This window comes from Heloderma suspectum, chromosome 3 (assembly GCF_057233095.1).
Source record: "Heloderma suspectum isolate Gila_16-S chromosome 3, 16-S_ref, whole genome shotgun sequence".
Taxonomy (NCBI): domain Eukaryota; kingdom Metazoa; phylum Chordata; class Lepidosauria; order Squamata; family Helodermatidae; genus Heloderma; species Heloderma suspectum.
This window is the reverse complement of record NC_139460.1, coordinates 280,845,518-281,132,267: the sequence shown is the minus strand read 5'-3', so window position 1 is coordinate 281,132,267 and position 286,750 is coordinate 280,845,518. Positions and strand designations below refer to the sequence as shown.

Genomic DNA, 286,750 nt, shown 5'->3' with positions numbered 1-286,750 from the left:
GAAGAGGTGGCAAGAATACACAGAAGAACTATACAGGAAAGATCTGAATGTCCCTGATAGCCATGATAGTGCGGTCACTGAACTTGAGCCGGACATCCTAGAGAGTGAAGTCAAGTGGGCCTTAGGAAGCATTAGTAACAACAAAGCTAGCGGAGATGACAGTATTCCAGCCGAGCTATTTAAAATCCTAAAAGATGATGCTGTTAAAGTGCTGCATTCAATATGCCAACAAATCTGGAACACTCAACAGTGGCCACAAGACTGGAAAAGTTCAGTTTACATTCCAATTCCAAAGAAGGGCAACGCCAAAGAGTGTTCAAACTACTGCACAATTGCGCTCATTTCACATGCCAGCAAGGTGATGCTCAAAATCCTACAAGCTAGGCTTCAGCAGTATGCGAACCGAGAACTACCGGAAGTACAAGCTGGGTTTAGAAGAGGCAGAGGAACTAGAGATCAAATCGCCAACATTCGCTGCATCATGGAGAAAGCAAGAGAATTCCAGAAAAACGTCTATTTCTGCTTCATTGACTACGCTAAAGCCTTTGATTGTGTGGATCACAACAAACTGTGGCAAATTCTTAAAGTGATGGGAGTACCAGACCACCTTACCTGTCTCCTGAGAAACCTGTACGAGGGTCAAGAAGCAACAGTAAGAACCAGACATGGAACAACCGATTGGTTCAAAATTGGGAAAGGAGTACGACAAGGCTGCATATTGTCACCCTGCTTATTTAACTTATATGCAGAGTACATCATGAGAAATGCCGGGTTGGATGAATCAGAGGTCGGAATTAAGATTGCTGGGAGAATTATCAACAACCTCCGATATGCAGACGATACCACCCTAATGGCAGAAAACGAAGAGGATCTAAAGAGCCTCTTGTTGAGGGTGAAAGAGCAGAGTGCAAAAGCTGGTTTGAAACTCAACATTAAAAAAACGAAGATCATGGCATCTGGCCCCATCATTTCCTGGCATATAGAAGGGGAAGAAATGGAAGCAGTGACAGATTTTACTTTCTTGGGCTCCAAGATCACCGCAGACGGTGACTGTAGCCATGAAATTAAAAGACGCTTGCTCCTTGGGAGGAAAGCTATGGCCAACCTAGACAGCATAGTAAGAAGCAGAGACATCACCTTGCCGACAAAGGTCTGTCTAATCAAAGCTATGGTTTTCCCAGTAGTAATGTATAGCTGTGAGAGCTGGACTATAAGGAAGGCTGAGCGCCGAAGAATTGATGCTTTCGAACTGTGGTGCTGGAGAAGTCTCTTACGAGTCCCCTGGACTGCAAGGAGGTCAAATCAGTCCATCCTAAAGGAAATCAACCCTGAGTGCTCATTGGAAGGTCAGATAGTGAAGCTGAAGCTCCAATATTTTGGCCACCTAATGCGAAGAGAAAACTCCCTGGAAAAGGCCCTGATGCTGGCAAAGACTGAAGGCCAAAGGAGAAGGGGACGGCAGAGGATGAGATGGCTAGATAGCATCACGGATGCAATGAATATGAACTTGAGCACGCTCCGGGAGAGAGCGCAGGACAGGAAGGCCTGGCGTGCTATGGTCCATGGGGTCACGAAGAGTCGGACACGACTGAACGACTGAACAACAAAAGATCAGCTCTGGCACCTGGCAATATACCAGCCTTCAGCCAGGTCTCCACCCATCCCCAGTCACATGGATACGATGAAGAATTGCATTCCTGTTCAGGCTGCTCTTTCACCCTTTTCTTCTGTGCAAGGTAAAGATGACAGATTCTTGTTTGAAGCGGGCTACCTTATGCCTAGCTACAGGTATGTAAAATGAGTCATAGCTCAAGGCTGAATGTCACCAGAGGAACCACATTCTTGTCTTACTTGATCAAGTGAGATTTTTAAAGCCAGTTATTTCAGGAATGAAAGACAATGGATGCTTCCGGGTGATGCCGCCACCACCAACAGCAACAACCAAATATAAATGCTATTAATACTAGGCCCATTGCAATAGTTGCATACTATTGCATCCACACAAAGGACAGTCATTGTTGGCTTTGCATAAGCGAAAAATAGTTCTGTTCACACAGTCGGGTACCTGATTTTTGATCCCCCTACTCATTGCAACCCCTACTAAGCTAGACCTGAGGGTTGGAGGGCTGCAGTTGGGGGGAGAGAGAGAGAGTGTGTGTGTGTGTGTGTGTGTGTGTGGACAAAGATCAGGTGCCCTGACTAGCATGAGCAGAAGTGCTTTTTGCTAGTGCAAAGTCATCATTAGATACAACCCATCACATTTGTCACTGCTGCAGGTGCAAACACAGTCTGTTACTGTAATTGCTGTTGCTCCTCTGATAGTTCTGTGTGTGTGAGAGAAATTCAAGAGATCGTGCGTGGACCATGGCTAGAACAAGGGAGCACAAAACTAGTGTGAAGTCTTCGAGTGCCAGTTAGAATGGCCAGTTACAATTCAGGGGTGAGTCCGCTGTGCTGTTTCTAGCCCTGTTTTCCTTGGGCATGGCTTGAGCAATCCTTTTTACCCCTGCAATCAGCATTTCTTCCCTGGCCTGCTTCCTCTGTGTCTCGAGCAGTTCCACAGTGTTGGAAAGTCTGGTGTGACTTACAGCAGAGTTGCTTTATACAGAGAAAGCTTGGTAACACAGTATTTGGTATTGGAGCCAATAAATGCAGGCTACAGCCAGTTTAAAAGAAGTTCAAATCAACTTATTTATTAGTACTTTTATACACATTGTCAGAGAAGGCAATCTAACACTGTTTAACTTACAAGCACCCCTTAAAGCTGGGTGTGTGAGTGAAAGTGAGCAAAAGCATAAGATACGGCTACTTGCTTGCTTCAGGGAGAGGCAGCACGGCAGAGGCAGAGGAAGAAGAAAGAGGAAGGGGAGGGAGCAGGAAATAGGAACTGATCAAGCTATAGGACATTCTCTATCGCCCCCTAGTGTCTGGAAGCATGTGGAGTTGTTCCTATTATCCAACACGCAGAGCGTGCTGAATGCCTGGGAAAGCTCTGGCATAGAAAGGGCCAAAGGCTCTACTGCTATCAGGCCCCCAGTGATGGCCCTGGGGAGGAGGCAGCTGAGGTCTAGGCAATGAAGGAAGTGGCTCCAGATGGATGATCACCAGCTGGTAGGTCTGAGCACCTGTCCTCTGGTGCTTGGAGGTTGACCTGGCCTGGCTTTACAGCTAGCTGCACCTCCACCACTTTTTTTACATACCACCCCCAAGCTAATCCACCTCTCTAAGACAGCACCTGCAGAAGTGGAAAAGCCAAAAGAGAGAGAGTGTGTGTATATGTATAATATCTCTAGAAAGAGAGACAGAGAGAAAGAGAGGGCTTATTCACACAGAGCTTTTATCCTGCTATTGAGATTGGTTACTCATGGAAGTTTGCGGGCTCTTTAGATGACGTCGTCAAACTCCAGGGTGTCTCCGGCACTAAATGACCTTTATTCCATTTTTTGAAAGATCGGAGATAATGAGCTATCAAATTACCGTGCTTGAGTTCCCTCTGTGAAAAAGGAAAAGCCTCTCCAAGGTCCAGAAATCAGAGCTGTAGCAGCACCTACAGGTTGTGAGCATCATAGCAAACCATGACAGCTACACTATGGATGCCTAAAGGGATGTAGGCATAGATCAGTTGGCTGTAGTGGAATCTCATTGCTAGGTCAATTCAAAGCCCTTTTTTAAATCAGTTGCTCTAATCGGGTAGTCTAACCACTGCAGTCCCAATATCCTTACCTCATGTACAAAAGCATTTTTGAAGCATTTCTTAACTCCATGAAAATAAATAGCTTTTCCCTCATATTTTAAGTCATGGTCCCAGGACATAGTCTGAAGGCACATGAGGCAGCCACCTTGCTGAAGCTAAGTAGGTTTGGATCTGGTCAGTGCTTGAAGGGGAGACCACCTGGGAACCACATGTAGCCACCTTGAGTTCCATGACAGAATAAAGGTGGGATATCAATGTAATAAATAAATAAATAAAGTCCATCTATGTGTAGTTGACATCCTGTGTCTTTTTCTTCTCATTCATACCAAGAAGTGGTATTTACCTCCCTGCCCTCTGCACTTGGTCTACACCCTTTCCCCTGCCCTACTCTTTACACTCCAAAAGACCTAATGTTTACATTCCGAAGTTTCATAATGATAATTTATGAGATACTTTTATGACCACACAACCTCCATGGGAAACACTTCTCCAACCTGGTGCCCTCCAGATATGTTGGACTTCAGTTCCCATATTCCCAGCCAGCATAGCCATAGAGAGAGCCTTACCACTTCTAATGTGAATACACACAGTGTGAACACACATTTGGCTTATTGTATGAACAGTCCTCATGTGTTCAATAAGAAGGCTTTGAGGGCTGCAATATCACAGTACCCTGACCTCTGTATGCTCATTAGGATGCCTGTAGAGAGCCCACATGCATGGAGCTGTATATGTGGAGCATTCTCTATGGACATTCTACTGAATGTACATAGGATGAGGCCTGCTGCCATGGAGGGTACGGCAGGAAACTGGGTTTTGGCGAAGTACACACTCTGAATACATGTACATGTTCCATGAAGGCTGTAACCATAAGCTGAATTTCCAGTCCACCAGTCCTACTGAAGACCCACCCCCCTCATTAAGGCTCCTCCTCCCTTGACTGTCACCTCCAGCAGCCACTCCAGCAGGCTGAGCTGAGGGAGATGAGAGGGAGAGCAGGGCCATCCCACTTGCCTTGCTGAAAGAATAGTTTCTCCTCTTCCCTCACCATTCATTTTCCTTGTGTGTCATACCTTTTTTAGATTGTAAGCCTGCGGACAGGGACTGTCTTGTTTAATTGATTATATGTAAGCCAGTCAGGGGGCCTTGTTGGCTGAGCAGTGGCATAAAAATACTTCCAAATAATAATAATAAAAAATAATGGTTGTGTGTATCAGCCTGCTGTTACTCACTCTGTATGTAGTAGAATCTTTAGTAGAGATTAAAAGGTAGAACAAATACCACCAAATTATGCATATTAACTATAAATACAAAATAAATATAAAAATGCACAGATGTATGTGTATTAATAATAATTGTAATAAACAATGCGTGCTGCTGCTTCGTGCCTAGGAAAATTTAAATCTGGGCCCTAAATATTTTAAACTCCGTTTTTAATTATCTAATAATTACTGGGATCTTTTTCTTTTTTTAAAAAAATGATGCTGATTGGCATGCTCATTTTGCATTTGGCACCAAATTCTATTTTGAGGTACCATAAAAACAAGTGAATTTTTGCACGAGGTTAGCACATCCTGCGAATTACTACGAGAGTGTGCACTAAACCAGCTGCCTGCTGCACATTGATATTCATCAGATAGAAGTAATTAACTTTCCTGTTTATGTGTTGAGTAACCAGATAATACTATGTAGTAATGTATGATTTGAATTATGAGAAATGGTAATGCTAATTTCCATAGAACCTAGAATGCATGCCATTTAAAATAATCTGCTCCAAATTCTTTTAATGTTACATGGAAGTATGGATGGCTGAGTCTGACACCGTTCTGAAAGAGCCTTTCCAAAGCAACTTTCTCCAAATGGACTCAGAAATGGTTGCAGAAAAAAAGCAGTCGGGTGAAGTTTATTGAAAGAAATGAAAATAGTAATCAAAAACTGCCTTTAAAAAATTCTCCTTTTGCTATCCTGAAAAATTGTACTATGGGATTTACGATCATTATGTATCCAACCCTATTTCCCAAATGGATTATTCCATTTTTATCCAAGGACTGCTTCATATGTTATGTAGTGGCCAGTATATGTTTGCAGCTGCATGTATGTGTGGCAGGAAGCCACACAGCTAATCCCACTTGAGTTTCCAACTGTGCATCCTCCTGCAAACAGCCACTTAGAAAAACGAATTTCTGATCCCATGTGACCATGATGACAGGCGGCCCATCTACACACAACTTTACTCCGGGTGCAAGTCAAGGTTCCTCGTGATAGATGACTCAGTTGCCACTTCACAGCCATCCGTGGTTTTTGCCCAGAAAATGCGGAGTTCCAAGGAGTCGTTTTGCTGTGATGTTTTTCATTTGCTACGGGTTTCCCCACGCTTGTTAGCCATCTGTCCCTTCCCCAAACTGACTTTGCATTTTGCAGAGGGCATGTTGTAGGCATGCATAGTGCCTGCATCACTCTGTGATGCCACTTTACTTCCCCCATCCCTTCACAGCTGCGCAGTTGCAGAGGCATAGAGGGGCGTTTTCATCTATTTAATCACACTTTCGCACATTTTTGCAGCTTCGTATCTTCACAATAGTTGCTTTAGGACTCAATACCCAAGGGCCGGGGGGTGGGGTCTTGGAGGAGGACCAACATCGCTCTGGCCACCATTTCGGAGCAATGTCTAGGCACGTAGCGCTCATGCTTGTGAGCGCCAACCATCGCGAGAGTCTCTGAAAAACAGATGGTGCGGAAATGAAGGAGCACAAAACACCCACTTTTTACCTAACAAGGGATGGAAACACACAGCAGAGCCTCTCAAATACAAAACAGCCACTGAAGTGTCGCACCCCCACACTCACAGGACTGCACACCTGTGCATTTCAGTATAATGGCCCCCCCAAAAGAGGGCACGGTGAGTCTGTTAGGGAAGTGCGCAGTATATTGTGAGTGTATCGCAGGGCATGCTGGTTTGAAGCTGCATTGCTGCAGAGTTGCAACAGGGTGGGGGGCTCAAAGCGGTGCCATATAGATGGGGCCAGGTGCTGCTTCCCAGCTATAATTCATTTTTGACTGTGGCACACAGATTATAGAAAAACTTCCCTAGAGAGGTGCAGTTAGTCCCCCCCCCCCGCCCTTTCCTACTTTTTAAGCTGGCACTTAAGACAGTTTTGTTTTAAGTGGAAGTTGTTTTGTTTTCAGTTATGGCTTTTCAGGATAGATTGTTTATTGCTTCTGTTCTCCTTGAACAGCTCCAGGATTTGAATTACACTCTTTGCAAAATGTATCCAAGACAGAATCAGCAGGACTGCACTGAGTTCTGAACTAAAGATGGTGGGGTTCCGCTAGAATCTCTTCCACTCTCTTTGAAAGCTGTCCTGATACAGACATGCTGGGTAGGAATGGCCAGGAAGGGTCTTTCCTCCTCTATAGGGTGGCCATTTATGGAATGCATCAACAGCAAAAAGGGAAACACATCACCAAAAAAGAGGACAATGATTTCTATAAAATTTCCATATGCTCATTAATATGTAGAGATGCAAATTTAGAAATAGTTATTATAATTTAAATAGAAATACAGTACATCTCACCTTACTGTGGAAGACTGGGACCAGGTGACCTGTGTGCCTGCCTGTTGAGTCTGGTGTCCAGGTGCTAACTATGAATAGGCAACAGTTCTTATGGTTCTTTATCTTTAAACAGAACTTGGACAAAGATCACACCCTCAGTGGTCTATAAATCTATGGAGGGAGCAATCCTATGGCTACTAGACAGTGGCTAGATGGCCATAGGATATGCTGTTTTCCAGGAACTGACCTCAGATCCCGCGTTTTGAGGCCAGTTCCCGGAAAACTGACCTTCCCCCATGTCTGCACTGCCCTGGAGGCAGTGGGGAGCATCCCCATCCTCCGTGCTCAGAAGAGGAGTGTGGAGCGGCTGAAAAGGGGTGGGCCTGGGGGCATTCCGGGGCGGGGAGGGCTGAAATGCCTGTATGACACATCCTATGTACAGCAGCCTCCTCTCCCGCTCCCCCCTCCCCGCGGCTAGACACCCAAAAACAGCTGCCTAGCAGAAAAAGCAGAGTGGGAGAGGTATGGAGAGAATGATTCCCCCCCCCCCCCCCGTGCTTCTCCTGCCTTGCTTTGGATAGGCAGTCACCTCCGAGTTTGGAGGAGGCCACCTATCCAGATAGGATTGTGCCCTAAATAAACAACATAAATAATAAAAGGTGCTTTCCACACATAATAAAAGATGCTCCCCCCCCCCCAAGGAATGGGCATTTGCATACACATCCAAGTGCATATTCCATTGAAATACAGTTGCAGATAGACCATTTCTACACAAACTTTCTCGTAGGGCTGCATTATATTTTGTTTTAACCATGAATTCACTGAGATCAAAACAGGCATAGCCAACAGCTTCAGCTCATCACTTTTGCAACCAATATGTCAGTGCTAAAAATGCTCCATAGAACCATAGAATTGTAGGGTTGGAAGGGGCCTACAAGGCCATCGAGTCCAACCCCCTGCTCAAGGCAGGAATCCAAGTCAGAGCATCAGGAATATTGTTATTCATGGGAGTGTTTGTTCATCATTTGGTTGCAACAAACGATGTTTTGCTTCACCCCTGCCAGTGCATCGTTCTCTTTTGAGGATGTTTTGGTTACTCATGCAAACAGTTCTCCTACAAAGCTTGCTTTACTTTTCATTTTTGCACCAAAGCAAGCCGATTTTCTCTTACGCACATGACAGGTGTCATCTTAATCCTGCAAATAACCAGTTCTGTTATCTGAAGCACTGGGACTTATAAAAGAAATGATAACATGAGCTCCTCCTCCATAACACAGATTCTGTAAAAAGAATATTTTGTCAAAGATTTTTGAAACACTGACTACTACATGGTAAACACCTCAACAAAAATGCTTCCATTCATGAACATATGAAACTACCTTATATTGACTCAATCTAATTGGTCCATCTGGTCCAGGCTGCTATTAATGTTATTAATAATAATAATAATAATAATAATATTGTTGTTGTTGTGGGGACCTACAACAAAATGTTGTTGTATATCCACCAGCTTAGCCTTCCCCAACCTGGTGTCCTCCAGATGTTTTGGACTACAACTCCCAACTGCTCCAGCCAGCATGGCCAGTGGTCAGGGTGATGGGAGCTTTAGTCCAAAACATCTGAGGCACTAGCTTTGGGAAGGCTGAACTATTTGGCATGCTCTTGCTCAGGGCTCCCACAAGCCTGGAACAGGCTTGCTGAAGACACATTTTCTTTCTTTTCTACTCTCCTGAAACTATCCTCCACTGTGCTAAAGGGCTCAGAACTGGAGCTGGCTGCCCACCCTCACCCTGAATGTTTTATGGCTACATAGCTGGGCTGGGGTAGGGAATGATAGTATGGGGTGGTGGGACGGGGAAGATATTTTAACCTCATTACACTCATTCTCCCTGGCCCTGCTATCCACCTCCAGGCTACTATAAGCTGGTAAGGGCTCAAGCAGCCCAATTCCCCCTCTCTTCATCCATTTCCCTTCCCCTTCTCACAACAGATATCACTAACATTCTATGGGTTCAATTGCCCTCAGTTCTGAACTTAATTGCTGCTCTCATGCAATTAGGGCTGGCGTCAAGGGTAGGCATGGTTGGGCACTTGCCAAGGGCCCTCACCCCAGCAGGGGCCCACTGACGAGATCTCCTGGACTTGGTCCTCCTCTTCCCTGTTGCAACCTGCTTCTTACTCTCTCCCCGACAACGGTGATGGTGAGAAGGAGGAGGAGTAGATGCCACTGCCTCTCTGCTCCCTGGCTCTCTGCCTGTCAAGCAAGCGTGTAGTAGTGATGATAAGGAAGAGGAGGAGGAACAAGGGCCACTGGTGAATATGGTAGACTCACTCAGAGAGGAGGGCCCGTTGAGGATACCCTGCCCAAGGGTGCTAAAAAATCTGCAGCTGGCAGTCTGCCAGCTGCCTGGTTCCTTTAGATTTTTTCTCTTTCCCAGGAAATCAGTGTGGGGCACAACCAGTGCAGGGCCCAAACTGGGAGCAATTTCCAGATTGGGGCCCCCATGGCAGCTTTTTCTTCAAAATTAAAGGGGCCAGATTAAAACCCTTTTTAAAAATAAAGCATGAATACCACAACCCGCAGTTTGCCCACAGTCAGTCTGTGGCAATCATACAGAAAATATATTGTACAAATGATTTCAGGTGTGGATTATCAGTCCAAATCAAACCTAGCAGACATGTGGATCTCCGGGTAGTATGGGGGACGTTCTCATATGCATGGTTCTCTTCTGTTTATGTGTCTTCCTTTGTGTCTGGGAGGAATGGTGGTGGGTCTTCAGGTGCTGACATCCGTTTCTGCCCTTGGAGTAGGACAGAAGATCTTCAGCATGTCTTGTAGGAGCTTAGTCATTACAATATGCACCCCTTTATGAATCAGGAAGGGAAGAGTTTCCATTACTGGCAACCCCGCTTTTTGTATTAGTGTTCTCCCAAAAAGAATTGCGATAGGTTGCCATTAGAAGATGATCTGATAGTCTAGGTCCTAGAGGTTCCTCAAAAAGTGATCCACCAGCCTCCAAAGAACAGATCAAAGGTAGGATGGGCTGTGGTTTCGAAAGGGAGTATGTCAACTAGGGAAAGCTTTGTGGGCCAGACTACAGAGCTCAGTGAGCCAAATTAGGCCTGCAGGCCAGATGTTCTGCTCTAGGCTGTCCAACTCCTTGGAGAATTTCTAAGCCCTACTGTCAAGGACCCTCCCTTCAGCCAGATCTAGAAACTGTAAGGATTTACTTTTTCAAAGCCTAGAGGACACAGAATTTAACAAAATCTTGTGAAACATCCTAAGAACAAAAGAGGTAGCTAAGCATCCATGCAGTCTTAGCACATGAGGCAGATTTTTAAAGTGAAGCAGCCAAATGTCAATGTATAAAAAGAAGTTTTTTCAGGGAAAGGGGAGAAAGAAAGGAAAAGGAAGGCATCCAGTCACACACATGGGCTTGAAAACAAAATCAATAAAGTCAATCTAATGTAGCCAATTATATTTTACCTCCTTGAGCAGAGTCTTGGGTTTCAGAACATGTGCAAAGTTCCTTGCAGAGAAGATGGCCTGACAGAGAGAGCATCTTTGGTCACATGACTGGATGTTTCCAAGACACAACATATTGAGGCGATGCTTTACCTATTATGGGAATCTGAAACATGTAAAAGCTGAGCTCTTAATTGAGATGAGCTGTTCTTTTGTCCAATAGTGAAAGCAACTACATCTGATGTAAATGGCCACTTGGTCATTCAGAAATTTATGCAGAGGTTGCTTCCATGTCTTTAATGGTTCTGGACTTATTTGATAAAAGAGTTGGTTTCAACTAGTAGAGGTATTGTAAAAAAGAAAAGATTAACCTCAAGATGTGAATTTTGAAATAAAATCAAGTATGTTTACCTCTTGAGGGGCTCATTAGGGGATGAAAACAAAGACTCAAGGGGCATTGCTGGTCTTTTCAGAATAAAAAGTGTGAAGGATTGCTAGAACCAGTTCCAACCTTCCTGCAAGGTAGGACTGCTCTGGAACTAATTCCAACTCTCCTACAAAATAGGACTGGCTAAACCTGGCCTTCCAGTCCCCCAAAATACCCAGTAGCCACCCTCCTAGGCCAAGAGGCACTGAAATTAGCACTGAGGTCATGCAGAGAAATCACACCAACTAAGGTTGGATAAAGGTTTTTTAAGGTAAAAATAAAGGTGTAGAGGGAAAGGGGAGAATGGAAGGAACAAGTTGCACAAGAGGGTACAAAGCCAAATTACTGAAACATACACAGAGCGCATTATAAACACCCCCCCAAGCAAAATAATAAAGCTACCTGGCCTATCCTCAACATATCTAAGTATGGGTCTCCCAGGATAGCAACCAGCTGTCAGCAGGTCCAGAATCACCAGGATGAATGGAGACACCATGCCTCTATCTCAGCCCTCTTTTAAAGCCCAGCCCCGGCAACCCAGGGCAGATTTTCCTTTAGCCAGTTACCGGCTCAGCTCCTGGGTGGGCCTCCTTTGCCTCCAAGAGGCTGGAACCCCACCAAACCCAGCTGTTGTGACTCCCCAATCAACAGGCACTGTGTCTGGCCTTGAGTGAAGGGTCAAGGAGCCTCTAGATAACATACAATTCCAGGTGGTTACATCAGATATGCCCAACCTAATCTCATGGTGGGAAACAGGCCATCATTCTTGACATAGGCTTCATCAAACACACACACACACACACACACACACACACACAGCCACCATACAGTGAATGGTGGGAGTATGACCAGGGATACATGTCTGTTTTGTCCCATTGATAGATATCTTGTGAATACAATCAATGTTAGTCCTGCTCCAGAACTTTGTGATATGATCGGTCACTTCTGTGCCTGTTGTGCGACCAGCAAATCCAACCTGTCTCATAATGATTTTGTGCAGAGCCAGTCTTGGGGCAACAAGAAAGATTCAAAGAATGTCACAGTGGTTGCATTTACATCTCTTGGAACTAGGACATACTCCCCAGTGAAATTAAATTACATCTTTCCTTATCTGTCCTAGCGGTTGTGCCAGTATCTGCAGTATCAGTTAGGCATAAGGCTGTTCAATCTGGGTTAATAACTGTAGAGACAAGGGCCAAATTTGAGGGTGTGAGGCACTTTGACTGCAATTCACATTCTGCTGATGTCACTGGACGTTCTAGCACTGTTTTAACGCACTGGTCTGAACCTGTAGCCATGTATCCTTGTTCTACTGGAATCCTTCAGTGTCATCAATAGCTCATCTTGCCCTGTTCAAGGAGATCTAATGGCATTATACACTAGCTAGAATAATGATAAAATAGGTTGTTTTCTTCTGTTGAGAAAGTGAACTGAAGGTTCAGAAACAAATGCCCACAGACAGGACAGGCCTGTTTTTCCACTGTGTTTTCTGTCATATATGAGCCTCTCTGCCAACTTTCTCACTGTGCTCCTGAAATGGTCAAGACTGAACAACGGTATTAATGGGTAACTTCTTCACAGATGCTGATGTGATTTTAAAGGAATTCCAGAAAATCTCTACAGAGCTCAAATTGCAGGTCATCCAAAGGCTGCTGATATACATCAATGGAAAAAGTGCCATTGACAAGATCATCTGTGAAAATAACCAGGTAATTGTGTTGTGTTTATGAATGTTTTTCAGATGGAAGGGGCATTTAAGTCTTAGGAAACTTATTATTATTAAAGATAATATACTGCAAGTCAGTATCATGATCTATATTTTACAATCCTCTTTACCCCCCTCTTATTCGGTGACTTCTTCACCCTTTCAATTTTAGCCTCTGGCCCTCTCTGCCTGTCACATTTGAGAAGAGCCATAGCTCTGTCCTAGAACCCATGCTTTGTATGCAGATGGTCCCGGGCTCGATCCCTGGTATTTTCGGGTTCAAGGAACAGGTAGCAGATAATGGAAAAGACTGCCTGAGTCCCTAAAGGAGCCTTTCCCAACCTAGTCTCTCCCAATGTTTTGGATGACAATTCCCAGCATTCCTAACCATTGGCCATCCTGGCTAGGGCATGCTGGGAGTCATAGTCCAACAATCTGGAGGACACCAGGTTGGGAAAGGCTGCCCAAAAGAACTGCTGCCACCAGTCAGAGTAAACAATATTGGGCTAGCTGGACCCAGTGGAGGCTGGTGGTTCCGATTTCAGTGGGGCTATGAATCCATTCTGGGTTTCAGTCAGAACCAGCCAGAACTCTAAAGTAGTATCCAAGGTGATGAACCCTATCCTCCAAATAGGCTTTAGAGTTCTGACTAGTTCTGACTGAAATCCAGAATGGATGCATAGTCCCACCGAAAATGGAGCCACCAGCCTCCACTGGCTGGACCTATATTCTGACTCAAGTATGAGGAGGTTTGTATGTTCATATCTTACTTGATGCTATTGGGTGATTTATTGTACATTGGGGCTTTAGCAGGCAGAAGCATTATAGCCCCTGTGGCTTCCATTGTTTAGTTGCTCTGATTCCAAGGGGATCTGGATGAGCATCCTTTGACTGAGTAGCTGGGAGACATGGGGCACCTTAGAGTAGGAATGTCCATGTCCATGTGGAACCTAGGTGCCATGCGCCTTTGAAGGAACTTGTTTCAAACTGGTTGAGTGCTTCTGAATATGTGCTGAAAGCAAACCGATACTTGCTGTTTATGGTATAGGAGAGCTCTTACATTTGTATTATTTTTGATCTAGAAAGCTGTAATTAGAAAGCAGTTCCTGTTGCCAGTTTGAAGAGCCAGTCCAAGACATTCTGCTGCCTGTGGTGAAGGATAAAATGGATACCCCACCCACCTGGCCCCCACCCCTTTCGTAGTCAACCACAGCAAGCTGAATCTGACTTCAGTACTGCCAATGGGACAGTGTTTTTCAGTGCAGCTGAGGACAGCAAGTGCCATCCCAACGCTTCCTATGCATCATCTGGCTTCCGCACCCCCACCCCCGCTCTGACTTCCTGCGGCTAGACAGCCAAAATCGGCTATCTAGCTATGAATGGAGGGCGGCTGAAGTGTGGAGGGGAATATCCGGCATTGGATAGGTGGTCGCCTCCAAGTTCGGAGCGGCTGCCTATCCCGATAGGATTGCGCCCAAATCTCCTACGTTGTGCCATTCACACGAGCGAGCATGACAAAGGACATGAGATATGCATGCCAACAACTATCTTCTGCTCCAATATTGCGTCTGAAATCCTTATTAGTATTAGAAATATTGCAGTGAGATATCAGAACAGATCTGCCAACGACATCAGAAGACTGGAGTGGGGAGCAGGGCTGGCGCAGCCATAGAAGCAAACGAGGCAACCCCTGGGCGCCCAAACTTGGGAGGTACTTGCTTCAGCTGTGTAAATGTCTTGCAGAGGGAGCCAGTGCCTGAGCTTTTGGAAGAGGCATACAGAGGCAGCTTACGGTGCAACCCTTTGCATGTCTATCATACATTGTCTACCATTGACTTACTCCCAGCAGAAGTGGGGAATGTGTGGCCGTCTAGATGTTCATAGACTCCAACTCTCATCAGCCCCAGCCAGTGTGGCCAGTGGTCATGGATGATGGGAGTTGTAGTCCATCGATGTCTCAGGCGCCACAGGTTCCCCACCGCTGTTGTATAGGATTGCAGCCTTAGAACCCCATAAATTGGGCTGTATCACCTGCATTCTAGGGAGCACGAACCCCATTGGCTGCCTGGGGTGCAGATGCAGGCTTAAAGGGGAGGACAAAAAAGAAATGACAGACATTAAAAAGGAATGTAGGGAAATGGTCCCTCTAATATCCCCTACAGTGAGGTGGTGGTGGGGATGGCATAATTTCAGTTCACCCAGCGAAGAAAAATAATTGGGGTTGTCCTAGTGGCAAAGGAAGAGATTGCAAGGATCCAGTGGTCGGCAGACAAAAGGGGGAGAGAGCAAGACAGCACTTAAATAAAAATCATGAAATTTGATTCTATTTTGAAACAAGTTTAGCAAAATAAAGGCAACAAAAAGAACTGGCACAGACAGACCCATCTGGTGGCCCTTTCATGTATTACACTGCTTGCTGTGGAAACATACAGTTGGGCTGGGACTGAGGTGACCTGCAGATTCTAGTCCCCATTCAGCGATGGGCCAGTCACTGACTCTCATTCTTACCTAACTCACAGGGTTGTTGTGAGGATAAAATGGAGAGCAGGAGAATAATGTATGCCACTTTGGGCTCCTTGGAGGATATGTGGGATATGAATGCAACAAATGAAAGAAGTAAGTAACTTTTAAAGTGGCCCTGAAGGTGAAAACAGAGGCAGCATTTTTAGAAAGATGTGACTGCTTTGGAAGTGCCCTCACTGCATTCAGTCTAAATGTACCTTATCTGTCCAAGGTTCAAGTTGGAGGGGGTGGTGGTGGTTCTGCAGCTTGCAAGACAAGCTGCTTGTGCATAGCACTGACTGGCTGATGCCCATGCTTTCAGCTTTCCTCCTCCCTCCTCAGAGCAGTTTTACACATATGAAAAACTCATTTCCTTTTAAAGCGAATACAGCTATCAGTGAACAGTTTACACCTATAACTGTATATGACATATATAAATTATATACACACACATACATATATATATAATATTAAAGAATCAGTTTAATAACCAGAGCCTTAGTCCACTTCTGCTGTCCATCTGTTAATTTCTAATTTAATTTGAAATCAGATGCTTGCTGGAAGACACATGATTCTTAACCAGCATTGGGGGCACCAATCCTATGCCCCCTAGACAGTCTCTGGGGTGACATAGGATATTGGAGACAGGGCTCTGAGCTCAGAGTTAGGACACTGCACTCCCCTCCCCCTCCTCCTTGCAGCCCACATGGAAAGAATGGCACTGGCTGCTGTTATGAGCTCGTATGGGGTGAAAGGGGGCATTCCTGGGGGCGGAGAGGGAAGGAGACCAGCGACGAGGTACCCCCAGCCATCCCCAGTTTCCTTCCCTCCTGCTCCCTGAAGCCTCTTCTAGATGGGTGAAATCGCCCATCTAGCTAAAATGCAGAGCGGGAGGTGCGACGTGCCTCCCGCTCTGAATTGGATACTCATAAGCCTCCAAGTTTGGAGGCTTATCAATACCAAGTGTACATCCCATAGAATTGCACTGTAAATATATATAACAAAGACACCAGGTGGATCTCCCTGGGAAGGGTATTCCACCGATGGAGGCCACTTGAGAGAAGTCTCTTTCTCTAGTAGCCACCCACCACACCATTGTGGGTGGGGATATCCAGAGAAGAGCCTCTGACTATTCTCTAGCAATAGGGCAGGAACACGTGGAAGTTGTCATCCAACACATCTAGAAACTGCCAGGTTGGGGAATGCTGCTCTAAACCTATACATTCACATATTTCTGAAACATGCAGTGCCAACTCTTTTTCGAATGAAAATGACAAGTTATGTGAGCTAAGAGCCCAAATGGCAAATGTTTCCTTTGCATGTTTCTCCAGTAAAAACTGCATTGATATGCCCAGCCTAGTGCAAATAGATACTTGTCTGAATGGATGAGAACATTTCACAGGGAAGCCCAGGCCATCATTTACTGAAAAGATGATCCTATCACAAAGGGTGTTATTTTTAGCACTATGAATCTGGGTATATTTTTTCACCTATACAGGCATTTAAAAATAGGTCAGTACTGGCCGTGAGGAGACAGAATGGAAAGTCAGGCTGTGTCATTCCCTTTACGCAGTGGAATGCATGAGAGAGCAACTGAATTATACATCTGGTTATGGAGAGCACATGGGAATAATAATAAATTTAATAATAATAAATTATGGGAATAATAATAAATTTAAGCCTTCTTTATCCCCCCCTCAGAATTATATTCCTGTATTTTAAATGTATTGATGAGTACATGCACCAGTGTTCTGAAGAGAATGATGCACAAAAGCACATTAAATATAAATTATTCAGAAATATATAATCATATTAGAGGATACAATTATCCAGGGGGGACTGACTGAGTGGGTAAGAGTAGTGTTGAATGAATCTTTAGGCAAGATGGCCATAAAGGAGGCAGTGGTAACAACTCTGCTTTAAAAAGCCCTCCCTGAACCCCACCGTATCGGATAATTTCTGACCAGTCTCCAATATTCCATTTTGGGCAAGGTGCTGGATGTTGGATAAAAGGAACAATTCTGCATGCTTCCAGACACTATGGGATGATAGAGAATGTCCTGTAGCTTGATCAGTTCCCTTTTTCCTGCTCCCTCCCCTTCCTCTTCCTTCTTCCTCCTTTTCCCCCTTGCCTCTGCAAAAAGCACCATGTGCTCTTGGATGAAGCGTATAAAAGCACTAATAAAGTAAACTGATGTGAACTTCTTTTAAACTGGTTCTAGCCTGTGTTTATTGCCTCCAGGACTAAATGCTGTGTAGCCACACATTCTCTCTATAAAGCAACTCTGCTGTAAGTCACACCAGACTTTCCAACACTAGAGAGCGTGGTGGCTTCTCAACTCCAGGGATTTCTGGCTGAGACAGATTATCTAGATCCATTTCAATTTGGCTTCAGGCCTGGTTATGGGGCAAAGACGGTTTTGGTTTCCTTGGTGGACAATCTATGCCAGGACCTGGACAGGGTAGTGTGTCCCTGTTAGTTCTTTAGGTAGTTTTTGATACCATCAACCATAGAATCATTCTGAGGCATCTGTCTGAGGTGGGACTGGAAAGTACTGTTATATGATGGCCCTGGTCTTTCTTGGAGGGGTGGTCTCAGAAGGTGGTGCTGGTGGATTCCTGTTTGACACCATGGCCATTGGCCTGGAGTGACCACCGGGGTTCCATCTTATCCCCCATGCTGTTTAACATATACAGTCAGGGCCAGAAATATTGGAACAAGGATAACGGTTTTGGCAGTTGGCCTCTGTACACCACCACATTGAAGTTGAAAAGAAACACACCCAGATGGGAGTGAAGTCAGGACTGTCAGCTGTAATTCAAGGGGTTTGTCAAAAGTGGGGCACTAACCATTCAGGAAGTACAGCCAGTGGCATACACACACACCCGTCGTTGGTGGCTCATAAGTAATGGAACAAACCAACATCATTTCAGACTTAAGGATCACCTTTAATACCTGGATGAAAATCCTTTGCAATCAATGACTGCCTGAAATCTGGAACCCATGGACATGACCACATGCTGAGTTCCCTCCCTCAAGATGCTTTGCCAGGCCTTTACTGCAGCTGCCTTCAGCTGCTGCTGGTTTGTGGGTCTTTCTGCCTTCAGTCTTGTCTTCAGTAAGTGAAAAACATGCTCTATTGGGTTGAGATCAGGTGACTGACTTGGCCAGTGAAGAACATCCCACTTCTTTGCCTTGAGAAACTCTTGGGTAGCTTTTGCTGTATGTTTTGGGTCATTATCCATCTGCAATATGAAGTGGCATCCTATCAGTTTGGCAGCATTCGGCTGAATCTGAGCAGAAAGTATAGCCCTATACACTTCAGAATCCATCCTGCTGCTTTTATCAGCAGTCAGGTAATCAATAAATACCAGTGACCCGGTTCCATTGGCAGCCATACATGCCCATGCCATAACACTGCCTCCACTTGACAGATGACGTAGTATGCTTTGGATCATGACCTGTTCCTTTCCTTCTCCATACTTTTCTCTTCCCATCATTCTGGTACAAGTTAATCTTGGTCTCATCAGTCCAACGAATCTGATTCCAGAACTGGGCAGGCTTTTTAAAGTGTTTGCTGGCAAAGGCTAATCTGGCCTTTCGGTTCTTGAGCGTTACCAGTGGTTTGCACTTTGTTGGGAAGCCTCTGTATTTACATTCATAAAGCCGTCTCTTGACTGTAGATGTTGACAATGACATGCCTACCTCCACAAGAGAGTTCTTGGCCTGGCTAGATGTTGTGAAAGGGTTCCTCTTCACCATGAGCAGAATTCTGCAGTCATCCACTTTAGTTGTCTTCCGTGGTCTGCCAGGCTTTTTGCTGTTGCTGAGCTTGCCAGTTTATTCCTTCTTTTTCAGGATGTTCCAAACTGTTGTATTGGCCACTCCCACTGTTTTTGCTATCTCTCTGATTGGTTTATGTTGTTTCCTCAGCCTAATGATGGCCTCCTTCACTTGCATGGACACCTCTTTGGACCTCATGTTGGGAGTTCCAGTGAACAGCTACCAAATGCAAATGTAACACTCAGAACCACCTCCAGGCCTTTTATCTGCTTGGTCAGTCATGGGGTACCCAGGAAACAGGCCACACCTGGCCATGCAGCTGCTTGTCAGCCATTCGTTCCATTACTTATGAGCCACCAATGATGGGTGTGTGTGTGTGCCACTGGCTGTCCTTCCTGAATGGTTAGTGCCCCACTTTTGTCAAACCCCTTGAATTACAGCTGAAAGTCCTGACTTCGCTCCCATCTGGGTGTGTTTCCATTCAACTTCAATGTGGAGGTGTACAGAGGCCAACTGCCAAAACAGTTATCCTTGTTCCAATATTTCTAGCCCTGACTGTACATGAAACCTCTGGGAGAGATTGTCCAGAGGTTTGGGGTTCGGTGTCACCAGCATGCTGATAACACCCAACTCTATTTTCCATCTAAATAAAAGGAAGCTGTTCTGGTTCTAAATTGGTGCCTGGTAATGGACTGGATGAGGGCAAACAAATTGAAGCTTAATCCAGACAAGACAGAGGTGCTTTTGGTCAGTCGAAAGGCAGGTCAGGGAACAGGGATTCAACCTGTGCTGGATGGTGTTACACTCCCTCCAAAGGCTCAGGCAAGCTAAATTTTGCCATTTGGGTGCTTTGTAGCTGCTAGGCAGAGGAACTAGAGGTCAAATCGCCAACATTCACTGGATCATGGAGAAAACAAAAGAATTCCAGAAAAATGCCCATTTCTGCTTCATTGACTATGCTAAAGCCTTTGATTGTGTGGATCACAACAAACTGTGGCAAATTCTTAAAGAGATGGGAGTACCAGACCACCTTACCTGTCTCCTGAGAAACCTGTACGAGGGTCAAGAAGCAACAGTAAGAACCAGACATGGAACAACCAACTGGTTCAAAATTGGGAAAGGAGTATGACAAGGCTGCATATTGTCGCCCTGCTTATTTAATTTATATGCAGAGTACATCATGAGAAACGCCGGGTTGGATGAATCAGAGGTCGGAATTAAGATTGCTGGGAGAATTATCAACAACCTCAGATATGCAGATGATACCACCCTAATGGCAGAAAGCGAAGAGGATCTAAAGAGCCTCTTGTGGAGGGTGAAAGTGGAGAGTGCAAAAGCTGGTTTGAAACTCAACATTAAAAAAACGAAGATCATGGCATCTGGCCCCATCACTTCCTGGCATATAGAAGGGGAAGAAATGGAAGCAGTGACAGATTTTACTTTCATGGGCTCCAAGATCACCGCAGACAGTGACTGTAGCCATGAAATTAAAAGACGCTTGCTCCTTGGGAGGAAAGCTATGGCACACCTAGACAGCATAGTAAGAAGCAGAGACATCACCTTGCCGACAAAGGTTCATATAATCAAAGCTATGGTTTTCCCAGTAGTAACGTATGTCTGTGAGAGCTGGACTATAAGAAAGGCTGAGCGCCGAAGAATTGATGCTTTCAAACTGTGGTGCTGGAGAAGACTCTTACGAGTCCCTTGGACTGCAAGGAGGTCAAATCAGTCAATCCTAAAGGAAATCAACCCTGCCTGCTCATTGGAAGGACAGATGCTGAAGCTGAAGCTCAAATATTTTGGCCACCTAATGCGAAGAGAAAACTTCCTGGAAAAGACCCTGATGCTGGGAAAGATTGAAGGCAAAAGGAGAAGGGGACGGCAGAGGATGAGATGGCTAGATAGCATCACCGATGCAATGAATATGAACTTGAGCACACTCTGGGAGAGAGCGGAGGACAGGAAAGCCAGGCGTGCTATGGTCCATGGGGTCACGAAGAGTCGGACACAACTTAATGACTGAACAACAACAAAAAAGAATTGGTCCATCTGGTCTGGGCTGCTATTAATGTTATAAATAATAATAATAATAATAATAATAATAATAATAATTATCGTTGTGGGGACCTACAACAAAATGTTGTTGTATATCCACCAGCTTAGCCTTCCCCCACCTGGTGTTCTCCAGATGTTTTGGACTACAACTCCCAACCGCTCCAGCCAGCCTGGCCAGTGGTCATGGTGATGGGAGCTTTAGTCCAAAACATCTGAGGCATCAGCTTTGGGAAGGCTGCACCAGCCCCTATTTGGCATGCTTTTGCTCAGGGCTCCCGCAATGAATGAATGGGGCTTGAACCACATTTCTAGGCCAGGGGTAGGGAAGTCAGAGAAATCCACAATGGAACCAAATCAGTTTGTGTTTTCATGAATCTGACCAGTGGATTCTGCAGCGGACCAGCTTTCCCCCTGTTAGGGGATTCCACAGACCTGCAGGATGTTTTTCTAACTTCCATGAATTTTGCACAAATTTAATTGTAGAAAAATACGCAAAATAAACAAAATCCTGGCCAAAATGTGCATTTCCCTCATAGGCTAAGGCATGAAAATGTGCATTTGGGGGAATTTGTGCATTTTCACATGTGCACATTTGCACAAATTCTGAAATAACAAAAAAAAATCTGATTCTGGCAGACAACAGAATGAAAAGTGCCTGACAATCCATGAAGCACAGACGGAACAGATTTTACACAATCCCTATATCCCTAGCCAGGGGTGGAGAGCTTCAGACCCAGGGGTGAAATCTGGTCATCCTAGGGTCCAATCCAGCCCTCTCAGGTTCCCCAGGTGGCCCAATCCCCTTCCCCTAACCATCAATTGTTTGGTAGTTTCCCAGCTTTTGTGCAGGTTTTTCCCCTATTGAAATGCCCATTGAAGATCAAAGTGCCTCTTCTAAGGCTTAGTTACTGGAGATGTGCACAAATGGCCTCTCAATATTCTTCACCCTATTTGTGGGCAGAGAAATGGTGGCTGGTGTGGGGGGGATTTCACCAAATTTCTCTAGGGGGAGGACAAATTCTCCACAGTATCGCACAGGCAGGGCTCTCCATTTGGCAAGGGTTGTAACACAGCCCTTCTTTTTTCCCTTAGGGTTTTGGGGTTTGTTTGTTGTGCTGTCACAGCAAGCAGCCACAGTATCAACTGTGTTGGCAGGCTGGCCCCCATTCTGCATCCACTACAAAGGTGCGTGTGTGTGGGCGGAGGGCAGTGTTGGGTCCAGCTCCAGGGAACAGGTGGAGCTAGTGCTGAGGCAAACTCTGTACTCGTTTCCTAAAAGTTTTCTTCCCCCATGAAAGAGGCTTCCGTGTGTGTCTTCTTTGTATTACACATCTCTCCATTGCTCTGCAGCCTCCCAAGCTGTGTGGGCTTCCTGAGCTGAAAAAGCCCTATGGCAGGAATTACCTCATGCTATCTTGGGCTTTGACTGAAGTGCAGGAAGCCAAGGAAGCTAGAGGCTGCGGGAGAGATGATTGCAGAATGAAAGACAAGACACTCATGCACACTCCTTGGCCACCTCCTAAGTAAGATAAGCTGGGGATGACGAGCACTTCCAGATGATGCTTTTATCCTGCAGTTGCTCTGTCTCAAACATGGAATTTTGCAGGGTTCTAGATGACATCATCTTAGAAGGTGCTGTGCATTAATTCTGTATTTGTGTGTGTGTGTCCTTAATGGATTTTCTGTGGTAAGGAAAGAGACAGGAGAAACAGTGAGAAAACACAGGAGAGCTATGAGTGGAAGACAGCAATGTCTGGATCCCTCTAAAATTCCATGAATCAGGCAGGCGGTAGCATGATAATCCCCTTCATGGATCACTGCCTTGTTGTGGCGAAGGGGCTTGCGTAACTCAGTGAAGCCATAAGCTATGCTGTGCAGGGCCACCCAAGACGGACAGGTCATGGCAGAGAGTTCTGACAAAATGTGGTCCACTGGAGAAGGAAATGGCAACCCACTCCAGTATTCTTGCCAAGAAAACCCCATGGAACGTATCACAAGGCTAAAAGAGATGACGCTGGAAGATGAGCCCCTCAGGTCGGAAGGTGTCCAATATGCTACTGGGGAAGAGCAGAGGGTATTTGCAAGTAGCGCCAGAAAGAGTGAAGCGGCTGGGCCAAAGCCGAAAGGACACTCAGCTGTGGATGTGTCTGGCGGTGAAAAGAAAATCCGATGCTGTAAAGAACAATATTGTTTAGGAACCTGGAATGTCAGATCAATGAATCAAGGTAAGCTGGAGGTGGTCAAACATGAGATGGCAAGATTGAACATCGACATCTTGGGAATCAGCGAACTAAAATGGACAGGCATGGGCGAATTTAATTCAGGTGACCATCATATCTACTATTGTGGGCAAGAATCCCTTAGAAGAAATGGAGTAGCACTCATAGTCAACAAAAGGGTGGGAAAAGCAGTACTGGGGTACAATCTTAAAAATGATAGAATGATCTCAGTACGAATCCAAGGCAAACCATTCAACATCACAGTAATTCAAGTCTATGCCCCAACCACTGAGGCCGAAGAAGCTGAGGTTGATCGGTTCTATGAAGACCTACAACACCTTCTAGAACTAACACCAACAAAAGATGTCCTCTTCATCATAGGGGATTGGAATGCTAAAGTAGGAAGTCAAGAAATCACCAGGATAACAGGCAGGCATGGCCTTGGTGTACAAAATGAAGCAGGACAAAAGCTAATAGAGTTTTGCCAAGAGAACATGCTGATCATAGCAAACACTCTTTTCCAACAGCACAAGAGGCGACTCTACACATGGACGTCACCAGATGGTCAATATCGAAATCAGATTGATTATGTCCTTTGCAGCCAAAGATGGAGAAGCTCCATACAGTCAGTAAAAACAAGACCTGGAGCTGACTGTGGCTCAGATCATGAGCTGCTTCTTGCAAAATTTCGGCTTAAATTGAAGAACGTAGGGAAAACCACTAAACCGTTCAGGTATGACCTAAATCATATCCCTGATGAATATACAGTGGAGGTGAGGAATAGATTTCAGGGATTAGACCTGATAGACAGAGTGCCTGAGGAACTATGGACAGAGGTCCGTAACATTGTTCAGGAGGCAGCAACGAAATCCGTCCCAAAGAAAAAGAAATGCAAGAAAGCCAAGTGGCTGTCTGATGAGGCTTTACAAGTAGCTCACGAAAGAAGGGAAGCGAAAAGCAAGGGAGAAAGGGGAAGATATACCCAACTGAATGCAGAGTTCCAGAGAATAGCAAGGAGAGACAAGAAGGCCTTCTTAAATGAACAATGCAAAGAAATCGAGGAAAACAACAGAATGGGAAAGACTAGAGATCTCTTCAAGAAAATTGGAGATCTCAAGGGAACGTTTTGTGCAAAGACGGGCATGATAAAGGACAAAGAAGGCAGGGACCTAACAGAAGCAGATGAGATTAAGAAGAGGTGGCAAGACTACACAGAAGAACTATACAGGAAAGATCTGAATGTCCCTGATAGCCATGATAGTGCGGTCACTGAACTTGAGCCGGACATCCTCGAGAGTGAAGTCAAGTGGGCCTTAGGAAGCATTAGTAACAACAAAGCTAGCGGAGATGACAGTATTCCAGCCGAGCTATTTAAAATCCTAAAAGATGATGCTGTTAAAGTGCTGCATTCAATATGCCAACAAATCTGGAACACTCAACAGTGGCCACAAGACTGGAAAAGGTCAGTTTACATTCCAATTCCAAAGAAGGGCAACGCCAAAGAGTGTTCAAACTACCGCACAATTGCGCTCATTTCACATGCCAGCAAGGTGATGCTCAAAATCCTACAAGCTAGGCTTCAGCAGTATGCGAACCGAGAACTACCGGAAGTACAAGCTGGGTTTCGAAGAGGCAGAGGAACTAGAGATCAAATCGCCAACATTTGCTGCATCATGGAGAAAGCAAGAGAATTCCAGAAAAACGTCTATTTCTGCTTCATTGACAATGCTAAAGCCTTTGATTGTGTGGATCACAACAAACTGTGGCAAATTCTTAAAGTGATGGGAGTACCAGACCACCTTACCTGTCTCCTGAGAAACCTGTACGAGGGTCAAGAAGCAACAGTAAGAACCAGAGATGGAACAACCGATTGGTTCAAAATTGGGAAAGGAGTACGACAAGGCTGCATATTGTCACCCTGCTTATTTAACTTATATGCAGAGTACATCATGAGAAATGCCGGGTTGGATGAATCAGAGGTCGGAATTAAGATTCCCGGGAGAATTATCAACAACCTCCGATATGCAGACGATACCACCCTAATGGCAGAAAGCGAAGAGGATCTCAAGAGCCTCTTGTTGAGGGTGAAAGAGGAGAGTGCAAAAGCTGGTTTGAAACTCAACATTAAAAAAACGAAGATCATGGCATCTGGCCCCATCACTTCCTGGCATATAGAAGGGGAAGAAATGGAAGCAGTGACAGATTTTACTTTCTTGGGCTCCAAGATCACCACAGACGGTGACTGTAGCCATGAAATTAAAAGACGCTTGCTCCTTGGGAGGAAAGCTATGGCAAACCTAGACAGCATAGTAAGAAGCAGAGACATCACCTTGCCGACAAAGGTCCGTCTAATCAAAGCTATGGTTTTCCCAGTAGTAATGTATGGCTGTGAGAGCTGGACTATAAGGAAGGCTGAGCGCCGAAGAATTGATGCTTTCGAACTGTGGTGCTGGAGAAGACTCTTACGGGTCCCCTGGACTGCAAGGAGGTCAAATCAGTCCACCCTAAAGGAAATCAACCCTGACTGCTCATTGGAAGGACAGATAATGAAGCTGAAGCTCCAATATTTTGGCCACCTAATGCGAAGAGAAAACTCCCTGGAAAAGACCCTGATGCTGGGAAAGACTGAAGGCAAAAGGAGAAGGGGACGGCAGAGGATGAGATGGCTAGATAGCATCACGGATGCAATGAATATGAACTTGAGCACGCTCCGGGAGAGAGCGCAGGACAGGAAGGCCTGGCGTGCTATGGTCCATGGGGTCACGAAGAGTCGGACACGACTGAACGACTGAACAACAACAACAACAAGCATGATAAAAGCCATAACATTACTCCTGCAAGGCTTCACCTAATACAACCAAATTATAGCCAATATTGTTGGGAAGTGTGCGGTCACATTGGTTCATCCTTTCATCTTCGGTGGGATTGTTCTACAGTGTAGGGGTTTTAGAACATGATTGCTGATTACAGTCAGGAATTCCTTCCTGGTAGACCAGTGGTAACTCCTAAAACTATGTTTCTTCATCTTTTTGAACCTAATGATCCTGGATTAGGATCCAGGATCATTCTGGAAATCTGGGATCTAGGATCATTCTGGATCATTCATAGAATCCAGGATCATTCTATACAGCTACAAAGTCATGTACAGCATGTAATTTGAAGTCTCCAAAGCAACCAGCTAAAAAGCAGTGGGTTGATAAAATTTGGGAAACTATAACTATGACTATGTATAAACTTACTCAGCAAGTGCAGTATGTAAAGAATCATAACGTGAAGATATTATGGCACCATGGTTTACATTTATTTCCTATGCTGAAGCTCTTCAAACATTTGATCGAATTCCAACGACATGCAGTTGCCTATATTTTTTCTGACAAATACATACATACACACAAAATAACGTACACTCACATATGCTCCTTTTATATGCTGTATAAATTGTATTTTTAGTCTTTCATTAGGTATTGAACTCTACTTAAGTCATTTTACCACAGATGTTCCATAAGCATATTGGTAATAGACTAAGAATTATAATTAGTGTCTTCCTTTGTTTCTTTAGTGATCTTGATTTATTATGACGTATGTTCTTTTTGTTGCCTTTATTTTGAAATAAAATTTAATGGGGAAAAACCTCACTTGGAAGCACCCCCAACATGCTTGGCTCTCCCTGGAAAGGGCATTCCACAGATGGGGGCCACCACAGAGAAGGCTCTTTCCCTGGTAGCCACCCATCACACCACTGTGGGTGGCAGCATCCAAAGAAGATCCTCTGAAGATGATCTCAGCAATCAGGCAGGAACATATGGCACTTGTAATCCAACACATCTGGAGGGTGCCAGGTTGGGGAAGGTTGTTTTAAGCCTATACATTCATAGTTCTATAACATATGATTCCCAGAAGACCAAATAGCTGTACAGTGCCTTTGGATTGGTGGCACTAGGAGTCCTATAAGCCTTTCTACACAAGGCTTTTATTGTGAGCTCATGCTCCCCCATTCATAATAGTTTATGGGTCCTTTACAAGACATCGCCATCCTCCAGAGTGTTTTGAACCATTATTGTGTGTTTTTTCCTAAAGGAACCCACAAACTACCATTAGCAGTCACGAGTGCACAATAAAAAGCCTCATGTAGAAAGGCTCAGAAAGTCTAGTATTTTTTCTCAGTGGTGTTATAGAGCCCTCCTGTAATTGCGCAATTCCTCTACACCGCAGGGCCACCTAGTGGTTGTGTAACAAAATGTATAGAAAGCCAGGGAAAGAAAACCCCCAGAAAAAAGCATGTGTAAAGGATCTGATTTTAATCCCACAAAGAATCCAGAAGCAGAAGTCTCGATAAAGGTGCAAGTTAAAAGCCTCATGTAGAAAAGCCCTCTGGCTGGAAGCTGCGGGCTTCTGATGGGGAAGGCATAGTAAGCTGTTACACCCCACTTTTCCCTGTAGGGAAAGAACAAAGTGAAATTTGTTGTGCTGGTAGGGCTTCCCATCAAAAGGCATTCCGCAGCTATTCCATCTTGCTGGTTGGGGAATGCTGGGAGTAGTAGGACGTTTTCCTGTCTGAACATGCATAGGACTGAGCCCTTGTGGGATTTTCTGTGGTAAGAAAAAAAGATGGCAGAGGCAGGGGGAAACATGGGAGGGTGACAAATGGAAGATGATGACGTCTGAACTCCCCCAAGATCCCATGAGCGAAGCAAGGCGATTGCGCAATGAAAGCCTAGTATGGAAGCTCCCACCCACGAAGGCCTTGCTTGCCATATACAGGTTTTGTCTGTGTATCTAGAAAGTCAAGGGAATCGCAGGTAGGGACGATCGCTTGGCAGGAGATAGCGGCGGTGGAATCGCTGCTTGACAGACAGGTCTGTGCTCAAGGCAGAAACCGCGCACACGCGATCATCGACCAGCGCATCATGTGGCTCTTCTTGGGAGGGACCGCGATGGCAACCAAGAGACCTGGAGGAGAGGAGGGTGGGTACAGCCAGCAGCAACGGAGGGAGGCGGGGGGCAAACGCGACTGCGGCCAGCAGCTTCTCCGGTGAAAGCCCCGCGGCAGAAACGCACTAAGAGCACCGCCCGTCATCGGGGCTTCACGTCCGACCCCCCCCCCCTTCCCGTCCCGTTCTCCAGCGCCTCCCACTCCTACGGCGCCGTTCGCCTCTCGTGCAGAGCAAGACCGGCAGCAAGGAGGATTGCGGGAGGGGTCGTGAGTGCCGCCGCCCCCCCGCGCCTCCTCCCGCGGCCCCTTCGGACGCAATGGCGGAGCAGAAAGCGGAGAAGCGCGGCAACGACGAGAGCAGCGGCTGCAGCCTGAAGGGAAGCGCCCGGCAGGGAGAGGCGATGGGGCGAGCCGAGGAGGAGCCGGCGAGGGGGGCCAATGGGCCCGCCGCCTCTTCTGCCCCGCCGCCCGGGCCCGAGGCGCCCCTCGGCGGCAGCTCCGCGGAGAAGGAATGCCGCATCTGCTACAGCCCCTTCGACTCGGAGAGCCGCGCCCCTAGACGGCTCGGCTGCCGCCACAGCTTCTGCCTCGGCTGCTTGAGCCAGATGCACCAAGCCCAGCGCGGCGGCGGCGGCGGCAGCAACGCCGCGCTCTTGTGCCCGCTCTGCAGGCACCGCACGGCCCTGCCGGACGGCCGCGTGGACAGCCTGCCCGTTGCCAGCGGCAGCAGCGCCAGCGCCCGACCCGCCACCCCGCGGCTGCCGCCTCGAAACCACCCGCAGCCTCTCCCGCTGCCTTCGCGAGAAGCCGCAGAGCCGGCTCGGCAGCGCCCCCTCTCGGAGCAGGGCGGAGCAGCGCCGCCGCCACCGGCGGCTGAGGCACCCGCGGCCGACGCCGCCGCCGCCAGCGCAGAAGCGGGCGCGATTTCGGACGGTGGGGGTTGCTGCCGGAGCCTCAAGCAGTTGCTGCCCTGGGAGTGGCTCGCCTTCTGCTTCCTGTTGGCGCTGCTTCTCTCGGTGGCCTTCCTCGGGCCCACTTTGTGGGACCTGAGTCCCTGGGTCCTATTCCTGGCGCTCTTCCTCTGCTGCAGCCTGGCCTGCTGCCTCATCGTCGGCTACAGAGAGATCAAGAGACGTCGGAGGCAACCGACGGGCTGCCCCCCCTTTTTAGACGTGCCATTTCCTGGCTCGTGCATCTGAGCGCAACAGCCGGCACTCTGAAGCCCTCCAGTTGTTTTGAACTACAACTCCTGTAAGCCCCAGCCATTATGGCCAATGGGCAGGGGTTATGGGAGTTGTCGTCCAAAACATTTGGAAGGCACCAGGTTACCTACCCCTGTCTGGTTCTGGAAATCCTTGTATCCCGTAATAAATGTGGCGCAGGGCAATCCCATGCATGTCTAACTTAGAAGTAGGCCCCACTGAGTTCAGTGGGTTTGACTCCCAGGTAAGTGTGAGGCTTGGCTTTTAAAATGCCACACAAGGCTCTACGTTCCCATTTTCTGTTCCATTCAGAGAAGCCATGTTTAAATCCCCAGGCCCACCCCCACCTCGTGGGAGCTCTCCATAGAAATCAGTGGGGAAACTGAAGTGTTAACATAGCTGTGTTTGGGGTGTCTATCCCCAAACAAACAGTAGAAGAGAACAGAGGAGTTCCTGCATTTTCTAACTCAGGTCTAATTTTATCTGAAATACTTTTCCTCCCCTCAGTGTTTAAAAAATAGCCAGTGCAATTAAACATTCAAATACATATGCAATCAGTTACACCCCTTTTGGAGGATGGAGGCGTGGCGGTGATGGCTGGGGGCACTGTGGGCTGCAGTGAGATTTGCCCAGAATATTGCATGTTGGGGCTGAATAAGTGGTGTACAACAACCCTGCAATGTTGTCTAGTTGTATTATACATCGTATTGCAGGTTGGGGGCTGGGCTGAGATAGAGTACAACTGTATGATGTAGTTCAACCTTATTATACCCCTGATGCATGTTGGGGAGCTTGCGACAGCCCAGCAATGTAGTCCATGGCTAATATTGCAGGTCAGAGGTATGGCTGAGGCTGGTTTACATTCCCAGCCAAATATCCCTCATAGAAAACATCCCTTGGTTGCAGCAAAGGTCAGTCTGCTCAAATTTCTTTCCCATCATCCCCTCCCACGCCAGTTTCAGTGCTCAACTGCATGCCAAAGCCTCAAGGTCCATTGACCGGCATGCAGATGAGTCATATTTTAAAATATTAAACAACTAAAGAAAAACAGTAAACATTTCACACAAAATAATTTCAGAAAAAGCAGGAACTCCTCTTTTTGCTGGCATCTTTTGTTTCTGGGTGGGCACAATGATATCCGGTCACAGATACAGTAAAATATTTTATTTCTATGGGCAGCTCTCACTGTTCCTGAGATCAACAGTACATGTTGATCTATGTTTCACTCTCCCTAATATCCCCACCATTGTGCCAATTTCACAGGCAAGTTCCTAAAAGTAGAGTATCTAATCCAGCCTTTGCCAACCTGGCCCCCTCCAGGTGTGTTGGATTACAACTTCCAGAATCCCCAGCCAGCAATCACATCTGGAGGACAACAGGTTGGCGAAGGCTGATCTAGTCTTTTGCATAGTAATCCAGTTTCCAGTCTCCAGTTGGAGCTAGCTAGCTATGCTCCTTGAAATTCTGTGCAGTAGATGCAGGAGTGGGCAACGTGTGGCCCTCCAGATGTTTTGGCCTACAACTCCCATCAGTCCTAGCCAGCATAGCCAATGGTGAGGAATCATGGGTGTTGTAGGCCAAAACATCTAAAGGAACACAAGTTGCTCACCCCTGCAGTAGAGGATAGAGAGACACAGATTGGACACAGATTGTTTCTTAGAATTGATCTGATGCTGAACCTTCCTATTATACTAGCTAGGGCACGTTTTCGAGCTGATAAATCTTATGTGTTAAGAAAAGCTTCATTTCCTGAAGGGTGGCTGTGTCAGTCTGATGCACCTTAAATATTGCAGCATTAGCTTTCGTGGATGTTAATTAGATGTTTACTTCAGGGAAAGGCAGATTCCAGGCTTGTTCACAAGAACCCCGAAGTCCACCAACTGGAGCCAGATGCAAAATGGTGGCCGAGGGGGCGGAGCCAATTACCTTCTTCACCTAATGAGGCATACACTGGGATGACCAGCATACGCAAACACAGATCTCACATCTGAGTTACTACAAAGTAAGGATTCTAGCAGTTTCATTTAGACCTACAGATTGCTACTGTTAAGCAATTAAGAGTTGGAGACCTTGGCTGATCCACTGCAAATCACCAGTAAATCCCCACCTACCTTCTGCTTACTCCTGGTTTACTTGGCTGCTGTGTTCTATGTGTGTTCTGATGGAGAAACCTTATTCTTTGTTAAAGTAATCTTATATATTTTGATCTGAGTAGATGATGGACCAATATATCTCAACCCACATTGTTGACTTCGGCTTCTCAGCCAAGCTAACGTGTGTGTTAAACCTTGGGGGCACTGGGTGGGCAGAGATCAGGAGCTGGCAGAGTGGTGACTTGCATATCCCAGCCAGATCTCTCCCCCAAGATACCAGAGTCCTACTGCTCTGTTCATTCAGTAGGTGGTGGCAGCTACTAATTTGTTGGGTTGCGCCAGTGGAGGCTTTCCCCCAAAGCAAATACCAGCTTCAGAAAATAAACATTCCTCAGGACTGCAGCAGGGGAAGAAAGGGTTAATTTCCCCTCCAGGACTGTTCTGATCCGGTTAATTATCACGCCTACCCAGCTGATGTAATATGCATTTTTAAAAACTGGATGCATTTAATGGCACTTCTAGTTGGTCCCATGTATCCACTCAAAATAAAAACAACTGTGGAACTCTTGCATCTACATGTGACAAAGAGCATTGTGTTGCTCTAAAGCTTGCATCCTGCCAAGATGCAGAGATCAAATTAACTGAACTGAATGTGGATATAAATGGACTATTGTGTTTTCACACACTATCTTGGGATCCAGGTGAACATGCAATAGCGTCAAGAGAATGCCAGTTTTGATAGAACTGCGAACAATGATTCTGTGTATCATAAAAGTGACACAGCTTTGCAAATTGTACTGTGCCTGCCTGAAATAAATGTAAATCCCATTGTTGTTTCTAAATCAGCAGCTACACTGAATGAAGGTTGGGACTCAGAATGCCTTGTGAAAAAAATTCCAGTGGTAATTCCCCAAACTGATTTACAAGAGGGAAAAATGCCTTCGAACAGCTTTCTGCAACCTAGTGCCCTCCAGATGTTTTGGATGACAACGCCCAGAGGTCCTGACCCACTGGCTGGGGCTGATGGGAGTTGAAGTCCAAAACATCCAGAGGATGTCAGGTTGGGAGGCTGCAGAATTACTCACCTAATTTCTTAATAAGAACCATGAAGAAAGCACGTGTGACAATTGCCTAATTGCTTGCTGCTACCAACAATGCAAATGGAAGAGTATGTGTTGAATTATGTTCTGTTTTCTAGAGCTTCAAACTTGATACTGTTGTACTTACTGATTCTCTTGAGTCTGAACATTTCTTTTGATTCAGGCTAACAGTTATTCAAAGGAATTCTGCAGACTGAACATGTGCCCAAATCTGCTGTATCTCTATTTTGTGTTGTAGCTGGTCCAAACATATATCTCTAGGGTTTCTATGTAGCAGCTTTTCAAAGAACATTTCATAGGCTTCTTAATCTTGCTTGCTATACTATGAGATGCAAAAGTAACAAGTGTACTAAAAATATTCCTGTTTTGACCTGAGATTTCATCTGCCTGATCTGCGAATGACTGTAGCATGAAGTGAGAACTTGCATATGTGAGTGAGCTATTACAGATCTAACAACACAGGTACAATTTTCGTATTGTCTCAGACACAACATTGTTCACTGGAGTCCATTGCCAGTTACTGACTAATGAATGTGATCATATGAAGTTATCTTATATTGAGCCAGCCTAATGTCCATATAGTGCAATATCTCTACTGTGACTGGCAGCAGTACTCCCAAGGGGGAGTTGTAGTCCAACACAGCTGGAGGGTGTCTGGCTGGGAAAGGCTGGAGCAGAATTAGTGCAGGTGGTACATTCAGACATGATACTGACTATCCCAAGTAGACATGGTATAGTCCATAACACTATTGTCAGGAGATCTGTTGGTGATTACCATTCTTCGTGTGTGTGATGCTAGACACGAAGGGTGCAATCCTATGGGGATAGTGGGCTGCCTCTGAACTTGGAGGTGACCGACTATCCTATGCAGGAAAGATGGAGCGTGGAGGGGATCCTCTCCTCCTTGCTCCGAATGCCCTGAATTTATGGATAGACAGCCGATTTTGGCTGTCTAACCTGGGCGCCCCAGAGCAGGTGGGGGCGGGGGGGGGCATAGGAAGTGTCATAGTGGCGCTTCTGTGGTTGTCCACTCTGCGCTGCTCTTCTGAGCACGGGGCTGGGGACAAACTGCACCTCCTGCGAGGGGGGAGGGGAGTTGGATTTCTGGGAACTGAGCTCAGAGCACTGGCTCTGAGCTCAGTTCCCAAAAACCTAAAAATCCTATGGCAGTCTAGATGGTGTCTAGGGGCCATAGGATTGTGCTCTAAGGGCATAATTCTAGGCATGTTTAGACAGAAAGAAGTCCTGCAATTCCCAACATGCCCCAGCCAGCCATGCTTGGTGGGACACACTAGAAGTTGTAGGAATCTTTTCTGTCTAAACATGCATCTACTCATAGAGAAAAAGAGAGACCCAGTCATGTGGGAAAAGAAACATATGAGTATCTGGTAGTCTTGTACTTCATATTACTTCTCCTTCAAATGCAACAGCGTATACTGAGCAAGCCCATCAACTACCTTCTCACATTCTTCATGACAAGCCTTATTCAAATGCTGCTGACAAAAATACCAGTGAAATGCCCCTTTAAAAATTACTCATTTGATGGAAAGACCCTTCCCTTGAATGGGTGAGGATCATGGGGCAATCCTGATGTTGTTAGACTGCATCAGCCTTAGTCAGCATAGCTTGAGAGGTAAGGGATGATGGGAGCTGCGGTCCAACATCTGGAGGCCCACGCATTCCCCATCCCTGTTTTAAAAGCGCCATACTTGACCCAACATACTCAAAATGCATACAAATATTATGTGTGTGCATGCGTTGTCACATACACACAACTATTATTGTTAAAGTGTGGTGTTTTCACTTGATGTTTGGCACGTATATTGACAACACAGGCTTTTACAAATTGCAATGGAAAGTCTATGTCATGCATCTGTACCCATGGCATTGTTTGCACCATGTACAGCAGCACGCTAGTGATTGCAACTGTTTATTCAAAATAGCTGCGCGCTTAGCGGCAGCACCAGCGGCTTGGTGAGGTTAGCCATTATCCCAACTGTTGCCCTCGTTTTGTTCGTGGGAATCCTCAACACCCCGGCCGCCTCAACCAGACGGCAGCTTCCTCCCGGCTTTCCCCTCTGAAGACATGAACTCATCGGGGAGATAATTTCCAGGGCGCGCGTCTCTCTGCTCCCACCTGGGCACCCGCGTGACGTCATCGGGCAGTTGCTCGCTGGAAAACAGCATGGATGTGGCGCCACCGCCGCCTCGAAGGAAAAGGAGTCGTGATAGGATCAAAGAGATCCAGAGGGTGGGTGCGTGTGCGTGGTGCAAGCAGCAGCACCAGCAGCAGCGAGAGCAAGGAAGCACGCACGACTGCGGCCGGCCGTTCACGCCAAGAGCCAGCGGAGCCGCCGCAATGCCATGAGGGAAAAGGACGGGGGAGAGAACTCTCCCTCCCCGGGTGCGGCGGAGCCGGCGCCAGAGCGTCCCCTTCGCCGCCCGCCCCGGTAAGAACCAGCGGCGCGGAGGGCAGGGCGCCTTGGGCTATCATGGCCAAGCCGGAGGAGCGACGCGGCCACGAGAACGGCTCCGCCAAGGGCGAGGCTGGCGCTGAGGAGGCGGAAGGGACGGCCTTTCCTGCCCCGCCCGCGCCGGCGCCGCTGCCGCTCGGCTCCGAGGAGTACGAGTGCCGCATCTGCTACAACCTCTTCGACCTGGAGCGCCACGCGCCCAAGCTGCTCGAGTGCCTGCACACCTTCTGCCTGGAGTGCCTGAGCGAGCTGCAGCTGCGCGACGCCCACTCGCCGCGCGGCCGGGCCGGCGAGGCCGGCGAGGGCGCCGCCTGCGTCACGTGCCCGGTGTGCCGGCACCCCACGGCCCTGCCCGACGGCCGCGCGCGCAGCCTGCCCGTCAACACCAAGCTGGTCGAGGCCGTCCTGCTGCAGCTGCGGGGCTGGGCGCCGCTGCTCCGGGACCTCCGCTCGCAGCGCCTGCCCTTGCCGCCGCCGCCCCGGCCCGCGCGCTCGCGCTCCCCGTCGGGCCACAGCAGCAGCGGGGCGGCGACGCCTTCGGCCGCAGCCGCCTCCCGAAGCGTGGAAGGCGGGCCTGGCTCCGCGGACCCGGGCGGCGGCGGCGGCGGCGACAACTGCTTCGCCACCTGCCGGAGGAAAGCGGGCTGCTTGTGCTTCGTGTTCCTCGTGCTCGCCATGGCGTTGCTGGGCTTCGCGTGGATGGAGTGGCTCACCGGCTCCATCTTCCTGGGAGTCGCCCTGCTGCTGCTCTTCGCCTCCACCATGCCTTTCATGTACAGCTTCCGATTCAGGCGCGGACCGAGGTCAATCTTTCGCCCCAGAGCCGAAGCCAGATGCTCCAGAGCGGTGGCTTCCTGCGGCAACACCCCCGGCGGCCGCTCTGCAGCGGACGGGAGGAGCCGTTCGTAGGCCGGCAACGCAAGAAAGGGTTCGGGCGTGGCCCCGATCCTCCCCCTCCCCCCGTTTTTCCTGTGCATGGCAAGCTGCATGTTTGGCAGGTGGACCTTTTCCCATCCACCCTTCCGTGTTATGCGGGGCGGGAGGGGGATTCCCCTTCTGAATTTCTGTATGTCCAGGCTGCTTTACAGACCAGGGAACCTTGCCAGAAAAAAAAGACGTGGCAATCCAAACCCCTGCTAAGGGGTGGGGTGAGTAAGCTGCATGAAGGTCAGCTGAGGCTCTCTTGAGCATACTTCCCCAATGAGGTGCTCTCCAGATTATCTGGACTACAACTCCTGTTAGTCTGAGCCAGCATAACCAATGGTCAGGCATGTTGGGAATTGTAGTCCAGGGTGCTGGGTTGGGGAAGACCTGAAGAAGAAAAAAAGGGACCTGAAGAGGAAAGAAGAGTTTCCAGCCTTTGGGTAGGGTTGCCACATTTTTCTTCCACTGGCAAGGCTCCCTAAGATTGGGTGGCAGGAAGGGGATGTCAGTCACAGCTGTTTTAGAGCACATGCTTTGCATGTTGGCCACTGGTTCAGTTCCTGTAGTCTTTAGTAAAAAGGATCTTGGGTACCAGGGCTGGGAAATACTCTGTAGAAGGCCTTCTAGTAAAATAGATAGTACTTGTTGAAGGGCAGCCTGGTATGTTCATATAGGGAGGCTGTGGGCAAGCTGGCTTTCAGCTTGTCGGAGGGTGGTTGGAGACATTAGGAGGGAGGGCTGCAGGGGTTGGGGGTATACAAGCCTGCAACCTTGGCCCTTGCCGAAGGAAGGTTGGGTTGGAAAGGTGTTAGGTCGGTGCCCTCTCTTGCAGAGTACATTTTGGATCTGGATGTAGCCCTGACATCTATTTGTGGTGCCAAAGTTCAACCCTGGGAATGCATAAAGCAGACGTGCCTCTTGAATTTATGTAGAGTGCCTTTTCTCACTGCCTTTTCTCACTGCTTCTGTGGATGATCCTCACACACATCCTGGGTTAGCAGGTGCAGCTTCTAAGTTAGACAACCCCTGGCACCTCTCAGAAATCATGCACTACTTTCTCAATCTACGTAAGGTTGTCCGGTCAAGTTAAAAGACCTCCTGGAGAGATGTGGTATTCTTTCTGTGGTACCCCACATGGTTGGTCATGAGGTGGATTGTTAGAAGTTTATGGATAAATGGGGACAAAGCTAGAGTATGCAGTAGCCCATTCAAATAAGCAGCTCTTTAATATCCTCTTCTGACATTACATCCCCATATTCTTGCACTTTGAGAATCAAAGAAGTGGTTAGGGGAAGTGGCTGAAGCTGCATGTCTGCGTAGTTATGCAAAGAGTTGACCACTGAGGACTTTTTGCAAAGTTCCCTGGAATTTTTTCACAGTTCACATTTCTATCCAGAGATATGGAAAATGTTGTGCACCTCTGGGACCAGAAGCTTCTGAGCACACATTTCAAAATAGCAAGTAAAGAAATGTAACACCAGAAATTGCACTTTTATACAACTTACTGATTGCATTTTTAATCTTTCACACACAATTTTCACATGAGACTATTCCAAAGTAAGTGATGTGTGGATTGTAGGAGAAAAACATAGGAAAAACACCAAGGAAGTGGCTTGGTATGACAAGTTGTCCTGGTTCAGAGGGACATACCCCTTCCCTGATTCTGTTGGATGAGCAAATGAAGAGGGCAGATTTCCTCTGACTGCATGGCGAAATAGATAAAGCAGAGCCTGGAGTTGGAATTTTAAATTCTTTACTGATTGCATCTTTGGGTGTTTTGAGCAAGTTATGTGGTATTTTATCTCAATTTCCTTGATTTAAAAATAATTAAATGGTGATTTATTTTTAGTTTCTTGCAACTAAGGTCTCTTTGTCATAAAGAGCAAATACAGGGGTAAACAATTTCTGGGTGTTACCACTTCCCACTGCAGGTGGGGGTCTCACAAAGTTCCATGTTCCTCCACAGAAAACTAGATGCCAGGGAGAAGAATTCAGTGTACACTTCTCCCTTATATCTTTTATGTTTTTATATGCAGGGATTTCTTTAAAAAGATGTTTATATCCAGCATTCAGACATAAGAGTCCCTATGTTTGGTCTGTAATGGTACAGCCCAGAAACAGGTTTACTTCCATATCTACTATTTGTGAGAATTGGGACTAAGAGATGTTGTATTGGGTGCTATCTAGCAACTTTAAAATCAGTGTGATACTTTTGTCAATAACCTCACTGGAATGTGGAATGCACCTGTTGTGTAGAGAAAACACTTCAGAAATAGCAAGTGCTAGAGAAATGTAAAGTGTTGCAGTGTTCTTTTTAATACACCAAGGATGAAATATTTAAAATGTGCTAGTGAATGTGCATCAAATACACTTTATGGCTTGGTTCAGACATTCAAGTGCAAGCCTCTCATTTCAAGCCTTAACCTTTGGATATTTTCAGATGAATGTGTGATCTTTCTCCACTGAATACGATTGTGTTTGTGTTGATATTGAGTGATAGCTAATTCATGTGTGCAAGTCAGTTCTGGATTCTACATTTTAAGGGCTTATTCATCCTGTTTCTTGCCACCACAAAGCCACCTAGTCCTTGTTCATACTTGCGTACTGATGACTGCAACATTGTGGTGAATTCCAGAAGTGAATGGGGTACTACTGATGTCATGGGTACAATTTTCATAATGTATGTCATCTCAAATATAGTACTGGAGTCAGTTCACACATTTAACTTGCAGTAATCAGTTGATGTTTATATGTTATCCTATCCAGCAACTAATGAACATGCATGTGTGAACCCATCCTGGGAGCATGTGACTTAGAGCTAGTCGACATGGCTGTCAAGCATATCACATGATAACTGTTCCTGGACTGTTCTACTTCAGACTGCTGATGTGCAACTGAATGATGGAATACTTCCCTATATCCTTCCTATCTATCTCTTTAGCTACAAATATTCCTTCACATAGAAAATTATGTCAGCAAAGTTAGGCTACGAGTTCAAATTATTTTGCTCACCTCCCATGTGGAATCTGAAGCAGTACTGTCCACGAACTGTGTTACCACATGATCTGTTTTTTTTTTTTTAATGTAGAACAGCCCTAGAGTCTCTGTGATAATAGACTATGGTTAAGCTTTATCTGCTTTTTAAAACTGTCAGCTGGAGGATGACATATGGATACTTGGCTATTATTATTTTGGAAGATCAAGTATTGGATACACCATTTTTATACATTGGTAGAAATGTAGTAGCAAGGAAAAAACCCTTGTTTTTTTCTTGCTACAGTACAAAAAAAAAATAAAATCAAATTTCACTTTTACTCAAAGAGTGGAAACATAATGCAGCTGCCCCCCTGGTAGCTTTTTTCCTGGTAGTAGTGAATGGCTTCTAAGCCTAGATAACTAATTACCATGGGAAAACACTCTTTTCTGTATCAGAGTATTTACTGATATTAAGTTAAATTCTAAAACTGGAAGGACAAAAGAATGACATGTCAAAGGCTTATAACCTGTGGATTATTGATGGAAAGTCTTTTATACTCCAAACGGAATTGTGCGTCACTTGCTACAGGGGCTTAACTCCAAGTCCCAACTGAATGCATATGTGAGGGAGGTTACAGGCTGTCTGCACTGTATTGCTTTGAATGGGATGCATATTCAAATATGTATTGACATCTTGTTTGTGTGCTGGCAGAGCCAGATCAGGGCCTTCAACTTTCAGCTCTGTAATAAGTGAATTCAGAATAATTACTTGTACATTTATTGTGTGCTTAGGGTGGTTTCTCCTTTGCTTCAATGCTGTATTACAAATTTATACTTTACTTTTTTATTCTTCAGACTTTTTACTTAACTGCTGTCTTTCATATGTGAAGATTATAAATTTTAAAAATACCACAACCGATAGCGCAACTGGCTAAATCACATCTCATGTTGTATGGGGCAGAATATTTCTTTTGGTGTCTGAAATATTTTTTAAAAACTTCACGAGCTGTTAATTTATTTATCAAGAATCAATGACTATTTAATGGCAACAATATATGAACTTTTTGTGTGTGGTTATACCTCTGGACTCCATGTGATTACTTGATTCTGTTCTGTACAATGTGTAAATGAGGCCGTTGAATGAGATTATATGGAAACATCATGCCCAGTACTGTCAGTACGATGGCAACAGCCATCAGTATCTCTCCTTTTCACTTGACCCTGATTTGGGTCCTTTCCCAGTGTCTGCCAATGGTCAGGGCTTAGACGTATGTAAACAAACTGAAATTAAATCCATACAGACTGGAGGTACTGATGATCAGCAGTCTTGTGGAGGGTATTGGGAGCCACATAATTTATGATCCCAATCCCCTCTGGACACAAAGGCTTGGAATCTTGGGACACTCTTTGATTTATTATCAGTCCTGTGTACCCAGACTAGGACAGTGGCCAGGGCTACATTCTACCTGTCACCAGTCTCCAGACAAATGGGAGGGGATATCCATCCATAATAGGAAATCTATAGAAGCCCACTGTCTACCACCAATCCTATGCCGAGCATCTAGCAATCCACCAGCCACTACCTTTAATAGGAGGCTTCATTTATTTACAAGATTAATATCCTACCTTCTAAACCCCAATGGTCCCAAAGGTGGGTAATAGTAAGACCTTATAAATTAATAATAGGAATTAATAATTCTATTATAAAGTATGAATAATAATTAATAGTAAGACATTCATAAATTAAGGCGCAACAGAAGAAGGCAGTACTTAGAACACAACAGCAGAGACCCTGGGGGTTGGACTCGATGGTCTTATAGGCCCCTTCCAACCCTACTATACTATTTTATAATTCTAGACAGCCTGTTCCTAGTTATCAGTCAAATAATCTCTGAAACATCAATGGCTTTAATCCCACAATATGTTAAGGAAGTTCATGGAAAGTTCCCCATGTTGTCCTATCCCCTGCAGTCACTTACGCCCCCAGCCTCTCTGGAAGATTGGCAACGTAGGATTGGGGAGGGCCTCTGGGGGAGGGAGAAATTGCCCATCCTACATGGATCAGAAAGGCTGCCTGACCATCTGGAGAGGCTCTTCGGGAGTTGCAGGTTGCTGCAGGGAGTAGGAGGGGACAGGAAACTTTCCATGAACTTCCTTAAGCTGACGTCTCTTAGGATCCAAGCTACTTGGAACCTAAGTCTAAGTAATTAAGGGTGCAATCCTATGCATATTTAGACAGAAAAAAGTCTTACAATTCCTAGCTTTCCCCTGTAGGACGCTTTTCTGTCCCTAAGGGACTAAGTGAGCCTCCCTGAGGGTGGGGGTTGTTCTGTTCGAGATGGTCTCATGTTCCAGCCCAAATGGGATGTTCTAGCCAAAATGTGCAAGTTCTGGCAAGGCAAAGGTCAAGCTCCAGCTAGCCCCCGGGCTAGTTCTATGTGGAGCTCAGGCCCTTGTTCAGCAAGAGACTGCCATGTAAATAGGGTTTCAGCTCAGTCTGCATGGCTAGTTCTGTCCTGGTTAGGAGCAGCGTGCCTTGCTTGCTTCAGGAGCCGTTGCCTCCAGTGGCATGGAGGAGGCTGGGGCTCTGTTGGGGCTAGGTGGCGGGGGTCATGGCTCTGGGCTGGAGAAAATACTTTGCATGCAGATCACAGGCCCAGTTTTTGGCTTCTCTCGTTAAAATGATCTTGGGGAGCAGGGCTGGGAAAGACTGCAGAAGATCTTTGAGTGCCTTTCCAGTGAAGAAGCCCATAGTGGGTGTGACAGATCGGTGGTGTGACTCAGTTAAGGCAAATTCATGTATTTATAGATAGAGAAGCTGGGGTTAAGATTTATTTTCCTGCTTCTCATGCAGGCATTAAAGCAGGTGTGGGGAAACTCAGGTCTGTAGTCCCAATCCTTCAGGAGTTCCACTCTCCCTTCCCCTGACCACCAGTGGTCTGCTGATTCGTGGTTTCCTGGTTTCTTTCCCCATTCTAAAAGGTTGAAATACCTCTTCTAAGGCTTAGATACTGGCAGTAAGAGCTTTGAGCTAAAACATGGTGGTATTTTGGGGTGTGTTTAAGCCTGCCCCCTTTGCTTTTGGCTCCGCCCACCACTGGAATGCAGTCCTGGAGAGCTGCTCTGAAATTGAATTTGGCCCTCAGGCAGAAAGAGGTTCCCCACCCCTGCATTAGAGTAATTTGAAGGGCTGCAGTGTGCTCATTGGAATATCTCTTGCAGAGTATGTTTTTAATCGGAGCATAGCCCCAGCATTTTCTTGCTGTGCTATTCTTGAGTTCTGGAATGGGTAAAAGAGTGCTTCTGCGCATAGGGTTTTTCTTCACCACTGTATAAAACTCAATTCCTGCACACATCAGAGAACAGGGTTAGAGATGGGCAACCAATAATAATAGTTATGCTTTTTTCCTCCTCCCTCCCAATCCCTTTTCCTTGTGTCTTGTATCCTTTTAGATTGTAAGCCTGAGAGCAGAGGCTGTCTAATGATTGATTCTTGCAAGCTGCACTGGGAGCTGTTTGACTGAAGAGCAGGATAAAAATGCTTCAAACAACCCTCTGGCCTATGAGCTCGATGCAACCTGCCATGCCTCCCCATATTGGCTGCCTTTACATTAAAGAAAAAACCTGCAGTCCTCCCGTTGTGGAGTCTTTCCACGTTTACAGCAGCTCCCAGAGGGCGACCACGTGACTGCTGAGAGGGGAAGCTTTTAATTTTCAAGGGTCCATAGAACTCAGCGAAACAGCGCCATCTAGTGGCTGTTTTAATCACGTAACATTCCGACTTAAAAAGTTCATTAGTTCTGGATCTTTTTGAGATGGAATAACCAGGAAATACCTCTGGATGTGTCCTGGAGGTTGATGATGTCATGAAAAGGACCCGCAAACTTCCGTGAGTGAGCAATCTCAGTAGCAGGATAAAAGCTCCATGTGAAGGAGCCCATTGCCTGTTGAGTCTCAGCCAAAGCCCATCCCACTCCTGAAGCACAACCCCTTGGGAAGGGCTTCCTGCCTCACCACTCGGCCCAGAATTGGTGCAGTCTGGATATGGAGAAAGAGATCATTCTTGGGTTTGCTTGATTTCTGTGCTGCATAGTGAAGCCCCCCCCCCTCGCACCCACCTTCCCGACACAGTATAGATGCCAAAGGTGCATGAGAGTGAATGTGGTATGTAAGAATGTACTAGGACTATGTGTGTGTGTGAAATATAATTTTTGTGTGTGTTTGTTTTGCTCCACAAATATTTGCTTTGGCCCATCCACCACTACGACAACAAAATATTTATTGCTTATAGCCACAGACCATGCAAGCAATACAAAAGTAAAAATATCTAAAACAAAGACATAAAACATGATTAATTGGGCTTTCCCATTCTCATTTCACATAAAAACTCTTAACTAAAATATATGCTTCATAAAAACTTCAGGTAATTAATCTCCTCTAATTAGAGAATCACCTTGACAGTCCACTGATACTTTCTTTAGAATGCTTGCTTGAAGTTTCTTAGCTGCTGTTGCAAATAATGCAACGTGATACATTCATACACATCTGAAAGTAACTACATCATTTGTTTACCACCCAGTACACTGAGATGCATAATTAGATAGCAACTTTGTTCTGGGAGAGCCACATAATGGACAGAACAATCAATAATGGGCTAAGTTCTCTATGCAGATACATAATCTATCCCTCCACACATACATAATCTATCCCTTAAAGCAATGCCATGATGGTACATGCCTTCCAGTTAAGCAGTTGACATCTGCTGGAAGGTAAGTTCTGTGAAGTCTTTTGTCAACTGTGGAAAGCTGGTTCTCTGTAAACACTTTGCAATTTGGTGATTTTTTATGTATACTGGCAAACCGTAGAGAATTATTATTAATCACTTCTCTATCCATAAGTGTGTGAAAGTATATAATCTGTTCACCAAGGCCAGATAGGAGGCCATGTATGTAGAGTAGGCTACATACCCTACAGGTATCAAATATCGCCACATTCTACCCTGACAAATCTGTGTTTAACCCCCCCCCCGTTCTCATTTTCTCATACTAGAATGCAGTCCTTGCACCACGTGTGGCACCTCTCAGAAATTATGCTCTGTTCCTTAGCTTGCATAGAGTTGTCTGATCAATTAAGAGAGATACTGGAGAGCCACAGTGCTTATTCTACAACCGCAGAGTAGGAGATGAGATGTGTGTTCATACATTAAATGTTCGGTAGAGTTGAGGGACTGATTAGGTATTATCGGTTGTACTGGTTCAGGCTAGGGACGTCTCCTTCCACTGGATACTGTAGTTATAATGATCAGCACACATTTTGTCTCTCACTTCCTCCAAGTCCATAGCCTCATCCTCTGAACCTGGGGAGTCTGATTGTGAAGGCATCTCAAGATTTCAGTAAGATCGATGCCAGTACCGGGAATCCCCCTTTCATCTAGACAATGTCAGGATTCCTTTAGCCCTCACTTTACTTATAAGCCCAAACATACAAGGAGAGGCTTCATTCTACAGCTTTTAATCCATTACTTCACAGGGTCATACAGATGCAAATTCTCAGTGACTCTCAGTCTACAAGGGAATGCCTTCAGGGGAATCAAAAGGAAGTTAGGAGAGAGTTGCCTGCCATTTGAAGAGGCGGGGGAGCGAGGAGGTCCCTGTCTTCTCTTGAGGCCTATAAGCACAGCTTTTCATGCAAGGCCAGTCAGGTAGACAGACCGTCTCGCCCGGCCTTCTCTCTCTTTGCTCTGTGCCTGGCGTCGATCAGGTCATACTCCCCAGACCCTGCCTCCTCGTTGCCTCTCATGGTGTGTGTGTGTGTGTGTGTGTGTGTGTGTATGGGTATGTGAAGAGGGGACCCTCAGCCAGCTGGATGTTTGTAACCTGGGAAGCCGGCCTACTCATATCTGGACTAGCGTGGGAAAACACCTTCCCCATGACTGGCTGTTCTCCTTCAGAATCCAAACTGCTATCCCACTCCCTGCACTGAGAAACACCCCTGACAGACAATCTGTCACACATCTGATGGTGTGGGAATACCGAGCAAGGCCTCTAATTGTTACCAGAGTGTAGGGGTATGTCCATAAGATACCCTGCTTGTACGCTGTTTATAGCTTTTAAAATGGCACTTTGAATTAGGCTTAGAAATCAACTGGAAGTCAATGGAGTTGATACAAAATCAGAGTTATGTGGTCCACTCTGGCAGCTAAGTTCAGAATGGTGGCAATGGGATAGAAGGGATAACTGGATTCACTGATGAGAACTAGACAACCTCATTATTCAAATGATCACAGGAAGATTGTTCATTTCTGTGAAGGGCCAAAATGGCATCTGTAACACTTGGAGAAATGAGCAACGTGGTCAAATCATAGAATAGTAGGGTTGGAAGGGGCCTACAAGGCCATCGAGTCCAACCCTCTGCTCAATGCAGGAATCATAGAATCATAGAATAGTAGGGTTGGAAGGGGCCTACAAGGCCATCGAGTCCAACCCCCTGCTCAATGCAGGAATCCAAGTCAGAGTATCCCTGACAAATGGCTGTCCAGCCTCGTCTTGAAGGCCTCCAGTGTGGGAGAGCCCACCACCTCCCCAGGTAATTGGTTCCATTGCCGTATTGCTCTGACACTCAGGAAGTTTTTCCTGATGTTCAGTCGGAATCTGGCTTCCTGTAACTTGAGCCCATTATTCCGTGTCCTGCACTCTGGGATGATCAAGAAGAGATCCTGGCCTTCTTCTCTGTGACAACCTTTCAAGTACTTGAAGAGTGCTATCATATCTCCCCTCAGTCTTCTCTTCTCAAGGCTAAACATGCCCAGTTCTTTCAGTCTCTCTTCATAGGGCTTTGTTTCCAGTCCCCTGATCATCTTTGTTGCCCTCCTTTGAACCCTCTCCAGCTTGTCTGCATCCTTCTTAAAGTGTGGTGCCCAGAACTGGACACAGTACTCCAGATGAGGCCTAACCAGTGCTGAGTAGAGGGGAACTAGTACTTCCCGGGATTTGGAAGCGATGCTTCTATGAATGCAGCCCAAAACAGCATTTGCCTTTTTTGCAGCCACATCACATTGTTGGCTCATATTCAGCTTGTGATCGACAACAATTCCAAGATCCTTCTCGCTCGTAGTGTGGTTGAGCCACGTATCCCCCATCTTGTAACTGTGCATTTGGTTTCTTTTTCCTAGGTGCAGAACTTGGCATTTGTCCCTATTAAATGTCATTCTGTTGTTTTCTGCCCAGCACTCCAGTCTATCCAGATCACTTTGAATTTTGTTTCTGTCTTCCAAAGTATTAGCTATCCCTCCCAATTTTGTGTCATCTGCAAATTTGATCAGCATTCCCTGCACCTCCTCCTCCAAGTCATTAATAAAAATGTTGAAGAGCACTGGGCCCAGGACTGAGCCCTGCGGTACCCCACTCGTTACCTCTCCCCAGCTTGAGAAGGTCCCATTGATAAGCACTCTTTGAGTCCGATTCTGTAGCCAACTGTGGATCCACCGGATCGTTGTTTCATCTAGCCCACTTCGAGCAAGTTTGCTCATCAGGATATCATGGGGCACTTTGTCGAAAGCTTTGCTGAAGTCGAGGTATATGATGTCTACAGCATTCCCACGGTCTACAAGGGAGGTGACTTGATCAAAAAATGAGATCAGATTTGTCTGGCAGGACTTGTTTTTGACAAATCCATGTTGGCTTCGAGTAATCACGGCATTGTTGTCAAGGTGCTTCCAGATGGATTGCTTTATGATCTGCTCCAGAATTTTCCCAGGGATTGATGTCAGACTGACTGGTCTGTAGTTCCCAGGTTCCTCCTTTTTACCCTTTTTGAAGATAGGGACAACGTTAGCCCTCCTCCAGTCATCTGGCACTTCCCCGGTCCTCCATGATTTCTCAAAGAGAATAGACAGCGGTTCTGAGAGTTCTTCTGCCAGTTCCTTTATGACTCTAGGATGCAGTTCATCTGGCCCTGGAGATTTGAACTCATTCAAAGTAATGAGGTGTTCCTTGACCATATGCCTGTCGATCTCAAGCTGCAATCCTGCCCCTTCAGCCTGTACTTCGCCTTTGCCAGGGGGGTCATAGACCCTCTTTTGGGAGAAGACTGAGCCAAAGTAGGAATTGAGCACCTCTGCCTTTTCTTTGTCCTCTGTTATCATTTTGCCATCCTTATTTAATAGCTGAACAACCATTTCTTTCCTCTGCCTTTTACTATGCACGTAGCTGAAGAAAGCCTTTTTGTTGTTTTTAGCATCCCTCGCTAACCTCACCTCGTTCTCCGCTTTAGCCTTCCTGACGCCATCCCTGCAATTCTGTGCTACCTGCCTGTACTCTTCCTTTGTTACTTGGCCTTCTTTCCACTTCCTATATGTGTCCTTTTTTGTTTTCAGGTCATCCCTAAGCTTTTTGTGAAGCCACATTGGCTTCTTCTGTTGTCTTCCACCTTTTCTTCTTGTTGGAATTGTTTGTGATTGTGCCTTGAGAATTTCCTTTTTTAAAAGTTCCCACCCATCTTGGACTCCTTTTCTCGCTAGCATTGCTTGCCATGGGACCTTACTGATCATTGTTCTGAGTTTATGAAAATCAGCTTTCCTAAAATCCAGGGTACGCGTTTGAGTACACTCGGCTTTTGCTTCCCTTAGAACCAAGAACTCAAGTACAACATGGTCGCTTTCCCCCAGAGTTCCTGTAACTGCTACTTTCTCCACTAAGTCATCTCTGTTGGTTAGGATCAAGTCAAGGATAGCCGATCCTCTAGTTCCTTCCTCTACTTTCTGTAGGAGGAAGTTATCCGCCACACAAGTCAGGAATTTCCTGGAGGGGCCATGTTTTGCAGAATTTGTCTCCCAACAAATATCGGGGAAATTGAAGTCCCCCATTACTACTACATCATGCTTCCTTAAAACATTGGCTATTTGCTTTTCAAAAGTTTCATCCTCATCTTCTCCTTGATTGGGTGGCCGGTAGTAGACTCCGACCACCAGGTTCCTTTTATTCTTTGCTCCATTTATTTCAACCCAGATGCTCTCGATGGGGCTACCAAGCTCCTCCTCCTGTATTTCTGTGCAGAGATATGTATTTTTCACATACAGTGCAACCCCGCCTCCCTTTCTGTTCCTCCTGTTCTTTTTGAACAAGTTATATCCTTCAATTGCTGTATTCCAGTCATGAGAGTCATCCCACCAAGTCTCAGTTATACCTATCAAGTCATAATTTCCCTCCTGTATTAAGAGTTCAAGTTCGTTCTGTTTGTTTCCCATACTCTGGGCATTAGTATATAGACATCGAAGACCATGTGCTTCATAGTCTGGCTTTCTTCCTACCTGTGTCTGAAGACTATTATTGGACGCTATCAGAGCGGTTCTCTCCATTGCAGTGCATGCGCCTACGTCCATTGTTACCCCCAACATTACATCTCCCTTCCCCGTAGGATTCAGTTTAAAGCCCTCCTGATGAAGTTCTTCATGCTGTGGCCAAACACATTCTTCCCAGCCTTTGTGAGGTGCAACCCATCCCTAGCCAACAGCCCATCTTCCAGGAAGTATAGCCCGTGGTCCCAGAATCCAAATCTCTCTCGTCGGCACCACCTTCGTAGCCAGTCATTCACCTGGAGTATTTTTCGTTCCCTTTCTATCCCTCTTCTAACTACTGGAAGGATGGATGAGAAAACTATCTGGGCCCCAAAGTTCTTGAGTTTCCTTCCCAAAGCTTCAAAGTCTGACGTGATCTCTTCGTAGCTCCGCTTGGCGGTATCATTTGTTCCCACATGGATGAGAAGAAAGGGATACCTGTCAGTGGGCTTTATGAGTGCAGGCAACCTTTCAGTCACGTCTCTAATCTGTCCTCCCGGGAGACAACATACCTGGCGAGTCCACGGGTCTTCGCGACATACTTGGGTCTCGATCCCACGCAGCAAGGAGTCTCCCACTACTACCACTCTTCTCTTCTTCTTCTTGTAGGCCTGGGTTTCATCGCCTCTGTTTGACTGACCTTTAGCCTCTTGCTCACTCTCATGCAGGTTCCCCTGTGATTCTTCCTCTGCAGGCTGTCCTCCAGTCTCATCTGCAAGTACCTGGAATCGGTTCCACAGCTCCACCGCTTCCACTGGTGCAGAGTGTCGTCTAGTTCTTCTTCTCCTAACTGTCACCCTTTTCCAAGGAGTATCCTCTACTCCATTTTTCTTCACCTCAGCATTTCCCACTGCCTCATCTTGCTGTTGCTCTTCAAGCTTCTGGTCTGCCCTTTGCTGCTGTAGTTCCCCCATTCTGTCCAAGAACTCTTCGTGTTCTCTTATTCCCCGGAGGGTTGACAGTCGCCGCTCCAGTCCACTTACTTTTTCCTCCAGCAGCGTGATCAACTTGCACTTGTTGCAGGTGTAGGCCATGTTGTTCTCAGGCAAGAAAACAAACATTGCACACACCTTGCAGGTCACCACCACTGGAGAGTCTTGTCCTTCCATAGCCTCTTTTCCCTTTTTGTGTCTAGCTTTGTGATTGTTCTAGACTAGCCTGTGCCTGCTCCTCTACTCAGTAGAGGTTAAAAGCAGAGTCCCACTGGTGTGGAAGTGTGTGTTACAAGACAAATAAATGAAAAAAAGTTAGTAAAAATAAAATAAAATAAAATATGTTAGGGGCCTCCCCCTTGACCTCCCCTGCCGAACTCCCCTGGCCAACTCCTGTTTGCTCCCCCTTTCCGCTCGCTCTGTCTGCTCGCTCTCTGGGAGCTTGCCTGCTTCTGTAGTCCCTGGACCAGCTGGAGCAGCTTGCTCTGCTCTGCTCTGCTCTGCTCAGCTGGGAGGCGGGAAACAGACTGAAGCTTCCCGCCCAGTCAGCTGCTGGGAGTACTCAGGCCACACCCCTCCAATTCAGTTGGAGCTCTCAGAAGCTCCTGGTGAGCTCACAGCCAGTCAGAAGGATAAAGGGCAGCGCCCTGGGCTTCCTGCAACCCACTTACCTCTTAGCCTCTGTCTCCTTTGTCTCCTTTGTCTCTTCAACCACTGCAACTCCCCTGGCCAACTCCTGTTTGCTCCCCCTGTTCGCTCGCTCTGTTCGCTCGCTCTCTGGGAGCTTGCCTGCTTCTGTAGTCCCTGGACCAGCTGGAGCAGCTTGCTCTGCTCTGCTCTGCTCAGCTGGGAGGCGGGAAACAGACTGAAGCTTCCCGCCCAGTCAGCTGCTGGGAGTACTCAGGCCACACCCCTCCAATTCAGTTGGAGCTCTCAGAAGCTCCTGGTGAGCTCACAGCCAGTCAGAAGGATAAAGGGCAGCGCCCTGGGCTTCCTGCAACCCACTTACCTCTTAGCCTCTGTCTCCTTTGTCTCCTTTGTCTCTTCAACCACTGCAACTCCCCTGGCCAACTCCTGTTTGCTCCCCCTGTTCGCTCGCTCTGTTCGCTCGCTCTCTGGGAGCTTGCCTGCTTCTGTAGTCCCTGGACCAGCTGGAGCAGCTTGCTCTGCTCTGCTCAGCTGGGAGGCGGGAAACAGACTGAAGCTTCCCGCCCAGTCAGCTGCTGGGAGTACTCAGGCCACACCCCTCCAATTCAGTTGGAGCTCTCAGAAGCTCCTGGTGAGCTCACAGCCAGTCAGAAGGATAAAGGGCAGCGCCCTGGGCTTCCTGCAACCCACTTACCTCTTAGCCTCTGTCTCCTTTGTCTCCTTTGTCTCTTCAACCACTGCAACTCCCCTGGCCAACTCCTGTTTGCTCCCCCTGTTCGCTCGCTCTGTTCGCTCGCTCTCTGGGAGCATGCCTGCTTCTGTAGTCCCTGGACCAGCTGGAGCAGCTTGCTCTGCTCTGCTCTGCTCAGCTGGGAGGCGGGAAACAATCCAAGTCAGGAATCTAATTTTTGTGTGTGGTCTTCCACTAAACAAGGAGTGGGAACATGTGGCCTTCCAGATGTAGGACTGCAACTCCCATCAGCCCTTGCCAGCATAGCCAATGGTGATAGGAGTTGCAGTTCAACAACATCTGGAGGGCTCATGTTTCCCATCCCTGTACTAAGCAGATATTGTACACAGGCAATGACAGAAGACGGCTGCAGAAACTTAACTAATGAGAGCCTCTAGCATCAAAATACAACAGTACAATCTGCTGCAAGATTTTCACATACATCAATTCCAATCAAAGCTGTACAAAGAAGGCTTGTGACTGTTGCAAAATGAAATGCCTATTTCATTTGACATTGTTGCCAATTCCGTGAAAACTCTATTGTGACCACGGTATTATTTGTTCCCAGCTGCTTTGCACTTTAAAATGGCAGGTGAGTAATTTCAGGTTTTGGAGTTCGCTTGTTTGAAATTTATGAAGCAGTCCATACTGAGTAACATCCAGAGGTTCAGGAACTTTAAGCATATCCACCTGCTATTTTAAAGGGCAAGGGAAACTGGGGAGCAAAACATTTTGCCATGCAAACCTCAGGCACCTCGTTCCTAAACACATTTCCTGAGAAGATTCACTGAACTCATGGATGATTTCCGGGGTGGGGTGGGGGGAGGAGCCATGTTAGTCTGCACACACCTGAATCTGATAAAGCAGACTACAGTCCATGGAAGCGTAGGCCATAATAAATTTCTAAGTCTATATGGTGTCATAAGACACTGTTGCTTTCATGGACTTCTTGCAACCCTGAAGTTGCCTATGTAAAGAGGATAATCAATGAACTTCTCATTAAAACTTATATGGCTCACAAGGCATAGCTGAAATGCAGAAAAAGGCTTTGCTTTAAGATGCAAGTTTTTTTTTTACAAAATATTTGATTTATTTTTAGTATTTCTTTACTGTCTTTTTATCCTGCTTTTCAGATAATCATTTCTCCCAAAGTGGCTCACATGGATCAAAAAGACATTGGATTGATGATGCAGAAAAGGCGAAGAGGCTTGAAGAATGGAGAAGGGGCAGCTGCTCTGGGCGTAAGGGAGGTGGGGAACCTCAGGTCCGTATCCAGCCTCCTGGGGTTCCCTAGATGGCAACGCCCCTTCTCAGGCCACACCCCTTTCCCACAGCCACCAATCATCTGGTGGTTCCACAGCTTTTTGCTGGCTCCCCACCCCGCAAAGGTTTTAATGCCTCTCCTAAGGCTTAAGATACTGGCAGTAAAAGCTTTAAGCTAGAACATGCTGGTATTTTTGGCCTGCCCACTTCTGCCTTCTACCAGAGAGCTTCTCCAAAACTGAATTCAGCCCTTGAGCTGAAAGAGGTTCCTTGCTATAGAGAAAGAGGGCCATAGTGCTCTCCCTGCTGTGGCTATCATGCTGTGGACTATGCAATAGCAGATGTTTAAGGATATGGACTAGCATGAAAGTTTTGATGAAGGGCCATCTAACCTCAACCTTGTGTGCAGGTGGAAGTATTGTGAGCTCTGTTGAGGTCCTGTATTCTAAACAAATTCCTGGGCTTAGAATTCTTTAATTCTAAGGGCACCTTTTCCCCACCAGGCTTTGGGATGGTGGATCTCTGGATCCTAATTAAAAAACAAAGTAGATTGCTAGCCTGAAGTCTGCCTACCCCTGGTGCGGGAGGAAATCCCTAGGAAATTCATGAGGGGTTTTAAGACGACAGTAAATACAGATTTACAGGCACAGCCATCCATGATCTTGTCTGAATGAGAGAACTTGCCCCCCTGAGATGGCTCCAGTTCTGCAATAGCGGGCTACCGGTGGAGGCTGATGGCTCCGATTTTGGTGGGGCAGATACCTGTCCCCAAACTCTATCCCCAAAACGGGTTCGGCACCTTGGACAGCTCCTTCAGAATTCTGGCTGGTTCTGACTGAAACCCAGAATGGAATCGCAGCTCCACCGAAATCGGAGCCACCAGCTTCCACTGCCCCCCCCCCCCCCCCCCGGAAAGCTAAAGATGAAATGCGGGCCTCCGAGATCCGCCTTGCGTATTCTGTTTCAGCTTCCCTCTGAGAAAGAGGGTCACAAGATGATCATATTCGGGAAGCGGCTGGGTCTCCGCTCAATCCGGGTGGACCCCATCAGCCAGCACATTGGCGGTGGAAAGGAGGGGCGAGGAGCCGTGATAGGAATCCTCAAAGAGATCTATCTAGGGGTGCGGAGCCTGGAGCCGCCGCCGCAGAAGCAGCACGCACCGTTGCAAGCAGCTGCTCATGCCCAGATCCACCCCAACGGCGCAGCATCAGAAATGCACTGAAGAGGGAGGGGGAAGGAGGAGGAGGGCAGAAATCACCCGCCTCGGCTCCGACCCTCGCGCAGGAGCACCACCTTTCCCCGCGCAGAGGCGTGGAGGGGGAAGGGAGTCTTTCCGATGAGGCGCCGTGATCATGGCAGAACAGACGGAGCAACTCGAGAAGAGCCGCAGCCTAACGGGAGGAGGAGGAGGAGGGGCCCAGGGCCGGCAGGCTGAGGCGGCGGAAGGGATCGGGGGAGAAGCCGCGACGCGGGCCGCCGCCGCCGCCGCTCTTCCCGCCCCGGCCGGGGCGGCGCTCAGCTCGGAGGAGCGCGAATGCCGCGTCTGCTACAACCCCTTTGACCCGGAGGCCCGCGAGCCCAAGCTCCTCGAGTGCCTGCACACCTTTTGCCTGGACTGCCTGAGCCAGATGCACCGCCACCAAGCCCAGGGCGCGGGCGGCGGCGGCGGCGGCTCGGCGCGGGGCGCGACGGCAGAGCGCGGCGCCGCGCCGCCCGCCATCACGTGCCCGCTGTGCAGGCACCGCACGGCCCTGCCGGAGGGCCGCGCGCGCAACCTGCCGCTCAACACCAAGCTGGTCCCGCGCCCGCCCCCGGAGCGCCTGCAGCTGCTGCCGCTGACGCGGGCGCCCGGGCCTGCCCCCGAGCGCCCCCTGCCGGAGCAGGACGGCCCCAGGGCGCCGCCTTCCGCCGCCGGCGGCCGCTGCCGCGAGGCCCGCCGCCAGAGCGGCCGGCAGGAGACGCGGACCGTCCGCTGCGTGTGCATCGTCTTCACCTTCTTCTCCATGATGGTGATCTCCATCACCGGGCCCCTGTTCCTCAACTACAGCGGATGGGTGGAGCTCTTTATGGTGTCCCTCTTCCTCGTGGTCGCCATCGTGCTCGCCCTCTTCTCCATCATGCCCTATCTCCGGCTCCTCCACAGTCACGAGTACAGGGCCGTGGCGGCCGCGCTGCTGGCGGGAGAAGGCGCCGGCGGCCCCAGAGGGGCGGCGCGCGGCCCCGTCACGATGCCCGGCCGCTCGTTGGCGCGGGCAGGACAGGGTTAGGGCTGCCCGGGTGCTCTCCCGCCCCGCGCATGACGAGCAGCATGGCGTTCCGCCGGTGGGCCTTCTCCCTGCCCTGCCCCCCCCCCCCATCGGCCCGCTTCCATGCCGGGAAAAGGTTTCCCCTTCTGAATTTGTCCGTATGACAGGCTGGAGTTAAAAGGCGGAGGAGCCCGACCAGAAAACAGTTGGCAACCAACAGTGCTACTTGGCTGCTGGACAGTGGAGGCTGGTGGCTCCGACATGAGTGGAGCTGTGAATCTGCTCTGGGTTCCCGTCAGAATGTTAAAGGAGCTATCCAAGATGCCGAACCCATTGTGGGGAGGGGGTTCAGCACCTTGGACAGCTCCTTGAGAGGTCTGACTGCAACCCAGGGCGGATTTATAGCCCCACTGACATCGGAGCCACCAGCCTCCACTGGTTCTTGAGCCGTTGAAACGATACTGCGCTCATGGGAAAGTCTTGCTCAGAAATTAAGGGGTTCCTGCCCTCTATAGAGGTAGGATCGCCAGGTACCTTTTTCTTTTATTTTCCTGGCAGGACTCCTGGGCCTTTCAGATCTGCATGGAGGAGGTCATAGGTCTGTCCTAGAGTATGTGCTTTGCATGCAGGTTGCAGGCTCCGTTCTTGGCACCTCTAATTAAAGCGATCTTGAGGAGCAAAGCTATGAAAGGCTCTGCAGAAGATCTTGGCGATCCTTTCCAACAAAGTAGCCATAATGGATGCAACAGAGTTGGGTGCAACTTCGTGCACAATCCTAGGCATGTTTAGACAGAAAAAAGTCCTACAGCTCCCAGCATTCCCCAGGCAGCCATGTAGGATCTTTTTCAGTCTATACACGCCTAGGACTGCATCCTTCGTGTGTTTGGACTCTAAACTTTAACAGACGAAAGTGTGGTATAGAATGTTATTTTCTGCTTCTAGTGCAATGGTTAAAATAATTAGGAGGGCTGCAAGGTGGAGGTGGGAATAAAAGGCTCCAACCTTAGCCCTTGTTGAAGGAAGAATGGGTTGGAGAGGTGCCCTACTAATGATCTCTCCTATAGCGTAGACATCTAACCTGACTTTTTGCTGCGCTGTTCTGCTGTTCTGTCTTGGGATGTGTAAAGAAGAGTGCTTCTGAGCATGTGCTGAAGTCCTCAGCACTGCATAAGGACAAAATCCCTGCACACATCAGAGATTGGGTAGAGAGTGAGCCCTGGCACCTTTCAGAAAGTATGCTCTATTCCCCAGCTTACTTGTCTGATCAATTAAAAGAGATACTGGAAAGGCATAGTGTTTATTCTGTGGTACCCTGTGCAGTTTGTAGTGAGTGAACTCCAGAGTAAATGATGTGTGTTTGTCAATTAAATATAGGGGACTGATTAAGTATTACTGGCTATACTAGGGACATATGCTCCCACTGGATGTTGTATGGCCTGGAGATGGAGGTTTTTTAATTTAATTTGAACCATACAAAATATTATAATATCACAGTATGTAGCTGCATAATTATTATTCATTATTGTCTTAAAGCATATTATCAAATATTATCTTGTTATTTGTTACTGAAATACGTCAGAAATAAAGCTCATTTTATAATACATTGTTTGCCTTGTCTTACCTCTCTATGATTAAATTAACAAATATACGATATCCTCAATGTCCAACAAGTCCCTTATAGATTTCAAATTCCCCTACCCTCCATCACCATTTGAGGCAATTGCTATTCCAACAGTGGTTAAAACACAACCCTGTAAATGTCTACTCAGAAGTAAGTTCAATGGGACTTACTGCCATGTAAGTGTGTATAGGATTGCAGCCTTAATAAACATATTATTCCCAGATATTTAGAAGCATCTGCATTGGTAGAGTATTCAAGTAAGAACAAAGAGAGAGTCAAATGGTAGATTAAGTCCAATCATTTATTGAACCTGCACTAACTTCCAATATTTTATGATCTTTGGGCACTTCGAATATGCCACTCACAATTTTATAAACATTTTATCCGAAACTTGCATAGCATAGATTTGAGTATGTGTTTCCAATAGCACAATCCAATACATGTTTTACTCAGATTATCTTCCATTCAGTTCAGTGGGGCTTGCGTCAAAGTAAATGTGCACACGATTACGCCCCAAATCTCATCTGACATTCCAAAAGCCCGATCTTTCTCTAGGGGATCCCCTAGAGAGCTAGGGGATCTCTAAGTCATCCTTGCATTTAACAACTTGCCTGGTCATTACAGAATCAGAGTTGGAAGGGGCTATTTAGGCCATTGAAGTTCCCTGCTCAGTGCAGGAATCCAGTTTAGAGCATCCGTGACAGATGGCTGTCCAGTCTCTGCTTGAATATCTGCAGCGACGGAGAGCCTTCCATTTCCCCAGGCAGTTAGTTCCGTTGCCCAAAAGCCCGATCTTTCTCCTGTTTATTCTGATATATTGAAGGCAGGCATTAATTTCATAATTATTTGGCATAGATTGCACAATGATTCTTTAGGGTTATTATAGAAATGAGAGTTTTAATAGCTGACCTGTCCTTTAGTTAAACACATTTTAAAAAGACTACTTGCAATGCATAGTTTGTTAAAATTATATATTGTCCAACTGGCAAATGCCCTTGGGGCAGATAACAATCATAATCCCCCCCCCCCAAACCAATAAAAGAAAAGAAAAAAACCCTCTAAAATACTAAAATAATATGTTAAACATTAAAACATTAAAGAGGCAGCAGTAAAATTAATAATTAGAGTAACAGAATAAAGATGGAATGCCTGCTGTAAGAGGAAGGACTTAACCAGGTGTCAAAATGTATACGGTGAAGTTGCCAGGTGGATCTCCCTGGGAGGGGCATTCCATAGATGGGGCCACTACAGAAAGGGCTCTTTCCCTGGTAGCCACCCATCACATCCTGAGAAGGGCCTCTGAAGATAATCTTTGCAACTGGTCAGGAACATATGGGAGCAGGTGCTCCTTCAGGTAGACTGGTCCTAAGCCATTTAGGGCTTTAAAGTTCAGCAGCAACACTGAATTGGGCATGGAAACTGACAGGCAACTAGTGCAGTTGATGCAGTACTGTAATAATGTTTGAAATGGCCAGTACCAGTAAGCTGCCTCATTGCTCTGTTCTGCACTAACTGAAGTTTCCACACCATCTTCAGAGCTCCATGTATAACACATGGAAATAATATAGTCAGGGGGTTGCCAGTGCATGGATAACTGTAGCCAAACTATCTCTGTCTAGGTAGCTGGCATATCAGCTGAAGCTGATAAAAGACCCTTTAGGCCACTTGGATTTAAAACTGGAGTAAGCAACCTTTCGGGGCCTTGGGCACATCTGGCAAGAGAAACTGTCCTGGGCATCACCACAGAGTGGCTGCCTTGGGAGGTGTGGTAAAGGACAGTAACCTATGTAAAAGACTGAGTGCAAGGCAGAGATGGGGTCTGAACCCCAACACAACTAAATTTCTTTGAACCCACAGCTTACAGCACAAACAGAAACCCTTTTCACCATGATCCCAGCTGCCAGTAAGAAAATGTGTGTGTGTGTTTTTTAAAAGTGGGAAGGTGATTGCCAAGAAAGGTGGGTGACAAGAAGGGTATCTGGGGGTGCATTGGTGCCCAGGGGCAGCACATTGCCTACCATGGCTTAAAAGTACAGTAAATAAATACATAAAATGACAGAGCTGGATCTCTGGACTACAAACAGATGATGAATGCGTAAGTACTGAAACAATTGTAAATCTTGTTCTCCCATAATTTCCTTCTGTTTCCTATATGTTTTGATAGCAACATGTTGAATTAATTTACTTGTCCCCCACTAAACCTTTTCACTTCATTATAAAATATTGCTATTAGTGGAATAAACCAGGGCTCAATTTAGATTTGACATTTGTCCATATCTGATATATACTCTAGACTAGTACATGAGTTACTCTTAATTATGTATACTGTTGCTTTTAGCATTGCTTTTCTCTGTTGTTGTTGTTGTTGTTGTTGTTATTAAGAGCATAAGAAGACCTGTGCTGGATCAGATCAAAAGCTACCTAGTCGGGAAGGCCAGGCCTCTTCCGGAAGCCACAAGCAGGACACAAGTGTGATAGCACCCTCTTGCTCATATTCCCCAGCAACAGAGGTAAATATGGTCATCATGACTAGTAGCTATTGATAGCTTTAACGTTCATGATTTTTAAAAATCCCCTTTTAATGCTATCCAAGTTGGTGGCCATCACTATATCTTGTGGTAGTGAGTTCCATAGTTTAACTATGCACTGTGTGAAGAAATACTTCCTTTTCTTTGTCCCACCATGCAGCTTCCTTGGACAAACACAAGTTCCCTCCACTTTCTCCACACCATGCATTATTTTGTTCATCTCTATTATGTCTCACCCCCCAACACACACACTTACCCTTCTTCTAAGCTAGAAGGCTCCAAATGTTGTAACCTTTCCTCATAGGGGAGTTGATTAGTCCTCTGATCATTTTGGTTGCCGTTTTCAGTGCCATTTCCAGCTGCACACTATCCTTTTTGAGATGTGATCAGAAATGTGCACAGGAGTCCAATTATAGATTTTAATAGAGATGTTATAATACTGGCAGTTTCATTTTAAATTCCCTCTCCAGTGATCCCCAACATGGAATTTTCTTTCTTTTTTTCACAGCAGCTGCACAATGGGTGGATGTTTTCATTGAGCTATGCACCACCCTAAGTTCTCTTACCAGGTTAGTCACCAACATCTCAGACTCCATGTTTTTATTTGTTATTATAAACTTCCCTTATTATAAACATTTTGAATTAAAGGATGCTGTAGAAACATTTTAAACCAACGAACAAACATGTTAGGTTGTAATTCTATTACCTGGGAGTAAATCGCACTGAACTTAATGGGACTCACTTCTGAATAGGCATGCATAGGATTGTACTGTTATGTAACATCTGTTGCGAAGGAATAAATATACATGTTTGTTCTAGATTGTTGAATCCAGTATTTTATGTGGTTCATCATAGCTGTATGATAATGTCTTTAGATTTCAGGGAGTGCAAGACCTCATTTTTTTATTGGGCAATGGGGGTTATCGGGTGCTACAAGGTTGTTTCCTAATGTTGGTTTTGACTATAAATTCAAGATCTGATTTGAGATCAATAATGATATGTTCAGGGTAAGGCATTCTTTTTATATATAGTGGCTATTCTTCCTATGCCTGAGGTTCTGAAATCAGTCCATCTGGATAGATCTAATTTAAGTGTACACATAATTTGGATGATTGTTCTTTTCATTCTTTCATCATATAATTTCCAAATATCTAAGCTATTTAATCTCTCTAAGGGATACAACATATTTGTGAGGTTTCATGTTTTATATTATATTCATATTAATACCAAATCATTGAGATTTATTAAGATTAAACTTTTATCCAGTAATCTGACTGAATTATTTAGGCAGCTCCATGACAGACAGGTGTGTGTGTGTGTGTATACATTCATACATACATACATATAAATGCAATGTTGTCAACAAAGGAATTTAACTTAAATACTTTTCTTCCTACTTTACGCAGCAACCCTCATAATACCACTTACCTCATAATAAGCCCCACTGAGTTCAGTGGGACTTACTGCTGAGTAGACATGTATAGGATTGTACTATTAATCTTCTCCATATCTACATTAGCTCAAATGGCAATAGCTAATGGCTCAAGTAAAGACTGAAGGAGAAAACAGACATTCTTGTCTCATCATTCTCCTGTACAGTTGAAAGTTTTCTGACAAGGGGCCATTTACAAAGACAGCTCCTTGATCATGATAACTCATTCTCATACACTCAGCTGATTCACATCTTACTCCAAAAGCTTTAAATACTTGAAACAAAACCACTCAATTCAGTTGAATGCTTTTTCAGTATCTAAAAGTATAACCCATTGGCTGCAATCTTATACACACACTTGGAAATAAGCCCCATTGAATTCAATGGGCCTTTCTTTTCAGTAGAGATGCATAGGATAGAACTGATTATTCCTTAGAATGTTGAACTATTAATTAGGCTGACCATATTTCTCTGGTTTTAAAATCTGTTTTTTTTTTTTAAGTCTCTTTTAAAAATTAAAAAAATCCTGTGCAGCCAGCTTTAATATAATTACCTATCATCCTGTTCATACTTTTGACAGAATATTGGGTCATATATTGAAATCATGATGCAAAGGTAATATTGACCTGTCCAATTTCAGTTTAGAGGGATCCATATTTTGTTTCCCATTCATTGCGATGTGAGCCTCTTTCCACATTGCAGGGAATTTATATTTATGTATAGGAAATAAAGCCAGACTGCTCACTTGAGGGAATGATATTAAAGGCAAAACTGAAGTACTTTGGCCACATAATGAGAAGACAGGATACCCTGGAGAAGATGCTGATGCTAGGGAAAGTGGAAGGCAAAAGGAAGAGAGGCCGACCAAGGGCAAGATGGATGGATGATATTCTGGAGGTGACAGACTTGAACTTGGGGGAGCTGGGAGTGGCGACAGCCGACAGGAAGCTCTGGCATGGGCTGGTCCATGAAGTCACGAAGAGTCGGAAGCGACTGACCGAATAAACAACAACAAAAATAATTACATTGGGCAGTAACCAATTGGACACAAGAACTAACGCAAGTTACATTGTGCTAGTGTAAGGGATCTTCAGAGAAATGATGGTAGAAGGTAGCAGACTTTGGCCTTTTAAGCAGTTATTAAAGGTAGACAAGATATTTCAGGCTCCAGACCTGGCAATATTGTATTCCCTTTCCTTACGGCTTTCCTTCTGCCTTCCGTCTCTCCCACATTCCCTTCCCACAGACTTATGCATCACTTCAGTGCTTATTCTGCCCTTTTCATCCAGGAACTTTGCCTCTGGGCTTCCTTCATCTTATATTGTCTACCATTTGAGACTTTCCATTCCTTAGCTTTACCCGTGTTAGGTTTAAAACCCAGCAAAACTGACAAATCTTCCTTCTCGCAGCCTCAGACAGAGGCTGTGGTTTGGTTTGGATCCAAGACAAAGCTTCACTTCAGTTCATTTTCTGAAGCTTCAGATCTCTCTCCACTAACTTTAATGCTCAAATCAATAAATGGCCATCATGTGTGTGTGTGTGTCAGAACTGGGTGACTTTTGCAAGTGTACAGCCTCTTCTAACAGATGAAACCTGCCAAATTTCAGACAGATATGTGCAGGTGTGTGTGCATAATGGGAGCCTTTAAAGTGTCAGGTGTTTTCAAAAGGGATTCACTACACCCCTGTGGTTTTGTGGGTAATTTTTGTGAAATTTGTTGTGTGTTCCTATGACTCTTAGGGGAGTGGGTGTCAGCAACCCACTAACCACGTGGCAGTGGGACACATCAGATAGCGGTGGTCATTTATTTATTTATTTATTTATTTATTTATTTATTTCTATACTGTCCAATAGCCGAAGCTCTTTAAGCCATTCTTGAAAGCCCTGAGCGCTGCTGCCACAAACAGTGAGAAAAAGCAATGAAAACAATAGCTTCCGATAAGTTCTTTCAACATTCCCGCCCCCTGCCCCCCAAAAGCTCAGTGATTGGAAGTAAAAAGGAGAAACTTGGTAAAGTTATTCCCTAACTGCAAGCTACAGCTGTCAGTCAAAGAACAATACCACCCCCCTCTCCCTGCCTAATGTTTTCCTTTTACGGAGAGCTTGCCTGTGAGAGGTGAAAAAAGGTATCAAATTGGGCTTACAAAAAACTACCTTCGAAAGCAGGTCTGAAGCTTTAGGACCAGCACAGTTCACTTTGGACCACTTTAGGTTTCGAGGCAGTACAAATACAACTGAAGCAGAGTGTTACAGCTCAGAATTTGGGCTTTATTTCAAGCAGATACACACCCTATTAATCATAGAATCATAGAATAGTAGGGTTGGAAGGGGCCTATAAGACCATCGAGTCCCGCTCAATGCAGGAATCCAAGTCAGAGCATCCCTGACAGATGGCTGTCCAGCCTCATCTTGAACGCCTCCAGTGTGGGAGAGCCCACCACCTCCCTCGGTAATTGGTTCCATTGTCGTATTGCTCTAACAGTCAGCAAGTTTTTCCTGATGTTCAGCCGGAATCCGACTTCCTGTAACTTGAGCCCATTATTCCGTGTCCTGCATTCTGGGATGATTGAGAAGAGATCCTGGCCTTCAGCTTGTCTGCATCCTTCTTAAAGTGTGATGCCCAGAACTGGACACAGTACTCCAAATGAGGCCTCACCAGTGCTGAGTAGAGGGGAACTAGTACTTCCCGGGATTTGGAAGCTATGCTTCTATTAATGCAGCCCCAAATAGCATTTGCCTTCTTGCAGCCACATCACATTGTTGGCTCATATTCAGCTTGTGATCTACAACAATTCCAAGATCTTTCTTGCTTGTAGTGTTGTTGAGCCAAGTATCCCCCATCTTATAACTGTGCATTTGGTTTCTTTTTCCTAGGTGCAGAATTTGGCATTTATCCCTATTAAATGTCATTCTGTTGTTTTCTGCCCAGTGCTCCAGTCTATCAAGATCACTTTTAATTTTGTTTCTGTCTTCCAAGGTATTAGCTATCCCACCAATTTTGTGTCATCTGCAAATTTGATCAGCATTCCCTGCACCTCTTCCTCCAAGTCATTAATAAAAAATGTTGAAGAGCACTGGGCCCAGGATTGAGCCCTGTGGTACCCCGCTCGTTACCTCTCCCCAGTTTGACAAAATCCCACTGATAAGCACTCTTTGAGTCCAATTCTGTAGCCAACTGTGGATCTACCTGATAGTTGTTTCATCTAGTCCACTTTTAGCTAGTTTGCTAATCAGGATATCACGGGGCACTTTGTCGAAAGCTTTGCTGAAGTTGAGGTATATTATGTCCACAGCATTCCCACAGCCCACAAGGGAGGTTACTTGATCAAAAAATGAGATCAGATTTGTCTGGCAGGACTTGTTCTTGACAAATCCATGTTGGCTTCGAGTAATCACTGCATTGTTTTCAAGGTGCTTACAGACTGATTGCTTTATCTTCTGCTCCAGAATTTTCCCAGGGACTGGTGTCAGACTGACTGGTCTGTAGTTCCCACGTTCCTTCTTTTTACCCATTTTGAAGATAGGGACAACATTAGCCCTCCTCCAGTCATCTGCCACTTCACCCATCCTCCATGATTGCTCAAAGATAATAGACAGTGGTTCTGAGAGCTCTTCTGCCAGTTCCTTTATTACTCTAGGATGCACTTCATCTGGCCCTGGAGATTTGAACTCATTCAAAGTAATTAGGTGTTCCTTGACCATATGCCTATCAATCTCAAGCTGCAATTCTGCCCCTTCAGCTTGTACTTCGCTTTTGCCCGGGGGGGTCTTCTCCTCTTTTGGGAGAAGACTGAGCCAAAGTAGGAATTGAGCACTTCTGCCTTTTCTTTGTCATCTGTTATCATTTTGCCATCCTTATTTAATAGCTGAACCACCATTTCTTTCCTCTGTCTTTTACTATGCACGTAGCTGAAGAAAGCCTTTTTGTTGCTTTTAGCATCCCTCGCTAACCTCAGCTCGTTCTCAGCTTTAGCCTTCCTGACACCATCCCTGCAATTCTGTGCTACCTGCCTGTACATTTCCTTTGTTGCTTGTCCTTCCTTCCACTTCCTATATGTGTAGGGATGGTGGAGAAATCCGCCATAGACTCTAGTGAGGCCGGATTCTTTAGAATCCAGCCCCCCGGAGTCCGTGGCAGAACGGACTGCTCCCCCCTGCCACCCCGCGAAGTCTGGTTGGGACGGACCCTACCTGGCACTGGCCAGTCCGGGTCCGTCATCTTCGGCCCGCAGCCATCTGCTGCCGGGCTGCGGATGCAAATGGCGTCTGGCGTAGCGGATGCCATTTGCATCCCTGTCCTTCGCCATGATAGGCTACGTAAATATTTACATAGCATATCACGGCCAAGGGCAGGGACGCAAATGGCATCTGCTATGCCAGACGCCATTTGCATGGCAGCGGACAGAAGTTGGGCTGCGGATGGGCCCGGCTGGCGGCTCCATGGACTTGCTGTGGAGTGGAGCCAGCCGGGCAGGATTCCGGGGGGAGGAACGGATCGCCTCCCCCCCCCCTGTGGACCCCTTCAACGGACTGGTAAGTGGGTTTCGTACACCCCTATATATGTGTGCTTTTTTGTTTTCAGGTCATCTCTAAGCTTTTTGTGAAGCCACATTGGCTTCTTCTGTTGTCTTCCACCTTTTCTCCTTGTTGGAATTGTTTGCAACTGTGCCTTTAGAATTTCCTTTTTAAAAAACTCCCACCCATCTTGGACTCCTTTTCTCATTAGAGTTGCTTGCCATTGGACCTTACTGATCATTGTTCTGAGTTTATTAAAATCGGCTTTCCTAAAATTCAGGGTACGCATTTGGCTACGCTTGGCTTTTGCTTCCTTTAGAACCAAGAACTCAAGTATAACATGGTCGCTTTCCCTCAGAGTTCCTGTAACTGCTACTTTATCCACTGAGTCATCTCTGTTGGTTAGGATCAAGTCAAGAATAGTCGATCCTCTAGTTCCTTCCTCTACATTCTGTAAGAGGAAGTTATCCGCAGCACAAGTCAGGAATTTCTTGGAGGGGCCATGTTTTGCAGAATTTGCCTCCCAACAAATATTGGAGAAATTGAAGTCCCCCATTACTACTTCATCATGCTTCCTTGAAACATTGGCTATTTGCTTTTCAAAAGTTTCATCCTCATCTTCTCCTTGATTGGGTGGCTGGTAGTAGACTCTGACCACCATGTTCCTTTTATTCGTTGCTCCATTTATTTTAAATCAGATGCTTTCGATCGGGCTACCAAGCTCATCCTACTGTATTTCTGTGCAGAGATATGTTTGTTTGTTTGTTTGTTTGTTTATTTATTGTATCGCATTTTATATCCTGCCTTTTTTCCTCTTGCAAGGAACCCAAGGTGGCTTACATTATCCTCTTCCTCCTCTCCATTTTATCCTCACAACAACAACCCTGTGAGGTAGGTTGGGCTGAGAGTCTTGACTGGCCCAAAGTCACCCAATGAGCTTTCATGGCTGAGTGGGGACTAGAACCTGGATCTCCCAGTTCCCAGTCCAACACTATCACCACTACACCCTACTGGCTCCCAGTATTTTTAATCCCACCTCCCTTTCTGTTCCTCCTGTTCTTTTTGAACAAGTTATATCCTTCAATTGCTGTATTCCAGTCATGAGAGTCATCCCACCAAGTTTCAGTTACACCTATCAAGTCATAATTTCCCTCCTGTAATAAGCGTTCAAGTTAATTCTGTTTGTTTCCCATACTCTGGGCATTCGTATATAGACATCGAAGACCATCTGCTTCATAGTCTGGTTTTCTTCCTACATGTTTGTGAAGGCTATTATTGGGTGCTATTAGAGCTGTTCTCCCCATTGTGGTGCTTGAGCGGTCCATTGTTACCCCCAACTTTACATCTCCCTTCCCCATAGGATTCAGTTTAAAGCCCTCCTGATGAAGTTCTTCATGCTGTGGCCAAACACATTCTTCCCAGCCTTTGTGAGGTGCAACCCATCCCTTGCCAACAGTCCATCTTCCAGGAAGTATAGCCTGTGGTCCCAAAATCCAAATCTCTCTCGTCGGCACCACCTTCGTAGCCAGTCATTCACCCGGAGTATTTTTCGTTCCCTTTCTATCCCTCTTCTAACTACTGGAAGGATGGATGAGAAAACTATCTGGGCCCCAAAGTTCTTGGGTTTCCTTCCCAAAGCTTCGAAGTCTGATGTGATTTCTTTGTAGCTCCGCTTGGTGGTATCATTTGTTCCCACATGGATGAGAAGAAAGGGATACCTGTCAGTGGTCTTTATGAGTGCAGGCAACCCTTCAGTCACATCTCTAATTCGTCCTCCTGAGAGACAGCATACCTGGTGAGTCCACAGGTCTTTGTGACATACTTGAGTTTTGATCCCACGCAGCAAGGAGTCTCCCACTACTACTACTCTTCTCTTCTTGTTGTTGTAGGCCTTGGTTTCATTGCCTCTGCTTGACTGACCTTCAGCCTCTTGCTCACTCTCATGCAGGTTCCTCTGTAATTCTTCCTCTGCAGGTTCCTCTGAGAGAACCGCTCATGCAGGTTCCTCTGTAATTCTTCCTCTGCAGGCTGCCCTCCAGTCTCATCCTCAAGTACCTGGAAACAGTTCCATAGCTCCACTGCTTCCACTGGTGCAGAGTGACTTCTAGTTCTTCTGCTCCTGTCACCCTTTTCCAAGGAGTATCCTCTACTGCACTTTTCATGCAGCATTTTCCTCTTCTGCTTCAGCTTTCAGCTGTTGCTCTTCAAGCTTCTGTTCTTCACTTTGCTGCTGTAGTTCCACCGTTCTGTCCAAGAACTCTTCATGTTCTCTTATTCCCTGGAGGGTCAACAGTTGCTGCTCCAGTCCTCTTACTTTTTCTTCCAGCAGTGTGATCAACTTGCACTTGTTGCAGGTGTAGGCCATGTTGTTCTCAGACAAGAAAATAAACATGGCACACACCTTGCAGGTCACCACGACTGGAGGGTCTTGTCCTTCCATAGTCTCTTTTCCCTTTTTGCGTCTAGCTTTCTGATTGTACTAGAGTAGCCTGTGCTTGGTCCTGTACTCACTGGAGGTTAAAAATAGAGTCCCACTGGTATGGAAGTGTATGTTACAAGAAAAATAAAGTTAAAAAATGTTTAATAATAATAATAAATGCCCCCCTTGACCTCCCCTGCCGAACTCCCCTGGCCAACTCCTGTTTGCTCTCCCTGTCCACTCGCTCTGATCGCTCGCTCTCTGGGAGCTTGCTTGCTTCTATAGTCCCTAGACCAGCTGGAGCAGCTTCCTCTGCTCTGCTCTGCTCAGCTAGGAGGTGGGAAACAGACTGAAACTTCCTGCCCACGCAGCTGCTGGGAGTACTCAGGCCACACCCCCTCAATTCAATTGGCACTCTCAGGAGCACCTGCTGAGCTCACAGCCACTTAGAAGGGAAAGGACAGCCCCCTGGGCTTACTCGAGCCCACTTACCTCTTTGCCTTTGTCTCCTTTGTCTCCTCTTCCACTGCAACTCCCCTGGCCAACTCCTGTTTGCTTTCCCTGTTCACTCACTCTGATCGCTCGCTCTCTGGGAGCTTGCTTGCTTCTACAGTCCCCAAACCAGCTGGAGCAGCTTCCTCTGCTCTACTCTGCTCAGCTAGGAGGCAGGAAACAGCAACACTTGATATTAATATTGTACACTGCATGTTGCAGGATATTTCATTTGGTGCCTGAAAGAGTTTTTTCCTCCCTAAACTTAATTAGCTGTTAATATATTATCAGAAATGCAGCTCATATTCCATATTTCTACAGTGTACTGCAGCCTCCCCCAACCTCCAGATACTACAACTCCCATCAGCCCCAGACAGCATGGCCAATGGTCATGAGTATTGGGAGTTTTTGTCCAACACCTGGAGGGCACCAGTGTGGGGAAGGTTGTTGTATTGTTTTTGGACTAAAAGGCTATCATTTTCTTGCTTGATACTTGAAGACACTTTTATATTTCATAGCAGCGAAACATTAACTTTGAGTCAGTGCGTGCATGTTTCCTTGAACTCTAAGTGATCAGGAGAGATTACTTGATACTGTCCCCTCCTTTTTCTCAGACACTGGATGAAATAATTATTATTGAAACATGCTGCTTAATGCCATCAGTACTCAGAAAACACCTAGTATTGTCTGTGGGGTGGGTCATTGGGAACATAAGATGCCAATACTCCTATGTCTGCATTAGCTCCCCATTTCTTTCCAGGCACAATTCAAAGTGCTAGTGATGATCTATGAAGCACAAATGGTCAGCATACTCATGAGAGTGTCTTCACCCTTAGTTTGTTTACTGCCCCTAAGCATCAGTCACTACTGCAACCTCTTAAGCTTGCCACCAATGTGCTAAATCAAGACTGCAATCAAATCAAGCACACACATTTAGCAACTCAGATGTGCAGTGCATTCCTACAGAGCTTATACCCTACTAGATGAGTTTAGGAGTTCAGCTTTCAGATGGAATTTGGACAATCATATCTTAGATGAATAAACTGAGATACGAACAAGCCAATTGTTTACACATGCAGACCCTTTGTGTGAGCCAGCAAACAAACCAGGAAGTCATGCATTACCCATAGTTTCCCATTTTGTCTGAACAAGGACTCTATGGTCAACAGCTTTGGAAGAAGTCAGGATATTAAACTACAGTGTGAAGTTGGTTTAATATCCTGTGTTGTTCCACAGCTGTTGACCATTGTTCAGATAGGGATGTCAGAGAATTCCGCCACGGACTCCAGTCTAAAGAATCCGGCCCCCCGGAATCCATGGCGAAACTGCCTCCCGCCCCACCCCCACCCCGTGGAATCCCCCTGGGACAGAGCTTACCTGGGGCGGATGCAGTGATGGCTCTGGCTCTGGTACCTCCAGCAGCGGCTCTGTCAGTGGCGGCGGCTGGTCTCCCGGCCGGCCACTGCCGGGCTGCTGCGGCCGCCATTTGCATGCTTGCAGGCAGCTGTGATAGGCTATGTAAGTATTTATGTAGCCTATCACAGCAAAGAGCAGGGATGCAAATGGCGGCAGCTATGCCATTTGTGCCCCTGCTCTTTGCTGTGATAGGCTATGTAAATACCTACGTAGCCTATCAAGACTGCCTGCAAGCATGCAAATGGTGGCCACTATGACTGCCACCATTTGCGGCCGCAGCAGCCTGGTCATGGCCGGAACTCCGGTTGTGGCTGGCCCTGGGCGGCGGCTCTGCGGAGCCACTGTGGAGTGGAGCCGGCTGGGGATGATTCCGGGGGGAGGGACAGAGCGCCTCCCCCACAGCACGGATGCCCCAGCACAGAATAAGGTAAGTGTTTCGTACATCCCTATGTTCAGATGAAATGGGGAACTGGAAGATTTCCAGCGTGCTTGAAAGGAGGAGGGAAGGGCCTGTGTGTGTGGGCAAAAGGTTCATTCATATCTTGGCCTATTAAGCTGAGGTGTGGTCATCTGAACTCTCCCAGTATTAAGTTGCAAACCCACTTTGTGAACTCCCTCCTGACTGGCCACAAACCTTCAGTGTACAGTAATTGTGGTAAAATCAATTTGGTACTTGTTTGTTTCCTAAAATATGCACAAATTGTGCAAATGGGTGTTTACCATGTAGTTTTGGACATTTAGGGTTCAGCACCTCCCCCTGGATCTTCCAAATGTTAAATTTCTGAGGGGTGATTGTGGATACATCTTTAATGCTAGTGCAGAGAGATGATTGTACAGTGAAAGACAGGACACTTGCACACACTGCTAAGACACCTGCTAAGTAGAATAAGCACAAGAACCCTGAACTCAACACATGAGCATTCCTCCAAAAATTCTTCGCCTTTGGATTTCTTTCCAAAAGCAATCTCTTTTCTATCAGATTGAATGAGAATGGTTGCAAATATTGTGGAAGAAATTTTAGGCATGGCATTAGTTTATTTTGAACAATAAGTGTTCAAGGCCAGCCAGAAGTACCAGACTTCAGCCCTGTATGATGTGAGGTACCATAAGAGTAGTGGTGCCTGTGTCTGTGACCAAGCCCCACTCCCTTGGCTGAGCATACCCAACTTCTATGCCCTCTCCTCCAACCTGGAATTCAGATTCAGGGCTTCCAGCTCAAGGAGTGAGCTTTCTGTTTAGAAATTAACCACCACTAGAAGGTCAAAATGGCCCTGCTGCTGGTTGCTGCAGGCTGCCCTCTGTTGGCCAGTGCACAAAGAAGAATTATTGTATAGGACAGTATCATCTACATCCAACTCACCCATGTCTATTTCTCCATGCATGGCACATCATATTGTTTCTATGCTGGCCCCCAAATGTAGCATTTGGGTCAGTCCAGCATATTTGAGGTCAGCCAGGAGAATATTTTCATCTCAGAGCATTAAGGTCACCATCTTTAATCAATCTGTTGGTTAGATGAATCAACTGACAGTGCAATTCTATATAGGTTTATTCAGAAGTAAGTTCCATTGAGTTCAGTGGCACCTGGAATTGCAGCCTAAAAAACCCTGTTATAGTGCAATCCGAATTCAAGTCTGCTCAGAGATATGTTCATAATCACCTAAAAAGATGCCCTTGATTAAGTGAGCAACAGATTTTTAAAAATTATGCTGAATGCAAGTATTTATAAAACTGCAGATGGCAAACACCACTTAAAAGAGGCATATCTTCTTTACTGTTACATAGGAGAGAAAGGGCCAGTTCGCACAACACGGCTGGTTCCCTGTAGGTTATTTAACACACAATGAGGTACAGTATATGCCAAGTGACCTTCTGAATATGCAACCCCAAGCAGGGCTTGTTGTGTTATGCAGACAAGGCCACTGAGGGTTATTAGAAGGTTAAATAACCCTTACATAATGCTGCAACAAACTGGGGTTATGCAAGAGTGGTTTAACCCTCAAATACCCCTTGGTAGACAGGTTTACGTGACACAACAACCCCCAAGTGGGGGTTGCATATTCAAAATGTTGTCTACATGTGCCTGGCATGTGCTGTCTATGCCTGGCATGTGCTGCATGTGTTAAGCAACCCCCGATGAGCCCACCATGTTGTGCGAACGAGGTCAATGCCTCTTCAAAGATGATGCCTGCTATCACACAAACAGGCACCTTGCTTTAAAACTATTGTGTTTATCCATATGAAAAATATGCACATTTTATAGATTGTTGTTGTGGTTTATTCGGTCAGTCGCTTCTGACTCTTTGTGACTTCATGGACCAGCCCAAGCCATAGCTTCCTGTCGGCTGTCACCACCCCCAGCTCCCCCAAGGTCGAGTCCGTCACCTCCAGAATATCATCCATCCATCTTGCCCTTGGTCTGCCCCTCTTCCTTTTGCCTTCCACTTTCCCTAACATCAGTATCTTCTCCAGGCTATCCTGTCTTCTCATTATATGGCCAAAGTAATTCAGTTGTACCTTTTCTACCATGCAGAATGTACTCCGCTGTTTCAGGGCCACTACCCCTACTCGTACGCACTCCTAAGACACCTGCTAAGTAGAATAAGCACAAGAACCCCAAACTCAACACATGAGCATTCCTCCGAAAATACAATACTGTATTTTATAGATACAGTAGATTAATCAACTAAAACCCATTTAATCATTTAACGTATTTTTAAAGGGTGGCAGCTGAACTGGAAACCAATCTGCAAACAAGGAAGTCCATCTCCGCTGGGGAGATGGACTTCCTGGGGACTACCTGGGGAGGTGGTGGGCTCCTCCACACTGGAGGCCTTCAAGACGAGGTTGGACAGCCATCTGTCAGGGATGCTCTGACTTGGATTCCTGTATTGAGCAGGGGGTTGGACTCGATGGCCTTGTAGGCCCCTTCCAACCCTACTATTCTATGATTCTATGATCTGTTGTCTGTACCACATCTATCATATCATTGCAGTGTCAGCTAATGTTGTTGACCACTGACCAACCCTCTGCAAGTGAGATCATTGGTGACATGTTGGTTGATAAGAGAGTATAGTTTCAATCTAGTTTAAAAGATATGGGAAATAGCATGTGGTCCGATGGCTGAGAGATATTATGACTGTCTTCTAAGTGAGGGACTAGGATTCTTGAAACCCAAATACTCACTTTCATCAAACAGGATAGTCTCTTGGGTTTGGGTCTCTTTTTCTGCAGTAAACTGAGAGGCAATTGTCTTCTACTGGGATTTAAAAATCACAAATGGGAGCCAAGCTGATGGAATCAGCTCAAGGAGCAGAAAGTCCAGCAGCCGTGTAGATTACACAGTTAATCCTCTAAAAATATGTCCTATCCTTTAAAAGACAGAAGGGATGAGAGGGTGAAATCATGACCCCTCTTGAGGTCAAAGGGAATGTTGCGATGAGGCTAAGATTTCACGCTCATTCTACAGCAGAAAATTCATATAATTCTCCTAACAAAGTATTGTTACTACTGCCCTACTAGTAGTAGTTTTGTTACTAGTAGGAAACCCTAGAATCTATTTTCTTATGCTAAGGCTGTAGGCTTAAATGAACTTTATTTAACTGTAAGTATCATAGAAATCTATGGAGCTTCCTTCTGAGTAAATGTGATGAGGATTGGAATGTGAAGCTGTGGGTTTCCCTTTGATAGGAACCATTTCAACGTGTGCAGAATTCCTTTGCTGCTCTGAAGCCATTCTGCCACCCCAAAACAAACATACAGGAGGGACTCTGCTTAAAAGTTAATGTGCAGTTCTCTGCTACTCAAACTATTATTTGGCACTGAGCATTGGAGACTGGTGACTCTGATGTCAGTGGGGTGGTAAATCCACTTTAGGTTCTAGTCAGAACTCTAAAGGAGCTATCCAAAGCACCTTGGAGAGTTCCTTTAGAGTTCTGACTGGTTCTGACTGAAACCTGGAGCAAATTCACTGCCCCACTGACATTGGAGCCTCCAGCCTCCACTGGTATTGAGTGATCATGTGATGGCCAAGATCAATTAAACAGCAAAATAACTCAAGGAGGAGGTTGGGGGACCCAAATAATTCACAGTGGTAATTTCCTTTTTCAGCTTTCTTGCATTTCTGGTTTCTAGAGGTGAACATCAAGCTTGATTTAAAACAGACACATGAGCATTTTTCCTACTATAACGTTAGCCAGGCTACTCTTGACTTCCTTTGTATCAGAAGCTTGTTGATGTCTAAAGAAATAAGGGTGAGATCTTATGTGATTTCTTATTTTATTTCTTCCTTCCTTCCTTCCTTCCTTCCTTCCTGTGCACAGTCACTTGGGAAAATGGGTGGGGAGCCTGTGACCTGCCAGTTGTTTGGATTCCAACTCCCATCTGCCTCCACCAGCATGGCCAGTGATCAGGGATGATGGGATTTATAGTCCAACATCAGGAGGGCCGCAGGTTCCCCATCCCTGGTTGTATCATTGGGACTTACTTACCAGTGAACATGCATAGGATCAGGCAGCCAGTACAAATCTCAATGCTTTCTTTGGAAACAAAGTAGGACTTCTCTATCTCCCTTCATATATTCTGCTGCTGGCAGAATGGGTGAAAGACATTTAGGCTGCAATCCTGTACAGTGTACACACTTACTCAATGGGACTTACTTCTGCATAGGCATGTATAGGATTGCACTGTTAAGAGCAGTTTTGGTTACACTGATTTGGTGGCAGAGCATCCTCAGAAAGGGGGGGAGGGGTGCTTTTTGAAGGCTTTCTTAAAATGTATCCATTTGTGCAGTGACCGGTACCTCCTGTTTTCTTCTGGTCTGCCTATTGTGGTTATCTTTTGTGATTTATGTATAGTATTATTATGGTTGCCCACTTGCCGTCTTTCTGTGAGACTAAAATAAACAATTTGAACTGGTTTGTGATTTCAGGTCGTGACCCCACTCCAAGGTGCCAACCCCCTTTGCGTTTTGATACAGCTCAGTGGTATTCACCCGGCAAAGTAAACACCAATTCAGAAATAGATCAGGTTTTCAGCTGACGTACAGGCCATTAGGCTGCACTGAACATCAGATGCAGTGGGTAAAGCAGCAGCCACTGCAGCAGCTACAGTTACTGGGCTCACTTCTCCCACAGATCTCCCTGCAAGGCGGCTACTCCCAGGACAGGAGGAGGAGTCGTGTTGGTCTGTTGTAGTGGCAATGAAAAGATCACAGTCTTAGCAGCCCACAGACCAAAATGGCAGAGCAAGCTGAGTACGTACACACAGACACACACGCATGCACGCACGCATTACTGAATGTGGATGTAAGCCTTGGTGTTGCACAGAACTCTTCTTCAGGAAGAGGTGTTCAAAGCAGTATTCTTCTACCATGCAGAATGGGATGTGCTCCGCTGTTTCAGGGCCACCACCCTTACTTGTGCCAAGCAACCAGCTACTGGTAATTAGAGGTGGATTGAGGCCATAGAGTAGTAGATAGGCAACTTTTTTCTCAGGCCCCCTTTCTCAGCAGCTTTCCTTGACAGTAAATGCAGTCAAACTTATTTCCAAGTCAGCCACTTAGTAGGACCACAGTCCAAGAGGGGAAAGTTGTCTGGCACTAATTAAAAGCAAACAAAACATTAGAACTCTAGTAAATCTACTTCTTTTTAACTGCCCAAACCTCCATGTTGAAGCTGATTCGCCCTTGGTGTGTGTGGAACACTTGGTATCTCCTCACTTGATGACTTGACTCAGATCCCCTTGTTCGCACCTGCATTGTGTGCATTAATGGATGACTGCAACACTGAGGGGTGACTTGGACGTGGATGAGATCCATCAATGATCCGGAATCCCACTGATAGAGGTTTCATAAAACCTCCGACATTACCTAGTTTACCCTGGACAGTTCAGTCATTCAGCTGTGAATCATCAAGTGTTCCCGTCATGTACATCTCTCCACAATTGATGAACACTGTTTGCGTTTTCCTCCACTGGAAAACGTATGTGTGTTTTAGGGGGTAGTCCGGTGGTGAAGTAGAAGAAGAATTTGAATTTGTGTGGCGCTTGATTTTTGATGGCTGTTTCCATGAAACTATCAGCTGATGTTGCAGTTATCCAGTGAGGAACCTCGGTAGTACAGGAATGGTTTAGATAACTGAGATTAGCTCTATAAGAAGACTTGAAACAACCGAGGTCCTTCCTCATCTCCACTTTTCCTCTCATTTGCACCTCTAAACTGTTTTTAATTGAGGCCCTCAGCAGAGTTGACCCACAAAAATGCTTTGCCTTCATGTTGATGAGAATGAGAAACGTGGTTGTGTGTGTGTGTGTGTGTGCGTGTGTGTACATTTCTACATTTCAACCACATAGACAGATGACAGAGGGGAATGGTTGTTCTACCATAGCCTCATCTAAGTGCAGGGATGATTAATCTATGTTATTTAGGTATGGACAAGCTTTCAACAGTGTGAAGCCCTAGCCCTTTGCTTGGGTTATAGTGAATAAGATGGTGGGGCTTAAGGAAATCCACAGTCCAATGAAATCTGAAATCCACTAACTGTAGCCAAGCCATGTCTTCCCCCTTCCCCTTTCCAGCCTTTTAAAACAATACTAGGTAAAGAGATCAAGAAAGTAGAGGAGCTGGGGAGGGCATCCTCAGCATCCCCCCACCGTAATTGGAGCACAGCCTCTGTGCCTGTAGTATGCAGTGCAACCACGGAGAAACAGGTGTCCCTCCAAAAGGAGCACTTGGACCTGCTTCCAAGCCCGCCGACATGCATAGGATCGCAACCTGGTAGCGCAGGTGCAGCCCCAGTCGAAAGGAATTTGATGGCTGGGCCTTCACTCTGTTCATTCTCTACGTAACAGTGCAATCCTCTCCATGTCTTGTTGTTCAGTCGTTAAGTCGTTAAGACCCCATGGACCAGAGCACGCCAGGCCTGCATGTCTTGGGCTCTCTCCTGGAGCGTGCTCAAGTTCATATTCATTGCATCAGTGATGCTATCTAGCCATCTCATCCTCCGCCGTCCCCTTCTCCTTTTGCCTTCAGTCTTTCCCAGCATCAGGGTCTTTTCTAGAGAGTTTTCTCTTCGCATTAGGTGGCCAAAATATCTGAGCTTCCGCTTCAGTATCTGTCCTTCCAATGAGCAGTCAGGGTTGATTTCCTTTAGGATTGACTGATTTGGCCTCCTTGCAGTCCCGGGGACTCGTAAGAGTCTTCTCCAGCACCACAGTTCGAAAGCATCAATTCTCCGGCGCTCAGCCTTCCTCAAAGTCCAGCTCTCACAGCCATACGTTGCTACTGGGAAAACCATAGCTTTGATGATAGGAACCTTTGTCGGCAAGGTGATGTCTCTGCTTCTTACTACGCTGTCTAGGTGTGCCATAGCTTTCCTCCCAAGGAGCGTCTTTTAATTTCATGGCTACAGTCATCTTGGAGCCCGAAGTAAACCCCATTGAGTTCAATGGGACTTACTCTCAGAGAAGTGTGCATAGGATTGCAGCCTCGGAGGATTTAAGTTTGTTCCACAAATGTATTTCTTGGAATGTAAATCTAATCGAAGACAATAGGGATTCCTTTCAAACAAAAATGCATCTGCTTGTGCCATGCAAACAGCTCCGTTTGTATGACTGAGGTGGATCATCGGTTTTAGGACAGATGATCCAACCCCGTCATAGAAACGGAACTGTTTGCACGTGAGCAGATCATGCTGCAGCCTAAAATATGTAATTAAAACCGCGCGTAGGCAGCGCAAGCTTACAGTGCAATCCTATACATGTCTACTCAGAAAGTAAGTCTCATTGAGTTGAATTGCGCTTACGCCTGGGAAACTGCCTACACGGTTGTAGCCTAAGGCATGTCTACTTAGAAGTAAGCCCGATTTAGTCCAATGAGACTCACTTACAGAGATCACAATGGATCACAGTGGTACTTGGTTAAATGGGATTCCCCTCGCACAGGAGGGTTGTTTTGCAGGCGGAATCGACAGCCCTTACCTCCCAGTCATCTGCGTATGGGATCGGGATGCCATAAAGAATTTAGGATCCCGGTGTCAGCTCAGCAGTAGGCTCACTGGGACAAGTTTAAACGACAGTGTCCAGGCTGCATTCACACATTCTCGGGAATACGTGTCAGTGAAATCAATGGGATCTGCTTCAGAATAAACATAGATGGGACCAGGCTGCAGTGAAAGGGTCCTAACGACGCCTAATCAAAATCAGTTGTGAATTCACACTCTGCAATCTGTCCAACTCCTCGCCCCAGACCACCTTCCTTTCCATCTGTCCTGATTCAAGGACTCGTGGGACTCAGTAGTCCACGCTAGTTTTGCGTGTAGATGACCTTTTCGAAAAGCTATATTTTCCTTTTTAAAAAAGGCAAGTCTTTCCTAGAAATCAACCCGAACTGTAACAGCCTGTTCTAGCGGTGATCTTTTTCAAACGTTACGGATTGTTAAACTGATATATTTGTTAAATTCTCTGTCTGTCTGTCTGTCTGTCTGTCTGCCTCCTTTTCCTGTTCCCCTTGGAGCGGAGAGGAGAAGTGAGAGAGTAGGAAAAGGGCACGTGAGAAAGAAGATATCCGGAGGCCCTTGCCAAATATCTGGTCCCCGAGTTTGATGTTTAAAGTAGTGGCAGCCTAGAAATGGAGTTTCGCCCAGCACCTTTTCTTTCCGTCGGGTGCACCTGCCTGCCATTCTGAGAGCCAGCCAGGAGTCCTCCGTCGAGAGGGACGGGCCGCTGACGAATGCCCCGCTAACCTGCTCTTTTATGATCCATCTAGAGTTGCCGGATCCTTTCAAAGCGCAGCGGCCAGCCGAGGCAGGACGCGCGGGCCTAACAGGCAGCGCGGCGAAGTGTGGAGCGGCGGCGGGGCCATAAAAGCGGCGGGGCGAGCTTCAAAGGGCTCCCTGATGACTTTTCAACCTTTATTTATGTGACTATTAATGCAATCTCCCTCGCGCAGATATACATCTTTATCCTTTAAACTGATATGCTGGGAATCAATTAGATATGCAGATTACATTTCATAAGATTCCAAATGTTAATCTTTTTCGAGACCCCGACTGTTAATTTTTTCTTTCTTTCGCCATCTCGTATTATGTTTCGGGGTGGAGGTGGGGAATGACTCCCCCCCGCCCCCACAAAACGATTAATCTTCGGGCTACTTGATTCGAAGGTCTCTCTCTCTCTCTCTCTCTCTCTCTCTCGGAGACTAAAGGCAGGAAGGGAGGCGGAAGGTTGTTCCCCCATCTCTTGGAGGTCACATTTTCAGGGGATGGGATGAGGGAGGGGACAGCCTCTTAAGCAACGGTCGCACGCTTAACGCTTTTCGCTCGAATAGAGTTTGGAACCGTAGCCATGGTGGGTTTTGTTTACATCCACTCAGGATCCCATATCCGAGTTCTTGGGGTTCATTAAGATTTAGCCCTTAGTTGCATTAGGACCAAAACAGACATTTATTTTAAATGTGTGTGTAGCAGAGATGTAGTCTGTTCATGTTTAAGCTAGAGGAGACGCAGGGCCCCCGATCCGGAACTTAGAAGCCATCCCTACCCAAGGGGCCAAATCCGGATCAGGGCCCTGCGCCTACTGTAGAGAAAAAAAAGTGTGTGTGTGGGGTTGTGAGAAGAAGAGAACGTAACTGCTAAACACACATTTAAAGTAATGGATGTTTTGGCCCTTACTTAAATTGCAATCTTCGAAATAATTTTCATTTCCCCCCAAATGGGATTTCACAGCCATGAAAAAAAAGTTTTCTTTTCAAACACTGAGACCCGAAGCAGGCTTACTCGGAAGTAAGTTCCACTGGAACCAACATGAAAGATTTCCATTTAATGCTGCTATCTTATATACAACTATAAACCCAGGAGTAAGTCCTCTTGAACTCAGTGGCGCTTACTTCCGAAGAATTGTACACCAAATGACGGGGTGACTGAATTAGGATCAATTTGCCATATGCTGATTTAGCGATTGGGCTGCTGTTCTATCCACATTTACTTGGGAGTACGTCCCATTCAACTCAGTAGGACTGATTTCTGTATAGGCATAAAAAGGATTGTGCTATTATTGTGAACTCACTCCCCCAAATCAATGGGACATAAAGATGCTAATACCTACAAAGACCTATAAAAATGAGTTTCTTTAGATGGTGCCCAAAGTAACAACAAATTATTGAAAAATTTCCAACAATCTGGGTTTACTTCTAAGTTTGTCGGGTGAATTTCTGTTCCAAATCTCTGTTAGGCACACTAGTGCTGGCAAACCGATTCTATGCATGCTTACTCGGAACTAAGTCCCACTGATTTCAGGTGGGCTTACTACTAGTTCAGAGAGATGCCAAGATTGCAACTGTAGAGCCCAACCCAATGCATGACTGCTCAAAGGGCAGGCTGATTCAATGAAATGTATTCTTCTGTAAGTGTACATAGGACTGCAGTGCAGTCTTACCGAACAATCCTACCCATGTTTCAGGAAAGTGTACATGGTTTTATTCAGCTTTGTTGAATAACTCAAGCTATGCACTCCACCACTTCCAGTATATACTCTCCCATCGTTTTGGAGCTAAGGACCTGGGGGTGGGGTGGGGGCGCAGTACAATCAAATTGCACCCCTCTTTCCAATCAGTACATAAAATTCACATTGATCAATAACTTGTTCAGGAGGACATCTAGTCAGGTATTGTTTATTGTATAGAAATATAATGTAACGTTTATAGTAAGAATAGGGCCTTTTCTGCTTTGGCACCCCAGCTGAGGAATGAGCTTCCCAGAGAGGCTCGCCTAGCCCCTACACTGTGCTGTTTTCAGCACCAGGTGAAGACCTTATTTTCCAAGTAAGTTTAGTTTTTCAATTTCTGTTTTAAATCTGGTATTGTATTTTAAATCTACCTGTTAGCTTATATGTGGTTATTCTTTTTATTTTTATACTGTATTCTTAACACTTGTAAACTTTTATACTGAATTTTGTGTCTTGTATTTTATGGTTTTAATTGCTGTGAACTGCCCAGACAGCTTTGTCTATTGGGCAGTATAGAAATGCGATAGATAGATAGATAGATAGATAGATAGATAGACAGATAGAATGTCTGTTTGTTTCCTTGGACTACAAGTGCAATTAACAGCCAGACCCTGAGGCTATAGTCTTTTGCACACTTATTTAGGAGTATTAAACTCATTATGAGACATTTTTGAGTAGATCTGAATAGGATCGAGCTGTTGGGCTACAAGCCTTTCCACACTTACTTAGGAGTAAACCCAACTGAACTCAAACAGCTGCATAAAGCATATTTACACTCAGCACGAAACTTGCTTTTCCATTTTATTTATTTATTACATTTATATCCCGCCCTTTTCCCTCTTGCAGAACACCCCAGGTGGCTTACATGACCCTCCTTCATTTTATCCATTTGAGTGGGGCTTACATTTTCGTAAGAGAGCTTAGGGGTTTGTAGCCTAACACACCGATCCTTGGGCCATAAGCCCCATTGGTTTCATGTTGTCAAGGAAGAAAATGTTTAGGATACGGGTGTAAAACTCCAAACGAAAATACATTTCCTTGGAAGTAAATTCCAATGACATCTCTTGAATGTGCTATCAAGTACTAAGTTTGTCTTCAACTGGACCCAGTCCACTGAAACATAACATACATGGTTCTTGCTCTATCTGTTGTATTTAATCAGTACTGTAAGCCACTTGGAATCTAGTGGAAAAGTGGGTGACTTTGGGCCAGTCACTGATTTGCAACCTAACCTGCCTCACAGGGTTGTTGTGAGGATAAAATGCAGAGGGGGGGGCACCATGTACGCCACCGTGGGTTCCTTGCAAGAGGTGGGTGGGGAAGGGGGGGATATAGCCTGACGCTCAGCCAACGGTGTCTCTTGGTGTCCCTCGATCGCCTGGAATAATCCAAGGATTTCTCCTCAAAAGCGTGGTGGGGGATTAGGCTGTCTTTCTTGCAGGGCTTTTTTTCCAGGCGAGTTTGGGGCTTCTTCCCCCCCCCCCTTGGAGGAGAGATGGTGCCATTTGACCATAGTCATAAAAAATAAATAAAAATGCAGCTAACCTGGTGAGCGTCGATTGGCTGAGGAAATGGACTTCGCCTGGAAACAGAGGAGTAGCTTAAGACCGTCGAGTTCATTTTATAGCCCTCTCTAATCATTACCTTCGTTATTGCCATTTCTCTACCCTCCCCGCCCCCCCCCCCGGAAAAGGATCTGTTATTTGCAAGCCAAGGCCCAGCTTCTAATATGTATGCCACACACAGGGGAGTAAAGTACTACTTCACTCAGCAATACTAAAAAGAATGACGCGATAGAACTTTCAGTTAACTTTTTTTCATTGAATTTTGGCGTCTTAGAAGTGTCGGTATAGCGCTATCCTGAGGACGTTTACATATTTCAGTAGGCTTTTCTTCAAATCTTCAGGGAATGTTTGTGATCGGGCTGTTAACTTAGGCTACAATCCCATACATATTTACCGGACAGTAAATTCCATTGAACTCCATCGCGTTTACTTAGGAGTAAATACTTTTAGGATTGACGCTGGGGAAATGCACTCCCATCAGCCACAAACGTAGGAAAATGGAAAATGTCTCATTGATTTCAGCAGATCTTTCTGTCAAGAATTTGAGTTTAGGATCAAGACTGAAACACTGATCCGGATAGGTGAAGCCTCGGTATGTTTTCTTGGAAGGAAGTCCCCCTAAAAACAAAGATAATAGTATTGGCCATAATCCTTAAAAACAACAACAACCCCCAAACCACACACACACTTAAATCCAAGCATGGGCACCCTAAAAGTTGAGGGGGGAATAGAGGGGGCAGTTTATCTGGTTTGTAGGCTCTTTTAAAGACAAAATGGTTAACTGTGTTTTAATTATTTCTTTGTAAAAATAAATTAGGGGGAGCAGAGAAAATTTAGGGGGTCAGGTCCCCCAGCCACCCTCCCTCCCGCTGCAGGCCTGCTTCCAAGGCAGTGTGCATACTCCCTAGCAAGTATATTTAAGATCTGCTGTCTTACGCTGGTTATTTCCTTACTGAAACTATATAAATGGGGGGGGGGGGAGCTTATTTAGAACTGAGGACATGCAGACCAATCCTGTGCAAACGTATTTGTGTATAAGCCCCATTGAAAACAGGGTTGCTTCCCCTAAGAACTCAGTAAGACTTACTTCGTGTGTGTGTGTGTTTGAGATTGGTCTGTAACCAGGCTTTCTTGTGGAAGGAAATCAGCGACTCCTACATCCTCTCTAAGGCTGCATGCAATCCTGTGCACACTTTCCAAGGAGTAAGTCCTATTGATTAGAGTGGAACTTGTTTTCCCGAATAAACACACGTAGGATTGCTCCGTTAGTTACGAATCTACCTGGGAGCTGGCTAAGCATCGTAAATTCTTGCGTGGCATCGTGCTCCAAGAGCTTGACTTCCTCCAAGTGAGGTTTTTAAAATTGAAGTGGACCTCGCATTGAGGGTTGGATTTTAAATGGCTTCAATCCAAACCCCACTTTCCCGGGAGTAAGCCCCATTGCACACAGTGGGACTTACTTCTGGATAGACATCCATAGGATTGCACTGTTAGTTGTTTGCCTGTTAATAGCTTCAATCTCATTGCTTGCAAATAACTGCGCATTTTGACCTGAACTGATCCTCTCTCAACTGGCAAATCTGTGTGCTCTGGTATGGTCTCTACCCCCAAATACTTCTTGAAAATTAAATGCCCGTTTGCTTCCAAGTTAGCGTGTGGAAGATTAGGACTTCCTGCAATTTGTTGGGAGACAAAAGTTAACTTGGGTCTCGATTCCCATTATCTTAAACAAAAAATAGCTATCCAGTGGATTGGACTCTCCGACCCTAACCATAGTTACATGGAAATCAGACCCACTGAACACTATGGGACTCCCTTTCTCCTTGAGGATCACGCTGCCTGCCTGAGAACCATTCAGCCTATGCATGATTACTCAGAAGCAAGTCCAACTTATTTCCAATCGGACTCAGTCCCTGGTAAGGGTGCACAGAATTCCAGCCTTATACATGTACTCTGATAGATGTGAACAGGACCAAGAAGGCTTGAATCTATGTATCCCACCTTCAGGTGGCTGATACAGCTAGTTGTGGTTTGATACATCATTATTCATTGTTGTTGTTGTTATTAATTTAAATACCTTGCTCATTAGGCTTTAATCCTAAACACATTTAAAAGGGAATACGTCCTGTTCAACGTAGTGGGACTTGCGCTGTTAAATGTATTCCTGCCCCCAAACTACTGGGAGCTCTTTAAAGTTCCTATTCAGTGGCTTTTCCTAAACTGACACAAGGAGCCAATAATTTGATCCAGAGGGGTCTATATTTGCTTAGCTAACGCTTTTGTTTTGCAGGAGGACGGAGACACCCGATTTTTATCGCATAAGTCGTACCATTATTTTCCTCTACTGGTCATTAAGTCACACTTTCCTTTGGGAAGAAGTGACGTTTTCTAAGTAATAAACTGAAGCCCACCGAAGCGAACCCAAGCTGTGGAGAAATAACTTCACACAGCATGAAGGAAAGGCACGGCATCCATATGTAACAGAACTGTGGGTTTAAATTCCTGCAACTCTTCATCTCATATGCCCAAATTTGCTTCTGATTTTATTTGCGGGGAATCCATATCTTGGGATTAAAAAAAGTGGGGGGGGGATGAGTTAAGATAAGGCACACGCAGACACAGGCACACGCAGACACACACACACGCAAGAAACAAAACCGATCCTTTATAAGCAAGCGCAAGAGAATCAGCAACCATTGAAAGTGAAGCCATTGAAATTGTGTACTTCTTATAAAGGGCAAGATCCAGTCAAAGTTAACCTTTGTCAAGCGTTGTTTAAACGAGAAAAATCTAGGTACATATCCAACCGTCTGTTGAAATAAACGTAACTTCAAGCGTTTAGCTTTAACTGGATCGTATTCTAAGTGGATTGTATAACAAAGAGAGGAAATTTCAGAATTCTGTTCCTCGCTTATACAACTGCCTGGTCCATTAGTGAATCTTTCTGCAGTGCCATCCACACCACGCGTGATCTTGTTCTTCTTTGTTTAAATTTTCCCCTTTGCCGTTTGTTAGTCAGCCAAATCCTAAATGCAGCCACAAGTCCCCCTACAGTTCAGGGGATCTTCCAAGTAAGCAGCTGACATTGTTCTTTACAAAAAACCAAACCAACACCCCCCCCCCACCCGCTCTGAGGAGTCGGGGGAGAGGGAAAAAAAAATCTAGCAGGTTATTCTTGTCCCAAACAGCTTAGAAGTGCCTTCACAGTAGACCTTTAAAAAAAAATATCATGAGAAACAGCAATAGGAAAGCTTCCGACATTATTTGGGGTGGGTGGGTGGGTGGGTGGGGGAGCCTGCTAAATAGCATAATTGATATTTTTCCCACTAAGAGGGGAGAAACATACTAATGTTACCGTCCATAAATAATTGCCTGGGTGTTGTTAATAGCTCTAATTTTCCCTGCCCATTTGATGTGCTGCAGGTTTAATATAGAGCACTTACTAATCCAATTAAAAGTGCACCTGGCCTGGAAGAGCTCTATAATTAGCAGGAGCATTTTTAGCTATTTCCACTGGAAAGGCGTGAAATCCTCTCCGCTGGGCTAATATGGGGGTCCAGGCATTCGTGGCTAATCGTTTGCCTGGAATGTGAACAGTTCCCGGGCAGGAGGAAGTCGAGGGACTTTTTGTCTCCTCTTGGGGGAATGAAAAGACACAGGCCCAAGGTTGCCCTTCCTTCAGCCAAACATCCAGAACAGAATCGGGACCGCAGTATCTGCTGGTGGCTTGAAAAAATGATTTTTTATGCGCAGCAGGGGAAAGCCATTCATGTCGCAGAGAAGAAAGTGGTCTGAGAATTCCAATGGAGGCGTGCTGGCCTATGGAACGCCGGGAAAGGGCCAATTCAACCAATGGGAGCGTTTCGAACTTTCCGCATTTTTCTCCTGTCCAGAGAAAGTGTGTGATCATTTTATTCATTCACACGGTGTGGTGCAGCCGTTTAGGCAAGAGAATCCTCAGAGAAATGAAGTCTCCTTATTGGAGACCATTTATTTCTCAACGGCCTGTTATTTTGATTCACAGTATTATTACCAAATAGTCACTATGTGGGCAAGGATAAGAAGAATAGTTGCATCCCTCTCTCAAGCAAATACTGTATCTATATATTTTGTTTATCTTTTCCAACTTTCACTCTCCCTTTTCTCCACTCCACCCTACCCCCTTCCTGGTTTCGCAACTTTCTGGCTGGTGGGGCAGTTTTGAATCCCCATGAAACTCGTTTCATTGTGTACCGTGAAAGGAACGTCTGGTTGTGTAAGAAATGTATAGTCGACGATTTGCTATGCACGGTATTGGAAGGAAGGGCCTACTTTGTCCTATGGAATTAACGAAGAGCGATCTATGTCTCCATCTAGCAGCGAGCTCATAGTTGGTCTCGTTTGGAACTATTGTGAGGTCTGCCATTCATAGGGCCAAGAAACCACAACTCTATACCCTTCCTTCTCGTTCTAGAAAGAGGCATCTGCATCTCTCAATGTATCTCGAAAGCATTCCTCATATCATTCAAGACAAGGACAGAACTCCCGTTGATTCTAATGACTCTCGATTTCACCCAGTCTCTAGATAAATCTTATAAGATTGCGCAAATTAGTTCAGATCTTATTTGGGGCTCCTCAAAAGGAAATTATTTGATGGCTCCAGCAGTAGGTATTGTTTAAGTCTAAATACAAGTTTATTAGGGTGCAGTTATCTGAATCTTTCCAAATGTTCTACCTATAAAATCTACTTATCCTGAACTTGCTTGCTCCGGGATAACACTACATAAATCAACGACTTTTCTCTGGAGAGGACGATCTTTGCCGTTTTTGGAACGGATACTATAGATAGGAATATAGCCAAAGGTAGGTACTTGTGCAGTACAATCCTACGCTTACTTACTCTGAAGCACCTTCCACTGAGTTCTAGCACATGTGGTTAGGTTTGCAGCCTTAAGCCCCACTGATTTTAGAGGAAGAGGGTTTAGCGCCTGCGTAACTCTCACGTTGAAATTGATGGGGCTTTAAAAGTGAGTAAATTTGGCTGCACTGCGCTCAAGCCCTATAATAAATGAGTCCTAGATATGTTTTTTTTAAAACAGCAACAAATCTGAAAATAAATTATTATTATTATTATTATTATTATTGGTAATAATTCACTGTTTCCAGAACGCTGTTTCCAGAACAGGTGATGTCCTACAGCTCACTGGGCTTTATCCTGGTCCTGTTTTAAAATCTAGCTACCCCGTATCTAAGCCTGGGCCTTTTTATACCCAACGAATAAAATTCTGGATCTCTTGAAGCAGACTTCAGGCCTTGTATATCTTGCAGAACCCTGCTGGCATTCCTGCATGCTGAGCTATAACTCTACATGCAGTGTCGTGCTGGAGGTCTCCCCCCCCCCTTTTGTGTGCGTGCGTGCGTGCTCGGAGGGGCCTAAAGGGTAATAATGTTCCAATTAGAAACTGCAACTCCAGCCAAGCTCTGCTGTATGGAACTATTCAGCAACCTCGCGTTGCGCCTGGCACTGCCGGTGAGGTTGAGCGGGAAGATATCTTAATGTCAGTGGTGCCGAGGGAGGCCCAACTCAAGCGAGCGAGGGTCAGGAGCAGCCCCACAAGAGTCCCGGACGTGGAAAACGCCCTGTTATCCCCCACCCTACGCAACGGTTGGAACACGACAAGCGTGTCTTTTGGAACTGGACTGGACCCAAGGGTAAAAGCCAACATAAGCCCTTCTTAGAGCAGACCCATTGAAATGAATGAGACGTAAGTTGTTCGTGACTAGCTTAAGCCCTATTCATTTCAAGCGGTCTACTCTAAGTAGGACTTACATTGGATTTTACCCCAAGGCACCGAGAGAAGGGAGGCGACGAAATTAGGGAAATATCGCTTTTCTTACAGAGCCCACGCTGCCAGTCAGTCCAGTCCACAGTCTGTTAAACAAGCCTATCGGGACTGCCGTGCGCAACTCACTACCACTTGGAAATGAATTCCCCCTGGGGACTGACTTCCAAATACATATGTTTAGGATCCACATACCAATTTCTGGGACGGGCACTCCGATCCTAACGCATTGACTTGGAAATAAATCCTACGGATTACGAAGTTTACTTTCGACTCAAGAATAATAAAGATCGCATCCTGAACAGCGATATGCAGTCCGATCCTAAGCATGTTGATTAGGAAAGAAGCCCCACTGAGTTCAGCGGGTCCTACTCCCTACTAAGTAGTCGTAGGAGCGCAGCCTTACAATGCAAACCTGACTATGTTTAGTCAAAAGGAAGTCCCGCTTCAATGGGTCTTACTTTCCGGTCAGTATGTGTAGGATTTCAGCCGCACGATCCTAGACAGGTTGACTCATAAGTAAGTCCATTGAGTTAGAAGAGGTTTGGTCCCCAGTAAGTGCGTTTAGAATTGCAGCCCTAATTGGGTTGTGCTTCCATATTTTAGCTATATCCTGCTACCGACAACAACTTCTGTCTACTTTCTTTCCAGGGCTGCAGACTTACTTAGCCAGCAACCCTGGGATATTTACACATTTAGGTGGCTGGGAGTAAACCCCGCTGAAGTCAGCGCGGCTTGCTTCTGAGTAGACATTTGCAGAATCGCGCTGTTAGTAGTAAATTCTATGGAGGTCAATGGGGCTTACTTCCAATTAAGGGTGCAAGCCTATCCACGTTTAGACAGAAAAAGGTCCTACAGCTCACAGCTGGGAGTTGTATGCTCAAATGTTTTGGCCACCTAATGAGAAGAGAAAAGTCACTGGAAAAGGCCCTGATGCTGGGAAAGACTGAAGGCAAAAGGAGAAGGGGACGGCAGGGGATGAGATGGCTAGATAGCATCACCGATGCAATGAATATGGACTTGAGCACGCTCCGGGAGAGAGCGCAGGACAGGAAGGCCTGGCTGCTCTGGTCCATGGGGTCAGGAAGAGTCCAACACGACTGAACAACAACAACAAACATGGATAGGATTGCTCCTTAAATGGTTTACAATGGGATTCTAGAATTTCTAGATACCGCCTACTCTGTGCTCTATTGCTATCCTGATAGAGCTCCCATGGGCATCAGGTTGTCCAGTGTGAGAACAGAATACTGGTCTAAATAGGCCTTTGGTCTGATCCAGCACTGCTCTTCTTATGTCTTAGAGTCGAAAGTCTCACTCTCTAAACATTCTAATAATCTAAACATTCTAATACACCTGGGAGTCTCACTGAACTCATTGGGGCTTATTTCTGAGTATACATGGATAGGATCACGCTGTTAATTTGGCCTGAACTGAAGGCTTCAGTGAACTGGACGGGGCACACTCCTTACACGTTGAGGATCCTGGCATACCTTTTGAAGACACGTTGGCAGGAACAGCTTAAGAACTGGGATTTAAGAAGCGTTTGAGTTAAACACATGCTTCTTTCCTGAGCTTTGGGCCGGTATGGGGCTCAAGCGGTCACAATCCATCGCCAGAGTGAATGGAAGCTGCTCGAAGAGGACTAGCGTAGTTCACATTCATGTCAAGCACGCGCGGTGGCAGAGGGGGACAGATGGGGACGACGGGAAGGGTTGAGTAGGAGGACTTTTCTGTGGATCGTGCCCAAACGAGAACAACCTCAGGTTTGTTGCTCCGCACAGTAAAGTTCAACTCAGAGTTGATTTTACTCAGATACTCAAGTTTTGAGATGACTTGAGATTGTGCCTGAGTCCCAAAGTGTTTTGAACACTCTCTCTCTCTCTCTCTCTCTCTCTCACACACACACACAGAGAGAGAGAGAGAGAGAGAGAGCGAGCGAGCGCGAGCGAGCGAGCGAGCGCAGGAGAAGATTATAGACCTGAGTGTTGGGAGTCGTGAACGAGGCAATGAAATGTCATTGGAGTGGAACTAATAGGAAATTATAGCCATTTTCGTTCTAAAACGGTGAGAGACAGAGAAATGATATATCACATTTACAGCTTCTCAACCTCTCCTATCCAGCTAAACTCCGAGGAAATCAAGGAGGGTTTATTTTTCAAGCGCCCTGTTGAAGATCAAGATGGAGAGTTGACGGATCTACACTGTGCTCTATAAGATGATGGAGCATACCTTTGGTCCGAAGTTATGTTACCTTTAATTAATCTAGGACTTAGAGTAACCAAGTGAGCACACTGGCAAAAGCGTAAATAAAGGCTGCCATCATATGGGCAGTTACTTGGGAGTAGACCTTATTTAATTCAGCAGAACTTTATTTCTAAGTAAACATGCAGAGCATTGGGCTGTATATGGATCTTCAAGGACCTCGATCCACAAGCGATCCTTTATTTTGGAATAATAGTTTTGTGGTCTCCAATAGGACCACTTTGGATCAAATCGGTTAATAACTGGTGCCATATAGAATACTTGAGTGCATTCTATAATTGCACCATAAACTTTAATGGGTTTAATAATTACCTGTGAGTCTGTGTGGTAAAAATAAAGCAGTATTACACACAGAGGAAGGTAGATAATGCTCCTATAGTCACTGTGTAGTAGCTAATAATTAACACTAAAATGATGTATTGAGAAATGTCCCTGTTCAATGACAAGTAATTAGGGGGCAATCCTATACAATGTATAGTAAACACACTTACCTGGTTATGTCCCACTGAACTTCATGGGACTTCTGAGTAGACAGCATAGGATTGTGCTGACAATTCAGCATCTCTGTTTAATCAAATTGTGTCTTTCACCCTGATCTGAAATCCATTTGGCTCAGTGGAACTTGCTTCTAAGGAAAAAATGGGTTTTGAATCAATTTATCAGCTCAAACATCCACAAGCTTCAAGATCTGTTCCAAACACTTGGAACCTTCCAATGATAAGTTTCTCACAATTTCAATCATTCACTCCCAAACGCAACGGTTAATTGTAAATAGGATGGTCCAAATAAAACTTGAGGAGAGTTTTCAGAAGAAATGAGAGACCATCGTAGGCTGGAACTGTATAATTGGGCATCCTTTAAACACTGAAAAGTGCTTACTTATTTGCAGTTATTTGCATAGGTAGCCTGTGTATTTTTTTGAGAAGTAACTATTCTTTTATTCCGATGTGTTTTCCAAATCCAGTTTGTTCTCTGAAAACATTTATGGTAGAACAAACCAGTGGCACTTCCTATCCTAGATGCACTACTTGAGAGTAAGGGCCATGATTTCATTGGACTTATTGTTTGATGAAAACAAAATAGCCACAAGTTTTATTTCTTCTCCTTCAACATTTGTAAAGTAACTATTTCCTTTAGGGCCACATTTTCACCACCCCCAAACTTCCAGAGGCCTCCTCATTGTTCTTCAGGACTTTCTTAACACTTTGTAAGATAAATAAAATATTTATAGGATTTTATCCAAAGACACATATTTGAAAAGGGTTATAACGATCTGCTGTTTCATTTATTCATTTGTTTGTTTTTCCTGTGATGACCTGGATCCAAAGGTTGGGAGGCTTTTAGTAATCAAAACAAAATAGTTATTTCAAAAAAAGGCCAAATCATTTCTATGTATGTAACTAATTTTTTAAAGAATAATAATTACTGTCATATTGCACAGATTTGAATGCTTTTCAAAAAATTTCACACTAAACTCATTTTGCACATGGAATTCTTTTCAATTATCACTATAATGGTGGTGGTGGTGGTGGTGGTGTGCGTGTGTTTGCTGTGGTAGAGAGCCGCCTTTCTAAACTTTGCTTTTACTCTATTCCATATTTGTGGGTGAGTTTTCATTCCAAGAGAGAAAGAAAGTGATCAGGAAATAGTTTTAAGAAAATAATAATTCCAAAATGTATCATAAGTTGTGGAGGGGGAGGGGAAAGAGACCTTAAGCCTAAATTTCATTGTTTCCTTTATTTCAAAGGAGGAAGAAAAAAAAAACCTGAATGATTCTCATCCCTTTGATTGATTAAGGTCTTGAATAACTTGAGGCTTGAGAGTGACAGTTACTGAATAGACTATTGCAAATAAAAAAAGAGCACTGTGGAAAGCCGGGCTGGCACTTCAGAGTGTAAAGGAGGCGAGTTTGCTGGCACTTACCAAGTTATAAATAAAAGGACATGCACAATAGTACCTTCTTTAAAGACAGACAGTCTTTACAACACTCCTGGCGTCATATCCTGCTGTGGTCACTTCAACTCCTAGTCAGTCTTTTCTTTTTTTTCTTTAAAAAACAAAACAAAAAAACCTTTTATCCCCCCCCCCCGCCCCCCAGCAGTTTCGTTTCAATGCTACAATAAATTCCTGGGAAGAACTGCTTCTTAGCAAAGTTCACTAACAAACATATAAGAGATTTTGTATCTCTCTCTCCCTTACATACACACATACACACACACGGTCACATAAACACATGCTTAGAGGATCGTACCTATCTTGTCAGCTTTTAAAGTAAGAATCCCCTTTTGGGATCCACGGAGATGCCTGTTTTTCTTGTTTTGTTGTCTTATTTTTCTTTAAAACCAATCTGACCTCACCAAAAGGTTTATTCTCCCCCCCGCCGTACAAGTGCAACTTCGAAAAGTTGAAATATAAAAGTTCGAGGGGGGAGGGAGAGTTTTGCTGGAAACCAGACACACGCCCAGGGGACTCGAGTCTGGAATTTGAAAGACAAAGAATCGTCTCAAGAGAAATGCCCGAAGTTTCTCTTTAATTTCTCCCAGGCGAACACATACAGCTGCACGTTTACAGCCTCCCAGGCCAGCAAAAGAAAGAAACGGTGGCCAGAAAGAGAGAGAGACGGAGAAAGACACTGAGTTCAAGCCATGCAAGAGGCAGGATACTTCCTTATTGTAATCTCCTCCACAGTGGCATTGTGCCAAGAGAAGTTGTAAAAAAAAAAGTGTGTGTGTGTGTGTGGAGGAATGGACCGTTCCCCGTGCCCCCAACCGCTTTTCTCTCCCCTACTCCTCCTGCATTTTCTCCTGACCAGCTATTCTCTGAAAGAAAAGACACTTTATCAGGGAAAGAGAGGCAAATCCTAGGTCACACTCCTAAGCTGGAGCCCTTCGATTGTAATGATGAGAAGAGAAAGTTGGCGCTTTCGTCCAATCAGCTCCTGTCTTCTCCAGACGGGACAGTCTCCGGGCTGGCCAATCGCGGCGCAGAGATCCTAAGGAAGCTTGGGGTGAAAGAACTAATAAATACTCCAGAGCGGAGTTTCCTTTCACTCCGTATCAACAACAGGAAGAAATCATTCCTGCCACTCAAGTCCAGTCTCTATCAAAGTGAGCTCATCCCAGGGCAGGGCTCGGCTGTTGCGAGTCCCGCTTCTTTGGGCAAAACTTTCCTCTTTCCTCTTCCGCTCCTCTCTCGCTTTCCGCCACTTCTTTGCTTTGTGATACCACGTTTTATTGACAGAGAGGGGGAAACGGTCTTCCCTTCCCCCTTCCTATAGTTTTATTCCCTCCCTTTCCTTGTTCTTTTTAAAATACTGTATATCTATATACACTTTTTAAATAATCAGAATTCCCTGCCTTATTCTGTGCGGATCTCTTGGCAGAACTGATCTGCTTTTTTCCTTCTTCTCTTCCGCAATACCTGGATATAAAACGTTTAAGAAAGGCAAGCTGTGTCCAAAATGACAACTCTGGGTGGAGCTGTCCCAAGGATGATGCGACCAGCTCCCGGACAGAATTATCCTCGCAGCGGGTTCCCATTAGAAGGTAAGACCGTGGAGTGGGAGAACAGGGGGAAAAGAAACCTTGAAAAACTATAGCCTGTGCTTGTGTGAGTGAGGCCGAGTGAGTGTGTATGGTTGTGGAACTGAACTCGTGCGTTAGTAGAGTTGAAGGAAAATTTTATATATATAATAAGCACACGGATAAAACGATCAGATAGTGAACAAGTAAGAAGATTAAAGATAAGATTGCAAGCACACTTACTTGGAGGAAGTGGGTGCCACTGAAATTAACCGGGCTTACTTCCAAGTAAGCGTATTTAGGATTGGCTAGCCTCGACAGCAAAGAAAAGTGCAGAAAAGAATATCCTCTCCCCCAATAGACACATCCACGAATTATATACATTCGTTTTCTTAATCTTTTATTGAAGGGTGGGGATGGAGAAAAGAAAGAAACCAGGTATATCACTGGAGAAGTCAGAGACAATTCACACTCTTTACCAGTCAATTTCCGTCTTTACTTGTCACGTCAGTTTCCCCTGACTGCAGTTCACCTAGGTTGGAAATGATACCTTTCCAGGTGAACGAGTCAAAAAATCCGATTATAATTTTGGAGTGGGGATCCAACATTTCTAACTCATCCAGAACACCTAAGGAAGGGTTCGCAGGGCTAGGCCCTCCATCTGGATCTATCTTGCATCGTTTGTAAGAAGCACTTGTTAGTGCTAAATACTACCATCACAAAACTAGCAGTCCTAAGTACTACAGCTACTGCATAGTAACAGAAATAGGTTCATATTGAACAACTGCTTTAAAATACTACTTATTTCAACTCAAACTCTTATCCCAACCCCCTCTTTTCCTCAATCCCTTTGATCCCCTGTTCCATTAAATATATTTCATGAAAGGCATCCAGGCAAAGCTCAAACACAGACACCAGGATTCGTGTTGACATTCGGGATTTGTAAAGAACATGTTTAGCAATCCCTTTCCATTTCTTTGATGCTTAGAAGAGTCTACCAGGACATTTGTATGGTTCTCCCCCCCCCCTTTATGATTACCTGATCCAAATGGGGAAACTTTCCTCTTCCCACTCGCTCAAGAAAGAGCACAGAACCTTTTTCTAGCTTATAGATTTTAAGTTATTAACTCACATGGGAGGCAAGAAAGTGGCAACTCCTTGGCCAGCTGGTGGAAACTTTAAAAGTAGCAAAGAAAAAGGTGAGCAATATTGTGCAAATTGCTTTAGGACAGAACGGGTGTGTATAAACTGATGGATGGGTGCACAGAGAGATAGACAGGAAAATAGACTAAAAGGATCTATCTTTCACAAACATTTCTTCAGCTCAAATTAACCAGATGCCTCTGATATTATTAGCAATATTTCTATTCCCTTCTCAGATCCAGGCTACCATTTTCCTCTTCCTTCCAACACTATCCCCCAAAGTTAAACGCCTTTCAGTATAAACAAATACTAAAGTTGTCTTTAACATCAAACAGTGGTTTTGATGCAGACCTAAGTCATCGCTAACTTGTCCCACTGATTTCAGAGGGTCTACCCTATGCATGATTAAGTCTGGATTCAACCCATAGTTTATTCAAAATGCAGTAGATTGCCACATTCTAGGAAACTTCAAGGTACTAGTTCACAAATCCTTATTTCTTACCTTCTTCCTCGGGATACAGAGGGGTTGGGATGCAGGAAGTTACTGCAGTGTACCATAGTTAAGAGAACCATAACAAACTATTAAAAGTTGCTAGTTCTCATATTTTCCAGCTTTTCCTCTTCTTTTTAACTCAGGATTTCCCGTCTCTCCCCCCCCCCCTGTTTTCAGAGGGGAGAGAGCGAATGCCCCAGTTACATAGAAGCCCTTGCATGTTTTCTTTCTGTGGAGGAGAAAGGGCGATATTTAAAAGTGGCAGCGATCCGTGGTAGCCAAAGCCGAATGTCAACCTCGGCATGTATTTGGAAGTTTGAAACCCTGCCTAGATTGTTCTAGATTTAAAAGGTGGGAAATTACCTGAAATCCTAAGCATTTTTGCTTGGAGGTAAGTTCCACTGAAACCCATGGCCTTTACGCAGCAGACACAAGGTTACAACCTTTGCACTACAGTGTGTAACTACTGTACACAGCTCTTGTACAGCTCTACCAGCTCTTGGTTAGATTACCCACAGATATGAACATGGACTAAAATTCCCACTTCACCCAGAACTCTGTATTAAAGGGGTGCGAGCACCCGCAGTTGTACCACCGTTTAGCTGTTTGTGACCCCATGTAGTGACTCTGTCGTACACACGCAAAGTCACTAATCCGTGTTCACCAGTCGTGAATGTGTGCCTTAAGAAGTTCCAAGTCAAAGTGTTTAGGATGTGCCAGGCTCACAAAATGCCCCACCAATAGTACGGGGAGCCCGAGCGGTGCCTGTCTAATATGCGTGTCAGCGTGGGTCGTGTGTATTGTCCTTGTTCATTGTGTGCATGCGGAAAGGAGACTGGATCCCTGGCCGCCCCAAACAAGCCGCCTGTTCTTTGTCTTCTCTCCGTCCAGTGTCGACTCCCCTGGGCCAAGGGCGAGTCAATCAGCTCGGGGGCGTTTTTATCAACGGCAGGCCTCTGCCCAACCACATCCGCCACAAGATCGTGGAGATGGCCCACCACGGCATCCGGCCGTGCGTCATCTCTCGCCAGCTGCGCGTGTCGCACGGCTGCGTCTCCAAGATCCTCTGCAGGTACCAGGAGACGGGCTCCATCCGGCCCGGGGCCATCGGGGGCAGCAAACCCAAGGTGAGGAAAGGGGCCTCGTCTCTGCATCCAGCCTGGGCTGCTTCCCTCTTGAATGAACTCACGATCCAGTTAATCACAGGGCCTAAACATGTGGTTCGCCTCCCGCGCCCCTCTTTCGGAGCATGATTAGGGGCGCGCTGGAGTTCATAATGTCATGTCATCGTGGCTGGCACAAGAAGGCCATCGATGTTCCGATTAATAATGTGGAGTGAAGAACAAGTGCAGAACAGCTTGATCAGACCCGGAGCTAGCCTAAAAGTTCGGGGGGGGGGGCGGTGCCAAAAAAGTAGGGGGCAGTTCATCTGGCTTGCAGGACTTTGAAAGGCAACATTGTGAAGTGCTTTTTAATCATTTGTTTGTAAAAAATAATAATAATAATTATGGGACCAAAGAAAAATTAAGGGGGACAACTCCCCCCCCCCTCCGCTACAAACCTGAGCCTTATGCGGGAGAGGCAACTTCAAAGTGCGAGATCCACTAGTGAAACACACTGTGTCGCCCCGCTCAGAGGCGGGAGGCCACTCAGGACAACTTTTGCATCTGTTGGACGCTCAGTTGGCCTACTTGCTCCCCGATCCTTGCTGAGATGAGTCTAGGAACTGGGCTGTGTGAACCGTCCATTTCTCCAAAAGGGACTGGGACAATCTAAACGCTCACATCTTTCTTTTTTATTTTCTTCCTCATCGCAGGGTGGAACAACTACCCCTTCGCCCTCCCCATCTATTTTACATCCATTCCCTCCCATCCCTACGGAGAGCCCCGTGCGGTCCCCCTGACCCCAAACCCCTTCTGGGATGTAAGGCGAGTTTTATATATCTTCTGCAGTAATTTGTAGGTCCCCTACCTCCGATTTAATGTTTCTGGGTAGGATAGGGGAAATTAAGCCCAAGGACAAATCCAGTTAATTCTCCTCCCCCTTCCCGCCGCCTGGATTCCTCAGAGCAAATGGCTGGTCGGGGCGACTGATCGCTGCAAACCCGAGCCAGTATACTGCGCTCCTGTTGACTGTCGCGATCCTAAGGGCGCAACGCTATCCATGTTCAGACAAAAAAAATGTCCTACACTTTCCGGCATCCCACCAGCCAGCCATGCTAGCTGGACGGATGCTGCGAATTGTAGGACTTTTTCTGTCTAAACATGTATAGGGTTGCTCCCTAAGCAACTTTATTTAAAGAAGACAGAAACCAATAGGTCTGATAATAACCTTGGGATAACTGCGCCAGCACTGAACTGATTTTAGATCACTGATGAGAGTGAACTGTACCCAAGCGAAACTGCAGTTTTATGTAGCATCTGTCTCTCTATCTCCGACCAGTTTCTGTTAAGGCGCTACATTCCCATTTCGACCCCAGGCAGATTATCTGGAAACGAACTCCCATGGAAGTAAATTGGTCTACTTCCAAGTGAATGTGTTTTGGAGCCAAGTGTTCGCTCTGCCACCACCCCTTCTGCTCCAAACCTACACAGCCCTTTCTGCCGTATAAATAAATACTTTCTGAAACGGAACGCATATTTCTGCAGAAAGATAAGGAACAGCCACATCTCCTGGGTTTAAGGTTAAAAGAAGTTTCCCTCAAAATACACACAACACCATTTCCCAGCTTTTAATCCGTTTTTCCGAGTTTCTTTTCCACCCCACCCCACCCCACCCCACCCCACCCCACCCCACCCCACGGTTCTCCTTAAAGAGCAAAGGAATTCAAAGGTCCGGGATTCAAACAATAGACAGCATTTTATATCACTAATGTAAATATCTAAAAATACTTATATTAAAAGTCGGATTAAAAAAAAAGTTATTCTCAAGGCAGGGGTAAAACAATTCCCCCTTATCATCGTGGTGATCTCCTTAGGTCTAGAAGAGGACCCATCCATGCACCTCCTTGCCGTTTTTTCGGGAATTTCTGTTAGTGCTTTTTGTTTGGCAAAAAGTTTCAGTGAACTTTTGTAAGTCTTTTATAACTTTCTATTCTGTCATTAAGTGAATGGGATCCCCGCCCCCCCTCCCGACGATTCTCCCCTTTTCCCACCCCAACTCCCTTGTTGGCTTATTATTATTATTATTATTATTTTAGACATCGCTTTGAAACGCGCGTCCTATTGATTTTCAGCGGAAAATCTTCATTGTCAATTGATGGCTTTAGAATGGGCCCGGAGAGGTGGCCGTTTACTTCTTCTCTCCAGCCTAGCCTATTTTACGGTTACACACAGGCTATGCATTTCTGCTTTCCAAATTGCGGATCCCGATTGTTCATTCCTCCTTCTCCCCCCGCCCCCCAAACCACGATCAGATGTTTTTATGTACGGTGCTGCTAATTTTGAAAGCTCATGCTCAGTCATTTCATATCCTCGCCTCAGCTGTTTTACGTCAAACAGTCATCCCAGGGTCTACTTGAAAAGCTGACGAGATGAAGTATTGTTAAGAAAGGATACTGGATTTTGTCCTGACTTTCAACAGTATCAGTCCGAAGCCATTTCATTCATAACATACGCCAGATGTACTTGAGCCCTCGATTTTATTTTGCTTTCCATTTTGCTTCGTTTGATTCCTTCCTTCCTTCCTTCGCCCCCCACCCACGAAGTGTACAAACTTTTGTTCTTTCTGGGTTTTTTTAATTAAAGCAGGTGACGACGCCGGATGTCGAGAAGAAAATCGAGGAATACAAGCGGGAGAACGCGGGCATGTTTAGCTGGGAGATCCGAGACAAGTTGCTGAAGGACGGCGTGTGCGACAGAAATACGGTGCCCTCCGGTAAGTCCATAGAGGAGCCACCCTAAAGTCGCATTCGAGTCCGCCAGCCCGACCCTTCACACTTCCGCGGAATTCCTCTTAGCTCTGGGATGTCTGGCATGGACGCTCCATCCTCAACTCTTTTCACTTGGAAGCAAATTCGATCGATTTCGATGGTAGTATGTACTTGCTCCCAGGTGAGTGTGCTTGGGATGGCAGCCTGGTTTGGCAATGAATGGCATTGGACTCAAATGTTCATATTTAAAGAGGACTAGCATATTTACTTCTGAGTAAATATGCTAGTCCTCTTTAAAACTTCCGTGGAATTAACATCCCACCCCCTAGCGCATTTACGCCCCGCTTCAGTCGCATTGACTTGATCGAAGTCAGGCCCGTTGGAATCAGTGGAACATATCTTCCACAGAGGATTTTGTAGTCCGATCCGAAGCAGTTTTACTCAGAAGCAAGCCCTACTGACAACACAAGCCTCTGCACATTTACTCAGAAGCACGTTCGATTGTGTCCAATGGGCCCTACTCCCCGGGAAAGGAGTTTAGGAGCGCAGCCCCGCTGAATAGACTCGCTTCCAGCTCACTGAGCGGAAGAGGGCAGCCTTCGAATTAACAGCGCAAGCCTCTTTCGTGTCTACTCAGAAGTAAGTCCCTTTGAGTCCAACGGGGCTTACTCCCAGGAAAGTGGGGATCGGATTGCGGCCTACGGGTGTTACTCGGCGCGGTTTGATTCCAGTTGATTTCGCTCGAGCTTTCTCCCTTGGAGGAAGCGCATTTAGCGTTGCAGGAGCCCGGATCCTAGCCGGTTACCCTCAAGGCCTTATGAGCTGGCTTGCGGATTGACGCGCGGTGTGCGTGTGTGTCATTTAGAGTCCCGCATCAGAGACATCAAACGAGGCTGATGCAGAGACAGACGACAGGCTTTTTGAGGTCCCTGGTGGGGCCTGTGGATGGGTGTATAAGATCGGTTTTTATCTTATAGTCACCGGATGAAAGGAAAGAGACCGGGTGACATGGGGATGGAAGGGGTGCGTGTTGGACTAGCGTTACATTGTTAAAAGAAGACAACCGATCTTCATGACTTGTCATTTCCCTGAGTTCATAAATCCGGGCGATCCGATTAACCACCATTTAAGCATATGTCTGTAGTATCAGGGGTGAGAAGACTTGTTTTTAATTAACATCCGACGGTATCACTTTCCCCTCCTCTGATCTCTCTCTCTCTCTCTCTCTTTTAATTTCTTTGCTCCGAGAGGGCTTTTTGGGGAAGGGATTGTTTAACAGGCCGGGAACTGGAAAATAAATAAAAATACATAGCTTTTTTTTTTTAATGGCACAATGTATAAGAAACAAGGACCATTGCACAAGGGTGCACATGTACGATAGTTCCGTCTGGTCTTCCACCCTGCGCCTGGTTTCTTTCTCCCCCTGCCCCAATCAACCACTGGATCTTTTTTGGGAGAAATCCCAATCCATAATATCTAGGAGGTTTACTTTGAACTGTCCCCGGCTGTGTATCGTTGCCTTCTCAGATAACGAAGTGGGGCGCCCGTGGAAACATGAAGGACTGCCTGGCGGTAGCCCCCCAAAGAGAATGCCGTCCCTCGGGAAGAATGATTTTTCGTGATTTTTTTCAAGGGCCAAACGTTTCCAAGGCAGTGTGCTGAGGATCTCAGCCTGATCTCAAATGGTCAACGTTCCTACCCCAGATGACGTCCTGCTTAGCAAAGAGGGTGCTGGTTTAACTGCCTGATCTTCAATCACTGTTAGTAAGTGGAAGTTTTGGATTTGAACTGATGTTCACCCCAAACTTTCACAAGCCCGTAAAGAAAGTTCTGTGGAAATCAGTGGGAATGAAATCCCAGGAGGTGGTGATGGGGTGGGGCTTTCGGTCCCATTCCCCACCCCCTCCTTGCCAGACGCATTCAAGGTCCATTAGTTTCAATAAACATCTCTGCTCCCTGTTTTGGAATAAGGGCTCAGCTACATTGCAACCGGAAACGGGTTTACTTTATTTCAATCTTATGCGCACTTATTTGGGAATAAGCCCCACCGGGCACAAGGGAGACACTTGTTTCCGAATAAACCTGCAGAGGAACGGGTTGCAAAACCTCAGTCTTCAGTTGTTCAAGATCTCGATCCTCCGTGTGTATTTATTCGGAAGTAAGTCCAATTGAGTTCTGCAACGGGCTTCTACAGCCTTCCCGAATAAACCTGTTTAACATAGGGTACCAATTCTTAAAAAAAAAAACCCAAAAAACCCGAGAGTACTTGAGCTTAATTAGATGGTAGAGCAGGATTTCCTCCCGCTTCAACTGTTTTATTACACACCACTATTATAGACCACAGGGAGTTTTACTTATTTATTTATTGGGAGAGGGATTGTCTACACCACCCTTCAATTAAAAAATAAATAAAAATAAGGGCAGTTTACAACAGATTCATAAACAACAAACACCTTCAAACTACAATTCAAGGAAGCAGTTAAACAATCCAGCTCATTTCGTGACCGGAAGGGATTCGAACCTGAGTTTTCCCGATGCAACCCCAACGCTCCGTGCAGTACCCCAGGATCGATTGCTGTACTTTCTCCCCACTCGACGCAAACGACAGCCTCAAGTCAGGCCACGGCTGTTGCCTCCTCCTTCTAGCTCCTGCTTCACTCCTCTCTTTCCTCTCTCTCCCCCCCCCCCTTTCCAAAGTGAGCTCCATCAGTCGCATTTTGAGAAGCAAATTTGGGAAAGGAGAAGAAGAAGAAGCCGAGCTGGAGAGGAAGGAAGCGGAGGAGAGCGAGAAGAAGGCCAAGCACAGCATCGACGGCATCCTGAGCGAAAGAGGTAAGGACAGCTGGCCTCTCTCTCTCTCTGCTGGGCACGGCCGGGCGCGGGGAGTTGATTCCCGTTAAATGAGGTGGCAGATGGGATCCGAGCCGTCGGTTGGCTTTCTGGCAAGGAGGAACAGAAGAGAATATCTGTAGAGGACTACCTGGCGAGGGGAGCCCTCGGTCACGCTAACGGTGGAAGGCTGCTGCCTGGTGGTGGGCAGTTCTGGGGGCGCCGACAGGGCGACTGGGCTGCTCGGCTTCTTCTGATTCCTTTCAAAGAAAAGTGGGGGGAGGCGGGGAGGAGAGGAGACTCGACGAGTTTGGTAGGCCTCCTCTCCCTCGTGTCTGGGCGGCTTTTGCGGGAAAAGGCTGGAGATGAGCTCAGCTCCTGTAGATGTTGGAGAACGAAGGCGAGGCTCCGCTGCTGTTGCAAAGATGACTGGGGGTGGGGGTGGGGAGCGTTGGGCAGGGCGAGATGTGGGGGTCCTCTGCTCTTTGTGGATGTGGGAACAAAATCGACTCGGGAAGGGCTTCTTCAGAGTCCGCGGAAACTTCCCTGGTCGAGAAGCTGGCTAAGAGATGGTGGCATTTTTTTTTTAATCTATTTTCTCTAATGCCGTACTCTCCGGATGTGTTGGATTACAACTCCCATCATACTGCGGATGATGGGAGTTGTAGTCTAACGCACCTGGAAGGGCGTCACGTTGAGTACGGGTGAGCGGCATCTATTTCCCCCCTTCCTTCTCTGCCCATCTGTCTAATCTCTCTCTCTCTGATGCGTGGCCAGGGGTGACCACGACGCCCCGCCCCGCCCCGCCCTAAGCAGGCGTCTTGGAAAGCGCGGCAGCGTTCGGTGGCCCCTGCATTTAGGCCTTAGGTTTAGCTGAAGTTAGACAGACTTTAGTCGCCCCCGTATTTAGGCTGCCCTTTCGTCCCTGGGCCATCAAAGTAAGACCCCAGGCGACAAACACACTTACGGAGTGGCGGCGAGGCCGGTGGGGATCGTCGGAACGAAGGCCTCGGTGGTTCTGACAGGACAGGCAACCATCGTTGCGGCCGGCCGGCTTCTTTGCGCTCATCCTGTTCCTGCGCCGGGTGGCTGACACAGGAGCCGGACGAGCACAAGGAAATGAGAGCAGGCTAAGGTTTTTCTGGAATGGATGTGGAGCGGTGAGCAAAGCTCTCCACTGGCTAATTTACTGCGTGTCAGTTGCTCAAGGCACAGGAGCAGGCCAGGGAAGAAAAGTGGCAACCCCCACAGCGGCTGTGGCCTCTGGTTTTAAGACGGGCTGTCACCTCCCATGTGAACACATGCAGTCCATACCAGTTCATAGTTTTATGCGCTCTTCAAGTCCCCTTGCAATCAAAGAGGTTTAAGCGCCCCACACTCAGAGTGGGATCGTGGTCATTATTCCTAGAATAAAGCCCCCCTGGGTTTAGTGCGCCTCCCTTTCACTCTGAGTGGTCGGAATGTCAGGCTGCGATCCCAAGAGCAGTTACCAGGGAGCATGTTCCATTGAACTCAATGGGACTTCTGAGAGGGGGCAGGATCGGGCTACAACGGCGATTTGGCCCAAAGTGCCTTTGATTCCCATGGAACGACTTCCAATCGCGCTGCATTCTGTTTCCTTGGAAGCAAGTCCCACTGATTTCTACCGATCGTCCACTTCTGGAACAGCCTTCTCCAACCTGGTGTCTTCTGTACTACAATTCCCAACCTCCCGACTGCGGGACGCTGGGAGTTGTAGTCAGGCACACCTGATCTTTAACGCGCAGTGACAGTTATTCCCCAAATAATCTGTATCGAATGGAATGGAAAGATGGCAGCCTGAACCCTGTAAGCAGGTTTACTTTACTCTCTGCTCCCCGTCTCCAATTATCACTAGGAAGTAAGTTCTGTGGCGAATTAATATGCTGACTGGGAACTAGGGAACTGTACCCCCTTATAGGATGGGTTAAGGAGTAAGCCACATTGAAATCAGTGGGGGGCTTACTTCTGAGTAGTCGTGTATGGAACGGCGCCGTAACATTTGAAATCATTGGGACTTGCCTCCTTGTGTATTTAAGAATCAGCACGCTCATGTGTTTCGATGCAAAATTGGTGAGTGGTAGGTCTCCCCGTTCTATCTACATTTACACGAAAGTAAATGAAACTGACTGCCATTCTAACTACCTGTTTCTGGGAGTAAGCGTTATTGAACTCAATGGGACTAACTTCTGCGTAAATATCCATGGGATTGCCGTGTAAGGCCCACGGACTCCGGTAGCTCTTTATTTCCAAGTTGGCGCTCTTCAAGTGGAGTCCCATACATGTCTGTTCAGAAGTACACCCCGTATAGGATTGTATCTTAGGCAGAGGCGGTCATTTTTGGTCCAGTGTCTGGGAGCAAGCAACACTGAACTTTGAGAGTAACAAATGCAGAACTGGGCTGTAATCCATAGCACGTTTTTGAGAAGCAGAAATGGAGGGAACCTACCTGAAACATGAAACAAACCCCTAACAGAATAATCGGCATAAGTGGATTGTGGATTGGGCTGTGTGAGAAATGCCTGATCCGATTCCGTCTATTTCTCTTCACCCCAGGTTCAGCCGGAGGAGGAAGGAAAGGCAAATAAAGAAAAAAGGAAAGGAGGAAAAAAGTGTGTGTGTGTGTGTGAAAAACATCTAAACACCCACACAGGAGAAATCTAGTCCCATATTTACCTTTTAAAAATGACTTGCAATCTTGCAGATTTGAACTAGAGACTGGAAGGGTTCTGAACTTGATGTTGTCATTGACAAGTGTGCGTGTATGTGAACGTGTGTGCATGGGGTGCGGGGAGCACACCTAGAATGAGATAGGCGTGCAATTCTGTCTCTCCCCTCCCCAATATCCCCCCCCCACTTTCGAATCTTACAGTATTCCGTCGAAGCTACTGGTGAAGAGTTCCTCAAATCTCGGGAAAAGAGACTTTCGGGGGGGGGGGAAGTAGAGGAGAGGGCGAGGTTTGTTGTCTGAACTCAGTTGTGAAAAGCAAGTTGCTCAATCGTGTGGCCAGCGCTGTTTAGTCCCATCCCCTCTGTGTCCTTAAATCGGAGCGCTATTTTCGGTTAGTCAAGCTGAAGTCATTAAATAAAAAAGGAAGGGGAGGGGGAGAAGGGAGAGGGGAAGGCCTTGAGAGGAGGTCGCGATCCTGCCCTTTTCCCTAAGGGCTTCAAGTCAAATGAGAGATTCTGTCAATAGAGTAACGTCGGCTAGCGGCCTGCTGAGAAGCTGCATTTACTACTGATTTCAGGGGAACTTACTTCTAAGTAAGCATGTTTAGGGTTGACGCGCTGGTAGATCTGAGGTGCAGATATTGCTTCCCTTTACCACAACGTTACTCCTCCAAGTGTATTCTCGCAAGAGCTAGGAGAAACCTAAGAGATTTGTCCAGTCCTAGGCATGTCTACTAGGAAATAAGTGCCATTAAGCTCAATGAGACTTATGCAGAGATAAGCATTTATAGGTCTGCAGCCTTAAAGGAGCTAAAGGAAATGTCAAAAAGTATGTGTATGAAGAAATGGTTGAAAATGCTAAAGTGTGTGAGTGTGTGTGCATGTGCGCCCGTGTGTCCACACCCACGCAGGAAGAAATGGTTGAAAATGCAGTAGCTTGATTAGGAATTAGTTTACGGTTGTGATTCTGAGCACACCTATCCTCTCCTAAGTATGTGTGCTCAGAATAATTCCTGCCTCAATAGGACTTACTCCATATCAAGCATACATAGTTTTACTCAGAAGCAAGTCTCAGTGAAATCAGTGGGACTGACTTCCAAATAAATGCATTTTGGATCATGGAGCAAGGTGGATTTTAATTTGTTCCAATAGGGTTTTCCAAAAACAATTAAGGGTCCACGTTTCAGTTGCCACATAAGTGAGGGAAGAATAGCCAGTTTGCTTCTCTACAGGTTGCTGCCTCTTGTCTGGTACTGTGAGTCGTTTTCCAAGACCTTGCTGCCCGGGTCTGCAGATGGGCTGTTGCCAGTGCTGGGTGACTGGTTGTTCGAGGTTTCCCTCTCACTCCTCCTCCAAAGCTTGCCCTTGCACATCCAGCCATAGGGCTCTGGAGACCAGGAGACAAAAAGTACCAAATGAGCTGGTCAAACATTTGTACAACTTTTCCAGCTTTTACAAAGAAGGCCTTCTCTACACAATCTACACTTGGAGATGAACTTGGAAGACAAAGGAGGGAGAGTCCATTGAAACTCACACTTTAGCTTTGGCCAGACAAAGGTTCAGCTAGCAGCAGCTTGATGTGGACAAAAGAAGGCAACCTTTTTATAATTCAAGGAGAAAAGAAGAGAAAACAGGCCCCACAATAGGCCCAGAAAAGACATTATGGGCTTGCAATGAGGGATGAATTATTCAATGAGCCCCAATAGCCAATGCTCTGAGGAGTTTTATGGACTCTCTACCGTGGAAAAAGTGGCTATTTTCACCTACAAAATGTTTCTAGCCTTTCTAGACGGCTAGAGATGCCGACAGCCATTCAGGATAGACAACTGAATCCATTCTTTGAGATTATAGTATCCCTCTGCATTGTAAAAGGAAAGAAGGGGTGGGGGAGAGAAACACCCTCAAGCCTACTAGGGATTAAAGGAGAGCTGCATCTTCGCAGTGTTTATTTTTTTAAAAAGTGGCACAAAGTGGATTTTTTCTTTAAAGGCAGGTTGGTTGGTCACTGATCAGGAGGTCAGATCCTTTGCTCTAAATGTAGATTTCCACTCAGTAAATCTTAAACCATAGAATAAAATATGCCAAAGAAAGGATGGGTTTCAGAAGAAATGACCCCCTATTAATGGCTAATACATTTTAAAAATGGCTCCATGCTTTGTAGTTTGATCCGGTGGTTGTGATCCCCAAACTAGTAAATCCGGTGATGTTTGTGTTTATGCTGGTTTACTCTCACAGCACTCTAATCTTGAGCACATTTATTTGAGAATTAACTCCATTGACTGAAATGGAACTGACTTTCAGGTAAGCACTTTTGGATTAAGGTGTCTTGGTGTTGGTTTAGTCTCAGTATTGGCAACACTAGAAACACCTTATTTCTTCCTGTGTATTTTTAAAAAATGTGAATCTGAAAATCCTTTTGACATTTCATGATGCACATCCCCCTTCAACTGGAGTTTGTTTCTGAGCTACAAACAATTTTTGTTTTGAGTAAGTTTAATCATAACCATAAGGTATTAAAATGGACAGCTGGAAGTCTTGCTATTTAATATCTGCAAAATATATGGAAATCTTTGTTAGAACAAAATTTAAAGCACTTCCTTTTTGTTTCCTTTTGCTTAAGTATCACTTTTAACCCTTGTGCTGATAACGACAACAGTAACTAGTAACAATGGGGGAAATGGAAGATCCCTAACTCTTTAAGTCCGGACAGAAATGTGTAATTATTATTTCCATATTTATATCATGTTATTTCTGAATATTCAAAGAATCGATATCAGTGGATTTGTGCTGAGAACATCACGTTTCAAACTCGTCTTTAAGACACTTTCAGTGGACTATACATGTTTACTCAGAAGTGCCTCTGACTTGGGGCTTACTTCTAGGTAATTGTGCATAGGATTGCAGTCTGAGCTTTCCTTTGAAGGCCATGGTGTATGATGGGGTTTGTTGTTGATTCTCAGGTATTCTGTGGTAGAAACGCCAATGATATGAACTGTATGTGTGGTGGGATATTATGGAGGGAGTGTCCAATGGCCTCTCACGAAATGTAGGCTATGTAAAATGACAGTAAGTTCTGGCTTTCTCTTTCTCCAAGTATTTGTAAATAGCCCTGCTAAGATGTCGAATGGGGTGCAGGGAGAACTTTATATGTAGCTCAGTCAGCTCAATCATTCATATTAACTTTCTGGTCTCAGACATGTAGTCATCTAGGATGAGATGAGTTAAAATGGAAGCAGATTACATATTTTTCTTGGATATCTAAAATGATATTCTTGCACTCCACAGTGACTGACATGATTGAAATCTTTTACTGGTACATCAGCAAATTTTGCTGGTACTCTGTACTTAATCAGTTACTTCTAAGATTCATATCTGAGTAAGAAGATATTTATTAATGTGTAAGCAGTTGGCAACTTGGGAAAGATGTTGGGAAATATGAGTGGGGAAAGAAGAGTAGATAGGTATTCCTCCCCTACCCTTCCCAGAAAGCCAACATGTTCTAGTGCAGTTTTCTCCAACCTGGTGCCCCTGCTGTGATGGGCTGCAACTCCCAGAATTCCTAGCTGGAATTATGGGACCTGCACTTCAACACATCTGGAGGGCACCATGTTGGGGAAGGCTGTTCTAGTGGCTGAGGTGTTGCGTTTAGTTTAGATATGGGAAATTCCACTTCAATTTCTGACTTGCCATTTTGAGCAAGTCAGTATTATCTGGCCTAACTTACCTTGCAAGGTTATTATTATTCAGATACACTGAAATCCACCATGAACTCCTTGGAGAAAGGACAGAATACAAAAGTGATAAATATATACATTCTTTTGGAATATAGGAACTTGGATAATCTAGTGAAATAGGTCGGTTCACTCCCTGATTATGGGTGAGTCATCCTGTTTGCTTTCTTAGTCATGATGGATCAGAGTAAAGTTGCACCACTGCATTCAGTGTCTTGTTTTACGGTGATCCAATTACCTACTTCCATCAAAGCATGAGGAAATAAGACTGGGACAAAGTGCCAGTCCAGAACTATACAGGGACCAGCTTTTTCCTTGTAATGCAAAGTCCATATTTCCCTCTACCACATTCTGCCTAACACCACCACACCACACTCTGGTCTAACCCATCCATCTTCTCTTCCACCTTGCTAGCCCCAAGTGATTTGAAAGAAGGGCCTTATTCAGATATATAGGAAATAACTCTTTAAGGGTGCACTGTTATGCACACTTACCTGGTAGTAGTAAGTCTCATTGAGTGGAGTAAGATTTATTTCTAAGTAGATGTGTAGAATTGAACCATACATTTATTTTTAGTAATGCTCTTGCATGATTGGGTCTATTAGAGTGGACACCAGTAAAAATGACTCCGAAGGGGAAACCTAGGTACTTTAGCAAGAGTATATAAGTTCAAGACAGTTTAGAAATAACCCTAAACATATGTCTGTGAAAATAGCCACTGACTTCTTACTTGTCAGAGCTAAGAATCAATATGGGATCTATGATCAGGCGACTCAACAGGAGTCAGGCTGCAATTCTATTCTAGGCATATTAACCACTTTCCCAGGGATGTACTCAATGGGACTTCTTTGGAGCAGACATGTCTAGGATTGTGCTGTTAGTCTACCAAAATCACACCATGATGTAATCATTTTAAATATTCCCATACGTTTAAAAGCACTCTATGTACCAATGGATTAGAAATGACATTTAGGGCACAATCCTATGTATGGTTAGACATGCTGGCTGGGGAATGCTGGGAGTTGTAGGACTTTTCGCTGTCTAAACATGCATAGGATTGTGCTCTTATTGCTATTAGTCTTCAGAACATCTCATCCATGGTTCTAGAAGGATGCAATAACAGTATCTCCTATGACTGAACACTCTGTGTTTTGATAACCTGCTGACTGAATGTCCACCCCAGGACTGTTTGGGGTTCTTCCTATATTTGTCTCCTAAAGAAAAATAGTTGTCTGCTATTCTTGGTTGACTTGATTTTTGGAAAGTTCTCCATAACTTATACTTCATACAGTATAAGGATACATTTGTTCCTCAGAAGTTTGCATTGTTTCATGTGGCAGCAAGCTAAAATTAGATTTCAGATTTCAGTTTCTTCAAACTAATGCTATTGGTTGTGAAGGCTATGACTGAGATTATTATTTAAGTTGACCAGTCTATGTTTCTCCTTTTCTTTAGACTATAATTTTCCTGATTGTTATGGCTTTTGGCAAAACAGCAAAGTTTTGTTTGTTTGATTGATTGACTTTATGTTGTGTCGTTTAGGATCTCAGTTTCAGTTTGCTATTATATGCTGGGATTTTTATACTGTGCATGTTGCAGAGTGAATAAGACATGCTGTAAATAATTTTTGGGCTACGTATCGGTAAGCCTATCCCTCTCTAACTTCCATTTAGGGCATCCAACACCCTACTTTTGCCAAGTCTGTCTACTTCATAGGACTCCGCTCCTGCTGGGAATCTGGGGGAAGAGTGGGCTGTTGAAAGCTTTAAGCTGGGCAGTTGGTTGTTCAAAGTACCAACAATATGAGTCATGTAGATGTAAGATTCCTTTCCTGTGTTTCAGCAACAGTGTAGGACAAGGGTGGGCAGAAGGTAGATGGACAGATGTTTGGGACTTCATCTCCCACAAGACCCTGCCAGCATGGCCAGTGGTCAGGAATACTGGGAGTTGAAGTCCCAAAATCTGGAGATCTACTTTCTGCCCACCCTTGATGTAGGAGACCATTATTTATGAGTTCATCACATGCTGCTGCAATAATGTTTAAGGGTCTGGCACTACATGAGTGGTATGGATCCTTTCTGCCCAATCTTTGCCATTGATCTTGGCTGGGTGACCATTGTGTGGGAAAGACCCATGCTATTGGTCCTGCTCATCTAGTGCCAGACATTTAAATGTTATCACAATAGTGTAGGATGAGCCACAAATAAGTGGCCACTATCCCACTTCAGTAATGTAAGAAGGGCACATATATAAGGGGTTGGAAATCCATTTTTTGTTTGAGTTCAGAGTGTGTATTGAAGAAAAACCCTACAAAGCAGCCCATAGACTGAGCTTGGGAATAGTGTTAAAGTGAAGGGGGTAGTGAAGGCGACTGCACACATGTTGCTGTGAATTCGATACTGCCTATGCATTTGTTTTCTCATGCTTCTGTAATGCCTTGTAAACTTGTTCAATAAATAGATGACTACTAAGTTCACCAAATAAATTACCTCAAGTGCTCTGGAAAGACTCCCCCTAATTTTCACTGCTCAAGATAGGGCAGAGCATGAGAGGTCTCATTGCCACCTATGGCAAATAGTTACTGAGAGCTATGCCATGCTAGAATCTACTAGTACTAAAGCGTGGCATATATTGTTGTTGTTCAGTCGATAAGTCGTGTCCGACTCTTCGTGACCCCATGGACCATAGCACGCCAGGCCTTCCTGTCCTCCGCTCTCTCCCGGAGTGTGCTGAAGTTCATATCCATTGCATCGGTGATGCTATCTAGCCATCTCATCCCCTGCTGTCCCCTTCTCCTTTTGCCTTCGATCCTTCCGCATATTCTTGTGTTTTATGTGGATACCTTTCTTGCAATTGCACAGAGGCTATAAAAAAATAAAATGGAAGAGAAGCCTTTGTGTTAATTTGGAGAAACATTAGAGTGGCACATTGTGATGCAACACACACATTATGTTCGGTGACCACTGATTCCACCCTATGTCCTCCTGGCTTTTCTGTGGATCTCCCTGCTGTGTGTTGTAAAGTTTGTGAGATGATGGTTTCAGCCAAGACTGGTGGCTCTGGTCAAATGGAAAAGATTGCAACCTTCAGTAGGCCTTCTCACTACTTGATCTGAAGCATGTGCTTTGGGAGACACTGCTGCTGCATTGGATGACTCCTCCTGCCTTGTGCTTGAATAGCACCCTCTGTTCTCTGGCCCAGTGGAATTGGCCTGCAGGCATGGTCACAATGAATTGTTCCCCAGTCATGTGCACTATTCCAAAGAGCTCTACTCATCCCACCCCTCTACCCTTGGCTTCAGTGAGAGAGCAATTCAGGCTGGAGCTGACTAAATTGCCTCCTTTCTTTCTCTCTCACTTTCATCTTGGCCAAGCTCTCCCTCCCCTCTCTTTATTTCTTCTTTGCCTGAGGCTCACATTAGTGCAATTTCTTCAGCCACCCCTATTTTGAAGGGGGGGGGGTGTTGTAGGAGGGGGGTTGAGAAAAGAAAGAGATGAACACAAAAGCCCTGCTCAGTTATTAAGAAGCTGAGGCTGATGCCGCCTCTCTAACGGGGTGATGCTTTTCCTGTTTGTGAGTTTTGGGAAACATTTTTGCTTTGTACTCTAATGGAATTAGAGGACAGATGCTGACTGTAAATGGGACACGCGACGACCGGCCTCTAGCTTAAATATTTTGAAGCAATGTTACAATTACTGACTTGATACACCAACTTTGAAGTGGTTGCACATGATCTAAGGGGCTGTTGGGGCTTAATAGATGATCAGATATTTAGGTTTTGGTTGCTAGACATGGGTTTTTAGGGATATATTTAGGCTTATTAAAGCAGATAAATATTGTGTAATGAAAATTAAAATCAGAGCTGACGTTCATAAATCAGATCCCAGAATGTCATTGATCCTTTATTATTGAGGAAGAGCTTACTAGCAGTAAAAGAAGAGCATGGTACTGGATGCAGAGTGGATCATTTTCTGTTCCTGTTATGGCTGCTGTAACAGCCAGTTCATGCAATTTGTTGATATGGTAGCAGTTAAATGCCCAGTTTATTGGTCTGTACTTTTTTTTACTGATGGGCTCAAAAGGTTGTGCATTGGGATGGAGAGAAATTTGTTCAGCTTGCATTTTAATGTGAATTTACCTAATTTTGCTCTCTCGAACCACTATGCAAATTGAAACTCATAGTTCTCCAGATTTTGAACTTTTGAAATTTGCAGTTCTCCAACTTTTGTCATGGAGTTCTCCTATCAAAAACAACACATCAAATGCATATATTGGGGAAGTAACATTTGAGAATGCATTATATTAAGAAAATTGGTTGCAAAAATGTGTATATTGGACAAAATGCATATAAAAATAGATACATTAGAAGTGTGCACAAAAAAGCTCATGAATTTCCATGTGAACCGTAAAAAAACCTTAAAGTTTGGGATTAAGCAAATGTAAGACTGGATACATTCTCAGAGTTCCAGATGAGCTGAACTTAAGTCTGTAAAAATGAAAAAAAACAGAGCAACCAAAATGGAAAGTTTTATCCACCTGTACGTGTGCAGCATTCTGCATATATGGTGGCAGGCCCTCCTTAATACCTTGGGGTGGGGAATGCTTGTAGTTAGAGGTAATCTTCTGGATCAGCATTTAAAATGCTGGATCAGTGGGCTGACCATATTTCCTTGAGACAAAAATGGGATATTGGGATGACAAAAATGGGACGGGGTTATGTAATATTCCATATTCATGAAAAGGTCCATGCTAATGTCCCACCGGAGAGTTCCGCTGTAATAAAAAAAATAGCTAACAGCCTGTTGAACCGAAATATGAGTCTGAAAAGTCCGAATCAAACTGAATGTAGGGCAGAAAGAATCTCTATGGGCCGAATGATGGTAGAAATAACAGTAAGACTCACCCTCCTGGCTCCCACACGCTGAATGGGGCTTAGCGACCGCCTCTTGAATTCCCTGCCACTGCAGACAAGCAAGAGGGCAGCGTCTGATCATCGCTAGCTCAAGAAGCCTCAAGCCTGGCCCTGGCTGGATGAAGGAAATGGAACTTCCTCTTTCGTCACACTAGTAGTTTTACTGCACGCATTGATTGGCATAGAGCCTTATGATAAACGCGTTCAGTTTTTTTACAAAAAATTAAAAACGGACAAAATTGACATTTATATTAAAATGACGGGATGGTCGGGAAATATGAAAAAAACAGTACTGTCCCGTTTAAAACGGTACGTATGGTCAGCCTATGGATCAGTGTTTAATCAGCAAATTAAAGCCAGCACTGAGAAAGCCCACATGTATGCACAGAAACACTTTGGAAATGCACATAGGGCTCTCTAGATCCCAGTTTATACATATAGCTTTGAGAACTCAGTGGTTCTTCTCTGATAAACAACAATGGTCCTTCCCCAGTACACAAGTTTAGGCCAGAATTTACTTTCTGATTGCATGGATACACGTAGTTAGAGCAGCATACCAGTTACTTTGGCATAAACCCAACGTACCATTAGCATAAGAAATTGCTGCACTATCAGAGGTCCGCTGGCTTCTCCCATTGCACAAGTGGTTGTGCAAGCACTAGCACATCACTTTCTAAACCTAAGATCTGCAAGTGGCTGCGCAACTGCTTGCACAAACAGAACTTTAGTTGCATTCTTCCCTTGTACACAGTTCAGAACTTGGTTTCCACAACAGCAATGTCATTTATGCTAGTGGAATTACTCCATTGGATACAACCCTTTGTGCCAAATGTGTTTACAAAAATAGTTGGCTAAGAGCAAGCCCATCCTGTTGCATCTGTTCTAAAAACAAAGCAAAATCACACCTAAAAGTTGTGTAGAGTTCTATTAGTGTAGCTAATTCCATGGTGGCCCAAATGCATTTAAGCCATTTATGTGCCCTAATGTGCCTTGTTGTAAATGTATTGACCATATTGCATCCCCTTGCATGCCTGAGACATGCCCAGTCAACCAAGTTTGGTGTTTGAACCAATGCAATGTCCTGGCTCAGCTAGCAATGGCACTGCAATGTAAGGATATAATAGGCTCATTGCACACTTTACATTTTAAGGAATACAACTAAATATGTGACTTATGAATAAGCCTTGATTTATGAAGCACATGTATCATACAGGTACTTTCAACAGAGAGCCAGAACTTGCTGGAGCTCAGATGTATATTCTGTGGCAAACCTGGGTTTGTTGCAATATAATGTGTGGAATGCCCCATGAGGGGCAGATCACTGCTTTCCATTTTAAATTCCCATTTGTCAGTTCAGCAGTACACAGGATAAAGCAGTAACATTTTAGAAATTTAATCAGACATGCATCAAATTCATTGCAAAAATAAAAACAATTTGAGGACATTTCTGAGATGATTTGAAATATTAATGCTTTTTCCTATGCCTAGAATATCAAATGCTTTGCAAGGGCCTGGTTCACCTGAGATAGGTTTAAGTTTAGTGTTTAATGTTGTGCTGCTTTGGGGAGAAGAGAGAAAGCAAGATTGAGCTTGATAGATCACCAGGAGCCCCCTCAGGAGTAGTTTATTAAACAGCAATGGGGAAATGAAGCAGAACTACAAAATACTCTCTGGTTAATTTAAGAAGAAATTGAGTGAAACACAAAGCAATAAATCAGACCAATCTTGTCAACGTAGAGTTGTCATTGTAAAACATCACCTTCTATTGCATGGAACAAACATAACGGAAGAACAGACAAGCGATCCAATTTTCAAGAATTTGAAATTGCTTGCCAAATCCTGGGATCGTTTTGTTAGCCAAAACACTATAAACTAAGGCGGTTTCTTATAAGGCTTTGCTTAATAGCCTGTGGTGCATCGTTTTCCTTTTCTTTGCCCCGAGGTACTCGTTTCACATGCTGTTTTCCTAATTCAGCTTTGAAATCCATGTTACTGGAGGAAATCAATCTGAAATATTAGGAAATCAAAATTAAAAAGCCACTACAGACTAATTACAGTTGAAGAGGGTTATGTGAGATGCACATTTAATTGCCTGTAGGTCAAAATGCTCTATCAAAGGCCACTTAAGTGATTCTAAGGGAATAAAAGTTCTGAGAACAATTCAGACTTTACACCTGTAACTAAGGAGGCAGTAAAAGGCAATTAAGCAGCCAGTTGGATATCTGATCTTGCTGGGTGCTTCTCAGTCGTATTACAAGTAGGAATTAAAAATCTGAAAAGGATGTTTTCAGCATCTCTGGCAAATATTGATTAAGTACTAATTTGGTGATACTATAGTTGCTGCTAACATGGCAATAGCTCACTCTGTCCTTGTTGTTCATCCTCTATTGTAATTCCTGAGATCAAAGTAGGGTCATTTCCATTTATCTCTCTTGGAAAATCCTTCTTTGTGTCCTTAAACCTCTCTGGATTAATGACCAAGTTGCCTATGGGGATCTTTGAGATTAAATCAATTCTGTATACACATCCATCATTTTTACAGTGGGGGTTTTCTTATGTCATCTTATAAGTAAGTCAGTGAAATATATCTATTTGAGGTTATTAAATTTATATCCCATTTATTTAGTATACAAATGCCTAGCAGCCAAATTAACCTTCAGTTAAAATGCATTTTCTTTTCTTGGTTATATTTAAATCAAACAAGTAGCAGTTTAATTGTACAGGTAGCTCAGTTCTTACAATAAAAAACAATGCAAGCAGCTAAATGAAGTTGTGTTTGTTACTCCAGTTCCTAAATCTGTTACCTGGAATTAATTTCAACTGAAACCAGTAAGGCATTCAATGTGATCCTATGAATATTTACTTAGAAATAAGACATACTGAGTTCAATGGGACTTACTCTCCAGTAACATGCTGGAAGCAGTTAACTTGCTTTCTGGGGAGGTTGACTGCCACTGTCAAATGGCTCTTCCTCTGCTGTTCCGGTAATGTTTTGTAATGTTATTGTTCCTGACATTCCAAAACTGTGTGGGAAGTATCATATGATGTGGTTGATCCTGGAAGCCAATGAAGCTACAGATGGGCACAATCACATCATATGTCCTCTCCATGTTGTTTTTACATTCCAAACATCACCAAAACAGTGTGAGATGCAACCACATGGGAGGGCTGACTACACTGTAAGAACTGATCCTTACTTCTATATAGTGCCCCAAACTCCTGTCTTTGATTAAATCTGCACAAAGAAGGGGCATCCTTTGGGTGTCCAACAAAGTGAATCTGAAGTACCATTCTTAGCACATTATGCTGGCAGGGTGGTTTCTACTGGGGCCTTGGGTTTCAAGTTGTTAAGTGCCCATCCAATTCCAGGAATAAGTAGATAGTGCAGTGACCATTAGGCAGATTTCATGTTATAGTAGCCCCTTCATGGATCACTGCCTTGTTGTGGCGAAGGGGCTTGCGTAACTCAGTGAAGCCATAAGCTATGCCGTGCAGGGCCACCCAAGACGGACAGGTCATGGCAGAGAGTTCTGACAAAATGTGGTCCACTGGAGAAGGAAATGGCAACCCACTCCAGTATTCTTGCCAAGAAAACCCCATGGAACGTATCACAAGGCTAAAAGAGATGACGCCGGAAGATGAGCCCCTCAGGTCGGAAGGTGTCCAATATGCTACTGGGGAAGAGCAGAGGGTATTTCCAAGTAGCGCCAGAAAGAGTGAAGCGGCTGGGCCAAACCCGAAAAGACACTCAGCTGTGGATGTGTCTGGCGGTGAAAAGAAAATCCGATGCTGTAAAGAACAATATTGTTTAGGAACCTGGAATGTCAGATCAATGAATCAAGGTAAGCTGGAGGTGGTCAAACATGAGATGGCAAGATTGAACATCGACATCTTGGGAATCAGCGAACTAAAATGGACAGGCATGGGCGAATTTAATTCAGGTGACCATCATATCTACTATTGTGGGCAAGAATCCCTTAGAAGAAATGGAGTAGCACTCATAGTCAACAAAAGGGTGGGAAAAGCAGTACTGGGGTACAATCTTAAAAATGATAGAATGATCTCAGTACGAATCCAAGGCAAACCATTCAACATCACAGTAATTCAAGTTTATGCCCCAACCACTGAGGCCGAAGAAGCTGAGGTTGATCGGTTCTATGAAGACCTACAACACCTTCTAGAACTAACACCAAAAAAAGATGTCCTCTTCATCATAGGGGATTGGAATGCTAAAGTAGGAAGTCAAGAAATCACCGGGATAACAGGCAGGCATGGCCTAGGTGTACAAAATGAAGCAGGACAAAAGCTAATAGAGTTTTGCCAAGAGAACATGCTGATCATAGCAAACACTCTTTTCCAACAGCACAAGAGGCGACTCTACACATGGACGTCACCAGATGGTCAATATCAAAATCAGATTGATTATGTCCTTTGCAGCCAAAGATGGAGAAGCTCCATACAGTCAGTAAAAACAAGACCTGGAGCTGACTGTGGCTCAGATGTTATAGTAGATAACATGTGACTGCCCTAAGCCAAGTGGGTTTATTTTATTTATTTATTTATTAAATTTCTTAATTGCCCATCTGGCCAGTCACCCAGCCACTCTGGCCAGTGTACAATAATACAAACAGTTTTAAAACAATAAAATTACACATTAAAACATCATTTTCTAAAATTTCCCTAACCCACCCCAAATGCCTGCCTGAACAACCAAGTTTTCAACGTGTGGCAGAAGCTCATTAAAGCTTGATTTACTACCGTGGAAGTATGCATGTGGAAAACATGTCTACAGGAGAGGTACTTTTTAAAAATGTTGATCTTCTGCTAGTTTGCATCCATGATGCTTATTTCTGGAGTTCACATGCATTGGGTGGGCCAGCTCATGCTGGTCCCTTGCTTCTCTTGACGGGAGCAAGTGCAGAACTGCATAGGCAGGGTGCAGTCTGCATCTCTAGCTTCTTGCAGCGTGTGTATGTACGATGTGTCTTGGGAGGAAGGCTAGCTGCCTTTTTCCGGGGACTTCCAATGCTTCCAGCTGTGCTCTGCATCATGTAGGTGGCAATATGGACACCTGGACCGTCTCAATGGCATGTTGTCAATCCAACTCTCAGTGCCTCCACTTATGAACTTAGGTGTGTGGTTTACTGAGCATTCATGTACTGCCCCCTTGCAGAACTATGTGGCCGAGGTAACAGGACTAGTCGTGTGAAAAACAAACAGGTTTTAGCATTGGAGAGTAAAGAACTCTAAGTTGTATAACACAAAGTGGCATTTATTTTAGGGAGGATGAAATATGTGCCTTTTGCTATCACAATAGAAAAGTATAGATTTCTATAATAAGTACAGCTTGGGTTATATTTTGCAAATATATGATAGAGGTTAAACTGTGGTACAGAATATGACACGCAGAGTTTCTTCCCACAAATATGGGAAGAAGCCATCATTTACTGGCAGTGCACACACATTGTAGGTATAGGGTGGCATCTTCAGGAAAATGGACCGCAAGATACAAGGCTGGTGAAGACTTTGTCCCAGATCTTGGAGAACCACCATCGGTCACAATGTTTTATTTATTTATTTATTTATTTATTTATTATTAACATGTTTATACTGCCTTATCTGCTAAAAAGCCATTACGGTGGTGTACAACAGCATAAAACAATAAAACCTTAAAACAATAAAACAAAAACATTAAAAACAGTAAAAACATTCGAACAGTAAAAGTTGCACAATTGAAAATGCTAAATGGAAAAGATGCATCTTTATACCCATTATAAAGGCCAAGAGAGTGGGGGCCAATTGTACTTCTTGAGGGAGTGCATTCCATAGTTTGGGAGCAGTACAGGAAAAAGCCCTTTCACGTGTGCCTGACAAACGGGCCTCTGTGGGTAATGGCACCCTCAGAAGGGCCTCTCCTGCAGATCTTAGTACTTGGTCAGGGTCATAGTGAGACAGGCGATCCCTTAGATAGCCAGGCCCTAAGCCATTTAGGGTATTAAAGGTTAAAACCAACACATTGAATCATGCTCAGAAAGCAATTGGCAGCCACTGGAGCTCTCTCAGGGCAAGTGTAATGTGGTCCTGACACCGTGCACCACTTAGCAGCCGCACTGCTGCATTTTACACCAGTTGAAGCTTCTGGACACTCTTCAGGGGTATTCTCATGTAGAGCATGTTGCAATGGTCTAAACATGACGTAACCAAGGCTGATGTACCTGTTATGTGATGTGACCATTGGCAAGTCAGACGGATTCAGGAAGGGGTGCAGCTGTTGTGCAACATGCGTAATTGCGCAAACACACTCCTTCACACCAGGGGTGGCCCTAGACTAGCTGCCAGCAACTGGTGCCCTAGGCGAACCACGCAATCAGCACCCCAAACGCCAAGGGCAGATCTAGGCCAAGGTTTTGGTAAACTGGGAAACGTTTTGCCTCTATTTTCCATGTAATGTTTTTAAAGCATATTTATTTCAACAGTCATGATTATTTGGTTTTTCTGTCAGTACGTTTGTCTAACCAGTGTTTCTGAGATCAGATAAAACAGAGTTACAAAATTTTCATTTTTATTTGTTTTCTTAAATTTGTATTTTTTCCCCTCGAACTTGGAGCCCCACTTAACTTGGTGCCCTAGGCGACTGCCTAGTTCACCTGTATGGATGGGCCGCCCTTGTTTGCCGCTGCCTGAACACCTAGGGGACAGCGTAAGGTCAATGAGCACCCCCAAGCTATGGACCTGATCCTTTGCAGGGTGGTGGTGGTGGTGGTGCACCTCCTTCCAGAACAGGTTGAATCCCAGTCTCTGAGTCAGGCTTTCTTCTGACCAACAATGCCTCCATCTTGTCTGGGTTTAGATGGGACTAGACTAGATGGACAAATAGTCTGAATCGGGCAGGTCCTTACGTTATTATAATTATAGTGTGGGAGTTTAATTATTCAAAAAGTAGTTGTGATAGGGAAAATGTTAAATCTTAGACTGGTAGCCAAGCAAATGAATTAATCATGTCAGCACTTAGTCACACAAGCTTTTAAATGGAAATATTTGTATTTTTTTTCTTCAAATCCTTTGACAAAATAACCCTTCTTACAAACATCTGAGGATAAATTGCAGTCCTGTACACATTTACCTGGCAGCAAGCCCCTTTGAACACCGTGAGACTTACTTCCAAGTAAGTATACGTACAATTGTGCTGTAAAATATTTGGGGCACAATCCAACCCAAGTTAAACTCTTTTCAGTTCATTTTAGGTGGGTTCTGCCATTTTGATTTTATGTTGGTGTGTGGCCTAACCTTACCAATTCCACTAATTTCATTCGAAGTGTGCATAAAATTGCAGCCGTAGGCTGTGGTCCTAACCCTCTTACATGGACATCAATGCAAACAGAAATTATGGGACCTAAATGGTTTCCATCCAGATTGCGGTACAGTTTAAGTACTTCATGGATCGGGATGCTGTTGTTTTGCTTTCCCAAGTGCACCAGTAATCTGTAGTTTTGATTCATCTCCTTGTAATCCTGCATGTAATATTTACATAGGGGTGTGTTATGAATTCATATCTCCATTGCAGTGGCACAGCTAGGAGGGGAACTTGGGGCCAAAGTCCAGGGACCCACAAATCAGCCCCCACCAAAAAAAGGATGCCCCAAGAAGCAAACTCCATTTGATTCCAGTAGTCTTGATGGTGTTCTGGCTTAAGTGAGTTTAAAATGCAAAACTGCACATGCTCAGAGGTTTTAAAAAAACAAATACCAGGTTTGGTAAATAGTTTGCTAGTTGTTCTAACATATCCAGAATGTAGAAGAAGTCTTAAAGCATCCAATAGCGGGGGGAGCGTTGTGGGAGAGGGAGGGAAATGTTAGTTGTGTATTTCACAACTGAAGTAATACAGATGGCCATCTAAAGCACCCCCCCCCCGCCCCATAAGACCGTTCATTCCAAGGTCTAAAATTACCTAGGTGCACCAGGGCTCCATTGTGCATCTAACAATGGCTATGTAGTTATCATCTCTGTCTGGGACTTATGCTAGTTAAATCACAGGGTTGTGATACTATGTGAGGAATAAACAATAGCCAATAGACATTTTGGTGTTCAGACAACTTGTTTACTTGACACAGAACAAACCTGCTAACTGGGACTGTTTTAATACATGCCATTGCAAAACCCCCTTTTAGGTACTTATATGATTTTTGTGCCATGTGTGAATATTATTAATGCAGGACAGAACACAGAAGAAAACCATTTTTATATACATCCTAATTCAATGTAGGTATTATGTTCCATTCCAGGCCACTAATAAACGAGAATTAATTTAAGCTTCCTGTGTTAAAATGCCCTTATGTCAGCTATAGTAAGCAAACTATTTGGACAGCTTGAAGTGGCAATATCTTAATTCCCCTCTAATTAACATCTTGATGATTTGAACATATTTTGTTAAGGAATGAACCAGCCATTCTACTTAATGTATATCACAACATTGGTTGCATTAATGCAGCCTTACCCAATCTGGTGCCCTCCAGATATTTTGGATTTCAACTCCCGTCAGCCCCAGCCAGCATGGCCAATGGTTAGGAATGCTGGGAGTTGTAGTCCAAAAATCAGGTGGAACCCAGGTTGTGGAAGGGTGGCGTAATGAGGTTATCCATAAGGCCTAGTCCTGTTGTGGCTGTTACTGCTTTTGAAGATGGGTGGCACAGTCATTAAGAAAGAATGGAGCTTTTACTTCCGTCCAGCTGTGTGTCTTTATCATATGATGTATGATACACAAAATATCTACCAGCCAAATTCAGTCCTTTTTTTTAAATGTCCAAGCAAGCTCATTTTCTGTAGTGGTTCAATTCTGATCTCGCATTAGATGTTTCAGAAACTGCTAATGCAGAATTTCTATGCAGAAATTGTAGCTTTTGTTGCTTAGTTTGCACCCTCTCTCTCTCTCTGTATCTATCTATCTATCTATCTATCTATCTATCTATCTAAAGTACTTCTTCACACAGTGCATAGTTAAACTATGGAATTTGCTTCCACAGGATGTAGTGATGGCCACCAATTTAAAAGGGGGTTGGACAAATTCCTGGAGGAGAAGGCTATCAATGGCTATTAGTCCTGATGGCTCTGTCCTACCTCCAGTACCAGAGGCAGTGAGCCTATGTACACCAGCTGCTGGGGAACATGGGTGGGAGGGTGCTGTTGTGCTCATGCCCCGCTTGTGGGTTCCTGGTTGACAGGTGGTTGGCCACTATGTGAACAGAATGCTGGACTAGATAGACCCTTGGTCTGATCCAGTAGGGCTCTTCTTATGTTCTTATATCCACCCAATAACAAAAGTTGTCCATACTTAAATCAAATTGGTTGCATTAGTTGTAGATTGCAGAAATGCTTGAATGTAATCATACATCTGAAACAATAGTGTGTGTTTGTGTGTCCCTAGTATATCTATTTCAGAAGTGATAAAATCTATATCAGAATTTCAGGCCTGGGGGCCAAATCTGGCCTGTCTGGGATCCCATGCTGGCCCTCTGGGGTTTTCCAGATGTCCGTGCCTTCTTCCTCTGGCCCCACCTCCATGCCCCCAAGCACTAACAGTTTGGTGGTTTCCCAGCTTTTGTGCAGTCTCCCCTCCCATTTTAAAAGGTTGAAACGCCTCTCCTAAACAGTAAGAGCTTTAAGCCAAAATATGCTGGTATTGTTGGTGTTTTAGCCCTGCCCCCTTTTGTCTTTGGCCCCACCCACCACTGGAATGCAGCCCCCAAGAGCTTTTCCCAAATGGAATGTGGCCCTCAGGCTGAAAGAAGTTCTGTACCCTGGTCTATATGATATCTGTACTTTAGGTCACTCTGTCTCCCTCCTATAGATATGTTAATTTGCAGAGGCCAGATTGTAGAGGCTCTGTGCTTGGTTAAAGGGTGTAGTTTGCTCCCCACCCCAAACCTTTTCCTTGTTTTCTTAATTAATTAATTAATTAAAAACATTCATATCCTGCCCTATATCATTAAGATCTCAGGGTGGCGTACAGATACAATCACTTTAAACAGTAAAAAACAATAAATAATTTAAACAGCTAAAAACATATTAAACCATGGAGGGCGCAATCCTATCAGGATAGGCAGCTGCCTCCGACCTTGGAGGCGACTGCCTATCCAATGCAGGGCAGCAGAAGCATGGAGGGGATCGTCTCCTCCGCGCTTCAGCTGCCTTGCATTTGTGGCTAGACAGCTGATTTTGGCTATCTAGCCGCAGGAAGGCAGAGCGGGGGAAGCGGCTGCTGGACGACACATAGGATGTGTTGTACCAGTATTTCCACCTTCCCCACCCGGAATGCCATGTTTTCACAGCTCCACACTCATCTTCTGAGCATGGAGCGTGGGGCCATTCTGAGCTGCCTGCGAGTCAGTGCGGGACAGGGGGAAGGTCGGTTCGCAGGGAACCAGCCTTGGAGTGTGGGCTCCGAGGTTGGTTCCTGGAAACCGATCTATCCTATGGCTGTCTAGCCACTGCCTAGCGGCCATAGGATTGCTCCCTAAGCCTTGTTACTCTTCTGAGAGGAGTCTAGCATATTTTCCCCATTCTGCTTCTTTCCAGTTCACTGTACACCCACTATGAAGCCAGTAAAATACTATAAAGTAGGGTTTAATCTAAGGCTGATTTAATACTTCACTCTGCAACAGTGGCAGTGGTCTGCTGTGGATCATGTAAAGTAATAATGAAAAGACTGCCTTTGGGCATGCATAAACTGGCTTAATTTATGGTCACTCTGAAGCTTCTGATGATTCCATAACAAATGTTTTTATGCTTAGAAACTGATTTTATTTTGATGTGTTTCTCCTTGGTGTAATGTTTAAGAAACTCAATTTATTAACCATTTAGGAATACCTGGATCAATTCGGTCCAGGTAAAAAGGCTCAATTGATATGTTGGTCATGGAAAAGTAGGTACCTTTCAAGGAAGAATACCTGTGGAAAGGTTCTTAAAATTCTTGTACTTTAAATTGTTTCATCATAGAATGAAATCCAAATGGTTCCACTGCTGTTTAATAATTAAAAAAAAAAAACATGGAAGACTACATTTTGGGGAATTTGCTACACTTGAATGGTGACAAAGCTGATCACTCTGCCTTATAGTAGTAAGACCAGCCCAGAGAGAGGAACAATAGGTCAGTGGCACTGCATTTTCATGCAACTAGGATAGACATAAAAATGCAGCTTTTTCAAAAAGTTAACTGCAAAGAGCTTATCTAAAACAAGCAATCTCAATTATTTTGATGGATATACCCTATTATTTCACAGACAGAAGAGGTAGAAGACAAGATGCGGTGTAAGGCTAGGTTTGAAATAATTACCTCTTTCTGCAGTTGTCGGTAGACTTCCCCCCCCCCCCCAGCTCCCTCTCTAACCATGCAGTAACTGTTGCTAATTGTATATGTACACTTCCACAGTGGTAGCCGTGTTAGTCTGTTGAAGCAAAACAGTGAAATGTATTGTGGAACACACACATGTTACAGTGAATCTATAGATGTATATCTAGATGTAGATATAGATATTCTGGCATTCACAAATTCATCTGGGACTGTCAGCATTATCATGTCAGTGCCAACATTTGCTGTCATAAGCCTTCATTACGACAGGAGTCTCCCCACAATTTCCCTCTGTTCTCCCTTCAGTGAGCAAAAACATTTTCGAATAATAATTTAAAGATGTTTAGGATTTGACAACATCATCCAAAGCATATGGATTTATTTATTTATTTTGTAAATTAAACTCTGAACCTGAAAGCAGCTGTCAGTTTCCTTCCCCAAAAGTTGTGATCAAAACTAAGCGTAAGACAATGGTATTGCTAAAGTAAAGGACACGTGACATTAATTTCATGCAATTTAATTGCAATTAATACATGAATACAATTAACATGCACATTAAAAAATGTGAATAGCAACTCCACCCCCTCCCCCCGGCTGCAGAGTGGGACCATGGGGGCATGGATGGAAAATTTAACCCTTTCTGTCTACTGTGGTCCCAAACAACAGTCACCTCCCCTCCACCCAAAAGCTGTTGTTGGCATCAGGAGGCAAGCATTCATTTGCCTCCAGATCATTAAACAAATATTTGACAAAGTTGGAGCTTGGTCAAAGGCAATGAATATTGTGTCTTTTCTGTTGTTTTCTCTTGCTGCATTTTCCCATTATATCCTTCAGTTGTGAACCCTAGAAACTTGGTTCTTGTAAGCAAACAAATCATCAGAGGCCTTCCTGGTTGTGCTACATCCAGCAGATGTCCGTTGGGTGACCACTAGGAAGAGGGCCTTTTCCATGTTGGCTCCCACTCTCCAGCATACATTCCCTCCAGAAACAAAACATGTGGTAACTGGGGATGTCAGATTTTGTGAAATCCATCCTGTGCATGTTTCATGGATTGTGCGGTGGTGTTCATTCTGGTGTTCGTTCACAGATGGATTTGATTTTTTTTCTGGCACGTGGAAAAATACACAAATAATTCTGTAAGAGAGTTACAATTTCTGTAATTTATGTTAGTGCGTAACATTTAGCATATTGCCCCCCATTCCGTTCAACTTTCTGTATATTTTCCATGTATATTTTCCATAATGGCATATGTCTCAGCAGAAACTTGTTTTTTTCCCCCCTACAAATAGATTTGTGTAAATGTCAGGAAATTAAAAAAAAAAAAAGATCTGAAAGTCCATGGACTCTACATGGCCCAGGGAGGCTGGTCCACAGTGGATTCTGCAGGTCAGATCTTAGAAATCTGATCTCATTTTAGTCCGTCCCAGATTTCTCTAGCATCCTTGTAGTTTAGACACATGTTGAAAACCTTTTAAATTTACCTTGGCATTTACTGACTTCTGATTGGTAGTTTATGGCCTACTGATATCTAGTTGTGCTTTGTTTGAGCTGTAACTGTATATTATATCAATCCAGAATTGTATATTTTATATTGTAAGCCACCTTGGGAAGGCTGGAGTTTTGAAAGGCCGCTAAAAAATGAATTCCATAGCAAAAATATAAATAAAAATTAGCATACATAACTAGACAACTCACCAGGAACACAACTAGGCAATTCACTCACCGGAGAAGGAGGCCTGCCCTGGGGGGCATTAGCTTCTGTCTTTCTCTATAATCAATGTATAAATCAAATTGCTCATCAGTCAGGAGGAGTCACCGATTGCTGGTGCAAAGACCTGTCTACTGTTTACTATATCCTAATAAGCAATGTGTTAAATGTAGCCTAGAAATCTAGGCTTATGGTAGGGACCAGGGCTCAGTTGTAAAACACCTGCTTTGCATGCAGAAGGTCCCAGGTTCAGTTCCCGACATCTCCAGGTAGCGCAAGGGAAGACTCCTGCCTGAAACCCCACAAAGCTGCTGCCAATCAGTGTTGACAATACTGGGCTAAGATGGACCAATGATCCAACTGAGTATTACAGTGGCTGCTTCTTCTTCTTCTTCTTCTTCTTCTTCTTCTTCTTCTTCTTCTTCTTCTTCTTCTTCTATGTATTATTACATTTATATCTCACCTTTCTCCTCCAAGGAACCCAAGGTGGTTTACGTGACCCTCTTCCTCTCCATGTTATCCTTGCCACAACCCTGTGAGGTAGATTAGGCAGAGAGTCAGTGAGCTCCATGGCTGAATAGTGACCGAGTCCCAGCCCAGGGCTGTTACCACTACATTACACCAGCTTATGTTCCTAGGGGAGCATTACCATACTCTTCCTTGAATTTCTATAAGTAACTTAGAAAGAGATGTAACTTAAGTTAACTTTTCCAGAGTGAAGAAGGAACAATACCAGAATTTCTAACTTCTTCAAAATCACACTACTTTTCCAATCTAAAATTAGGGCGTAAGCTAATTTGAATCTAAACATTTTAATTAGCATGTATCCAACAAGAATCATGTTGAAATTTGCTGGCAATCCTGGAACACAATAGGAAATATTTACTCTTTAGATCATTTTTAAAAAATGGTATTAGGTTTTAAACAATGGATAAAAGAGTTTTACATTTGCTTTTTCAATGAACATATGAATTATTATAAAGGATCTTTGAATGAGAAAAACAAGACAGAAATTAACAGAGTTCAATTATTAATGAAAAAACTTTCATTTTTGGCACCAAAGATGGAGAATTCCTGAAATTTAAAAAAGAAAAGAAAAAGAGAGTTACATTTCTGTAATCTGAAACTGAATTTTCTGGTTTCAAGTTGTGGCATCTCAATGAAAGGCATTTTTTTAAAAACAAAACAAACAAAAAACATAGCAAAACCAAAAAATTAAAAATACAACAACATATTCTAAAATCCTCAGTATCAAATATTCCAACATTCTAGGGAGGAAAAGAAAAAGAATAGATTATACATAAACTTCAGTAAAAGCAGATCAGGTATCCAAACATAAGTCCATTTGCAAGTTACGCCTAACTACCACTCTTACAATGAAAGTCAAATTTAAGAGAAACTCTTCTAGTGAAAAATTAAGTAATGACATTTGCTGTCCCACAATGTGCTGATGTGTCAGCAAATGAATCGGGGGCCAAGGCATGTCCCAACTCATTCTCAGTAGGCTGGGATACACAGAACTCCATAGAGCATTTGCCTTTGTTCATAGGATTTAACTCTTATGTGGTTTATGATTGGAAAGAGGAATCAATGTCCAAATTACAGGGAGAAATGAATGCAGTGTGCTGTGACATCCAGGTGTTCACCCCCTGCCCCTCACACACACCAGTGTGGGTTAGAGAGCAAGCTGTTGTAGGCAATGCTCACTTGTTACTGCTACTCAGCTATACTAGTGATGTTTCCAACTTGCATATATTCTAAGACCACATTCAGTTGGATCTAGACGTACTGGCAGAAGAATCCCTGAGTGTTGAAATATGTCAGTACCGATGAGAATTAAGGGGTTGAAGTTACTGACAAACCTCTGCAAAGTAAAGACATTTACCTGCAGTCAGTGGTTCAAATTTTACTTGAGAATGAACATTGTCAAACCGGTGGAATAAGAAAAACCTGCACCCAAGTAGTTTTGGGAATGAATCCAGCTCTGAACTGAAGCTATGATGGGTTTGAGAAGAGGCCACAGACAGACAAACCAGTTTTGAGACACAGATGACATTCATGACTAGCCAAAACAGTTATGTAATGTCCCTTACTCTTTCACCCTCAGTATTAAGGATGGTTTGGCTTGGTTTTACAATAGCTCCCCAACTTCCTGTGGCAATGGCTATGTTCTTATTTTGCAACATGAGTTAGGTGTGTTGCCGGACTGACTGACTGTCTGTGGGTATGCTTCTTCTAAAGTATTTTCCCTTTAGTATTAAGGAAAAGAAGTCATCTCTAGGTTGTCAAGTGAAACCTCTGGTGCTGTTCTGTAGTCCCAAAGCTAAAGCCTGTATGTGATGGTTCTGTGACTTTCTTCTGTTTGATAACAAAAATAATTTACTAACGAAGCTTCCCCTATATTGGCATTTTCATCCTGTGAAAAAAGTTGGGCTGTTAGAATTTCTGGCTGTCAAGCAGCTGCTAAAGATAGAAGGGTCATGTCACAAGAATGCTTTAGTCCCTTTGAAATCAATGGGGCAAGTCAGTCATGACTAACTTTGTCAGGATTTAAACCCTTTTTACTGTATCCATCCAGTATCTGGACACATCCAAACAGAAAGTAGATTTTAAAAAATGGGGCACATCACAACTCTATGTGCTTTTCTAAACAGCAGCTTCTTGATTAGGCTGTTTACAGCCTGATATGTATATTTACTCAGAAGTAAGCCTTGCTGAATTCAATGTCCACTGTGTGAATACATAGGATTGCAGCCTTCTTTTTCAAGCTAGGAGTGCAGAAAGTGTACAGACCCTTTTCTGTGGGGCATTAATATGTTCAAAGCCAGGACTACCATTAGGAACAGTGATGCAACCACCTTAGGTAGCAGATGCTAGGGGGCAGCAGGACCCCGGCCATTCTTCCACAGCCCCCCAGCTATTCCTCTCTGTTGGAGGACAGAGCTGTGTGTACTGTACAGCCTGTCCTACACCCCCATTAGCCCAGTAACCTCAGTTGCAGTAGAGAATGCTACCCCCTCACCATTGTTCAAGTATGCATACTTAGAGGAAAATTACATGTGCAGTTGGATGGGTGTATATTTGTTACCACAGTGGTCTTTACTGCTGAAGAGACAAGGTATCTTTTAAATGGAGCAATGGCTTGCCTTTTTAGCAGTTGAAACTTTTTAAGTGTAGGCATCAAGCAAACCTCAGCTATGTGTAATATCCCTTCCTTGGATATAATTTTTTTCTGCTTTCTGTAACAGGATCTGGCTTCTGTGGATGAAAGGGCTCCACTCATAGAAAATGCCTCCACCCAATTTTCATGATTACCCCCCCCCCCGCCATCTCCTGCACTATAACTCATCCCATTCAGAAGGGTCCCCAACCCTCTCTGTAGCATTTTCAGGGGCTGGACAGGTTGGCATGGGGAGGAGAGGGCAGAAAAGTACACCTAAATCTGGATCCAACCCTAAATAAGCTTGAAAATGCACCAGATAAAATTGTTATGCTGTAGCATACTGTACTGAATGTTCCCAAACCCCAGTACCTTTCACAGGCCCTGAAATATGGAAGTAATGCCATGCCTAACAAATTTATTTTATTTTTATGTAGCTGCTGTACCTTTCTGCTTCAGCCCTTGGGGGCAGGGTATATAGTTAAAACATACCTAGACTATCAGTTTATTAGGATTATTCTTACAAAACCTAAACAGCTTTATTACCAAGATGTGTTTGGCTTCTTTCCAGACACATTGCCAGTAATTATCAGTACGGAATCACATTACAAAACTAATAATAAAGGCCACACTTTCACTTTAGTTACACCATTTTGAATGTGGTGAAACCCATGGTTGGGACATACCAGATTTAGTCATATTATGAGTCAGGTCAGAACTATATCTTGATAGTTGTATTTGATATAGATTGAACAAGAGAAGTAATTCAGGGACCTCTCCCCAGAGAAGGTCATGTATCTAAATTTGAAAACTTCCATTACAGGATTTTGTTTCCTGTAATTATTCCTCTTCTGTGCCTTTGTTAAAAAATGGAATACTGGTAGAGGTTTGAGGATGAGTTAATATTCTATTTACCTCCAGAATACATGAAATCAAGTTGTGTACTGGAAATTCACATATGTTTACCATTAAAATATTTAGAGTTCTTTGTCGTTACAATGCAGATTATACTGTAAAGTGGTAAAGCCTATTTTAATAGTCTAGAAAGTTACATTTACTGATTAGAGGGCTCGGAAAATTCTGGCTACGTACATCACATCCCTACTGGGAAAGTGTCTTGCCTCGTGATTAAAAGAGGTTATTTTGTGTATAAATAGACGGATAGAGATTTCAATAAAATTACACCAGGAATCAATTTGGCTTTGAGTAGCTATTAAGTCAAAAGAAAAGAAATAATGAGAAGTGGAATCCAATTATCATTTACACTGGCACAGCACAATTGGAATCAACCGAACTACTCTATTATTTATTTATTTAAAACATTTATATCCTGCCCTGTATCATTAGGCTCTCTAGTATAATTGCTCTCTTAAGTGTCCCCTGGGCCTGCCAGCAAAGCTTTAAAAATATTGTAGATTTTTGTCATGTTCTAGAGGATTTAATAATGCACAGCCAAGAGACAGCGTGCACACAATTTTGTTTTTGACTTCATTTTCACTGTGTCTGCTCCTAGCCCTACACTGCAAAGTTCTTTCTCCTCCAGGAATAAAAAAAACAGTTGGTTGATTTGGGCTTGGGAATTGCTGCCACTAAAATAGAAAGACCAACGTAGCACAGATCTGGCATGTGTGTGCCCTTGGGGAATTGCACTTTATGATCACATGCCTGGCAAAGTGAAGTGCATATAAGCTGCATTGAAATCAGTGGGATATAAGTACAGAACTGTTGTGCATGGAAATGCCTTTATTTTTATTTAATTAATTTATTAAAACATTTCTATCCCACCCTATATCATTAAGATCTCAGGGCAGCATACAGATAAAATCAATTTAAACAGTATAAAACAATAAATAATTTAAACACCTAAAAACATATTAAACTATTAAACAAGCTAATACTAGTTAAAATCTAAAACAATAAAACAGTTAAAACAATGTGCAAGGGAATGCATTTAGCCCTCAAAGGCTTTGGTAAAAAGCCATGTTTTTATTTGGTGCCAAAACGAGACCAATGTCTGCGCCAATTGCGCTTCCAAGGGGAGGGCATTCCACAACTGGGGTGCCATGGCAGAGAAGGCCTCTCCCATGTCCTACCGTAGTGTATATCTCATACTGGTGGGATGCAGAGGAGGGCCCCTACAACAGATCTCAGTCCTCAGGCAGGCATATATAGGGAGAGTTCAATTTTCAGTTGAACTGAAGTGAACATTTCTCTGCTTTGCACCGATTGAGTGGTTGGTGATCGGTGCACATCATCCACTCTTTTTTTACTTGGCAAGGGTTTGCATTGGTCTGTTGAGCAAGCCCCTTTGAGATGAATGGAGCTTGTGGAGTATGCAGCTGTTGGTGGATTGACTGCATTACTGAGTCTGGATGTTATAACTGTCACAACAGATGCTTTTAGAGTATTTTGCAAAGGCAAAAGAGACATTAAAGGAAAAGTATATATTGTGAAAATGCTTGTCCGTAATTGCCTAAAAGGTATTGGCCATCGATCTAAAGCACTGAGATTCCTGAAAAGTTATTAATACATTTTCAAATTGTAAGCTTTTTGAAATGAAGAGCAACATTTTATAGATCTACTGTTGTTGGGCATTGAAATAATTTTGTCTATTTCTGTTGTGTAGTTGTTGTTCTTCTTTGTCCATGGGTCATCTTCCGTTTTGTCCCACTCCCCTTCCAACTTTCTTTCATACCAGACCAATAGTTTCTTAAGTGGCAGACGAGTGAGGCAACAACTAACTTGAGAAAAGAATTTTTGTAGAAACTGTGAGCTTTTTCAGATTTGCATTGATTTCCATTTTAAATTCTTGCTGCAAAAGGGATAGTTTTCAAATTAAATGCACTCCAGTAGAGCCAACTCACTGGAATGAGAAAAACAAAACAACCCCATTCTATTCATGCTTTTTGTTTAGGTTTTTATTTACTCTGTAGAAAGATACACAAAGACACAATATTTTTCATTTTTGCATACCAAATAATGGATTGAAATGTGAGCGTTAGACCTTTTTGGGGGCGGGGAGGACACAATATGAACAAACTAATGTATGTTAACTCAGAAGCCACACTTCACAACCCATATACACTTGGAAGTTCTCACAAGAATTAATAGGACTAGTTGGGGCTAAATGTGTATTGTGGCCAAAGACAGCACTGTTTGGACTACTTAGCAGTTTCATAGAAACTTAACGGGTCCACTCTGAATGAAAAGTTCTATAGATCCTAGCTCGATATAGAGAGCTAGTGTATGAGATACTTTTTAAACATCGGAGAGTTTAACATTCTCTTAAAGATCAGGATCCTATCAAGAATAAGTAAAATAAGATTAAACAATTAGATATTCCCTAGTAGCATAAACAAAGAAAAATGTTAAGAAGTACCAGTTCTACAATGTTAAAGTGACATCTAATTAAATAACATGGTGAAATGACATGCTTATATGAGGACCCTCAAAACTGGTGCACAAAAGTAACATTTGATTAAAAGTTTTCTGTCTGCTAGAATTCATTTAATTATTTCTCGTCCTCAGAGTTTCTGTAGAGTATCTTTGCAGAAATGAGTTGGATGATCTCTGAAGAGTCAGGAATTTAATTAAATACTGTCTGTATAAAGTATTTCAAACAGCCGCAGAAATAGCTGTTGGCATCTTAGTACCTATTTGCAAAGTGTGGATGTTTTCTAGTGTTAATAGATGAGAGGAATGGTGGGGCTGAATCTTACATATGCATTTACAAGCCTTTTTAGTGATGTATTTCAGTAAAGTTAGGTTTGGAGTCATAGGGGAAAAAGTAAATCTGGGTGAATAAAATGGTTTTGCTTTATTAGCTTGCGCTAATATGCACCATTAGTGTCCTGTAGAGGGGGGGAAAGGAAAGCAAGGTGTAACTTTTAAGCACATACTGATTTGTTCTTATTACAGAACAAAAAGTCTATTTCTTTATCATGTTATCATTCAGTTAATAAAAATTAGCTACACTAACAGCAGCAACTTAAAAAAAAAAAAAAACCCTCACAGTCCCATGGATTTTCTTTCACAATGAACATGAATACTGTTCAGAAATACAAACAGTCAAAGGATAACTTTAGGTCTGAAAGAGAAACCTGGCAAGGGTAATTGAATAAGCCTGGATCCCCTGAATAAGTCATGGTGAGTGCAGTCAACATGTCATAATTAGGTTTATTGAGGGCCACTCCAACAATCTGCTTCCATTCTTCCTGCCTTATTGTCCACAGCTAGGCAAATAGCCAGGGGACAAAAGGAATCAAGTGCTGACAAAACATGAAAGAGGGAAAAGATTTAGCTCCTTTTATCAAAGAAACTGAGAAGGACTTTGTGTAAATAAAGTAAGTAACTGGCCATCCTGCATTTAAGCAATACCGTTTTCATTAGAATTAATTCTTGACATATTGGAAGGGTTCCAAGGGAAGGATTTCTTCTTCTGACAAGTTTAATTTGTAAATTAAAAACAGTCAGTTCAACATGAGCCTCCATCAACAAACCTTAACCAAAGCCATGCATGGCAAAGGCCTGAGCAGGTGAAGAAGAGAATGACTTTGAAAACAACAACAACAACACACAAAAATGTCTTCTTCAGAATTATGCAAATGTGTATTACCACATGCCAAATGTTTTCCATTGAAGCTTCTAGCAGGATGTCTTTTTGGAAAAGTTTGCTTGGTGCCTATTTCTTTTTTCTTTTAAAGCCCATTAAGCTGACCTAACATGAGCAGTTCTGCATTCTGTTTGGTACCAAAGAAAAAAAGCATTAAGTTCAGGCTACAGATCTGTTGAAATACAAATAGAAGGGCTTGTATTGTATACAATAATTCCCCCCTTTAAAAACACACAGTGGCTCTTCCAGTAATACTGGTTTGGATCCAAATTAGTCATACTTAAAGAAGACCCATTGAAATAAATGGGACTTAAGTTACTCATGACTAACTTAAATTCCATTAATTTCAATGGGTCCGTTCTAAGCATGACTAGGTCTGGATCCAAACCAATGCACGCTGTTGTCTCAAGGGCTACTGTTATTCCACCAAATCCCTCTGGTGAGTATTTCCGCCCCTAGGATTTTGGCAGACAATTTGCTCATCGCAGCTCTGTTAGTATGGTTTGTTAATTACATTTAGGGCATTTGTTTAGAAGTGGGATCAATACTTTCCATTAATACTGATAGAGAGGTGAATGAAAGGAAGTGAGACTCTTATTATAGTCTGCCTGCAAGCCAGTCTGCTCACACTGGTAGAGGGGGCCCTATGGGGTGAGTTAATGCCACAAAGTGCATTACATTAGAGCATGCTTTTCCAAGGCTGCACAAATGTTCCCTTAATGATTTAAGCGTGACCACTTTCCAAATGCATCTTCTGATTTTCTATGCCAAAGATCGTGATGTATGATATCGAAGGTAAGTACAGCACGCCAAATAACCATATTCAACATTTTTAAGTTGTGCAGAAATCCTTGTGTTCTAAAGTTGGGAAACTGGTACAAGTTTCAAAATGTATTTCCTACTTGATGAAATCAAGCAAATATCTTAGCTAGTCTGGAGAAGCAGTTAAGAAGAAATACTCCAAGGGGGAAGGTAAGAAGGCTTGCTGTTCTCTCTGGTTTCACTCTTTGGCTGTTGTACGATTGGCTACCTTTTACTGAAATGAGAGCCAAAAACAGACATTCATATCTAGCGACTACATCTTTTTCATTTTCACTCTAGAGTAGGTGCAGCCTCACCAATCTGGATCAGGTCCATAGCAAGGGGGTGGGGATGGTAGAGTCCTGATCTGGACCCTCTCACATGTGGTCACCCACCTGACTGCTCTTACGGGTGGGCAAATGAGAAGGGCCTCTCTTTCTGATCTTAAAGTGTGGGCAGGCTGATATGGGTGAAGGTCTCAAACTGTTTAAGGCTTTAAAGGTCAAAACCAGCAGTTTGAATTGGGCTTGGAAATGCACTGGTAACCAGTGCAGCTGGTGCAGTATAGGTGTTACATGATCAAATCGTCTCGCCCCATCAATACTCGGGCGGCTGTATTCTACACAAGCTGGAGTTTCTGAACAGTCTTCAAAGGCAGCCCCACGTATAGCGCATTACAGTAGTCCAGCTTGGATGTGACTAGTGAGTGGATAACTGAAGCAAGGTCCATCGTCTCCAGATAGGGCCACAGTTGGCGTACCAGCCTAAGCTGGAAAAAGCACTCCTGGACACTGCAGCCACCTGGGCTTCCCCAGTTAGCTCAGAGTCCAGGAAGACTCCCAAACTGCACACTTGGTCTTTCGGGGGGAATGCAACCACATCTAGGACCAGTTGTAAACTTTCATCTGAAGTGGTTGGTTTCCCAGCCCACAGTACCTCCTTCTTGTCTGGATTAAGTTTGAGCCTGTTCACCCTCATCCATCCCAAAACAGCCTCCAGACACTGGTTCAAGAGTTCCACAGCCTTCCTAGGATGTTCAGATGGAAACAAGAGGTAGAGCTGAGTATCATCCACATACCAATGACATTTCAGCTCAAACCTCCTGATGACTTCACCTAGTGGTTTCATGTAGATGTTAAAAAGCATGGAGGACAAGATAGAACCTTGTGGCACCCCACAGGCTAATGGCCATGGGGTTGACCCAAAGTCCCCCAGCACCACCTTCTGAGACCGCTCCTCCAGAAAGGACCAGAACCACTTTAAAATTGTGCCACCCAAGCCCAATCCAGTTAAACGATCCAGAAGGATATCATGGTCGATAGTATTGAAAACCACTGAGAGGTCCAGAGAACCAACAGGGTAGCACTCCCCCCATCCATTCCCTGGCGTAAGTCATCAACCAGCACAACCAAGGCTGTTTTCATCCCACAACCAGGCCTGAAACCAGGCCTGTCATGTGAGTGGGTTTTGCACATATCTTTTGAACTGAAGTTGTTCACCGTACCCCAGGCCACCCAAACTTCCACCTTTAAAGAGGTGCTGCTGCTATTCAACAGCTTGAGGAACAAATAGGGCAGGCTCAGTGTTCTTTAAAATAAATTTAACAGTTGGTGATCTGGTGAAGGAATGCTTAGTACACAGATAGGCACTTTTGAGGCTTCCCTAATCCATGCCATCATTGGCTCCTTACAAAAGTGTATGGAGCCTGTTCTCATATATAAACTATGTCTGCCAGGTACTCATATATAAACTATGTCTACTCCAAGGGAGGCTTGGAAGACAGCAACAAGGGAGAGGCCCTTCTTGGTGGTGCCCCCCCAATTATGGAATGGCCTCCCTGATGAGGCCCGCTGGGCTCCAACATTGTTATATTTTCAGCACCATATCAAGACTTTTCTCTTTTCCCAGACATTTGGCAGCATGTGATGAGCTTTAATTGATCCTGGATTTGTTTTATGGTTTCACTGATTGCTCAAAGTTGTTTTTAGATATATGTTGTCTTTGTGTATGCTGTCTGTTTGTGTGTTTCTTATATTTTTAAATTTTCCATATTGTATTTTTAATGTTTTAACCTCTGTAAACTGCCCAGAGAGCTTTGGCTATGGGGCGTTATAGAAATGTAATAAATAATAATAACATTTAGAAGGAGAGGTGTTGTTGTCCAGGATGGACTGCTCCTGAAACCTCTTTCCAGGAACCCACCCATCTTGTTCTCTAGTGTTTGGGAGGAAGGAGCACCCCTCTGCCGACCCATGACATTTAATGGATCTCCCCATGTTCATTCCACTCCCCTCCTGAATGTCTAGAAAGGCTTTTCAGAAGCAAAGTTCCATTCTACAGAATGAATGAAAAAACACCCCACTTTGCAGGATGCAAATGTAATATGAATCACATTTACATTTTGCTGCCAAGAGAGGGAGAGAGAGTCAAATTGCTCATGACACAACTACATGTTGTGAGTTGCCACAAACTTTCATAACTTAATGGTTATGAAATAACTACGTTTTTTAAAATATAGCTCTACCCTACATATTCTGATATTCTGACCCCCAATACGTAAAGAACAGTCAGTTCCCAGTTTGGATGAAAAATATTGTGTCCAAAATTACAGTTTGTAGATGTTGAGCTAATATAAAACCTCAAGGTCCTTTCAGCAGGAACATAGATATGTTTGGGGGATATTGTACCTGCCTTTCCATAGATTATAAAAACCTAGTTTTGTTTTTAAGTAGAAACTTTTCTTTATCCTCCATGCTGTCAGAAAATCTGTGCTTTTTAATGAAGAATTTCTCACCAAGCATATAAATTCTGGAGCATCCAAAAGATGAATGATCACTATAGGATGGTCATGGATATGAAGAGAATAGCCAGAGCTGCTTATGAGTTATACAAATGAAGCCATGGACACCTAGATTCTGATACCTGACAAATAGAAAATATAAAAAAAAAGGTATGAGTGGTCTGATGCCTCATGTTTTGAGTCTGTGCTTTGCACAATTGTTTAACCTGAATTTTCTAAAGCAAAAATTAACTTAGGGAGCAATCCTCTGCTCCTGGGAAGGTAGCTGAGGGGCCATAGGATGTGGCAGAAGTGTTGCTCCACTGGTGGAAATGGAGGCCTTCTGGTGAGTTGGCACATCCGCCCACTCGAGGTCCCCCTGGTGCAGTGGTGGAAAGGTCTGCTGCCATTGCTGTCCCTGACAGTAGTACTCCACTGGCGGTGGCAGGGGGTAACATGGGCATTCTGGACTGTGTCAGGGGCATGTTGAGGGAGGTCATCCTAAGCCCCCTCATTCCCCTGATATACCCCCCAACTGGGGTGGCCACTCACACATCACCAAAAAAGGAAATGCATCACTAAAAAAGATGCCAAAAGAGGGTACCAATTTGCTTAACAATTACATATGCAAATGTATACGTATAGGTGCACATTTAGAAATTAACATCATTTAGATAGAAATACACGGCATCTCACCATAGGGGAGAAGACTGACTAGTAGGGCTGAATCTATACATAGCAGTTTTACCATTATCTTACTGCAATGATAACTATTGGTGCATGTGACACTGATGAGCACCAAGAGTTACCACTGTAGTATGATAATGGTAAAACTGCTATGTGTAGATTCAGTCTAGGTATCCCGTGTGCCTGCTCACTCTGTTGTCCAGGTGCTAGGTGCTTTGGCCCACCAGCAATAGCTATTAGGCTGGAGGGTACTACAGATAGGGCTTTTTCAGTGGTGGCCCCACTCCTTTGGAACTCCTTCCCCAAGGAGATATGTATGGCTTCAACACTGCTGGCTTAAAAACACACACAACACCCTGCTTAAAAATCATTTGCTGCTGCTGCTCTGTGTGTTTCATTGTAATTTATATGTTCATGTTTTTCTAATATTGTACGCTGCCTTGGGAAGGCAGTGGGTAAAAAAAAAAGTCTTTTAAATAAACATATAAATGATATTCAAAAGGTATATACAAGTTTAGGCTGTGTTTCTCTGTTGTGTCTGCATTTGTTCATACGTGGCGCAAAACCAACCCACAGACTTGCTCTAACGTAAACTAACAGCAGTTCCTCTGAGGAAGCACAGTAAGGGCCAAATTAGGTGTGTGCGTGTTACTAAACATTGCTTTCGAACTGTGGTGCTGGAGAAGACTCTTACGAGTCCCCTGGACTGCAAGGAGGTCAAATCAGTCAATCCTAAAGGAAATTAACCCTGAGTGCTCATTGGAAGGACAGATACTGAAGCTGAAGCTCAAATATTTTGGCCACCTAATGCGAAGAGAAAACTCTCTGGAAAAGACCCTGATGCTGGGAAAGATTGAAGGCAAAAGGAGAAAGGGACGGCAGAGGATGAGATGGCTAGATAGCATCACCGATGCAATGAATATGAACTTGAGCATGCTCCGGGAGAGAGCACAGGACAGGAAGGCCTGGCATGCTATGGTCCATGGGGTCACGAAGAGTCGGACACGACTGAACGACTGAACAACAACAACGTTACTAAACACATACTTGCCTGGTTACCTGTAAAACAAGGCTGGGAGGTGGCCTGTGTTTTATTTCAAAATGAGCATGTCTGGAAGGGGTAGCAAAACTTGCCTCACCTTCCAATGTTTGGCTACTTTAAGCTGTTTTGTCCCAGCCCAACTCTGATACTGAAAGTGAGCCCGGGTGGGGGAAAATGGCCACCAATTTGGATGGCTTTAAAAGGGGGTTGGACAAATTCCTGGAGGAAAAGGCTATCAATGGCTACTAGTCCTGATGGCTATGTGCTACTTCCAGTACCAGAGGCAGTGAGCCTATGCACACCAGTTGCTGGGGAACATGGGTGGGAGGGTGCTGTTGAGCTCATGCCCTGCTTGAGCGTTCCTAGCCTACAGCTGGTTGGCCACTGTGTGAACAGAATACTGGACTAGATGGACCCTTGGTCTGATGATCCAGTATGGCTCTTATGTTCGTAAAATGGTTCAAAGCAGCTGAGTGCAGCAAGGTCAAGTGAGGCAGAAAGGGAGAACCATCAGCTAAATAAGGTCTGCTTTAGATGTAAGAGCCCCCCAAGCGGTGACAAAACTGCATTATTGTGTGTGCTGCTCAACACATGTAAAGCATACATGTCAATGAGGACATACTATATCTCTGGCACTAGCAGTGGTGTGCATACATTGTACACCACTGGACATCACGTGAGGTAAGTTCCTTTTCAGTGTAATTCTGCCCACATTGTTGCTTGTAAACAGGAAAGAAATTGTCTGCAGTTCCCACATGGGGCTTAACATCTAACTTAGCCCTAAGGTGGAGAGTGAGTGTGCAGAGTGTTTTATAATCCTTACCTCTTGTGCTCAGAACTATCTTGCAATATAGATCTTTTTGCTCTTTTACTGATGGGGGAAATTAGGGCGGAGAGAGATACTGACGTGGCCATTTAATGGATGATAAAGTTGTCAGTTCTATGAAACTGATCAAGCCAAATTGATTTGGATTCCACTCTTACTTTGCACCAAATACATGGCTATTTGGCTAGGGGCAAAAAGAAAACAGTTTAACTGATGTTTCTTACATACACCAGTAATGCCTTAAACATTTTATGTTGCTTCATTATATAAGGTGCTGTATATGGTTTTCACAAAAGCAAAAATTAGGGATATACTCTGTACCTGGCAATCTGCCTAAATTGCAACCTTTCTGGCGCTAAGTTAAAACTGTTCTGTTTGCCCAGGTATTTTAAGCTGGGTTGTTTGTCTTACCTCTCTGTTCTTTTGATGATTGTATTTTATTTTATTCTTTTTATTGTATTTTGTGTTTATATGGCTATTTATAGTTATATTTATTGTACACTGCCCAGGTATCCATAAAGTTGAAGAGCGATTTATAAATTAATTTCATAAATGAAATATTTTCTAAATTAGGTGAGTAAAATTTCATTCAAGAGAGTAAGATACACTACCACATCTAATACACACACATAAGAAGAGCCCTGCTGGATTAGACCAAAGGCCCCTCTAGGCCAGCATTCTCTTCAACAGTGGTTAACCAGATGACTGTGGGAAGCCCAGAACAAGTTGAATGCAATTGCACACTCCTACTCATATACTCCACAACCGATATTGAAAGCCACACTGCCTCTGTTACATGGAGGTTCTATTTAGCTAAGGATGTTGGAGGAATCTGTAATGGAATCAAATGAGTTCAGATCTCTACGAATCTGACCCATGGATTCTGCAGTGGACTGACTTTTCCTGAGTTGCACAGATTCTGCAGACTTGCAGGCCGTTGTTTTTTACTTTTTAGAATTTTACACAAATTTAATTGTAGAAAATATGTACAAAAAGAACCACTGTCTGAAAATGCACATTTTCCCCATAGGCTAAAGCATTAAAATGTGTGTGTGTGGGGGGGATTTCCACATTTCCACAATTGCAAATTTGTGCAAATGCGAATTTGCACATTCAGGAAACTGGGAAAAATCCCATGCTGTCAACGAGTGGACAATGGAACGAAAGGCACCTGGCAATTTGTGAAATGCAGACAGAACGGATCTTACAAAATCAATGCATCCCTATGTTTAGCAAGTATTATTAGTAGCCATCAATAGCCCCCCCCCTCTCTCTCTCTCTCACACACACACACACACACACACACACACACCAATTCTGAGTTTCTAGTTTTTGAACTAGCCAGACTTTGGTGCAGCTCTTTTTGCTGTCCTCTAGGACACATACACACATGCTGGAAACTCAGTTTCAGCTTGTGTTACCTTGGGTGTGTGTGGAAGAGAAGCAATACACCCCTCTGCATGCACAGTTGCATGGCTACATTTTTACATTTTGATCCCACACTTCGTTCAAGGAGATCGTGGCAGAACGTACGTGCACCCATTTTATCCTCACAGCAGCCCTATGAAGTAAGTTAGGCAGAGAGATAGTGACTGAACCCAGGGTCACTCAGCGGGGCTTTGAACCATCTTGTGCTGCTTGGTCCTTTTAGCTGTAGATGTTGGGGATGTCCAGTGCAAAGCACATATTCTGCCATTGCAGCTATGGTCTTCTGCCCTTGCCTACTGCTACTACAGGGTTCCTATGCTTATAGAGCAGAAAAACTCTATGATATCAGGATTAACCTTATGATTGGGTACTACGTTTTGTTGTGCTAAAATAAAGGAACTTGGGATACCTGCCACGGTGCCAACAGGAGTGGCATATTCAGAATGTTATGAGGTAAATGCACTGCTGCTGCAGGGCAGAAACTGCTACTGCATATGTTTAGGACTGGGGTGTACCTGCCACCTCCAAATTATTACAATTCACTGCCCTGTATCTTATGTTGCCTTTCGTTATGTTGCTGTATTTATGACCAAGTAGATGGATGGCTCTATTTTCCCTCTATTTCTGATGTTCAGGCTGTGAGTGCTGTTCCTTATGTAGTACACACGGTACCACCCACAAACAAAAGGGAGGTCTCAGGCTTGGGGAAACCCCAAGGTTTGCAGAAATACTAAAACCCCAAATCTTTAGGGAAAAGCCTAAGTGGGAGGACAGGGACGCTGCAAAATAACTGAGAATGGACAGTGGCCATGGAATACTAACTGACTGTTGAGGGGTCTGGGGCAGAAAACTGAGGAGGAAGGGCAGTCGAATGGAGCGTCTGGAATCTCAAATAGGGAGCACTCTACACGGCAACATTTCATTGCCGGTCCCCCTTGAATGTAATATAATAGTAATCAAAGGTGCTTGTTAGTAAGCATGATGATGCATGATGTGTTCCATAAATGAAACAGTGGCAGTCTACTGAGCTGAAATGTCCAAGTCTATTCAAGAATGGTCATCCATTTCACTTATGGCACAGTCCAATAAGTATGCAATAGATTTTCAATGCAAAGCTGTGTGCATAGGGACCAGAAAACGATACTGAATTTTCTTGCTCAGGTTGAAATGTTCTGCCCATCTCCATAAACAGTACAAGCCAAATGTCTGGATAAGAGTTTTCAGGAAGAAGTCATTAAATGTATTAGGGAAGTGCTATCCTTTACTATGTGTTTCCCGCTATCAAACGTAAATGCACAAACATGCATATTCTCTATGCAGCTTGAAAAATAATGGTCTTGCTTCCCCATCCCCTTTTTATTGTCAGTGGATTTATTGGTTCTGGAATTGCAAAGAAGTATATAGTTCTCATTTTACTAGCAACACAGCCTCGCTTCTGATATTCTATCCATTCTCTATATCTCATCACATAATAATGACTAGCGTATAGGAGCCAGATGCGATGTGGTTTCTAGAAGTGCATCAGCAAAGAGGTGCAACTGCTTATCTTTCATTTACAATGCAGTCCCACGCATGGGATTCCAGTCCTTAGGAGTAAGTGCAGCTCTGTCACAGAGGCATTTGATCTGAGTAAAGATGGATAGTACCAGCTGCAGGTATTCTTTTAAACCTGTTTCATAGTGCCAAGAGTCTAAGGATGCTTCCAGACGGAAGGCTCTTAATTAATGCAGCTCTTCTGTCTTTTCTTCCTTAGTGGGTTTATTTTTGATAAGAAAAAAAGATGGAAGAACTGGTGGGAAAATACGGGAGGGCTACAAATGAAGCTGTTATCATCTGCAAAACACCCCCCTCCCCAAATTCTGTGAATGGGGCAGTGCAATTGCACAATAAAAGCTTCATCTGGAAGCACCCCTTGGTTCTTTATAAAAATGTATTGTTGCTGCTATTATCTTAACTTTACGTGCAATTCTATTCATACTTCTTTAGCAGTAAGTCCCATTTGAATTAAGTTGTTTTGGACTGGGGTGTTTACTTCTGAGTAAATATGCAAGCAGCAGTCCTATACTCTTTCCTGGGAATAAGCCCCATTGAACATAATGGGATTTACTTCCCAGTAAACATAGGATTTACTGTTAGGATCGTGAACAAGCCATTCAGGTTCTACCTGCATTCACTAATAGTTTTGTATATTAGTGCAGTGCAATTTAAAACACACACTCACACACCAATACCAACAACATAGTTGTACAAGAAAAAAAAATAAATTAATGAAAGTAACCAAAATAACAGGAGTGCTGACAATACTGCACTAGAACATTTTGTATCTTTGGTCTGTATCTATCTAAATAGATTTTAAATAATCCCATATTATTTCATGGGAGAGGGGGAATTATGAAGTCTAAATACTAAAAAATATATAAATACTTTAAGTACAAAATGGCTAATTTGAAAAGAAGTTTTTTTTTAAAATGGAAAACATGTCCTACTAGCTGTATTGGTACTTGCAAAGGCATCCTTCCATATTCACAAAGCCTGTTCAAATATAATTAATGATGAAAAGATCTACAGTGTGGATAAGTGTAGTGGTCCAAATAGAAAAAAAGCACAGAAATATAGGCACAGTAATTTGATTTGGGGTCATATGTTTCTAATTTTAGTACGAGCTTTTGTGTGAACAGGTTTCTTTCTGTCTTTGTAGAATAAGAATTTACTTTGGCTTAAGGTTTTAAGACAAAAAGGCAGAAGTTAAGATGGATTTGAATATTTTGATGTATGTCCCTATGTAGTACATGAGCAATGAAAGAGCCCCCTTGGAGTTTTCAGACATTCTTCTTAGGACCGTTGTTTATTCAATTTCTCAAATTCAAAATGGAATAATTTCCCATTGCTTAAAAGTCAAAGTCTACTGAGCTCCTGTTTATGCAGACGTTCCTGTTCTCTTCACTGGAGAAGGCAGCCCCTACATGCACATCTTCCACTGTACCTGAGGCGGGCAGGCTACGCTAGGGGGCACAGGGCAGGTTGAGTGGCACACACGCCTCTGTCCTCCAACATCTTGCTACCACTCTGTACCCCCAGCTTCTGTTGCCTGAGATAGGTACTTCACCTTGCCTCGAGGTAAGGCCAGACTTAGTTGGAGCCAAAGAACCAATAGCCATGAGCTCTGTTCTGCAAATGCTTGCACAACACTTTGTGTTGTACATAGGTTCTGTAGCAGTTCTCATGCTCCCAGTTGTGCAAGTTCTTTTGCAAGCAAAACATCTTTGCATTTAGCTCTCCAGTTCTTCTGTAACAATCTAGCGCAAACTGTGAAGCAGCTCGTGAGTGGAAGATGCAGATGGGCACCTTCGGATGGGCCCATTATTTGTACATTTGGTTTTTTGCCATACACTTCCTCTTCACCATTCTGTAGCTCAAACTGCAAACTTCACACTTCTCAAGGTTTTCAGAGTGTTTGTTGATAGGAGAGGAAGCTCCCAAAGAACTGGATTATGCTGTGGGCACACCTGTGGATCACAGCAATTGTGCAGAATTAACTTCTACTGAAAATCAAGGCAATTTGCTTCAACTAGTAGAATGTCTTAGGATCAGGGTGTCACAGTCTTCAAGTGAAGCTGATTTTCTCCCTCTAGCAATTCCAACCCAACATCAGAATCTAAACGGGAACCTAATGTACAGTTTACTAGCTCACCAGCCATCAGTTATAGCAGCCTTCCTCAATCTGGTGCCCTCCAGATGTGTTGTACTACAACTCCCAGCATCCCCCAGCCAACATATGTTAGAACAGATGTAGTCCAACATATCCAGAGGGCACCAGGTTGGGGAAGGCTGAGTTATAGCATTTATTTGACTTTCCTGGTCCTCTAGTTTAAGAGTTGATAATGATGAATAGAGGAAACTGTAAAGAAATAAAGAAATTCAGCTAGATCCAAATTCTTCCAGTTAGAACAGACACACCCTGAGTCAAGAGTATATGAGTTCCAGAGGCAGTATGCCTATGTGTGCCAGTTGCTGGGGAACGTGGGTGGGAGAGTGCTGTTGCGCTCATGCCCTGCTTGTGGGTTTCCCATGGGCAGCTGGTTGGCCACTATGTGAAAAGTATACTGAACTAGATATATGCTTGGTCTGATCCAGCATGGCTCTTCTTATGTTTTATGTGCACAAAATTCAGCTCCTAGGATCCGTTTAAAAAGTTTCTGTCTATGCCAGCTAGTTTAAGGCAAATAAGTGTTATAAGAACAGAAGAAGAATCACATTGGGTCAGACCAAAGGTCCACCTAGTCCAGCATCTCGTTTCCTACAGTGGCCATCCAGTTGCCCCTGGGAAGCCCACAAGCAATAACTCTTGCCCGTTGTTGTTCCCCAGCAACTGGCATTCAGAGGCATGCTGGTGCCTCTAAACCTGGAGAGGTTTAGAGCTATTGCAACGAGTTGCCATTGACAGACTTCATGAACTTTGCCTAATCTCCTTTTAAACCCATCTAAGCGAGTGGCCACTGCCACATCTTGTGGCATTGAATTCCATTAAATTAATGATGTGCTGTGCAAAGCAGTTCTTCCTTTTGTCTGCAACGAATCTCCTGCCAATCAGAATCATTGGATGTCTCTAGTATTTTGACAAAAATGGAAACAAGCATCTCTCTATGTGCTTCCTTCACATGAGGCACCATTTTATAAACCTCTCATGTTCTCCCTTGCAGAGGGCAATCTTATGCGCATTGTTCAGAAGTCCCACTGTGTTTAATGGAGCTGACTCCCAGGAAAGTGTGCATGGAATTACAGGCTTAGTTGCCTTTTTTCTAAACTAAAAAGCCTCAAGCATTGTATGTATGTATGTATGTATGTATTTATTTATTACATTTCTATACCGCCCAGTAGCCAAACCTCTCTGGGTGATTCGCAACAATTAAAACCACAAAATACAACATAAAATACAATCTAAAGTGTACAAGTTCAAAACTACAGTGTACAAGTACAAACCAAAATAAAACCTAGCACCAATGTAGAGATTTACAACACAAAAGCAGATTTAAAACAACAGACCTAAAAGATGAAAATGCCTGGTAAAATAAAAAGCTCTTTACCTGGCACTGGAAAGAGCACAATGTAGGCACCAGGCGAACCTCTCTGGGAAACACATTCCAAAGCGGGGTGCCACAGCAGAAAAGGCCCTCATTTTGGTAGCCTCACTTCCTTTGGCAGGGGCTCCCAGAGAAAGATGCTGAAGATGATCTTAGGGTCCAGGCAGGTACATATGTGAAGAGACGATCCTTCAGACAGCCTGGCCCCAAGCCATTTAGGGCTTTGAATGTTAATACCAGCACTTTGAATTGGGCCCGGACATAGACTGGCAGCCAGTGCAGCTGGAAAAACACTGGCATAATATGATCACATTGGCCAGTCCCTGTTAGCAGTCGTGCTGCAGTATTTTGGATCAGCTGAAGTTTCTGGACCATTTCTAAAGGCAGCCCCATGTATAACACATTGCAGTAATCCAGTTTTTTTCCTCAGGAAAAGGACTTCAGGCCTCTGACCCTTTTGGTCTCCCCTTTTCACACTTTTTCCAGCTCTACATTATGAGCTGTCCAATGCTAGTCCTACTTATAGCAGACCCATTGAAATGAATGGGACTTAAGTTAGTCATGACCCCCACACACCAAAGAACAGCAGTGATTTATTAGGATCAGCATGACAGCAGTTCTATTCCAAGTTATCTAGGAGTAAATATCCACTGAACTCAGTGGTACTTACTTCTGGCTGCATAGGTGCAACTTATAAAACACACTGAGCTTTGGCGAAAGCTCTCCCACACTGGAGGTATTCAAGGTGAGGCTAGACAACCATCTGTCAGGGATGTTCTGACTTGGATTCCTGCATTGAGCAGGGGGTTGGACTTGATGGTCTCGTAGGCCACTTCCAACCCTACTATTCTATGATTCCATGATTCTATGATGTTCAGTCAGCTGAAATGTGACCTTTACGGTAGCATCCTATTGTGCCTGTGCACTTGTGGGAGTGACCACTTGTACAATGTGGCTTTCATGCTGTTAAAAGTAACCTGAAACAAGTGAAAATCATTTCTGGAATGTGGCAGGTCATAGATTACTAATACAAAGAATTTGCAAAGAAGTTTTACCATTTAAACTGCTGGAGTGAAGTAGGAACCTCATCAAAGAAAAAGAAAGAAGTATTTATTTATTTATTTATTAAATTTCTATACTGCCCCATAGCCAAAGCTCTCTGGGCAGGTTACAAAAGTATCCAGCATCTATTTAATTATTTTTTTCCTGCTCTGACTTTCTGTATGCTAATCTGCCACAACCAAAAGTAAAACTTGAAAGCCTCATTATCACCTCATCCACTTGCCAGAGCAAGGACAGCCTGTCAGTTACTCCGGCACTCCAGTGGATGATGATGTTGTTCCTGCTCTGAAAAAAGTTTCAGAACTGTGCTTCCCTGCATTACCCCTCCACTCCACCACTGGTGATCCTGAGCATATGCACTTGGGAGTAAGTTCTGCCGAAATCAGTGTGGCACGCATCCAAGCAAATGTGTTTAGAATCAAAGTGCCTGTCATTTGTGATAGGAGATGTCACACCAGAGGAGTCAGATTTTATTCGTAGTGCTTCTAACTTTTAAGGATAGGAAACCTGATCTCCCATTTCATTGAACTCACAAATTTGAAGGGAATGTAACTAAGGCTGAAGTCCTGTGTACAATGTATGTGGTGCAAGAGTCCTATTGGATTCAGTGAGGTTCCAAGTAACTTCCAAGTAAATATGCATAAAACTGGGTGAAGACCACCCCCCCCGTTAACATCCAGTTACTATATTTAAGTTGTTTGTGCTTTGAAATCACAATAATCTAAACATATTAAAGCCTAATATCATTTTTGCATGTGTTTCCTTCCTTTTTATGAAACAAACCAACAAAAAAGTCTGAAAGAAATGATAAATACAGCATTGCATTGCATTGCAGACAGAACTACTCTTAACATTTTGCACAAAATTAATGTATAGTTACACCTGAAAGCCACAGATTTGAACAGAAGCAAATACTCCTTGTATGTAGTATTGTAGAGTTTTGCAAGGGCACACTTAAGGCCAGTTGCAAAGAAACTAACACAACTTTGGCTTTATTGCAAATCTTAATGGCTCTTTGTTTCCTTCAGGTATCACCTTAACTCCAAACGTATGCAGGAACGTTACATTTTATTTGGTAATAAAATAGGGAAACACTTTTTTCTCTCTCACTTAGTGAACCTAAAGAACACTCTCCTTCCCCCAAATGAAGCATTTTTTTTTTTTTAAGAGCAGTTTCACTTGTACTAGGGAACCATATCAAGTGCCTCATGGCAAAGCCACAGACTGAATATGGAAAGTTCCAGCTGTATAAGAGAATTTCTGAGACGGCAATGAACAAAAGAGGGACAAGACTCCTCGAGTCTATAAACAAACAGGGACAAGAGAATGGTAGCAAAGAACGGCAACCCTCAGAAGGTCTTGATGGAATTTTTTGTTTTTTCTTTGCAAAGGGCTAACGGACTGGTCCCTTCAAGCCACCATCACTGTAGCTTTTAACACATCCCGCCATATTAACTTATTTTCTCTTGTTGGGGATGTTTGTGTTCTCTCTCTCTCTCTCTCTCTCTCTCTCTCTCTCTCTTTTAATTTGTTTACTCTTGTTTGTTTGAACTAATCACCACTTAGGCAAGAGTTCTTTTGCCTTGCCCTGCCTCCTCTTCACGAAGAAGCCATTTAGCCGTGGTGACTGTTCAGGCATAAAAACGTGCTTATCTGCAAATGAATGGCAGCTCTTTGCTTCATTAAAGCCTCTTTCTCTTTTGGCACTCGCATTGTGACCCTTTGATATTAATTCAAAGGGCAATTAAAGAATGCGGCCCATCTTTGAAGTCGAGCATTCAGGGCAACGAAGGGGATGAACCTGGGACTCTGATGGACTGCGCGCATTCAACAGGCCTTTTCAAGGCAGTTTGAAGTGACTCAAAGAAAATGGGCAGGAGAAGGTCAAAGAGAAAAAAGGGGCTAAAGAAACAGTCTGTATTTGTTCGAAGTATTAGCCAAGCAAACTGCAAATAGCAACAAAATGAAACAGTTAATAGAGCAGCCAGACAGAGGCATGTCAATCACTTAACTTGAAAAGCATTGGACTAACCAAGGCTTCAGTCCACTGTGTTATCTAATTATCTTGGGAAAGCCACTAGCTGGAAGTAATAGTATTGTATTTCTTTCTGCTTAGTGCTCCGAAAAGGTGATAAATACTCGCGTCTTCATAATTATGCAACATATATACATAAAGGGTAGTGTACTGCTATATTGTCAGCTAGTTTGGAGGGGGTGGGGAAGCAAATCTGACTCCCCAAACAAAGCCAACAAACCAACTGAAAAACAAATAATCCAAAGCTCCACACAAGGGCATTAGCATGTTTGAAATTCTTGCTGTGTTTTTTTCATACTTAACTGGCATGACTTCCAATGGAACAAACCTTAAAGAAAAACACATTTGCAAAGTCAAAAGATGTTTTTAAGGAATAAAGTTTGAAAACTGCATACAAAGGGAAGTCTCAGACTTTAGCCCGTAACAAACAAAGAGCTGGGAGCTTACACTGAGGCCCTGTTCATCTTTCACATACCAATTCCAGGAGTGCCAAGTTATTGCCTCACATATCGTCTAAGGCCTCTCTTCATTATAAGAACACCACGAGGTACTAAAATTCCATTCTCAACTTCCATTGGTTTTGCAGATTAAATGAGAGCCACTGGGCCAGTTTTCCTACTGCCCTCTGTTAGCATGTTTTCAAACTAGATGCATTTACTTGCACTGATGGGCCTGCCCCCACAAAAATCCAATGGATTGTGGACACTGGTTTACAGATATGTTACTCACCGTATCCTTCTTGTTTAAATGTGGTTGATGTGATCTTCTTTCCCACAACCTAAGATCTTCAGGAGAAGCCCTTCTTTCAAAACTGCTACCTTCAGAGGTGTGTTTGGTGGTAATGCGAAAGAGGGCCTTCTTGGTAATTGCTCCCAGGCTGTGGAACTCCCTGCTGAACCCTGGTTTGTTAGCACAGCTGTGTTCAGACAACACAACAACCTACACTCAATCCATACTCAACCTTGAGTGAGGGTTATTGAGTTGTGTGAACCCAGTCTCTGGAGAGGTGGGAAATCATCACAAGAAAGAAGCTGCAGTTTGAAAAAGGCCATGTCTAAATTAGTGATGCTGTTGAATTTCATAATTAGTCAGCTCATTGGTCAAAACTCATGTGTTCATAATGTTCACCTTTGTAGCATACTTGGATCATGGTCTTACAAATTCATTATTATTTTCTGAATAGCTTGTGAACTTCAGAGCATGCGCACTCTGCATCTAAACTCGGGCGCATGTGCTGAATTGGTTAGTTTTAACCCTTTCTTTTCAGGAGGAAATGTGATGATTTCACTCAGCACCATAGTGTCTCTTCCAATTGGTGACAGCAGGTAAACATTATGTAGGAAGCAACCAATCAGGAAGGGGTACATAACATGGTGTACAACATGATGCATTATGTGATCACAAACTTCAGCTCCCAAGATGCAGTTTGGTATTGCGCATGTGCAAAAATTCATATGCACAGAACAAGATATCGAATTAAAAGGGAACCCTTGCTTGAGATTGCACAGGTGAATTTATTACTTTCTGAGGAAAGAACAAATTCATTTGGGGTAAGTTCACTCATCACTAGTCTAAACCTTAGTTGCAGTGACAAAGGAGGGCCAGGTCAAGGTGCCCTCTGGTGGGACCCTCCCCCTTACTTTGGCAGCGGTTATCGGTAAAGCGGCATAAGTGTGCTTTCTCCCTTATCAACCTGCCCAATCACTGAGGTCATCAGATGAAATACCCCTGTTGGTTCCACGTGGGCCTGAGGTCCATTTAGAGTCCACTTGGAGTAGAGCTGTTAGTTACTGGCTCCTTCTCTGTGGAGTTCCCTGCCAGTTGATATCAGGCAGGTGCCAATGTTGCTCTGTTTTCTGCATCTGCAAAATACCTTTTTATTTAAACAAGACTTCCCTGAGTAAAAGACCAGCCATGGTTTTATTGGTATAATTGTATTTTAAATATTTTAAATATTTTTATTCTTTTGTATTTTTATCCCCCCCCCTTCATTGCTCAGGAATCTTTTTTAGATGTTAACTGGCTTATATATAAATAAATAATGATGTGTTTCATTGCTGCAACACTGTAGTTTCCCCCACAATACAGAGTGCAGAAATGCTAAGTCAATTGCAGGGGATTGCGGGGAAATAAAACGCTGGGTGCCAGCTAGAATGCAGGGGCAGCTGCTCTGAATGCAGCAGTGAGACAAAAAAACCCCACTACACCGTCAACACCCACCATTGAGGACATGGCAGGGGGCACACCCAACCAGCAGCCTCTGTGCCTAATCATCCCAGAGGGTGCAGTACAAGCATCTTCAGTAGGCCCTGCTAAGCTCCTCAAGGATACTCTGTGATGCCAACCCTCTGAAGGCAAAGGGTTCTTCAGTCACCATATTGTTCCTCTTCCTTTTTATTGATCATTCATCTAGCAATTCACATTCATAGAATCATAGGGTTGGAAGGGGCCTACAAGACCATCGAGTCCAACCCCCTGCTCAGTGCAGGAAGCCTGATTCCCAGGTGGTCTCCCATCCAAGTACTAACCAGGGCTGACCCTGCTTAGCTTCCGAGATCAGGTGCATACAGCCCTTTACTCATCTAAAGTTTCTTTTTGGTTATCTGCGGAAGAAACATTCTGTGAGTTACGAACGGGGACCTGCAAATGTCTTATATAGAGCAGCAGTTTCTAGAAGGGAAAGGTGAATATATGAAGCCTTCTTACCCCTGAAGAGATTGCAAAATGACCTTTGGCAGGCTGGTGAGAACTGGTTCCTTCTAGAGAAAGAATCTAGGCATCCAGTGTCACTCTTACTGGTCACCATAGAGTCTCATTTCCAGCCCATGCCCTTTAACATTGCCTTCCCCAACCTGGCACTTTCCAGATGTGTTGCAGTACACCTCCCATAATTCACAGCCAGCATGGCCACTGGGAATTATAGGAGTTGTAGTCCAACATATCTGGAAGACACTAGGTTGGGGAAAGCTGCTTCAACAGCACTGATAGCAGCCAGAAAGTTCCTGTGGAGCAGCAGTTTCCACAAGGGAGACAATGACAAATGCCATGTTATCTGACACTATTGTGAGAGTGGAAGGCACTTTGTGTCATGCAAGCCCCTCCCCCATTTTTACCATTCCTCCCTTCTTCCTTCAGCCCCCAGTGACCCATGCAGTTCTGTTCCAGGGGATCCCACAATCCCCAGGAACAACTTTGTACGGGTGTGCAGGTAGGAATGGAGGAATCTGTCTCTTTTGCTTTCCATGACATTTGCATTTCTTCAAACTGAAGTTTGTCCCATCCCATTTCTGCATCAGTTTGCAAATGTCTTGTTTTAAATAAGTCTTCACAAAAATACATATACATTTTATGCATATTTTCTTGCAAACAAAAATTGGTATGCATTTCCCCCTAATATATACACATTTTCCCTTAATATATGCATTTTTGTAAGCACTTTCCCCAAATATATGTTGCTGTGTACACAGTTTACCCTGGTGCATGCATTGGGATATGCATTATTTGATCAGAGATCCGCATTGCAAAATTTGGAGATGTGCAAAAACCAAAGGATAATTATCTTCTGGTTGCATTTTAGTTCAGGAAGTGCAAATTAGGTTGTTGTTTTTATTAAAATGGGAACCAATTAATGTTGCCCTCATTGCTAGGTGCAGGGGGCTGCGGAGGAGAAGGGGAGATAGGAAAGCCCTGTTCTGTGAATAGACTCCATTCCATGTTGGGGTGTTGTTTCTGATCTTTAAACCATAAACAGCTTAGCAGCGGTCTACCTGAAGGAGCCCCATCTCCCATATATTCCTGCCTGATTGCTAAGATCATCTTCAGAGGTTCTTCTCTGGATGGCACCACCCACAGTGGTGCGATGAGTAGCTACCAGGAAAAGAAGCTGTCTTTGTAGTGGTCCCCATCTGTGGAATACCCATAGGAACATAAGAAGCTGCCTTATATTGAGTCAGACCCTTGCTCCATCTAGCCCAGTACTATCAACACTGACTGGCAGTGGTTCTCCAGGGCTTCAGGCAGGATTTTTCCTGGTCCTACCTACTTAGAGAAGCCAGGGATTGAACCTCGGACCTTCTGCATGCAAAGCAGGTGCTCTATCACCTGCTATTAATATACTTTAAGATATTAACAACTCTCTCTCTCTCTCTCTCTCTCTCTCTAGATAGATAGATAGTTTCAATATTTTCATTGGCTGTATTATTGTTTTGGTTCTTATCTTACTGTTGCTTTGGGGTTTTATGATAGTAAATCACCCTGAGGGTATTTGTAAGTTGGGTGCCATCTAAATCAAATAAAGAAATGGAAGAGAAGTTCAGATTGATACCAGAGTAAGATGCTATCCAGATCCCCCTCTGCTGGCTATGGTGGCAAATCCTATACACACTGACCTCACAGTAAGTCCTATTGGACTCACTTTGACTTGCTTCTGAGTAAACATACATAGGACTGCACTGTAAAATCTACATACATTCAGTCTTTGATAGCTTCTTGATGTTATACATCTTCATACACTCAGCTCACTCCAGAAAAGTGTGTTTTTAAAGATAAGCATCACATAAGCAAATTTCAACTGTTTGTAAGGTCTATAATTTTCTGCAAAAGACCGTTAATAAAGGTGTACAGACAATAGTTACGCAATCTGATTCCCCTGTCAGGCACCTGTAGGAGGAGGTTTGATTATTGCAGCCACAAAAAGATTATGGGTGAAGTCTACTGGGGACTTCTCTTGAGCAGGCATCACTCTGGAATAAGCAAATGCTGCAAAAGAACATGACTGTGCATTTTGACAAATCCTAGTCATTTCAAGCTGGGAAGAGGGTTTCAAGAATGATGTTTGCAGGATGTTTCCCAACAAAACCAAAACTTGGGGACAAATGTTTTATTAGAATGGTCATCCTTAACAGCCCTAAATGCAATATACATTAAGAAATGCTGGGTCAAATATGAGACTCTCTTGTAATACTAGAATTCAGGGACATCCAGTGAAACTGATTGGCGGGACAGTCAGGACAGACAAAAGGAAGTATGTCTCTGCACAGTGCATGATTAATTAATACATTTATGGAACTCACTGCCACAAGGCAGGGCAGCAGTATTTCCCTGAATACCAGTGGGGATGTATGCGGAAAAAAAATCTGTTTGTTTTTGACCAGAATTTTCCCAATTCACACCTCCCGTAACTGGAAGTGGACCCAAATGCAGTCCATGATTAAAGTCCATACATTTCCAAGCTTGCTATGTGATTTGCAGACTCCCCCCGCCCCGTCCCCAAAGCATCCAAAAATGTGTACATTTGAAAAATGTACACGAAAAATGTAAATGTTTGAAAAATGCACACAAACACACTTTAATCAATGGAAGAAAAATGTGTACATTTCCAAAATTGCCTCAACTGATGCATACATTTGGAAAAATGCACACAAAAATTTGCACAATATTTTGTGCGAAAAGAAGAAAAGCTCATAATCTAATACAGACACAATTTGGAATGAACTTCAAGGTAGAATTTGGAGAACCTTGACCAGGGGTGGCCCATCCATATAGGAGAACTAGGTGGTTGCCTAGGGTGCCAAGTTAAGTGGGGTGCCAAATTCAAGGGGAAAAAAATTAAAAACATTCTTAGTTTTCTAAGAGTTTTCTTGGTCCTTTCAATATTGGATGTGGTAGTTAACCAGAATAGCATAACTGATGATTTGGTATTTGTAATAATAAAAATTAGTATTAACATTTTTAATGCATTTTTATTTGAAGTTGGACTGAAATATCATCTAGTTGCCGTGTACAAATGCATTTTGAAAATTTCGTGTACCTGCCTGTTTTATCTGATCTCAGAAACATTGGTTGGACAGACGGATGGACGAAAACCCAAATAATTATCCCTCTGTTTAAATAAATACGCTTAGAAAACATTAAATGGAATATAGGGGCAAAATATTTCCCAGTTTACCAAAAACCTCAGCCTAAATCTGCCCCTGGGATTTGGGGGTGGGGGTGCCAATTGCATGGTTTGCCCAGGGCACCAGTTGCTGGCAGCTTGTCTAGGGTCACCCCTGACCTCGGTGAGCGCAAGTTCTGCTGATTGATTCACCCATCCCTAAATATCAGCTACTGGGGATAATAATGGGAGAGGAGTATTTGCCCTCCTGTGTTCATTATGTTATTTGAGACAGTTCTTATCAGAACTTCAAGATCTGCTGGAGAGACTTTGCTTATGGTCTCAATCCTTCATGAGGTTGGCAGCAACAGGGGCCCAGCTCTTTTAGTGGTGGTCCTTGCAATATCAAATCAGTCTGCATCTGCCAACTTTTGATGTAAACAAAGTAAGCAGTTACCTGGTAATACTTGCTGGGTTCTGATATACAGTTGTAGAGATTTACAACTGTGATTTTCAGTATGTGCTTTAAATACGTCCTTCTTTTCTTAGCCTTTGATTGTGGGACCCTGGAGGGTCCTGGAAGATCAAGTGGGATAGATATAATTAAAATACATAATATTTATGTAGAATATTATGTAGAATATTTCCAAATGATGAATATACAAACATTTTACTTATTTTTTTAAAGATTTAGTTCCTGAATTTTTAAATACCATTTTGATTAGAGTGAAGTCAAAACCATTGAAATGAGCCATTAACATATCAGCCATGGGCTTCAGCCGTTCAGCCTGATAACCTTACATGATAAATGTTAGTGGAGGGTTCTGTGGGGAACTTAAGTTGCAGCTGTTTAAAAGACAGGATTGCAAGAAATACAGCCACAGAGCACAGACATACTCTGACATAATTTATGTAGGCTAATAAATGTCAGCATCCCTTTTACACAGTCATTGGAATATCAAGAAAGGAATTCCTATATTCATGAGACACACAGGACAATTTCAAAGTTTGTTACAAGATCACTTTACTGTAACAGTACATGAACACTTCACTGTCTAGGAATTCCAGCTGGGATAATTATACAAAGATACTGTCCCTCCTCCTCCTCCTTTTTGCTTTTTAAGTATGTATTTCTCCAGTGCTCTGCAAGGTCCTGATCCAGACATGTTCAATTCAAAGGTTACATCTGCATTTGCAACAATACCTGCTCCGTCAGAAGAAGCGGTAGCCTAAGGAAAGATATATCATCATGCAAGATTTCCGTGCATCTTTTTGTCTGTGTTGTTTGAATCGTAGTCCCTCCTGGTCTTCTATGTGAAGGTTTGCTAGAACCCAGATCTTAAAAGCCCCTACCCACACATTACCCCCTGCACCTAATCTGGATCAGACCCCCTGCACCTACTCTAGAGTTGCTGTTAGATATGGATTTAAAGTAATGTCTGTTTTGGCCCTCAGTAGCTTTTAACTTTCAAGGCATCTTTTATTGGTCTTGGGTGATCCTAAGTATTCACCTGCATGTAAGAATTTTCTGCAATCCTATGGGGATAGTCTGCCGCCTCTGAACTCGGAGGCAACTGACTATCCAAGGCAGGGCAGGTGGAGTGCGGAGGGGATCCTTTCCTCTGTGCTCCAGCCACCCTACATTTGTGGCTATATGGCTGATTTCGGCTGTCTAACTGGGCACCTCGGAGTTGGTGGGGGGTGGGAGAGGCCAGATGGTGCATAGGAAGTGTCTTCTGCTGTCCTCTCCCCACCCCCAGGAACGCCCCCTTTCCCCCCACTTCACGCTGCTCTTCCGAGCATGGAACTGGGGATGAACCACACCGCCTACAAGGCAGCAGGTGAGGGGGAGGAGAGGCGCTTTTCTGGGACCCGAGCTCAGAGCACTGGCTCCAAGCTCAGTTCCCAGAAAATGAAAAATCCTATGGCTGTCTAGCATCTGTTTAGTGGCCATAGGATTGTGCCCTAAATGTATCACACCAAGGTGTACCTGGCCCAGCACTAATCTTAGCAACCAGCTATTTATGGTAGCTGGTCTACCAGAAATTGGCCATCAGTGGCTCACTAGAGGACCACAATCTGTTCATTTATTGCTTCAGGGGATTGAAAAAGCTTTAGCAATGTTTCTGGTGGATTATCATACCCTATGTCCTGGGCCTTAAGTCATGAAATTACCAAGAATTGTATTGCAGTGCCTATTCTTAAATGTATGAATTCAGGGAGTGGCACTATATGCTTTTGATCTGAAACATTTCCCAGACAATGACATTGCTATTGAAAAAGCAGCCCTATATCTTGGAACATGTAGTAATGGAACCTGTGGAATTATGTCATCATGATATGTACGCATTTCTTCAACCAATGGCATCCAATAATGTGGAACAGGGGCAGGAAAACACAGTGTCCTAGTTCAGATGATCAAACAACCCATGGTTAACAAAAATTGCCCATAGTTTGTTGTGTTAACTCTGTGTTGTTTAACCCACAAACAACCCAGTGACTGGGTTCTCACAACATGCTGTGGTTTGTTGTGGCTTATTTACACCACAGCGAGCTGTGGCGCCCATGGGTCCCAAACGTGAAAATTCAACCACTAACTGTGGGTTACGGTGTTGTGCAAACCTGGCTGGCGGGGGTTATGTGAGGCTTGGACAACCGTCATATAACCTATCACCCAATTTCTGGATTCAGATGTCACAAAACAACCCAGGAAGAGGTTCCAGGGTTGTTAATTGAAAGCAGAAGTGGCAAGTGGGTTGGAGGCAATGTGCTCAGTTCTGTGTCCCCCCACCAATTCTTGGATTAAACAACCCAGGAATTGGCCATGACATATGAATTAGATTGAATGTGTGACCTCCTCCCCTTTCTTGTACTCATGTAAGTAGAATAGAAAGAGGGATGGAACGCAGGGCTGCTGTTTTGGTAGCAGCCCAGTGTTTTTGGCAGTCTCTAGTTCCACTCTCATTTTTTCTTCACCAGTGTTTTTAGTCTGATGAAAAGCCCTCAGTCAATGCCAACCACTCATTCAGGCCTCACCTCTCTCGTGGTATGGGTTTGCAGAGGTGAAAGGTGTTCTCAACTTCTCAGGGAGAAATGCAAACCCATTTTAAAACTATATGTGCATTCTGGCCAGTGTAGGTGTGATGCTTGTGCTGCAGGTGTGGGGCATGCAAAAAAGAAGTTTTTTTGCACAGTGCAATCATAAGCACATTTACTCAGAAGTAAAAGAAGTCCTCTTATTTAACTACTTAAAAAGTGTACAGAGGGCGCAATCCTATTGGGATAGGCGGCCTCCTCCAGAGTCGGAGGTGACCGCCTAGCCAATGCAGGGCAGGAGCAGTGCGGAGAGGATCATCCCCTCTGTGCTTCAGCTGCCCTGCATTCGTGGCTAGACAGCTGATTTCAGCTGTCTAGCTGCGGGAAGTCAGAGCTTGCGGGTGGGACACACACACCGGATGATGCATAGGAAGCATCAGAATGGCACTTCCACCCTCCCTGCCCCAGCCTGCCCCCAGGGACGCCCTGTGTTTGCCGCTCTGTGCTCCTCTTCTGAGTGCAGAGCGCGGGGCTGTTCCATGCTGCCTACGAGGCAGCATGGGAGGGGTGGAGGTTGGTTCCTGGGAACTGACCTATCCTATGGCCATCTAGCTGCTGACTAGCAGCCATAGGATTGTGCCTTTAAGATCACAACTGATGTCATAAATGCCCCAGGAGTTTACATATTTGCCTCTTTTTGCTATTTTCTTTTTGCTATTTTGCTATTTGCTATTTTGCTGTTTTTTTATTTTTTGCTATTTTTTATTTTTTGCTATTTTCCTTTTTTTTTTTGCTATTTTCCCAATCCAATTTGCTCCCCCTTTCATAGCTCTTCTAAGAAAAAAAAGGGATCATCAGAAGTAGAGTGGCCACTTATGAATCGCCAAAAATATATATAAAATAATGTATATGTACAGATGCACATTTAGAAATAATTATTCAAATTTAAATAGAAATGCAGTACATCTCAGAAAGTGTGGAAGACTGTGGTCAGGGTCCCCTGTGAAGAGGAAGACTGCCTCTTCAGTCTGCTGTTAAGGTAATAACTGTTGATGTATGGTTCTTTATCTTTAAATTGGGCTTGGACTGGGCAGCCCTTCAAATAGAGGACACCTTCAGATAGAGGATGGTCCTCTTTAAAAGAGGACACACGGCTACCCTAGGAGATTCCATCACAGATCTCTCATCTGTGAGATCTTATCGCATTTGGCCTTGACTCTTCTGGGTAGTAGGGAATATGCCACATGTAACAATGATATTTTGAGCTGTTTGAGGTGAGGATTGAATGCATATATGGGGATGTTTCCTCTCAATCAGAATTAAATGGGCAATTGCCTCTGAAAGCATGATACAAATGAAGTGACCCAAAAGAACTTTGTATATTACTTTAAATGCAGCAAAGGGACGGTTCAAGTATGTGCAAATATAGAGAACCTGCATACCTCTGGGAAGTTTCAATTTTAGAGTGGGGGAAATCATGTTTAAATCAATTCTAAAAGAAGCTGAGGTCCACTTCCAAGTCATATGCGAAGACCATACCTAGAGAGGTGCCAGCTCTTCAGGAGCTACTGAAAACATACTTTTTCTAACAAGCATTCCCAGAAAGGTAATATTATCATCTGTAATAATATACAATATTTAATTATAGGTTTGTACTCATTTTGTACATTAAAGTTCTTTTAATGTAAGTGATTCATAAATATCATTTAATAAGTACATACAAAATATATCCCGCCCACCCACGCCAACATTTTTCACAGATCATGAGTTCTCACTGGCCAGACCAACCTGTTAGTTACCTTAAATGTGTAGTTTAGCATTATGTCAGTTGTTTCTTCTAACACAGATGCTGTGATGGAAGGGCCAGTCACGATCAGGACCATGACATTCAGGGAGGGTGGGGTTGGACACTTCTCCCCATACCACAACCCAAAATAGCCCTACCCAAAGTAGCAATTTGCCTGGGAGGAAAGTTGCTATTTGTGAGTCCAATAAGCAAATTGGACAGCTTCAGTTTTCTGTGCATCTGCTCCAGCCTTCTCACTTTTGTTACCAGTTTACTTCACCTTGTAACTAAGCAAGCTGAAATGTAGGTGAAGGCCAGGTGAATCTGGAAGTGTAGCAAAGAGTTTGTGGCTGCTTTTATGGCACATCGGAGTTCCTTTTGGTTTTCAATGTGAGTGAACACATTTCCATGTTCCATGTTCATGCAAGTCTTTGCAGTGATGCTGTAAGATGCATACGCACACTGAAGAATCAAGATCCATTGAATTAAATTAGGCAAATTTATGATAGTTGCCGTTATTTATATAAATATGACATGAATGCGCACAGTTTTATATTGTGTGGAGAGCAAGATGCTTTCATGGAGTCTAGGAAAGGTTTAAAGTAGCCTTCCTCAACCTGGGGTTCTCCAGATGTGTGGGGCTACAACCTCAGAACCCCCTACAGCCATGCTGTAGCCCAACACAACTGGAGGGCACCAAGTTTGGAGAAAGCTGGTCTATAAAGGTAAGGAGACTTCACATGAAGTCAGGTTGCTAACCCCATGGATTCTGGTAATTCTAGTACCTGGGCAGGGCTAAGGGAGGAGGCTGGGCAGGGCCAGGGATAGAGAACCATGTGATGCAGAGATGGAGCTGAGAGATTCCAGTACATTCTGGAGCAAAACAAATAGGAAAGCTTTACATTTGTTCTTATGATTGTTGCTTGGCAGGCATGGTGGGATAACCCTCCAGCAACTTGTGGCCCTCCAGGTGTTTTGGCCTACAGTTCCCACCAGCCCTAGCCAGCACAGTTGGATTAGCAAGTAGTAGAACAGTTAGGTAAATGAGTGGGGAACATTCTGGGTTGTGCATACACAACACTTCAAGAGGTCCAATAGGGTTATTAAGAAGTATGGACCAAGAGAGGTAGAAAATGGAAAATTGCATTTAAAGAAAGAAAACTTAAAGATTGACAAGCTAGCACTTACCTAAGATCCATATGATAATTCACATTCAGAGCAAAATACAGTCAGGCACCTGGGTTCCAGGGCAAGGAGTGTCCTCTAATCCAGAAAAATGAAGTCAACCAATTTCCCCAAATCATGCCATTCAAATAAGACTTTGACTGTCTTGGGTTGTGGCATGTACACACACACACGACAATACATGTACATACATGAGTGTATGTACATGGATTCCTGAAGATGGTGTGGGGAGGGGCAAATATATTTTTTCCTTCTGTCCCACATGCTTTCTTGTATATTGGGGAAACGACAACTCAGGCCCTATGTATTGTTGACACATTTTGGGGATTATGAATGACAGGGGTCTTTGGGCAGAGTTGTGGGTTCCTAAAGAAAGCAGGAGGGAAAGTTGTGGGTTCCTAAAGAAAGCAGGTGGGTTCCTAAAGAAAGCAGTGATCCCCTTCATGGATCACTGCCTTGTTGTGGCGAAGGGGCTTGCGTAACTCAGTGAAGCCATAAGCTATGCCGTGCAGGGCCACCCAAGACGGACAGGTCATGGCAGAGAGTTCTGACAAAATGTGGTCCACTGGAGAAGGAAATGGCAACCCACTCCAGTATTCTTGCCAAGAAAACCCCATGGAACGTATCACAAGGCTAAAAGATATGACGCCGGAAGATGAGCCCCTCAGGTCGGAAGGTGTCCAATATGCTACTGGGGAAGAGCAGAGGGTATTTCCAAGTAGCGCCAGAAAGAGTGAAGCGGCTGGGCCAAACCCGAAAGGACACTCAGCTGTGGATGTGTCTGGCGGTGAAAAGAAAATCTGATGCTGTAAAGAACAATATTGTTTAGGAACCTGGAATGTCAGATCAATGAATCAAGGTAAGCTGGAGGTGGTCAAACATGAGATGGCAAGATTGAACATCGACATCTTGGGAATCAGCGAACTAAAATGGACAGGCATGGGCGAATTTAATTCAGGTGACCATCATATCTACTATTGTGGGCAAGAATCCCTTAGAAGAAATGGAGTAGCACTCATAGTCAACAAAAGGGTGGGAAAAGCAGTACTGGGGTACAATCTTAAAAATGATAGAATGATCTCAGTACGAATCCAAGGCAAACCATTCAACATCACAGTAATTCAAGTTTATGCCCCAACCACTGAGGCCGAAGAAGCTGAGGTTGATCGGTTCTATGAAGACCTACAACACCTTCTAGAACTAACACCAAAAAAAGATGTCCTATTCATCATAGGGGATTGGAATGCTAAAGTAGGAAGTCAAGAAATCACCGGGATAACAGGCAGGCATGGCCTAGGTGTACAAAATGAAGCAGGACAAAAGCTAATAGAGTTTTGCCAAGAGAACATGCTGATCATAGCAAACACTCTTTTCCAACAGCACAAGAGGCGACTCTACACATGGACGTCACCAGATGGTCAATATCGAAATCAGATTGATTATGTCCTTTGCAGCCAAAGATGGAGAAGCTCCATACAGTCAGTAAAAACAAGACCTGGAGCTGACTGTGGCTCAGATCATGAGCTGCTTCTTGCAAAATTTCGGCTTAAATTGAAGAACGTCGGGAAAACCACTAAACCGTTCAGGTATGACCTAAATCATATCCCTGATGAATATACAGTGGAGGTAAGGAATAGATTTCAGGGATTAGACCTGATAGACAGAGTGCCTGAGGAACTCTGGACGGAGGTCCGTAACATTGTCCAGGAGGCAGCAACGAAATCCGTCCCAAAGAAAAAGAAATGCAAGAAAGCCAAGTGGCTGTCTGATGAGGCTTTACAAGTAGCTCACGAAAGAAGGGAAGCGAAAAGCAAAGGAGAAAGGGGAAGATATACCCAACTGAATGCAGAGTTCCAGAGAATAGCAAGGAGAGACAAGAAGGCCTTCTTAAATGAACAATGCAAAGAAATCGAGGAAAACAACAGAATGGGAAAGACTAGAGATCTCTTCAAGAAAATTGGAGATCTCAAGGGAACGTTTTGTGCAAAGACGGGCATGATAAAGGACAAAGAAGGCAGGGACCTAACAGAAGCAGATGAGATTAAGAAGAGGTGGCAAGACTACACAGAAGAACTATACAGGAAAGATCTGAATGTCCCTGATAGCCATGAGAGTGCGGTCACTGAACTTGAGCCGGACATCCTAGAGAGTGAAGTCAAGTGGGCCTTAGGAAGCATTAGTAACAACAAAGCTAGCGGAGATGACAGTATTCCAGCCGAGCTATTTAAAATCCTAAAAGATGATGCTGTTAAAGTGCTGCATTCAATATGCCAACAAATCTGGAACACTCAACAGTGGCCACAAGACTGGAAAAGGTCAGTTTACATTCCAATTCCAAAGAAGGGCAACGCCAAAGAGTGTTCAAACTACCGCACAATTGCGCTCATTTCACATGCCAGCAAGGTGATGCTCAAAATCCTACAAGCTAGGCTTCAGCAGTATGCGAACCGAGAACTACCGGAAGTACAAGCTGGGTTTCGAAGAGGCAGAGGAACTAGAGATCAAATTGCCAACATTCGCTGCATCATGGAGAAAGCAAGAGAATTCCAGAAAAACGTCTATTTCTGCTTCATTGACTACACTAAAGCCTTTGATTGTGTGGATCACAACAAACTGTGGCAAATTCTTAAAGTAATGGGAGTACCAGACCACCTTACCTGTCTCCTGAGAAACCTGTACGAGGGTCAAGAAGCAACAGTAAGAACCAGATATGGAACAACCGATTGGTTCAAAATTGGGAAAGGAGTACGACAAGGCTGCATATTGTCACCCTGCTTATTTAACTTATATGCAGAGTACATCATGAGAAATGCCGGGTTGGATGAATCAGAGGTCGGAATTAAGATTGCCGGGAGAATTATCAACAACCTCCGATATGCAGACGATACCACCCTAATGGCAGAAAGCGAAGAGGATCTCAAGAGCCTCTTGTTGAGGGTGAAAGTGGAGAGTGCAAAAGCTGGTTTGAAACTCAACATTAAAAAAACTAAGATCATGTCATCTGGCCCTATCACTTCCTGGCATATAGAAGGGGAAGAAATGGAAGCAGTGACAGATTTTACTTTCTTGGGCTCCAAGATCACCGCAGACGGTGACTGTAGCCATGAAATTAAAAGACGCTTGCTCCTTGGGAGGAAAGCTATGGCAAACCTAGACAGCATAGTAAGAAGCAGAGACATCACCTTGCCGACAAAGGTCCGTCTAATCAAAGCTATGGTTTTCCCAGTAGTAATGTATGGCTGTGAGAGCTGGACTATAAGGAAGGCTGAGCGCCGAAGAATTGATGCTTTCGAACTGTGGTGCTGGAGAAGACTCTTACGAGTCCCCTGGACTGCAAGGAGGTCAAATCAGTCCATCCTAAAGGAAATCAACCCTGACTGCTCATTGGAAGGACAGATAATGAAGCTGAAGCTCCAATATTTTGGCCACCTAATGCGAAGAGAAAACTCCCTGGAAAAGACCCTGATGCTGGGAAAGACTGAAGGCAAAAGGAGAAGGGGACGGCAGAGGATGAGATGGCTAGATAGCATCACTGATGCAATGAATATGAACTTGAGCACGCTCCGGGAGAGAGCGCAGGACAGGAAGGCCTGGCGTGCTATGGTCCATGGGGTCACGAAGAGTCGGACACGACTGAACGACTGAACAACAACAACAACAACAAAGAAAGCAGGAGCGAACTGGCTTTTTAGGTACATGGACCTACTGGGGAAAGTTATGTCAGATGCATGGTGCCAAAGCAGAGAACGTCTTCTGCTAACCACCTTCTTTACCTCAGAAAAAGAGGGGACCCAGAGAATGCTATAGTTACCTTTTATAAACCATATTCCCTCTTCTTATGTAGTAGTATCTGGAAGGGTGTGGGGAAAAGAAACTAAAACATTCTTCCAATAAACTATAAATTAAAAGAAAAGATAGGAAATAGTACCAAAGGATGAAAAAAGACTCCTTACTACTAAGTAAATATGTACAGATGATTGATACATTATAGACAGGCTAAGTGCACAGTAGGTGATACACTGAGTGAGATATTTAGATATGGGAAAGAAATACAATATTGCCAACTAACTAGCTTTCAAAAATTGTACTTTATCACTCTTTATTCCTGACTGATTTTAAAATAAGAGATTTTAAACGAGGACACATTTTCCAGCTGTTTTATATTAAAATTGTGCTAGAGCTGTATGGGTGGAGACTTCAAAACACAAAAAGCAGGATTTATAAATGAACTGGAGTTTGTACAGGAATTCCAAATATTATGAGTCTTCCAATTTCAACACAGTGAATTCTCAGTTCAAGTCTTTCAATGTAGCTCCGTAACTAAGGATACAACTAAATCAAAACAACATTAAATCAGGCCAGATTAAACAGATAGAGTCAATGTGACTTTAAAAAGAATCACTGGCAATGCATATTTCCCACTTGCCAATGACGGATGAGGATTTCAAGGATGCTTCCAGATTAGGCTTTTATTGTGCATCTTTCTGCCTCAATCACATAATTTTATAGGGTGGCTAGACAACAGTGCCTTGCATGTGGAGCCCTCCTGCCTTTCCCACCTCTTCTTCTGTCTTTTTCTTATGAGAAAAAAAATCCTTTCAGGAGGCAAAGATGGAATAGCTACAAATGCGTTTTGACTGTTAGCGCTAGGAGCCCTCCACCTAGGAGCCCTCCGTTTGTTTTGACTGTTAGCGCTAGGAACCCTCCACCTGAAAACACCCAAGGTCAAGTCCAGAGGTCAGATGTTATTGCTAACCACGACAAAGTGCACATGGAGCTGTATATTAATGCATGTCATTGTCAGAAGTTCCCAAGTGGCGGTTCCCCCACCCAAACAAGGCTTGGCAGCCCGAGATTAGGGGCTGAGTAGGATTTTTTATTTGGTTGCACCTTATATTGACCTACGGTTGCCCCTTTTTTTGCCTACTCCACACCGCTGGCATTTCTCAGTCTGACGCTTCCATGTTTTTGTCTGGTTCCACATTATTTTATGTATTTATTTAAAACATTTTAAATAAAGGTCCAGTGTGATTTATTGGATAGGGTGTTGGACTGGATGTTGGAAGATCTGGATTCTAGTCTGCACTCAGCCATGGAAGCTCACACTGGGTAACTTTGGGTGAGTCACAGACTTTCAGCCCAACCTACCTCACATGATTGTTGTTGTGAGGATAAAATGGAGAAGAGGAGGGTTATGTACACTGCCTTGGGTTCCTTAAGTAGGAAAAAAGGCAGGATATAAATATAATAAATAAATTTACATACTGTCTTTCAACCTGTTCAGGTTTCAGGGAAGTGTACAATTTAAAATTATTTCACAACAACATAATAAAACAGCAATTTGTCATAAAAACCCTTAAACAAAGCTAACAGCAGCAGCATATTAAAATTGTTCCCACCTGGCAAGTCCAGTGTGGGTTCGGAAGAACTACCTCAGTGAGTGCCCAGAACCATCTTAAGGGTGAAGGGCACTTATCCTTTAATTTATTAATTAATTAATTTAATTAATTAATTTAATTTATTAATCGCCCATCTGGCTGGTCACCCAGCCACTCTGGGCGATGTACAAGTATATAATAGAACAGTTTAAAATAATAAAATTCTACAGTAAAATTGTATAAGTTTCAATGTTGTAAAGCTGCCTTGAGTCCTAGTATTGGGGAAAAGGTGGGATATTTAATCACCATCACCATCACCATCATCATCATCCAATAAACCTTTCACTGCTAACCAGCTCAATAGGATATGAAAGGAAAGCTGCTCTGATGGCATCATCCCATCTAAAGCTGACTAGCTGTGGTTGGGGATGAAATCAGGAGCCTTCTCAGCACACCTTAAGGCTGGCTGTGGTCTGTGGTTGAGAAGTATGGATCAGTTTACAGTGCCCATCTAAGTTGACCATGGGAGGAACAGCTTCCTAGCTCTCCCTTTAAATTGTAGGGACCTGTGCTGTTTGAGATGAGTTATACAAGGAGCTCATTGTAGATCCTTGTAACCAGTTAAGATGTGTGACCCCTTGTTGATTCTATATCTGTCTCACATCTTCATTCTGAGGTGCACGGGCAATGTTGAGGTCAGATGGGCTTGGGATGAGAGTATCTAGGAACATATCCTCCTCTATGTACCTAGCCAGGATCTCTTCTCGATCATCCCAGAGTGCAAGACACGGAATAATGGGCTCAAGTTACAGGAAGCCAGATTCCAGCTGAATATCAGGAAAAAATTCCTGACTGGAATATGACAATGAAACCAATTACTTAGGGAGGTGGTGGGCTCTCCCACACTGGAGGCATTCAAGATGAAGCTGGGGAGCCATCTGTCAGGGATGCTTTGACTTGGATTCCTGCATTGAGCAGGGGGTTGGACTTGATGGTCTTTATAGATCTCTTCCAACCCTATGATTCTACTTGGACCCTTATGTCATCTTTGAGGTCTTCCCTCAGTGCCCCTACTGAAGGAAGCTAGGCAGGTGGCTACAAGAGAGAGGGCCTTCTCAGTGGTGGCACCCTATATCTGGAATGCCCTCCCTACAGAGGTTCGCCTGGCATTTTTGGTAGCATTTCTCTTAGGCATTTTAGAAAACTTAGTGCTAGATTTTTATGGCTGTTTTATATATTCCCGTGCTATTTGCTTAGCTTTGTATTTTATTCTTTTACATATTTGGATTGTATTTTAGATTTTTAATGGTCTGTGTTGCATTTTAGTCTTTCTGCTGTTTGTAATCCACCCAGAGAATGCTGGTTACTGGGCAGATCAAAAATATAATAAATAAACAAACAAACAAACAAATAAATAAAGGCATTTTAAGCAGGAGTAATGTTAGAAAACATCAAAGTTCAACTTTGGGTCACATGTATGGAAGAGTTGCCCATTCATTGCCTGAAATAAGACTATATCTGTAAAACTGTGTTGATGCAAGTTGTTTAAAAGAAAATCCTATATATTACACACACACACACACACACACACACACTCTGAAGAGGCACTGTAGGATTAGTTACATGGAAATGTTTTGTTTAAGTATGATGACCCAAAGGTGACACTGGTCGGATTCACAGGTGTGTGTGTGCTTTTTTAACCCGAGTTGTTGTGAACCAGCAAGAATGAGAAAATTAGTTCCAACTCTGGGTTGCCTCTCCCCCAACAACTCAGAATTCCTGGTTCACACACAATGCTAAGCAACCCAGGGCTGGAGCATGCAAGAGCTGTTTCACCCACAGGCAGTGGGAGACCAGCATGCTCACTCGTACTCACTCAGTTTACGACAACCCTGGATTTGTTTGGTTTTTTTTTTTTTTTAAACTGGATTGTTTTGATGTGAGAACAGGACCATTGCAATCTTTATGAAAAGGTATGGTGCTGGAAGGTGTTAAAGAAGAAGATATCATTAGACAAATACTCTGATATCTGTGGTGTTTGTTGAACCAGCTTTGCAGTACTCTTCCAGCTGAGGATTAAATAAACAAAATCAGATAAAGGTGTCTCCTTTTTTGTGTGTGTCAACCGATACAACTGTTGTTAATGTCAAGCTTTTGATGTGCAGATAGCACAAATCCTTCCACATGCTCTTACTGTAAGCTGTGCAGTTCCAGAGAAGTGGGCTTGTCAGCTCACCTCTTCTGACAATGCTGTGTCTCCCAGTTCCCACAGCCTTTAGTGTGGGAACCCCTGAATCCAGGGTAATGGTGATCAGTGAAGGAGGCCTGGCAAAGTTCCCTGCTGTGCAAGAGCCCACAAAGGCCTCCCGCTTCTTTGACAAGCCCGTCCTGTGGAAAATCCTCACACTCTTTTGTGCTTTCAGGTTAGATTCTCTCTATAGATTTTTTTTTTTTTAAATTATAATACAGGATATAACCCCTTTTCAATCATTTTATTCCAGCAACATTAGGAGAATACTTAACTGGCTTTACAAAGCTTTAAATGTAAAGGATTTTATCATGTGTTGCATTTGGATTTTCTTTTAATAAATGTGATTTTTTCATTAAATGACTTATTTTGGTTTTGGAAGCATGAGCACCAAGTGATGCTAAGGGTTCTTGCTAATATCGAGCCTGGTATAAAAACCATCCTCCATTGAAAGTTTCTTAAAGTGTGGTGAACACACTATTAGTTACTGCTTATTTAGCATTTAACATAATGCACTGAGAAAGCCTGTACTCCAGAGGTGACCATTAGCATAATGGGAAACTCACGGTGCTCATAAAAATGGTAATGTCCCCTGTTGATTTTCCAGCAACAGCAGTGCTGCTATAATAACTTCTACTTCTTTAGGGCACAATTTAGCTGAAGTGATGCATCTTTTAAGTCCCATTGATTTCAATGGAAGCAATTTAAGCATGTGCTCAACTTCTCTCATTGACATAGATGGGACTTTGGTGGGATCATGCCGTCTCTTTTTAAAGTTTGACCCTAATATAGTGTGCTATTAAGCCTGCTTATGCGTTTGCGTATATATGTATATCTAAAAGTTTCGAAAGTTATTGTAGAAATAAAACCAAAAGTAAGCGTAAGTAACAGGAGATTATAAAACACCCTGTGGATGGAAAGCTATTGTTTCTTGATATTGTTGCTTGACATATGTTCCTCTAATTAAACGTCTATACAAAATTATGTTCAAATCTTGGCCGTGCAACATTGGTAGTTTCCTGTTGGATTTTGTTGAACTCAGGGGGTGCCCTATGTTTGGACTTGAGACTGTTGTGGAGCAGTAACAACTTGGTTGGGGCAGGGGGATGAGGGGGTGTCTTGTTCCACTATACAAATAACAGATTCCAGTGGGTCAATCCATGATATGGTTTCACATTTCCTTAAATATTTGTAAAAAGCAGCCATGGGTGTGTGGTTAGAGTCACACCATTTTGCGGGAAAAGGTCCTAGATTCAGTCCTTGGCATCTCCGTTCGATATTTATTCAATTCACTTTTTTTTATAAGAACTTACAAAAAAATTACAATTTTCTTCATTAAATTATTGTTGGGGCAGAAAGAACTTGCTATGAAAAACAACAACACACAAATGTGGGAGAAAGCAAAAGTGTCAGATTCCTCTTTCCAGGCAGAGAGTTTTGGCCTCTTCAAAGTCTAGGTTTGAATCCCTGCGAATTTGACCATGCTGGTGGTGCTGAATTAGGGTTGCAACCTTTTTTCTTTTATGGATTCTTTAACAGCTGCATGGCAGGGAGGTCCAACATACTCCTCTCCATGCTGGACATAACTGTACCTATGATATTTGGCCACTGCGATAAGAACTTCATTCATGATGTTTTTCGATACGAGCTTACCAAAATTAGCACATTTCTTCATAAATGGGATGAAAAGAACCTGAAATGAAAAACACAAACAAACATGAGAGAAAGCAAAGCTGACAGATTTGATTATCTATATCTCTAGCTAAAAGGATCAGGTAGCATGTGATGTGAAAGTCTACTGCCTGAAATACTGAAGTAAACAATACTGGACCAGAGGGACAAAAGCATCTCACTTGGTCTACAGCAGCTTCCTAGGCTCCTAACACACATATAAAGGAGGATCTCTGAATACCATGAGAGAACATAGGGAACTCTGAATCAAGGTGTTTGGGCTTTTAAATGCACTTATCTGTAACTATAAATTATGTCATTGGTCTACAGTTTCCTCATAAAACCACAATCCAAGTGTCACTTGAGTCTTTCTGATCACAGTACTGCAGTGATAGAAAAGGCCATGCCCCTTCCCCCTTCCACACAACTTAGAGGTTGCAGCGCTAAGCATACTTATCAGAAATCTGCTGCTACTATTACTGGACCTGTTGTAGCCTAAACAGGACCACTGTAGGGAACTTACTTCATGCTAACAGCTCATTTCCACTGCAGTTACCTTCTCACAACAGCAATAGTTAAACCTAAAACGTTACATAGCAGCAACCTACCTACACCGAATTCTTTTTATTCTCCAAACAAGTGAGTCCTTTAAAATTGTAGACATTTTGCACAGAAAATCATTCAGACCTAGATTTCAAAATCCCTATGGTTCTTAAAGGATGTAGCCTGATTAGATTCCCCCCTCCAACCCCAACATCATAATCTTGCAATCATGAAAGAATACTTTTTAATTTTTATTTTAAAGGAGAGACTCTGGATCAATTTCATTCCCCATTTTGGCTAATTCTGCCCTCCTTAGGCATGACGGTGCTTATTCTGCGCCCAACCCTGATTGTGCTCTCTAGGTCTATCAGTAAAGAAAGTTGCCTTCCCAGCTTGGCACCCTCCAGATGTTTTGGGCTGCAACTTGCATCATCCTTGGCCTTTTGCTGACTGGGGTTGATGGGAGTTGTAGCCCAAACACATGGAGAACACCAGGGGAAGGCTTATGCCTTGTTCACTTTCCAAGAGGTAGGAATGAAGGAAGCCAACTTGCTTTCATGCCTGGAGGCCTCTGCAGTTTGACTCTGGCAGTGGTGGAAAGAAGCTAATCAGCTTGGTGAGATGGAAAGTTTGCTTTAAACGTTTCTTGTCTGCCTTTGCATATGGTAAAAGCTTCAATAGGATCTCTTGTGTTTTCAGGCTAAATGCAGAAACCACTGCATGCATTTGGATGTTTATCTTACCCATAAGAAGAATTTTTCATTAATTTGTACTTGTTTTGGCAAGCAGTTAAAGTCCAATTATTGGAAATGCTATAAGTCCGAACTACAGTGCTTATTTATTTATTTATTTATTTATTTTACCATATTTGTAACCTGCCTTTCCGAAGTCTGAATCAGCCCGCCCGTCTGCCCGTAGCCACGGATGTAGACAAAACACACTCGAGTGGTGAGTTAAGAACAGACTTTACTTGAGATATAACAAGTAAACAAGTATAACAAGGCTTACATCTTGAGGTAAGTTGACTGAGGTCAGCCCCATGGTCAGCATCCCTTGCAGGAGGAAGTAGGAAGAAGAATAGAGAGTAGGGGGAGGAGACAAGGCAAAGGCAATACGATCTCCCAGAGTCCCCTCCTACCTGACTCAGGTACATATTAACCCTTCAAGTCCAGGTTAAGTGACTCATGGCCTGAGTCCCTCCAATACCCCTTCTCAAGGGCAATGGGACACTGCACTAATCTCATGCCCATCAGGTGGTCATAGAATCATAGAATAGTAGGATTGGAAGGGGCCTACAAGGCCATGGAGTCCAACCCCCTGCTCAATGCAGGAATCCAAGTCAGAGCATCCCTGACAGATGGCTGTCCAGCCTCGAATGCCTCCAGTGTGGGAGAGCCTACCTCCTCCCTAGGTCATTGGTTCCATTGTCGCATTGGTCTAACAGCCAGGAAGTTTTTTCTGATGTTCAGCCAGAATTTGGCTTCCTGTAACTTGAGCCCATTATTCCGTGTCCTGCACTCTGGGATGATCAAGAAGAGATCCTGGCCTTCTTCTCTGTGACAACCTTTCAAGTACTTGAAGAATGCGATCATATCTCCCCTCAGTCTTCTCTTCTCAAGGCTAAACATGCCCAGTTCTTTCAGTCTCTCTTCATAGGGCTTTGTTTCCAGTCCTCTAATCATCTTTGGTGCCCTCCTCTGAACCCTCTCCAGTTTGTCTGCATCCTTCTTAAAGTGTGGTGCCCAGAACTGGACACAGTACTCCAGATGAGGCCTAACCAGTGCAGAGTAGAGGGGAACTAGTACTTCCTGGGATTTGGAAGCTATGCTTCTATGAATGCAGCCCAAAAGAGCATTTGCCTTTTTTGCAGCCACATCACATTGTTGGCTCATCATTGGTGCTGATGCAGTTCCCCCGGCAGAGGCTTCGTCAGCACATCTGCCACCATTTCTTCAGTTGGGCAGTACTTCAGTTCAATCACCTCTTGCTCTACTAAGTCTCTTATCGGGTGATGCCTCATGTCAACGTGCTTCATCCGTGGCCTCAGTTTCTTGCTCGATGCCAGCTTTAGGCACTCCTGATTGTCTTCATATAGCACTGTGGTTTGCATGTTCTCCACTCCCATGTCAGTGAATAATTGTCTGAGCCAAATCACTTCCTGACATGCACGGGCTACTGCCACATATTCTGCTTCTGTGGAAGACATGGCCACAACTGCCTGTTTCTTACTGGCCCAACTGATAGTCCCGCCGTTGTATGTGAACAGGTTTCCTGATGTTGACTTGCGGTCTGACTCATCGCCCTCCAGTCTGCATCCACAAACCCGATCTGCTTTGCATGGGTGCTGCTGGGAAGTTTGAGCTTTGTATGTGTGGTACTTTTCAAGTAGCGTATCACACGCTTCACACCGTTCCAGTCGCGTTGAGATGGCTTGGCCACTTTCCTGCTCAGGATGACCATGGCTGCAGCTATGTGGTCTGGTAACTGTCACAATGAATATCAGCTTACCAATCATCCTTTGATATTGCTGATTATCTGGCAGTGGAACATCGCCATCTCACCCCTTCAGATGATCTGTGGTCATGGGAGTCTTGACCACCCTTCGCTTCTGCCATTCCGAACTCCAGCAGCATCTCTTCGAACTTTTGTCTTTGACTAAGGAGGAAGCTCCCATCCCCCTTCTCAACCTGTATACTCAAATAGTGCGCTATTGGACCCAGGTCTTGATTTCAAAGTTCTGCTTCAGTCTGAGCATAATTCCCATGCTGTCGCTTTCCTGCTCATAGCACAGGACCAAATCGTCCATATACACCAGTATGTATGCCCACCTGCCCCCTTTCTGCCTGGTATAGAGGCAGGAGTCTGCTTTCCCCTTGGTGAAGCCCAGATTTACTAGGACTCCATTAATTTTCTTGTTCCAGGCCCTGGCAGTCTGCTTAACTCCGTAAATGCTTTTGTGCAGTTTGCACACTTTCCTTTCCCCTTCTGGACCTACAAACCCTGGCAGTTGCATCATGTACAGGTCTTCCTCTATTTCACTGTACAGGAATGCTATTTTAATGTCTAGATGCCATATTGTATCTCCCTGCTGGCTGCTATGCCCAGCATTGCTGTAATGGTGGTGTGCTTTACCACCAGGACAAACATCTCATTGTAGTCCTCCCCATACTTTTGAGAGTATCCCTTTGCTACTAACCTGTCTTTGTAGCATTCTACTTCACCATCTGCATTGCGCTTCACTTTGAAGGTCCACTTGTAGCCAATTGCCTTGCTATTGGGGGAAGTTCAGTCAGGGTCCAGGTCCCATTTTGGTGTAATGAGTCCATCTCTTCCTGTGCTGCTTTCTTCCACCTGTCTGCCTCAGCCTTGGGCAAGGAAGCAGTCTCCTCCTAACTCAATGGCTCTTGGATCTGCTGTGCTCTGCCTGCAAAATAATAGTCCCCGTACCTGGCTGGCGGCAAGCCTTTGGTGGCCCTCTCCAACCTCCTGGGTTCCTGCTGCTCTGTTGTGTTCAGGTTGGGCTGCCCAATGTCACCGGCCTCACTGTCGGGATTAGGTGTGTCGGCTGCCCTCTCATCTTCCTCGGGCACTGTGGGCTCCCCATCTCCACTCTCAGGTGTGCTCAGGTTCACCTCTATCAGCTACATAGTCCCAGGCCTCACAGTCTCATCAAACTAACTCAGTGGGAGGCGTCTCTGGGACATCATATTGCCTGTTTCCCTTGTCTCCTCCCCCTACTCTCTATTCTTCTTCCTACTTCCTCCTGCAAGGGATGCTGACCATGGGGCTGACCTCAGCCAACTTACCTGGAGATGTAAGCCTGTTATATCTCAAGTAAAGACTGTTCTTAACCCACCACTCGAGTGTGTTTTGTCTACATCTGTGGCTATTTGACAGAGGGGCTGATTCAGATTTCAACACTTTCTACCAAAAATGGCACTCAAGGCAGCTTACAGGCATAATTAAAATTGATTAAAATAATAAAACAATATATTAAATGGCAATAAAAATGTCACAGTTACAGAATAAAACAACAAAAAATAAAAAGCAGCATCCAACCCAACAGATCCACTTACAGGACAAAGGCCTTCTTAAATAACGTGGTCTTTGCCTGCTGGCAGAAGGAGCAAACCTAGCTTCCCTCAGGAGGGAGTTCCACAGTCTGGGAGTGGCCACCGAAAAGGCCCTCTCTCACGTTGCCACCAAATGTGCATCTGATGGTGGCAGTTTTGAAAGAAGGGTCTCTCCAGAAGATCTTAAGAACTGGGCAGGCTCATATGAGAGAAGGTGGCCCTTCAGGTACCATGGTCCCAAGCCATGCAGGACTTTATAGGTCATAACCAGCACTTAATGGAACAGAATGTTTCCATTCTGCCTGGAAACAGACCAGTAGCCAGTCAAGCTGCTGTAACAAGGGAGTCACATGCTCCCTGTAACTGGCTCTGGTCAACAGTTTGTCCACAGTATTCTGGACCACCTGAAGTTTCTGAACAGTTTTCAAAGGCAGCCCCTCCCCCCGCCCCCGGTAGAGCAAGTTACAGTAATCCAAACAGGATGTAAGTAAGGCATGTGTGACTGTGGGCAGATCAGACATCTTTAGGAATGGGCACAGTTGGCACACTAGCCTCAGCTGCACAAATGCACTCCTGGCGACTGCTGACACCTAGGCATACAGGTTCAGGGCCAAGTCCAAGAGTACACCCAAACTGCACGCCTGAGTCTTCAGGGGGAGTGTAACTCCATCCAGCACAAGTTGAATCCTTATTTCCTGATCTGCCTTTTGAGTGATCAAAAGCACCTCTGTCTTGTCTGGATTAAGCCTCAATTTGTTTGCCCTCATCCAGTCCATTACTGACATCAGGCACTGATTTAGAAGCAGATCAGCTTCCTTGGATTTAGATGGAAAGGAGGGACAAAGTTGGGTGTCATCAGCATACTGGTGGCACCCAGCCCCCAAACTCTGGACAATCTCTCCCAGCAGTTTCATGTTAAACTGCAGGGGAGGTAAGATGGAACCCTGAGGGACACCACAGGCCAATGGCCATGGTGTCAAACAGAATCTCCCAGCACCACCTTCTGAGATCGCCCCTCCAAGAAGGACTGGAGCCACTGTATAACAGTGCCTCCCAGTCCCACCTCAGACAGACGCCTCAGAAGGATACCGTAGTTGATGGTATCAAAAGCCACCAAAAGGTCCAGCAGAACTAACAGGGACACACTCTCCCTGTCCAGTTCCCGGTGTAGATTATCCACCAAGGCAACCAAAGCAATCTCTGTCCTATAACCAGAAGCCAGATTGAAATGGATCTAGATAATCCATCTCAAGTGTTCTCACTCCACATAAAACTTGTTGAACAAAGCAAAACCAGCCTTCCCATACCTAGGGTACTCCAGATGTTTTGGACTTCAGCTCTCATCAGCCCCAGTCAGCATGGGTAGTGATCAGGAATTATGGGGATTTTAGTCCAAAACATCTGGAGGGCACCAGGTTGGGAAAGACTGCTATAAACCAAATGAAACCAGGGTTCTTGAATTTAAGATGATTGGTTCCATCTTCCTATTACAGGACTGGGCCTAAAGTTAGGTAGAGTGAAGCAGCTGCTGCAGGTAGCCGATGTTAGATGTCATGAAAGAGCACCAAACTGATAGTTCTTGAATTTGCTATTATTTAGGGGGCATTGCCAGGTTAGGGCAGATGGGGCCTCAGCCCTGAATATATTTCCCAGGGCCCTAGATCTATTCCACAGAGTTCTGACTGTCCATTGGTTCCAATGGAAGGGCTTTTTCCCCTCAGCCATGCAGGTGGCAATATTCAATGGGGATTGCAGCTGGGTAGGAAAGGGTTAACTCTCCTCTTCCCACCCAATCTTCTCCTACATGACAATTAAGCTTAAAAAAAGAGAAGTTTTTCAATTGAGGAATTCATTTTATTTGTGACTATTTGGATGAGAAATTAATTGGCTAGCTTTGCCTCTTGTGAAATCCTAGCAGTTATTTTTAAATATGCATATATAGCTATAAATTAACATATGCAGATTTTATGCAGAATTGTGTCTTATGAGGCTTTTTAATACCTAGCAACACTCCTGCTATTATTGTTTATCAGGGAGGGGAAAGGTGTGGGAAATTCAACAGTATTGATGGGTAAACATGGTAAACTTAATTGGCAACTTGTGGAAGTTAGACATATAAAAAGAAAGAGTCATTTATGAAATCTGATATGGAGAAAATATTGCTAATATCTGGGAGCACTTCTGTGAGAGTTTAAATGACAAAAATACTCTGACATATGTTCCAACATGGACAGTCCTGTGTCTTTGAACTATGGGGAATCCTTGTTTTCTAACACCATCACTATTTTGCCATTGGGGGAGAAGTAAGTCCCATGAGTTCAGTGGGGCTTATTTCAAAGTAAGTGAAGCCATGAGATTGCAGCTGTGATGATTACCAATCCTGGGTGAAAGACATGAGACAACTCCTCTTTTTCCAAAGGTTGCAGGTCTATGCACACTTCTGTTTGTGCATGCAATGCAGGGATGGGGAACGTGTGGGCCTCCAGATGTTGCTGGACAACAGCTCCCATTCCAGTCACTGCTGTCTATTCTGGCTAGGGCTGATGGGAGTTGAAGTCCAACAAGATCAGGAGGGTCACAGGGTCCCCACCCCTGATATATAGGATCAGTCTGCAACATTTACTGTATTAAACCAGGGGTGGGGAACCTCAGGCCTGAGAACCAAATCTAGCCCTTCTGGGGGGCCAATGTGGCCCTCCAGGGCTCCCCAGATGGCCACAGCCCCTTTCCCTGACCCAACCCCAATCGTTGGGTGGTTTCCCAGCTTTAATGCAGGTGTTTCTGCATTCTAAAAGATTGAAATGCCTTTCCAAAAGTTTAGTTACTGGCATGCTATTATTTTTTGTATTTTCACTCCCACCCCCACCTTTGGTCCCATCCATCACTGGAATTCAGCTCCTGAGTACTTCTCTGAAATTGAATTTAGTCCTTGGCTGAAAGAGGTTTCCCATCCCTGTATTAAACATTCTTGTATGTTTACAATATTGCAATGGTTAGTTTACTAGCACGCCCTGCTTCCTAAGCCAGTGCAGGAGAGGCAATTGTCAGGTAAATTAATACAGCATAGATACACAGAGAAAAGCCTTTGATAGCAATACATAATTGGCAAAGGGGTGTGTGATCAGGCAATGAAATGAGTCTTGGCATGGGATTAGGGGTTAGAAGTATGCAAGACCATCCCTATCTTCTCTGTGAAATGTTGGAGGGTAGTCTGTCAAGTTATATGCTTGTTTCTCCATCATTAATAATAGGCATTCGCCTGTTTTTAATTTCCCTTGCTGATTGCAATGTTTAGGATGTTTTGAACAAAGGGAAAGAACAGCTCTCAGCATCTGTTTACAAAATGCAAATAAATACAGGCAATGCAGGGGTAGTTACATTAAAAAGGAAGGAAGGAGAGCTGAGGGTTGCTATCTTCCTAGCAAAACATTTTAAAAGCCTCTTTGATGGGGATGTGAGGCACATACACGGCCTAACAGCTTCTTTCTAAACACTTTAATCCCAATCCAGCTAAAAATAATTTTATAAAAGAGCCATCTTCTGGTCCCTGGGTGAGCACCCCAGGGACCAAAGGATGACTCAGAAAACGCCTTCTGAGGTTGGAGACAGTGTTCCAACCTCAGAAGGGGGAGCTGGAGATCCAACCCTGACCCCTCACAGCTGCCATGGAAGGAACCATGCTGACTGTCTCGCTGAGGTTGGAAAATTGACCTCGAAGAGGGAAAAGGGGGTGATCCGGTGGGTGGGTGGAGGAGACCAGAGGAGGCCAGGATATGATTTATCCTGAGCCACCTCCAGCCTCTTTCCTTCCCCCTCCAAAGTTCTCTTGTTAGATGGGCTGAAAAGCCCTTCTAGTGAAAATATAGGAGATGGGAGGTGGGGGGGTATAAAGATTGCCTCTGCTGTGCCTCCCACCCTGCCAGTTTTAGCATAGGGCATAGGAAACGCAGAAAACAAAACTCTGAATTTGACGGCTTCCAAGCAGCAAGGGTACACTCCATAGGACTGCACCCTAACTAAGCTGAGATGGTAAACCTGAGCATGGGCTAAACCATTTCAGACTGCAGGTGTGGCTCACATGACTGAACAGTGCTCCATACAAATGAGAACTAGACATCTGGGGAAAATGTTTTAGCCCAACCTTCACCCTGATGTACTATTTTTCCAGGTGGAAGGATTCTGTTTTTTTAAAATGGAAGAACATTCAGTCATATGAGCCACCATCTATAACAGTCTTCCCCAACATGGTGTCCTCCAGATGTTTTGGGCAACAACTCACATCATCCTTTACCATTGGCCATGCTGGCTAGGGCTGATGGGAGTTGTAGTCTGAAACATCTGGGGGGCATTGTGTTGGGGAAGACTGACCTGCAGTTTGAAGTGGCATAGTCCAGAAGGAAGTTCACCACCTTAGAGAGATACGCTGAAAGCAATAGGACCATTGTTAGACATGACTACGGCTGCAGTCCTATGTCCACATACCTCAATCCTATACCCACATGAATTCAATGGGGCTCAATTTTGAATAATGTTTCAGAAGTATCATTCATGCATTACACCAGTGTGTGAGAGGGAAATGGGGCCATGACATCTAGCCCTACAGCAGGTGTCCCCAACGTTTTTGGACCGGTGCGCATATTTGGGAATTTGAGAAACTGCTGTGGACACCACCACAAAATGGCTCCTATGGACTAATGGCACCACCACAAAATGGCTCCCCATGGTATGTGACTAATGTGGTTCGTCACATACCATGGGGGCCTAGTCAACAGTGAGCTAAGGAGAATGGAGGAATAGCGAGGCTAGAGGCTGGGAGGGAGGGAGAAATAGCAAGGCAGAGGGATATTGGGGAGAGAATGAGTGAGGTTAGAAGCAAGAAAGGGAGAGAAAGAAGACTGCCCTAATATTTTCCAAGGCTTTTCTTAAAGTGTTTTTTTTTAAAGGGGACATGAGGGGAGAGCTTTGTGAGCACCATTGGAGGTCCCAGCAGGTGCCATGGTGCCCGCGGCTGCCACATTGGGAACTCCTGACCTACACCAGCCTTGCATGAGCTAAGTAGACTCTGGCACCCACACATATAGCATGACAGTCTGCAGGGACAGAGCCTTTGCGTGTACACCTGTACATGTGAAGGCTTCCACATGTGCAGTGCATTCAAGTCCTATTCTTGTGTTATAAAAAGTGGTGAAACCCACCATGCGGGCAGGAATGGAGCCATGCCAAACATCCCCACCTCTGCCTTTATGTCACATTGTAGCCCCGCCCACAGGCGTTTGTGCACACAGCAGGAATGCCTGCAGTGGGGAGGCCTTTGGGCTTCCACGCAATTCAGAACCCTGATTGCGCAGGATCCCAATGTGATGGAACATTGGGGGCAGGGCTACTTGGAGCAGCCCTGCTCCTGCTCATCCTATTTTAGAATGCATGAATAGGATACAGTGCATCCCTAATTGTATATACAGCATACAGCTTCATGTGTACAGCTGTTAAGGATAGGAGTGAAATTTGTTGGTATACATTTTAATACACACTGACCTAATTTGCATTTCCCAAACTAATGCACAAAATGGAATGCAATTATTTTTCTGTTTTGCATGTCTCCAAATTTTGTGATGCAGTTCTCCAATCAAAAAATGCATACATTAGGGAAAGTACATACAAAAAAGGCACTTTATATTACAGGAAAGTGCTTTCAAGCAGTTGAGTTAAAAAAAATGCATTATAATTATATAAATTTTCATGCACATAAAAATGTGTATGAAAAGTAAATACATAAATGTTTTCATGCAGACTTTAAAAAAAAGCTGACGGGAGAATGGGACTTGTGCTTGACAAATGCAAACATTATAAAAAGCAAAACAGACAGATTTATCCATCTCTAACAGCTGTATGGGCAAAAGCTCTGTCCCTGCAGATATTTACACTGTATAGGTAAAATCCAATTTAAGTCCGAGTAGACTCATTGAAATGAATGGAACTTAACTTAGTCATGACTAACTTAAGTCCCAATCATGTCAATGGGTCTACTCTAAGTAGGATTTATGTGTGTGTGAATGCTGGGAGGAGGGGGGCTAGTCAGCACATGTAATGTTGGTCTAGTTGGAGGGGTCCCATTCCCCACGCACACATAGGTCTAATGCATGAATGATGGATCTGAACAAGGCTATCATGGGTTTAATACTGGGGTGTAAATTGAACTGCTGCTGCTTTTTATTTTTACTTAATGCTTTAAATCATGGATTTATTTTGCTGCTTTTAGTACATCTTTGTATCTTTTCGTTATTGTTTGTTGTCTTGAGTATAGGTTTTATTTTCTGTAGAAAGGTCACCAACAAATTCAGTAATGAACAAACAAATAAAAGCAGGCACTTTTGAAAAAGGAAGTCCTTGTTAAGAATGGCATCACCTTTCACAAATCATTGTTGGTTTAGATTTTAGTAATGGCTTTGTAACATCGGAGCTTCCCCTGGACTCTAGCTTCACAGTTGTGCGGCCTATTGGAATATTAATCCATTTCAGTTTACTCATAACTAACAAAATAGTCTTGATCTACTACAACCAATTTCAAACGCGAAGGCATTTGCACTAGTACCTGGTTCAACTGCATTCGTCTTTAGCATTTAAACAAGCCTATGGACAACTCTGATATAACTTCCTTGTCAATATATTGGAGCTCCATTCTTTGCACCTACTAATACATGCTCTGTAATTTTCCCTGCTTGGCTTGGATGCATGTCCTGCCAGGGGGGAAAAAAAAGCAGCCATACCATAATCCTTGCACATAAGCTTAGAAAGGAAGAAAGGGATCAATGAGAACACTAGCCGTTGTTTCTCTCCAGATGGTTAGATGAAGTTATATCACTAATATAATAACAACACTTGATATTTATAAAGTACTTTAGAATACTGTCATTTACAGAATGCATGGCAAACAGTTGCAATGGCGTTACATTTTGCTTACTGGGGTTAATACAATGAGGAAATAACACTGGTGATCACCAACGGTGATTCATCTGTTCAAGTAACATAAAACACTAGTGTTGTTGTTGTAGCACCTGTGGAAAGTGCTTCTGAAAATACTGTCCTATGACCTACTGTAATTATTATTAATAGAGAGCTAGTGTGGTGTAGTGGATAGTGTGTTGGATGCAGAACTGGGAGATCTGTGTTCTGGTCCCCAACCAGCCATGAAGCTCACTGAGTGACTTTGGGCCGGCCACTGATTCTCAGCCTAACCTACCTCACAGGGGTGTTGTGAGGATGAAATGGAGAGGAGGAGGACTCTGTAAGCTGCCTTTGTTCCTTGCAAGAGGAAAAAGGTGGGATATAAATATAATAAATAAGAGAGCAATCCTATGGCCCCCTAGACAGCATCCGAGGGACCATAGGATTTTTTGGATTCCTGGATCCAAGGCTGGAGAGAGTGTGGAGAGAGCCAGTGTGGCGAGAGCCATGCCAGCTGCCTCTTTGAGCTCACAAATGCATGCTTGGAGAGGAGGGAAAGAGGTCGTTCTGGTGAGTGGGGAGGAAACTGTGGAAGTGGGGATATGAAAACACCCATCTAGCTAAAATGCAGGACTGGGGGAGCGTAGAGGTGAAGATCCTCCACACACCTCTCGCTCTGCATAGGATGCCTGATGGGCATCCAGATAGGATTCCACCCTAAATAAATAATAACTGTCACTCTTTAATTGTAGTGTAGCCTATATGAACAGTGAATCTTTTAAGTTTTAAAATGACAGCTATGGAGGGGGTGGGAATCAAACTTCACTGCAAGTTTAACTTTTGCCCTGGTCGATCTGAAAGCTAACGTTGGATGTGAGAGTGCTGAAGTGAAAGATTCCCTCAACATGCTCTGAAGCACACTTTTTCTTTCTTATTTCATCCAGTGTTGCAGGACTGGGTCTTGCCACTTGAACTCACATCCAGGCCAAGCAAAGGGTGAGCTGTGGATCAAACTGTGCATTGCAAGAATTTGCGATGGTGATTGCATGCATGAGGCTTTATTAAGGCTGTGTGACAAGACTGTACTCTTTTTGTGCTACATGCTGCATAAAAGTAAATGTTGAGGTTGCTGTCAAAGTAGAAGCAAAGTGGTATTTTCAGCAGAAGTTGTCAACATTTCAATACAGGTCAAAGGTTTGGGAAACATTTATAACAATAAAGAAGTGCTCCATGGCAGAATCCATGCCTAGGGGTGCCAGTGGGCAGGGAAGTCGTGGGAGTCTGAGAGGGGGGTGGAGTCTAGTGGACTCCTCCCTGCTTGGCTCCCCAGACCCCGCTCGCCAAGCCACCATCACTTACCAGCCCCATTCACTGGGTGCTCCACGAGCACCCAGTGGCCGCCCATCCTCTTAGGGAGCCACCATTTTGCATAAAAATGGCAGCTCATGTTTCTCAATCAAAGTAACGTTGTGTAAATGGTGGCTATAAAGGGGCCATTTATGCAGCATTACAAGTGGAAAAACCTGGGCAGCTATTTTTTTGCAAAATGGTGACTCCCTAAGGGGATGGGCAGCCCTGCAGCACTCACTGGTCCCTCGCTGAGATGTCCAGGGCTTTGCATGGTGCAGCGGGTGGGTGGCAGCGAAGGTTTGGCGAACACCTGGTGACCACAGATGGAGGTGAGTCCATCCATTCCTAAGCTTCACTTAGGGCACAACATGTCCAGCTCTGACAACTGTGTAAATTTGCTGGATGGCTTTGTTGTATCAAACTAAGGGCTTTTCTAATCTATGTGAAGCCTGGTCCGTTTGCCAGTGGTCAATTAATGTAGCTGGTGAAATTATTTTCAGAAAACTATTTGTTCAAACTAAATGGTTAGGAAAGAGATATTTTGGCTGTTGATTAGAAATATTGAAGATTCCTACAAATTATGCATGTGCAGCGCAATCCTAAATATATTTTGTTGTTGTTGTTCAGTCATTCAGTCATGTCCGACTCTTCGTGACCCCATGGACCATAGCACGCCAGGCCTTCCTGTCCTGCGCTCTCTCCCGGAGCATGCTTAAGTTCATATTCATTGCATCAGTGATGCTATCTAGCCATCTCATCCTCTGCCGTCCCCTTCTCCTTTTGCCTTCAATCTTTCCCAGCATCAGGGTCTTTTCCAGGGAATTTTCTCTTCGCATTAGGTGGCCAAAATATTTGCGCTTCAGCTTCAGTATCTGTCCTTCCAATGAGCACTCAGGGTTGATTTCCTTTAGGATGGACTGATTTGACCTCCTTGCAGTCCAGGGGACTTGAAAGAGTCTTCTCCAGCACCACAGTTCGAAAGCATCGATTCTTCGGCGTCGGCGCTCAGCCTTCTTTATAGTCCAGCTCTCACAGCCATATGTTGCTACTGGGAAAACCATAGCTTTGATTATATGAACCTTTGTCGGCAAGCTGATATCTCTGCTTCTTACTATGCTGTCTAGGTTTGCCATAGCTTTCCTCCCAAGGAGCAAGCATCTTTTAATTTCATGGCTACGGTCACCGTCTGCGGTGATCTTGGAGCCCAAGAAAGTAAAATCTGTCACTGCTTCCATTTCTTCCCCTTCTATATGCCAGGAAGTGATGGGGCCAGATGCCATGATTTTAGTTTTTTTAATGTTGAGTTTCAAACCAGCTTTTGCACTCTCCACTTTCACCCTCAACAAGAGGCTCTTGAGATCCTCTTTGCTTTCTGCCATTAGGGTGGTATCGTCTACGTATCTGAGGTTGTTGATAGTTCTCCTGGGAATCTTAATTCCGACCTGTGATTCATCCAACCTGGCATTTCTTATGATGTACTCTACATATAAATTAAATAAGCAGGGCGACAATATACAGCCTTGTCATACTCCTTTCCCAATTTTGAACCAATCAGTTGTTCCATGTCCGGTTCTTACTGTTGCTTCTTGTCCCTCGTACAGGTTTCTCAGGAGACAGGTAAGGTGGTCTGGTACTCCCATCTCTTTCAGAATTTGCCACAGTTTGTTGTGATCCACACAATCAAAGGCTTTAGCGTAGTCAATGAAGCAGAAATAGATATTTTTCTGGAATTCTCTTGCTTTCTCCATGATCCAGCAAATGTTGGTGATTTGATCTCTAGTTCCTCTGCCTCTTCGCAACCCAGCTTGTACTTCTGGTAGTTCTTGGTTCACATGCTGCTGAAGCCTAGCTTATAGGATTTTGAGCATAACCTTGCTGGCATGTGAAATGAGCGCAATTGTACGGTAGTTTGAACACTCTTTGGCATTGCCCTTCTTTGGAATTGGAATGTGAACTGACCTTTTCCAGTCTTGTGGCCATTGTTGAGTGTTCCAAATTTGTTGGCATATTGAGTACAGCACTTTAACAGCATCATCTTTTAGGATCTTAAATAGCTCAGCTGGAATGCTGTCATCTCCGCTAGCTTTGTTGTTAGTAATGCTTCCTAAGGCCCACTTGACTTCACTCTCTAGGATGTCCAGCTCACGTTCAGTGACCACACTATCATGGCTATCAGGGACATTCAGATCTTTCCTGTATAGTTCTTCTGTGTATTCTTTCCACCTCTTCTTAATCTCATCTGCTTCTGTTAGGTCCCTGCCTTCTTTGTCCTTTATCATGCCCATCTTTGCACAAAACGTTCCCTTGAGATCTCTGATTTTCTTGAAGAGATCTCTAGTCTTTCCCATTCTATTGTTTTATTTGATTTCTTTGCATTGTTCATTTAAGAAAGCCTTCTTGTCTCTCCTTGCTATTCTCTGGAACTCTGCATTCAGTTGGGTATATCTTCCCCTTTCTCCCTTGCTTTTCACTTCCCTTCTTTCCTCAGCTACTTGTAAAGCTTCATCAGACAGCCACTTTGCTTTCTTGCATTTCTTTTTCTTTGGGATGGATTGAGTTGCTGCCTCCTGAAAAATGTTACGGACCTCTGTCTATAGTTCCTCAGGCACTCTGTCTATCAGGTCTAATCCCTGAAATCTATTCCTCACCTCCACTCTATATTCATAAGGGATATGATTTAGGTCATACCTGAATGGTTTAGTGGTTTTCCCTACATTCTTCAATTTCAGCCGAAATTTTGCAATAAGAAGCTCATGATCTGAGCCACAGTCAGCTCCAGGTCTTGTTTTTACTGACTGTATAGAGCTTCTCCATCTTTGGCTGCAAAGGACATAATCAATCTGGTTTCGATACTGACCATCTGGTGAAGTCCATGTGTAGAGTCGCCTCTTGTGCTGTTGGAAAAGAGTGTTTGCTATGATCAGCGTGTTCTCTTGGCAAAACTCTATTAGCCTTTGTCCTGCTTCATTTTGTACACCAAGGCCATGCTTACCTGTCATCCCGGTGATTTCTTGACTTCCTACTTTAGCATTCCAATCCCCTATGATAAAGAGGACATCTTTTTTTGGTGTTAGTTCTAGAAGGTGTTGTAGGTCTTCATAGAACTGATCAACCTCAGCTTCTTCAGCGTCAGTGGTTGGGGCATAGACTTGAATTACTATGATGTTGAATGGTTTGCCTTGGATTCGTACTGAGATCATTTTATCGTTTTTGAGATTGTACCCCAGTACTGCTTTCCCCACCCTTTTGTTGACTGCTTTCCCCACCCTTTTGAGAGTGTTACTCCATTTCTTCTAAGGGATTCTTGCCCACAGTAGTAGAAATAATGGTCACCTGAATTAAATTCGCCCATGCTTGTCCATTTTAGTTTGCTGATTCCCAAGATGTAGATGTTCAGTCTTGCCATCTCATGTTTGACCACCTCCAGCTTACCTTGATTCATTGATCTTACATCCCAGGTTCCTAAACAATATTGTTCTTTACAGCATCAGACTTTCTTTTCACCACCAGACACATCCACAGCTGAGTGTTCTTTCGGCTTTGGCCCAGCCGCTTCACTCTTTCTGGCGCTCCTTGGAAATTCCCTCTGCTCTTCCCCAGTAGTATATTGGACACCTTCCGACCTGAGGGGCTCATCTTCCGGTGTCATATCTTTTAGCCTTGTGATACGTTCCATGGGGTTTTCTTGGCAAGAATACTGGAGTGGGTTGCCATTTCCTTCTCCAGTGGACCACATTTTGTCAGCACTCTCCACCATGACCTGTCTGTCTTGGGTGGCCCTGCACGGCATAGTTTATGGCTTCACTGAGTTATGCAAGCCCCTTCGCCACAAGGCAGTGATCCATGAAGGGGTAAATATATTTACTCTGAAGTAAAGTCCATTGCTTCCAATGCTGTTTGCTCTCAGGAAAGTGTATATTGTATAGGACTGAAGCCTCAAGGAAAAGATACTGATAGCACAACATCTGGGCCTCATAGGAGCTTAGGGGAAAATAGGGTATGAAAGTTTTAAAGAGCTGTTATATAATCATTGGGATAGGTGTAGTTATCAAATAGAATGTGTTACTTTCTAATTCTGGCTAGCAGTGGAAGAAGAATGAGAGCACCGAATGGGATTAACACAGAGGAGGATAAAATCAAGCCAAAGGCTTGATTTCATGAGATACAGATTGGATCTGTGGAATCCTTTGTCAGAAGATATGCTAATGGACTGCTAGGGAGATTAGTTTCAGAAACACTAGACAAATTCAAAGAAGGTATGAAATAAGATAAAGCTTTATCCAGACAAAACAGATAATCTGTAGGTGGGGAAACCAGTGGATCTGGAGGAAAGCATACAAACTGGTCTTGAGTGGGCTTGCACCCCCCCCCCCAAGGAACAAGGACTAGCTTGGGGGACCTCCTGGATTCAGTGTTATCTGTGGATGTGCAGGTGGCATTGGTGGCTCCGAGTACCTTTTACCAGCGTAGTCTGGTATGTCAGCTCTGATCCTATCTAGAAAAAATTGATGGTGTCATGGTTATCCATGCACTATTTGCATTCAGGCTAGACTACTCTAATGTGCTCTACAAGGGGCTGCTTTTGAAGATGGTCTGGAAGCTTCAGTTGGTGAAGAATGTGTTCACCCAGCTGTTGCTGGGAGCAAGGCAGTCAGAACATATGACATGAATACTGTACCAGTTACATTGGTTACCAGTGTTTTTTTGGCCCAATTCAATATGCTGGTTTTGGCTTTTAAACCATAAATGGTTTGGGACCAGGTTATGTGAAGGAACTCCTGCATGCATAAGCCTGCCTAGGCATTGAGATCTAGCCTCAAAGGCTCCACTCATAGTCCTGCCTATAACATGAGAGAGAAGGCCTTTTCAGTAGTCTCACCCAGGCTCTGAAACACTCCGCCTACTGAGGTACCTATGGGCTCAATTTTAAATATTTTAAAGATGGCTTTGCTTTACATGGCTTCTTTCTCTTGAATTTTAACTCCTATGAGTTTAAATTGTGTTTGGTTTTTCTGTCCTACTGTTGGGGTATTTTATTTTAACTCACCTGTATTTTAATTTGAATTAATTGCGTGCTGCTGCTGTTTAATTGTCGGTTGAGTTGGAATGTTAAAGTGTACTATAAACTGTATAATAAGACATTTAAAATGGTTTATTATATGAGCTGCCTTTTGAGGGCTTGGTCCTGAAAGGTGGCACACAAATAATTATATAAATAAATAAATAAATAAATAAATATTTCACCAATATAGGGAGTACATTCCTTAGATCGAGATGCCCATGAACATAACTTTTTGGAGGCTGAAGATATGCACAATAAAGAATAGGATACAGTTCTGGAGATTTCCTTTTTGAATAATAGCCATGATCAGACACAACGTAGTTGATGAGACAGACCAGGGATATGCCATGTTGTGTCCTCCCTGTTTTGTACTCTGACTCCCATCATGAGCAATGGACAGAGATTGTGAAATTTGTAGTATAAAACGTCTACCCCTGAGATAGACAATTGATCTATGCTAGGGACTGCAAAATGAAAGGTGGGCTACCTAAGGCAGTGCGAACAGTTGTTAAGGAAGAGCAAAGCTAGGTCTGAAAGTCAATGGCCTCTCCAGATTCTCCCAATATTCTTCCAAAATTCTTCACACTGTTTGTGGGTGGCAAAATGGGGGGGGGGGTAGAAACCCTCCCAAGAGTTTGAGTGGGGGCAAAAACATTTTTGAGAAATTTCAGCTCACTTAATGGTGAACAAAACTCTATTGTTAGTTTGTACTGGTAGATGAAGAAAAGTGTAGGGGACAAATCCATTGCTTCTTTCAACAATATATAATAATAATAAAAAATATTAGCAATATTAGATAATTAATAATAATATTAAATAATATTAAACCATTTTAATATTATTAAACAACTGAACCCACAGTTGTGCCTGACATTCTTCGCCCTATTCATGGAGTGCAAAATTAGGGAGGCAAATTTTGCTGAATATTCTCCAGAGGAGGACTGAAATGTTCTAACAGTCCATGAAGAGCTTCAGAGAGAAGAGGAATAAAATAAATAAAAAGTGTATAATTCAATTATTTTTTGAGAAATATTTACCCTGTCTAGAGCAAATAAGTCCCATCACCTTGTCCCAGGCTCATTCTTATGAATCTATTGATTCAACCAAAAGACAAAAGTGTTGATTTGATGTGTAGGTATACCACTTGCTTGTGTCAATTGAGTGTTTTCTTCTGGAGTGTGTTTTTTTGTTTGCCACCCCGGGTCTTTCCCATGGGAGTGTTAAAATGCACAATGGATGTTCACTGCTTTTCAGCTTTACTTCCCACTGGCCCAGTTTCAAAATGGGTACTGATAACTCAACTGCTTGTCATGCTTATGGTTAGGGAAGCTTGACACCAAGGCATCTGACAGCCTCTAATCTCTCTCAGTAAAATGGTTCTTTGGATTTGTTTTGTTTGTGTTCATGAAAAATAGGAAGCCAAAACTGCAATTGCCTTTAAATAACTAGTACTTAAAAAAAAGAACAACTTTGCTTTGGCATTTTGGAAACTTTGGCCAGCTGTGACAACATCTGAACTGGTCCCAGGGCATAGTCTGAAGGCACATGAGACAATCATCTGAAGCTAAGCAGATTTGGGTCTGGTCAGTGCTTGGAGGAAGGACCATCTGGGAACCACATGTAGCCACCTTGAGTTACATGATGGAAGAAAGGTGGGATATAAATGTATTAAATGTAATGTAATGAATTTGCACCAAGCAGAATGACATCAATCATGTCCTTCATCAGGAGTGTGGGAGGGGACAAGAGATCTAGGAGATCTGACCCAACTATTTGCATCTCCTCAGCTATACCTGTAATTTTATTTGTTTACTTATTATTGTTATTCCTGTACAGAGTGGTCCATTTTGGTATCCAGCTGGACTGTCTTTCTCAGTGTATTAAATCGTTGTTTGCTTTCCTGCCCAATTACAGACCACTTTGTCATCAATTAGTATTGACCTTGAAAAGGTAAAACCAATTTACTCTGTGGATGTTCCTGGCAAGGGTACCAAACATATTTAGGTTTCCTCTTAAGAGCCTCTGTGTTTGGAATTCTGAATGTTAATCCTCACAAAAGTTTTTTTTTTTTGTATTTGAATGAAGAGGGAGGAACTGTACTGATTCTTCTAGAAACCTTTGTATATAATCTATTACCTGCTTTATTCCTAGAATTTAGAATTATCCTTTTCCTAAGTCATAGAAAATGAAATAGTTTTTTCATAAACAAACACATGCACCACCCTAAATAAATTGCTTGAAATTGTGGGTGATTTGAGTCTAAAGCATCAGCCCAATAAGCAGTTACATATGCTTCATTCCCCTTCATTTCAATAGGACTTAAGGATATAAATAAGAGTTTGTCTTAAAGATGGAGACATGGAAGGGGCTACAAGAGGAGAAATGAGAAGACAATGGGCATGATCCTATTGTGTCCATGTGCTCATAAGACCCACTTTGGGGGGTTTAGTGCTTCTAAAAATAACCCCCAAAGAGCAGAAACATTTGTTTCCTGAATGGGGCATGTCAGAGGAGCTCACAGAAAGGAGCTCAGCTAATCTATCCAGATTGGAAATGAATGTTTCCACTTGTTTCCTGAGTTACTTTTAGAAGTACCAAAGCCCCATTGCACAAGTGGTGGGTCCCATGAGCACAATGGAACCAGCAGAGGTGGAATCACCCTGTTGGAAAGTGTAATCTACTCCTACACACATCTACTCAGAAGTCAGTTTTACTGTGTTCAATGAGGCTTACTCCCTAGTAAGTGTATTTAGGATTGCAACCTGAAAGTAAAATTGTGAAACAAGAGTAAAAGTAAACATAATTGTGTACATTCTGAATTTAGAACCAAATAGGACAGCAGGAGATCTGTGACTAGATCTTACCCTTCAAAAAAACCTTGAACAGTAGCTATAGGAAGGGGAATTCAGATTAGGACCATCATACTGGGGGATGGAAGGTTAACCTCTTTCCTCAGCACTGTTTTCCTAAAGAAAACCACTCTGCCATAGTTGCTATTTGTGCCTGGGGGAGAACCTACAGGTGCCATATAGGAACCTGTTAATTTCCCCTTATGGGACATGTAGGTGCTGTGTGTGTGTGTGTGTGTGTATGTGTGTGTGTGTGTGTGTGAATGAATTATTTGCATCAGAAAATATGGTGGGGGAAAGAGCTGAACTTAAATAGGGCAGTCCAATCTCAGATCTTCCACCACTTTGTCTAATCTCTCCCTTATTTTTGTTGCATTAGGGCAAAAGAGCAGGAAATAACATGTGGGAGAAGGATATGAATAACTTCATAGATTGTGTGTGTTAGAGCAGGAGTGAGGGTGGCAATAGACTATGTGAATTACTGTAGCAATGTTATGAGAGCAAAGGTCTTGTGGTAAAAAAGTATTGCAGTAAGGAAGAGGGAAAGCCAAGTCCCAAAGCCAAGTCTTCTCCCACATTACCATGTCACACTCTTGCCCTTCTTGGTATTTTCAGGTCTTACACAATGAGTTACCATACCAGCCAATATCTTTTTGTGAGGTTCCATACCCAACTGGTAACACAGACATGGTGACTCAGAAGATGAGGAGTTTCTCCCATTATAATTCTTACTGTTTTAGGGCTGCTTCCACATGATGATCTGGTTGTTTGATGGCTGTTTGAAGGGCCATGTGATGGCTGGCAGCTTCTATTGTTTAACATGCACTGGCAAGCCCTGGAAAAATTATACTTGTCAACACATGCTGAAAGCTGAAACCTGCACTTGAGTGCAGTCATCCATCACCCATCCACATCTTCTAGACCCCCAACTAAGAAAAAATGAGAAAACCTGCCACTTAAGAACAATCCTGCAAATACCCACTAGGTCCAGCACCTGCATCACTAGCACGTCATGATCAATAGTACCAAAGGGCTTAGAAAAGTCAAACAAGACCAATTAGTTGAAATTTTCTTTATCAAGAGATCATCATTCAAGACCACCTGCTGGTCTTGAGCAGACTAAACCAGAACCAAGGTCCAGAAAACTGATCATTCCAAGATGGTAGGACACTGTATTCTTCATATATGGACTCATTCAGTACCCTCTAAAGACATTTTTATATATAAATGCAATTAGAAACCAGTTATTGTTCTGTATGCACTCTGCAATTTTGGGACAAGTTTATTGAGCAAGTGTTTGCCCTGTGGCTAGGCACACTAGGGCATCAGCAGTTTGCTGGACTTCTGTTTTTCTGATTTTGAGCCTGGCCCTGGAAGTCAGTGGATTTGAACAAAGATCTCTGTCTAGAGATTAATAGGGGAAATGGCATCTTATTGATCTCATTAGACTTTTTTGAACTTTTGGACTTCATTGATTGTGATGCATTGGTGACTGAGAAGAAGGACCTGGCTGATAGTCATCATTCTTAAATGGTTTCACTTGTTCTTAGAAGGGAGGACCTGTGATGATGGTGTGTGTTTGTCCCCTTGAATATTCAGGGACCTCTTCCTTCCTTCCTTCCTTCCTTCCTTCCTTCCTTCCTTATTTATTACATCTGTATACTGTCCAACCGCCAAGGCTCTCTGGGCAGATCACAATTAAAACCATAAAATACAGCACAATTAAACATCATATAAGACTTTAAAAGTTTAAAAGTAGCATGTAAAAACAAAGTAAAACCCAACAGCAGTTATGACCCAGGGAAAGCCTAGTTGAAAAGGGGGGTTGGACTCGATGGGGGTTGGACTTGATGGCCTTGTAGGCCCCTTCCAACCCTATTATTCTATGACCACTATTCTATGAAACGTGCATTTTTAGGAGGCACTTTGAAAGGTGCCACATTTGCCTCCTGAACTGCATGGGGGAGGTTTCTCCAGAGGGTTGGTGCCACTACAGAGAAGGCCTGCCAGTTGGGGTTCTTCACGGTGACATTCCTTTCATTTTGGAATGACCAGTAAGGCCTCTTCTGATGATTGTATATGTCACCTAGGTATATATAAGGGAAGGCGGATTGCTAGGTATCCTGGTCCCAAGTTGTTTAGGGCTTTATATGATAATAGCATAACCTTGTACGTGGCTTGGTAGCTAATAGTACCTTGACTCTGTGTTCTTCGTTTTCAACAAGAACATCTTTCTTCTTAAATATACCATTCAGGGGCTAAGTATGAACAAATCCCATAGAAAAGCATTCTTGGCGAAGGCTCTCAGCTCAGTAACTTCCTCCTTATTTTTACAGAAGACCAAGTTTAAGAATCATCCTTAGAATGGCCAGGAAGTGCCTAATGGAGTTTGCTCTCTGTGGTTCAGAGGGTCTATACCTAGCCAGAAGAAGGACAGGGTCTGTGAGAACCACATATATGGTGTCCTGAGCTCTTTGGAGGATAGATGGGCTAATAATATAAGATTTTCCTTTGGGGCCAATCTTTTGGATGGGTAGCTCTTTTCATGTACTTCTAGATACAGAGGAAAGGGACTGAAAGAATCTCTAAGGGCAGCACACTTTACATGGCAGGTACACCGGTGTTTCCTGCAACGATCTGAACAATTCGTGCACATTTTTAAGCATATATTCAGAATCCTCAATTAAGTCAGTGTTTTCTGGCTTCAAAGGTATTCAAAGAAGTACATGTCACCCATACTTTATGTGTTGGCTGTGAAGCACCACCAGTGTTAACACCAGCATATCCATAGCAGTTGTGCAGAGTATCTGGTATTGCCCCCACCAGATTTTTTGCATGTCTTCCATTGGGAATATACTGACCCTACTATGACATGGGATGTGGGACAGGGCCTTCTTTGTGGCTTTGCCTAGACTATGGAACTCACTACCTAGGAAGGCTCATCTTGTTCCCTCTTTAATGGTCTTCTACTCTCTTGCAATAACCTTTTTCAGCTGGCTTTTGCCCTCCTGAGTTGAAGGTGCTTTATTGATCCCTTGGGGATGTTGAGATGTTATACCTTACCTATGTTGAAAGGTATCTTGACTATTTTTTTTAATTAAAAAATGAAATCTGGGGTATAAATTATTATTATTGTTATTGTTATTATTATTAATAAATAGATAATTAATTATTATTTGGTAGTGTAAAATGCGTGCCAAAGAATTCATACAAACACAGTTGTGGCTGGTTGAGAGGGTGAGAAGTTATTTGATTCGTGCATTATTGTTGTGCCATGTCTTAATTTCCTTTTATTCAAAATTATGCTTTCTTCTGGAGCAGAATTAGGTTGCACCTGTTTTATTTAAAATAGAATGTATTTCTTTTGATGATGTCTGACTTTTGAGGGACATATACCCAAGCTAATGATTAATGTAGAACAGTGGGTGCAACTTTGTTTTTGGCCTTTGCATATTTATTTCAGTATTTAAGTTGTATCCATACAAAGTGAAATGTTTGAATGGTTCCATTGTCAGTTCAGTTAGATTCTTTGTGTTGTGCTGCCATTTCTCTTATAAGCCACGAACTGCTACATTTCTTTTAAAATGGTACTTTGTTGCTGCACTAAACCACTGACAAAATGTCCGGCATAACTGTTAATATGCACAGTCATTTTAAGCATGAAATGGTTTGGCTAATGATTTATCTCTTCTACTGCTGAGCTTTGGGCAGCTGTATGATTGGCCTCTTTAGCAAGTCAAGTAATTTCTTTAACAAAATGTTAACGCACAGATGGGCCGTAAGCTGTCAGTTAACTATTATTGTGTGCGCATCTGCTTGCTTTCAATGTACTGCTTGATGTATTCAGCCACTTACTTAGCTGCAGCCCTCTGAAAAGCAAGAGCCTGCTCTGATTGGCAAATAAAATGTTCATTTGTCTCTTCTTCCTATTGTTTTGTTTTGGTAACACATGTCAGCAGCTCAATTACCCAGTTCATTAACAGCTCCCAGTGGTCACGATGGCCAGCCCATGATAAGGACAGCAATTGTGGCACATATGGGCAATAATAGCCAGTCTCTTGGCAATTGTAAATAAAAATCACTCTTGGTCTTTTTCATTTGCCCCAGCTCCAGTGCTCCTGTCCCTTTTCTTTACAAGGTGCACTGATTGGTCAAAGTCCTCAACTCCAAAGATAGCATTTACAGCTAAATCAACTACTCTTCCCATTTAATTGTGTGTTTTTGAGGTCAAGGCTTAGAGCCCTCGGTAACCAGGCTTCTTGTATGCGGTATTGATAAATAATTTTATTAACCAAGTTATTTAATTAAATAAAAGTCAACATGTTTCCTTATTTTGGGGGCTTTCTTCTTTCTGAAAAGGAAAGCATCAGCGGTGGTATTTCATCAAATAAATGTATTAAAACATTTTGGAATGTTGCTTATAAATATTCCTTTTTCAAAGGGGTAAATGGAGTTTAAGGCTGCACTCATGTACACGCTTGCCTGGGAGCAAGGCCCATTGAACTTGATGGGACTTCTTTCTGGGGTAAACATGTATAGAATTGGACTGTAATTTAAGGTTGTTCAGAGAGAGAGAGAGAGAGAGAGAGAGAGAGTTATGCTTAGAAAAGAGATGTTGACTATAGTAAGAAGAACTAAATCTAGCAATTTATGTTTATACTTAAATAGGTTTGAAGTAATTTTCAGCAAAATCCACATGCAATTAAGCAGAAGTGTTTGGACTCAATCAGATTTAGTGCCACTGACATCTACAGGACTTAGCGTAATTCTAGCTACTTTGATTTCTTTAGATTGTGGAGCAAGTTCTTTGATTATTACCAGTATTTCATTTTGAACCAACAAATCCAGCTAAATGTCATCACTGAAAACATTTTACAGAGTCTGAGATTTGAGATGTTACATAAAAACAAAGCTCTCATTCTCTTCTTTCTCCTTGTCCTGAAACTGAGGCAGATTGTCCATTTCCAGTCAAATGTTTGCATGGATATAAAAAAGAGTTATTTCTCAAAAAAATAACATTACTGTTCCCCCACCTTGCCCCTCAGCCTCAAGCTGTTAAAGGATGTCATGGTATGGCAGATTATAACAGTGATATTGGTCAAGAGTCATCCATACACATTGACTGTAAAATGTAAGCATTTATTTGGAAGTAAATTCCATTAATTTCAGAGGACCTTTTGTAACCTTAGGGTGCAATCCTATACATGTTTAGGCAGAAAAAAAGGCCTACAACTTCTAGCATGCCCCAGCCAGCATGGGTTTTCTGTCTAAACATCCATTAGTGTGTCTAGGATATCAACCCTAGTCATATTTATGTGTACTTTGTTATTGCATTCAAACAGTTCTCACTTTCTATAGCAACTGCAGTACTTTTCCAAATGGAAGTAGAGAGTCTAGCCATTATATCTGGGATGAAGAAAATTCCACTAGAATCTTTATGGGAAATATTTTACCATTGTAATTGTCTCAAACCCTTGGATAGCTCTTCAGTGGAAATAATACTGTGTTATCTATGGCAGTAGACTAACTACAACATTAAATATTGACATTAACCATCAATGAGTATCAGAAATCAGTATGGCAACTTTACAGAGGACAATCCTCTGTTTTGGAGAGCTAGCAGAGGAGAGTCCTCCATTTGAAGGTGTCCTCTGTTTAATGGACTATCCAGTCCAAGTCTAGAGGAGTGGATGCTCTTTTATCAGGCATTGTTTTCTGACAGCAATGCAAGGGCAAATCAATCTCTGGAACCTCCAGATGATCTACCCCAACAGCCCACTGTGACAACAATTGAGGTAAAGGATCTTATTTCCCAAGTAAAAAGTAATAAAGCACCTGGAATCGATTTTATACCACCAGAATTTCTAAAATCTAACATCAGCTGGCGGGCCCCTTTTCTGGCCATGGTATTCACCTATACTGATTTAACAGGGAAAATCCCCGAGGTGTGGGACACCACAGTAATCGTTCCCTTATATAAGAAAGGCCCAAAAACGGATCCGGCAAACTACAGCCCAATCAGCTTGCTATGTGTAATTAGCAAATTGTATGCAAAACACCCACATAATCTAAGTCTGATTTGAAGAAAGGGCTGGATGCACCTGATCTCATCTGATCTCGGAAGCTAAGTAGGGGCAGCCCTGGTTCGTACTTGGATAGGAGACCTCTGGGGGTCAGGCTACCTGCCTTGAGCAGGGGGTTGGACTCAATGGCCTTGTAGGCTCCTTCCAGCCCTATGATTCTATGAACCATAAAGAGGGAGAGCAAGAACCTTGGAGAGGCCCATCACCACTTAGCACCTGGACGGCAGACTGAGCAGGGACATAGGACATCTAGTCAGTCTTCTGACGAGATGTCCTTTATTTCTATTTAAATTAGCATAAGGAAATGTCATGCCAGTTGGTTCCTTCTTTTGTCCTCTTTTCTGGTGATGTGTGAGGAGCCACCCTAAATGCTGATGCCCCTTAGCAGACTCCTGCTGCCTGAATCATCTCCTGCTGAGGAAACCCTGGGGAAATTTTACTATTGGTTGAAAATCTGGACCAGAGCCTAGTGAAGGCTTCCCAGATAAAATTCTGTATTTAGCATTGTAAGCCTGGATATGTTGTATGACAGGCAGTATAAAAATATTTCAAAATAAATAAATAGGATCCTGTCCTGTCCCAGGTAATGCAGTACACATGATCAGAATGGCCAAAAGAGAATCAAGGAAAAGAACTCATTTCAGACCAGGAGTACAGATCTAAGCTTAGAGAATGGGTGTATCCTGCCAGTGCTAGCCCAAGTTAGTTGCTGCTTGAAGAGGAGCCCTCTGTCAGGGCAAAGACTTTAACCAAGTCTTGCTGCACCACTCAGCCACCAGTTCCCGTCTTCCGTCTCATTGCGGCTCCAGAAGCAGGCCGCTTCACCCTGCTGCACTATTTGTGTCCCTTCCTGGAGAAGATGGATCTGCCCATCCCAAAGATGATAGCAAGTCCCGGCACAGCTGTATTCAGCAAACCCAGAAAGTATAGTCATGTAGAGTTTGGTTTATAGCTACGTTTTGTGGCCACGTTGGACAACATCTTGGAAACAGTAGTCAAGAACTGTCCGCAGTCTCAAGCACATCAATAGGCAATAGTACTGGCATTTCTCCATCCATGAGAGTGGCCAAGAAAAACTATAGAGTGGCTATATCTAGACTTTGCAGGCCTCTATATGGGGAAGATTTTTTTTTCCCCACAGTCGATCCGTCAAAGTGGCTGGAAGTGCACCCCCTGAACACAATGACCACAGCAGTGACCTATGAAAAACTCCAATATAGCTTTACCATACCTGACCTGGGGGTGCCCCTGCTCTGGATGGGGTAGCACTCTCTCTGAAGGAGCAGGTATAGGAGGTGCTCTTGGATACAGCGCTGCTCCTGGATGGCCAGGTGGTGGTGGCGGGAGCCAGGAATGCCTTTGCCCAGCTTCAGCCAGTGCATTATTTGTGCCCCTTCCTGGAGAAGACAGATCTGATCACGGTGATCCATACCTTAATCAATTTACAACTGCCTTAGATTATTGTAACACACTCTATGTGGGCTGCCCCTTGAAGAGTGTCTGGAAACCTCAGTTAGTGTAAAATGCAGTAGGTGATCTGCTATCTGGCGGTGTGTATTACAGACCATATAACACCAATTTTAAAAAGCTGCACTGGCTTCCAGCTTGTTTCCAAGCTCAGTTCAAGGTGGTGATTCTTACCTATAAAGCCCTAAATGGCTTAGGGGCAGTATTTGAAGGACCACCTCCTCTTTTATGAGCCTGCCTGAAATTTGCATTCATCATCTGAGGCCCTGTGACATGTTCCACCTCCTAGAGAGGTGAGGTTGGTGGGTATTCAAGACAGGGACTTCTATATAGCAGCACCCTGGTTGTGGAACACCCTCCCTAAGAAAGTTAGGATAGCCTCCTCTTCATTGTCCTTTAGATGGCTGGTGAAGACAACATTGTTCTGTCAAGATTTAATCATTAATCCCACTCTCTGTTTTTATTTAATCCCTGTTTTATTGTACAAGAAGTTGTTCAGATTTTTTTAAAAATGCATTTTTTTATTGTTTTTATTTGTGTATCACCTTGAGTGCTCATTGAGTAGAGAAGTGATCCAAAAATATTCAAAATATATAATAAATAAAAAATGGGCCAAACTTCATCAGTCATTAATGAATGAACTCCTGGAAAAAATGGAATTAAACGTATTCAGACTGCAAGCTGTGATCCAACTTCCAATGAACTAGCTGAAAGAGAAATAAGAATTCTCAAAATGGAAATTAGAAAGATGACCAATGGAAATTTAGCTGGCTTGATACTTTTTGAAACATGAAGTATTATCCCCCATCAGAACTCCATGAGCATGAGTCCAGCCCATGCTGGATTGCTGGATTATTGATGGGAAGGAGAATAAAAACTAATATGTACATAGTATGGAAGGGGATTGCAAAAGAAACAGGCCCTTCAAAAATAGAGCCATAATTGTCATGCTGAGGAAAGGTTACAGGATCACATCTTGTGAACAAATTGTGAATCTGAGGGGAATGAGCACCCACATAAACAAAATCCTAGTAGCATTACTGGGATTTTGTGCAAAGCTGTGATGGGGCCATCTACAAGGTCTCCTAGTCAGAAAACAGTGATTAGGAGGTGTCCTCAGCCTATGAAGCACATGATAAAGTTCTATCTCTAAAGCTAGGCAGGCCTGAACCTAAATGCATGTATGGGAATCCTATGTATGAAAACGGACACCTCTTGGAGAAAAGAACCAGTGGAACATAAAAATGCATTCATTCTGAGTTTTGGCATTCTCTAAAGCTTAAGTGTTGAGATGAGAGCAAATTTGTTCAGAACTTTGGTAGTTAAATGTAAACATGTGTGGATGTACTTGATCACAAAATTAAGCCTGCTTAAATCCTATTTCAATGTGACTGAAAGATTGAATTGGACAGCACTGGATTAAAACCTCTGTTTTCTAGGTGGTAGGCAATGCTCAAAAGTAAAACATTTAGCCCCTGGAACTTGCTGATCCATGCTAGTATGAAGTGCTCATACCATGTACGCATCTCGTATAAGCGTACCTGCCTTCATCTAACAAATGTTTTATATGAATTTTAGTGGGGGTTGGGTTTTTTTTTACATTTTGTTACAAGGGTGGGCTAATTTCAGTCTCCTCTGGTACATTTTTTCTTTTACTAGAATCTCCATAGTTTACCAACATGTTTGGTTAAAATTATGAAGTAGGAGAGGATCTGAACAGTTAAGACAAAACTAATCTGTGTCAAATGATCCTGAGTCTGCACTCTTGCTTAAAACCCAAGAAGGGTCTTTTGGGTCCAACCAAGGTTCCAGTCCAGCATTCTTTGAAAGAATCCCAGCAGCTAGTTGGCAGCAGGTGGCCCAGTGGAAATTGGCTAGTAGCCGCTGGTGATCTTTGCTGGACCTTCTGCCTGCTCTTATTCTATTGTGCATTGCCATTGCAAAAAAAGTGCCCACAATGATATATAAAACCAAATATATGATAAAACGAAAACAAAACTCTTCAGCAGCAGAGTATAAAAAACAATCCACTGTTGTTAAATGTATTACTGAGCTTCCATATACTTGATAAGAATGTATGCATTTCTTATCCCTTTGTTTATCCCTGAGCAAATGTGTGAAGGATTTCAGCTGATAATCCAAAATTAAAGGAATACCATACAGGTGCTCAATTACATAACAGCCGTGAAAGGCTGGTCCAGGAATCCAACCTAGGCACTTATATGAAACTGTGTGTTCAATGTGCTTGCTATTACTGTCTGCCACAAAATGAGTTCCTAGGTCCTTATCTTAAACAAATGTACAATCATGTTAGGTGGGGAGCTTGGCACAATGCACAGGTGGCTGCTTACTGACATTAGACCTTGTGAACTTGTCTCCTGCTGCCTACCACATTCATAAGTAATCTGTACGCTCCTCCCAGGGTTGGGAGCACTTGGGGAGTTGCTGAGTGTCAGAATTTATTTGTACTATTTTGATTAGCCCAGACCTGGCAGGGGTTTATTTTCTTTTTAATGACCACTCACTGTGAATCTGAGCTCTCAAAAGGAGGCGAGAGGAGGAACGGCACAGTATTACTGGTGGGAGGAGGGGTGAGGGGGAGAAGGAGAGAGAGAGAAAGAGAGGGAGGGAGGGAGGGAAACGTAGAAGCTGGCTGTCCTAGAAAGCAGCAATGCTGAGTAGCTGACTCTAAATTCTTAATTATGTTGAAGATTCCAGTGGGAAATGTTTTCCTTAAATGGAAATCCTTGGAGAAAATGGTCCAGGGGCCATTCTGTTCTCCCCTTGCCATCCTCCAGTGGCAATAAAGGGCTCCTCTTAGCATTTTCCCACCCCCTAAAGTTAAAATAGCATCTGGTGAAACCTTTTGGTTAGGACAAACAAGGATTTAAAAGCAACATAAAGCTACATTGCTTACTGATTGTAGCATCTACACCAATTGTGATTTACTGGAACGCTCCTGAAGTAGCTCAGTCTCTACTGCAGATTTTCTGGAAAGTGTGTGTGTGTGTGTGTGTGTGTTGTGTTTTTTTAATGCTAAGGTTATATATTTAATACTTTAAAATTCCCCTGGTTTCCCTAGAGGTGATAAAAAAAAAAATGAAAGGAAGCTTCCAGGTGCTGAAGTCTCTGGACAGAAGAGACATGGATTAACCCCGACAGAGCATCCAGTTCAACCTCCCCTTAAAAAAAAAAATCCACACCATCTCCCCCCTTCTCATCCACTTCAGTTTTCTTTGTGTCTCCTGCATCCTGCTAGGCAGGTGTCAGAGGCCTGAATGCGAGTAAAAGGCCCTGTTGATGGATACCACAGATGGAGCGTGGAAATCGGTCGAATAGCCTCAGCCACAGGCCATTTCTAAGGACTCAACAAAAGCCGCCAAATAAGTCAACAAAAATCCCAAAGTTCACAAAGGGAAAGTGTCATTTGTCATTTACTGTGAGACCATGTGGGGGTGTCAGCCCTACTTGCACTCCTCCTGCCTTGCACCCGAGTAAACATGATAGAGGACACTTGCATAGATTTCACTACAGAAAAGATATTTCACATCAGAAAGCAGGCAGCAGGCCTTCTCCATACTCTCCAACATTTGATGCAGGAAAATAGGTGTATTTGGTTTATGCTTGGTTTACAAGGGGTTCAGGGGATGTGCATAAGTAGCCCCAGTGAGCCAGTTGCTCAATATATTATCCCCCCAAATATTAATTTCAAAGTATAGATTTCCCTGCAATCTTGAAATATATTGCTGTCACTACATTCCACACTACTAACATATGGTATTATTCAGAATTTCAAAATTCATTACAACTAGCTAATTTGTGAACTTCATCTTCTTAATAAGATAGACAGTATTTTGCCAGCCAAATGAGTATCGCTAGCAGGAAAATTGCAGTATTAGTTACAATTCAGCAAATATTGCAGACTCGCAAACGATATCGTAAATAGGCATAGTATATATCCAGTTTCATGACTCATCACAACATTTTCTGCACTGAATGAAAAATTGTACACGTTTTAGAACACCATAAAGTTAGCCCAGCAATAACACCAAACATTATGTTACTCTGTCTCTTCCTGTACAAACCACACTCCCAACTGTTGATAGAAAACTGGGAGTAGAAAATGTAAATCAAGAGGTATAATTAAATGGGAAATGGATGCTGCCTTTGAAGCAGTTCTGTTTCCCCCTGTTTTCAAGCATTAGACGAAGTTGCTAAAATCTAACATTACAGTATGAAAGAATGAGAGTGGAGAATTGTATTGCTTAAGTTTTATAATATTGAATAATTGATAACAAAGCCATGCCCTTCAAGCTGTGGTGAGGAAATTCTCTCTATTCAGATAACTGTAAAAGTCCACTGTATCGTAATTGTAATAAATATATGCTTTTTAAATTGTTGTCATGTTTTGCTTCTTTAATTATTCAAATTAAACCCCACTGAGAGGACAAACAACAGAATGAGTGTTTGTATTAATTATTGTTCAATGTTTTGCCTAGGCATGTCTATTTATGATGTTCCTTGGGGAACTGATAATTACAGAATTCCATGTGACCAAATCCCTATGAAATTGTGCAAAGATTTTGGGTATAATACTGTTAACTTGGATGGAGTATTTCCTGGGGCCACCAAACAGGTCATGTGGGGTTAAGGGACAAAGAACCACTCTCTAATTCTGTAATTCCTTCTTTAATTAAACTTCATGGCTTTTCCACTGGTGGTTGGCGCTTATGGGGTTCTCCTCCCATTCTTAAAGGAGGAATTTGTATTCCTGTGGAGTCTGACTGTTGTTCTGTACTTGGTCTTTTTTGAGACTGATTACACTCTTCCTTTCTTCATCTGCTGTGACATAGTTTGGGTCAGTAGGTAGTGGGAGGAGTGTGTGTAGGTGAATATTTTTAAAAGAGTAAGATATGCTCTAGCCAAAGGTAGGCGCTTCAAAGACCCACTGAACTCAATGGGAGAGATTTAAGCATGTGCTTAAATTTCTTCCCATGAAATTAGTGGGGTTAATAGTGAAATCCTAGTCATGTCTAGGACTCCCACTGAACTCCCACTGAGTTCAAAGGGACTTATTCCCAGGTAAGTGAGTATAGGGTTACCTCCTGACAGTCCTAACACCTGTTTTTAAATAGCTGGAGAGTATGTAGTGGAGGTGGAGCTCTGACAGGTTCTGCCTGCAGAAAGAAGCTCTAGTATGTTTGGGGTGGGTGGGCTCTGCCAAGGTGGGTAGCCCTGCTGTGCCTGGGTTGACAGAGAGTCACCAGAGGTAATAGGTGGAAAAGCCCCCAAATGGGGTGTTCTTGGGGAGATCTAGGGTGGAGCACTGTTGGATTTGGATCTACCGGTGGCTTCCCCTGAGGGGCCTTATCCTTGATAAGCTATGCCAGTCTAAACCTGTTGTAGCAAAAAAGGAGCAAGATCCCACACCCCATCTTCTTTGGCCAACATAAGCTGGCAAGGCTTGGAATAAGGTGGTGGATTCACCACTCTTCTCTTCCCTGACCCTACTTTGGATTGTTCTGTAAGTACTTAATGTTGGCTAAATCATGCTCTTGGGTTATTTTGTAGAAAACAAGTGAGAGGAAACATTATATATTCAGTTTTCTCCTTTACCAGGTAGTATTCAGATCGTTCTCAGCTTGTTTTTACTCAGAGAAAGTATAATAGTGTCACTGGAATCTGTACTATGTACAGTTTTCAGATGATCAGCCTATAGCTCAGCAAATGTGCAGTTGTTATTTACTTCTTAAGCAAGATCTATAAAAGGAATATATCTGTTGCAAGGATATTGCATTTTCTGAGTGCGTGATATTTGAGCAGGAAGGCAGAAAATTCATTCATTCACCGTATTTATATGGCAACCTATCAACATAGGTTCTCTAGTTGGCTTACAAAACTGAGAATACAATAAAATACAATGATTAAAATGTAACAGAAACAATAAAATGCTGCCTAAAAAACTTTCTAGCAGCAAAAATTTGAGACCAATTAGTTGTTCAGGCCTATACCTAGAAGTTTGTTTAAAAGGCCTGGGTGAATAAAAGGGTTTTCACCTGGTAGTGAAATGAGGATAAGGAAGGTGCCAGGAAAACCATTCCAGAGAGGGTATGACACAGCTACGATGCCACCACCGAGAAGGCCCTTTCCCTGCCTCAATTCTCTTGGTGGGGGCATACAGATCCTCTGATGAGGATCTTTAGTCCTGGGTTAGATATATGCAGAAGAAGGTGATCTTTCGACTTTCGGATAAGCTAGTCCCAAGTTGTTAAGGGCTTTAAAAGTCAAAACCAGCACTTTAAAGAGGGCTAGGAAACAAGCTGGGAGTCAGTACAGCTGATAGAACACTGGTATAATCTAACTGACATTAGTACTTTTGCATCTTTATTTTGGACCAACTGAAGTTTCTAGGCTTTTAAAGGCAGCCCCATAAAACATGTGAAGGTGGGGGTCATCCACATACCAATGAAACCTTAACCCCCATCTCCAGATGACCTCTTCCAGCAGTTTTATGTCTATGTTAAACAACATGAAGGAAAGAAGACATCCCTGTGGGAACTTAAATCACAATTGCCAAGGGGTAGAGCAATGGTCCCCCAGCACCACCTTCTGGAATTGGCCAGCCCTCCAAGTAGGAATGGAACCACCACCGACAGCTGCCGCCCATACCAAATTCAGAGAGCTTATCCAGAAAGATACCAGGGCTGGTCCAAGACATTTTGCTACCTCAGACAGAGTGGCACAAAGATGGCACAGTGAAATCTTACTTCAACACTGGTGTCTCAAGACAGCATCCTCCACCTCACTTGACAGCAGCAGGCCAGCTTAGGGGGGGCCGGGCAGGTTGTGTGGCCCAAACAATTCTATCCTCCAGCATCCTGCCACTGCTCTGTGTCCCCAAGTATCTGCTTCCTGAGGCAGCTGCCTCACTGTGCCTAATGACAGGACTGGCCCTGCTCTAGTATAAGCACAGAAGGCTCAATCCACATCGGGATCCTGGCATTGGGGGTAGGGGGGCTTTTAACCCTTTTTATAAAATCATAGAATAGTAGGGTTGGAAGGGGCCTATAAGACTATCGAGTCCAACCCCCTGCTCAATGAAGGAATCCAAGTCAGATCATCCCTGACAGATGGCTGTCCAGCCTCATCTTGAATGTCTCTAGTGTGGGAGAGCGCACTACCTCCCTCGGTAATTGGTTCCATTGTCGTATTGCTGTAACAGTCAGGAGGTTATTCCTGATGTTCAGACGGAATCTGGCTTCCTGTCACTTGAGCCCATTATTCCGTGTCCTGCATTCTGGGATGATCGAGAAGAGATCCTGGCCTTCCTCTCTGGGACAACCTTTCAAATACTTGAAGAGCGCTATCATATCTCCCCTCGGTCTTCTCTTCTCAAGGCTAAACATGCCCAGTTCTTTCAGTCTCTCTTCAGAGGGCTTTGTTTCCAGTCCCCTGATCATCTTTGTTGCCCTCCTCGGAACCATCTCCAGCTTGTCTGCATCCTTCTTAAAGTGCGGTGCCCAGAACTGGACACAGTACCCCAGATGAGGCCTACCCAGTGCTGAATAGAGGGGAACTAGTACTTCCCAGGATTTGGAAGCTATGCTTCTATTAATGCAGCCCAAAAGAGCATTTGCCATTTTTGCAGCCATTGTTGGCTCATATTCAGCTTGTGATTGACAACAGTTCCAAGATACTTCTTGCTTGTAGTGTTGTTGAGCCAAGTATCCCCCATCTTATAACTGTGCATTTGGTTTCTTTTTCCTAGGTGCAGAAGTTGGCATTTATCCCTATTAAATGTCATTCTGTTGTTTTCTGCCCAGCATTCCAGCCTATCAAGATCACTTTGAATTTTGTTTCTGTCTTCCAAGGTATTAGCTATCCCACCCAATTTTGTGTCATCTGCAAATTTGATGAGCATTCCCTGCACCTCCTCCTCCAAGTCATGAATAAAAATGTTGAAGAGCAAATGTTGAGCCCTGTGTTACACTGCTCATTACCTCTCCCCAGTTTGAGAAAATCCCATTGATAAGCACTCTTTGAGTCCAATTCTGTAGCCAACTGTGGATCCACCTGATAGTGGTTTCATCTAGCCCACTTTGAGCTAGTTTGCTTATCAGGACATCATGGGGCACTTTGTCAAAAGCTTTGCTGAAGTTGAGGTATATTATGTCCACAGCATTCCCACAGTCCACAAGGGAGGTTACCTGATCAAAAAATGAGATCAGATTCGTCTGGCAGGATTTATTCTTGACAAATCCATGTTGGCTTCAAGTAATCACTGCATTGTTTTCAAGGTGCTTACAGATGGATTGCTTTATCATCTGCTCCAGAATTTTCCCAGGGATTGATGTCAGACTGAGTGGTCTGTAGTTCCCAGGTTCCTCCTTTTTACCCTTTTTAAAGATAGGGACAACATTAGCCCTCTTCCAGTCATCTGGCACTTCACCCGTCCTCCATGTTATCTCAAAGATAATAGATAGTGGTTCTGAGAGCTCTTCTGCCAGTTCCTTTATTACTCTAGGATGCAATTCATCTGGCCCTGGAGATTTGAACTCATTCAAAGTAATTAGGTGTTCCTTGACCATATGCCTATCAATCTCGAGCTGCAATCCTGCCCCTTCAGCCTGTACTTCACTTTTGCCAGGGGGGGGGGTCTTCTTATCTTTTGGGAGAAGACTAAGCCAAAGTAGGAATTGAGCACCTCTGCCTTTTCTTTGTTATCTGTTATCATTTTGCCATCCTTATTTAATAGCTGAACCACCATTTCTTTCCTCTTTCTTTTATTACACACATATCTGAAGAAAGCCTTTTTGTTGCTTTTAGCATCCCTTGCTAACCTCAGCTCGTTCTCAACTTTAGCCTTCCTGATGCCATCCCTGCAATTCTGTGCTACCTGCCTTTGTTGCTTGTCTTTCCTTTCACTTCCTATATGTGTGCTTTTTTGGTTTTCAGGTCATCTCTAAGCTTTTTGTGAAGCCACATTGGCTTCTTCTGTTGTCTTCCACCTTTCTTTTCTTGTTGGAATTGTTGGTAATTGTGCCATTAGAATTCCTTTTTAAAAAACTCCCACCCATCTTGGACTCCTTTTCTCATTAGAGTCACTTGCCATTGGACCTTACTTATCATTGTTCTGAGTTTATTAAAATTGGCTTTCCTAAAATCCAGGGAACGCATTTGGCTACACTTGGCTTTTGCTTCCCTTAGAACCAAGAACTCAAGTATAACATGGTCGCTTTCCCCCAGAGTTCCTGTAACTGCTACTTTATCCACTAAGTCATCTCTGTAGGATCAAATCAAGGACAGCCGATCCTCTAGTTCCTTCCTCTAGTTTCTGTAGGAGGAAGTTATCCACCACACAAGTCAGGAATTTCCTGGAGGGGCCATGTTTTGCAGAATTTGTCTCCCAACAAATATCGGGGAAATTGAAGTCCCCCATTACTACTACATCATGCTTCCTTGAAACATTGGCTATTTGCTTTTCAAAAGTTTCATCCTCGTCTTCTCCTTGATTGGGTGGCCGGTAGTAGACTCCAACCACCATGTTCCTTTTATTCTTTGATCCATTTATTTTGATCCAGATGCTCTCGATGGGGCTACCAAGTTCATCCTCCTGTATTTCTGTGCAGAGATAGGTTTGTTTGTTTGTTTATTTTATTGCATTTTATATCCTGCCTTTTTATCTCTTGCAAGGAACCCAAGGTGGCTTACATTATCCTCTTCCTCCTCTCTATTTTATCCTCACAACAACAACCCTGTGAGGTAGGTTGGGCTGAGAGTCTGTGACTGGCCCAAAGTCACCCAGTGAGCTTTCATGGCTGAGTGGGGACTAGAACCTGGATCTCCCAGCTCCCAGTCCAACAGTCTCACCACTACACCCCACTGGCTCCCAGTATTTTTAACCCCACCTCCCTTTCTGTTCCTCCTGTTCTTTTTGAACAAGTTATATCCTTCAATTGCTGTATTCCCGTCCTGAGAGTCATCCCAAATCTCAGTTACACCTAAGTCATAATTTCCCTCCTGTAATAAGAGTTCAAGTTCATTCTGTTTGTTTCCCATACTCTGGGCATTCGTATATAGACATCAAAGACCATGTGCTTCATAGTCTGGCTTTCTTCCTACATGTTTGTGAAGACTATTTTTGGGTGCTATTAGAGCTGTTCTCTCTGTTGCGGTGCATGAGCCGTTGTCCATTGTTACCCCCAGCTTTACTATGGGTCTCCCTTCCCCATAGGATTCAGTTTAAAGCCCTCCTGATGAAGTTCTTCATGCTGTGGCCAAACACATTCTTCCCAGCCTTTGTGAGTTATAACCCATCCCTTGCCAACTTCCAGGAAGTATAGCCCATGGTCTCAGAATCCAAATCTCTCTCGTCGGCACCACCTTCGTAGCCAGTCATTCACCCAGAGTATTTTTCTTTCCCTTTCTAGCCCTCTTTTAACTACTGGAAGGATGGATGAGAAAACTATCTGGGCCCCAAAGTTCTTGGGTTTCCTTCCCAAAGCTTCGAAGTCTGATGTGATTTCTTTGTAGCTCCGCTTGGTGGTATCATTTGTTCCCACATGGATGAGAAGAAAGGGATACCTGTCAGTGGGCTTTATGAGTGCAGGCAACCCTTCAGTCACATCTCTAATCCATCTTCCTGGGAGACAGCATACCTGGAGAGTCCATGGGTCTTCGCAACATACTTGGGTTTCGATCCCACACAGCAAGGAGTCTCCCACTACTACTACTCTTCTCTTCTTGTTGTTGTAGGCCTTGGTTTCATTGCCTCTGCTTGACTGACCTTCAGCCTCTTGCTCGCTCTCATGCCGGTTCCCCTGTAATTCTTCCTCTGCAGGCTGTCCTCAAGTCTTATCCTCAAGTACCTGGAAACGGTTCCATAGGTCCACTGCTTCCACTGGTGCAGAGTGACTTCTAGTTCTTCTGCTCCTAACTGTACCCCCTTTCCAAGGAGTATCCTCTACTGCATTTTTCGTCACCTCAGCATTTTCCTCTTCTGCCTCAGCTTGCTGTTGCTCCTCAAGCATCTGTTCTTCACTTTGCTGCTGTAGTTCCACCATTCTGTCCGAGAACTCTTTGTGTTCTCTTATTCCCTGGAGGGTCGACAGTTGCTGCTCCAGTCCTCTTACTTTTTCTTCCAGCAGTGTGATCAATTTGCTTAATAATAAAAATGTCAGGGGCCTCCTCCTTGACCTCCCGTGCCAAACTCCCCCGGCCAACTCCTGCTTGCTGTCCCTGTCTGCTCACTCTGATCGCTCACTCTCTGGGAGCTTGCTTGCTTCTATAGTCCCTAGACCAGCTGGAGCAGCTTCCTCTGCTCTGCTCTGCTCTGCTCTGCTCAGCTGGGAGGCAGGAAACAGACTGTTAAGTTTTCCCCAACTGTAAGCTCAGTCTGGATCACCCCCCCACACACACACACCTGCTTACACTAGACTAAAGATGAAATTCATGTCTACTTTGGGCCTAAGAGTGACTGGAACTAACTATATACTGCTCTCTTGAACACTATATCCAGGAAGGAAATGTTAGCCACTGGCCTATAGTTGTTAACATCTTCGAGGTCCAAGTTAGGGTTCTTCAGGAGGGTTGGACCATCACTTCCTTTAAAGACGTTGGGACCACTCCTTCTCATAAAGAGGCATTTACAATCTCCTCAACTTAACTGGACATTCCTGCCCTGGTAGATTTAATAGGCAAGGGTCAAGCACACAGGTGGTTGGCCAGATACATCCAAGCACCTTGTCCACATCCTCAGGTTTCAATAGCTGAAAAACCATCTAACAAAACCAGACAGTGCCCTGGAGATCTCCATTATGACACTGCATTAACTGTGAAGTCCAAGGCAAGACAGAAGTGAGTGACTTTACCCTCCAAGTAAAAGGCAAATGTGTCACAGCTTGCTACCAAGGGTTCTACCAAATTTTCTTTTCATGCATATTGCAAAGGGCCCTGCACCACTTGAAAATCTCTGCTAGATGACACCAAGAGGATGCAATGATGGAGAAAAACTGTTTCTTTGCCAACACGGAGTAGGCCTGATAAGGGGCACTAATGCATTTGATTGGATGTGTAATGAATTTTCCTCCATCTGTATTCCAGCTGTCTACCAACTTGCTTTGTTGCCCTCAGCTCAGGCATATATCAAGAAGCTACGCAACCTGTACAACCTATACTCAGTGGAAGGGGGAGCTTGAGTTGAATGTGTCAGCCAACTGAGCTATCTCTCCATTCCAGAGAGCAACTAGCACTTTGACTCAAGTGTCAGCCATACCAGCTGGAAAATTTCCCAGAGCTCTTAAGGATGCATCAGAATCAGTGACATGTTGGGACTACAGTTGTCATGGTGGCCTTGAAGTCCTGAGATGCTCTGGATGAGGTGATCATTATGGTATGGATATTGAACTCTCCCAGGACAACCATCCCAGGAATTCCTAACACCAAATTTCAGTCCACCTCCATCAGCTCAGGCAGAGAGATTGCTGGACAGTGGGATTAGTAATACCCCAGCCTGACTTGGGAGCCCAACATATGGTACAAATACTCCAGATTGTACCCAACTGGAAGCCTGGGGAAGGAGGTGGAACTTCTATAAATCACAGTAACTCCCAGTCTGCAAGCCTCCAGCCTATGTTGATGTTGCACTAAATACCCAGAGCTAGGCGAAACTAACTTCTCCCACTTGTCCACCAAAGTCTCTGTGGCACAAACCAGGTTGTCCCTCTCATACATGATCAAATTGTGAATGACAGAGATTTTATTTAGGATCAACCTAACATTAAGTAACAGCACCAGCAGGCTGCTAAGGTTAGAGTTAGAGGAACAGCCAGAAGAGGGAACAGATGTAAAATGCCCCATCACTCTTCCTGTGTCACCTGGCTTGTTTGAACCCCAATGTTATGTCTCCCCCTACCTGTAATCACTTTTATAGGGTCAACCCCATCTGATCCCCTAGGATGATAGAATCACCAGGCACATAATCAAAGCGACCAAGCAGAGAACAATACAATAAAATGCAGATGCAGAGACCAGCAATAACTTTAATTAAAATCATAGCACCATGCACAAAATGAAACTTTTCAAAATCAGTATTAGGCAGGTCAGATATAGCTAATCAGCTGACTAAACCCTATCCTCTTGACTCTCACTTGGGTCTCCAAACTACATTGGCTGCATACCACATATGATTAATGATAGCCATAGCTTGGGAGGTGGCTGGGGGTGGGGGGAGGAATATATTTTCCAGGAACAAATTATTTTCAGTTTGAGTGCTAGGGAAACACAATCCTTCCACGACAGAAGCATTTCTTTGAGGGCCAATGACTAGATCCAGGGAAACAACTGAGTAACAACTGTGTAATTATTGTGCTAACAACAACAAAAGGTCATCTGGAAAGGCACTAACTTCTCAAAGAATAATGCTACATTTGTTCAGTCTTAAGACTTTTGCCTGTCTTGTGTTTTGACTGAGTTTCATAGTCCAGGTGCTTTTCTTGCAAAACATACAATCCAGAATCAATTTTGTTTCCATTTACATAGGTGTACCAAGTGGGAAGCTGCTGTTAAATTCTCTGAGAACAATACTCTACCTTTTTGTATTTATTTGGAGATTAAGGGCTCCTTCATACCAGGCTTTTATCCTGTGATTGAGATTGTCCTTCATGGAAGTTTGCAGGCTCTTTACATGACAGTGATTTATTTATTTATTTATTTATTTATTTATTAAATTTATTAAACGCCCATCTGACTGGTCACCCAGCCACTCTGGGCGATGTACAACCCACCATAAAACAATTTAAAACAATAAAATTTTACCATAAACATTTTTTTTTAAATACCCTAACCCACCCCAAATGCCTGCCTGAACAACCACATTTTTAATGCACGACGGAAGCTCATTAAAGAGGGGGCATGACGGAGTTCCCTAGGGAGGGAGTTCCACAGAGTGGGGGCCACCACAGAAAAGGCCCTCTCCCTCGTCCCCACCAGTCTAGCTGTCCTGGCTGATGGGACAGAGAGAAGGCCATCTGAGGCTGATCTTGTTAAGCGGCCTGTCTGGTGTTGCTGGAGGCGCTCCTTAAGATAGGCGTGATCATTCAAGGCGTCTCCTGCACTAAATGCCCATTGTTACGTTTTTAAATAGATCGCAGATAATGAGCTATCAAATTACCCCGCTGTGTTTTGCTTGAGTTCCCTCCATGAAAAGAGGAAAAGTGGCAAGAAGAGGAGCGAGATCAGTGAAAGATAAGGTAGGGATGGCGGAGAAATCCGCCACAGACTCCAATGAGGCCGGATTCTAAAGTCCGCTACGCCATTTGCATCCCTACTCTTTGCCGTGATAGGCTACATAAATATTTATGTAGCCTATCACGGCAAAGAGCAGGGACGCAAATGGCGTCGGCTACGCTGGATGCCATTTGCATCCGCAGCCTGGCAGCGGACGGAACTCCGGCTGTGGACGGACCCGGCTGGCGGCTCCACGGACTCACCATGGAGTGGAACCGGCTGGGGAGGATTCTGGGGGAAGGGACGGATCGCCTCCCCGCCCAGCGGACCCTGGAGTGGACTGGTAAGTGGGGTTCGTACACCCCTAGATAATGGAAGACTCAGATACGGGGAGAAGGAGGGGGAAAGGGGAGGGGGAAAAGGGAGCACATGTAAAGGCAATAAGTTGTGATCCTGCATTTAAAACGGAAGCAGAAAACCCCATTTTAAATGCAGGATTTTAGGCTGGTGTAGAAATGCCCTAAATGTGATGCTTGCATCCAGTTTTTTCTCCTGGAAGGATTCCATTACCTCTCCATCAACAGGGTCGAGAAACAGATATAGCAGACAACCAAGATGAGTCACTGTGGTATAACAGATAGAGAGTTGGATTGAGACCTAGGTCCAAAAGTCCTCTCAGCCTTGAAGCTTGCTGGGTAATTGAGTCATTCTTTCTCAGCCTTACTCATCTCACAAAGCTGTTCTGAAATGGAATGGAATAGCCTGTCCTGGGCTTCCTAGAGGAAGGGCAGTATAAAAATGGAATAAATATGATGTTCAAAGTAAAAAGCCTCTCCCCAGTATATTCAAGCTAGTTTAAGTATATGTATAGGTACCATATTTGAATGCTACTTATTTAGGACATGCTTTTAAAATCAGGTTTCTGACTTGCTATTGTACTGAAGGAAAAGGACACAAATGGAATTAAGTGGCCACTGAGGCAACCCTAAGCAAACAAGCTATTTAAAAGCCACCAGATTCCCTTTAGAGTGCAATCCTATACCTATTTATCTGGGAGTAAGCCCCATTGAACACAGTGGGACTTACTTCTGAGTAGACATGTAGAAGATTTTGCTGTTCATCTCCTAATACATAAGCCTTGGCAATGACTCACTTGTGAGATGTAGGCTTTTCAATAGTCATGGCTTTTCGACACACCCCAAAGAACCCCTTTTCATTAACTGAAAGTGTATGAACATTTAAATCACTGGGCATTTTTGTGTGTTTGATCTGGGAGCAAGACCTTGTGATTTTACTTGACTAATTACAGCAACAACGACGCTGCATGGCTTAGATTTCAAATATTTGAGGTCACTGGAAAAATCGTGTTGAATATATTTGAATAAATTAAATCCAGGCAAGGAAGTTGGAATCTGCCTGCAGATATTCCAAAAGGAAGAAATGTGACTATATTAACTGAAGGAACTATTGAGAATTATTCAGTCACTGGAATGGAATACGCTGTAGCGCTCTCAGACAAGGCCGTCCATTGTTTCCTTCACTGGACAACCCCGACTAATTTGAATAAAGCATTTTTATTCAGTGGCCCCTCCCGTTACTTTAATTCTAGATTCTTCCCCCATCCACTGGCCAGATATTAATTGCTCCACTGCTTTATTTCTTTCCAGCTTCAGCACCACAGTCAGATGAAGGTTCTGACATAGATTCTGAGCCAGATTTGCCGCTAAAGAGAAAGCAGCGTCGTAGCAGAACCACCTTCACAGCAGAGCAGCTAGAGGAACTGGAGAGAGCTTTCGAGAGGACCCATTATCCTGATATTTACACCCGGGAGGAACTTGCACAAAGAGCTAAACTCACTGAAGCCCGGGTTCAGGTGAATATGCTTGTTAAAGCTCGTAGTTCATTTTCTACTACTTGGGTAGATGACCAGTAATAACATTGCTCTTTTGAATGAGTTGTTCTTCTGTGAATGAATTTTCTTGGCAAAGAAGAATGAGATTTCTCAGGCTGTTTCAAAGGTGGTAGTGAACAAGGAATTATGCCATGTTTATTTTGAGGGTTGGCCCAGCTGGCCCCTTACGTGCACTGTGTGGCTGGCCCGTAAGCATAGCTCTTGGAGGGCAACCGATGAGAGGGTTTGTCAGTTGCAGGAAAAGACCACTGATGGAGCAACGTTCACTGAAGGCACTGGCGAGGATGTGGTGGTGACTGATGGATCATGTCCGTGGTCTTCAGTTTATTTTGTAAATTGCAAGTTATTTCATAGCTTGACTTCCATATTTTCCACCTTCTTAAGGTCCCTGATCACACACGCATACAACTTATCCTTACATAAGGCTCTATTTGCAAGGGGGCACTGAATGTATGGCAATCAGGAGTTGGGAGAGCAGGCGCAAGCCCACTCCTCCTCCACATATCCAGTGTCTCCAGATTCTGACCATGTGAAAGGGGCTTGTGTAAAACATAGTTGTGTGAATGATCCCATGTAATTTTGAAAGCGCAAGAGTGCCCTGAGACAAGCATGACCCATTTTCAAAATATATATCTGAGTCAGCTTGCATAGGCATATGAAGGAGTTTATGCCCTATTAATAGGTAGTTACTGACATTCTGAACAGAGCTGAACTAATTACATTTCTTTGGTGATATATCTTGCCTACACAGGGAAAATAATGACATTTTCCTACTTTCAAATTGGTTGAACCTGAAGTTTCCAAAACCATAACAACCTTAAAAGATTAAAAATGAACAAAATTAAAGATGTCTCAATCAAACCCTTGGCACCAAAACTCTGGGGAAATTGTAAGAAAGTTTTTGAAGAGACAATCCAAGGAAGCTCGAGACTTTTCAAAGCCTGACTTCCAGTTTTCTCGACAGTTTTGCTGTTGACTACATTTTCTAGACATCTTTATTTTTGTTAATTTTTAATCTTTTCACAACTCTCCTAACTGGGACTATGAATGGTCTCTAACAGGGATGGGAAGATGGTAGGAAGGGATCTACTGGCAGCAATGCATCTACTGGTCCCAAGACATGGTCTGAAGGCACATGAGGCAGCCACCTTGCTGAAACTAAGCAGGTCTGGGTCTGGTCAGTGCTTGGAGGGGAGACCACCTGAGAACCACATGTAGCCATCTTGAGTTCCACAATGGAAGCAAAGTGGGACATAAATGTAATAAATAAAGTAAATAATAAATAAAATACATGGAGGCTGGTGGCTCTGATATCAGTAGGGATTCCACACCTTGGATAGCTCCTTTAGAGTTCTGAGTGGTTCTGACTGAAACCCAGAGTGGATTCACCACCCCACCACCCCTCTACTGAACATAACTGGTCAAATCCTGCTCACCTTCTTCCCAGTTTTGCAGCTTTGGGGCACACACTAGCTTACTGATGCAGGAGATCCTCAAGGGTTTCTGATGCCCAAATGTTTAACCACTTAGATATATTTTTATATTAAGCAGTATAGAAGTATTATTATTAATAAGTAAACAAACAAACAACAGTGTCAACAAAGCCCCTTTCCGCTCTTGAAAACAAATTCCTCAGCTGAGCATGTGCTCAGAAACACCTTGTTCTGCAATTCTATGTATGCCTACCTGAACTACTATTTTGCACCTGGTTGCACAAGGTTATTGGACCTTCAGGTTCTATTGAAAAACAAGCTGCCCCAAAGGCTGCCCAACCCTGGTCTATGCTACTATAATAATGGGCTGTGAAAGTTAAATTAAATGGTATAAACTGTATTTTGAAATGGATTAAATGAGGCATAGTTGCATTATCTAAAAGAGATTGCATAAAAGACAAATGCTTCAAAACCAGATGATTTTTCCCCCCAGAAAGATTTGTACTGAAGATATCTAACATTGGAACTGATAATTAAGTTGGTTATGCCTGAAAAAAGTAACCAATTGGACCTTTAAAAAACAGTTAATTAGGAGTAACCACTTTAGCTTATTGTATATGCAATTCTGGAACATGTGAACTTTAAAGGCAACAATGAATGTTCATATTTTTCTAAAGCAGTGACCCACAGTTACAAGAAAAGCAGAAGTCTCATTAACATAACAGCTGTCTTAATGTGGCTTTAACCCTGTGACTTTTTACATTCCTTATGGCTTCCTGGGGTTCCCTTGAGACACATCTTGTCTCACGCTCACTTCTGTGATCTACAGCCTAGCAAATTCCCTACTATGTTGAACATATGGACTTTTTTTGTGCTTAAAACAGCATGGAGTGGGGGAAAGCCCAGTCAATCAATGATGAAAATATTGGGGGTGGGGTGTGCCTTATGGGAATTAAAGACGAACTGGAGTTTAAGTGGACCAAGTGTTGGTACTTGTTTAAAGTTTGTCCATACTTTACATAACTGATGCCGAGGGCTCCAGGGGGACTGCCTTCCGTTGGTCATTCCAGCAATCATTGCTTCTCTGCATAGCCATCAGGACACATCTATGGCCACATTTGCTGCCACTGTATCTATACAAAACTTTTAATTCTGTGCTAAGGGAATCCTTAATCTGCACCCAGAATAAATTATACAACACACACACACACACTTGATTTCATTTCATTTCTATACTGCCCAATAGTCGAAGCTCTCTGGATGGTTCACAAAAATTAAACCACAAAGTGCAGGATAAAACAATATAAAATATAAAAGCATTTAAAACCACAATATAACAATACAACCAGAATAAATCCTGAATAAAACCTAGCAGCAATGCAGAGATTTAAAATACAGATTTAAAATACCAAAGCTAAAAGACTAGGAAGCTACACACATGCGCGCATGCGCGCGCGCTCACACAGACACACACACACTTAATTTGCATAACATATGCTGTCTGGAATATTTAGGGTTTTGTGGACATATATTAAATTGTGGTGGCAGATGTATAAACCTGGGGGATAGACAAGTGGGCAGGGGTAGAGAGAGGCAAGAACATATTAACATAAAACCCGTTGGTTACCCACAAACACAGTACACAGAGAAAAATCAAATCTAATGAAAGGTTTAACTTAATTAACTGCATTTATTGAACATTCAAAGTGTTACTTCTTTTATCTTTACAAAATTTCCTTAAAAACAATGTTCTTGGTGTAACCTCCAGGGTGGCCACTGTAACGTCCTCATTCTGGTCCATCGACAACTTGAATCTTGAGGTTTGCCAGTGAGCACACATGACTCATGGCAACGTAGATCTCTTCATGATTTGTTTACAGGCTGTTATGTTACTGGTATATCATTGTACTTTCACCTACACCTGTGTTTATAAAAGTATACAGAGACTTTTAAATGTTATTTTGTTAAATTTAACAGCTAGATACTTCCTTATTGAGGAATAACTAAACTTTGACTGGGTTACTTTTAACTGTAGGTGTCTCTTAATCCCTTCATGATGCATTTTCAGGCCATATGTTACTGGCATATCATTGTATTTTGGCCTGCAGCTCTGTTTATAAAGGTGTACAGAGACATGTTTGTGTTCATATTTCATTTTGCTCCAATTTGCAATTAATTATGTTTATTTATACTTGATTTTTTTGATATTGAAAATAAAACTTTATACTACGTTGTTACAGAATATAGCCTAATTCTTAAAAACAACAACAACAACAACAAAACAACAACAAAAGCTTTATGGGCATAAATAAATTCCTGACGATGAATTATAATGAAAACAGTTGTTATTCATGGAATCTGTGTGTCAAGAGCTTTGCAATGAAGTGTATTTTATGATACTTGGTCAATACGAAGGCAGTCAAAAGGGGATGACCAACTAACTCCCAACTTTGAATTTATATATATATATATATATATATATATATATATATATATATGAGATAATGGATCATAGGTGTAGTAATCTGACCATGTTGGGGTTAATTTAAAACCTGAAGCTGAAGCAGGACTCTACCCTTAGCCTCTTCTTTCCAGTTCATTCCCATCTCTGTCTAGTCTTATTCCAGCAGTAAACAGTATAAAGGTAAACAGGAGTTTTATGTAAGTTGCTACTAACAAAAGTGGCTATGAGAAAAACTGAGCAATGCTATTGTATGGAAACACTGGAGAGTTTGAGCCAGAAAATGAAGATTGGCAGCAGTATGTTGAAAGATTGGACCAGAATTTTATGGCAAAATGAGATTGTGGATCAGGGCAAACAAAAGGCCATCTTTCTCAGCATCTGAGACTGTAAAACATATAATTGAGAACTTTGTTGGAACTCCATAAGTCAGAAGTCAAAGGTTTAGCACAACTGCAGAAGACTTTAACCAAACATTTTACCTCAAAGTCTAACATTATTGTGGAATGTTTCAAATTCTATAACAAGATGGGAAGTCTATTACTGAATATGTAGCTGAAATCAAAAAGCCACCTGAACCCTGCTCATTTGGCCATAGCCTTCAGGATTTGTTGAGATATAAGTTTTTTTGTGTGTGGAGTGAACAATAAGCAAGTCCAAAGGCAATAACTGTCAGAAGGAAATCTGACTTGGGCCAAAATGGTAAATTTGGCACAGCTATGGAACTAGCAGTGAGGAACGTAAAGGATTTACATTTAGACAGATACTAAGGAAACCTGAATGGAATCCATAAACAAATAACAAAACCCGCAGCTTTCATTGTAGAAGAGCTCTAATTCTCAGTTTATAAACATAGATGTCGCAGATGCGTAAAAATTGGTCACATGACCAGGAAATGTTGAGGGGACTACTGGAAAGCACATCAAGGCATCCTTTTTTTCCAGAGAAAAAGGAAGCAGAATGCAGAAGCAGCTCTGAGTCCACTATTAAAGACAACAGTAAACCTTGGGTCTTAACACTGGAGAAAATGTGCCAGTGATGGGATCAGTGTGTATTTCTGCAAAATAGGAAGGACAGCAGACAGATTTATGTGTCCTAATAGTAAATGGAACAAGGCCAGACTTGTTTGGTCAGAACTGGTGGAGATAACTTAGATTGGGCTGGAGAAAATATGTACATTGTCCAATTTTATGGCCAGCTATACACGAAGTCATGGGTGTTAATTCTGCAGAGATCCAAGAAGGGTTGGGTGCCATAAAGGGGATTAAAGCAATGTCCCAGACCAAAATATTTTGAAGTCTGACCTCTTCCATATGCCGTCACAGAGAAGATTATGCATCAGACATGTTGGGGGGAGGGGTATAATTTCTTTAGTACCATTTTCAGAATGGGCAACATCTATAGCACCAGTAGCTAGGCCAGATAGAGCCATCCAAGCTTATGGGACTACAAAGTCACCATCAATTCAAGTCTCTCAACTGGACAATTACCCTATCCCACATGCCCCATCTCATGTATTTCTGGTGGTACTTGGAGGGGTGTCACCATTTCAGGAAGTTTGACATGTCATGGTCTACCAGTAGATGGAACTGGAGGAGGATTGCAAGACTTTTTCTAAAGTATAATAAACTACCCTATATAGTCTCTCTGCCTCAGAACTTCCAGAAAACTGAAACATCTGCTGAAGAAGATTCCTGGAGTGGTAGTAACAACTGATGGCAATTTTATCACTGGCAGAAATGATCAGACACACCACTTGAGCAGGTATTTCAAAGACTGGAGGATGAGGAAGCAGGACTGTGCTTAAAGCAAAAGAAATGATTTTTCATAACGCCTGAAGTCTTCGGGCTAGAAGACTTTGGAGACAAACAAGAAGAAGCATTCAAAGAATAAAAGAGGTTACTCAAATCTTCAGTGCTCCTGGTCCATTTTGACTGGGGTGCAGCAGAGGATAAAGGAAGGCAGTCTCAGCTGCCATTCAGCCTAGTTTCAATTATGGCCCATTGTGGGATGGATTGTCTTTCCCTGCACCAGTCTGCCTTACAGTGGCAACTTATGAATTGCCCCCCAAAAGAGCAAATGCATCACTAAAAAAGAGGACAAAAGAGAGCACTGATTTGCATAAAATGTGGATGTGCTAATTTTTTGTATAGATCCAAATTTAGAAAAAATATTATAATTTAAATGGAAATACAATGTATCTCACCCCAGTGGGGAAGACTGTGGCCAGGTGACCTGTGTGCCTTGCTCAATGTGCTGTCCAGGTGCTGTTGATGGGAAACTTCAAGGCCCAGCTCTTCCTTCTCATCTTTCTTTATATTTAAGTTGGACTTCGACTGGGCTGCCAGTAGAGGATGCCTTCAAATAGAGGATGCCTTCAAAATAGAGGACAGTCATCTAGCTGGCCTTCAAGCAGAGGTCTGCCTTCTGTAAAAGAGGATGCATGGACACTGTAGCCCTATTGTAGAGTTAAAATGGAGGACATGGCTGCTAGACAGCGATTTAAAGTAATGTCTGTTTTGGCCCTAAGATAAGTTAACTTAGGAGAGTTCATGGTAGGAATCTTTCCCATTCCCTCTTCTCTCCTGCAGCCACCAGCTATCCCCGAAAAATCTTCCCAGAGAGCTGGGTTTGCCCTCCTGAATAATGTGGGTTAAGATGTGTGTGGACTGCTGCAGGGAGTTTGAGATAGGAAACTTGCCTTCTATGAACTTCCTGCACAGTGCTATCTGCTCAGAAGGAAGTCCCATTGAACTCAATAGCACTTACTCCCTGGTAAGTGTGTACAGAAGGGTGGGAAATCTTTTTTTCCTGTTAAAAGTCCTCATTACCTCAGCTGAGACCTGTTGCAGTAAGCATTCCAGGAGTGAGGGAGCCGGAGCCAAAAATGGGTGGAGTCTGCAAACTGGCAAAGTTGGAGCAAAATGGACAGGGTTTGAAACTAGGCCAAGGTCTGCACAAAATGAGGCCAAAATCCATCTGTCTCCCTCGGGCTACAGTTTCCTCAACCCTCCTATAAAGGATTGCTGACTAAGTTGACTTATCTTAGGATACAAGGTCCAGTGTCCTATTCCCAGCTCTGGTTCACTCCTTCATCCTTGATTCCAGTCTGTTGTTCTTCTCTGTTCCCTGAATCTTTCAAACCTCTTTCAAATATGGACTGTCAAGAACTGTCTATGAGTAATCAGGTCATCAATATATAAAATAGTGAACATGAGTAATAAATTGCCAATTTAATCTAATAGATAGCATGTCAAACACTACAGTTTATAAAATACAGATGCTCAAATTTTAAATATCATTGGTTGTCAAATCCCCAATATTGCCAAACATAAAATATCACCTGTCAGATATCTAATATTGCCAGATGTCAATCAAATAATGACCGTAGATATCAAATATCTGGCAAATATTCAGCATTCAGAGAAGAATGCTGATGGGAATTTATAGTGTGAGTTCATTTCAATTCTATTGGACACTGGCAAGGAATTTCTAGGGATAACGTTCAGTTAGGATCATTTCAGAATTGTTACAAATCCCCTCTATGCCTGCGGCATTCATTCAGTTTAGAATTTCTGTTTGGAATATTTCTAGTGTGGAAACCACACGGTCTTTGATCAATATCAGGCTTTTGCTGTTTAGAGGCTAGCCAATATGTATGAAGTCAAAGCTTCTGCTTAGAAGAATATTATAGATATTAGAGATCTAAGTGAGAAAAGATTTCTTTATAGCCTAGGCCCTAGGGAGATATGATAAAATGAAGTCTTATTACCAGGAATATTTTCTTAACTATGAAATGCAGCAGGCTGTGGTATCATCTCCTGTGGGGAAAAGTGGAGACTATCACTTGAGGCATTCAAATTAGATTGGACAAATCAGTCAAATCTATTCAGCTCTGGCAAGGAAAGGACTAGATGGCCTTGGAGACCTTTCCCATCTTTGATTCCTAATATTTACATCTTGCCCTTTTGTTATCATTTTTTCCTTAAGTAGTTTGTAACTGAACAAGGCAACATCCTATTTCCTTGACGCTGGCTGGGTATCCTTTCAAAGCTGCAGTTCTTCCTCAAGGCTTGCCTTAGTGAAATTGGCCTTGACAGTTCAACCGCCTTATCCTAAACAGAGAGTTTCCAATGTGCTTTTAAGGCAACAAGATCTCTTAGTCAAGTAGGCAAAATGTTTGAAAAGGGAATTCAGCAAGACAATAGAGGAGAGTTTCCTCTAAACAGAGTCTGGGCTTTACAAGGATGAATGCCAAATACGCATCAAATCAAAAGACTGGTGCATTGATAAAGACACGTCTAATTTAAGCCAGAAAATGTATTCCCTTTGCTGTACTGCTGTATATCAGAAGTATTTATTTAATTTTGGGGGGTTAGTTCAGTGGCCATGAAGGAAAGGACAGGGAGAAGGAGAGGGAGAACAGAGAAGAAGAGAAATTAGAAGATGGAAGGACATGAACTGAGAGCGAGGGACGGAGGGAGGGTGGAGCCTCAGGTAAGGTACAAGACCAAAATCAGGAGGGGCTGCTGCTAAAGCAATACCACCACAAAGAAGATGACAGAAAACAGCCACATTGATCATTGTTGTTTGCATATGTGGCTACTTCCTGTCAACGTCTGTGTAATGTTGATGCAGTAACACATTCTTATGGTTTTGTTCTTGGATGATATACTTGGAGAATAAGGGCAGTATCCTGTATGGCCCATGCACTAGTGGAATGGACCACTAGTGCAACAGGAACAAACGATTCCTGAAAATACCAAAAATGAGTGACAATGCTCATTTCTGGAACAGGGCAGGTCAGCAGAGCTCAAAGAAGGGAGCTCCGCTGACCTGCCCCAATCTGGAAATGAATGTTTCTGCTCATTCCCATGCTTATTTTAGGAACTGCTAGTTCCTGTTGTGCTAGAGGTCCACTGTGCTAATGATGCAGAACTAGTGGAGGTGCAGCGGCAGTATAGGATACTGGCCTAAATAGGTATGATTGTACTATAAAAAAAACACCCACTCAATAATATGTAGGAAAACATGGTCTAGAGATGGGCAAGATGAGTAGGGTTTGTCTCTCTTTGTTATCTCCTCTCTACTGTCCCTCTGTCCTGTGGCCAAAGCCATCCAGTGTAAACCTCTCGGGGTTTGTTTTTATTTTCCTGATCATAATAATGTGCTTCCTTACAGTAGGCATATCAGATCTAGTTTGCTCACTTTCATTAGTCATAGATCACCTGCCTGGATTTTGCACCATCGAAGTGTCCAGAGCAGTTTTTGAATGGAGGGATGTGTGTGTTTGTGGAGAAGGGACTAAATGGTTCTATTTCGAGTGGGTCAGGAGAAGTGCTAGAACATGTGCAGAAGTTCCACTGCCATCTCATTGATCCTTTCCTCTGTTCATATATTTGGGAGGGGACATAGTCATTTTCTAGATGTGGTGAGTATCAGAACACTCACTCTCAAGAAGTAGAATATGCTCAGTTGTTGTTGTTCAGTTGTTCACTCATGTCCGACTCTTCGTGACCCCATGGACCATAGCACGCCAGGCCTTCCTGTCCTCCGCTCTCTCCCGGAGTGTGCTCAAGTCCATATTCATTGCATCAGTGATGCTATCTAGCCATCTCATCCTCTGCCGTCCCCTTCTCCTTTTGCCTTCAGTCTTTCCCAGCATCAGGGTCTTTTCCAGAGAGTTTTCTCTTCGCATTAGGTGGCCAAAATATTTGAGCTTCAGCTTCAGTATCTGTCCCTCCAATGAGCAGTCAGGGTTGATTTCCTTTAGGACTGATTGATTTGACCTCCTTGCAGTCCAGGGGACTCGTAAGAGTCTTCTCCAGCACCACAGTTCGAAAGCATCAATTCTTCGGCGCTCAGCCTTCCTTATAGTCCAGCTTTCACAGCCATACATTACTACTGGGAAAACCATAACTTTGATTATACGGACCTTTGTCGGCAAGGTGATGTCTCTGCTTCTTACTATGCTGTCTAGGTTTGCCATAGCTTTCCTCCCCAGGAGCAAGCGTCTTTTAATTTCATGGCGGCAGTCACCGTCTGCGGTGATCTTGGAGCCCAAGAAAGTAAAATCTGTCACTGCTTCCATTTCCTCCCCTTCTATATGCCAGGAAGTGATGGGGCCAGAGGCCATGATCTTAGTTTTGTTAATGTTGAGTTTCAAACCAGCTTTTGCACTCTCCTCTTTCACCCTCAACAAGAGGCTCTTTAGATCCTCTTCGCTTTCTGCCATTAGGGTGGTATCATGTGTGTATCTGAGGTTGTTGATAATTCTCCCGGCAATCTTAATTCCAACCTGTGATTCATCCAACCTGGCGTTTCTCATGATGTACTCTGCATATAAGTTAAATAAGCAGGGTGACAATATGCAGCCTTGTTGTACTCCTTTCCCAATTTTGAACCAATCAGTTGTTCCATGTCCGGTTCTTACTGCTGCTTCTTGACCCTCGTACAAGTTTCTCAGGAGACAGGTAAGGTGGTCTGGTACTCCTATCATTTTAAGAATTTGCCACAGTTTGTTGTGATCCACACAATCAAAGGCTTTAGCATAGTCAATGAAGCAGAAACAGATGTTTTTCTGGTATTCTCTTGCTTTCTCCATGATCCAGCGAATGTTGGCAATTTGATCTCTAGTTCCTCTGCCTTTTTGAAACCCAGCTTGTACTTCCAGTAGTTCTCAGTTCGCATACTGCTGAAGCCTAGCTTGTAGGATTTTGAGCATCACCTTGCTGGCATGTGAAATGAGCACAATTGTACGGTAGTTTGAACACTCTTTGGCATTGCCCTTCTTTGGAATTGGAATGTAAACTGACCTTTTCCAGTCTTGTGGCCACTGTTGAGTGTTCCAAATTTGTTGGCATATTGAGTGCAGCACTTTAACAGCATCATCTTTTAGGATTTGTGCTCAGTTAGCTTCCTTGAAAACCTAGAATGAGTAGATAGGTAGTTGTCTGCTGCAAACAGCATTGGGGTGGGGGGATAGCAGTGGGAGGGGAGTAGATTTACAGCAGCAAACTGGAGCATAGACCTGGATCCAGATTAGGAGCACAACCTGGATTGGGGCTCACAGTTGAATTTTCTTCAAAATAAAGGGATTGTATTTGCTTTTTTAATGTATATCACCTTGAGAGCTTCAGCTATAGGGTGACTCAAATTGAATGAATGAACGAACGAACGAACGAATAAATAAATAATAAAAAGTAGCCAGTATAAACACATTTGTTTTAAAATCATGTTTATTATTTAATCAGTCAGATAATCAATCATCAATTGACCAAAACAACTATATTTAACTCACTATAAAACAGCGTTCAGGGTGGCTACTAACATTTAAAAAAATACATTAAAATAATCATAACAATTAAAAGAATTAGAACAATTTAAAAGAACAAAAAGTGATGGTACAGCAGATAAATTAAAACCATCCGAATCAGCACCCCGCCCAAGGCTAATAAAAAGCCCACCCAAAGAGAATCATCTTCACTAAGCACCAGAAGCTAAAAAGGGAAGGGGCCAAACAAACCTCCCATGAGATGGAATTCCACAACTGGGATGCCGCCATAGAGGAGGCCTTCTCATATGTCCTGACCAACGTAACATCAGCTTATGTCAGAATGCAGAGTAGGGCTTCTCCATCAGAACTTAGGGTGGAGGCAGGATGGTATGGCAGGAGATAGCCCTTTAGTACCCTGAAACCAGGCCATTTAGGGGTTTATAAGTAATAACCAGCACTTTGAACTGAGGCCCGAAACGTATTCGTAACCAGTGCAGCTGGTCTAAAATGGGCATAGTATGCTCCCACAACTGTGTACCAGTGAGCACCCTCGCTGCTGCATTCTGGACCAGTTGGACCAACTGGAGCTTCTGCAGACTTTTCAGAGGCAGCCCTATATAGAGCAGATTTCAGTAATCCAATCAATATGTAACCGAGGCATGTGTCAGCTTTGTTTATCATAACACACCACCCGGAAAATGCTAAATGCACTTGAAATTGACTGTAGCACTATCTCACATGCCTCTTATGTTTTCAACTATCTGTAGGTCTGGTTTAGTAATCGTCGCGCTCGATGGAGGAAGCAAGCTGGGGCCAATCAACTGATGGCTTTCAATCACTTGATCCCAGGTGGATTCCCACCCACTGCCATGCCAACTCTGCCAACATACCAGCTGTCAGAATCCTCCTATCAGCCAACTTCTATTCCACAAGGTAGTGTAGGAAATGGATATTTCAGTTGAATGGTGGCTTGACTTGTTTTGTATTCCACTGCAGTCTTTAAGAGTAGCATTGCATTAACATGACCTCTTAAGGGATGTTTTCATCACGACACATTCTCAGTTCAGTTCCAGATCAATTCCATTCATTCCATTGGCTCAAGCATATCAGTTTCAACATGGATGGTGTAGTCTGGAAACCAGTTTCAGATGCTCTCACAGTAGGTATTATATTGGCAAAACTGATGTGAATTTCTTCACCAATGCAGTATAGTTGTGGCCCAACTCTGAACACAAGGACACCAACAGTGTTTTGGCAGTCTGTGGGGGCAATTGTCTATAATGATAGTGAATACTAAGATGACAATTGCAGGTAGGTAAGGTGTACTATTTTCATTTTAATATAATTTTGAAACAGTTTTAAATATGATAGCAAGTTCCACCAACTTCTAGAGGTGTGGTAATTTTTTTTTTTGGGGGGGAAGCAAACTATATTTATAAACTTTCATAAGACCAGTTTCTAAACCTCTCCCAACTCATACCATTCTAGGGCTTGCATTTGCTGGGGCAAAATCTAAACACCATGATATGGAATTGGTCTCCTTGAATTAAAATCTTACCTTCAACCAGGCCAGGCTAACCACAGGAAGAAGAAAGTCAGTAAGACATTGATAGGCCTGCATGCACAGTGTTGCCCCCAGACATGTGCTCCCTCTGCCCCAGCTGACTGTGCCCCAGCTGAATATACATAGGACTGAAGGCATGAATCCTGGCAGGATTGGAACTGGAGTTGGAGTGCATCCTGGAGCAGACCATAGGGAGATCAGAACTTGAAGGACTCATTTGAAGATTTGTGCTGAACCCCAGAATGTCAGCAAACAATCCTGAACCTATCATTGCAAGCTTAAAATAGTTCCATTGTCATGGCTTCTGCTCCTCTACACAAGGAACTCCGTGAATTGTCACTCTGTGGGGGAGGTGTGATAGAGATATCTAGCAGAGAGTTCTACAAACTTTCACTACACAACAACTCCCCAAATCCCATGGTGAAAGTATGTTTAACAGCTCAATCCTAGGGTTACTCATAAGTAAGTGAAACTGATCGACCTGGGAGTACACTGAATCAATATTTTTCTTGTTCCAGTAGCTGATGTGTGTCAAGATTTCCATTCTTATATATTATGTTGATATGTTAGTAGTTGGACAGGTTTCTTTTAATGGCTCAGTTTATGGCTAAACCTTGATTTTGTCATTGACACCTTGCCACGGGCTTATGCGCTTCCCCCTCCTCCTCCTCCTTCCTTGTCCCATTATGTGCTTCCTCTTCCTTCTCCTTTTGCATAATTTGATCTCTTTTGGATATAATGCTGAATGATCATTTTCCTGAACCAGGAAGTGAGGGAGGGAATTGAAGTATGCACAGGGAGAAAGGAACGTATGAGGCCCTGAGACATGACTTTGATGGCCATACCATGCACTGGTCCAATGATTGTTTTCTTGATGAGTCTTTCCAGTGTTGAAATTTGGACTGAAAATGTGGGAAATGTGCAAATGTGTCCCTTTCCATTGCAGCCGTGTCAGACCCAAGCAATACAGTTCACAGACCTCAGCCTCTTCCTCCAAGCACTGTCCACCAAAGCAGCCTCCCTTCAAACCCAGAGAGCAGCTCTGCATACTGTCTCCCGAGCACAAGACATGGCTTTTCCAGCTATACAGACAGCTTTGTACCTCCATCCGGGCCCTCAAATCCTATGAACTCTGCCATTGGCAACGGCCTTTCACCTCAGGTTAGTCCTGCTTTTTCAGACACAGGATTTGCTGTATACCCAAACTAAATTGTCTCTTCCCCAAGGCCAGAGTAAAATGATTTGCCAAATTTAAACCATAAAGTATTCTTTATATAAGCCACATGATTTCAGTTTGCTAGTTTCCTTCCCCCACCCCCTTTCCTACTGACTGAATCAAAAGTCATAGCTTATATTTAGTTTTAGGCAATGTTTTATAATGTAATCATGAAGACTTTCTGCTTGTATTCAGTTGTGAGGCATTTCTGATGTGCTGCTTTTCTAAATGTTGTTTAAAGGCTATTCCTATCTTTCTTTCTTTTTAACCCTCCAGAGTCACTGGTTTTGGTCTTGATCCTTTGTCAGCTTATAGTGAAAATAAAGAGAATATGTCTCTTTTTAATACAACCCTACAAGTAGAATACAAGTTACTCTTGGCTCTGTCGATAAGCAATGCACATCAGGCTGAGCTATAATCGAGTTATAAATACATAAATTAAGACCATTACTGCTCTCAGGAAGCCTATAACTACTACTTGAAGGACATAATTGTTTTCCTAATTTGCATGAGCTTTTCTTGGATGGTCATGTTAATAAATTGCCTTGATAATTGAGTGTCAAAAAGGTTGGTTAAATTTCCTATTTCTGGCATCTGCCTTGGGGCTGACATTATTAGCGACTGCTAAAATATTTGGTAGTTTATTTTATTAGTGCGGATTTAGCACAGGTGTTTAGGAGAGCTGTCCACTGAATCCTGAGCAAATGTCACAAGGGGTGGGGGAGCAATCTATAATTACAATCAGGGACTTCTTCAGGGCTGAGAGTGAGAGTTTTAATGGCTTTATCTTCTTGCTGCTCTTTCTTTCTCTGTGTGTTTTTTTTTTTTTAACACACACACACACACACACAGAAGGAAGCCTGGAATGACACAAATGAAAAGTGAAAAGACAATTATACTCAATTACACACTAATCACTGACTATCACCACTGCCTAAGCAGTAAGAGGGCATTCTAATAGGCAGAAAATGAGATTTTAATAGCACAAAGGGTGGCCAAAATAACGACTCCTATATCTTTGCCTCCTTCGTTTGCTTCAACTTGTGATTTGCATCTTGGGAGTACACTTCCTGGTTTCTGCACCACGGTGATAACTCTGTGCAGCTGAAGAGTTCAAAGGCAATGGAGTTGAAAAGAATGAATAGCAAAGGCAATGAAATAAACATTTTTGCCTAAAGGCAAGAGTTCATAAACCCTTTTTTGTAACAGTAAATGTAATTAAGTTTCAGAGATTCTTATAGCACATACTGGGGTACGAAACTTTATGGCTTTAGACTGGGGGAGGGGGGAGAGCAATATGAAAACAAGTGGATGTATTTCCAGTAAGACTTTAATTAATACCGTTTTTTTTTTTTTTTTTTAAGAATCTCAGTTTTTAAGTGCAGTTTTCAACAAAAGGCTTGACATTTATTATGCCATTAGACTCACAGCGTGCAGTGTTCTCGTGATTTCAATATAAAACATTTCTGGGCTTTGTGTTAATCTATCAAAACTAAGCAAATGCCATTGTCACTGACCAAAAATGTTCTTTGTAATGAAAACGAAAATTATTACATTATAAAAAGAAAATTAAGCGCAATTGTCAGAGAAGTTATGTGACATTTGGATCAAGTGGACAGCTCTAGCTGTTTACAGCCATCTTCCCACTAAATAAACCAATCGCTTATCGACTGTTGACATTACCAAACGGAGATCCTAGAATTGATAAAATTGGAACAGGCTGTGGCTCATTGCTAAGGAAGCCTGGTTTCTTACTAGAGGCATGAAATTTAAGGATTCATTGTTATGGATCAGATCTGCCATTTCGGATTTCAGTTGTGGAGCAGTGGGGAAAGGGAGACAAAGTTCAATGGGGAACAGAAGATTCATAACAAGGTTCAAAGCCCTGCTCTTGGCGCTATTCAATATGTGATTGCAAAAAAAAAAAAGCAAAAAAAGCTGTGTATTCTATGAGAATTTGTTGTGCTTCTTTTCTTTTCTTTTTTAAAAAATAGCTCATTAACTAAAGCAATGTTATTGAAACACACACAGATTTTGAAACATCAAGATTTGTAATGCAACATTTTGATTTTTAAAACATCCATAATGCCAGCGTTTGTTATGTCAGTAATTCTGTAATACATAGTGCTGAACATTTCAAAATTTCAGTCAATTTTTAGGCAAACCCTGGAAGTTTTGAATGAAGTATTCACAATTAATTTGTGATCAGTACAAGAACCATGCTCCTTTCACACCAACATCCAGTCTTGGTTTCCCTCCAAGCATTCTTTTTCAGCTACTTAATTAGCAGGGGAAATTAGTTATTGCTCTTGTTAGACAATAGGGAGTCGGAAAGAAACCCTTGCCAATCTATTGATAATCATTCAGAGATCTACTAGTAGGTTCCAATCTATCTTCTGCCTACTCCTGTTTTACATCATCTACTACTTGATCCTTTTAAATGGAGATCCCAGGGATAGAAGCTAGGACTGTTTGTATTCAAAACATGCACTCTACTGCCAACCTACAGTTTTTTCCCCATTTTTCTTCTTCTTATTGAATGTTTGTGTCTGTGTGATCCTCGCCATCTATTACATCTCTCCAGGAAACATCACAGGAGTATGATATATATGACATGAGCTGAATTTATGACAAATTCTTCTGTATGGGATGCAATATGAGAGACAATGTCTTGTTTTAAGATTTACAAGAAAGCTTCTCAGCTGTTGTAAATTAGCTGAATTCCCTTCTGACATTGCTACTCACCAGATAAGGATGGCCTATAATTTCTACATCACTGTGTGTTTTTTGGAACATTTTCCTAAGTCCCCCAGTTTCATTCTCCATTGGCACATTTTGGAGAAGGGCGTCCCACTTGCACTTCATTTAATGAACTTAGAGATGTGCGAATCAGCAAAACTTGAGCTTGCCAAGGTTCTCCAATTTCCATCTCAAAGCTCATTCCAACCGGACTCTGTATCAGACTGCAAGCTTTGTTTTTCCTCTTCACTTGAAAATTCGTGCACATTTCCCCATATGGATCAGTTGTGAACATCTTTGAAATGTATGCATTCTTCTCCCATTGATTAAACTGTATTTGTGTGCATTTTTCCAAAGTACATTTTTCATGAGCATTTTTCAAATGTGGTTGATCACACATTTTGTTTTGGCCCGCAAATCACATTGCAAGCTCAGAAATCTACACACTTCAACTGTAGATAGCATCCGAGTCCATGTGTGGTCTGGAAGGTGCAAAATGGGTAAATCCTGATAAAAAAATGAACTGAAACTAATTTCTAAAATTTCATTAAAAATGAACTGAAACTACATCCCTAAATGAACTGCAACCATAATTTTTAATAAATGACATCTCATATGGTTTTGTTAGTGCTTATGCCTTTAAAAAAGAAATGGGTGGGGGGGAGATTGGATCTTTGTAATTGGATCTTCCAATGCTTTTTTTCTTTCCTGATACACAACTGTGTAGGGCTGCCAGTTTGTTTAGAAAGTGGGAGAGGAAGGGAGATTTTGTAACCTTCTCTTCCTACAGCATTTCCCTGATCAAAATTGCCTCTTCCAACTACTGTTTGCTCCTTGGAGGGAGAAAAATAAAGGCACCTCTATTTTCTCTAAAGGACAAACAGCAGCAATGGAGAGGGTTGATCAGGAAAACAGCATGTGGAAATGAAATGAAGGATATTGACATCACTGGAGTATCTACCTGGATGCTGCACTAACATGCTGTCTCTTTTATGTATCATGTTCAGCTAGGGTAGCCATTTATACATCGCCAAAAAAGAGGTTAAAGATATACATATCATTTACATATACTCATCTATATGTATAGATGGAAATGTAGAAATAATTACTCTAATTTAAATACAACTACAGTACATCTCACAGTAGTGGGGAAGATGGTGAGAAGGTGACCTGTATGCCTTCTCAGTCTGCTGTCCAGGTGCTACCTCTTGATGGGCAACTTCAACTTCAAGGCCCCTGCTCTCCCTTCTTAGGGTTCTTTATCTTTATCTCTATCTCTGGACGTGGTCTGGACAGCCCGTCAAATAGAGGATGCCTTCAAATAAATTATCCTCTGACAGTTCTTCAAAGAGAGGACTGTCCTCTGTAAAGTAGGACACATGGCCACCCTATCTTCAGTGCATATTGGGTTGTTTATTCTATATAGCTTATAAAGATTCCAGAAAATGTGTGTAGTCTGCTGAATCCAGGGGTAGGAATAGGATGGGGGAGAGAGAGGGGGGGCTATTATTGAGAGTATCAATAGACATGTAGACAGGCTGATCCAGTAGACATTGTTTACTTGGATTCCAAAAGGCTTTTGAGCAAAGTCCCTCACCAAAGACTCCTGAGCAAACTTATGCAACATAGAATAAGAAGAGAGGTAGTATAATTTTTGGCGATGTACTGATATGGATCCGTAGCTGGTTAAAGAACAGAAAGCAGACAGTAGGAATAAATGGTAAATTCTCCCAATGGAGGAAAATAAATAGTGGGGTCCCACAGGGTTCCGTACTGGGACCAATGCTTTTCAACTTGTTCATAAATGATCTGGGATTAGGAGTGAGCAGTGAAGTGGCCAAGTTTGCTGATGACATCAAATTATTTAGGGTGGCTAAAACAAAAAGGGATTGTGAGGAGCTCTGAAAGGATCTCTCCAAACTGGGGGAATGGGCATCCAAATGGCAAATGAAGTTAAATGTAAGCAAGTGTAAAGTGATGCACGTTGGGACAAAAAGTCCCAACTTCAAATGTAACCTGATGGGATCTGAACTAGCTGTGACTGACCAAGAAAGAGTTCTTGGGGCTGTGGCAGACAGGTTGATGAGAATGTCAAGCAAGCGTGCAGCTGCTGTAAAAAAAGGCAAACTCTATGTTAGGCATAATTAGAACAGGAATCGAGAATAAAACTGCCAATACATACTGCCCTTATACAAATCTAAGGTGCGACCACACTTGGAATACTGATATTGTAGAGCTGGAAAAAGTGCAGAAAAGTGCAGCTAAAATGATCAAGTGGCTGGAGCAACTCCTGTATGAGGAAACGTTAAAACAGTTGGGATTGTTTAGCTTAGAAAAAAGTAGGGTATGGGAGACATGACAGAGGTCTACAAAATTATGCATAGTGTGGAGAAAGTGGATAGGAAGACATTTTTCTCCATCTCTCATAATACTAGAACCCAAGATCATCCCATGAAGCTGACTGGTGGGAGATTTAGGACAGCTAAAAGGAAGTACTTCTCCACACAGCGCATAAACTATGGAATTCACTGCCACAAGGTGTAGTGATGTTCACCAACTTGGATGGCTTCAAAAGGGGGTTAGAAAAACTCCTAGGAGGAGAACTCTGTCAATGGCTACTAGGCTTGATGGCTATGCTACTTCTAGTACCAGAGGTGGGATGCCTATGTACATCAGTTGCCGGGCAACATGGGCAGGTGGGTGCTGTTGCACTCATATCCTGCTTGTGGTTTCCTGCTCAACAGCTGGTTGGTGACTGTGTGAACAGAATGCTGGACTAGATTGACCCTTGGTCTGATCCAGCATGGCTCTTCTTATATTCTTATGTTCTTATTGGTAGGGATGGGGGGAGAAATTTATTCAGTTTACAAATTTACCTAATTTTGCTCTTTTGAACCACCATGTGAACTGAAATTCAACTGAAAGGTCAAAATTTGCACTTCTCTGAATTTTGCAATGGAATTCTCCAATCAAATAATCTGTAGAAAATGAGTATATTAGGGAAAATAATATTCAAAAGTACATTGTATTAGGAAAAATGCTGGCATACACACACACACCCCAAAAATGTATCAAAATGCATGGACGGGAGAAGTGGGCACTAAATGCTTATGAATTTTCATGCAAATTTAAAAAAATCCCAAGGATCAGGAAAAACCAAACTTATGAATGGAAAAATGAGAAACTGAGAGAAACTGAAACTGACAGATTCTTCCATCCCTAATAAGTGAACAATGACAAAAAGTAACAATAACTGTTTTTTTTTAAACTAATAAATCTGAAACAGTAAGGGAGAGATTCATGGGACTGGAGCAAAGCTGGAAGAGCAATGTGTCATGGCAAGCAGGGGGAGCAAGACTCCAGTAGTAGGTAGGCAGACATTCCTTTAGAGATGCAGCTGATGGGATTGTGGGACTGGAAATTCTGAAGTACCTTGATGGCAAAGGATGCCAGAGTACATGCATGGCTTGCACATCATATTGCGTTATTTAGTGGCAGATGTCTGTGGAACGGGTGTGTGTGTGCCTTTAGTGAGACTAAGTAGGTGGAAGAGGTGAAGGGAAAGTTCTACAACTCCTGGGAAGAGAAAGTTCTACAACTCCCACACCCCAGCAGCGGCCCACTGACAAGACCTCCCTGGACTTGCTCCTCCTCTTCCACATTGCAACCTGCTTGTTCACCTGTCTCTCACTCTGGCCCAGACAGTGGTGATGGTGAGAAGGAGCAGCAATGGATGCCACTGCCTACTTGTTCACTGGCTCTCTACCTGTCAAATAAGCAAGTGGTAGCAATGATGAGAAACAGGGTGAGTAGGAATGGTGATGAGATGGTAGAATCATCAAGGAAGGGGGCCAATTAAGGTGTTTTGCCCAAGAGCCCTCAAAAATCTGGAGCCGGCCCTGCCCATATTCCTTTCTGCTCTAAGGATCTTTGCACAAAGTGTTGACCGGACCATGGATGCTGTCAAGTTTTGACAATGCGATTGACCTTTAGATTGTGTGTTTACAGCAGTCTTCCTCAACGTGGCTGTGGATGATGGAATGTGTGGTTCAGGTTGGAGGAGTCTGGTTTAGAGAGTAGGGTACTGAACAAGTGACGAGTCTCTGAACAAGTTATCAACACTCACAAAACCGATCTTTGTTAGATTGGTAGCACTGCACATCCCAGGGAGGATTCTTTAGAAACAGTTTTCTCATCTATGTGGATCAGAACTGAGTGAAATGCAGGCCCAGCAGCTCCTGAATTTAGAGTTGTTGGAGTGAATCCTAAAAATGCCCTTCTCCACTCTCAACTCTGATCAAGCCTGCATTTCTCATCAGGTTGATTGAGTATTCTTCTGCTATCTGCTTTGCTCATTATTACCTCATGGTGGTGAGACTTCTCTGTCACAAATGGTTGATCTTTACAGGAACAAGGAAGTGATTAATGGCGTCAGGATCTAATGTCAAGCATTGTTATGTTTGTATTTTTTCTTTTTTAAAAAAATCCTCCCCATCTCAGAGTGTGATCCAATAAAATTCTACTTTTAAAGTCTACCATGTCCGAGTGGAGATTAGTGCTGTGTAATGTATGTAAATTGGATAATTTTTGTCAGCTCTTCCTATTATGCATTCTGTGCATGTACTTACCAGCTACTGCTGTTTTCCTGAAACATATAGGATAAAGCAACTATGTGCTAATGGGTCTGTAGTCTGTTGATGTGGCATGTCAATTTCAGATCAATATTGTAACATTCCCCCCCCCCCCCCATCAGAAGCTTGTACTAGGACACAGGACAATGACACTGTCTACTGTCCTCTTTCTGACCAAAGTTGTGTGTGTGTGTGTGTGTGTGTGTGTGTGTGCATGTGTGTGTGTGTGTGTGTGCGCGCTCTTTGCTTTATTCGAGATTGACCCTGTAATAGGGTTTCATTCATTCATTCATTCATTCATTCATTCATTCATTCAAAGCATTTATACCCTGCTTTTCAGCCAGAAAAGCTCCTGGAGTGGCCCACAGATGAATGAAAGACAAGACAGTATCTGGCTTCAGGCTTCCATTCTAAAAAAAACCCCACAGTGCAAAAGGAAACAATGAGGTAGGGATGTCAGAGAATTCCGCGACAGATCTCGGTGAGGCCGAATGCCAGTGCATTCGGCCTCCCCAATCCATGAAAGGCACGTGGGATGAAGCCCCCAACCCACAAAAGGCGCGTGAAATGGAGCACTTACCTGCTCCCATCTGCGCTGCTTTGCGAATGGCGGCCGTCCTGCGGCCGCCATTCGCTTCCTCTTCCTAGCTGTGATAGGCTACGTAAATACTTATGTAGCCTATCACAGCTAACACAGGGACGCCATTTGAGTCCCTGCGGAGGCCGTGATAGACTACATAAGAATTTACGTAGCCTATCACAGCAGGGGGGAAAAAACCCAGCGTACGCAAATGGCGGAGGCTATCGCCATTTGCGTACGCTGGGTTTTTTTCCCCCTGCCGTGATAGGCTACGTAAATATTTACGTAGCCTATCATGGCTAAATACAGGGACGCAAATGGTGGCGGCTACAACAGCCACCATTTGCGTCCCTGCAGGGCTGCCCAGCAGCTGGATGTCAGATGTTGGATGTCGGCCGGAACCGGCTGGGCAGGATTCTGGGGGGGAGGACCGGATCGCCTCCCCCCCCCCGTTGAGGATTCCGGGGGGAGGGATGGAGCGCCTCCCCCCCAGCAGAAACAGAATGGAATGGAAGGTAAGTGTTCCGTCCATCCCTACAATGAGGAAGCGGGGAAAGGAAGCAAGCAAACTCAGGCACTAGCTCTTAATGTTACAAGTTTCTTACAATGACCAGGAGCAATGCAGCTGTAATGCTGTAATGGCTGTAGTGCAGCCAGATATTGTTGGTGTTCTTATCTTGACCAGCTTGAATAGAAGCAGCTCAAAGAGAGAAGGTGCCTCAGATAGCTGGACTCCCAGCTGAGCTGATAGAGTCACCTTGCTTCCTTGCTCGCTCTCTCCCCACTACAGCCTGATGGAATGACTGCTGGATGACTATTGAGGGAGAGGCAAAGCCCAATGGCTTCCGAGGACAGCTATGGTGACCCATCTCTCCCTCTTCCAGAGCCTGATGGAGTGGTTTTAACTTTAAAGATAACATAGGAAAAAGCACATCTTAGTAATTTATTCTACACTATCATGTCTTGCATATAAAAAGAACAGAGGGTTCTACCCTTAAAGGCAGCCTAAAAATCACAGACAGACAGACAGCATTTGTCATTATCAAGAGCCAGCCCTACCTTTAGGCAGAGTGAACTGGCTGCCTCAGCAGCTGATGAGTGAGGTGGCTGCCTCATGAAAGGGAAGAAATTTGTTTGTTTGTTTGTTGTTGTTGTTGTTATTTATTCTCTGAGGGAGAGGGTTCCTGGGATTTTCAGGCTAGCCTTGGGAACTATGCATCTTTACTAAGTGGTGGTAGAGGGTGTGTATTTCATTTACTGTTCTGTCTCAGGCAGCTGAATGTCTTGAGTCCTGATTTTGGCATCACCTTGCCATTTTTGAAAGTTTAGGACTGGCATCCTTAGAAGTTGCCATTTTGGAACATTACTTTAATGAAAGCTGTGTATCATATTGGAGCAGGTGGCAGCTTCAGGAGCCACTGGGGTTTTAGGAAAGCATCCTGAGGCCGTAGAAATGTACATAAAAATAGTCAGGTTTGGAAACAGCAGGTAAAGGCCTACAAAATGAGCAGAAATGGGTATGGAAGAACATGTGTGGCAATCCACAATTTCTTCCAATATTACCATGTGTCTTTCCAAATTAGAGAGAAAGGAAATGAGGAATAAATCTTGTTTCGGCTAAAGCAGGTAAAGGAGACCATGAATGCAGCATGCATTGTACGGGGTCCTGAAGATTGGAGGTTTTTGATTTAGAAACAACGCTGCTGACTATTTACAACTGGACACAAGAATCCAGTGAAGGTCTTTGGACAGAAGATGTTTTAGTCCAGTAGAAGTTAGTTGGGCTAGATAATCCTAAACCTAAATCCAGGTATGCCATTGACTTTAGTCTGCAAAAGCCAGTCATAGATTTCTCTATTTCCTCATGAACAATTCAGTGAAATGCTTATGTACTGCAGCAGTTAACCAATGATATGTATACAAGAAAGTGCAACACTCTTTTCAGTATTTTTAGTGATGCTTGAGAAAAACAGAGGGGGATGGGGGGGGGAGAGAAAGAATATTGGTGCAATATACTAGAGGGTGACCCTTTCACCTGTTATTACTTGATCGTAATTTTACTGGTTGCACTTAACTGGTTTGCAACAAGAGGTGATAAATCTCAGCATATAGTTGGAAAAGTGACCCTAATTTGTCTTGTAGCAACCAGGCAGCCTGATCCTATGTTGTTGCTATCATATAGAGACTACCTATTCAAGGTCTTAACTCCAGAGGGAGGTTCAGTAAGCCCCTGAGCCCCACACACCCATCTTAGTTGGCCAAACCTCAGGGAGTGACTAGGAACAATAGTCCCTGACTGAATGATGGCGCATCTCTCTCTCTCTCTCTCTCTCTCTCTCTCTCTCTCTCAATAAATAAATAAATAAATAAATGTAGGCTGCAATCCTATGTATTTAGACTGAAATAAAATCTTTTTTCTGTCTAAACATGCATAAGTTTCACCCTAAATGTGTGTGTGTGTGTGTGTGTGCTCTCTCTCTCTCTCTCTCTCTCTCTCTCAAAGAGAGTAATCCTGTGGTCCTGGGAACGCATCTCAGGGGCCATAGGATTCTTGGAGTCCCCCCTCTGAGGCCATAAACTACAATGACCACAGAAGGGGGACTCTGGAATCTGATCCCTCCCCCTGGCTCCTCAGCCAGGCAGCTGCCTCACAAAGAACCGCATTGGCTGCTTTCCAAGGTTGCAAAAGCAGCCTTGGAGGACTTCCGAGAGGTCTGAAAGGGCGTGTTCTGGTGGGGGGGGAGAGGAGATATTAGGATACAATGTTTCCTATGGCCTCTTCAGCCCCAGCCCTACTCCCAGCAATGAGTACTCCAGATGGGCTCAGAGGCCTGTCTAGAGGAAAAATAAATAAAGGAGGATGGAGAAGCAAAAATCACCTCCATCAGTCCTCCTGCCCTGCTGGCAGGGCTTTGGGTACTCGGAAGCCTCTGACATCGGAGGCTTCTGTCTAGCAAGGGCACAACCCATAGGATTGTACCGTTAATATATTAGATATTGTTGATATATATCAATATATTATATAATATACATTATATATTATATAATGATGATCAGAAGAAGGAGATGATATCGTATAAAGATGATGATCAGAAGCAGAAGTAAATATATAGTGCTTTTGAGTGTTTAAAGTGATTCACATACATTACCTCTGTAATCCTTACAATAATCACATAAAGGATGATATTGTTAGCATTATTATACCTATCTTGCAAGTGGGACAGGATGGGGGTGGGGAGGTTGAGTGGTGCTTAGGCTGAGAGATAGTGGCTTGCCTAAGGCCACCTAAGGGAGTTCATGGTTGCAGGCAGATTGTCACTTTAAAGGCTGCTTTCCTTGGCACGTGTTTACGTCGCATGGGAATCTATGAGATGGACTGCAGAAAGTCATCTTTTTGGTGTGTGTGTGTGTAATTTTGGTGCTGAGGGGAATAGGGAGGGGGTTTCCCAGTGAAAAGAGTTCACAGCAGGTAATGCCATCCATCTTAGCAACAGTTTGAAATGTTCAGTGTGGTGATGAATGAGGGTATCTGACCCACATCTGTTTTACATTAGAATGGAACACTGCCCTGACATCTTTAGGAGCATTTGTCAAGCTTCCCTGGACAGAGCTTCTGTAAATTACATGCCACAAATGTGTCAGGGTCAGATAAGAGGATATCATTAACTCCACTAAAGTTTACTCATGATTCTGTCAGTTCAACTTAATACGTGAACAGCCAACAATTTTCTTTGTGCCGTTTCATTAAATCTTTCAATCAGGGTGAATGAGAGGGAAAAAATGTATAACTGTAGCCCCAAAATATAGCACATGTTTGTCTCCCATAAATCATATTAATTTCAGACATGGTTACAGAGCATATTAAATGCAGGCATGCGTAAATGAATTAAAACATGTGAGAATTTTATGATGCCTATGGTATGTCTGACTTGCTATAATACCAGTCATATTAAGTGGCATTGCATTTCATTTCAGTGGAATAAACTTTAAATGGGGGTTTACATAGTTGAGAATAGATGGGTCTCCTATAATCACCTGATAAAAAGGCAGAAGTTGCCTACATGTATTTAAACTTTCATCACCCACCTCTCCTTAAATACAAAGGGTCAGATCTTCAGCTGTTGTGGGATAGAACCATGCTTCACACTAGTTGAGCTCCTTTAATATTATTGGAAATTACAACATATTTGTATAATATTGGATATTTTCCCAGTCCACTGCATTTATTAGCAAGTTTGGGATTCGATATTTGGCAGTCTGTGCTCAATGCAGAAAATGGAACCCACAACATATTTTTAGGGAGGAAGGGTGAAATATATTTGATAAATATTTTGACAATGGTAACCAAAAGTATTAAACCATCTGGGATGTGGAAAATAAGTTTTCCCATTTAATGTGTTCCCAGTTCTACATCAGTTTCTCCGAGAAGAAGAATATTTTGCCATGCATTTCTGCAGCAAGAAAACTTTGTTGAAAACTAATGCCAATGAATCATTTAATATAATTAAGGGCACAATCCTATGGACACTTGCCTCCCTGTCCTTCAATCTCCTATATTTTAGCTAGACAGGCTTTTACATCCTCTGGGTGCCTGGTAGACAAAGGGAGTGATTTATACATTTAATAAATACAAATATACATACATAAAATATTGCATTTCTTATGAAGAAAATCTTGATATCATATGCAACATAGGAAATACTTTATTTTCACCTAATGCTTTAATCACATAAAACCTGAGGATTTGATTTTTTATTTCAGTGGGAGGAAAGGTTTTTGCTTTTATTCCCAAAGAGAGTAGGATCCAGTTCAGCAGTATGCTTGATTCAACTGAAATCTAAGTACCTGGGCAGGAGAGAACTGAATGAAGCCCATCGGGGAAAAGGAAATCCTAAATCAGACTGAACTTCTGAGTTTTTTCTTGATGGCTTTCTGAAACCATTTAACAGGAAGGAATCCATATCCAAAACAGCTAACAAGTGTGTCTATATTTCTGTGTCTCATATATTTGTTTCCCTTTTTTATTCATATTTGGAAGCTCAAAGTGGATTATTATTAAAATGTATAATGCATATAATGAAATTAAAATAAATCTCAATTCCATAGAATTAAACCAAAACAACATTTTCTACTCCTTCTAGCAGCCTGTTAAAATTGTGTTACCATAGTGGAGAACATAAAATTATATTTTTTCCCTCTGAAATAAAATAAGTTAAAACAACAGAAGCAGCAGCAGCAACAACAAAACAAACCACTATATTTTATAGAGATGTATATTTTTCTCTTTTGATAGTTTACCGTTGGCATATATTTGTAAAATAAAATATATGTGGAGAAAAATCTTTTAGAAATTGTTTCAGAAAAGCCACAGGATTGTAGTTGGAAAAGCTCTACTATACCTTAGTTTACATAAGCAGAAGCTTTGGTCCAAGTGCTGGACACTTCTTATGCCATGCGGTACATAATTTACTCCCCCTAAAGTACTTAGGAAATGGAGGTGCTCAGTATATCTCAGGATAAGTCCTCTAATAGCTTTCCTAACAAAGTGATTAGGTGGAAGCCAGCCATGCCCTTCCTGTAAGTCCTTGTATTGGTGCTATAAGGTCATGACACATACCACAAGACAGAGTTTCTGCCTTTAGGCTACTTTCCTTATAACTTTCAAAGAGAAAAGGCCCAAAATCTAATTATCTAGATGCTAATCAACTGCAGCATGAATCTGAAAGTCTCTGAAGATATTTCTGAGATGACAATTTTGATTCTGACCTGTTGTTGTTGTTGTTGCTATTATTATTGCTTCAACATTTAGTAGTATATGGATAAATTAGATAGCACGTACACTTAGTGGACATGACAGGAAAAAGTGAGTTAATGTGCAAATTTAAATTAATTTACCTCATGTTATAATGAACTGACAAGATATGTACCTTACAGTGAACAACAGTAATTTAGTGAATGTTGATATCCATTAAAAGTGAAGTCTGAATTCCAGATATAACAAGAATACCACGTAGAGAGAAGGGACACCATCTCTTGTTGAAATGAATGGGAGTTCCTCAAGAGCACAACTTTACCCTAATCTATCTCACACAATTGTGGGCCAAAGCACCACTTTGACACCCACTCTTGTGTTCCTTAGAGGTAGGCTGGAATACAGCATAATAAAGGCAACATAACAACCACAAGAACAACAATAAAAAATACTTTCTCTATACCTACTCAGGAATAATGGTTTGAGAATTTAGCTCAGTGTGCTGCAATCTGATGCCTTCCATATGTGTTGAACTACAAGTCCCATCACCCCAGTCAGCATGTTCTGGGGTGATGGGAGTTGTATTTCAACACATATGGAGGGCACTGATTTGGGGTGGGCTGATCTAGCTTATGAACCATACGTGTTTTCTACAGTCATGCATTTGCATTTGGCTCCCTAACAACTTCAGTGTATCCCTGTGATGAAGGTTGGAGAATTAAGTGTGGGAACACATCTCCACTTACCATGTGATTGCTGTTCAAAAGCTCCCCATGGCAGTCCCACTGCTCTAGCTGATGTGGTGAGCCTAGCATCCATTGTTTCCCTGCAGCTGTGGAAACATGGTGATGCTTGGCTGAGCACCTAGAAAGAGTCGATACTATAGACAGGCATTTATAACCAACCAGAATAAGGACAGTTATTAAGTAGCAGTCAATGATAAGTGCCAGTGTCCACTTTGTGGCCACAATCTTGCTCACATAATTGGGAGTAGGTTCCATTAAAGTGATTGGGATTTATTTCTGAGTAAACATGCATATAATAGGGCTGCATAAAGCTAATACCCAGCTTCCAAAGACAAAGCCGGCAATTCAAAAGGATTTGAAAGCAAAGGCATGTACAAATGCAAATTTTGTCTTTAAAAATTTTGTCTTTAAAAAACCCTGATCTTGCAACCCTGTTGATATTGGGTGGCTGTGGTGGGTTTGAAAGGCGGCCCTTGGATTCTGAAGTTCCAGTTTTAAAGCAACCCAGTAACTGGACATAGCTGGGGGTTGGCATTTGCATCAGTCAGCAAATATGTGCCCCGAAGCTGCAAAACTGGGAGGAGGATGAGCAGGATTTGACCAGTTATGATGACTACAGGAAATAGACATCCCTGGTTCTAAACAATTAGGAGTGTATAGGGCATTCTTTTCCATTCTTTTTTTTTTATCAGATCTTCTGGACCAAACATGGACCTCGACCCAATCTGCAGTTGAAGTCCATACATTTCCAAGCTTGCAATGTGATTCGCAGACTCCCCCGCCCCAAAATGCATCTGACACCATGCACACATTTGAAAAATGCACATGAAAAATGCATTCTCTTGAAAAGTGCACACAAATATGCTATAATTAATGGGAGAGTAACAAGTACATTTCAAAGATGCACACAACTGATGTGTATATTTGGAAAAATGTGCATGAAAATATGCACAGATTTTCATGCGAAAACAAAAAAACAAGCTTGCAATCTGACATGGACTTGAGTTGGAACAAGCTTCAAGATCAAATTCAGAGAGCTTTTGTGAGCTTGAGTTTTGCTGATTCACAATTCTCTACAAACAACTTCTCAAGGAATGGTTGTAACACAAGAATGAGAAATTGTAGGTTGATGCAGTTTATTGAGCTATGCTAGTTCTCTGATAAGTAATGTGTACTTTAGACTCTAGTCAAATCATGAAGGTTGTGGCAAAGTAAATATCTTCTAGACTTGCCGTTTTCAATGTAAATGTTAACTTAGACTTTGAATGAAAGTTCTTTTTTCCTGTTTCTTTTCTCAGTCTTGAAAAGATAAATTTCCAGATGCTAAACAAATTTACTCAGAAGCTGGCCCTACCGAGTTTAGTGGTTCTTACTTTCTAGCAAGCAAATTTAAGATGGTAGATTAATTCAAAGGCACTGAACCTCAAAACACTTATGCCAGTAAGCAGAAAAGTTTATGACCATACAGAAGGCTTCCCCAACCTGGTGCCCTCCAGATGCTTTGGACTACAACTCCCAGCATTCCTCACCACTGGCCATGCTGGCTGGGGCCAATGGGAGTTGAACAGGCAGAACTGGAAGTTTTCAGCACAGACGTCATATGTAGCCATACGATATTATTTTGTGAACTGGGAAAAAGAAGCATTGAAGATTTGCAATGGCCATCTGAAAGTAGGAAATGCCCTTAAAGAAATGAATTTTCATTTCAAAATAAGAAAAATATACCATCGCTAATGGCTTTTGCTTTCTAACTGTACAATCCTATGCATGTTTACTCAGAAATAAATGCCATTGTATTCAATAGGGGTTACTCCCAGGTAAGTGTGCATAGAATTGTGCTCTAAATGTTTGAGAGGCGGTTCGTTAAAAACAAAAATAAACAAACAACCCTCACCTTGAACTTCAACAAGGCATTTCTAGTTCTTTTGGCTTCCTTTGATCTGGCATCTGGTTTTAGTTTCCCTTGTAAATAAAAAGTCATAATTTCTCAATCAACTGTAAGGAAAGTTGCAGCTTAGATTTCATGCTGTTTTTTTTTTTTTTGCTCGCAGTGCCTGGCATCTTTGTCCTATAGATCACCTGCAGCTGCAGATATAGCGACTAGCACCACTGCAGCCAGAATTCAGTCCTATGTGTAGTGTTTGGCTCATCTGCTTCTCAGGACCGAACTAGACATTACTAAACTCTTCTTCTAAAGCAGCTGCCGTGGGGGGAGGGCAAGTGTATTTGGATCACAATTACAGGGGAAGGCGGCTCTGACCCTTTCCCCGCATCCTGCTCCTATTTGACACAGAGGGAGAAACATGCAGGCACCTCTCTGCAGCTTCTAGAGGGAGAGGATGATATGGGCCAGGGTCCTACTGCTGCAGCTACTTCTACAAGAAGAAAAATACGTCTAAACATGGATCTCCTATATAAGGTCCAGCTATCTTCTAAGGGAAACCACAGTCTAAGAGAATTTCTATACAAGGCTTTGATTGCATTCTCATGATGGGTCACTCATAGAAGTTTGTGGGTCCTTTACACGAGTCAACCTCCAAGGCATCTCCCACACTCCCCCCCCCCTTATCCCATTTTTTAAAAGATTGGAGATAACCTAATAAGGAACATTAATCCGATATATCAGCTGTGTGTAATTATGCAGTTCCACTATAACCACAGCACTATCTAGTGGCTCTAAAATGAAAAATATAGAACTTGCCGAGAAAGGAATTCCCTGATTCAAAGCACGTGTCTATCCATGTAAAGGAGCCTGAGCTTAATCCCACAAAGAATCCAGAAGCAGAAGCCCTGGTAAGGGTATGGGATTTTAGCCTCTAAGAAAGAGTATCCTATCCACTACTAGAAGGTGACTGAAAAAAATCACCCTCCAATGGGAAACCAGCTTTGTGAAACCACCCTTTCAATTAGGCCAATATTGGTTGTCTGCTTAGAAAAACTAGTGCTTTACAAATAGTTGTGATGAAGATGGGTTCAGTTTATGTATTTCCATAAACCAGGGTTGGGGAACCTCACACCTGGGAGCCAAATCTGGCCCACCTGTGGCCCCAATCCAGCCCTCCAGGGTTCCCCAGATAGCCACTCGCCCTTCCCCTGGGTCCACCCTCTTTCTGCCAACCACCAGCCATTTGGTGGTTTCCTGGCTTTTGTGCATTTTTTTCCCCCATTCTGAAAGGTTGAAATGCCTCTCCTAAGGCTGAGTTACTGGCAGTAGGAACTTTAGGCTATCATATGCTGGTGTATTTGTATTTTGGGGCCTATCTCCTTTCCTTTGGCCCTGCCCCCTTTGCCTTCAGCCCCACCCACCAGGGGAATGCAGCCCCCCAGAGCTTGCCTGAAATTGAACTTGGCCCTCAGGCTGAAAGAGGTTCCTCATCCCTGCCAGAACTTAAAATATGTAAAACCATTGTGACATATGATCAGACAATATAAAGCAAAAAAAAAAAGGTATTTTCATATGCTACATAAGATTTTGTGTTTGGAGGGGATGTGCTGGTGGTGAAAGAATGCCATAAGTTACTACTTAAGGCATAGGACATGTCTATTTCCCCTTAGAATTAGAGGTCAAAATACCAAGTAATAGATACCCTAAGAAATGAAATAAGAGACTGCAGTACTCTTGTGCATTGCTTAAAATATAGTTGTTCATGCCTGTTAACCTCTTTCTCTCTCTCTCCCCCTCCCCCTCTCTTTATTTTAGGTAATGGGCCTCTTAACTAACCATGGTGGTGTACCTCACCAGCCCCAAACTGATTATGCCTTGTCACCATTAACTGGGGGCTTAGAACCAACCACGACAGTATCAGCTAGCTGCAGTCAAAGACTAGATCATATGAAAAGTTTAGACAGTCTGCCTACATCCCAGTCATACTGCCCACCAACATACAGCACCACTGGTTATAGTATGGACCCTGTTACAGGATATCAGTATGGACAATATGGACAAAGTGAGTATTATATCATTCCCCTGTGTGTGTGTGTGTGTGTGTGCGCGTGCGTGTGCGCGTGTGTGTGTGTGTGCGCGCGCGCATGTGTGTACGCCAGTTCCTCAGGTTCTGTGTTTTTGTCATATCTTGGCATCACAGGGTGACACCTGAATGGGCCATATGCAGGCCACCCCTGCATCATGTCAGCTCTATGCAAAATATCACTCTGAACTGGCTCATGTCTAGCTTGGGCAAGATAGGGAATCAAGGGCAGAATTATGCAGCTGAAGGGGTGGGGCTATGTAGATAGGGGCAGGCTCAGTTCTCAGTAGTGTCTCTGTTGTGTCCAATCGCACAAAGTAATGAGGCTGCAGTATCAGGCATAGTTGGAAGACTCATCTTCTGCCTCAAAAACTGCCAGTGGTCTTTGCAGATCCCATCCTCTCATAATGATAGATGCTGGGGTTTTTTTTATTTTATCAGGTTGTATTTTCATATCATATTATAATGTTGTATTTTTATATATATTGTGTTGTATAGACATTTTTAAGCCACCCTGAGGAAACGCTTTATAAGGGGGGAGGGGTATAATAAATAAATGATTGGTATTATGGAAACTGTATTTTATCAGGGCTGAAGAGCCCAAGTTCAACACACCTTTAGCATGAGAACTCTTTAGGTGATGTTTGCCAGAGGGGTATAATTTAGCTTCTATTCCACATCTATAAATAGAGCTGATAAGGTTGCACATGAATAGTACCTTAATTCAACCCTTTGCTGACCATAGGGTTAGCAAACATCTGTGTTCTCAATGGCCATGCTATGCTATTCTCTAGAGAGAGGTCAGGGAGGGAAGGGCAAAAGCATACTTTTGACAGTTGGGCAGACCCTTTCAGGGACAGCTCCACGTTTCTGAGGGCTCTTGGGCAAGACACCTTCAATGGGCCCCCTTCCTATGTAAGTCTACTTTTTCACTGCCATTATCACCAGCTGCTATTGTTCCTCTTCTTTCTCATTATTGCTACCACTTGCTTGCTCACCACCACTGTTGTCTGGGCCAGAGCAGAAGGCCAGTGAACCAGCAGGTTGCAATGACGAAAAGGAAGACATGGCTCTTGTCAGTAGGCCCCCGCTTTGGTGTGGGTCCTTGGCAGGTGCCCAGCCATGCCTACCCTTGATGCCAGCCCTGTCTATCGATATGCCTACCATATCTCTATGGGAGGCATATCATATATACCCTAAGATCATCTTCAGAGGTCCTTCTCTGGGCACTCCCACCAGAGGAGGTGAGGTGGGTGACTACTAAAGAGAAGGCCTTTTCAGTGGTGGCACCCCAGTTGTGGAATGCCCTCCGCAAAGAAGCTCACCTGGCACCTATGTTATGGTCTTTTCGGTGCCAGGTGAAGATCTTTTTCTTCTCCCAGTCTTTTGACTCCTTCTATTTTAAAAACTGTTAGTGCCTTTTTAGAACTTTGTACCGCTGCTGGCTTTTGCTTTGGTTTGCACTTTGATTTTATTGTTTTACACCTTTTAGATTTTTATATTATGTTCTGTATTTTATGGTTTTAAATGTTTTGTGAGTTTCCCACAGTGCTTCAGCTATAGGGTGGTATTGAAATGTAATAAATAAAGTTAGTGCTATTTAGCAGTAAGAACTTCATAGTTACGCAGCGCTTGTGCAGTGTTCCAGGGGTGCGTATTTTCAAAATACCAAAAGAGATGTTAACACTGAGTTGTGGAATCTCACCCAAATCCAAGTTTGCTTGGGTAAATAATTCTTTCAAGTGAAACTGTGGGAATTTTTTTTAACCAACCTTGTTTAAAATTTGGTAGGGACCTTGGGCTACTGAAACCATTAAAACCAGTAAAAGAGGGCTCATATTTTGTACTTTAAAAGTGATGCATACATCTTTAAAAAACAAAACAAGACATAAATATTTGTCAGTAATAAAAAATACTGTAGGGTCAAGAGAGATTCCCAAGCAAAGGCATTTTCTCCCTTTTGTAGTAGTAGAGCTACATTTGCTGCTAAGATAGTGGATTGTTCCAGCAAGATTTCTGCTGCATAATTATTTTTTAAAGTGATGTCAACAACATCTTGATGTTATTAATTGTTGAGACATGAAACCTGATTGCCATTAGGTAAAACAGAGGGGTTGTCCAAAATGAAATAACCACTGGCATTCCACTATTAGAAACACATGTTCTTAATGAGGTCAACTCAAGAATCATTATAGTATATAATCCCAGATACATAGAGTTTTGTCAAACTTGTCTAAGAATAAAAATATTAGCCCCTTTCCTTTGATATATCAGTATTAAATATGACAATGTCAACCTGTAGTTGACACTGCCCCTTGCTGTGAGGTTGTCACAGCATGACTTAAAAAGCTTCTTTTGCTTTTTTTTTTTAACAGGTGCCTTTCATTATCTGAAGCCAGATATTGCATAAATGAACTGTCCACTTCAAGTTAAAACCAGTCTTGTTCCTGGTCTCACTCCAATATTTGGAATGGAGCGATCTTCTCACCAAAATGAGGCCCAGAATGGAGCGATCATACTAGAGATAATGGGACTGTTATGTTCTTTTCTCCAGTCAATGCTTTCAGTAAGATATTTGGACATGTTGGGTTAAGTAGCCCAGAAGACAAAGACCACGAGCAATAACACAAATAAAGCACAGCACAGTTCAGCATTGATTTGTATTTTTTAAAAGGGGGCAGAGTGTTTCAAATTGCTGGGCTGAAGTAAGCATTCCATTTTTAGGTTGATGAAGAGGCATGGATTAATTTGGACACCGTGTTCTAAAATATGGCAACTGAATGCTGCAAACTCAAACCGTTCATTAATGCCAGCTTTTGACTCTGCTCAGTTTGCAAAGCATGGGCAGGAGAACATTGTTTTACACACTGGAAACTGACCTCGAAAGAAAATGTTAAGGTCTGTAGGAAGCTAGACTAGATGTTTGAAGACTTCCAGAAATAAGTTATTGGTTATCTTGTTCTTTGTAATCATGTTGTTGATAAATGTTACATGCAAGGGGTTTTTCTTTGTTACAGCAAATGAGATGCTGTGTAACACAAAGAAAAGTTTTGCAAAGTTGTTTGTGTGTGAAGTTTTCCTAGTCCATGTTACCTCCTTGAAGAAACGAGCAAAATACAGAATACCTTTGATTTCTATGACTGCTTAACAAAGTGCAATATGGCGTACCTCACCAAGCTTTGGTAACATCCAAGGCATTATATATAGAATCAAAATTATATTTTTCCAGGTACTTTTATTTTTACAGTACATAATTCACTCTTTAAATATGCTGAGGTGTCACAGTCTCTTTAGATGATTTCCAGTTTATTAGTTTGACAGGTGACCATTTTGGGGAGATAATACATTTAAAAACTCTTATGTTTACATTATTTTTAGAAAAAGGCAAGGCATAAATCACTATGTCTCTGCAGTTGTCATATAATTTTAAATTATACAGTGGCATCCAATATATATATATATATATATATATATATATATATCCAATGGAAACCAAGGTTTACATACGTTTTGTGTTGTGACATTTTCAGATGTCAATAAATTTGTGTTTTGAAATGTTAGGAGGGACAGGAAGATGGCAGGTGGTGTTATTTATTTTTCTTTATTCTCTGAACAGTGAGTGAGGTAGGGCACAAATACATTCCTTTTAACATTCAACTCAATGAAAGTAGTGAATTAGTAGGACTAGGTTATAGTACAGAGATTAGTTCGCACATTGTCTTAAAGGGTGATGGAACAAAAGAAATACTATCTTTGTGTTACAGCCTCTACCAACAACATGCGTGTTGTAAAAAAAAAAAAAGTATCATATTAAAAAAGTGCAGTAAATATTTACTATTTATATTGAATAAACAGCTATGAAAACTCGCCAAGCACTGCTTGCTTTTGGTCATAAATTGTGTAAGCTGCAATAATACAGGATCAACTGACTTTCATGAAGTATTTTTTTATTGCTGTTGTTATTGTTGCTCCTTTTATATAACTCAATCAATGTACATGGCACTTTACAGAGCAATGTAAACAAGAAGAAGAAGAAGAAGAAGAAGAAGAAGAAGAAGAAGAAGACAGGAACACAGGAAGCAGACTTATTCTGAACTAGGCCATTGGGCCATCTAGTTCAGTATTATCTACACTGACCGGGAATGGCTCTCTAGGGTTTAAGACTGAAATCTTTCCCAGCCCTGCCTGGAGATGCCAGTGATTCAACCTGGCACTTTCTGCATGTAAAGCAAGTACTCTACTACTGAAATATGGCCCTTGCCCCAAGGAACTTTCCATGTCAGCATTACTCCAAAGAACTTACAATCAAAGGGTGGAAATGATTGCAACTTACAATCAAAGGGCAATTCTTTTTACAGACTTCCTTGTTTTATAAAATACAGCTGCTGGATTGCAGCTTGAAGGGGAAAGGAAGGAAACCTCTAGGTCTCTGTGATGTTTGTTTGAAATTAGCTTGGTTACCTACCGGGGTGTCTAGAACCCAATTGGTATAGGTTCTGAAGTTAAAGGAAAGGTTCCTCCTGTGCAAGCACTGGGTCATTACTGACCAACAGGACCAAATTAACACTAGTCGCACAAGGGAAAAGGTTATTGGCCCCAAGGAATTTCAAATTGAGTTCTCCTTCAGGGGCACTCTCATATAGTCAACTTCAGTCCTAGTCTCTTCATACTGTTGCAAAATTATATAATAGACTAGGACTAAAATTGGAGGTTCAAGACTGCCTGTGAGGAAGAACTGAGTTCAAAATATGTTGGCCTCAATAAAACATTATCCTACACATCTGGTGGTTTCCTTCCTTCCCTTTTTGTGCTATTGGTGCCATCCTGATTTTTTTCCCAGCAGTTTGAACAGGGAGCCCATTGCACAGGGAGGGGGCATCTCCCTTTGGGTTATTTTTCTGTCAGAATTCCCACTATCCCCTCAAGGAAAAAGATGTGTTCCCAGGGTTTGTAGTTGTGATTTAAAAGCTGCTGGGGTGGGTGGATTTTCAACAAGAAAGCAGCCCAAGGGGAAAGGATTAAGAAGTCTTTCTCCCACTGTCCTTGTTTGCCCCTTCAAATTGCAGGTGCATTTTGTAAAACAAGACAAAACAGTACTTTGTAACGGAATGAAAAGAAAGAACCACAGAGCTACTGGTAATATATGAAAAATATTAAAAACAGTAAATCATTACAGCATCCATGCAATAGCAGCTCCCACATTGCAAAGGTACTTGGGGTTTGTTTAAGCGGGCAATAAGGACTAAAGGGTTAAGACATGCCTAATGGACTTTATGAAAATTTAATTTTATGTTGCATCTCCATGGATAAATCTCCATGGGAGCACCAAGCCATCAAACCATCTTCAGATTCATCTTCTCGGTGTGTGTTTTTCCTATCATGGCATTTCGCATACTCATATTAGGATCACTTTGGCTTTGTTTGATTGCTTTGTTGTGGGGCAATTCTGCCATCTGTAAAATAAGAAATGAAGATCAATTCAGGGCTGATTAAAAATCATGGCCTCTGTCCTGGAAGTCAGGGCCACCCAGAAGTTCTATGGGGCCTGGAGCAGTTGAAATGTTGGGGGTCCTACCAAGGACTCAGGCATGTGTGTGGGTCTGGTGAGTGATATGACAGATCTGGGGCAAGGGCCAATGGTATACACAGGAGCTGAGGCAGTGGGGCCCTTGCTTTTAGGAACCAGAGCCAAATTGCCTCAGTTGTCCTTCCCGTACCACCCCCAGACAGTTCTGCTGGAAACCTTCATCCCAGATGCATGGAGGCTGATTGTGGCTAGTCAGCAGTGACAGAATACGTTTTGAGGTGCTTTCCGATTTATGGTTACATTACATGTCTCATGGCTGAGACCTGGTGCAGAAAATTGGTTTGTACTTAGCCCTCCCCTCAAGTTCAAATTAAGCCCTGAAGGCAGGTAGCTCCGATTCAGCTTTCTCTCAGAAAGAATAATGGAGATAAATTAAAAAGCAACCTTAAAAAATACCCACAAACACAATTCTTTTGTACAGTGGTTTTGCATTACACCAAGGTAAATGATCCTGTGAACGAATGTAATTCCAAATGTCTGAAGCATGAAGCCATTGTGGTCAGGCATCGTTTATTATCAAGCCTATCAGGCAACGTCAGGAAAAATCAAAATACAAGTGGGAAGACATATTTCACTTGACCTTTATGGACTAATTTAATCAAGTTAGCCTGATACACAAATATGAAAGAACATCTGCTGATAAGGACGGAACTATAGCTTCCTTGTCTTGGATTTGGAAGTAGCTCAGAAATTTCGTTAACTATTCACTGTCCTCAGCAGCTTGTAGACTATTATTTTCACATGTTGAGTGACTTATTTCCCTCTTTCCCTTCTTTGGGCAGTGAATGGAGTATCCCCCCCCCCATTCTGTGTGGAATTAAGGGATGGTTTTCCTTGTACCTGTAAAAATGTTGCACATTCTTTAAATGCACTAACTGCTCCAAATCCCCAGCTTCTTTGCGCTGTGGCAACAATCCTAAACCTATTTATGTTCCTTGCGAAGCTCCATCAACTTAACTAAGGATTACACAAGAGCAGGGCAGATATTTAAAACACTGAAAGTTAAAATTAATTTTAATTTGATTTTCTGTGATTTTTACCAGTTTAGAACAGATTTAATCTGATTTAATAAAAAAAAAGTAAATCAGATTTTTAATTTTTTGAAAAAATCTCAGTTTAAATTTCATGTTACTTTTTAAAATAACTTGTTCTAAAATGAAATTTGGATAATACAAAATGTTAAATTCTACATTTTATCAAAATTACTGATTTAATGCCTGCTTTTCTATGTAAAAGAAAAAATGGAAACAATTTTGACTTCTTAGGCAAGCATGATCAGTATGATACGATATATTATTATTATGATATATTATTATAAATAATAAATAATAAATCATGTATTTATTATTGTGGCAAATTATAAATAATTACTAGTATTAGACAAACTATGATCAATTACGTTCCATCTCATGGAGGAACACTGTTTTGCTCTATGGGGGATTTCCTCTCCCCAACACTGCCATCACCTATGGGGAAACTGCTCCTTCACTGGGCATTCCTATCTATGGGGTTTCTTATGTATAGCAAATGCTTATATTTCAGGGCTTAAGAAACTCTCTGCAACTATAACTCAGAGTTTCAGAAGCTGACCCTTTTCCGCTGCCACCAATTCACTTAGAATACTTTAAAACCTCCTTGTAGCTGGTATAAGAGGCTTAGGCATGAAATGGGCACCAACACTATAGACAAGTGAAACTATTAAACAAGTAATTTATTAAAGGGATATTTTGTACATAAGGGATTACTACTATTTACCTTGTTGTTTTCAAAAGACTGCTAAGTGACACTTCTGAAAGGACTCCAGAGACACTGTTGTTGCTACTAGCGACTTAATGACTTATTTTACCTCAGGCCAATTCTCTAAGGGCTTCATCACATGGAGCGTTTATCCTGTGATTGAGTTTGCTCCTTCACGGAAGTTGGTGGGCTCTTTACATGATGCCGTGACCCTGCCCTGACCCTCCTGCAGTAAATGCCCTTTGTTCCGTTTTTAAATAGATCGCAGATAATGAGCTATCAGATTACCCCAATGTGTTCTACTTTAGTTTCCTCCATCAAAAGAGTTAAAGCGGGAAGAAGGGAAGCAAGATCATTGAAAGATAATGGAAGACTCCAATATGGGGAGGAAGTGCATGTAAAGCGAGTCACTGGTGATCCTGCATTTAAAACGGAAGCAGAAAGCCCCATTTTAAATGCAGCATTTTAGGCTGGTGTAGAAATGCCCTAAACCTCCACCCCAGTCAAATACACTCACAACCAGGTCGAGCTCTTGTGTACATCCTTCCCCTGACTCTCAAAACTCCTCCTGTTCAATTTCTGGCTGCTTGGACAGTTTACCTGGTTTTTTACTACCTGCTTGTTTAACTTCCTCCTGGCAAGATCTTAGGGCAGCATCCTGGCATAACAGAGCCACCTGCTCCCTATGCCTGGTCTTCACCCTCTGCAAGGTTATCCCACAAAGAAGGAATAGCTTACTATTCAGGCCTTAGCTATTCACTTTCCCCTCAGCTTTCTCCTAGTCCTCCAAGAACACCACATGCCAACCAGCAAACCTTCTCCTTCATTCACCATAGACTGACTCTCTCAATCAACAACTGTCAACTCCTTAACTGTTATTTCCCAACCACTCTTTTCTACCTAGCTAGAATCACCAGCCAATCAGAATTGAATTTACCTGATCCAGGCCCCATCTAACAATATTCAAAGCGATTGAACGTTCAGAACATCACGAAGCAACTACTACACAGGCTTTTGACAGTAATGAAACAAGGCCTCAAGCCTACCCAGATACATTGTAGCCTCACAGAGGCCACACAGTAAACATTACAGAACATCCGCAGTTATATACAGGACATTTCTTTCACATGCTCTGCAACTGCCACCCTTGCTTTTGAAAACATCTGTATTCTTTGCTCGCAGGTCAGAGTTTCTAACTCTGTACAGGATTGTGGCCCTTGGCTTCAAATTGATAATATTGCTTAGGTGTCCTTGCATGGGAAAAAAGGAGCCATGTAGACATTCATTAATTTCACAGTTGCCCCCCCCCCTTTGCCTCTAATTGTGAAGTTCAAAAGGATGATGGGTTACATGATCAGACATTTGGATTTATGCCCCTAGATAGTACAAAGGCTATATTCCATTGCAAACCAATATGTTATAACAACCAATTATCATATACTCTTGTTTGAGAAATGCATGAAGTACAAAATAAGAAACTTGATTTAAATTAATGATGTCTTCAATCAGTTTACCCTGCCCATGACTTGAGTGGTTTTAGGATTTCTTTTTACAATCATCATCATCAATATTGCTTATGCAACAGAGGTGCTGCACTGTAGTTCTTAACACTGGAAACACCTTTAAAAAGCCTTTCTTCTTACACAGAGAAGCCATTATGCTTAGGACTGTTTTGAAGAAGCAGAAGTACCAATTAGGAAGGTCAATGGGCAATTGCCCCTTCATATTTTAGACATGTGAGTATTTGGAAAATTAATGGAGATAGAGCTATTAGAGCATCAGCCACTATTAGCCATGAGTGCTAAATGAAATAAACATAGGAGAGACATTCCACTCCTAGGCTCTGCCTCTGTGCTTCCCAGAAATATCTAGCTGGTTGTTTGGGATGCTGGCTTAGATAAAACCTGGTCTGATCCAGCAGGGCTCTTTGGACTTTACTGGGTTTTGCACTTCCCACTGAAATCCTTCCACCCTTGTAAATCTGAAATGGCGCCTCTTTTCTGGACTAGATTACAGGGCATATAAAACACAAGAGCAGCTGAAATACTACATGGGTGCTAGACACGTTGCTAAACTAACTGATGTCTGCAGCTGAACGTTTTCACATTCCTATGTGGGACTGATAAGATAGACAAACAGTGACAGGCAAAGGGAGACTGTCAAGGAGAAACTAATGGCTCAGAAGGGGCGAATTGGGATGTTCTTATGCAACAAAATTGGGTTGATTTAACTGTCCTAAGTTCTCCCTAAGGAATCCTGGGAGTAGGCAACCAGGGGGGAAGGGAGGTTCCAGATGCTTTCGGCTACAACTTGCACAAGCAGCATGGCCAGGGTTTCATAGAGCGGTAGCCCAAAGCATCTGTAACACACTAGATTGTCTCTCCCTGGACTAGAGGTATTTGAAAAAATTGGCAGCATCCTCATAAAAGGACAATGTGCAGGGCTCTCAAAAGGACAACTGACCATTCATCTGGTTGAAATTACAGATAGGTGCAAATCCCTGGTTCATTCAAGCCATGTGCAGATGTTCAAAGCCTCATGTGATCAGAATCGTGTGAGGGGAGGGCGGGGAAGCGCTAGCTGACCCCAGCCCTCCTGTTGCATCTCTGTCACTCAGCCCCATGGCGCTGCAAGTGTTGGAGGACAAATGTCTACAGTGTGGATAGCATGGTCTTTGCGCAGGCTATTTAGACCCCAGATCGTACAGGGCTCCCAATCGCACAAGGAGCCAACATGAGTACAGGAGGTGTCGTGTCATCTTTTGAAGTGCAGGCACACGTTGTGACAGTCCCCCTAGCCTTGCCCCCAAGAAGAGTAAAAAATGCAGGCAGCTGTGTTGATCCATGTCAACAAACCAGTTTAAGCAGTTTTTGTCTCCACCAGGAGCAGGTCTTCGGTAAAGCTAATGGATCTTCATTGCCCGTTCAAGACCAAGCCACCCCCAAAGCCTTTGCATTGCAATAGGGAACTTTATATTGTTGCAGGGAAAATTAATTTATTTCCAGCTACTGTGAGGATTGCAACTAAGCTCAGAAGGAACAGGGAATTCGGGGGGGGGGGTAGATGACGTCAGCATCCCTGCTAGTCGAAAAGTGCCATGGCTGCATCCCTGCAAGTCCTGGTGCCAATATACCACTCAGCAGGCTCTTTGTTGCAGATCTTTGCCTTCCAGTGCATGGTGGGCATCAAAGCTGGGAAGAGGGATGTGATGCAGGGGAGGTCCCTCTTCTCCCCCTCATCACATGAAGTCAAGAAAGAGTGAAGCTTCACTGAAGACAAGAACATGTAAATAAGGCTTCAGTAATATGCACTTCTCATGAGAAATGCGGGGTTGGATGAATCAGAGGTCGGAATTAAGATTGCTGGGAGAATTATCAACAACCTCCGATATGCAGACAATACCACCCTAATGGCAGAAAGCGAAGAGGATCTCAAGAGCCTCTTGTTGAGGGTGAAAGAGGAGAGTGCAAAAGCTGGTTTGAAACTCAACATTAAAAAAACTAAGATCATGGCATCTGGCCCTATCACTTCCTGGCATATAGAAGGGGCAGAAATGGAAGCAGTGACAGATTTTACTTTCTTGGGCTCCAAGATCACCGCAGACGGTGACTGTAGCCATGAAATTAAAAGACGCTTGCTCCTGGGGAGGAAAGCTATGGCAAACCTAGATGGCATAGTAAGAAGCAGAGACATCACCTTGCCGACAAAGGTCCATCTAATTAAAGCTATGGTTTTCCCAGTAGTAATGTATGGCTGTGAGAGCTGGACTATAAGGAAGGCTGAGCGCCGAAGAATTGATGCTTTCGAACTGTGGTGCTGGAGAAGACTCTTACGAGTCCCCTGGACTGCAAGGAGGTCCAATCAGTCAATCCTAAAGGAAATCAACCCTGAGTGCTCATTGGAAGGACAGATACTGAAGCTGAAGCTCAAATATTTTGGCCACCTAATGCGAAGAGAAAACTCTCTGGAAAAGACCCTGATGCTGGGAAAGACTGAAGGCAAAAGGAGAAGGGGACGGCAGAGGATGAGATGGCTAGAAAGCATCACCGACGCAATGAATATGAACTTGAGCACGCTCCAGGAGAGAGCGTAGGACAGGAAGGCCTGGCGTGCTATGGTCCATGGGGTCACGAAGAGTCGGACACGACTGAATGACTGAACAACAACAAAATATGCACTTCTATTAGTTTCTGATCCTACAGGTTTCCAACTTTGTTTTCTGTCCCCTGCTTCTGTGCCTTTAAGAGTACCTTGGTCTGCATACATTAGCAAATAATACTGAGGTTTATCGCCATGGTGTGAAAAGCTATACCTGCTAGCCTCTGTGGCTCAATGTCACAAGGGTTGACATTAGTTGGCAACCCTACTTCCAAAGCAAGCGGAAAGAGACATATAATTATAGAACATGTATCTGAAAATCTTGGTGATGAGTGCCTACTCTCTGTCTACTTTAGCATACCGCAGATATGGCAATGAAACTTGTTTGATGGTTCACAAAGCAAGGTGCTACCCAGTGGAAGTAACAGTACTATTATATCTTGCCTTTGGATTGGAACCCGATTTAAGCACATGCATGCAACTGGGCAGGCGAAAGCTCCATTTCTCCCCACAGCAGCCCCTCCAGTACCCTGAAAATGCTACACAGAGGTTCAGGGGACTTTACTGAATAGGGTGAGCTGTGGTATGGGGAGGAGGAAATCCCTGAAAATTGGGTGAAGGCACTTCCTGTGAGCAGAGCTCTTCTGTTCATAGAAAAGAAATCCTGGATCCAACCCTTCATTTAGCACTGGGGATGCCGCTGATAGAGAAATGCTGATGAGCTTAGTGTTGTTGTTGTCATTACGTTTATATCCTGCCTTTTTTCCTCTTGGGACTCAAGGTGGCTTACAGAGTCCTCCTCCTCTCCATTTTATCCTCACAATAACTGTGTGAGGTAAGTTAGGCTGAGAGCCAGTGAGTGGCCCAAAGTCACCCAGTGAGCTTCATGGCTAAATGGGGACTAAAACCCAGAGCTCCCAAGTCCCAGTCCAACACTCTAACCACTATAGCACACTGGGTATTAGAACCATGTGATTCACTTTCACTAAGGAGAAAATGATCATATCCTTCATGGTTCAGAGCAAAGCTTGGAATCATGAGAGCAGTATATATATAGGGATGTACAGATTGTCTAAAATCTGTTGTCTGCGTTTCGTAGGTTGTCAGGTGCCTTTCATTCTGTCGTCCACCCATCAACAGAATGGTATTTTTGTTTCTAAATTTGCACAAATTCGTATTTGCACAAATGTGCACCTGTACAAATTCGGACATGCAAAAATGTGGAAATTCCCCCCAAATGTACATTTTCACACTTTAGCCTATGGGGAAAATGCACATTTTTGGCCATTTTTAATTTGCATATTTTTCTATGGTGACATTTGCGCAAAATTCAGAAAAGTTGAAAACCAGTCTGCAAGTCCGCAGAATCCGCCGGACAGGGGAAATGCCGTCCGCTGTGGAAGCCACAGGTCAGATTCATGAAAATCCAAACTCATTTGGTTCCACTACAGATTTCTCTGACATCCCTAAGTATATATAAACAATGGTGCAGTTAGGGTTGGACCTTGGAGCCAAAGTCCAAGGCCGCCCCAGCCTCCCAAATGACCATCCAGATAGCAGCAGCTGCAGTGTCAGCACTTGGGCTGGCATGGCCACGGAGGGGAGGCAGGCACTAAAGCTGATGCCCTTGTCACAGCATGCTTCCTTCATATTTTTTAAAATATTTTAGAATAAGGGAACAGCCAACTGAGCATGTAAATGGTTACAAACGCTCATTATATTATTTTGACTTTAAAAACGTATTATCCTTTCCTACAACAAAATGGTGCTTCTTCTCAAGTAAATGTGGTTATCATCAGGGCAGCCCAAACAAAATTCATTTTATTCCTGTAGCCATGATGGTGCTATGACTTCAGTGAATTTAGGAGAGAACCTAAATGGTGATTTTATGCTTCACAACTAAACACATGGTGATCTGATGGGGCCCTATAAGATCCTTAAGTCCAGGGTCTAAAATTACCTAGTGGCACCACTGTATATAAAAGCTCCAATAGTGGTCAAAACAGGGGTGGGAGTTGTACCACAACCCAGGTGTGATCCACACAAATTCTTTACACAATGTCACCATGCCCCACACCTGTCAGAGGATTTGAGCATGGAGGAGTCATCCTGTGAATATCTTTATGCACATCTGCACGGTGGTCTACTTTATCCTATGAAATGTTTGAAAAGTGAATTGAGCCAGGATATAGTTTGCCTAACAACACGCTCTATCTATCTATCTATCTATCTATCTATCTATCTATCTATCTATCTAATCATCATCATCATCATCATCTATCTATCTATATCTTGCTTCCCAAACAATTGGAGGGTCCTGGAGCCCAGAAGCTGTTTTCCATGCTAGAGCTCAATACTAGGACATGTGAAGAAGCCTATATTTGTGCACGTGTGGATTGCTTTTCTCTCACAAGCACTGCCAATCCCCCAAACACACACCTGGAACTGGGTCAGTGTTCACCCTTCCCCAACCTGGTAGCCTCCAGAAATGTTGGACTTCAACTCCTATGAGACCCTATGAGCCAGTGGTCAGGATTGCTTGGAGGTGTAGTCCAAAACATCTGGAGGGCACCAGGTTCGGGAAACCTGAAGTATGTGCTCTTTAGTCAGGCTTGAGTCCTCAACTGACCTCTATTAACATGGTATTAAAAGGTTGCCTACAAATGTCAGAATGCAGGATCAAAAGCTTCCCTATGTCATGAAAACAGCTATGGAGCTCAAGGCTTGCTGAGCTCCTTTGAAATTAGAGGCTGTGACATTAGAGCAGCTGAGCCAATGACAGTGGAGGGCATGACACTTCAGCACCTGATACTCATGCAGCAGTCACAAAGGCCCACTGTAATATCACTGGCCTGAAGAGTGGACTTCAATATAGCTGGCAAAGTTTTGTTAGCATTCAGAACTTATTTGGCAACAGGAAGGTAATGAATGAATGCCACCAAAGGCCATTTACAGCTCTGATGGATCTAGGTTCAAAAACTTGCAAAGTGCCACAGAAGAGGCAAAGTATGTTGTGCTACTTGCTTGGCAGAATTGGTTAAAGGCGGCCAATATATGTGAGCGTCCAATTACATGTAATCATCATGAATGATCTCTTCATTAGAACAAGTGTTCATTTTCTCCATTCTATTGATTTCCACTGTGATGAGATCTGTTGATAGGGTAGGTGGGGCAACCAGATAGAACAGAGGCAGGAGGAAGAGGAAGGAGAGAGACTATGCAGGGGGCGTTGACAGTCACCACATCTTGGCTGGCTCCTTGCACACCCATCTGTCCTTTTGACTTGAAGAGTCCTTTGGGTGAGCAAGGACTTTCTTGGCCCAGAAGCTTCAGCTCATGGTAATGATAATCTGCAAAACTACAGGGCTATTGCCTCTATTCTGATTTTGCTCAAATTCATCAGGGGAGATTAGCTATGACAGTTTATTCAGTGACTAAATCTTGATACTTTTTCAGGCTTAATTCATAACATAACTGTAAGCTATTGCCCTGTGTTTATATTTCCCATCCATTTCTCACATTTCCAAAGCAGAATGATATGCGATCCCAGCAGTTTAGCTTCCATAATTGGCATTTTTCTAGGACCAAAAGGAAACAAATTCCTTATCCCCCATACTTATTTAATTTCTGAGAAACAACAAGTAACATGGTTAATCCACTGTTTGATCTTGGTTCCTTCTGCTGAGTGTTCATTTCTCTTTTAATCTTATACTTTCTTTTTAATCTTCATTCATTGTCTCTGCCATCACTGGAGGAATTTCTTATCCTTTAAGTATCCTATGGAAATTACAGTGTGGAATGGTATATCTCAAGCCTTATTTTCCATTTCTAAATGTAAAGCTATGGACATTCACTCCTTAACCCACTCAGGAGGACTGATCCTTTGCTAGTCTATAGATCAGGGAATGTTGTTTTAATTTCAATGAAACTTGTAGCCAAACTCAAAATATTTGCACAAGCATATATTTCTACTATTTTATTTTGACACATTGTTTGTATCATTGCATTGCTACAGCACTTGGCACACTCCACCTTCTTCTTAAAAGTCATTTCTGATTTAACAGAACTTCAGAGTAGTCCATACACAATTGGGTATTAAATGTAATAAAGCAAATTCAGGCTCTAAAAACACTGAATCAGTGAGCTAGATTCTAAACACCAAATGCTGATGCGTAAAGGTGAGTAACAGCTACCCTTCAGAGCTGTGTCCAAATGGCCTCTTAAAAATGTCCACTCTATCTGTGGGCAGAGAAACTGAGGAAAACATTTCATTTCTCCAGGGGAAGGAGAAATTCTCCAACAGTTCCTCACCTTAGCAGAGGTTGTAGCCCAGCTTTTCCCCCCTTTATTTTCGGGGGGGGGGTTGTACTGCCACCGCAAGTGGCAACAGCATCAATTCTGTTGGCAGGCTGGTCTCCATTTGCATCCTCCAAAATGCAGGTGTGAGGGGGGCAGTGTTGTATCCAGCTCCAGGGAAGAGGTAGAGCTAGTGCTGTGTCAAACCTGTTCTCCAATATCCTGTAAGTTTTCTGCCTTCGTTAGGAGGCTTCATTTTTTTTCTGCCTCATTCTCAGGGCATTTTATAGCTTATTTCCATTTATTTTTGTGGTGTTTTGGAGCTTAATCACTGTGAGACAGCTGAGGGTGTTGTGTGTGTATTTTTCTTTCTGTTACACTCCATTGCTGTGCAGCCTTCCAGGCTGCCTGTGCTTCCTGAGCTGAAAAAGTTCTATGAGAGGAATTTCCTCACAAGGAAAGCCCAATTTCTCCTGGGCTTTAAATGAAGGAAGCTGATGAGGCTACAGGCTGCCAGAGAGATGATGATTGTACAGTGAAAGAAAAAGACACTTGAGCACACTCATCAGCCACCTCCTAAGTACGGTAAGTAAGTATAAGAGATCTGAACACAGCCCATGAGAATTTCTCAGAAATTTTCTTCTCCTTTGAATTTCTTTTTGAAAGCAATTTCTTTTCTATCAAACTGAATGAGAATGGTCAAAAATGTGGGAGACTTTTTGGTACAGCACTACTATTCTTTCCACCATTTTCTGACTGGTCCAGTCTGTGGCCCTCATTCACAATCGATTACATTTAAGTATTTGGGTGTAAATGAATAATATTCTGGAGGTGATGGACTCGACCTTGGGGGAGCTGAGGGTGGTGACGGCCAACAGGAAGCTCTGGCATGGGTTGGTCCATGAAGTCACAAAGAGTCAGAAGCGACTGAGCGAATAAACAACAAAAATTTGGGTGTAAGCTTTGGGGGAAACCAGTCCTATGAAGCCAGAGCTTCAGCAGTGATAGAAGATTCACATCTTGTGTGACATCCAACCGCTAATAATTTTGAAACATTTTAAAAATGACCACATGGGCTCAGTAATTACCACTTAATGCTCTTGCCTGGTTGCATCTTAGTCCATGTCAAGCTCCAAAGATTATCAAATTGTCCTCCAATAAATGTTGGCGAGGGTGTGATAATATCATGGATTGTCTTAAATACCATATTGCAAAACTAAGCAACAGGGGATTCAAAAAATGACCATGTAGGGATTAGCAATGGTATTTGAAACAAACCAGCAGGTGGTTAAAGAGCATACGTTACCCAACCAGGAATATTCCCTGAAGAATAATCAGTTTGTTGACATAAGGATTTAATACTGCATCTACTAATAATAGCATGCAAAATTGTTGCTATGAACTGGAGAGGACTCACAGAACCCAGCTTGACATTTTGGCACAGGAAGTTATGGGAGTATTTTGCAATGGAAAAACTTACTTATCTAATTAAGAGGGATATGCAAATCACTCATTGTCACATGATAGCCTCTTCTTGCAAGTATCCATAACATCTCTAGAATCTTAGCTCCACCACACCGCCACAGGGTACTGTTATGCTGCAAACCTATACCTCCTTACCTGGGAGTCAGCCTCATTGAAATCAATGGAACGTACTTCTGAGTAGAGATGTATAGGATTGTACTCTCAATCTAATAAATCAGAGATTCAAGATTTTAGTTTCCATAATTTTTATGTCACTTGTATTTTATTCTTTTTAAATTCTATATGTGTATTTTAGAGTGATCAGTGAGCTTTTCTACATGAGGCTGTTAATCCACTGTATCTACTTTTGGTTTCATCGCAGAATTGAGATCCGAGCTCTACACAAAGAGCTTTTCCTTTCCTAGTTTTCTGCTACATAACGCTTAGGTGATGTTGTGCTATAGTGGAATATCACCATCACACAAGTATGGAAACATATTTTCTTTCACTTTAACAAATAATACTCCATTTTCCCCACTCTAAGAAAACCTTGGAAAACTTCTTTGAAAAACTGAAGTGAAACTGGAGGGTCATGGCATCATAAGACCCATAAAGAACCTCGAGTAAGGAATGACGAGTGCACAAGAAATGCCTCATCTGGAGAAGCCCAGTATCTTTGTAATTTATAAGATATGAATAAGAATTAAAGTTTTAAAAAGCCCTATCCACCAAACTTTCTAAGAATACCTCCTTTGTAAACCATTTAAATCATTTCACTGAAAGAATCGCAAAAGGTGTACCAGGTTCCTTGGAACTATGAGGCCTGAAACTCATTATGCCTATTGTAATAATATTCTCACCTTCAAGCATTACTGAGTTATGAACAATCCCATTCTTTCTATTTGGGAAATGTTGGTCATATATCAAAGTCCATGTTTTATAAGTCTTCCAGCTCTATATCTGTGTTGTCACAAAACTCTTTGGCTGCACTTAGATGGTGATTATAATCACCATCCAAGAAAAGCCATATATTTCATAAACACACACATATGCACATGTACGTGTGTATGTATGTGTGTATCTCTCACTCTCTCTCTCTCAAAAATCTGGAAAGTAAAAACAAGACTCAGATTTCAATTAAAGCCCATATAATTATGGAGTCACCTGTCTCCAGATATGATCTGCATTTATTTAAGGGCCCAGTTTTACTCCAACTGAAATCAATTTGAAAAAAAAAAACTTATTGGTGTCAAAGGGAGCGTGATTGGGCCCCTAATTCTGTTTTCTTCATCCTGTTCACTATCAAAAGTACTGAATGCAGCAACAAAACATGAGTAAGATGAGTAGAACATGGTCCTCATTGAGAACAAGATTTCCTACTGCTTCCTCCTTAAGATTTTTTTTTTTTGCATTTTTTCTTTATGAGGATTTTGCATCATTTTAGAAGGCTAATTTTAAAACAAATAGTTAAAATGTAAGGCGGTGCATTTCTTCTATAAATCGTACAGTCTGCTCATATAACGTTACGGGCTTTACTTTCATCTTTCTTTTTACAACAAACCCCCTAATGACAAATGCAGGCCATATAAGTGATACTGATATACCCACAATCTTAGCATGTGAATTAGTCATCATACAATCAGTTCAGGGGTCAGGCTTAGAGAAACAGTACGTGGTTGGCAAAGTGCTAGCCGGCTGAGGTGCCTTCCACTTCAAAGTCTCAGGGCCTGGCTCCCTAGAATTCAGATCACAGGAAGAAACAGCTGGCATTGTCATTTGTGGCAGCCAAGCTCATTTTTTTCCCCCTGCAGCCAGATAAGGTTTCAACTCCTTTGTAAAACAACAATTTACTTTAGAATGACTTAAGCCTGTAAAACACAATAGAAAGCAGGAATCCACATGGTCTCCTGTGCTTTGCTATTATCATGCAAGTAGACATGACCTGTGACAGCCCCCATGGAAGACAACTTCACCCTTTGCTCTTTCTCTCAAAATACTCCATGTAACCCACTTGTCACTGACAGTCAAGGATTTAATTTCCACAGAAGTATTTACAAGCATTTCTCTAGTAGGGTATTTCTTTCTTACATATTCCCAAGGCTCTGGAGATTGTGGCTATAATAAACTATTACTCCTCATAAGTAAGTGAAAACCTCAGTCTTTTCATCTTTGAGGCTTTCAGGTTCTATTTGAATGTTACTACAAAATAATTCATAGTTTCTAGATATAACAGGCCACACTGCAATGCTCCTTGTATTTTGGCCTAGAATTTAGCTTACAACAGGAGTAGGGAATGTGTGACCCTCTAGATGTTGTTGAACTGCCACTCCCATCAGCCCTCACCCGCATAGCCATGAGTGAATCCAACAGCATCTGGAGGACCACGTGTTCCCTATCCCTGGCTTACGTTATTGGCTATTTTTTTTAAAGTCCCTTGAATAATTAGCAAAGAAAAACACTTGTTTCCAGCCCAAAGAAACTAGAAAGATGTTGAGATAGAGAAATGCATGGAATCTGGGAGTGATTCCTTTAAGAAAATAGTATTTGTGTATCATGCATGATCTGAGAGCTGGTTTAGAGTAGTGGGTAAAGGACTGAGGTATGAATCAGGAAGTCCCAGTTTGAATCTTGCCTCTGCCATGAACTCACTAGATGGCCTAAGGTAAGCCTGCCTCTCTCTCTCTCTCTCTCTCAGCCTCGGTTTCCCCATTTGCAATACTGCTACTACTACAACAACAACAACAACAAATTAAACAATGATAATACTGATTTATCTTACAGCAGCCTTCCCCTAACCGGGAACCCTCCAGGTGTGCTGGACTACAGCTCCTATCAGCTGGGGATTATGGCAGCTGTAGTCCAACACATCTGGATGGAACCAATTTCAGGAAGGCTGCCTTACAGGGATTTTAATAAATTAAGCAGTGTAGAAATACTACAAATAAATAAACAAACAAATAAGTAAAATGTTGTAAGGATTACAAATAGATAATACATGTGAAGTATGTTGAACAGTTGAAAGCACAATACAAATGCTAAGTATCATAATTACTATTATCTGAATAGCAGTGATCCAATGCAGGGGCATAGTTAAGCTTAGGGGCTTTTCTACATGAGGCATTTATTGTGTGCTTGTCATTCCTTACTCACGGTTGTTTATGGGTTCTTTAGAGAATGTTGTGACTCTCCAGTTTTGCTTCTGTTTTTTAAGAGCACTTTCCTGGATTTTTTTAGAACAGGGAAAATGGAATATTATTTCTGAAAGCAAAAGAAAACATATCTTCTTACCTGTGTAATTTTATTATTCCACTATAGCACAGTGCTACCTAGAGGTCATGTAGCAGAAAAGCAGGAAAGGAAATGCTGTTTGTGTGGAGCTTGGATCTCAATTCTGAGACAAAACTGAAAGTAGATACAGTGGATTAACAGCCTCGTGTAGAAAAGCTCTCAGTCTAAAGGCGGCTTTATATTTATTTATTTATTTATTTATTTCATTTCTATACTGCTCAATAGCTGAAGCTCTCTGGGTGGTTCACATATCCATTACAAACATAGTGGTTATCTTTTCAGGACCTCACTGCATACACAAGTCATAAGACAGCCAATGATGTTATACAGAAGTGTGCTAAATATGGAACCACAACATTACGTATTACATATTTGTCATCTCTTTTATTATAATTCCATTTTTATATTAGAAAGGACAAATAACTATAATGACAAATATAATATAAAAGTAAAAAAACAACATGTGCTTAATTATTCAGTAAGACAAAATAATCCAATAAGAAAACAGTTTAAAAAAATTCAACTACATCTTTTCTTTCTTTTGAAATGTGCTTGTTGACAAAGAACAACTCTCTAATCAGGAATCACTACTTCCTACCTCTTCCTTAAGATAGATCTTATATTATCAATTTCTGTTGCCCACAATGTCTTCCTTAGCTATTCCATAACTGAACGTGTTTTGCATGATTTCCATTTCTTGGGGATCAAATTCTTTAGGGCACTAAATTTCAGTTAAGGACCTTTTTTTTTTGTGCTATACACTGAAGGTCAAACGAAACATTAAACACATCTTTGAACTCTGTGCTTGGGATTTTCCTCCTCTGTTGCATAACTAACTAAAAGCAACTGTGGGGTCCCCCAATCTAAATTGGACCCATGGCTGCTATTAGTTTTTTAAAAAGAGGAGAATCTCTAATAAGGGATTCAGATATGTGTTTGACATCATGTCTAGTTTGACCCTGAGTCAATGAAAACACACAATAATACCAACTTAGCATCAGCTTGGAAGTTATACTCAATCATATATTTTGTTGTTGTTGTTAAATTTAAAGTGCTATTTACTAATTGCTAGGCAGAGCCACCACATGTGAAAAAAGGGTGTATATGGATGATGGCTTTTCCGTCTTATTTATTATCATTGTTAATATATATAAAAGTAGTATTCCACCATTTCTCCAGGTATCTTAGGGTGGGATTTTAGCTTCTCAGTTAATGGTGTAATCCTATAGCCATGCACCTGGGAGTAAGACCTATTGAGCTGAATGGGACTTACTTCTGAGAAGACATTATAGGATTGCACTTTTAAGTTGCATAACTTTTGAGACAGCCCAAGACCATCCAATGTGTATCATAGCTACAGAGCAGAGTGTGGATTTTCAACCTGGATTTCCCACATCTAAATACAGTGCTCTCTAGCTACTGCATGGCTATATGGTGGGAATCATCATGCCAAGAAAAGGTAGCAACCACCACATCTGGAGCACATGTGTGAAATTGCCTTCAACATGAACACATGCATAATTTCACTGAAAACAACGACATCATTAATACACATACACTGTTTAGTCTTGAACATATTTCAGATAAAGTGCCGTTGGTTTCAAAGCAACTTATTTCCAAGTAACTATACTTAGGACTGAGAGCCTAGAGCTTAAGTCTTATTTTCCAAAATCAAGGTTTAGCTTTCCAAGTATAATGGTTGTCTTCAAAATAATTTTCTAGGCAGCTCAGGAGGAAACTACATGCAATTACATATAACAAAGCTGTTTTGTTTTTGTTTTTCAAAAGAAAAACAGCTTTCAGAAGGCCCTCTCTGATTCTGAGCAGAGAGAATTGGAAAGGGAAGGGGTGATTAACCCTTTCCCTGGTGGCCATTTTCCCACAACAAATCCCATCCTACAGCTCTTTCCACTCCCCATCTTGCAATGTCCGAAATGCATATTTGCAAGCCAGATATTCCAAATGTGCATAGCCAACACACATAGCCAACACGGAACCATTTAAGGATCCTCTACATCTCCATTCATAATGCTCCACCCTGCTAAATCTGCTTTTCATTTTTGTTTTTATATGGCCTCTGAGGCTTTCACGTGTAACACGTAGTGAAGGGTCAGTACAAGTGAGAATAGATTGTAGTGTCCCCTAATCGATTGGGAAGCAGGGGCTGGGGTGGGAAGATGGATTTTGCCAGAGTGAACTGGCTTGTGAATACTCTAGCCTGTGTCAAGATCTGAGGTCCCTGCTATGTTTCAGCCCCTTTGGGATGAACTTGTAGAACATTGTCAGCTGCTATCTCAACAGTCCTGAGAAAAGCTTTTTAAAAACCCACTCAATCATTTTTTAAACAGAACTTGACCATCGAGTCTTGAATGCAAGTACTTTAACTGGAGCTCATCTTCCCTCAGCCACAAATATTCATTTATGTGAGAAAGGTACTGGCGGTCAGCTTTGCTGTAATGATGATTATTTATACTGGCCACTTTACTTTGGACCAATGCCTATCTTGAGAAATGCCTGATTATCAGGCAGCTGAGACAGACGAAGTGCTTCACAGCATTCCTGGCTAAAAGAGGAAACAATCAAAGAACTGGTCCAGCTTCTAGCCAGGTCAACGGGGCAGTGGGGGGGGGGAAGCTCCCATGGCTGGAACGTGAATTGAATCAGCCCTCAAGTCACTACATATCTTTGCTGTTTAAAAAGGAAGAAGAAACAAACTCTGACTTCCTAGAGGAAAGCAGCAGCAGGATGAACCACACAGCTTTAGCGTCTCTCATCTCTCAGTGTGTTCTGAAGATTCTGGAACGAGACCTGAATGCAGGGAAAAATGCTACGAAGGAGAAAACACCAAAATATAAACCATATGACAATGCCTATTTCTTCATTCTCTTTGTCATGTTGTTTTACTCTTTCCTGGCGTTAACTGTCTTTTTCGGTTATGTTCGCTCCAAGAAAGCCATTTCAAAGAAAGATCCTTACCAGGAGTTCATTGAGGATAAGGATCGAAGCAAGAAGTGGAACACGAGCCGGCCAGTGGTGATGAAATTCGACTTTGAAGAGGAGAGCATTCTTTGAAGTACTTAAAACCAAAATACTTTGCAAACGGTACTGGACTGTCTGTGTCGTCTACATGTCAAAGGAACGTCTGCACACATCTCTGTCGATGACGTCCTGCGCAATAAGTAAAACCACTGGCTAGAACTAGGTAATGGAAAAAAATAATCAAGTTCCCCAGTGATGGGGATTCATTTGTTTCTGTGGAATGCCATTTTTCAGAGATAATGGAGTCTCTGTACCCATTTTCTCTATACAATGAAAGGGAGACTTGCCATTTTCTGCACAGCCTGTGACTGAAGTTGGGAAGAAACAATCCCCCCACTCCCCAATCCATTCTACTCTATGATTATATTTATCACTCTATCCAGAAAGGGAGAAAAGAGATGGATTATTTTGTGCACATCTGTGCAAAACCCTTCCAATGGAGTTTTAGCGTTTGTGAGTTTTCTTCTCTGGGAGCACCATCTGATCTGCATCATATTAGTCAAGTATCTCGGACTTTCCTAATTTTATTAAGCATGTAAGCACATCTGCTGCCTTCGATTTTTATATTACTAAGAATCACATCAAAAATACTGAGCATTGCCTACAAAATGTAATGAAAAAGCATGTGATGGGAACACGTGCCTGTGCATTTGCTGATTATTCAGCTTTTCTTTTCCAGCCTTAATTAGTGGTCAATATATCTGATTGCATATGAGGCAGAAAAATGCCTGTCTAAAGTTGAATGCACCCCAAATGTTGTTTAACTTGCTGTAAATCCCACATGCTGTTTCCCGTTAAGAATTATTACACATATTATTAAATATAATTTGATTTACTTATTCAGTTTTACACTCTTTGTTGTAAACATGTTGCTTATTAGCATGCCAAGAACCCATAGAACACACTGATCTGCATGATAGTTGCGCTGCTTTGTGCTGTGAAAACAAGAGTTAATGTGCAATCATTTCCGGAGATATATTTTTGTTCTTGGTTTGTGACTCACAGCAAATGTAAGCCATATTACCCCAAATCTCAATTTATTTATTTTTAAATCTCTGTTTGTTTGTTTTGGTTTATTTCTGGAAGGAAAATTAGAGCTGAATTTCAATAATGCGCTACCCTAGTCCTGAAGATTCAGGAATACAAATGGATTTCAAATACAGTTAGTTTATTATTGAACTGGAAATAGCTACTTACAGTTATTTTCCGTATAGCGTTAGTTTTGTCTAGTGAAACTATGCATTAACCACATGGATGTTAGCTACTAAAAACTCTACAGCCTTAGTCATTAGTGCCATTGAAATCACGACTAACTTGTCCCATAGGGCTGGATCCAGATTTAGCACATGCAGTTGGGCTGGCAGGAGTGAACTTCTCTGCCCCCTCCTCTCTACCACAGCCCATCCAGCCCCCTTAAAATGCTACACAGAGGGTCGGGGAACCTTGTTGAATGGGGTAAGGTCCTCTGACCCTCAGGGGTGGTGGATGGGTGATTCTTCTGTGAGTGGAGCCCTTCTGTCTATGAAAGGCAGATGCAACCCACTGATTTCAATGGGACTAAATTGTGACTAACTTAGGGGCAATCTACATTACAACTTTAAACTGGCTTCAAACATGCTTTTAGTGATTACGGCCACCAAATACAGGAATTCTGGGAATTGTAGCTCTAGAAAGAGGGGCCGCTTGGGCAGGGGTCAAGGGTTTCTAGCAAAGAATTCTAGTACCCTCATGAAACTGCAGGATCCCTTTAGAAAAACTGGTTTGAAACCAGTTTAAAGTTGTAATGTAGGTTGGCTCTCCGTGTAGACTAGTCCATTTAATGGGATCCAGCCCATTTAATTCAATTCAACTGCATTGCTCATTTTTGATAGGCTTGATCCCAAAGCCATTTCCATGAAAGTAATTCCTATAGATATAAAAATGTGCCCAGGATCACAGTCGCAGAGAAGAACTTGTTGATATTAAGGTTAATATATAAGTTTTCCTCTTTATTTTTTATTTGCCAATGAGAATGTGTTGTCCAAAATGCTAATTTGCTTAGCATTGCTTCTGATTTTTAGAAAGTGTATGGATGTGAACAGATGTCAGATGAAGCAAATGGCAGCAGGGGTAACCTTGAAATTTAGTCCTGAAAACGTTCATGAAAGCAAATAAAAATAAGAAGTTCAGGCATGTTCTAAGACTACTATCGCAAAAAATCACCAATATGACAAAAGTAGATTCAACTGAAAGTGTGAATTATTCACATCTATAGACAGCACATTGGATCCAGATTTAGACATGTGAACTGGGCTGGCAGAAACAGACTTCTCCTCCTCCACATGGCAACCCCTCCAGCCCCCTGAAAATGCTACACAGAGGGTTGGGGGACACTCCTGCATGGGGTGAGCTGCAGTGCAGGGGGAATGGGGGATTTTCCCAAATTGAGTCGAGGCACCTTATGTGAGTGGAGCCCTTCTGTCTGTGGATGGTTGGATCCTGTATGCAACAAATCCACACTTCTGGTATCAGTCATTTTGGTGGTAGAAAAACTGGTAAATCTATCTATTGTTAAACTATAATCCAGGTCATAATTATGCTTAAATGTGATTAGAACAAATGGGATTAAAGTGGATTGTGCCCCCTGAGTAGTGTAATGAAGGGACTGTGCCCCCTGAGTACTGGAAATTCCTTTTTCTGGCTTATCAGATTTTTGCCTGGCACTGTCCACAGACTTTCAGCCTATTATATTTGTGTATCCCACCATTCACCCAAGGAGCTCAGGCTGCCGTACCAGGAATCATCCCATTTTATTGTGACAGCAACCCTGTGGGATTGGCTACGGTGAGAGACTGTGATAGGCCTAAGGTTACACAGGGCTTTTCTACAGAAGGGAGAATCTACTGCATCTCCCTTTGATTTTGTCACAAAACTGAGATCCAAGCTCTACACAGAGTTTTTCCTTTCCTGCTTTCCCACTACATAACCTCTAGTGGTGCTGTGGTATAGCGGAATAGGGCAAACGCACAACAGGAAATCATGCTTTCTTTTGCCATCAGAAATAGTACCCCATTTTCCCTGCTCTAAAAAAAACTTGTGGAAAGTGCTGTTTACAAACAGAAGCAAAACTGGAAGGTCACAACATTGTCTAAAGAATCTGTCAACAGCTGTGAGTAGAAAACAAGTGCAGAACAAATGCCTTCTGTAGAGCTTTCAGTGAGTTTTGTGGCTGAGCAAGAATGTGAACCAAGTTTATTGTTCTGTCCACTCCACCATAGTGGCTCTCCATCTTCACAATCTTAAGGACTAGAAACTTGCTCTCTCTCTCTCTCTCTCTCTCTCTCTCTCTCTTTTTACAGAAAGCTGTGATTCTCAGGTTATTGACATCAGGTCAGTTACAATTTCTGCACTTATATAGTATGAATACATTGGAATACACACAACTATGATAATAAATCAAGCACAATACCCCTTGTTTATTAATATATTTAGCTGCGTAAATATTTGATCTCAGAGACCTAGTTCAAACATCAAAGGAAACTGTTTTCCCACTGCATGTAAAAGCCATGGCAAGCCTTGCTCACACATTCCCCCCTCCCTTCTCTGTTTTTCATGCATCTGAAAAATAAATTGAAAGCTCCTGCTTCTGGCTTTAAATAAACTATTGTTCCCTGTGATGGCTGAATTTGGGGAAATGTGATTTGTTTGAACCCTAGTTAATGTGAACAAACCATGATCATGTGGTTGCTGATCCTGGTTTGTTCACTAACTCAAGTAAACCACCATTCCCCAAGTTCAGACATTATGGTGAACTGAGGTTTGTTTAAAATCAGAAGTGGAAGCTTCCGATCTCTTCATGGCCACAAAAGAGGGAGTGCAAGAGCCTAAGGTTCACCGAGTGAGAAATAATAGTTTCATTCACAGAGCGAGAAATAATAGTTTCCTGTTATCTCTGAACCCAGCCATATGCTCAGTTTGGCTGACATAGGTTTCAAACACACAAAGTAACCAAATTCAAATGAATGAAAACCTCATACGGGGTGTCACCAAATGCCAGTGGAAGCAGCAAGGTTTTGTGACAGAGTATAGACATCCACTCAGTGTGTGAACTTGGCACAATGATGGTGCTAATTTTGTAGCCTGTAACTGAGGCCTCTTTTTTTACTCTAGAGTAAATCCATGTAGGCCCAATTCAGACTGGGTCCACCATACACAAGGAAGGGAAGATTAAACCTCCCCCCCATTGCTTCCCCCAGTCCCCCCCCCACAGATGCGCATACACACACAGACAGAAATTTAAGAAAGAAAAAAGTCTCAGTTGTTATCCTGATCAAAATTAGGCTGGCACGCACTTACTCTAGAGTAGGGTTAGGCAACATGTACCTATGACCACCTCTGGGCACCTTTCTTGGAACCCACCAAGGTGCCCTGCCCCTCCGGTTTTTTAAAAACTTCAACATATTTTCTTAGCAGCAGCTGGAATTGCTGTGAAAACTGGGTTCAAAGGGTATGTTTAGTGTGTTGGGGCTAAGACATATCTCCGCCTTGTGCTTAGTCTTTTGGGCAGGTTCCTTGTCTTTTACCACACCTCCCCTGGCACCATTTTGTGGTGGTGACCAGGACAGTTTCTCAAATTGCTAAATGTGCCCACAGCCCCAAAAGGTTGCCCACACCCACTCTAGACTTAAAAAGAAGAAGAAAGAAAACTTCTACTACACACTATCCAATTAACGTAACATGTAGTTTGACCCTTGTGGGACCGCGGTGGCTTAGTGGTTAAGACACTGAACTGCAGACCGGAAGGTCGGCAGGACAGCAGTTCGAGACCCGAGTGCTGCGTGACGGAGTGAGCTCCCGTCTTCAGTCCAAGCTTCTGCCAACCTAGCAGTTCGAAAGCAAGAAATTGCAAGTAGATAAATAGGTACCGCTTCGGCGGGAAAGGTAACAGCGTTCCGTGCACCTCGGTGTTCAGTCATGCCGGCCACATGACCATGGAAGCATCTTCGGACAGCTCTGGCTCTTCGGCTTAGAAATGGAGATGAGCACCACACCCTAGAATCGGACACGACTGGTTGGGGACACCTTTACCTTTACCTTTTTTTAGTTTGACCCTAATTTTTAATTGCAGGAGACATCTTGATGGGACTGACAGAAGGATGTCTCTTACTGAAGAACACAAGAACTTCACAGAACATTTCAGCTTTGAAATACTAATTAATAAGAGTACATACCAGGCATAGCATAATGTAGATACATCCAAATGCATGTTATCCTTAGCCACTAAGTGTCTTGAGAGAAAACCGAGAACTCCAGGTAAAATAGATTTGCTTTTTTCATGGTAATTTCTCTGCTGTACAAAGAAGAAAGAGCCATAATGGAAACTGTCTTTAATACGTCAATGACGTGTCTGATATAGGTTAGTTCCTGGAATACCTTTTGCAATGAGATTTCTCCTTGTATGGCATAATCTTGCTATGGGCTGGTTCAGACATTCCCTGAGTAATGAAAGGCTTAAGGTGGTGGAAGAGATGTGTGGGCATATCTCCTCTTTACTACACACCCATTCATGCACCTCCTCCAATTTTGAGTGGGAAGAGCCATGCCAATTGGGTACTTGTGCGCATGGGCCTCTCCGCAGGATGCCCATGTCATACTTTATGTTGGGACCAAGCTACATTGAACACATACTTTGCCTTTGCGGGTCTGTTTTTTCTTCTTTTTCTTGCTCCTTTTAAAATAACAGTCATGGGGAGGGGGAAGGATTAGGATCAGGACCATGGCATGTGGGGAGGGGGTTTTAACCCTGTGCATTTCATTTCTGTCCAAATGAAAATCTCTCCCCCACAGCTGCTATTTGGTGCCAATGGCAGCTTCCCTCCTGTGGCAAATAGCAGCTGGGGAGTGGGGCGACTTTCATTGGGTCTGTAGTTCAGGAGGAAAAGGTTAAACTCCCCCTTCTCCTCATACCATTATCCCAATCCTGATCACCCCCCCCCCCGGCTGCTGTTTTAAAAGGGGATAAACAAAAGCAAGGGCAAACTATGCCTTTAATGTAATGTTTACTTTGGTCTTCTGATGCCTGATGGAATCACTACTGCTCCTCCACAACAGGAACCCTGAACAACCCAGTAAATATCTGAAGTGTGTGTGTGTGTGTGTGTGTGGGGGGGGGTATTTCCCCACTTCTGATACCATGCTAAAAACTATGTGTGGGGATTTCACTCTTGTGAAATTTTGTTACTTTTTAAGCTATCATCGAATAAGTTAACTAGAAATAGTCCTGGCCTTCAGACACTGCCCCTGCATTCATTTTGCTGTTTATGATTTCCCTTGGTTTAGCTTCCCCCTGCCAGGTTTTGGTCCACATTAGTGTTCCTGTTCAACCCAATTTGAATTCATTTCCAGACTAAGATTTTATGAAACACTGCATCAAAGGCTTTACTCAAGTCCAAATATGTTACATCTACCACTTTTTCTTCATGCCCTAATTTTGTAATTCAGTCAAGATATATGGTAAGATCTGCTGCTGATACGCTATTGTTGCTAAAGCCAGCTGGTGCCTGCTGGTTAGTGAAATGGGGCTGTTTCTTTCTTCTCAACACGGTTTTATGTTGTGATTTCTTCATAGCATCATTACATCCCATTTTAATTTATCTTTCCACATTGCATGTTCTCCTCTCTTAGTGGTAGCTAAATAAAAAGACTGAATAAAACTAGTTGAGGCTGTAGCATAAGCATTGGCCTAAAAATACTGCTTTGCCGCTGGGCAGACAGTATTTTGTATAACTTGGAACCCTTGGACTCATTACCAAGCTGTAATTCATTAGATCACAGGACCCCTATTTATCATTTGTATATAACAATATTAGTCTTTAAGGGCACAATCCTATGCATGTTTAAACAGAAAAATGTCCTATAACTCCCAGCATTCCCCAGCTAGCCATACACAATGCCCTCTTTTACAAGCAGAAGAATCCTGGTAGATCAGCCTAGATGTCCATTTAGTTCAGCATCCTGTGGCCAGTAGGACACTTTCAGGCAATCTGTAAGGTTCTCTACAGTCTTTGCATGTCACATGTGGCAACTTTCCAAGAGCTATGCAGCATATTCCTATCCTTATATTTAAAAGAAAAGATATATTTCCAGTGGACCAGGGTGGTGAGACATTTAGGTTGGGAATGCAAAAGTAGTCTAAAGAAGCTGATCTTTAGGTCAGGGAAAGGGGCAGGTCCTTCTGGGGAACCTCAGAGGGCCAGATTTGACCCCAGACCTGCTGGATTTGGCCCACAGCCCTGAACTCCAACAGCCCCATGTTATGGTATGCAGGGCTCAAACTATGAGGTAAGAGGGACTCTGGGGAGAAAGGATACTTTCAGATGTACCTCATGGCATGTTTTGGTTTGGTTTGATGTTTGGTTTCCTTCTGCCTTTTCACTATGCATGACAGATGTACTTGTGACTGATTCCAGTGCTGATTGAGTTTTGTCCCTCCACCAGTGCTTCATTTTTAAATGTTTACTCCTTTTGTATGTTAAAATTGCTATTACATTTATGCATTTAAAAGTTCATCTGGTACCTTGTCTGTGCGCATGCGTGCGCATGTGTGTGTAAACCAGTTTTTTCAAAGTTGAGAAATTGTTCCAGAGGGAGTTTGGTGACATTACAGGGCCAGACAATTATTTATTTATGTATTTGTTTGTTTATTATTTACTACTCTACTACATTTATATCCCACCTTTCTTCCATCATGGAACTCAAGTGGTGTACATGGGTCTCCCATCCAGCCACTGACCGGCTTAGCTTCAGCAAGGTGACTGCTTTGTGTGTCCTCAGACCATGCTGTATACATCCCACTTCTTCTATTTGCTGGAAGAATCAAAACAGCTAAACTTGAGCTTAATTCTGAAGAGAAGATTGTGTGTCTGACAGAACCATGCCAACTATTATTTCACAACAGCCCCACTCCTGCATTTAGGTATGCCTGTACACACCCTGAGTGTGAAATTTGAGAGAGAAAAACAAAAGTTTTTCATATACTTATAACCTTTTTTGATGGCTGTGTGGTTTCATGGTTGGGAAAGATTTGTTAATTTAGCCGTCTGTCTCATGGCCCTCCGTAGTAGGTGCCTGACACAATTGCCATGAAAGCTGTTTGGCTTTCCAAAGTCCCCAACATTTTAGCACTCACATAAGAATGGCAACTGGAGAGCTAATTGCGTCAAACATTTGAACAGGTTTGATCAATGTTCTCAAGAAAAGGGCTCCTGCTTCTCTTTGTTTGTAGGCTCATATGCTAGATTCAGGAAATGGAGTTTAAACAATGACTTCCTCTTACGTATAAACTGCATTCAATTTAAATAAACCTACTCATGGAATAAGATACACTCATACATGCAGAAAAGTTCTAAATTGCAGAAGCCTGTGGAAGAAAAGTAAATCCATAGAGCAAAGTACAAGCTTTTCAAATGTATATACTAAACCAAGGACACAATCCAGCAAAATACAGAGCCAGTTCATATAGTATATTAGTCAATTCACTCTCACAAATAACTGTAAGTGGTCTACTCATGGGAGCAGTGTAACACTGGAGGAGACTTGCATGAAACAACAGCTTCTATTCCATGAACAAGAAAAATGCAAGATGCATCCCATCTCCAAACAGTGGAAATTGAAATCTAGTCCACAATGTTCTAGAAGAAGAACAGGTGCATTACACTAAGGTGTCTGTAGATTAGGATGAGATACTTTAAGTAGGATCTCATAAATCAAAATTCAACTGTTTTCAGGTTCTCACTATCCAAAATCATATGTTTTGGGACCAAGCAACAGGAGTGATGCAAGCCAGCTATGGGGTGCTTCCTGCCTTGGATGTGGGACTTCATCTGTTGTCATAAATCAGCTTTATCTTTTCAAGATCTCTTCTGGTATTAATCTGAGTGAATTGTTCTTGCCACTATTAAGAGCCTTTACACATTTGTTCTTTGTTCACTTATCCTAGTAATTCCCAAACAAGGATACATTGTATTTAGACTGTATTAAGTATCCCTCATCTTATTTGTGCAATGCAGATTAGGAGTGATACTGCACTGCCAATGTATTAAAAGGTGCAGAATTAAATCTGTCGTACATTAAAAGAAAATAGCATTGTGTTGGTAGACCATCTGGATCCAACCCCAAATTATCAGTTATCAGAAGTATAGCGGGGAGGAGGGGAACATACAACAGGGCCTTTTCTTTTGTGGCACCAGAATTTGAAATGCCTTCCCAGGAGAAGTCTGCCTGGCACAATACCTACTCACTTTATTTGTTGTATTTTATAATGTTGCTGTTCACTCTCTAGAATATCCTAATAGAAAAGTGGGGTAAAGGATGTTTGAAATAAATACAGGAAACAGCAGATACTGCTGTTTACCAGCATAATGAGAAGCTCTAGCCCTCCCCTAACAAAACTACAACTCCCAGGGTTCCCTTGGCAGAGGGAGTCACTTAAAATCTGTAGTGTAGATATACTTATTTACATCAGGAATAGGAAACCTGGTGCCCTCAAGATGTTTTGGAGTGCAGCTCCCATAAGCCCCAGTCAGAATGGCCAATGGCCAAGGATTATGGGGGGTTGTAGTTCAAAACATCTGGAGTGCACCAGGGCCATATCTATACATTGTGTCACATCATTACGATCCCATCGTGGTAACGCTATATCCCTCTTGCGCATTTATACCCCGTAGGACACACAATGACATTTGTTGCGGTATTTTGGATAATGTGGAATAAAAAGCAGGAAATAACACTACAAAAGCAGTATATTGAATGTGTCATGTGCCCCAACAGTTATCAGTGCACTTCAATACTGCTATAAAGCAGTAGTGTAGATCTAGCCCAGGTTGTGTACCCCTGGTCTGCATGGAGCTGCTTTGTACATTATAACACAAACACAGGGGTGCTTCCACAGGCCATTTCCCTTTCCAGAAACATAATATTGTAGGATGACATGTAACTAGGGCAGTGAATTCTGGGAGTAAATAAATTCATTTTTATTTTTTAAAGGTTCACTCTTAGCCCCAACACACTAAACAGTTTTTCCCTGAAATGGCAGCTGATGTCAGGGTTGCCTCTGAGCACAAGGAGTGGCTCAATGGCTCAGATTCTGAAGAGGAATTGCAGGAGGTGGAGGAGGAAATTTCCCAGGCTTGTCCAGAGATAGAGACACAGACTCCCCAGGCTTCAAAGGCCCAGCTGGACGGAGAGGGCCTCTCTTCACACACCCCTGTGAGAGACAGTGAGCAGGGAGAGGTGGGGTTTGGAGACCCTGAATTCTTAGACGCCAGGTGCCGATGCAGAGCCAAGAGAGAGATGGCAGGGGCGGAGCTTAGATGGTCTGCCTGATTGGCCCGGCATGAACAGTGGCACTTAGAGGCCTCACAAGAGAGATGGAGATCCCCCCCCCTTAAGTTAGGACATTAGCCCGCCTTTTCTTCAAACGGCGGGCAACTTTCGTAGCTTTCCTTTGAACTCCCTGAAGGCGTTTCTTTTGTAGACTGTGAGTCACTGACCATTTGCATCTGTATGACCCACTGAAGTAGTAGAATAAAAGCCGAGAATTGAAGCCTCTTGTCTGTGTTTTGATTTGGGTTCTGAAGTTTACAGCAGGGGCAAAAGGGAATCCTGACAGCTCAGGTAAATTTCACCTTCCTTCCACTTTCTCCCCATGCACAGCAGCTGTCACACCCAATAGAGGGATGAACATACAGAAAAAAGCAAAATATCACTATGAGGGATCCTGCTTCTAACTCCCAAATTTCAATGGCAGAGTGAAAGAGCAGAGCCACAGGTCTCTCAGTAGCCTGAAGTTTGTTGCAATAAAAAGAGATTTGCATAGCTTGGTAAACTGCTCCTCATGACGGTAAGAAATTAGATCATGTGATTGTCGAGGCATGTTTGCTACACTATTATTAGAAAGTGTTTTATTGAATGGGATCATCTGGTGACAATCAATCTGGCCACACAGACCAGGGCAGAAATATAAGATGACTAGAAAACCCCTACAAAATATACAGACAAGACAAAGTTATTGTTATGGTCATTTCTAAAGGATTGTTTTTTATTTGTTTTTCATTCCAAAAGTGGTCAGGGAAAATAATTGGGTCTAATTTTTTTTAATGACTGCCAGTAGTTAGAAGAAGAAAAGCAACTGGCGATTATACCACTGAAATACATTTTCAAAAATTAAAATAAATGGAACACACACAATTTTTGCTCCAGCTTTGTCAACTTTTGATAAGCACTTTTCAAACCTTGGTTAGGGGTGCAATCCTATGCATGTATAGGCAGAAAAATGTCCTACCATTCCCAGCATTCCCCAGCTAGCATGGGAGATGTAGGACTTTTTTTGTCTAAACTTGCATCCTTATTGGATTTTATTTGTCACTGTTTATACAGTTTAAGTTAGACATCATTTTTTAGGTTTCTATCTTCCCTAAAAGAAATGTATTGGCAAACCTTAACTGCTATGAACACAACCAAATTCTGTCTTATAGAACAATCAGAGAATTTTATTTTAATTACTTTTGTCATGTTATATATATAACCTTATACTGTGAGGCAATATCTTGTTAAAGCAGTACTCCTAGTACAATGTAATGACTGATGTGGAACATCTCCTTCACATGTTATGACATTCTGACACTGAAAGTACTTAAAGGCTAGAATTAGTATGGTACCCACATGTAAATAGGAACTTAGAAAGCGGCCTTAGAAAGTCAGACCCTTGGTCCATCTAGCCCTGTATTACTAACTGCAGTTTCTGTACCATCTTCAGGGGTAGCCCCACATTCAATGCATTTCAGTAATCTAACAGGAGGTTACTAGGGCAGGCTGTCTCCGTCCAGGTAGGGTCATAGCTGGCATACTAGCCTAAAGTGATAAAAGGTGCTCTGTGCCACAGAAGACGCTTGCATCTCTTGGAATTTTGTATTATGTGCAATACAACGTCCTCTCCTTAGGTGTAGTGCAATGCACTACAAGATGAACCAAAACATTGTGCTGGCACAAACGCATTGGGCAGCACAGTTGAACCTGCTGCACTGCTGTTATAGGTCTGAGAAATGGATGGAGTGTGGAGAGTGGTGGGATGGGACTAGGAGTCCATATAGCCCAATATTATCTTGCCTGACTGGCAGCCCCACTCCAAGGTCTCAAGCAGAGCTTGGATCCATTATCAGATCAATCGTTTTTCATTATTACTTTTGTTTGGTTTCTGTTTTCTGCAATATTTATGTTTTATTTACTTCAATGACATATAAGGTGTTTCCAGATGGAGGTCTCCTAGCATTACCAATCAGAAGGCATTGTGCAGTTGTCCTGGCTTTTCCTTCTTAACAATATTTTGCTGTTAAGGAATGAGATGGAAAAGCCATTGGGACAACACAGGAGGACTACAAATGGAAGACATTGTCATCTGGACCTAGGTAAAAATCTGTGTTCAAGGCAGGGTGATTGCAGGATTCTTCTGGAAACCCCCATTGTTGTTGTTGTTGTTCAGTCATTCAGTCGTGTCCGACTCTTCGTGACCCCATGGACCATAGCACGCCAGGCCTTCCTGTCCTGCGCTCTCTCCCGGAGTGTTCTCAAGTTCATATTCATTGCATCCGTGATGCTATCTAGCCATCTCATCCTCTGCCGTCCCCTTCTCCTTTTGCCTTCAGTCTTTCCCAGCATCAGGGTCTTTTCCAGGGAGTTTTCTCTTCGCATTATAAAATATTAATTTCCAAGAAATGGTGCTCCAAACATTTTCAGGTTTTGAAGATTTATTTATTTTTAACTGAGTGCTTACATATCCAGTGAACAGTCAGTCAATCTTAATGGATTAAATGTACTTACATATGGCTTTTCATCATTCATTTGGAGATTATACGTATTCAAAGGTACTGCCTAATTGACTTACAAATGGCAATGTTTCCTTTATGGAATTAATTAATTTTTATTCCATAACTCATAAAATAGTAGTAATGAGCTAGCAAAAACTATTAAAGAAAATGGGAATCAGCTTTTGAAGAGCAATTACTATGACTGGTCTTTTTGAGTGGTTACTTTTTTAAAATGGTGAAAAAAATATTACAGAGATTGTTTTTTGAAACTTGTATGAACAAGACATTGCAAAACCTTTAAAAGGCATTGACAAAATAATGTTTTATTCAAGTCCCAGAACTTAATGTTGCAATTTTTTTTGCCCACTCTCACTATTACAAATCTATGAGCTTATGCATATTTTAGTGTCTTTAAAAAGAAATTGCACAGCAATTTTGCTGTGATTCATGCCTTAATGCCTATGAACAAACTGAAGAATATAGTCAGGAACTGTTTTCTCATTTGGCACCCTTGCATACACTTGCATACAGGTACCTATATTTGTCCCACTACAAGGCTATAGTAGCTTGGGATGAGAAATGTAGATTAGGAGCACAGTGTAGAAGGGGGACACATGAAGAAGGGCTAAACACCCCTCTCCCAACACCACCACTTCAATCCAACATGGAGCATCCATGGCTCCTTTTAAATAAAATTAAAACTGCCTGATCAAAGACCTCTAGTACAGCCTTACCCAACCTGGGTCTCTCTCCAGATGTTTTGGGCCACAGATGTTTTGACCATTGACCATGCTGACTGAGGCTGATGGGAGTTATAGTCCAAAACACAGGTTGGTGGGGGATATTCTAGCATCATCACTTGGTTTTAACAGTCAAATCAATGGCAACACTGCCAATAACTTGCATGGTTACTGTAAGGGGTTCAGGATTTCAGCTTTTGAGTTGAACCCTGCTCAGTTTATTAACTGGAGCAGCATAATTTTACAGTCATGTGCCACATTGGTGAGCACCATATAATTTGATACACAGGGACTGAAATAGTAAGTACAACAACAAACAGAAGCTACCCATAATGTTATTTTCCAAAGTCATTACCTAATTAAATTTGTGTGCTGGCATCATGTCGGATCTTGAATTACTCCTTCCTCTTCAGTTAGTTGATGTTTTGCAGTTCTTGCATATGATTGAAGACTGCATCTGTGAAGAGAGTGCATTCTAATTCTGTTTTCTACATCTGCTGAGAAGAAATGCTTGTAAAATCAGTGCTATATGCACATGCTAAGCATGTCCTTAAACATGATGCATAGACCACACCAGATTGTGTTTCTGGAGATGAATATCATAGATAAGACCTATGGAGCCATACGCAAACCAGCACAGGTAGTCTTAGGTTTACTGCCATGACTTCAGTATGACTAAAGCTGCAATCCTATACAGACTTACCTGGGATTAAGTCCCACTGAACTCAGTGGGTCTTACTTGTGAGTAGACATGCACTGGACTGCATTCTTTTCCCACCCATCAGAGTTTTCTAGCGGCCACTGGTGTTAGCATTTAGACTTAAGCTGCATGTATATGATCATATTGCTCAACACAACCTAGGGCTGGTTCACATATTTAGATTACTCTACACACATGTTCCATGATGCATGTGTCATGCTCACATAGGGAAACATTACTGTGAAAAGGGATACAATTAATGGGATTTCTATTTACAATTAAACATTCTTAGGATTGGGCTGTAAATTGTGATTAGTGACAGTACAACAACTAGAAAAGTCTAGCTTCAGATGTATTAAGCCAGAGGTAGAACACTGTGTGGCTTGAAAGCTTGCTTCCAGCATTTACAACATTAGTTGACCTAAACAGAGGCATTTCTGTTGTCGTTTCCAAGGAATATGCTTAAGGCTGGAGTGATGTAAGGCTGCTTGCTGCAACAGGTTTTTGTTTGCATACAGCTGTATGTGAGAGTCTCTGCTTTTTCTGTCTCGTTCCATTGATAGCTATTTTGTTTGATCAGTCTCAGATGAACAGCTATGGTGCATTCTGGCTGCCTGCTCTTCCTCAAGACACTCTTGCAGGGCCTCTGTTTTGATTTCACACTCTGTCCATTTATAGGCAGGCAATAGCTCAGTGAAATGAAATGGCTCCCCTGAGACTCTCTCTTTGTGGGGCATGTTTCTGATGAGCAGCGTCATGTTCTTGATGCTATTTATTCTTTGAGATGCTCACATGAGGAAGAAGGTGAAGACCCTGGCCTCTAATATTTTTTAATTGTCTCCTTACCTTTCGTGTTACCTTTTACGTCTTGTCTTTCATCATTAGGTTGCAATACCACCCAACCACACTGGGACTGAAACTCAATGCAGTAACTTCGAGTGTTTTTTTTTTCCTTTTTTCCAATCTGCACTTCCTGTGTAGGTTATAGCGCTTGATGTCTAAGATACAAAGGAACGCAACTCTGGACAAGACAGAAGAAGCAGCGTTTTTCATTTTTTTAAAAAAAGATCCCCTTGATAATTGAATGTTGTTTGTGTTTCTACCCTGAGAACATACACAGCATAGGAAAAGATCATTGTCCCACTGAGACTTGCCCTGATTAACCCTGAGAGATCTAATCAACCAATCTATCATCACTGCTAACTTGAAAGTTCAGGTAGTGGCAGTAGGCTCCAATTCCTTCCACAAACACAGGCCTACTTCTCCTTTGAACTGAACAACCTTCTTTATTTTTATTCCTGTGCGTAATTTGTTTCATGATTTGGTGACCCTGGATATAAATAAATGTCAGCTAATGGTATAATTAGTCCCTTGCTGACTGCCAATTTACAGCTTTGTATGTTTACACAAATCATGCTGCTGATATTAAAAAGAAATACTGGCACAACATAAAGTGACAGTCCACCATACAGGTGTAGGTGTCAAGATTTCAGGGCCAGCATAATTCCTTGCAGCATTTAGTGTAGCAAGCAAGAAAAAGACAACATGAGAAGACAGGCAAGTACAGTCATCCAGCAGCCGTGGAGAGTGCACAAAATTTAAGGTATGCTTATTCAGGTACATGGAAATCAGACCTGCTACAAGAAAGACAATAGAAAAAGGAAGCAAGGAATAGAGTGCATGTTGCATCTGACACACGTACATTTGTCAGGCCTACAACATCCCAGAAATAGAGATTTGGGAGGAAGGACTTGGTGATGTCATAGTGTGGCCATGTGTCCTCTTTTGTAGAGCACAGTCCTCTCTTTGAAGGGAAGTTCTGTCCAATTCCTGTTTAAAGAAAAACAAAACCCCGTAAGAATGGTTGCCTATCAACGGCACCCGGACAGCAGACTGAGCAAGCAGGCACACAGGTCACCTGGTCACAGTCTGCCACACTATGATGAGATGTACTGATTTCTCTTTAAATTATAATAATTATCTCTATATTTGCACCTATACATGTAAATTGGCATATGCAAATTTTATGCAAACCATATCTTCCCTTGTCCTCTTTTTTGGTGACGCATGTCCTCTTTTTTTGGCAACGCATAAGTGGCCACTCCATGTTGTTGTTGGGTCTTAATGTTATATAAAGCTCAAGGGCTGCTTTTTAAAATTCCCAAGTACCTCTAAGTTTCCCTTAGTTATCTTATTTGTGCTGCATATTTAGGACAATTTTTTTTTCAAAGAATGTTAGGCCACCAAAATAGCACAGCATAATATCAGTGTAGACCTTTGCTGAAGTCTCCTCCCTGTGCTCAATAAAAGAAAAT

General features: G+C 43.2%; 3 protein-coding genes across 3 annotated transcripts; all 3 read left to right on the top strand.

Annotated features, from left to right (window-relative positions):
- Positions 1 to 35,226: 35,226 nt before the first annotated feature.
- On the top strand, positions 35,227 to 39,409 carry LOC146351336 (uncharacterized). Its single transcript, XM_084845688.1, has one exon. The coding sequence runs from the start codon at positions 35,227 to 35,229 to the stop codon at positions 36,115 to 36,117; it is 891 nt and encodes a 296-aa protein (XP_084701814.1). The 3' UTR covers positions 36,118 to 39,409.
- Positions 39,410 to 53,367: 13,958 nt separating this feature from the next.
- LOC146351335 (RING finger protein 228-like) lies at positions 53,368 to 54,304 on the top strand. The gene is made up of 2 exons (XM_084845687.1): positions 53,368 to 53,451; positions 53,542 to 54,304. The coding sequence occupies exons 1-2, from the start codon at positions 53,368 to 53,370 to the stop codon at positions 54,280 to 54,282; spliced, it is 825 nt and encodes a 274-aa protein (XP_084701813.1). The 3' UTR covers positions 54,283 to 54,304.
- Positions 54,305 to 92,296: 37,992 nt separating this feature from the next.
- PAX3 (paired box 3) lies at positions 92,297 to 250,513 on the top strand. The gene is made up of 9 exons (XM_084842023.1): positions 92,297 to 92,381; positions 94,885 to 95,120; positions 97,740 to 97,869; positions 100,562 to 100,696; positions 214,034 to 214,239; positions 226,216 to 226,381; positions 227,959 to 228,173; positions 246,377 to 246,623; positions 249,020 to 250,513. The coding sequence occupies exons 1-9, from the start codon at positions 92,297 to 92,299 to the stop codon at positions 249,052 to 249,054; spliced, it is 1,455 nt and encodes a 484-aa protein (XP_084698149.1). The 3' UTR covers positions 249,055 to 250,513.
- Positions 250,514 to 286,750: the final 36,237 nt, after the last annotated feature.

Excerpts from the sequence above, each read along its gene's own strand:
- LOC146351336 (XM_084845688.1), top strand. The coding sequence starts at position 35,227 with ATGGCCAAGCCGGAGGAGCGACGCGGCCACGAGAACGGCTCCGCCAAG.
- LOC146351335 (XM_084845687.1), top strand. The coding sequence starts at position 53,368 with ATGGCAGAACAGACGGAGCAACTCGAGAAGAGCCGCAGCCTAACGGGA. Across the intron at positions 53,452-53,541 it reads CCCAGGGCCGGCAGGCTGAG|GAGCGCGAATGCCGCGTCTG; the intron begins GCGGCGGAAGGG and ends CTCAGCTCGGAG.
- PAX3 (XM_084842023.1), top strand. The coding sequence starts at position 92,297 with ATGACAACTCTGGGTGGAGCTGTCCCAAGGATGATGCGACCAGCTCCC. Across the intron at positions 100,697-214,033 it reads CGGCATCCTGAGCGAAAGAG|CTTCAGCACCACAGTCAGAT; the intron begins GTAAGGACAGCT and ends ATTTCTTTCCAG. Across the intron at positions 246,624-249,019 it reads GTATGGACAATATGGACAAA|GTGCCTTTCATTATCTGAAG; the intron begins GTGAGTATTATA and ends TTTTTTTAACAG.